General features: G+C 48.9%; 4 protein-coding genes, 1 long non-coding RNA gene and 2 other non-coding genes across 22 annotated transcripts; 3 read left to right on the forward strand and 4 right to left on the reverse strand.

Annotated features, from left to right (window-relative positions):
- Positions 1–5,625: 5,625 nt before the first annotated feature.
- Positions 5,626–13,815, reverse strand: SERPINH1 (serpin family H member 1). 3 transcript variants are annotated; one of them, XM_049890730.1, is made up of 8 exons: positions 13,677–13,815; positions 12,190–12,233; positions 11,648–11,889; positions 10,991–11,089; positions 8,669–9,336; positions 7,176–7,274; positions 6,834–7,066; positions 5,626–5,999 (listed from the first exon to the last, which is right to left on the reverse strand). In XM_049890730.1, the coding sequence occupies exons 5-8, from the start codon at positions 9,291–9,293 to the stop codon at positions 5,697–5,699; spliced, it is 1,260 nt and encodes a 419-aa protein (XP_049746687.1). In that variant the 5' UTR covers positions 9,294–9,336; positions 10,991–11,089; positions 11,648–11,889; positions 12,190–12,233; positions 13,677–13,815; the 3' UTR covers positions 5,626–5,696. The 3 variants fall into 3 exon arrangements, with proteins under 3 accessions (XP_049746687.1, XP_049746686.1, XP_049746685.1); XM_049890729.1 differs by lacking the exons at positions 10,991–11,089; positions 11,648–11,889; XM_049890728.1 differs by lacking the exons at positions 10,991–11,089; positions 11,648–11,889; positions 12,190–12,233.
- A 10,145-nt stretch (positions 13,816–23,960) lies between these two features.
- LOC126079444 (uncharacterized) lies at positions 23,961–48,642 on the forward strand. Of its 2 annotated transcripts, XR_007518213.1 has the most exons (4): positions 23,961–24,051; positions 26,692–26,792; positions 40,278–40,367; positions 48,419–48,642. It is a non-coding gene; the product is annotated as an uncharacterized LOC126079444 (long non-coding RNA). The 2 variants fall into 2 exon arrangements; XR_007518214.1 differs by lacking the exon at positions 26,692–26,792.
- A 636-nt stretch (positions 48,643–49,278) lies between these two features.
- GDPD5 (glycerophosphodiester phosphodiesterase domain containing 5) lies at positions 49,279–156,878 on the forward strand. 11 transcript variants are annotated; one of them, XM_049889803.1, is made up of 20 exons: positions 49,279–50,045; positions 68,952–69,065; positions 69,332–69,395; positions 95,653–95,777; positions 96,133–96,216; positions 110,759–110,935; positions 128,378–128,481; positions 132,738–132,831; positions 133,542–133,601; positions 137,910–138,008; positions 138,299–138,392; positions 138,785–138,930; positions 144,338–144,420; positions 145,527–145,677; positions 146,181–146,399; positions 147,122–147,279; positions 147,593–147,740; positions 150,328–150,410; positions 153,154–153,266; positions 155,719–156,878. In XM_049889803.1, exons 6-20 carry the CDS (start codon positions 110,819–110,821, stop codon positions 155,865–155,867), a joined length of 1,818 nt encoding a protein of 605 aa, XP_049745760.1. In that variant the 5' UTR covers positions 49,279–50,045; positions 68,952–69,065; positions 69,332–69,395; positions 95,653–95,777; positions 96,133–96,216; positions 110,759–110,818; the 3' UTR covers positions 155,868–156,878. The 11 variants fall into 11 exon arrangements, with proteins under 11 accessions (XP_049745760.1, XP_049745759.1, XP_049745761.1 ...); XM_049889802.1 differs by lacking the exon at positions 95,653–95,777; XM_049889804.1 differs by lacking the exon at positions 95,653–95,777 and having other exon boundaries at positions 69,335–69,395.
- Positions 156,879–158,669: 1,791 nt separating this feature from the next.
- On the forward strand, positions 158,670–171,404 carry KLHL35 (kelch like family member 35). The gene is made up of 8 exons (XM_049889832.1): positions 158,670–158,709; positions 159,844–159,985; positions 162,916–163,794; positions 164,991–165,175; positions 166,979–167,097; positions 167,904–168,092; positions 170,121–170,309; positions 171,178–171,404. The coding sequence occupies exons 1-8, from the start codon at positions 158,670–158,672 to the stop codon at positions 171,364–171,366; spliced, it is 1,932 nt and encodes a 643-aa protein (XP_049745789.1). The 3' UTR covers positions 171,367–171,404.
- Positions 171,405–176,042: 4,638 nt separating this feature from the next.
- Positions 176,043–187,854, reverse strand: RPS3 (ribosomal protein S3). Of its 3 annotated transcripts, none has more exons than XM_049889824.1 (7): positions 187,777–187,854; positions 186,497–186,627; positions 186,181–186,274; positions 185,377–185,471; positions 182,861–183,048; positions 182,205–182,401; positions 176,043–177,075 (listed from the first exon to the last, which is right to left on the reverse strand). In XM_049889824.1, exons 1-6 carry the CDS (start codon positions 187,804–187,806, stop codon positions 182,208–182,210), a joined length of 732 nt encoding a protein of 243 aa, XP_049745781.1. In that variant the 5' UTR covers positions 187,807–187,854; the 3' UTR covers positions 176,043–177,075; positions 182,205–182,207. The 3 variants fall into 3 exon arrangements, with proteins under 3 accessions (XP_049745781.1, XP_049745779.1, XP_049745780.1); XM_049889822.1 differs by lacking the exon at positions 176,043–177,075 and adding an exon at positions 181,692–181,764; XM_049889823.1 differs by lacking the exon at positions 176,043–177,075 and adding an exon at positions 181,692–181,862.
- On the reverse strand, positions 182,499–182,644 carry LOC126081336 (small nucleolar RNA SNORD15). The gene has a single exon (XR_007518377.1). It is a non-coding gene; the product is annotated as a small nucleolar RNA SNORD15 (small nucleolar RNA).
- LOC126081337 (small nucleolar RNA SNORD15) lies at positions 186,762–186,909 on the reverse strand. Its single transcript, XR_007518378.1, has one exon. It is a non-coding gene; the product is annotated as a small nucleolar RNA SNORD15 (small nucleolar RNA).
- Positions 187,855–224,998: the final 37,144 nt, after the last annotated feature.

Here is a 224,998-nt window from a genome sequence, read left to right on the forward strand (position 1 = left end):
TCTTACAATTCTTTTGTTGTGTATGTCTCCTAGCAGATTGACTCTGCAATGAGTCCCCTGAGGCAGGCAAGGATCTAACTACCATTATGGGACTGGAGACAATGGGAGTGGGGCATGAAGAGAAGCCATTCCCCCTTGCCTGGTAGATAGAAAAACATGTCTATAGTATTTTGCAACTCTTCCCATCAAGAGGTGGAGTCTACTTCCCCAGCCCTTGCATCTGGGATGGCCTTGTGACTTGCTTTGATCAACAGAATATGATGGAAATGACATCATGCCAGTTCCAGAGTCCAGGCTTCCAGAGGCCTTGTAGCTTCTGCCTTCATCCTCTCAGATCCCTGAGGCTACCATGCCATGAAGAATCCTGGGATGGAGAGAGAGGCTCAACTCTCCCCGCTGAGCTCAGCAGCCAGTGATGCAGTTACAGGAGTGAATCCAGACAAGACCAACAGAAGAACTGCCCACCCAACCTACAGAACTGTGAAAAATAATAAAGTGTTTTTATTTTAAGTCACTAAGCGTGGAGTGGCTTGTTATTCAGCAATAAACAACTAAAATACTTTGCAAGGTAACTTCCAAGGCAAGGTCAGTTCAAGGTCTTCAGGCAAAGCAGTCACAGCCTCATCAGGTAAAGGAGCAGGGACTGTGACCGCTGAGAAGGAGGCTCGGGACTAGGGGTGCTCTAAATCATCCCAATCTTCCCATATGTACTTTTTCTAATTCCCACCCTGGGATCAGTGCCCTGAATATCACCCAAAACCTAGCAATGCTATGTATTCAACTGACAATGTAATTTGGCAACCGCAGCACAAAACTATCTTGATAAACAAAGTAACACGCTCAGCACTCCCCTCTCCTTCCTGTGCCCCCGTCCCCTCTCCTGTTGAGTTCCTGATCTCTGGCTTCTACCAACAGCAGGTAAATGAAGGAAAGACAGGAAGAAAAAGTACAAAAGCCGACCACTCCTCAGTATGCGTATTTTAGTGCAAAAGCCCTAATTCTTGCTGGAATGGTCAGGTGGGTCAGCCCGTGCCTGGGCATGTGAACTCGGGCTCCCCCCACAAATGAGACACTGGAGATGGGAGTGGGGCGAGGTTCAGCAGACAGGTCCATGTTGCACTAAGAGAATAGAAGAAGGGAGAGCAAATATAGTGAAGGATCAAGTCCCTGTGTGCAGTCAGAGATGCTTGGACAAAGCATTGGGAGCACAGAGGAAGCCATGCTTCTGCCTGGGGAGCTGGAAGGTTCCCTGGGGGACTTGGAGACCTTTGACATGGACCTTAAAGGATGAGGAAGGGCTCCATGGGCAGAGATGGAGAAGGACATACCAGACAGAGAAGACAACCTGAGCAAAAGGAAAAAGGGAGAAAAAGTCCAGGAAGAAGTGGTGAGAAATTGAGTAACGCATGTGGGAGGAAGGGGAAATTGTAGGGACAGACCAGGGCAGATGGTGAACATCTGCTCTGCTCTTATTAATGTTCACTGACCTGCTTTGTGCCTCGTCCTGGGGCTCCCTGCCACCCCGAGCCTCCCTAGGAGCAGGTCTGCCTTCGGCTTCACATCCAGGCCTGCCTTCCATCTCCTAATCCCATGCTCCCCACCAGCTCCTTGCTGTGCTCTGAATTCGCCATGCAGTTTCAGCTACCACACCTCTGTTCATGCTGTTCCCCTCATCTGGAATGCCTCTTTCCCTCTTTTCTCTCCAGCTCTAGCACTCCTTCTTCCAGGGAGTCTCCCCTGATCACTTCAGCTCACTTTGCCCTGGAGGTTGTGTGGCATAATGGAAAGAATGAGGGTTTAAAGTCACAGAGAGGTGAGTTCAACTCCCAGTTCTGCTACGTGATCTTACATTACTTACCTTACTTTATTAAAAGCTAATATTTACTAGCCACATATAATTTGTCAAGTGTCATGGATTGCCTCATGTAACTTTTACCACAATCTTGTGAGAGAAGTACTGTTACCACTTCTGCTTTACTATTGAGGGCACTGAAGCTTGGAGAGGTTAAATAACTTGCCCGAGATCACAGAGCTAGGGAAGGGCAGAGCTGGGACTCCTGCCAGGCCTGTCAGACTCCAATACCTTTGCTGCTAAGCACCACAGCACCAAACCACCATTTGCCCCACCCGGGGACTCTAGTAGGCAGTCAGTAAAAGAGTAACCTCCAGTTCTCCAGTTCCCCACACCTGCACCCGCATCGAGGGCCTTCACGATCCAGCAGGGTCATCATCTCTGAGACTTTTAACAGTCACCATGATGGGAATAGAGTCCCTGGATGGTGCAAAACAGTTAACGTGCTCAGCTGCTCAAAGGTTAGAGGTTCGAGTCCGCCCAAAGACACCTCGGAATAAAGTCCTGGCAATTTACTTCCGAAAAATCAGTTATTGCAAACCCTATGGGGCATAGCTCTACTCTGACACACATGGGGTCACCACGAGTCTGCATTGACTCCACAGGAACTGGCTATGGTGGGCATAACAATGGCCTCCAGGTGGCAGAAAAGCTCCATGCAGGACTGCGATGGGCCACTGGGGGCGCTAACACTGGCGGGAGCCCTAGCCTCTACCCCAGCCCTAACCCACCCGCCTCCCCTGCCTACACTGCCACCTTCCACACCAGCAGCTCCACCTCTCACTGTGAGGGTGCTAGATATCCCAGATGAGAGCATGGCCTTGTACCCCCTTCCCCTCCTGTGCCGGGATGGAGGAGTGTTGCCTCCGGGCCATCTGGGCCACCCCCATACCCAGGTCTGGCTTCTTCCACTGCCCACTCCCACCTGATGCTGGAGCTGTAGCAGGCCAAACCCTGGGGCCAGAAGTCCTAGGTTCCAGCCCAGGCCCTGCCTGCCACTGAGCTGTGCCTGTATTAGAATGACTTCCCACCTAACCGGGCTACTGTGGAGATTAAATGTGCAAACTCTAGGCAGGTTAGACCCTTTCATTTTTGGAATCTGGCCAACCCCCTACTGCTCTTGCATGGAGGCAAGAGCAACTGTCTAGGTTCAAATCCCAGCTCAGGCCCTCGGGCAGTGGAGCCTCAGGCAAGTCACTTAATCTCTCTCTGCTTGTTACTACCTCACCTGTAAAATGGGGGTGATAATCCCTACCTAGCCAAACTGCTGCTGTTTTTGTATGCTTCCAAGCTATTTGGAGGCTTGAAAAAATTATATATATTAAATGACCAACCTGGTATTTGGTACACGGTAAGAGTCATAGTGGAGCCCTGGTGGTGCAGTGGTTAAGAACTCCATTGCTAACCAAAAGATGGGCAGTTCGAATCCACCAGCCACTCCTTGGAAACCCTATGGGGCAGCAGGGTTGCTGAGTCGGAATTGACTCAACAGCAACAGATTTGATTTTGGAGTCATAGTGGCACAACAGTTAAGCGCTCAGCTAACAGAAAGATCAATCAGTGGCTTAAACTCACTCAGCAGCTCTACGGGAGAAAAGACCTGGTGCTCTGCTTCTGTGAAGACTACAGCCTAGGAACACTATGGGGCAGCTCTACTCTGTCATATAGGGTTGCTGTGAATTGCAATCAACTTCCCAGCACACAACAGGAGCAAAACAGTGTACCGGCTGGTATTATTCATTATTTTGATCCAGAAATGCTTAATCACCCTTCAAGGCAGCCCAGATGCCACCTCCTTTGTGGAGCCTTCCTTGATCTCCCCAGGCAGTCATAGCTTCCTCCTCTGGGCTCCCACAGCCCCCAGCACCCCTCTAGCACAGCCCTTTCATTAATTCACTCAGGAAACATATTCTGAGTGCCTCATTTGTATAAAATACTGAATCTTGGTACAGAATGCACAGTGATGAACAGGCAGGCATGGTGTAAATTCTCCTGAAGCTTCCATCCTAGTAGGGGAGACAGTGAACACACCAATAGGCAGATAATGCCATAGTGCTAAGGAGCCAATAAAATGGGAAAACATGGTAGAGAAACTGGGTAGGAGGCGGGCTGCTTTATGTTAGACAATCAGGAAAGGCTTCTCTGAGCAGCTGAGTCCTAGACGACAAAGAGCTGTACTGCAAAGACCTGACAGAACCATTAGTGCAAAAGGCCTGAGGCAGAAGAATAGGTTGGCAGGTCTGTGAATGGAAAGATCAGGTGACCTAAAGCACAGCGAGTACTGTGCACACTTGTCACTGTCCCTACGTCTGCACCTTGAGAGCAGAGTATCGTTTCCTGTGTCTGCAGTACAGGCAGACCTGGGACTCTGAACAGTTTTGCTGATACCCCATTGTGGTAATAATGGGGATGAATCAGCTGGCCCTTCTGCAGCCCCATTCACATCTTAAGACAACTGCAGCTGGGGTGTTTGACCAGGTAGGGGCTCCCTCCTTACACCAACAACCCCCAGGGCAGTTTGTTGGCAGAGGGGATCCAGACAGAGGAAGTGGCCTGCCCAAGGTCACATAGTCAGCAAGTAGCAGAGATGGGGCTGAAACCCAGTTTCCTCTGCCATCAGCCTCCTGTCCTGTGCCCTTGAGGTACCATGTCAGGAGCCCTGGGCCATGAGAGGTAACTGTTTCAGGAGGGACCGTGTTGGGTCTCTTCTCCCTTCCTACTACAAACCCAACATGCTGTGTCATCTGAGAGCAAGGACTCCCCACAAGCTCTTTCCTTCAAAAGCCCTGCCGAAAGATAAATGTGAGCCTGAGTTTGCACCCTCTGTCCCTGGGTATGGAATGAGGTTAGCTGGAAACGAAAGGCTGGGGGCTGAAGACTGAGGCCACGCACAGCAGGACTGGGACGCCCTGGGCTCCAGGACCAGTGCTGTCTTCCAGGTTCTGCAGCCACAACCCCTCCAACGCTGCCAGGCCAACCTTCCCCAAAACAATTTGCCGAGTCAGTGTGTAGTGGACCTGCCGCACAGTATTATCCGTGCAGAGTGTATTGCCAACATTTCAGGTCCATGGGGGTTGTTAGTAGAAACCTGGCTTAACAGTGAGACCTTCTCCCCTGAGAAGAATGACCTGGGAATCTCAATCATCCAATCTTCTTCCATCCTCCAACAAAACTTCATTGGAAAGTTTTATTGAAAAACAAAATTATACAAATAAGTTCTCGGTTTGACAGCAAGTTTCTCCTTCCCTCCCCATCTCTGAAAAACTAAAAAAAAAAAAAAAAAAAAGTTCATTCCCAGGATGCCTAATATAATGATTCTTGACCAGAGTTTGCCAGGACCCCCTCCTGTGAGCTATTTTCCAATCCCCCTTATGGGGGCCAGGGCCCTTGTGGGGGTGCCTGGTCCCAGGGGCTGCAGCACCTAATTTGTAGTTGAGGGAAGTTGGGAGAAGGCTGGCATAGAGCTGGGCTGAGCCATATCCCCAGCTGGATTCTGGTTCAGATGAAAAAACACTTGGCTGTAAGTATGTATGCTTGACTGAGGCAGACTTGATCCTAGGGCTCTGAGGCCAGGGCACGGTGACTACTGCCAAATCCCACAGGATATGGAGTCTCTGGGCCCAGCTTCATGGTATCTGGGGCCCATGTCCAAGTGGAGTGGATTCTGGCTGGGAAGGTCTGCTCAGACACTCAGCAACCCTGGTCTGTTGCCCCACCCCACCCCACCCCGTGGAATGTTCAAGGCTGGTACCTCAGATCCCCACCCCCCCCACCCCCACCATAGCACCCATGTGTCTCAGGAGCCTTCGGCTACCTCCTGACATCCTGTGCCCACCCTGGGGCCCTACAACTCATCACGCATCTTGTCACCCTTGGGCCGGACCAGGCGCCCAATGAACAGCAGGGAGCCACTCTGGGTGTCTCGCACCAGGAAGATGAAGGGGTGATCAGCGTAGAACAGCTTGGGGCTGCGTAGCTCCTCACGCCCGTAGATGTCCTGGTCAAAAGGGTTACCCTCTGTGTCCCACTCAAAGGCAGCGGCATGGTACACGCTGGCCAGGTACAGGTCCTTCTTGCCCGACATACGCGACAGGTCTGCCTTGTTCTTGTCGATGGCCTCAGTCAGGCCCAGGCCAGCCAGGTGTTTCTGTGGGACCAGGTGGGCGCCAGGTGAGGCCATGACAGCCAAGGTTCATAGACCCTCACCCTCCATCCATGCGGCCTACCATCTCCTACCCTGCCCACTCCTCAAAGAGTAAAGAACCTTATATGTACCAAACACAGCACTGGGCCCTTCAGACTACTGCTTTCTTAATTCTCATGACAATGTTGCAAGAGATTCTAATCCCCACTACACAGAGAAAAAAACTGAGACTCAGGAGAGAAGTCAGAACTCACCCTTGGCACTCTGAGCAATCTCTACCAGGGCTTCACAACATGCGGTTCATGGGCCAGCAGCATCAGCACCACCTGGGAACTTATTCTAAACTCACATCCCCTGACCCCAGTCCAAAGCCACTGACCCAGGAACCTTGCTGTAATCAACTCTCCAGCAGAATCTTCGCACACTCAAGTTTGAGAAAGACAGATCTAAAGGATAGCTATGTCCACATCATTCTGGGACTTAGGTATGACTTTGGACAAGTTACTTAACCTTTCTGAGCCTTGGTTTCCTCATCTGTAAACATAGGGTTTATAGTTCTATCTAAAAAGTTGTTTTGAGGATTAAGAGTTTAATACATATAAACCACTTAGAAGGATGCCTGGCACCCAGCAAGTGCTCAGTTACATTCAGCTACCTGTGTGATCATCACCTTCCCGAGGGCAAGGCCCACACCTCCTCCCCCAGCCTCTCCCACAGCAGAACTGAGTACTGCCTGGACACCCAGGGGTCTCAGGGAAGCCCTGCTGAGCTGATGAATGGGTGCCCCAAGCCCCGCCTCCCTTAAGCCCTATAGGCCCAAGTTGAGTCACCCCTCACCTGCAGGTCGTGGGTCACCTCCACCACACCCTTGGGCAGCGAGATGGCCACAGCCTTCTTCTGCATCTTCCCCATCCACATCTTCAGCTGCTCCTTGGTCAGCAGCTTTTCAAGGCGCTCGAGGGGCTCCACGTGGTGGGGCATGAGAATGATGAGGCTGGAGAGCTTGTGGGCCAGGGGCATCTCCACAATTTGCAGCTTCTCCTTCTCATCATCATAGTAGTTGTAGAGGCCTGGGAGAAGGGCAGAGAAGGCATTGGGCATGCTGTAGCATGTGGGTAAGCCAGTCCCCAAGCACCCTCAGACACCTCCTCTCATCCCCCTGCCTGGCAAGGCACCTACCTGTGCGATGCATCATCGTGACACCCACAGTATAGGAACGGGTCACCATGAAGCCACGGTTGTCCACCATCTTGTGATGGAATCTCTCGTCCCAGTGTGCTGTAGTGAGATGCAGAACACGAGATTTGCTATGAGACACGCCCCCCGCCCCAAGACACAATCATAGCCCACACCATCCCAACTGCACACCCTGGATTTATCCCTGCCACCAGGCCTCTGCTCCATTCCTCAGGGCCCAACTGTGGCCCAGCTCCTCCCTGAGCACCCAGCCAAGGAGTACTCTGATTTAGGGAGGGGTTCTTGGCCCCAGGACATGCTGCCTGAGGCTGTGGGTCTCTACAGTCAGGGCCTGGCTGCTCCCACGTGACAGGGAAGTCCTTCAGAAGGAGGACCCTCAGCTCAGCCACCTCAGTGTCCACCTCCATACCCTGCCCTAGCACTGGCGCTGAACTGGGCTTTCCACCCCACCTGCTACCTGTGGGGTCTGTGCCCTGGGCAGGAAGCACCCTAAGACCAGCTTTAATTCTTGTTTGCAAACTGTCTCTGTGGCTAAAAAAATAACCAAAACACCATGTAAGTGACAATGGCCTGAGGCCTGCCTTGCCTTTACAACAGACCTGTGTTCAAATCTAGACTCCGCCACCAACTGACAGACCTTTCCACCTCTCCTACCTTGGTCTCCTCATTTGTCAGTCAGAGGTTGTTGCCTCATCCTCACAGCAATTGTAAGGTTAACAGTCAATATACATAGGTACTCAAAAATATTCACTAACCCCAAATTGAATATCCAATTCAATACTGACACCTGGGCCTGAGTCCTGGCTCTGCTACCTCCTAGCTGAGCCTGCTTCTTCTCCTGTGAAATGAACACAGCACTGCCTGCCCCCAGGTTTGCTTTGAGGATTAGGGGTGATCACAGGTATGGGGCCTCTCTCCAGCTCACTAAAAAACCTGTCACTGTCGAGTAGATTCCGACTCAGGGCGACCCTATAGGACAGAGTAGAACTGCCCCATATGGTTTCCAAGGGGTGACTGGTGGATTCGAACTGCTGATCTTCTGGTTAGCAGCCGTAGCTCTTAACCACTATGCCACCAGGGACTCAATACCGAGGCAGAATTGATTGTTGAATTTTACTGATGCCAAAACACCTACTCTTTGAATTTTAACATTTCTAAAATTAGATCTTTTTTTACAAGCGATAGCATTTGATTTGATACAATATGTAGGATCATGTCCTCTGGAGTACCTCTGCAGAGTTTGAATCCCTGCCCTCTCAAAACCTTGGTTCCAGTACAGAAAAAGGGTTTAATAACAGTGCCTGCCTTGAGAGGTTCTGAGGGTTAAATGAGAAGAGGTAAAATGCTTAACACAGGGAATACTGTTATAACTCTTGTTACTGGTTGTGGGGAGGGCAAGACCCCACCCTCGGCACTCTCTCACTGTCCCTGGTTCTGGGCCCAGGCCCCCTCTCCCAACCTTGTCCTGGACTCACGCTTAAAGAACATGGCGTTGACCAGCAGGGCGCCGTCTGTGCGCTCCACGTCTTTGGTGACCTCAGGCAGCTTGCCGTCGGTGGTCTGCGCGGCCCACTCATTGATGGACTGTAGGGCGCTGCGCTTGTCGCGGAAGTTGATCTTGGAGTGCTCACAGTTGTAGTGCTGTTTGCTGCTGCGCACAAAGTCATCGGCAAAGCTCACCGAGCTGGGCCCATACAGCCGGCTGCCCAGCTTCCAGGTCACATTGCGCGCAGTGTTGTTGCTGAACGAACGCAGCAGCTCACCCAGGCCCGCGTGTACCTCCTCGTCACGCAGCTGCTCTGCACTCAGCACTGCCTTGGCCTGTGATGCCGTGGTCGCCTTGCCACCCAACGACACAAGCCCCAGTGATGAGGCCACCACCACGGGCGACAGCAGGATATTCTCCACTGCCTGGTCCTTGGCCATAGCCTGGTACAGACTGAAGGCCAGGCCAGCACTGCGCTCAGCCAGTGTGGCTGCCTTAGGGCTCAGCTTCTCTGGGGTGCCAGGAGCTGCGGCTGCTGCAGCCGGCTTCTTCACCTCAGCAGCCAGGGCCATGGCCAGGAAACAGAAGGTGCTGATGAGCAGAAGGGCCCGCATGTCTGGGAGGTGGGCTGTGTATACCTCAGTGGACCTGTATGGGCTACAGAAAGAGGGTGGCCCTGAAGCCCTAGGCTGTCCTCCCTGTCACCAAGTCCCCAGGTGGTAGCAGCAAGAAAGCGAGTTCTGGGGAGCCCAGACCTGACTGGGGGCTAACCAGGATAGGGGTCTGTATGCCCACCGTGTCAAAGGCCTTCCCTGATGTCTCTATCCAAAGCAGGGTTCCCACCAAGTCACCACCTGACCACCCTATTGATTCCTTGCATTGGAGTTACCACACATACTTATTTTTGTTTATTATGTATTTATTTCTGTGACCTAGACTGTGACCTCCAGAAAGACAGGAAACAAAACTAGTTTGGCTCCCCACTATATCCCCAGTGCCTAGTGCACAGCAGATCTCAGCTGTTTCTGAATGAATATAAAACAGGGTCCCTTGGCCAGGCCTGGGGTCCTCATCAGTGTGTATACAGGACCCCGATCTCACACAACCACGGTGTCCTTTTCCAGCAGGAAAAAGCGATCGCCAGGCTGAGGATCTCCAAGAAGCCCAGGTGCCTGGGCAAGGACTGTCACATAGGGCAGAGCTATAGGCCTCCCCCTCCCCCTCCCCCTCCCCCATGCCTTTCATTCTGCCCTGGGATGTTAATTAATCACTGGCTGGTTCACTCATTAAATGGGGGCTGCCCAGGCAGAAGGGGACAGAAGCTGGCTGAATGGACATCGGAATACAGTGCGGAGAGAAGTATGCTGACTCATAGGGGGGAGAGCAGCTAGGTGTACATAAACCCAGTGCCATCGAGTCAATTCCAACTCATAGCAACCCTATAGGACAGAGTAGAACTGCCCCCATAGAGTTTCCAAGGAGCGCCTGGCAGATTTGAACTGCCGACCCTTTGGTTAGCAGCCGTAGCATTTAACCACTATGCCACCAGGGTGCAAGGTGTATATAAGTTTTTGTACAAGAGACTGACTTGTTTTGTAAACTTTCACTCAAAGCACAATAAAAATAAGTTAAAAAAGAATAAAAGAGGGCTGCCCAAATGCTCCATTCTACCGCCCCAAGGGAGATCATGAGTGCTTGTCTATGTATGTGTCTGTCTGTTGGGGGGAGGGGTAATTCACCCCTCTCTTGAGCCTCAGTCTCCCTTCTAAGCTGCAAAGGCCTGGACCTCCATGCCCAAGGCCTCTATCTTGGCAAGAACTTGACCTGCCCACAGCCCCTGGAACGAATGGGAAATTCCCAGAGGAAAAGGTCGTGGGGCCAACTCCTTCAGAAACTTACAGAGGGGGGTGGCTTCCTGAGAGAGCAGCAAGGACAGGATGCTGGAGGAGAGGTGAGTCACAGTTCAATCAACACCCCCCGCCACCACCACTACCACCACCAAAGGCTGGCCAGGTGTGTGTCCAGCCTTTCAGGAAGCTGTGGCCATATTGATTTCATTCTCCCTTGCCATGTGACAGCCACTGCCACATAGGCCATCTGCTCTGTGGCTTTGGGGTTACCTCAGGCCCCTCCCCAAGCCAAAGCAGTATCAATGCCCCCTAGGACGAGCCCCACTTCACTTCTGTCTTCGGGGATGAATCAGGACAGTCTCTTTACAAAGAATAGTCCCATGCTTCCCTCTTTCAGATAATTTCCCCTCTACTTCACATAGCAGAATGGAAGAGGAGATGACTGTGAAAAGGAACCTCACTGGAGGCTAAGGGGAGGCTGGGATCCAATCCTGGGGTCCTCTTCGAGAAAGACCGAAAATTCAGAATCCTGGTGGAAGACCCTCAAGACTGTGGCCTGCCTGTGGGATCATGGGGTTTCAGGAAGACTCTTTGGCTGCAGCCATCCCCACCTCCCTGGACTGCCACCCTCCTAGAGGGTCTTGAAGTACAGTTTAAAGGAGAAGCAAACGGTACCCGAGGGAGGTAGGGGAAGGAGAAAGGGCCACTGAGATCCACAAATGCCTGGTACAAGAAAGATCTCAGTCCTACCCTAAAGTACAGAGTAGTTGGGGGTGGGCAGAGCCCTTAGGGCCTAGATTAAGCTCCAGGCCACCTCCCTCCCAGCCCTGGTTCCTTCCCCACCAAGCCTGGAGCAGCAAAGGCAGAGTTAACTATAATATATGGTTTAAATGGGGGTGCTTCCAGAGTAAAATGAGACACTACTAATTATTACGCCCATACAACAGACATGGTCAACCCACTCTAAGGCCACCTCTAGTCCAGAGAGCTGATGCTGGATCTCAGGTCTCTGCAGAGGCCACCAGCATCCCCTTGGGAGGCAATCAAGGGACCTGGCTCCCAGCCCTGCCACGCGGCAGACACCATCTTGATAGCCCCAATCCCCAGCCAACCAGAACCTCAAAGGGCTGGGAGGAGCTTTTCAAGAAAGCTCCAAATCACTAGTTTGGGATTCCTCAGGCTGCCACACAACTTCGCTCCTGCTCCCGGTGACGTGGCAGGCAGGAAGCTGAATTCTCACTGCCAGCCAGCAGAGCGGGGCTTCCACCCGGGAAGCAGGAGGCCTCAGTTCAGGTCCCAAGGATTTGCTGTGACACTCCAGGAGCCTCCTCAGGACTTAGTTTCGCATGTGCACATCAATCTATGAAGGAATATAAGCAGCTGGGGACAAGGGCTGCCATGCTACAGCTAGCAGCAGGAATAGAGAAAGGCGAGTTACTGCAAGCAAACCAGCCCATGGCCCAGCCTATCTTGCCACAGAGAAATCCCAGCCCTCAGGCCAAGGTTAGGCAATTTACAGTGCCACCAAAAAAATACAAGATCAAATTGCCAGTTGGGGCTGGATTTGGGCTTGGGTAAATCAGAGGTATGGAGAGGAGATGCCAGGGGGCCACCAAAGGGTCTCAAACCCTGCAAAGTGATTTGAAGGAGTCTAAAGTACCTTGAAACTGTCTCAGAGGGAGGTCACTGCCTGCCTTTTTCATTCTGAAAGAAAACAGAAGTGTGAGGAGGACGGGCAAAAGGGGAGGTGGTAAGGACAGAAAGGGCACCCCATCTACACTCAGCCCCTAGCAGGGAGGCCACAACCAGCCCCAGATCTACAGGGGCCTTGGAGGCCAATCCCTCCCTGTACAGTGGGGGAAACTGAGGCCAGAGAGGAGCAGGGAGCTACCAAAGTCCCACAGGGATCAGTGGGGGCCAGGCCTCCAAGCACAGGGCTCCCTCCTCTCAGAAGCCCCCACAGAGCTCCTCCTGAGGGAAGTATGTGGTGTCCCGTTACACAGCCAGTGCAAAAAAAAAAAAAGTCTCTGCTGGGAATCCCCATGACCAGAGACAAAAGCAGGGGACAGGAGGCCTTGGAAAGGGGGATGGGCAGGTGAACTATCTGAGGGCCAGGAGGGTGTGGCTCCAGCCAGAGAGTTCCAGGGATCCAAAGCCCCTCAATTTTCCTTCTGCCTCCATCCGGGCCCTGGCCCAGCGGGGTTAGCCGGAAGCCTGGGAAGAGGAGGAGTCGGAACTTTGGGCCGAGCTGGAAGTGTTTTTATTCTTCTTCCGTCTCTCAAACCTCCTCAGGAATGCCCCTGAGCTGGGGGCAGGGAACGTGGCCTCTGGAAGTGCCCTTAACCCTGCAGTTACTCCAGAAACCAGGTGGCAGTGGGCTAGAGCATAGAAAAAGGGTGACGGGTGACCAGAAGCCTTCTGCTCAGCTCCCCCTCCCCCCCCCCCAGCAAGGATGCACACCCAGGCAACTCCTTACCCACTCTTTTCCTTTTCGGGTGGGAGAAGGGGGAGATTGATGCTAGCCAAGTCCCTCCTCTAACTACCATCATCTACACACCACACCACAGGCCACTAGAAATGCAGCCACCATTGGCGACTTTTCCCAAACCATGAGGACCCCAAGAGCCAAGAACCTCACTCCAGGAAAAGCCAAGGTGACTCTTTTCCTACCATCCAGCCTCTACCTTCAGTAGAAGTTTAGATGCCCCCCAATAAGCTCATGAGGCACCTTGGACTGCAAAGCTACTCTGTTTCCCTAGTGTGGCTGCAAAGGGCCCCAGACCCCATCTCCTCCCCCTCCATTCCTGCAGAGGGTCCAGTCTCAGCACCCTGGCCCCTAGCCCCACTGTCTCCTCTTTGCCACTCCCTCGCCCCAAATTTCTAAGGGCTTCTCCACTTTTTCCAGATCTTCCGAAAGCCCTGGTCCCCCATCCCTAGACCTCAGCCTTGCTGCCCGCATCACCATCTAACCCGGATTCTCGATTCCAAGCCCTCCCGCTCCCTGCATACCCCCCCACAATTTGAGGGCCCTGGGCTGGCCCCAACGCCTCCCGCCCCTTCTCACCCCCTCCCCCCCGAACACCCTCGAAGCTCCGGCGCCCTCCCTAGGCCGCTCCCGCCGCACCCAGGCCGGCCCCCGCCCCTCACCTGGGCCGAGTTCGGCTGGCGCGGGGACAGGAGCCTGCTCTCCGGCCGCAGACGAAACCTACTCTCCACCCGTTCGCCCGCTCTCTGGATCTATATATGGCGCCCCCCTCCCGCCCGTCCCGAGAAACTTCTGGAAAGTTGGAAAAGCTTCCGGAGAGCGCCCCGGCTCCACCAAAAAAGCCAAAAGACCTCCCCCAAGCCGCCGGGCCCCCGCCCCCTCGCTCTCCGGGCACTCTCCCGGCCCCTGGGTCCTACTGCCCTCCTCATCGGATGGCCGGCGGGGTCGCGGGGAGCCAGACGCCGGGCCTGGCACTCCGACCCGGACGTCCTCTGGAGCGCGCGGGCGTCCTTGGGCTCATCGGACACTCGGGACCCTTGCGGGGGACTCGGACTACTGAGCTGGAGAGGACACTGGGCTCCAGAGTCCAGCTCCCCGGCACAGCAGCCCCCGCTACCCCCGGGCTCTCTGACAGGCCGGCCTACCAAGGCGCCCATTCACTTTGGCACCCTTCACCTGCGGTGGCTTTGCCACGGAGCGAATCCGTTCCCCCGTTTTCGAGCTGAAACTTAACTGGGTTCTCCTTTCCCACTCCCACCGCATCTCTGCTCAGCCAGGGTCCCTCTCCTTTGCTTCAGGAGAGATGGGCAGACTTTGGGAGACACCCTAAACTCCTTGGCTGAGCTGAGATCAACCTCAATGCCCCGCAAGGCTGGGCATGGGGGGGGGGTTGAGTGAGCCCTACCCCCCGCCCCCGGAAAGACCAAGCCTTGGAGCCACAGAGGCAGAGACACCCAGGGAAGGTTGAGTGGTGCTGCTGGGCCGAGAGGAGTGCACCGGAAGGAAGGCCCGAGCTCTCCACTAACAGTGCTTTGTGACTCTAAGCATGTTACTTTCCTTTTCTGACCCTCAGCTCCCGTGGCTGTGAGATGTGGTGCCAAGTTGGTCCTTGTTTCCTTTCTCTCTTTCTTTCTCCTCGGTTATCCCGGTGCCCTCCCTGACTGGGTCCCCTCCCACGGGATCTAGGTCTGGCTATCAGCTCCTCCCACCCTGCCCTCCCACAACTGATAGGCTCTTGAGCTCTGAGTTAAGCTGGAGTATTCATTACTGTTCCCAGTGCTGAGGATACTGCTGAGAACTGGACAAAGTCCCTGCCCTCAAGAATGTACATTCTAAGGAGGGTACTGCATGTCAGTAGATAACTCCGTCGGACAGAACGTTATTTAGAACCATCACCACCTCATCCCCTGTGCAATCTTCTTTAATAGTGACATAGACAAATGGGCACAGTTGGGAGAGGAAGGGATATGGTGGAGAGACACATCATTCACTCGTTCATTTATTTAATCAACAAGTTGTGTTGAGCACCTTCTGTCTTCCAGGTGCATCACTGAATCCTGAGGTATAAATGAATCCCAGCACTGGGCAAATGAATCACCTGAGTCTCTGGTCTTGAGGCAGGGTGGTGGTTCCTTGGTGATGCAGGCCAACTTCTCAGTCTGTCTGGGTTAGGCCACTGCTAATCAAAAAAAAAAAAAAAAAAAATCCTGTTGCCAATTGACTCGTAGTGAGCCTATAGGATAGAGTAGAACCACCCCATAGGGTTTCCAAGGCTGTAAATGTTTATGGAAGCAGACTGCCACATCTTTCTTCCTGAATGGTGGGTTCAAATCATGGACCTTTCAGTTAGTAGCTGAGTACTTAACCACTGTGCCACAGGGCTACTCCTTGCTGCCCAGACTTCTGATTACAAGGGCTGTGGGAAATCTTAGGTCCCAAAAGCTTCAGACTCTTTGAATCAAAGGACTAGGATACTAAAGTTATCATCATAGAATATTTCTTATACTTGAAGCCCTATGGAATCTTTGAATCTAGCTAAGAATCTTAGAGTGTTAAATTCTCAGAGTCAAGGCAACTTTCAATAAAAATATTAAAGATTGGTCACTTTCTGCAGGCCCAGGCAGAAATCTTCTCTGCATTATCCCCAAAAGGTAAGCATCAGGCGCCTCCAGGCACAGGGTGCTCACTTCCTTCAGAAGCAACCCTGTATTCTTTTTTTCTGATCATTAACAAAATCTTCCAACCTTAGAGAGGTGTCCGCCTCTCTGGGGTGGCTGTCCTGGTTCTCATGTCTCAGCTGTGCATTGCTCCTAAGGATGAGAAACCAGTTGCCGTCCACTCCGACTCACAGCTACCCCATGTGTGTCAGAGCAGAACTGCACTCTATAGAGTTTTCAATGGCTGATTTTTCAGAAGTAGATTACCAGGTCTTTCTTCCAAGGCACCTCTGGGTGGACACAAACTGCCGACCTTTCTGTTAGCAGCTGAGAGCATTCACTTTTTGTACCACCCAGGGACTCTACTTCTAAGGATAAGTCCTTCCTATCCAAGGAAACCCTGACGGCATAGTGGTTAAGTGCTACGGCTGCTAACCAAAAGTCAGCAGTTCAAATCCACCAGATGTTTCTGGGAAACTCTATGGGGCAGTTCTACTCTGTCTTGTAGGGTCACTATGAGTTGGAATTGACTCAATGGCAACAGGTTTGGGTTTTTTTGGTTACAAACCAAAGAAAACAGCCTGGATTCCTGGCCAGAGAGGCCCCCGTCTGCCTTGACCCTAGGAGTTCAGCCCCAGGTTGTAATTTGTTCAATGAGCTAAAGGATAGGGCAGGAACAGAAAAGGTCCACTGAAATCGGCAGAATGAAGGAAAGGTTCACGTTGCTATCCAGCGGGTCCAGATTTCCAAAATCCCACAAAGACTTCCTTTCCTCCGCACTCTTGCATCTTTTAGATCTCTTAAGCCGCACCAGCACGTGAAGGGTAAGCTGAAGGTGCTATGACTATCCCATTTTGCAGAGGGGTAAACTAAGGCTCATGCTGTTAGATAAACCCAGAACCCTAGAAGGGAAAGTAGAAAGAAGCAATGCTCTCTATTAATAGATAAGGAAACTGAGGCCCAGGGAGGGGGTGGGCTCTAAAGAACCTGTCAGTCACAGAGTAGCACAGAAGCCTCTGCGGCCTGTCATGCTGCGTTATCACTGTGTCATCACCCTGTATTGTCACTGAATGTCCTGAAGACTCTGGAAGGGTACAGCCTTCTCCTTCTCACTCAGAGTCCCCAGCACTCACACAGGGCAGGGCACCAAACAGGCACCTGGTAAACACACCACTGAGAGCGAGAGCGTGAGGGGAAGTGGCTGAGCGTACTGAGCTACAAGCCTGGCCTTCCCAAGGAAAGAGAGGTAACGGCTCCTTTAAATTTCAAGGATCAGCAAAAAAAATTCAAGAGCCTTTGCCACATTATTCTTAGCTCTGAGCCCATCCCAGGATGACTGCAGCCCTCCCCCCACACTCTGAGGCTGCACTTTCTGGAAAAGCACCCTTTAGGGTGGGGAGGAAACTGAAATGCAGAAAAATTCTATAGCATTTCATGTCTGGATTCCTTCAGTGCCTTCAGCTCCCTGCAGTAACTGTTCCTGCCACCATGCAAGAGCCCAGCTGGAATCCTCTAGGTACCAGGAGGTATGGGCATTGGGAAAGAGAAAACCATTGAGTCCACTGCACCCACATTGTTCAGAGAGGAAAACTGAGGCCCAGAGAAGAACAGGAATTTTCCCAAGGTCACACAGGAAAATCAGAGTAGAGCTGGGCCAGAGTCTATGCCCTGAACCCCAAGCCCTCTTATCCCCATACCACCCTCAAACTGACCAGTGAGGTATGCAGGCCCAGATATTGCAGAAACATCTTTCCTTGGCCCCAGGGCTAGATTCACACACTCCTCACCCATAGAATCCTAGGACAGAAACTAACATGTCATCTAAGTGCCAAGCACGTTCCCGTATTTAATCCCTACAGTAAATAAGAATCTCTCCCTTTTTAACTGAGGACCAGAGAGGCTAGGCAGCATGCTCAAAGTCACACAGAAAGTTAGAGCCAGAGCTAGAACCGAGCTAAGTTCTGTTTGACCGTACCGTGTCCATAGGAGGGGAGTGGAGAGGACTGGAGTGACACTTAGGGGCCACTTTGCTGGGGCCAGGCCCTGAGTGAGGCACCCTAAATAGTATCTCACTTTTAATTATAGGACATAGTTTGGGAAGAAGTTTAATCTCTTTTTCCATTTTACATGGGAAAAAACTGGGCCCCAAAGAGGTTCCAGCAGCACAGTCCTGACTCAGCAGTCCCTCAGGGAGCCAGAGCTGCCAAGGGCAGCTCTCCTTTGAGCCTCTGTCCTGAGGCCAAGAATGTGCTCTTAGCTCAAGGCATGAGTCAAGGAAACACGGTTTGTGCAATCTTTGATTCTCCCTGGTGGAGTCTGGGGCCTTGCAACCAAGTGGGCTGTCCCTGATGCTGCCATGCAGGAGGGTAAGGGGCTGGGTGGAGGGGTGGGCGATAGCTTGGCCACTGCTTCATTCCTCCTCCTCCCAGAGCAGGCCGGGCCCCCGCTCCCACCCCTTTGCACTCCCTCTGTCTTGGAGTGAAGGCACACAGGAAGATGCAGTGCCTTTACCCACGGACACATAACACACACATGACATAACACCCAGGAGACACATGCCCACCGACATGCTCTATATGCACGTGTGTCTACCCGCTCACATGCCATGTTCACAGCACAAGGGGGCAGGGCCTTCACGCAGTCCATATGCACACGTCTATGTAGCTCTCCAGCAATCCAAAGGCACCATACATGGCATGCACGGGTGTGCCTAATATGTACATGTAGAGGCACAGACTCAAGGGAAACAGGTAGTTCACAGCGAGGAAGTCAGGGATCCCATGCTCATCTCTTCACCCCTTATTTGCTGAGAAACCTTGGGGCAGTCACTTCCCCTCTCTGGGCTTCAATTTCACTTTTGTAAAATGAGAGGGTGTGACTTCTCCAAAGCCTTCTCCTTACCAGCTCCTTTCTGCCTACTGACATTCCCCTCTGCCTTTTTCTTGAAACCTACTATGTATGATTGGGGTGCCATGTGCAAAAACCCAGCAAGGCAAGGATATTGTTCCCACTGGGAGATGGAATGAACCAGATACAAAACACAGTATCCTGACCCCAGCCCATGGTTCCATCCATTGCACCAGCTCAGAACTCTTCTGTGGCAAACTAGATGGTGACTGGCTACTGCCAATGACCACCCTGAAAACACAACGGAGAGTCCCTGACAGCGCAGGAAAAAAGTGGGGTGCCAAACTCAAATTCTAGTAAAAAGACAAGACTTAATGGTCTGACTGAGACTGGAGGAACCCCAGAAGACATGGCCCCTAGACTCTCTGTTAGCCCAGAACCAAAATCATTCCCGAGCCAATTCTTCAGACAAAGATTAGACTGGACTATAAGACATAAAATGATACTCATGAAGAATGTACTTCTTAGTTTAAGTAGATACACGAGACTAAACAGGCAGCTCCTGTCTGGAGGTGAGATCAGAAAGGGACAGGAACTGGTTGAATGGACACGGGAAGTCCAGGGTGGAAAGGATGAGTGTGCTGTTACATTATAGGGAGATCAAATAGGGTCACATAAAAGTGTGAGTATAAAAAATATGTGTATTTAGGTGAAGGGAAAGACAACACACAATACAGGAAAGGTCAGCACAACTGGACTAAGCCAAAAGCAAAGAAGTTTCATGAATAAACTGAATGCTTTGCAGGCCACAGTAGCAGGAGCAGGGGTCTGGGAACCACGGTTTCAGGGGACATCTAGGTCAATTGGCATAATAAAATCTATTAAGATGACATTCTGCATTCCATCTCGGTGCATGGCGTCTGGGGTCTTAAATGCTAGCAAGTGGCCATCTAAGAAGCATCAATTGGTCTCAACCCACCTGAAGCAAAGGAAAATGAAGAACACCAAAGACACGAGGCAATTATGAGCCCAAGAGGCAGAAAGGGCCACATAAATCAGCCTGAGACCAGAATAACTAGATAGTGCCTGGCTACCACCGATGGCTGCCCTTACAGGGAACACAACAGAGAATCCCTGATGGAGCAGGAGAGCAGTGGAATGAAGACTTCAAATTTATGTAAAAAGACCAGTCTTAATGGTCTGACTGAGACTAGAAGGACTCTGGAAGTCATGGTTCCCAGACCTTCTATTAGCCCAAGACAGGAACCATTTCCAAAGCCAATTCTTTTTGGATGGGGATTGGACTGGACTGTGGGATAGAAAATGATACTGGTGAGGAGTGAGCTTCTTGGATCAAATAGACACATGAGATTATGCAGGCAGCTCCGGTCTGAAGGGGAGATGAAAAGGCAGAGGGGGACAGAAGCTGACTGAATGGACACGGGGGATACAGGGTGGAGAGAAGGAGTGTGCTGTCTCATTAGGGGGAGAGCAACTAGGAGTACATAGCAAGGTGTATATAAATTTTTATATGAGAGACTGACTTGATTTGTAAATTTTCACTTAAAGCACAATAAAAAAATAATATAAAAAAATTGTGTATGAGAAACTACTTGAGCTGTAAACTTCCACCTAACCTAAAGCACAATAAAAAATAAAAACTCTTCTGTGGCTCCCAGTGGCTCCTGGAGAAAGTCTAAGCCCCTCTGTTGTCCTCACCACCTTGCATCAGGCGTGCTGGTTTGCAAATCCAGGGCCTTGGTGTTCCTGGGCCAAGACCTTCTGCCTGCTGAGGGCCAGAGCAGGGGAGGAAGCTCCAGGAGAAAGTTCAGCTCTGGCAGTTTTGGAGGTGAGGGAGCGTATTTTATTTCTGCGGGGACTGAGAGCTCCCTTCCTCCTCCCAGCCTACCCTCCCAGGCCTCCAGGAAGGGAAACGGCTCCAGCTGATGGATGTCACTGAATTGTGCATGTGAAAATGGTTAAAATGGCAAATGTTTTGTTACCTATATACTTACCACAATAAAAAGGAAAAGAATAGGAAGAAGGGTTCATACGTAACCACTGGCTGAAGGAGAAATTGGCACACACTTTCTAGAAGGCAGTTTGCACTGTGAGCTTTGCAAATACTTCACTGAACACTCCCCTGCAACATTGTATATACGGTAAAACTTGTGGAAGCTGCATAAGGTGGAAACCCATCAGAGAAGGAAAATTCAAATATTTTCCACTAATAGAGATTGATAAAAAAAAAAAAAAGTGGTAAGACTATACCCTGTCACAGGCGGAAAACTTGTGAGACCCGGAAAAACAAGGCAGTCCTGTGAGTTTGGCTCTCAGAGATTTCACTGTAATAGCAAAAGTTGGAAACAACCTAACTGTCCATCAATAGGGCGTGGGGATACCATGAAGCTAGGAAAAACATGGAGTGAGGAAGTCCTCTGTGTACTGATAGCTATTCCATCTCTTAGAGTGGAATAGCAAAGCGAAGAATGCTACGAATGGTATGCTACTATTTGGGTTAAAAAAAAAAAAGGAGGGGATATTTCTAATTGCTTATAGATGGTTACATCTGTGGAAGGCCACGACATAGGAAACTGGTCACATTTGTTGCAGGGCAGGGGAAGAACTGGATAGCAGAGGGGGAGGAAAAGATTTATCTTTCATTGCTTATGAATTTTTTTAACCATATGAATACATTATCTATTCACACATTTTTTTTATTAACTTTTATTGAGCTTCAAGTGAACATTTACAAATCAAGTCAGACTGTCACATATAAGTTTATATACACCTTACTCTGTACTCTCACTTGCTCTCCCCCTAATGAGTCAGCCCTGCCAGTCTCTCCTTTCGTGACAATTTTGCCAGCTTCCAACTCTCTCTATCCTCCCATCCCCCCTCCAGACAGGAGACGCCAACACAGTCTCAAGTGTCCACCTGATATAATTAGCCCACTCTTCATCAGCATCTCTCTCCTACCCACTGTCCAGTCCCTTTCATGTCTGATGAGTTGTCTTCGGGAATGGTTCCTGTCCTGTGACCACCGGGATTCCTCTAGTCTCAGTCAGACCATTAAGTATGGTCTTTTTATGAGAATTTGGGGTCTGCATCCCACTGATCTCCTGCTCCCTCGGGGGTTATTCACACATTTTTTAAATGTAAAATGGTTTCTGTTCTATTTGGAAAAATATCCATTTTTAGGAACTTAGTGTTAGGAAATGCTTTTTAATAACAGCAGCATAAGGAGAGGTACAAGGGTGTTCATCACAGCCTTGTTGGCAACAACAAAAAACCGGCAACGATGTCTGTCGCTGGAGATGGAATATTGTACAGCCATCACAAAGGGGGAGGCTGCGTTAATCCTTCCACGGAGAAAGAAGCTCTGTGGGCCGTCAAATGGAAAGTAAAGCAGTTTATAAAACAGCACATTTATGGAAACTCCATGTGCAGAGGTACAGGAGTCTGGGAAGATGTTCACATTTCATCAGAATGTCACAATGGGCTTATATACAACCAAACACCTCATGGGATTTGGTTTCTTGGAGGTCATGGCTTCATGGGACCTCCCAGAGAACTGACCTATTAACGCATTTAGTGCTTCTGTTCTGCCTCCTGCTTCGTTGTGTGGTGCCTGGGGTCTTCAAAGCTTGCAAGTAACCAACCAAGGTACAGCAATTGGTCTCTATTCACCTGGAGCAACAAAGGAAGAAGAGTCAGGAGTAGAGGAGAATATGGGAATGAGTGGCTAATTGCCTCCATGAATAGCTGCCTCCTTTGCCATGAGACCAGAAAAATTGGATGGTGCTTGGCTACCATTCCTAAATGCTTTGATCAAGGATTCTATAGAAAAATCTTGATCAAAAGGGGAAAAATTCAGAACAGAATTTCAAATTGTAATGAAATTCAGACTTTCTGGAGTCATAGAGGCTGGATGAACCCCTGAAACTATTGCTCTGAGATAATCTTTAAACCTTAAACCAAAAGTATCCCCGGAAGTCTTTAAATCAAACAAAAGTTTAACTTAATTAGTAAAGAATGTCTGCCTTGAGTATTGTGCTCTTTTAAATACTATCTATGTGGGATCAAATAGACAACTGCAACTCAAAAGATAGGAAACTTAGGGGGCAGTGAGATTATGTTAATGGGGGAGAAACAATTTTGAAAAACGAGGGTGAGAATGGTTGTACTACTTGAATAATGTAATCAGTGTCATCGAATTGAACATGTAGAAATTGTTGAATCGGAGTATGTTCTGCTGTGTATATTCTCAACAACAACAAAACAGAATAAATTTTTAAAAGTCAGGGTGGCTCTTTCTGGGTATGGGATGTTGAACGCTTCCCACTTAATTTTTCAAATATTTCTGCTGTTTGAAATTTTTTCTTAATGAGCTTGTATTTGATAAGTAAATAATTATATGTATAATGTTATATGACACAGTGGCTACAACAATGGGCTCAAGCATAACAAAGATTGTGAGGATGAAGCAGGACCGGATATGTTTTCAATGGTTTGTTCTGTTGTATGTAGGGTCGCTATGAGTCGGAACCGACTCGATGGCACCTAACGACACAACAACAGTGTATATATATATATATATATAACACATGTTGTTGTTAGTTGCATCAAGTCGGCTCCAACTCATTTTGACTCTATGTACTGTATAACAAAACGAAACATCGCCAGGTCCTTTGCCATCTCCACGATCTTTGATTTGTTTGAGCCCATTGTTGTGGCTGTTGTATATACATAATATTCTAGAAAAGGCTGGAAGGAAATACTTTTAAATGGTTTAATAGTATCTTTGGAGATGGGAATACAGGTCATCTTTAGTTTCTCCCTTCTGCTTCTTTGAATTTTTCAATAGCATATATTACTTTTGTAATCAGTTTTTTAAAAATTAATAAAATGAATAGAAAAGAAATATCCAGTGAGAGGTCAGGCTCTGACTTGGAGGTTCTGCCTGTGTGACAGGGGCTGGGATAGGTCAGGCCTGACAGGACATCTTGACACGCTACTATAGGCCCTGGGGGAGATGGGAGGCTAGAGGCCCCTCTGGCCTGGCTTGGTGTTTTCCACCAGCCCAAGCCTGCTGGCCTCAAACCTTGGGCTCCTTCGAGCTAGATCCTGACAGGATTTCATGGGAAGCGGCCAGGGCAGGGCAGGAAAGAGTCTCGACAAAGTCACCATGTGAGCGGACAGGACTGCGTGTAGGTACAGCTGCAGAAGTCAGTGGGCAGGGCCTTGAAGTCCTTTGGGGGCCGAGGAGCTTGAAGCTTCCTGCTGAAGGAAATTTAGCAGGAAAGTGAAAAGATGGCATTTGTGTTTTTAAAACACTGCCTGCTGAGTAGACAAGGGGGTGGGGGGAGAGTGAGAGGGAGAGCTCAAAGAGAAGAATGTCACCAAAACCCAGGAACCACGGGCAGGAGAGGACATGAAATGGGCACGGAGGGCCCAGGAGAAGGCGGAGAGAAGGAGGACACCCTGGTTTCTGGCCCTGGGTGAGAGTGTGGGGAACAGTCCCCTTTGGAAGGTAAGGAGCTCTTCAGTGAGGGTGTTGAACTCAGTCATCTGGGATTGGGGACCTCTAGGAGGCTGCAGCATCTAGAGAGAAGGCCAGGCTGGATGTGACAATTTGGGAGTTGTGGCACGGAGGAGTGAACGCGATGGAATACAAGATGTGTGTAGAGCAATTGCACAGGTTAAGAGGAACAGAGGCTGGCAGACAGGCCCACTTCAGGCGAAGGGGGTACCGCTGCCACCTCCAGGCAGGAGGGCTAGCAGGGCCACGGGTGGGGAGCAGGGCGCCAAGGAAAGAAGGCCCTGCAGAGGAGATGGAGCGCAGTCCCTTCCTTCCCCTCCTCCCTAGCTGAGAATGCTGGGGGAGGACCAGGCTGCCGCGTGGTGATTCCAGCCGGTGGGTGGGGAAGGCTAGAGCCGGGGTCTGTACACTCGGCCAGGCCCCATTGGCTGGTGGGGGCTGGAGAGGAGCAGAGACAGGCCCAGCTGATGCAACGTGGGCCTATCATTGCAGGTCCTGCTAAGGGGATGCAGTTGTGCTGGCCGCTGCCCAGAGGTTCCCGCGGGAGGAGGGCCCACTCTCAGGGCGGGCTGGAGCTCTGGGCCTGCAGCCTAGCCAGGCCCAAAGGCCATCCGTTCTAGGTCTGTTCTGACTCAGGAGGGAAACACGCGTCCCATGCAATCACCCAGAGCCCTCAGTGTGGGGGGGTGGGGGTGGGGCTAGAGATGGGGCGGGGTTAGGAGACCCACAGCTGATGCCCCACATACAGCTAGCTGTCCCATGCAGGCTCAGCAATCCCAAGTCCCTACAGGGAAGCAGGGGAGGAGAAGGGCGGGTGCTCACAAAGTCCAGGGCTCTGGCTAAGCCAGGCCCTGGGTTCTAGTGTGTGCTTATCCTCTAACTCCGTGTGTAACTTTGGGCAAGTCTCTGATCCTTCTGAGCCTGTCTGAGTTATCTAGGGCTGCTATAACAGAAATACCCCAAGTGGGTGGCCTTAATTAACAAGAAATTTATTTCCTCGCATGTTGTTAGGTGCCGTCAAGTCGATGTCAACTCATAGTGACCCCATGCGATAGAGCAGAACTGCCCCCTAGGGTTTACTAGGCTGTAGTCTTTACGAGAGCAGATCACCAGCTTTCTCCCTCAGAACTGCTGGGTGGTTTCACATCATCAGTGTTTCCGGTAGCAGCCAAGTGCTTAACCTTCCTGAATGAATTCAGGGCACCAGCTCTAGAGGACGGCTCTCCCTGTCCACTCTCGGGGAAAATCCTTGTCTCAGCTTCTCTAGTGTTGTTCTTGGATTCCTTGGTGATCTCCATGTGGCATGTATCTTCCCCTCTGTTTGTGCTTGCTTCTTTGTGTCTAATCTGCTTTTCATATCTCAAAAGTGAGTAGGTTTAAGACATGCCCTAAACTGACATGACCTCATTAAGATAACAAAGAAAACCCTCTTCCCAAAAGAGATTACATCTAAAGGTATTAAAAAAAAAAAAACGTTGCTGTCAAGTTGATTCCAACCCATTGTGATCATATAGGTCTGAGTAGAACTGCCCCACAGAGTTTCCAAAGCTGTAATCTTTACTGAAGCAGGCTGCGGCATCTTTACACTGCAGGGCGGCTGGTGGGTTCAAACAGTTGACCTTTTGGTTAGCAGCCGAGGGCTTAACCACTGTGCCACCAAGGCTCCTCTCTAAAGGTATTAAAAAAAAACAAAAATCAAACCCATGGCCGTCGAGCCAATTTCAACTCATAGCGACCCTATAAAGCAGAGTAGGACTGCCCAAATATGGTTTCCAAGGAGTAGCCAGTGGATTCAAACTGCCAACGTTTTGGTTAGCAGTTGAGCTATTAACCACTGTGACACTAGGGCTCCATCTCTAAAGGTAAAAAAACCAAACCTGTTGCCATCGAGTCAATGGCAGAGTGGGACAGAGTAGAACTGCCCCATAGAGTTTCCAGGAAGCACCTGGTGGATTCAAACTGCTGCCCTTTTGGTTAGCAGCCGTAGCTCTTAACCACTATACCACCAGGGTTTCCATCTCTAAAGGTATAGGGGTTAGGATTTCAACACACACACATATATATATATAAAATTTATTGTGCTTTACGTGAAAGTTTAAAAATCAAGTCAATCACTCATGCAAAAACTTATACACACCTTGCTATGTACTCCCAGCTGCTCTCCTCCTAACGAGACAGCACATTCCTCCTCTCCACCCTGTATTCCCCATGTCCATTCAACCAGTTCCTGTTCCCCTCTGCCTCCTCATCTCCCCTCCAGACAGGAGTTGCCCACATAGTCTCTTGTGTCTCCTTGAGCCAAGCAGCTCGCTCCTCACCAGTATCATTGTCTATCTTATAGTTCAGTCCAATCCCTCTCTGGAGAATTGGCTTCGGGAATGGTTCCCGTCTTGGGCTAACGAAGGGTCCGGAGACCATGACTCAACCAACACATATTTTTTTTTTTAATAATTTTTATTGAGCTTTAAGTGAACGTTTACAAATCAAGTCAGTCTGTCACATATAAGCTTATATACACCTTACTCCATAGTCCCACTTACTCTCCCCCTAATGAGTCAGCCGTTCCAGTCTATCCTTTCGTGACAATTTTGCCAGTTTCTAACCCTCTCTACCCTCCTATCTCCCCTCCAGACAGGAGATGCCAACACAGTCTCAAGTGTCCACCTGATACAAGTAGCTCACTCTTCATCAGCATCTCTCTCCAACCCATTGTCCAGTCCCTTCCATGTCTGGTGAGTTGTCTTTGGGAATGGTTCCTGTCCTGGGCCAACAGAAGGTTTGGGGACCATGACTGCCGGGATTCCTCTAGTCACAGTCAGACTAGACAGGAAGATACATGCCACATTAAGTCTGGTCTTTTTATGAGAATTTGGGGTCTGCATCCCACTGATCTCCTGCTCCCTCAGGGGTTCTCTGTTGTGCTCCCTGTCATGGCAGTCATCGGTTGTGGCCGGGGCACCATCTAGTTCTTCTGGTCTCAGGATGATGTAGGACTCTGGTTCATGTGGCCCTTTCTGTCTCTTGGGCTCATAGTCGTCGTGTGACCTTGGTGTTCTTGTTCTTCATTCTCCTTTGATCCAGGTGGGTTGAGACCCATTGATGCCTCTAGATGGCCGCTTGTTAGCCTTTAAGACCCCAGACGCCACATTTCAAAGTGGGATGCAGAATGTTTTCATAATAGTATTATTTTGCCAATTGACTTAGAAGTTCCCTTAAGCCATAGTCCCCAAACCCCCGCCCTTGCTCTGCTGACCTTTGAAGCATTCAGTTTATCCAGGAAACTTCTTTGCTTTTGGTCCAGTCCACTTGAGCTGACCTTCCGTGTATTGAGTATTCTCCTTCCCTTCACCTAAAATAGTTCTTATCTACTAGCTAATCAGTAAATAACCCTCTCCTACCCTCCCTCCCTCCCCGCCTCGTAACCACAAAAGTATGTGTTCTTCTCAGTTTATACTATTTCTCAAGATCTTATAATAGTGGTCTTATACAATATTTGTCCTTTTGCCTCTGACTGATTTCGCTCAGCATAATGCCTTCCAGGTTCCTCCATGTTATGAAATGTTTCACAGATTCGTCACTGTTCTTTATCGATGCGTAGTATTCCATTGTGTGAATATACCACAATTTATTTACCCATTCATCCGTTGATGGACACCTTGGTTGCTTCCAGCTTTTTGCTATTGTAAACAGTGCTGCAATAAACATGGGTGTGCATATATCTGTTCGTGTGAAGGCTCTTATTTCTCTAGGGTATATTCCGAGGAGTGGGATTTCTGGGTTGTATGGTAGTTCTATTTCTAACTTTTTAAGAAAACACCAGATAGCTTTCCAAAGTGGTTGTACCATTTTACATTGCCACCAGCAGTGTATAAGAGTTCCAATTTCTCCACAACCTCTCCAACATCTATTATTTTGTGTTTTTTGGATTAATGCCAGCCTTGTTGGAGTGAGATGGAATCTCATCGTAGTTTTTATTAACCAACACATATTTTGAGGGGAATATAATTCAATCCATAACAGAGCCTCAGTTTGCCCATCTCTCAAGTGGGGACAAAGAGTTGTGAAAAACTCAGAGGCTGGGGCTGGAGCAGGAAGGGGTCACTCAGGCACAGGTGAACAGTCTGAACACCCAAACTAGGCATAGAAGAAAGGGCACTAGTGTATATCCAGGCCCACCGTGTGCCAGGAGCTCTCTTTCCATTAACTCTCATACTCTGCTGGGAGGTGGGCATTTTAACCCTCAGTTTGCAGATGAGGAAACTGAAGTTCAAAGAGCCCTGAAACGATAGGGCCTGGATTTGGAGGCAGGTCTCCTCACTTGAAGCCAGGGGTTCTGTTCACTGTAGCCAGCTGGGCCATACCTGAGAGGGCACCTGGAGGCTCATGCTGGCCTTAGTGTCGCCAGGGACTCTGGGGGTTGCCAAAATCGTAGACACTGCCTACAAGTCCGTCACTTTATTAGCATCGTCCAGGCCCTGACAGGGCTGCATTCCTTCTCTATGGGAGAATTTGTTTCCCTGCCTTTTCCACTTTCTAGAGACCACCTGCATTTCTTGGCTTGTGGGCCCTTCCTCCATCTTCAATGCCAGCAGGTGTAGCATCTTCAATGCCAGCAGGTGTAGCATCTTCAAATCTCTCTCTCTCTCATCCCTGCTTCTGTCCTCACATCGCTCTGAACTTTCTGCCTCCCTCTTATAAGGACCCTGGTGACTACATTGGGCTACCCACATAATCAGGGTAATCTCCCCATCTCAAAAACCTTAACTTAATCATATCTGCAAAGTCCCTTTTGCCATATAAGGTAACATTCACAGGTTCTAAGATTAAGATGTGGACATCTTTGGGGGGCTATTATTCTGCCTACCACAGAAGCCAACCTTGGGGTGAGAGCCTCCTGAGCAGAGGGATCTATCTGCATGTGCAAAGGCCCTGAGGCTAGAATGAGGACTCCAGAAGCCCAGTCTTCTAGAAAGTAATGCTCTAGTTAGTTAGATTTTAATCAACTTTATCTGTGACGCCAGTCCCACCTCTACAGTCGTGCATGGTTTGCTCTAGGGACCCTAAGCACCGAGGACAACCCCATATAGGGCATCTGCTTAGCTCTTAGGGCCATCTCATCCATTCCTCTGCTTCTAGCTGGCTGACTCTTCACATGTTTAGAGCAGGAGCCATGGATGTGTGAAGGAGGTGCCTGCCTGGGTGCTCACCTGGGGCCAGGGGCCAGGCTGGCTCTGGAGGAGTAGTAGGCCCAGTCCGTGGTACCTGCACATAATCCACTCTTTCTTCCTCACTGAAGACCAGGATTGTGTGGCTGAGGGAGGGTTGGGTCAGGAAAGGCTGGACCACAGCGAGTGGCAAAAGCCTTCAATGGCCATATTGTTAGCTCTGGGCTGCAGTGGGGAGGGTGCCAGAGTTGGGCTGAATGAGGCAACTGTGCTCGGTAGGTCACAACGCTCAGGTCAGGGGCTTTCCTGGGAAATGCCCCCTACTCCCCACCCGCCCAACCTCTGCCTAACCAACCCACTGCCATCGAGTCAATTCTGAACTGCCCCATAGGGTTTCCAAGGCTGTAAATCTTTACAGAAGCAGGCTGCCAGTGCCATCTTTCTTCCGTGGAGTGGCTAGTGGGATCAAACTGCCAACCTTTTGGTTAGCAGTTGAGCACTTTAACCATTGTGCCACCAGGACCCCTAACCTCTGCCCAGACCCTGACTTTTGGCTTCCTTAGCCTCTCTAGTGCACCATCTCAGGGACCACAGCTCACTGTGCCATGGCTACCGAATGGCGACCTTCCCTGTGAGAATGTAAACTCATTCAGGAGGCCAGGAACTGCCGAACTTGATCACCATCAAGCCAAGAACTCAGGGCCTGGCCAAGAGAAGCTGTCCCATAAATGCATGCAATGAATGGATGAGACTATGGCCACCCTTGCTTCAACTCAGTCACCTCTTCCCATGACCATTGCTCCAGCTTTCCCACTATCCTCCCTGCAGCTGGTCTCTTCTCCTCCCACCCCTCCTCTACCCTGTTGCCAGGAGACTCATTCTAGCACTTCATCTACTTAAACCCCCCCTGGGGCTCTCTGCCACCCTCCAGATCCAGCCAAGCCCCTCAGCCTGGTGTCAAGCCTTTCACAGCCCCTGTCAGCCTCGCCAGGATACTTAATCCCCTCCCCCGCCCCATTCTCTTCCCCCTACCCTGCCCTCCTTCTGGACCATACCCTGTGTTTTCCAGCCTGTGCGCCCTCGGACTTTTGGATTCCTCTGCCCAGATCACCCTTTCTCCTTTTCCTCCCACCTGGATGGCTCAGGGGAGGACAAGGTCAATTCAGGCAACAAGCTACTTCAGGAAACCTGCCCCGGCCACCGCAGGTCCGCCGGGCTCCCACAACCTGGTACTTCCTTCTATCTCATCATCGATTGTAATTGCCAGTTAACACATCTACTTTCTCCTCCAGACTCTGAGCCCCTCAGGGACAAGGACTGAGCGTGACTAATGCCACTGACATGGCAAAGTACAGAGCAAATGTTCAGCAAAGGCGTAAGCCCAGGGCCAAGACAGTGGGCGTGTCCCGAGGCCTGGCTAGTGGGTGCTTCTGTCCTCTGGTGGTCATTATGGGTCAATGCACTTTCCGGTATCTTATTCAGGGGCCTAACTAGGGCAATGAACCCTGAAAACAATGAATCCCAAAGTGTGGTCCCAGGAGCAACAGCATCAGCATCACCTTGGAATCTGTTAGAAATGCAAATTCCTGGGCTCTACCCCAGACCTGTGAATCAGAAACTCTGGGCGTGGGGCCCAGAAATCTGTGTTTTAACAAGCTCTCCAGGTGATTTCTGATGCAGGCAGGAGGAGTTTGAAAACCAGTCTCCCAGGAGAACCTTTAGCCTCGGCCACTCCTAGGAGCCCCAGGTTATGGAGGAGATAGGACTCACTTGTCAGGTTGCCAGATAAAATACAGTACATCTAGTTAAATTTGAATGTCAGTTAAATAATGATTCAATTTTATTAAAAATACTGCATGGGTATATTTATATTAAAACATTATTTGTCATTTATCTGACATTCACATTTAACTGGGTGTCCTTTTTTTAAAATCTGGCATTCCTATGCAAAGGTTCCTGTGCTATTCACCCCCCAATTCTCTTCCAGGGGCTTCCCATCTTAAGAGTGAAAGGCAATGTCCTTAAAATAGTCTATAAGGTCCTTGACTCCTAACCTCAACTCCTACTACCTTCCCTATGGCTCCCTCTGTTTCGGCTGCATTGGCCTCCTTACCTTTCCTCCAAGGCCAGGCCCACACCCTCCTTGGTGCTTGTGTGAAACACGCTTCCCCCGGATAATCATATAGCTCCCACCTCACTCCTTCAAGTCTTCACTGAAACGTCACCCTCTCTGAGGCCTGCTCTCACCATCTTGAAATTCTCAGTCATTTTTGAACAAAGAGCTCTGAATTTTTATTTTTGCACTACCCATACCCATACCCACTGCCAAGGAGTCAGAAACCCTGGTGGTGTAGTGGTTAAGAGCTACGGCCACTAACCAAAAGGTCAACAGTTCAAATTCACCAGATGCTCCTTGGAAACTTTATGGGGAAGTTCTACTCTGCCCTATCCCTGTAAAACCCAGTGCAGTTGCTATAAGTGTATTTTTGCACTGGACCCCACAGAACATGTAACTGGTCTGAGGAAAGACCCTTACAATACCAAGGACCCAGAGTTCAATGGTCAAAGGCATCAGGATAACAGCAGCTGAACGGTGCCTCTGAGTTTTTCTAGCTTCTTCCTTCTTCCGTATCCCCCATGCTCTCTTCCCAGATCCCTTGACATGGAATTCTGTCTTAGTTATCCAGTGCTGCTGTAACAAAAATACCATAAATGGGTGGCTTTAACAAACACAATGTATTTTCTCACAGGTCAGGAGGTTATAAGTCCAGCTCCAGGGGAAGGCTTTCTTTTTCTACTGGCTCTGGAGGAACGTCCCTGTCTCTTTGAGCTTCTGTTCCTGCACAATCTTCATGTGGTTTGGCATCTCCCCACATCTCTGCCTGCTCACCTGCTTGCTTAATCTCTTTTATATCTCAAAAGAGATTGACTCAAAACACACCCTATACTAATCGTGTCTCATTAACATAACAAAGACAACCCATTCCCAAATGGGATTATAGCCACAGGCATAGAGGTTAGGAATTACAACACATATTTTGGGGGACACAATTCAATCCATAACATCCTACCTTTTGTCCCCTTAAAATTCATGCCCTTGCCACATACAAAACACTTTCACCCCATCACATCATCCCAAAAGTCTTAAATCAACTCTAAGTCCTAAACCTCATCTTCTGAGTCATCTAAATCAAATATGAGTGAGACTTTAGCATATCCATCCTTGGGCAAAATTCTTTTTCATCTGTGAAATCTAGATTACAAGTTATCTAGCCACACGGGAACGTATTCCAAAGTACTATGGTGGAACAGGCACAGTGTAGACATTCCCATTACAAATGGGAGAAATTGGAAGGTGTTATGGATTGAATCATGTCTCCCAAAAAGGTGTATCAACTTGGCTTGGCCATGATCCCCAATATTGTGTGGTTGTTCACCATTTTGTGATCTGATGCAATTATCCCATGTGTTGTAAATCCTAACCTCTATGTTGTCAATGAGGCAGGATTAGAGGCAGTTATGTTAATGAGGCAGGACTCTATCTACAGGATTAGGTTATTTCACGAGTCAATCTCTTTTGAAATATAAAAGAGAGAAGTGAGGAGAGATGAGGGGGACCTCGTACCACCAAAAAAGGAGCATCAGGAGTGAAACACATCCTTTGGACACAGAGTCCCTACGCTGAGAATCTCCTAGACCAGGGAAAGATTTATAACAAGGATCTTCCCCCAGAACTGACAGAAAGAGAAAGTCTTCCCCAGGAGCTTGTGCTCCAAATTCAGACTTCTAGCCTCTTAAACTTTGAGAGAAGAAACTTCTGTTTCTGAAAGCGATCCACTTGTGGTATTTCTGTTATAGCAGCACTAGATAACTAAGACAGAGGGAAAAAAGGGACAACAGGCACGAGGCAAGTCCAAATCAGAGCAGAACAATTTATATTAGCTGTCAAGGCTTGAAAATAATCCTGTGCTCTCTGAGACCATCTGGGCCATGGCCCCACCCTCCAGACTCTGGTTGTTGGCCATACTCTCTGGATTCTGGGTAAAGACCCCTCGGCCCTGGGCTTCAACTCTGCCTTCCTGGCCCACTGGGATGGTAACTCTGCTCCCTTAGCTTTGGGTGGCCCCATTCTCCTAGTCCATCTGAGTGGCAACCCCACCCCCTCAGCCCTGACACACCCTGTTCTACTGCCCCATAGGCATGGCAGCCTAGCCCCCTCAGCTTTGGGCAGTAAGCCTGTGACTGACGGATCTAACCAACTACCACATCAGAAAACCCATCAGCTTAGACTGAAGGGGACAGAGAAGGAATGGAAGGAGAGAACACCATCTGTCTCTTGGAATTCTACAGAGAAGGGGGACCTCAATATCACCAAGAAAGAAGAGCCAGTAGCGGAGCATGTCCTTTGAATCCAGGGTCTCTGTATTGAGAACCTCCTAGACCCAGGGGTACATTGATTCCAAGACACCTGGAGATCTCCAAGAAACTCTGGGCCCACAGATGGTGAAAGGAGACTAGGACCTCCCCCCATAACCAATAGAGAGAGAAAGCCCTGCCCCGGAGCTGATGCCCTAAATTCAGACTTTTAGCTCCCTAAACTGTAAAAGAATAAATTTGTTTTTTAAAGCCATCCACTTGTGGTATTTCTGTTATAGCAGCACTAAATAACTAAGACATCCCTTCTCCCCATATTGCACTACCCAACTTCTCATTGTCTCGCTGCCTCCATTCTCACTCCATCTATCCCCACTTCTACACAGTAAAGTGAAGTCCCCAGAATGTCTGCTCATGTCACTCTCCTGCTCAAAACTTGTCGCTGGTCGTCCCCTTCCCACTGCTTTTATGACAAGAGCTGGCTGCCACTACAGAGCATGGAGGTAGACATTATCTCTTGTATTCTGCACAGTAATCCTGCCTCTGGCCAATGTCCCAGGGAGGGATGGGGTAGCCAAGGCCTGCCAACAGCCTTGGGTGGAGAGTTGAACATTAGCCTCTAGCTGATGCCGACAGGGGACATGATGCTGCCTGGGAAGGCAACAGAGGAGCAGTTGGAGGGGAGGCTCCAAAACTATTTATTGACCACCTACTATGTGCCAGCCACTACCCTGAGTAGTGGAAGCACAATAGTGAAATGCAGACATGAACCCCAACTTCATGGAATGGCTACAGGGATCTCTGCCAATTTTGAACTCATGATAGAAGCTTTGCAGGGCTAGTGCCCTAATCTTAGTGCCCTAATCAAACAGTACAGAACACTGGCTCTTTTCATTCTTAATTTCTCAGAGGCAAACAGGAGGTTATTCTATTCCTCCTCACAGTTGTCCTTCTTAGCCTGTCCTCTGGAGTTGCTTGTCTGTGCTCCTAGCTTCAATCTCCAGTGAATGCCATAGCTTAAAAAAAAATTTGTTTATGCAAAATAAAAGTTGACCAGTATTAAGTGTATAATTCAATGAGTTTTGACAAATGTATACAGTTGTGTCACCACTATCATTTTAGGGGACATTTCTATCACATTTAAAAGTTCTTTTGTGGATCTTTGCAGTCAATCCCCTCCCTCCAACTCTGTACCTGACAACCACTGATCTGCTTTCTGTAATGACACTTTGGCCTTTTCTAGAATTTCATACAAGTGGAGTCATACAGAATGAGGTCTTTTTGTGTATGTGTGTGTATGTGGTAAAAATATATATGACAAACTATTTGCCACCTCAACCTTTTTCACATGACATTAGGTATGTTCATCATGTTGGGCAACCATCACCACTACCCACTTCCAACTTTTTTCATCACCCTTTACAGAAACTCAGTACCACTTAACTTCACCTTTCCTCCTCCTGCCAGCCCCTGGTAACTACTACTAAGCTTCATTTTCTATGCATCTGCCTATTTTAGATAGTTAACCTATGTGGGATCATACACTATTTGTTTTTTTGTATCTGACTTATTTCATTCAGCATAATGTTTTCAAGGTTCATCCATGCTGTAGCATGTATCAGAACTTCACTTCTCTTCATGGCTGGATACTATTCCACTGTACGGATTTACTGCTTTGCTTATCCATTCATCCGTTGTTGGATATTCGGGTCGTTTCCATTTTTTGGTTATTGTGAATAGAACTGCAATGAAAACTGTTGTCAAGCATCTGTTTGTGTCCCTGCTTTCAAGTTTTCTGGGTATATAGACATATGTGTAGAATTGGTACTATTTATTGTTTAAATGCTCAGTAAAATTCACCAGTGAAGCCATCTGGGCCCAGTATTTTCTTTGTTGGAAGGCTTTAAACTATGAATTTAATTTTTTAAATAAAAATAGGGCTATTCTGGCAACTTATTTCTTATTGAGTTAGCATTGATAGTTTGTGTCTTTCAAAGAATTTATCCATCTTACCTAAGTTGTTTAATTTATTGACATGAAGTTGTTCATAATATTTCTTTATCATCTTTTTTAATGACTGTAGGATCTATAGTGATGTCCTCACTCTCCTGATACTTGTAATTTGCATCTTCTTTTCTTCTGGTCAGTTTGACTAGAATTTATCCATTTTATTGATATTTTCAAAGAATCGGCTTTTGGTTTCATTGTTGTTGGGTTTTGTTTTGTTTTTTTCTTGTTGGTTTCTTTCTATTTAATTGATTCCTGCTCTTTATTATGTCTTCATTCCATTTTTTTGTTTGTTTTGGTTTGGTTCAGCTTGCTCTTCAAATTTCTTAAGGTGGGATCTTACAGAGACCTTCTTTTCTAATACAAATATTTTAATACTATAAATTTCCTTTTAAGCACTGATTTACTGCATTTCACAAATTTTTTAAGTTTATTTTCATTCAAAATATTTTCTAATTTCTTACTTGACCCATGGGTTATTTAAAAATGTGTCATTTAATTTCCAAGTATTTGGAGATTCTTCTAGGTAAGTTTCTCTTATTTCTGCTTTAATTCTTTTCTGGTCAGAGAAAATACTTTGCATGATTTTACTCTTCTTAAATATACTGAGGCTCGTTTTACAGCCCAGAATTTTATTTACTTTGATGTATTAGATTCCTAGGACTGGTATAACAAATTACCACAAACTGAGTGGCTTAAAACAACAGAAATTTATTCTCTCACAGTTCTAAAGCCAGAATCAAATGTTTAGCTATGAGTAACAGAACTCCGGGATAACAGCGGCTTAAACAAAAGAGCTTGTTTCTCAGGTAAAAGTCTGGAAGTAAATGGTCCAGGGTGGTGTATTTGACTCTGCTTCACTAAGTGCTCAGGTATTGAGGTTCTTTCCATCCCTAGAGTATGGCCCTTGTCTTCAAGACCAAGATGGCAGCCAGAGCTCCAGTCATCACATCCATGTTCTAAGCAACAGGATGGAAGGAGGACCAGAGAAGTACAAGCTCCTTCCTTTAAGGAAACTTTCCAAAAGTTGTACACTGCATTTCTGCTTACATTCCATTGGCCATAACTTTAGTCTAAGGGCCTCAGAACCTGTGAAATGTACTCTTTATTGTGAAGGACCATAAGCCCAGGTAAAAATCATGAGTGCTATTACTATAAAAGAGGGCATGAATATTGGGAAACTTGCAGAAGTGTGGAAACCCTGGTGGTGTAGTGGTTAAGAGCTACGGCTGCTAACCAAAAGGTCAGCAGTTCGAATCCACCAGGCGTTCCCTGGAAACCCTATGGGTCAGTTCTACTCTGTCCTATAGGGTCGCTATGAGTCGGAATCGACTCGACAAGCAATGGGTTTAATGAGCCCAAGTGTCAGCCACATGTGCTTAGCACAGTACCTGATATACATCAGAAGAATTCAGAAAACTTGAGCTCCTTCTCTTTTTAACATTCACTGGCCTTCCTTCCACCAAGAGTCCTGGTGGTGCTGAGGTTAAAGCAGTCAACTGCTAACCGAAAGGTGAGCGATTTGAACCCACCGGTGGCTCTGCAGGAGAAAGATGTGGCAGTCTGCTTCTGTCAAGATTTACAGCCTTGGAAACCCTTGGGGCAATTCTACTCTGTTCTATAGGGCCACTATGAATCTGAATTGACTCAACGGCAGTGGATTTTTTGGTGGGACCATCCCCCAACCTCAGAAAGACCATGGTGTCAAGCTCTATCACTAACATAGGGCAGTGTGATCCCTTGATGGGGGCAGATGAGAACAGGGAGCTGGGACTGGTTGGGAGGTTAAAGCAGGGACATCTGTGGGTGGGTCTGGCTAACTGGTCACAATACCCTAAGACTGAGCATGTGCCACCCTAAATCTGAAGGCCAGCAGTTTGAGTCCTCACTACAGGTTGCTTAGCAGTGGAACTCCAGGGTGCAGGGGGTCTTCAGGGGCTAGGCCAGGAGCTGTAGGCAGGAGAGGATCCAGTCAGGGGAAGGGGATTGGTGGACATCAGGCAGGGCACCAAAGCCTAGGCACATGCAGTGGGATTCAGAGGTACTGGGTAGGATCTCTGGACAGAGTCCAGGCCTTGACTGATGCCTGATGCGGAGAAAAATAAAACATATTGTTGATCTCCCTCACTAGAAAGTAAATGTCCTAAAGGCAGAGATTTCCACTGCCAGGTTCTCAGGATCCAGAATGACGCTGAGCACAAAACAATCACTCAGTATATGTGTATTTAAAGATGATGAAAGTGATAAATGAATGAATTGCTCTCCCAGGATGGATAAGCTGCCCAGAGAAGTCAGTAGAGAAGGAGGCAACAATGACCACAATGGACCAGGCCCCATGCTGGGCATTGGGGATGTGGCTTGGCCAGGAGGAGGTGGCTCCTGAGCCCCATCCTAAAGTCTATCCTTTTCACGGCACTCTAAGGCTAGCTGTGGTGTCAAGTCAGCAATGAAATAGAAGAGCATAGACTTGAAAGTCAGAAAAACCTGGATTTGCATATTGGCTTACCAGCTGGGTGCATTTAGGCAAATCACTTCTCCTCACCAGGCCTCAGTTACCTCATCCGTAAAATGTGGCAACAGCTGCCCTAGTTGTTGTTAGCTGCTATCGAATTGACTCCTGACTCAGGGCGTCCCATTACACAGTGAATGTTTCCAGGTTCTGTGTCATCTCCACGATTGGCTGAGGATTGAGTCATTGCGATACATGGGGTTTTCATCAGCTGATTTTTAAAGTAAATTGCCAGACCTTTCTTCCTAGTCCCTCTTAGTCTGGAAACTCTGCTCAAATCTGTTCAGCGTCATAGCAATACACAAGCCTCCAACGACAGACAGATGGTGGATACACGTGAGGTGCATTGGTGAGGAATTGAACCCATGTCTCCTGCATGCAAGGCAAAAATCTACCACCTAACCACCAGTGCCCCCAGCTGCCCTAGTTACTGTTGTTATTAGGTGCCGTCGAGTGGATTCCGACTCATATCAACCCTGTGTAAAACAGAATGAAACACTGCCCAGTCCTGCACCGTTCTCATAATCATTGTTGTGCTTGAGCCCATTGTTGCAGCCACTGTGTCGATCCATCTATTTGAGGGTCTTCCTCTTTTTTGCTGACCCTTTACTTTACCAAGCATGACGTCCTCCAGGGACTTGTCCCTTCTGATAAAATGTCCAAAGTATGTGAAACAATGCCTCACCATCCTCGCTTCTAAGGAGCATTCTGGCTGTACTTCTTCCAAGACAGATTTGTTCGTTCTTCAGCAGTCCATGGTAGAGTCAACGTTCTTTGCCAACACCATAATTCGAAGGCATCAATTCTTCTTCAGTCTTCCTTATTCATTGTCCAGCTTTTGCACGCATATGAGGCGATTGGAAACACCATGGCTTGGGTCAGGTGCAACTTAGTTCTTAAAGTGACATCTTTGCTCTTCAACACTTCAAAGAGGTCTTTTGCAGCAGATTTGCCCAAAGCAATGGGCCATTTGATTTCTTGATTTCCCTGGGCGTTGATTGTGGATCCAAGAAAAATGAAATCCTTGACAGTTTCAAACTTTTCTCCATTTATCATGATGTTGCTTATTGGTACAGTTTTGAGGACCTTTGTTTTTCTTTAAGTTGAGGTGTAATCCATACTAAAGGCTGTAGTCTTTGATCTTCATCAGTAAGTGCTTCAAGTCTTCTTTGCTTTCAGCAAGGAAGGTTGTGTCACCTGCATAATACAGGTTGTTAATGAGTCTTCCTCCAGTCCTGATACCTAGTTCTTCTTCATATAGTCTAGCTTCTTGGATTATTTGCTTAGCATGCAAATTGAATAAATATGGTGAAAGGATACAACCCTGATGCACACCTTTCCTGACTTTAAACCCCGAAGAATCCCCTTGCTCTGTTTGAACAACTGACTCTTGGTCAATATACAGGTTCTTCCTGAGCACAACAACGTATTCCAGAACTCTCATTCTTTGAAGTGTTATCCATAATTTCAACTGAAGACATTGGTGAAAAGCAGGAATTGACGGAATACCAGTTGAGATGTTTCAACAAATGGATGCAGCATTGGAAGTGTTCACTCATCTATGCCAAGAAATTTGGAAGACAGCTACCTGGCCAACCGACTGGAAGAGATCCATATTTATGCCTATTCCAAAGAAAGGTGATCCAACAGAAGGCAGAAATTATCTATCGAACAATATCATTAATATCACACACTAGCAAAATCTTGCTGAAGATCATTCAAAAGCAGTTGCAGCAGTAAGTCGACAGGGAACTGCTGGAAATTCAAGCTGGATTCAGAAGAGAACATGGGACAAGAGACATTGTTGCTGATGGATCCTGGCTGAAAGCAGAGAAAGCTGCCCTCCAACCCCAAAGCTGCCCTAGACATCTCTAAAACCCCTTCCAACTTAATGCATCAATCAAGCCATGAAGATGTGCCGCTCAGATTTCCCTTCAAAAGAGAACTTACAGCCAGGAGTGAGGTTAGCAACAGCCTTCAGGATGTGCTTCAGCATTCTTAATGAGGCCACGCTGTCCCTGGGCAGCTCAGTGGGAGAAGGAGGATCTCCTCTGACAGGCAATTTGTGCTCTGAAGCTCCCCGCTGGGCTAGCCGAGGCTCCCTCAGAACTGCAGGCTGAGGCTCAACTCCTCAATTCCCCCTTCCCTCTCTCCTTTCACAGATGGCAGACCTACCCACAGTCGGAGGTAAGGCTTCCTAGAGGAGGTGACACTGGAGCTGGGTCTTCCGGGCTGACCAATGGAAAAGACAGGTACTGCTGAGGGTCCAGGAATGGGGAACCACTGGAGTGTTTTAATCGAGGGAAGGGTGTGATCACATCTGAGTTAGAAAGAGTGGGAGATGGATTAGAAAGAGAGCAAGAGTGGACGCAGTGAGGGCAGTGAAGAGGCTGAGACAACTGCCCAGCCTGGGGCTGCGATTATGGGAGTCCCAGAGCCAAGGAGTGGTTGGAAGGATGTTTAGATGTTTACAAGACAGAGGCTCTAGTGCTGGAAGCGTGGGAACTCCAGTAGCTCCAGAATTCCTCTCTTTGAGACTCCTTGACTGACTGACCATAGGGAGTGAAGTCTTGGATGACCCCAGGGCTTTGGCCTGGGTGACCAGGTGGGGGGGGGGGCCTGTCACAGAGATGATGTTCATGTTGTACACCATCACCACTATCCTTTTCCAGATTATTCCACCACCATTAACAGAAACTCAGTGACTCCTTCTTTCCCCTCCCCTCCCTTCTACCCTTGGTAACCACCAAGTTTTGGGGTTTATACATTTGCCTATTTCATATAAGTGGGATCACATAATCTTTGTCCCTTTGTGACTGGCTCAGTAGGCTGTTTACAAGGTTTATCCATGTTGTAGCATGTATTAAAATATAGTAATTTTTTTCATAAAAATGTTGGATGCTTACATCAATAGATTTGTTACTGTTATTTAAAAATAATTACATAATTTTTTTTAAGTTTATGAGTTTTAATTTCTAATATTGTAAATAATAATAGATATAAACTATTTAAACAGATGTTCTCTGGAGTCCTCATCGGTTTTTAGGAGTTTAAAGGGTCCTGGGAAACCAAGAAACTTGAGAACCACCGGCTTTTAGTGTTCACTTCTGGTATTATTATGATCTGTGGTGGTATGGTGGTTAAAGCATTTGACTGCTAACCGAAAGGCCAGCGGTTCGAAACCACCAGTGTCTGTGGGGGAGAAAGATGTGGCAGTCTGCTTCCACAAAGATTTACAGCCTTGGAAACACTATGGGGCCACTATGAGTGGGAATCGACTTGAGGACAGTAGGTTTGGTGGGTTTTTCTGGTATTATTATTCTATACAACCAGCATCAGACAGCAGGGGGCAGCAGAGGAAGCCAAATGAAGACATCCCCACTGCTTTTCTTTCGCCAACGAAGGGTGACCCAGACCCTGTTGAGGCAGGTAACAGGCGTACAGTCTTTGGCAATTGAGAGCTGCAGGGCAAAACTAGACACCCACTTATGTAAGGATCCGAAGGTGGTGGTAAAGAATAAGCTAAAAGTTATCATGATCGTCATTATTCCCACTGGCTTGTGGCAGGGCCTGCTGGAAGGGAGGGTGATATGAGGGTCAAAGGTCAGAGAAGAACATGAACCTCCCCACGTTTCAAGCCTGGAGTCTGATCACGGATCCAGGAGAATGAGAAGGGGAGCAGATACCATTTTTATTAATTTGACATAGACCTTTCCTGAAGCTCCCTCCCCCATTAACCCCTCAGCGCTCCAGCCTGTCCCTCGGGCCCTCTGAGGGCTCATTCATCAGTTTTTCATGTTAGTTTCTGTTGTGTTGATTCTGACTCAGGATAACCCCATGTGTTCAAACTAGAACTGCTCCATAGGGTTTCCAAGGCTGTGACCTTTCGGGGGCAGATCACCAAGCCCATCCTCTGAGGGGCCTCTGGATGGGTTTCAACTGCTAACCTTTTGAATAGTAATCAAGAGCTTAACTGTTGGTGTCACCCAGGGACTCCATTCATCAGGTACTTCCTGGGTTATTTTCCTAGGGCTGCAGTGTGGGCAAGTGCCTTTGTTACCCCCTCCACTTTCCTTCCATTCCCCGTTCAACACACACATTGATCCAGACCCACCATCCTTCCAGCCTGGCCCAGGCTCAGACACTCAGGTTCTGCCCAGGTGCTGACCCCCTCAGGGCCCCTCCCTGACTTCCTTCAGCAATAAATTGGGCCATAAAGTTTTCTTGCGTGTGCAGGTGGCTCCAGCCCCAACATCCCATTATACATTCATTGATGCTACAGGGCCACTTCGGGGGCAGCTGAAGGTCAAGAGGAGGAGAGGCAGGGAATTGGGGGCCAGCAGCGTGGGGAGAAGCAAAGCTGGATCCTAGACAAATCTCCTCCCCCTTCGCCCTCCTCTTCACTGATGCTCTACTGCCCTCATGATAAAGTCCAAACTCAAAGCCCTGCCTAGTATGGTCTCCACCCACCCCCTCCAGCTCCATCTTATTTATCAGACACTCACATAGGGTTTACGGAGCCCTGTTGGCTCAGAGTTAGGAGCTCAACTGCTAACTGAAAGGTTGGCACTTCAAACTCAACAGCCGCTCCGCAGAAGAAAGATGTAGCAGTCTGCTTCTGTAAAGATTATAGCCTTGGAAACCCTATGGGACAGTTCTACTGCATCCTATAGGGTCACTATGAGTTGGAATTGATTAGATGGCAATGGATTTTTTACATAGGGTTTTACCATGTGCCAACACTATCCTAAGTGCTTTACAAAAATTAACTCATTTAATTTTTATGAATACCCTACAAGGTAGGTACTAATATTGTCCTCACTTCACAGATGAGGAAACTGAGGCACAGAGACATGACAGAGCTAGCACATGGCAGAGCCAGGATTTGGACGAGGCCCTATGGCTCCAGAGCCTGTGCTCTTAACTGCTCCATTGTGGGATCTCAATTTCTCCCTTCTTGCATCACTCCCATTCTCCTCAACACACCTAACTTCTCATCCATCGCCAATCACCTGCCCATTCCCACTTTCATGCATTTGTGCTCATGTTCCCTGTGCCTAGAACACTCTTCCCTCCTTATCCATTTTGACAAGTGGCACTTTCTCTGCACAGCCACCTTTCAGCCCAACCTGTCCTCCCCCTGCCAAATCAGGCAACCTTTTCTGTGTTCACAAAGCACTTGGCACACACTTTCACTGAAGACAGTCCTGGATGGAGGAGGGCAGGATGGTGGAGGAGGGAGACCTGATGGTCCCATCCCTGGATCCCTGATGCCTGGTATAGGACCTCATTCACCTCGGGAGAGGCTGGTGAATGGAGGAGTGGCCTGGGCAGTGCTGGGGGCACAGAAAGAAATCAGACTCCACCCCTTGCCCTCTAGAAGCTCATAATCTGGTAGGAAAACTGACCCGTGAACAGCCCAAGACTCTGGTCTCTAGTTGCCTGGAACAACAGAGGAAGAAGGAGAGTCAGGAATAATAAGAAGAAATGGAATGTGTGGCTAACTACCTCCATGTACAACTACATCCTTTGCCATGAGACCAGAAGAATGGGATGGTGCCCCCTACCATTACTGAACATTTTGATCAAAGATTCCATAGAGGAATGCTGATAAAACTGGAGAAAATGCAGAACAGAATTTCAAATTTCTCATGGAATCCAGATTTCCTGGAGCCATTGAGGCTGGATAAACCTCCAAAACTATTGCCCTGAGGTAATCTTTAAACCTTAAACCAAAAATATCCCCTAAAGTCTTCTTTAAACCCAAAGCAAAAACCCACTACCGTTGAGTCGATTCCGACTCATAGCGGCCCCGTAGGGTTTCCAAGGCTGTAAATCTCTGTGGAAGCAGACTGCCACATCTTTCTCCTGAGAAGCCACTGGTGGTTTCCAACCGCCGACCTTTCAGTTAGCAGTGGATCATTTTCACCACTGTACCACCAGGGCTCCTTCTTCTTTAAACCAAACAATAAAAAAACCTCATTGCCATTGAGTTGATTTCAACTCATAGTGACCATTTATGGCAGAGTAGAACTGCCTCATATAGTTTCTTAGGTTGTAATCTTTATGGAAGCACACTGACACATCTTTTGCCCATTGAGCTGCTGGTGGGTTTGAAACACCAACGTTTCAGTTAGCAGCCAAGTGCCTAGCCACTGTACCACCAGGGCTCTTAAACCAAATAACAGTTTAGCCTAATTAGAAAATAATGTCTGCCTTGAGCATTGTACCCTTTAAAGAACTGTATGGGATCAAACTGACAACAGCCACTTGAAAGATTAGATAGGAAACTCAGTTACATTACTTGGGGGAGGAACAACTCAGAAAAGGAGGATGAGAATGGCTGCACAACTTGAAGAATGTAATCAGTGTCACTGAATTATATATGTAGAAATTGTTGAATTGGTGTATGTTCGCCTGGGTATATTCTCAACAACAACAAATTATTTTAAAAAACAGCCGGGGATCCAAGGGGATCAAACTCCCAAGAGAGGCACAAAGAGCCTGTGGTGTCACAGAGTAGCATCGCTAGTGGGGTGCTGGGGGTGTGGACCACACCGAGTTACACCATCAGAGGGGTGACACCAAAATGACTGTCTATAAAATTTCTGTGCGTTTCAGCAGAAATACATAATTCTTTATAAAAATATCCCTGTAGTTAGTTACAACAACAAAAACATTTTTGTAAATCCAGCTTACATGTATCAATATACCTACAAGGCTAAAACTCTATGCTAATTTACTTTTTGAACCTTCTAATGAGCTCCAGTCAGAGCTGTCATTATTACTCAGGTACAATGGATCACGTGGTTTTGTCTGCCGGAGGACGTGCTGTGGTTTTCATTGCTGCAGGTGTTTTTATAGTCACTGACTTTGTCTTCGACAAAATTTTGAGTGTTTTAGCTACAATATTGTGGTAATTAGTATTTATGAACCTCTATCAATAACTTTTTTTGAGAACGAAGTAGTTATGAAGGGAAAAGGAGTGATACATGGGAATTACAATTTGCGAGTAATGTTAGTACAAAAGACATTATTAAGGATTCTATAGTCTGGTACGGGAGAAGGACACCGTGAGTTATGGTACTGGGTGATACCAACCATAGTGACGCCACTGGTATCACAGGATCTGAAGAAAGATGTAGGTGCCTCCCACAAGGGAAATACAGCAGGGTTCTTAAATGAGTCAGCTTATATACTTGGCCTTGAAAACCCATTGCATCCGGTCCATTCTGACTCACAGCGACCCTACAGGACAGAGTAGAACTGTCCCATAGGGTTTCCTAGACTGTAATCTTTACGGGAGCAGATAGCCAGTCTTTTCTCCCATAACGGGGCCTTTGAAGGATGGAGAAAATTCCCACTTGCGGAGTAGGGCTCATGCTGGCAGAAGATAAGGAAAAGATTCCAGGCTAGCAGAGGCTAAGACAGAGAGGTAGGAAAGCATAAAGCATTCTGAGGGCCCGATGAGTTCAGTGGAACCTAATAAGTCCTCCAGACTGTGAGCTGCAGGAGGGCAGGGCCCATCTGCCTGGTGCTCCATGGTATTCCCTACCGACACCGAGCTCAGGGCCTGAGCATAGTGGTGGCAGTGCTAGGATTTGTTGGAAGTATATCCATGGGGTGTGAAGCCTTATATATTTTGGTGGCCCTTCTTAAGGAAAAAAAAAAGGGGGGGGGCCTGATGGTGCAGTAGTTAAGCATTCAGCTGCTAACCAAAAAGGTCAGCAGTTCAAACCCACCAGCTGCTCCTTGGAAACACTATGGGGTAGCTCTATTCTGTCCCATAGGGTCACTATGAGTCGGAATCAACTTGATGGGCACCTACCAACAACAATTTAAGAAAAAGAATATAAATTGTTAACATAAATGTAGACACAAAAGGGAATATTTATTTGTAATTTAAATGGGAAGGAGCCATCCAAGCGGGGAGCCCTGAAAATTAAGCTTCAGTAGCTTCACAGTTAATCTGCCTCTGGTTAGAAGAATGTAAGGACTGGAAGGTTCTTGGGATCAATGGGGCATCAGGCTGAAAAGGCTGGCATCTTCCGTCAGCCCCAGGGGCACAGGTCCAGAGCTGGCCTCTGAGTTCTCCCTCACCCCTCAGACAAGCCATTACAACACTGCTTCTGTCACGCTTCTTAGATCTCCCTGGCTGCAAAAAGGCCTGAATGCCCCAGATCAGGAGACTCCCTCCCCTCTGGGAGGGAAGCCAGAGGACAAATGTGGGATCTGAGGCTGTTTGCTGATCACCTCCTGGTGACCTTGGTCACTCCTCTCTCGGGTCTCAGGGGCAATGGAGGGCTGGTCTGAAAGCCTCCTTTTCATTCTGACATTCTGCTCATTTGGCCCCGCTGAGGGGGCTCTCACAGCAGGGCCAGCAGGAGGACTTCTCTGAGAGCCTCATTCAGTCACCTCCCAAAGCCGAGGACTCACATGGGAGGGAGGGAACACTGTCCTGAAGACGCTCCTAGCCCAGCAGGAAACTACACATCAAAATAAATAATTATAGAACTTTGAAGCTGAGGGAGCCCAGAGCGAAGGCAGGCTGCTGAGGGGAGTGCAGGAAGGCTTCTCGAGGAGGTGACATTTGATTTCAGAGATGGAGCATTCATTCAACCATTATTTACCCAGCACCCACAATGTGCCAAGGAGCCCTGGTGTTGCAGTGGTTAAGCATTTGGCTGCTAACCAAAAGGCTAGTGGTTCAAACCCATCAGCCACTGTGTAGGAGAAAGATGTGGCAGTCTGCTTCCTTACAGATTTACAGCCCTGGAAACCCTATGGGCCAGTTCTACTCTCAGGTTTTTTTACTATGTGCCAGGCACTGTGCTAGGCTCTGAGAATATAGCAGTGAACAGGACAGATGGGCATTCGGCCTCAAGGTTCATTCCTTCAGCCCAGATGGAAGTAAGAATTCACTCAGGAGAGAAGGAGAAAACGAACCTCCACAAAAGGGGAACAGGAGGACCAACGACATGGATGAGACAGTAGCATCCTGCTTGTTGATGGAGCTGAGAGAAGTTTGGTGCAAGGGGCTAGGGGCTAGGAATGCCAGGCTAAGGGCTTAGGTCTTGATTGTGCTGGCAACTCAGAGCCACAGAAGGTTCTGAGCAGAAGAAGTCACAAGCTTTCTTGGAGCCACTACCAAACTCAACACTTAAACTGCGTATCAGCCCCCAGGCCACAGAGACCAATACAATCTTCCTGGGGCAACCTCCTCACTCCCCACATTTTTCTTCACCACCCCCTGCTCCAATGTAGCTTAGAGAGGATACCCCCTAGCTTGGACTTCAGCCTCTAGTTCAACCTCTTTCTTGGCTCTTCCATACAGACTTTCAGACCTAAGGCTGGTACACTCCAGAGCGGGGCTTTGGGCACAGCCTCGGGTTCAGAACGCAGAACGCTTCCATCTGCAGGCCCCACACTATTTGTCTCTTAGGTACTTTAAATGTTTTCACGTTACCTGGTTTCCCAACAAAACTCTGTCTTCCCCATATCCCTGGCTTATAAACCTCTCAGGGCTCCCCTTGGACAATCAGTGAATCCAAACTCAGGGCTCTTCAAGGCTACAGCCTCATGAGGAAGGCCCCAAGAGAGTTTCTGGCCCTTAGAAGAAAGTTCAAACTCCCTCCAGCCTGGCCCCATCTGCCTCTCCAGACTCCTCTCCCCATTGATTCTGCTGTTGCTTCTTGGGAGCTGCACCCACCCCAAGCTTCTCTGGGTTACTCAAAAGCACAATGCTTTTTCACCTCTAGGACTTTGCACAGGCTGTCCTCTCTCTCAGAGTATTGTCCATCCAAAGCCCCCTCTCAACCTGACCAACCCCTACTTCTGGCCTCTGTTTTCTGCCATCCCCTCAGGAAGCCTCTCCTAATCCCTCCAGAAAATACCAGGGGTCCCCAACGTTGTTCTTTCAGATTCCTTGCCTTTACGTATGTTGTTTTCCTTTGCCAGGAATGCCCTTCCCTCCATTCTCTGAAGCCCTGGTGCCTGCCAGGTCCCTTAGTTGTTTCCCTAGTAAGCAGTATCTTTATTCCTCTTTTACATGCAGGGACCAGAGACTCAGAGAGGTAGAGTAACTTGTTCAAAGCCACACAGCTTTCCCCTAGAATGCAGTAGTGCTAAGTGGGCAGAATCCTGTGCTAGCTTTGTGGTCTTGGGAATGTCACTTGGCCTCTCTGTGCTTCGGTGACACAGGGTATCTACTGCATAAGGTTGATGTGGGGCTTACAAGAGAAGCTGTACTGTGGCTTCTCCATCCCCTCCCAGGCCAATTAGTGGTTTTCACATCACCCTGCAGCACATTCAACGCTCAACCATTCACACGTCAAGCTATGTGCGTGGTCCTGAGGGCGCTGGGCACTCGGAGATAAATCAGACACCGCTCTGGTCCCCACAGTGCTGAGGAGAAGGGAGGAGCACGCGATGGAGACATGAAGATTCAAGGTCTGTGAGTGGGTTGTCCTCAAACACCTCTGCTCGACTTCATATTTTTGAAACTGACAGTGACGCTCCTCCCCAGAGATGGGTGCTGGGAAGGGGGAAGTATTGAAGAGAGATAAGCTCTTTATTTAAAAAAAAAAAAACTCATTTTTCACCTCACCGCTTCCTGAAATCTTAGCATTTCACAGCACCCAACGCTCACCTCCAGGCGCCGAGTCTAGATAAACTGCGGAGGGGCAAGAGTACTGTAAGGGCGGCGGCCGCATCACCCTTCGGGGTTCCACCAGCCCTGGGGGCTCCATTACTCGCAGATAGCTCACCCCGCCTCGATCCTGCCCTTCCTCTCCTCCCGTCTCCGCAGCGGCCCCCACGCTCCAGTCCCAGACAACCCAGTCCTCTTTCCCTCTGCCCTCACCGGGGTTCCCGGGTTACACCCATACCGGGGTGTCCAGGTTATCCCCACCGTCGCCCTGCACCCAGGGCGAACCCCTACCCCGCCATTGTCCTGTCTCCAGCCGCACCTCTCCATGTCTGCCCCGCCCTCTCGGCGGTAGAGTACAAGTTCCGCAGGGCTCCGCTCTTTTCGCACTCTCTGATTGGCTCCGGCTGCCCGACGGCGCGGAGCCGGGGGCGGGACTCTGGGGCAGCCCCGCCCCGGCGGCCGGCCGGGGGCGGGGTCTCGGTGTGATCCCGCCCCGTCGGGGCGGGGCCCACGCGCTGGCGCTCGGGCGCTGGGCGGCGCTGCCTGGGCTCTGCGCGGATCTGGCTGCCGCTGCAGCTCCTGTGGGGGTGGGCGGCGGGATGACAGCGGCCGTGGCAGCGGCTGCGGCGCGGGGCTGAGCGAGCGGCGAGCTAGCCGGGGACGAGGAGGAAGTGCAGCCGCGGCCCGGAACCCCGGAGCAGCCGCCGCGCCGAGGGTCACCCCATTTTGCAGAGCGAGCCGAGTCCCGACGTGAGAAGACTTCCCGCAGGGCTCGGACCGCCGCGGCTCCGCGCCTCCCTGCCGGCGCCCTGCCCTGCCCGGCCTGCCCCGGCCCCGGGCTCCGCGACGGGACATCTTGGCCGGACGCCCCGAGCCCCCGACCCTGGTCTGGTGCCTCGGTGACCCCGTCCGTCGTTGCTGGTTTGCTCCCTTTCTTTCTGTGTGTGTCGGAGCCCCACGTCCTCCGCCCCAGAGTTAACGCAAGGTGCCCCAGACCCTCGACCTGGTGCAAAGGAGTCTGGACGCCCCTGGCTCCCCAAGACCCTAACCTTCAGCTGCCTCCCATCCGGGCTTCGGACTCGGGACCGCGCAGCCCAGCGCCCCGTGAGGCGTCCCAGGCGGACTGGACAGTCGAACTGAACCGGACCGGGGTGGTACTGCGAGCCGAAGCCGCCACCTTCCTGCCGCTCCTGCCGGGGGCTCAGCGCTTGTCCCAAAGAGGACAAGAGTACCACCCCCACCCTGCCCCGCCCCGGCGGCCGGCGAGAACCGAGAGCAGCAGGTGAGAGAGCCCCGGATGCCGGGGGAGGGCGGCCTCCAACCTCACTGGGGCAGCGCAGGGGCAGCTGTAGGTGTGGACTGGGGACCGCTGAGGCCGAGGCGGACGCTGACGAGGAGGGGCGCGGACACGGAGGGAGAAAGGGGAAAACTGGCACTTATTGAGCACCCATTGTGTGCAAGTCCGCGCCCCGCCCTTGCAAAATGGTCCCTCTTTTAATAGGCACCACTACTCCGTGAGATAGAAGGTGTTATGTGTTGTTATGGGTGCCTACAGATGGGGAATCTGAGGCTCAGCCAATTGAGTGACCCTGCCCTTTTCACCCTGGCGGTGAGACCGAGGAGGAGAAGCGGGGAGTGAAGGGAGGAAGAAAGGAAGTGGATAGTCGTCCAGGAGGAGAGAGTGTGTGTGTGTGTGTGTCTGTGTGTGCGTGTGTCTCTGTGTGTGTGTGTGTGTATCAAGGTGGGGCACTGAGCATCCAAGAACTGATCCTGAGGCTGGGGGAGGTGGCTTCCCTCGCCTCCTTCCCTCCTTCTTTCCCGCTCCCTGGCCATGTCACCTCCTGGGAAAGGTGACCCAGAGTTGAGGGCAGAGGCAGGAAGCTTCCCAGGTCCATTGCTCCCTGTAGATCTAGGATGGGAGAGCAGCCGCCCCTGGCCCCTGGCCCCTGGCCCCTGGCCCCTGGCCCCTGGCCCCTGGCCCCTGGCCCCACTCGCAGATCCCACTCTGGGGGTGTGGCAGACTCCAGGGTCTGTAAGACTCTCTGGAGGTCCTGAGACCCTGCTCATCTGTTGGAAGCTCACTGTGGAGGTAGGCCCTCAAGTCAGAGCCTGTCAGAGCTGGAGGGGAAGGGGGGGAGAATGTGACCCCTCAGCACTCACACAGCTCCATTCCTTCCCATTACTAATGGGGAGGCTGAGGCTCAGAAAGGTGAGTGAGTGGTTGAGCCAGAAGGCTTGAGAAAACCTTCCTGATCATCCTGCAAGGTATCCACTCCAACTTCTCAGTATCTTTCTGGTGGGTGGCTGAGGTTTCCCTTACCCCAATGTGAGACTGGGGTGGCCATGTATGAGGCTGCTGTGAGAGTCTTTGTGGTCGGTGCTGGGGCCTGAGATATGCCAGCAGCCCCATAGCCTTTGACTGGGCCAAAGGTCCAACCTCAGCCTCTTGGGGCAGGAGAACCTGCAAGGCACCTCTGGCCCAGGAGGGGAAGGGGTTTGCTCAAGGCCTCATGATTGGGGGCTGCCGGGGTGGGGAGCACAGCCCCAGGTGTCTTGATTCCCAGGCAGGGGCTCCTTCTACCCAAGATGCAGGGAGAGGGGTGTTGTGAAAGAGCCCTTGGCATGGACTCTGTGACCTCTTGTTCGGGGGGGGGGGGGGGCGGGAACAGGGAAAGTGGCCATGGTCTGGGGTCTGTGACCTTGGCTGGGACTCATTAACCCCTGCTCTGCCCACCTTCCTGGAATCACAGGGGAAACCACCTCGGAAAGCCCCAAGAAGGAGGGGGAGAACGTCAGGGGTCAGGTGGAGGCTAGAAGCTCAGGTCCCTGGAAATGGAGGGATTGGGGGAGCCTGGAATAGAAGGTGACTGAGGGGCTTGGGATCCTCTCCTTCCCCCATGGGAATACAAATCCTTATAATAATCCTTGCGTCTGAACAAAGCTCCTTTTTGATGAAATAATTTCACACCTGTGATCTCATTTCATGGTGTGATGGAAAGAGCCTGCAACCTGGAGTAGGAGAGCAGGGATGAGTCCCTGGCCCCAAGCCTCACCTGTAAAATGGAGTCAAGGTTGCCATGTGTTTCCTGCCTAGATAATGGAGTACTCACATCCTGCCAACTGCCAAGCATTGTGTTTGCCAACACTGGGCTAGTTATTAATGGCTTGCATGGGAAACTGAGGCTCAGAGAGGTGAAATGACTTGTCCAATGCCTTTGAGTTTGCTTCAGGAACTGATTGAGGACTGGACTGCATACCAGGTGCCCTGGGGGTTACCCAGATGGAAAAGGCGGTGTGACTACTAGCTCCCAATCGGGTGGGCTAAGTTGCAACCTGGAACCTAAATAACTGGTGAGAGACAGGCAGCAGTCGGTCAGACAGACCAGGCGGATGGGAACCTGCTATGCCTCCAAGAGGCCATGTGGCACTGGGCAAATTACTTCACATCTCTGAGCCCCATCCAGTTTCTTTTCTGTAAAATTAGAATACCTCCTTTACAAAGTTGTTATGAAGATTAAATGAGATACAAAAATAAAAAATACAGTGCCTGGCCAAATAGCCATTTGCTTTCCTATGAGGGAAGGAAGCTTGAATTTTAAACACTGTCTGAGAAAATTCTCAGACTTGCCTTAGATTAGAGCACAGGCTGCTGTTATAAGCTCTGAGACATATTTGCTCAGCTCGGACTCTTGTGTGGATCAGACCCCCCTTGCCTGCTTCTCCCTCCCTGAGTCTCTTAGCTTCTAGAATCTGCTTGGGGACAAGGGCAAGGAGCTCTGGATTCTGACCTTACCCCCTAGATTGTTGACTTTCTCCGGGCTGGTGCCCATTCCTTCTGGCCCATTGTCTGGCCTCCCTCTACACAAAGGTACAGTGAATAATTTATTGCTCCCCTCACGATGGGAGTCAGGCTTCGGAAATTGCTCTGTGCTCAGTGGAACTTCTGAATCCCACCAGAGGAGACGGTTCCTGCCAGTGCCATGACAGTCTTGGATAGAAAAAGAGTGTGTGTGTTTTGGGGGGTGGGGATTGACCTATTATCAACCCTGGCTCTTTCCTGTTGTGGGGGGGCATGGTGGAGCCCCCAGGAAACAATGGGTATTGGTCTAGCTGAGCTAGGATCAGCTGTGGGCCTCAGATTCCAAATGGATGGTGAGAGGGCAGAGTCAGAGTGAGGATACTGGGTGGGAGGTGGGATAGGGAGAGGCCCTTGAGGACTGGAGTAAACGTAAGCCTTTGTCAAGGAGGAAGGGTCTAGGCTAGAGCTAGAGGCAACTTGCCTAGAGAATAGGAGTCCTGCCTTCCGTCTCAGGGCTGCATCCAGGCTGTGCCACCTAATCACTGTGAGACCATGGGCAAGACACCTGACCCTCTTTTTCCTTCTGTTTCAAATACGGGTAGTGATACCCACTTCCTAAGGCTGTTATGAGTAACCCTGAGGTCACAAATGTAGAGCACATGGCATGGTAGGTTCTCAGGGGACAGTTGCTTAATCGTGAACACGAACCATGGGATGGACCAATGTGGGGGATGGGATGACGTAGCAACCAGAGAGATATGGAGAACTTGGAGCTGTGATGCTGGGCTTGAGGGGTCAGTGAGGGGTGTGGGGAAGAGGGGTGGGTCACCAGATGGTAGATAGTCTTGGGTGTTGGACAGAATTTAGATATCGGAAAGCATTGTAGAGCCCCCATTAGAACCCACTGTGTCTCCTTGTTGCCTGTAAAATGAAGACCAGGCTCCTAGTTGTAGCATTCGAGGCCTTGCCCACTGTAATCTCCTAAATACACCATGTGTGTCCCATCCCTGCACCTTTGCTTGTATGGTTCCTCTCATCAGAAACACCATTCCTGCCTCTTCTCTGCTCACCACCTGTTAAGGCCCAACTCAGGCCATAAATTCCCCCAGAAACATCCCTGGGTTACTCAACCCTCCGGGTCATGCTCCCTCTGAATCTTTAACATGTTACAATAATAGTCATGAATAATACGTACCATGCATAACATTTTACAGTTTACAAAATGCATCCAGGTAGTCATTTAATAAGATGGATATTGATATTCATAATAGCCTTTGCTCTTGAGCACTTCTTATCAGCCAGGCATTGTACTAAGCACTGTACTAAGACATTTTCATTGATAACTCTGGGAGGGAGCTACTGTTAATCTCCCAAAAACTGGGGTTCAGAGAGGTGCAGTGTCTTGCTCAAGGTCACACAGCTAGACAGTGAGGAGCAGGGAGTCAAGCCCATGTTTATCTGAATTGGAAATCTGCTCCCTTCTGGGACTGAACGCAGCCTAGACAGCTTATAGCAGATGCCCTGTCTCAACTCCGCCCAACTGCCTGGGGAGGGTACTTCACACATAAAAGCCTGAAAATGAGCCTTCTGAAGGCTAAGGAAGGGCAGTGCTGGAGTCACTGTGGGGCCCAGGAAGGAACCCCTGGCTGGGACCCCTGGGCCCTGGGCCCTAGCCCCAGCTTTGTACTGCCTGGCTGTGTGACTTTGGGGAAATCATCTCCCCTCTCTGGTCCTGTTTCCCCATGTTTACAGTAACTGGGTTAATGTCTGAGCCCCCGTATAGCTCCAGCTTTCTGCAGTGTCCTTCGTGACCCTGAAAGGAGGAGCAGGAGACCACAGCACCAGAGCCAGAGGATGTGGTGTGATGGGTGGCTGTGATTTTTGGCCTAGCCTCTGTCTGGGCCAGCAGGCTCTGCGGATGGCTGCAGCCTCACCCCGAAGGAGGGTGGTGGCCTGGGCTGCAGGCAGCATAGTCATTAGCTGGATATAGAAGACCCTGTGATTGGGAGCTGGCTGGGCCAGGCCAGGTTGGCAGGGCTGGAGGTAGGCTGGCCCAGCCTCAGTGGGGTCATTGGCGGGACAGCTGGCAGGGCAGACAGCTTCTCCCTTTGCAGCCTCCAGGGTGGTGGCAAGCACCCACTGGGCACTAGTGCTTTGTAGGCCAAGGCTTGCCATTCCTCCTGTTGTAGTGGTTGTGGGAGGGGAACAATGAGGAGCTCAACCAGGCCTGAAGTTTCCTCCTTCTAGAAGCTTCCAGGATCCCTCCCAAGCAGGCAGAATCTAACCCTCCTCCCCTGCTGATCTGAAGCCCTCCACTGAGACACAGACTGCCTGGGGGCTGGAGCTGTGTGGGTCTGCTTCCCTTGCCAGGTTGTCAGGACTAAATTCTATGACACCCAACCCTCCTCTTCTCCGCAGAGTGCCCAGCAGTGTGCCTCCCCAAAGTAGCAACCGAGTCAGTGGAAGTAGTGTGAGCTTGTCCTCGGGCAAGTTGCTCAACCTTTGTGCTTCTCTTTCCTTCCCTGTAAAGTGGGGCAGGTAATGACAGTGTTATGAGGATAAATGAGATGACAGGAGTGAGGCACCTGGCCAGGTGTGGCACACAGGTGGATACTCTGTCAGCATGAGTCCCCTTGCCCATCCTCACCTTGGCCTCATAAACGAGTGACTCAGTCAGAAGCTGAGTGAAGAGTCCAGTGAGTGATGCCGGGAGAGAGAGCTTGCCAGGTAGCCGGGAGGACTTCCCATGAGGGCACTCTTGGCTGCCTAGGGAGGACTCCCGTGTGTCAGGTGGGATTTGCAGAGATGTGATTCCCACCTTCCCAGTGAGCAGCAATTGTTGAGCAGACAGCTGGTGGACTCAGAGGGACCCCGAGCTAGGTTCAGGCAGGAAACAGGATTGGGATATCTGGGGCTGAGGTTTTTCTCTTTAGGACCTTAGCAGCAGGAATGAAGGAGAGCCAGTTGGGAGCAGCTTCCTGGGGTCCAGTCAGCGGATGCTGGGGAGAGAGTGTGAGTGCTTCCTTAAAGAGAAGCAGCATTCATTTCGTCTCTCTCTCTCTAATACACACATGCACACATCAAAATGTAACCTGTTTGAAGATTTTGGCCTGTGGGGGAAGCAGACATTTACACAAGTAAACACACAGATAAATTTTGTGACAAGTAAGCTCCTGAGTCAGGGGTTGTCCCATCAGTGTCTGTGAGTGGTGATATGGGATAGTGTTCAAGAGCACAGCTCGAGTTCAAATCCTGCTTCTGCCATTTACTAGCTGTATGACTTAGGCAAGTAATTTAAATTCTCTGGGACTTAGTTTTCCCATATATAGAGTGGGGGCAGTTATAGCACCTATTTCATAGGACTATTGTGAGGATTAAACCTAGTGCTGTCGAGTCGATTCCGACTCATACCGACCCTATAGGACAGAGTAGAACCGCCCCATAGAGTTTCCAAGGAACGCCTGGCAGATTTGAACTGCCAACCCTTTGGTTAGCAGCCATAGCACTTAACCGCTACGCCACCAGGGTTTCCGTGAGGATTAAAGCACTCAGAAAAATGCCCGGCATATAATAAGCACTCAACGAATGTTAACTGTTATGATCCATATCTCCAGCAGCCAACGGGGAGTCTGAAAAGAACCAGGTACTCAGGAAGGGCATATGGAATGAATTCCAGGCAAAGGGCAGCTGCTTTGTGGAATGAATGAATGAATGAGCAGCCTGGTAGAGAAGGATGGACACAGAAGCAAGGACAACACAGAATGTGACAGGATGTGACAAGGAAGCCCAGAGACTGGGCTTACCCAGTGCTGGGAGGCAGCAGGGGGGAGAGTCAGGGAAGGCTTCCTAGAGGTGGTGTTCCTGGAGCTGAGCTAGGACATATCATTGAACCCCCCAGTGGCACTGTGAGGTCAGCATTGAGAGTGAGCTCAGAGAGGAGGTATTCCTGTCCAAGGTCACGGTGCTGACGAGGGGTGGACCTTGGGCAGACCCCAGGCCTGCCTGATGCCACAGGCTTCCCTCTTCCCACCACCCCATGCCGTCTACCCATCTGTGACATTCTGCTTCCAGGGCACAAGGAAGGCAAAAAGGCAGGTAGGGAGGAAGTGCAAGTCTCTGAGCTGAGAGTCCCAGCTCTTCCCGGGCCTGAGACCAAATCTCCTACAGAAAAGAATAAACAGGCCTTGCTTTGAATTCTTTTATCTTCTTGTTCTCAAGGCACACCAGCAGACAGAAGTGGTCTTCCAGCCTGAATCCTGCAGCTGTTTGGCTTTTGAATGAGTGGACTCTCAATGGAAAAAAAAAAAAAAAAATACCAAGAAGAATCTGTCCCACCCTCCCACCCAAGAGGCTCAAAGAGAAAGTTTTTTTTTCCCCCCACCTGTGAGGGAACCAAGACCACCCAAGTCACCTTAATGGGGCTCACTGCAGAGGCACCCTGAAGTCAGGAATCCCGTCTGCTGCCTCTACTTGTGACTGGCTGTGGGGCCTTGAGGACATGACCTCCTCTCTTTGATTTTGCCTGGTTTTCACACCTCTTGTAAAATGGAGTCAGGGTAATAAATCCCGTCTTCCCTTAAAGAGCTGTGAGGTGGGAGTTTCTGAGGTGGGAGCGACTTTAGTGGGCATCCAGGCCTGCGACTCTCATTAGAATAACTTGAAAATTTTTTGAAGTCTTGTCTAGGCTCTGCCTCGGAATCTCTGGGACAGAACTGGACATTGGTATTTTTGAAAGCTCTCCAGGTGGTTTCCACATGCAGCTGAGTTTGAGAACCGAGGGTCTGGGCACCTGCCTGCCCTGTGCAGGGTGCCTCCTGCAGCCTCCCCGAGAGCATGCTTGCACATCTGCGCTCACTCCCTCCAAGGCTGCTCCTCTCTCCATGGCGCTGCCTTCCCTGGGACCTCCCTGCCTAGGGAAGTGGGGAGAGTGGAAAGTGCAATTCCAAAATCTTCGGTTCCAACACTCCTCTGTGTCCTGCTTGAGTGTCTTCTCTGATCCTTGGTTTCCTCCTCTGAAAAATAGGGACAATAATAATCTCCTTCTGAATGGGCTATAGTGACCAAGCAGGCCATGCGTGGGAAGCAGCAGTGCAGTGCCTGGCACGTCTTGGTGCTCAGTGACAGGTCACAGAGAGAATAGCAGAGGCCGCTGGACTCAGACCCCAGATCCCTGGAAAGCGCTTTCCCTATCAACCCAGACGCCTGGAACCAGATCTCAGAGATCAAGGCTGGTGGCGGAGGAATCTACACCTAATCTTTGGGCCCTCCCTACTGCCCCCCTTCTTTCTAAGGGATAAGGCAGCAAGCGTTTTGTTTTGCTTGGTTTTATTTTAATGGCCAAATGTCAGGCTCTCCTTAACAATGAATCCTGGTCTGAATCTGCTTGTTTTTCTAGCTTGGACACCCAACTGTGCTGCCCCCTTGGGGCCCCTGCCCCACCTGGGAGAACTGAAGAATGTCAGAAGGTTTTTTATTTTCTTTTTCTCTAGGGGAGGGTGTTGGGGAAATATTCAAGGCCTCTGTGCGAGGCCCTCACCGTAACTGACCCCACTTAAGTCAGCCGCTTCTGTCATAAGCCAGCCCAATAAAAAATATATGACGGCAGTTACCAGGATAGGTTCTGGAGGAAGAAAAACTTGCATTTGACCCCTGACTTGGTCATTTACCAGTGGTATGACCCTGGGTGAATTATTTCATCTCTTTGAGCACCTGTTTTCTCTTCTGCAAAGTCATAAGTAGGGTTTGCCTCCATGGGGCGTTCTGAGAAGCAAATGAGATATCTGGTGTGTAAAGCTGAATGCCTGGTACATGGTAAGCACCAAAGTATGTCAGGAATTATACTCATGACAGAGCTGAAATCTTCCTCCCGCCTGCTGCCCCCTGCCCCCAAAAGACTGGGCTCTGTGCCTCCATCCCCCCAGCCTGCTGCGTATCCTCACCAAGCCAGAGCTGAGATGAGCCACTTAACAATGTGCATCCCTTCCAGCTGCTCTTCTTTCGTCATTTGTTCAATGTAGTTCTGCTCTGGTCCCAACTTGGCCTAACCAAGAGAAGGTGTATCAGTCCACGGTGAACTGCCCAGGCGGTGTAGTTGTTGCTAGCTGCCATTGAGTTGGTCCTGTGCCATCCCCATGGTTGGTTGGGGACAGGACCATTGTGACCCATAGGGTGTTCATTGGCTGATTCGTTAAGTAGATTCCCAGGCCTATCCTCCAGGTCCATCTTATTCTAGAAGCTCTGTTGAAATCGGTTCAGCACCATAGCAACACACAAGCGTCCACTGACAGACGGGTGGTGGCTGCACGTGAGGCGCCATTGGCCAGGAGTGGAACCTCGGGCTCCTGCATGGAAGATGAGAATTCCACCAGTGAACCATCACTGCCTCTGCTCAGGCAACAGATATTTGGAAAACCAGCAAAAGATGGTGCAGTAGCCAGGGGCCAGTGGTAACTGGGAGCAGGTACTACCCAGGTCTGGGGGTGGCACAGGGAGGGAGCCAACCCAGAAGACCTAGCACGGGAATAAAACTCACTCTCATTCCTGCAATCATCGGTGCTATCCCTTGGGAAAGCCACCAGAAGCCAACAGCCTGTGGCCCAATACAACCCATAGATGTCAGCCTCTAGGGCCTAAGCAGGGTGGAGAGTGGACTGGGAGAGGCAAGCAGACGGCATCCCTCGTTCTGTCGGTCAGAAGCCATGGAGTTCAGCACTCATTCTCCTTAGGACGCGGTTTAAGGATCATCTGTTGTTATTCAAGCATTATTATGAACTGAATTATGTCCCCCCAAAAGATATGTGAAAGTCCTAATTCATGGTATCTGTGAACGTAACCTGGTTTGAAAATAAGGTATTTGAATATGTTATCCGTTAACATGAGATCATACCAGAGTAGCGTAGGTCCTATTCCAGTCTGAGTAGTGCCCTTACAAAAGGGAAGAGATACAGAGAGACACAGACGGAAGATGCCCGTGAAGGTGAAGGCAGAAACTGGAGTTATGCTGCAGTTCTAAGCCAAGGAACAGCTGAGGCTACCAGAAGCCAGGAGAGACAAGAACCTTCCTCTAGAGGCTTTGGTGACAGCATGGCCTTGCCGATGCCCTGAGTTCAGAATTTGAGCCTCCAGAGCTCTATGACAATAAATTTCTGTTGTTTTAGGCCACCTACTTTGTGGTACTTCGTTAACAGTAGCTCTAAGAAACTAATACAACCCTTAAGGAAGAAGGTCTCAGCCCCCACCCCAAAGACAACTCAAAGTATCCCAACTGGCCCTGTCCTCTCAGGGAGAGGAGTGCGGAGGCACCCATCTCTCCATCTCTGCCTTGCCAGGGCCTCAGGGCCCTGTGATCACGGCTTAGTCCAGCTCTGCCCCCACTGGTCCTCAGAGGGCCTGGCTCCACATTTTCTCCAGCCCAGTCCCCTGTTTCTGGACAAGCTTCAGTGTGTTTCTGTCTGTCTTTTTCAGGCAGTGTGGAGCAATAGGTAGAACAAAGGCTTTGCAATCAGATTTTCTCCTGAAGTCTTGATTCCACCACTTAATATAGCTGGAGAACGATATAACATGCCCCTTAATTGCTCTATGCCTCAGTTTCTTAGCCTTTGAAATAGGGATAACAAAACAGTGTGCCTCAGGGTTCTTGGGAAGATTAAATGAGTGAGTATGTGTAAAGTCCTTAAACTATGCCTGGTGAGCAGGAAGTGCCCTGTCAATGGCAGACATTACTATTACCGTAAGTAGTACAGTGGGGAGCCCAGAACTCAAGGTGTGGCTGGACCACTAGTGAGAGGACCGGGACTGTTACCTCCCTCAGTCTAGATTGCCCCAGTGACAGGGCTGTGATAGTTCTTGGGAGGCTTGCCACATTGTTGACGCCCACCTGCCAGCTAGCATCTCCCGCCTCCCCGCCCTGCCCAGTCCTCTCCTGCAAACCATAACCTGTGAAAAGTGGACTCTCATTCTATCAAGTCTCAGTGAAAGAAGGAGTCAGATTATTGTTGTGTGCTGTCAAGTCGATTCTGACTCATAGCAATCCTATAGGACAGGGTAGAACTGCCTCGCAGGGTTTCCAAGGCTGTAATCTTTACAGAAGCAGGCTGCCACATCTTTCCCCCATCGAGCCGCTGCTGGGTTTGAACTACCGACCTTTCCACCTTTCAGTTAGCAGCTGAGCACTTAACCACTGCGCCACCAGGGCTTCTTGAGGTCAGACTGGATGTTCCCAAATTCTGTCTCAGAATGTCTGCTGGGAGCTGTAAGAGGAAGATGAATCAGGTTGTCCCTGTCCTGGGGAAGCCCTTGAGGCTGGGAGTGGAGGGGGCCTGGTGGTCAGGGCACAGCTCATTCTCTTCAACGCTGGGCAGGCTGGGCTGCCATGAGCAGGAAACAAAACTCAGAGGAGAATGAGAGAAGGCAGGGGAGGCTTCATGGAGAAGGGGGCATTTGAGGTGAGTCTCGTTGGCAGGCTAGGACCTCGGCTGGTCCAAATTGGACAGGAAAGGGGTTCTAGGAAGGAGGTGGGGTTAGCACAAGGCAAGGAGGCACGACCATAGGGGCTGCAGCTGGGAACGGAGGCCTGCAGAAAGCCTGAGCATACAGTAGGTTTTCAAAGAGCAGAATGATGTGGTAGGAAAAAACCACGCAGCTTCTGCTATCAGGCCAACCTGGGATTGTATCCTGGCCCAGTTTCTTGTTGGCTCTTTGACTGTGACTGAGTGACTTAGCTCCTCTGAGCCTCTGTTTCTCCATCTGTGAAATGGAAATGAGGGCCTTTAGGGCTGGGTCAGTAAGATACAAAGTGCTGAGTGTGGCTGGAAGAAGTCAAGCCTCCCCTCCTCTGTGTGCTCCAACCTCCCTGTGGCTGCAAAGGAGAAGTCAGGGACCCAAGAGCCTACCTTAGTCCCTGCCTCCTCCCTCAAATCGGACTACAGGTAGCTTCTGGGTGGTGTATTGAATATACCATGGACTGCCAGAAGAACGAACAAATCTGTCTTGGAAGTACAGCATTCTGCTCCTTAGAAGCAAGGATGGCAAGACTTCATCCCATGTACTTTGGACATTTTACAGGAGGACCAGTCCCTGGAGAAGGACATTATGTTTGGTAAAGTAGATGGCCAGCAAAAAAGAGGAAGACCCTCGACGAGACGGATTGACACAGTGTCTGCAACAATGGGCTCAAGCATAGCAACAATTGTGAGGATGGTGCAGGACCAGACAGTGTTTCGTTCTGTTGTACGTGGGGTCACTATGAGTCAGAACCGACTCAATGGCACCTAACAACAATAACTTGCCAGGAACAGCCCTATCTCTGGAGCAGACAAAGGTCACGAGCAGGCTGGTGTCAGGTGAGCTCAGGTACACAGAGCAGTAGCCCTAATGCCCCCAGACTTGGCCAGGGTCGCCACTTTATACACTTTCCTTAAAGCTGGGCAGGTGTTAGTGGCTCTGGAGGCAGCCCTGGGCCCACATCGGCCTCTGACCCAGAGAATGGGCCATGCCCCCCTGAACTCAGCTGACCACCCTGGAGACTGTGAGGGCCAGGTAAGGCGAGTGTGGGGCCGGGCAAGCCTGGGAGAGTCATAGGGGATAGTGGGGGGTGGGGAGAGCAGGCAAACAGTGTAGGCCTGCCCTGTGATGAGGAGCCTGGGTGAGGCGTGTGGGGAGTACGGGGGGTTTCTACTAGGCACTGAGTGCCAAGGTTAGAGCCTGGACCTTGGTGGTGGCGTGGTCAGGGGAAAGGATGGAAGACATGGTTGGGGGCACATTGCATGGGAAGTGCCTTGATGCTTCCAGGTGATGGTGTCCATGGGGCATGGCTGGGCAGGTGGAGCACAGAGCCCTCTCCTCCCTCACCCCTGGTCCCCCTGCACCATGGGCATCTGAGGAAGAATAGCAAGATGCCCGTGGCAGGTATGGTAGCGCCCCGATCCTCAGATGCTTCCCTGAGAAGGCGGCTGTGCAGGCATCCAGGCCAAGTCCTGACTTTGAACCCCAGCTCTGCCTCTTTTGTGCAGAGCTTAGAAGACACTGGGAAAGTCACTTAACCTCTCTGAGCCTCAGTTGCTCACCTGTAAAATAAGAGCAGCAACACTTACCTTCCAGGACTGTTTTGAAGGTAAAATGGCATAATGGATGAGACAGCATCTTGTGTTTCACTGGAGACTCTACAACCACCCTCATCCTGCTCCCCTTCTCTGTGCACTGTCTATTCCTAATACCTCCTCAGGAAGTTCTTTTCTGTGTCTAATTTAAGTCCACACTGTGCTGCAACTGGGACCCATCTCCTCTTGTTGGAGTCTTTTCAGAGGCAGACTGAGCCCCATCTTCCCTCCAAATGTACCCCATCAGTACCTACAGTGAGTGAAGCAGGGAATGGAGCAAATGGATGTCAGCTTTCACCCGAGAGCTCAGTGGACCCAGCTGTCAATGACCAGAGCCTCCTGACCAGGGCGGGGTGTGGGGAGTGCATTGACTTGACTACACGGTTCTTTTTCTCTTCGCTTTCTTCATGCTCCGAAAGGGGAGGGTGTAGGGTATTGGGGTGAGTCTTGGGCTGGGAGGCCTGGGCTCTGGCACCCACTTGACACTTACTTTTCTCTGTGACCTGAAGCTAGTTAACAGCACCCCTGAACTGTGATATGCCTGTGAGGGTATCGGTGCTCTGGGCCCAGGCCTCTTGTATGCACTTCTCAGAGGCCCTTTTCCTCTCTCTCCCCAGTCCAGGCCCTAGCTGACCTGGGACACCATCAGGTTAGGGCCCTGCTGGTGGCTGGTGATAGTAGGACTTGAATCCACCTTCCAGACCAGGGCTCCCAAGGCAGGCTGTGAGTTCAAGATGAGGAATTCCTGGGGGATAGGGTAGTACCTTCCTCCTCAGACCAGGGATTTTGACAGCCTGGAGCCTGGATCTGCTCTTTCTGCCCACCCAGCCAAATTCATCCAACTAAAGGTCAGTCACGTTTGTTGAGTCTCCCCTTTGAGTAGACTCTTTCCACACAAGGCTGCTTTAACCCCTCATTTTACTAGCACACTCAGGGCTCAGAGAGGTGAAGTGACTGGCCAAGGTCCCACAGCCTGTCAGTGGGGAGTGGTGAGAGAGCCTGAGCTCTCTGATTCTACACAGTCCCCCTGGCACCTGGCCCCCACTCGTGCCCTCTAGGGCCTTGGCAGTGTGGAGCACAGCAGAGTGAGGTGGTCATGGATGGGGCTGTCTTCTGGCTTGGGAGTGGGCCCTTTAGTGACCAGGGGCAACCCTGCCCTCCAGGGCCACTGCTCTCACCAAGGGCCCTGCTGCAGGCTACAAGGGGTTAGCTGGGCTCCTGGGAGTTTGGGTTCCTTTCTCTGGGAGGAAGCTGGCCAAGGAATGCAGGAGGTCGAGGGATCAGTTCTGAATGCCCCCGTGAACTTCAGTGTTTGATTTCATGGAGGAATCAAGACATCTCTTGTTGGCATTGGACACATAATAGTTTAACTTTACAAAGTGTTTTTATATCCACAAAGTCACTGAACCCTCACAGCCGCCTGGGAAGAGGCAGTATGGGGCTTGTTTGGGAGGCCAGGACAGAGTGAGCTCTGGAATCAGATAAACCTGAGTTTAAATTCTGACTCCCTCCACCTCTCTGACTTTAGGCAAGTTAACCAGGAGAACCTCCGTTTGCTCATCTGTGAAAGGGACAATAGCATCCCACAATAAGCAGTTAGCAATACCTGCCTTGCTGGCTGTGAGCCTTAGGTGAGATAAAACTACTGGTTCAGTGCCTGGTGCAATGCAGTAGTTTTCACTATTTTTGTTATTAGCCCCACTTTATAGATAGAAAAAGGAGCCCTGGTGGTTCAGTGGTTAAAGCGCTAGACTGCTAATAGAAAGGTTGGCAGCTGGAAGCCACAGCAGCTCCACGGGAGAAAGACGCGAGAGTCTGCTTCCATAGAGATTTACAGCCTTGGAAACCCTATGGGGTCACTGTGAGTAGGAATCAACTCAGTGACGGTGGGTTTGGTTTTTTTGGTTTTATAGATGGAAAGATGGAAGCTCAGAGAAGAAAGGTGACTTGTCTGACATCACATGGCCATTTAGCTTGGTCCTCCTGACTTCCTGTCCATGGCTTTTTTCCACAACACCTCCCTCTCCGTCCTCTAGTGACCCAACACCTCATTTATCAGAATCTTCAATTTGTGATGCTATCTGACGTGTTCTTGCGTCCCCAGTACCTAGCAGCATTTGCCTGGCACACAGTTGGCACTTGAAAAATGTTTGTCTTATGTATCAATATGTTGATGAGTTGGTATATAATGTGACACATTTTTCTGGGTAACCCAGTACCCTTTGCCTCTAAAGCTTCCTTCTGCTCTCTATCCCCTTTAAAAATAACTCTTCATCATTTTGATTGGAACACCTTTGTGAAAGGATTGAGCACAGTACCAACATGGTTCAGCTGTCAGGGCTGGGCCCTGTGAACATTGACTGCTTGGCTGGGAGGGCCGAGACCTGTGCGCCCTGTCCCGATGACCCCAGGCTGCTGCACGAGCTTAGCTCTAGTTTTTTTTGCTGGTTCCTGGCATCTCTCACACTGCCCCTTCATTCTGCTGCCCACAGACCTTCCTCCAGTAGCTGGAATCTCTTTCTTCTCCCTTCCTGCATGTGTAAAGGAGCCCTGGTGATGCAAGTTTTAAGTGCTCAGCTGCTAACTGAAAGGTTGGCAGTTCAAACCCACCCAGTGGTTCCATGGGAGAAAGATCTTGGTGATCTGCTCTTGTAAAGATTATTGCCTAGGAAACCCTGTGGGGCAATCCTACTCTGCCACATGGGGTCACCATGAGTTGGAATGGACTCGATGGTGTCTAACAATAACAACCTGTGTGTGTGTGTTCCCTTCCTAATTTGCTGCTTCTACCAGTTGAGGGACTAAGAAATGGGACAATTGAGCTTATTAGAATTGGTTAATTCATTGATTCATGTCTATTCAACCCGTTGTTGGTGAGCCTGGGCTTTGCTGGGGATTCATTCATCCAATCAATCAATTAGTCCTGATGGAGGACCTCTGTAGCAACTTGTGATCAGTCAAGACACGACCATATCCTCCTGGCAGTGCTTCCAGGGAAATAATGATGCAAGTGACAAATGCTGCAACAGCACTTTACAGTTTATAATCTGCCTCTGCCTGCATTACCACACTGAGTCTTCGCAGCGGCCCTGAGAATAGCATCAGCCCCATTTTGCAGACGATGAAAGCAGAGCTCAGCAGGATGAGGTCCCCTGCCCGATGGCCTGCAGTGAGCAGCAAAATTGCCTTGGAACTCAGATCTCCAGCCTGCCCTGTAGTTTCTCTCTCCTCTGTGCTCCATTTCCAAGCTATATGATACCTCATTCGTTTTCTGTATCTATCACAAAAGATTGTTGGTGCTGGGTCAGGTTGGACCTTCTGCCTGTATAGAATGATCAGTGCAAGGAAGTGTGGCCTCAGCTGGGTGCCAGCCTGCAGACACCCTTTAGTGCACAGCCCTCTTCCCAAATGGACCCGGGGATGCCATCTAGTCCACACTTCCCCAACTGTACTCTGACGGGCCCTAGCTCCATGGGGTGGCAATGGGTTCTAGGACACATGGGCACACACATACGGGAAAAATACCAGGTCACATAAATCAAAACAGGGCCTTTATATGTTGGTATGAATTAGGGACCCCCAAGAGGTGGCATAATGGGGCAGCCAGGCTTTCCCAAGCTTATTTGAATAGGAAGCTCCTTTTTCACAGAGCAGTGCCTGGGACTAATATTCTAGAGAAAACACTTTGGGAAAAGCTGATCTGTCACGCCCTCACTTTCGCCTTTACTTTCCCGTTTTGCACAGGGGAAGCCTCCGGCTAGATAAAGCTTGTTTCCTGGCCCAGGGCGGTTTGCAGTTTGAGAGAGGATCACAGGGAGCCCTTTTTAGCCCCAGGGAAGAATTGATAATAACGGTGGAATTTCAGGCAGCCTGGGGAAGTGCAAGGTGGAGATATTTTTATTCTTTCATCCACCACACGAACATTTCTCAGTCACCTCCTGTGCGCCAGGCACCAGAGCCAGCGCCTGGGAAATGCCAAGATGAGTCTGACTAAGAACGTTCCATTTCATTTACCCGTGCCCACTAATGGTTTTTAAAGAAATCAAAATACAAGCCTTACAAAGAAGAAGGGATTTTTAAATCGTGTGGTGGGTGGGTGGGTGACAGGCAGGTTTACTCAACTCAGCAGAGCTTTACCAAGCCCCTGCTTAGTACTGGGTCTTAAGGGGTCTCGCATGTGGAATGGAGTGAGTGAGCTGATGCCAGAAACAATTAGCCCAGGCAGAGGGCACAGATGTTGTAAGGGAGGTCAGTAGTGTGGGGAGGCTCAGAGGTGGAAAGGAGGGTGGGAGGGAGGGAGCATTTCTCCTGGGATTCATCAGCCTGAGCTTGGGGGCGAGGGAGGAGCCTCCACAAAGAAGAGGAGAGGTAAGAGTGAGGGAGGCAGGCTGGGAGAGAGCTGGGAAGGGCATTCTTGGTAGAGTGACAGCAGGAACAAAGGTGTAAAGGTGGAAACTTGACCATTTCACATAAATGCAAGAAGCAGAACCTACTTTACATAAATGGAAGATGCATCTTCAAGACACTGTAAGGAGCCCGGTAGGATGCGAATGGGAGCAGAAGGAAGAAAAGGGGATCGTTGGAGATGGGGCTGGAGAAGCTGGCTGGGACTGGTCACAAGAGCTAGACACCAGCAGAGTGGGAGCAGCCATTCATCCCTGCATCCCCAGCACCTGGCACTATGATTGGCTGGTGTCCAGCCAATGTTTGTGGACCAAGCGGACTCTTTCACTGTTCCACTGTGGGACCTTGGACAAGTCCCTTCCCCTCTGTGGGCCTCTGATTCCTCATACTCATGGTTGGGCAAGGTTACCTAGCACGTCCCTTCCAGCTGGGAAGGGCTCTAAGGAATTCTTGGCTGTGCATGCAGGGGAAGACTGGACTACTTTTCCCCCAGCTTCCTGGCCCACTCCCACTGTCCCAACTGGGCAGGGCCAGCGGCTCCCAGGGTGGGGCAGTCAGTTTGCTAGGGCGGAGGTCAGGCTGACTCTGCTGGTGGAATTTGTTCCTCATTCTCTCTTCTTTCAGCATTTAGCTCCTTGAGCCCAGGACACACTGCCCTGGTGTCCTAACTGATGGCTCTTCTACAGGCCCAGATCTTGGCGTTGGGGGCAGGGGAGTTGCAGGTTGAGCCCTGCTAGGCTTGAGGGTTGTGTGCATGCAGCAGCTTGGTGCAGAGTAGGAAGTCTGGGATTAGGGGTAGGTTCTCCTTCTTCCATTTATGTAAAAATAGGCAAATTAATCTAAGCCTCAGTTTCCTCATCTGTAAAATGGGAATTATAGTACTCTCACACTGGGCTTTTGTGACTATCCCATGAGATATTTGTGAAAGCATATTATAAACTGACCCCACACACATGTAAACAGTTTTCATTGTTAACAATATTCATTTGTCCAGTGTCTGTTAATCCCTGGGCTTCCGGCCCACTCACCTCCTTTCTGGGAAGTGCTCCCTGGTGGCAGCTCACTATTCTCCAGGCAGGCATGTCCTGCTGGGTATGTTTTATCCAGGCCAGAGTGGTAGGAGCCCATGAATTATGCACAAGTCGTACACTCTTGCCAGGGCTGTGTGTCTATAGTCCTGCGTTTGTGTGTGTCTGAATAGGAGAAACGAAGGCTGCACCTCCTGCCTGCTGGGGCCTAGGACCAGATACCGCCCCCTCCCCTGCTACAATCCAGAAGCCTGCAGAGTGCTGGGTCCTGGCCTGTGAGGAAGGGTGGGGAGCATGTGATAGGAACTCTTCCCTACCCCCACCCCACCCTCACAACTTGTCTGTGCCAAGCCTGCCCACATCCAGAGGACTCTGTGTCCCTGAATGTCTGTGGGGGTGTCAGTTGGGGCTGGAGGCAATAGGGCCCAAGGGGCAGAACCAGATTGTCGCCCCTTCCATCTCCCCACTTCCCAGTTGATGCCAGGAGATGTTAGTCAGGGCGACTCAGATCTCTGGTGTGAAGGCTGTTTTATTTCAGCAGTGCCTGTGGCATCTGTGCTTGCTTGGTCAAAGCCACCCCAGCCCAGGATGGGGGTTCAGGGGGGACAGATTCAGGAGGCACCTTCTCAGTGCCCTGGTTCCTGAGGGGGCTGGGGCCAGGGACAGACAGCTGGGCTGAGCTGGCACTCAGAGGCCTCACAGGTGTTCCCTCTGCTTGGGTGAAGGTGTTGGGGGTGAGGAACAGGCAGAAGGATACAGTGAAGCGTGTCAAAAGGAATTTAAGCAGTTTATGGAGGAAAGAACCCAATGAACGTAAACATCAGCCTACTCATCCCCGACTCCCCACTTTTCTTTAAAAGGCCTCACAGTGGAACCTGACACACCTGGGTTCCTGTCCTGGCTCCAACCACCTGTGCAAACTTGGATTTGTGATGGAGCCTCTCTGAGCTTCAGTGGTTCTCATCTTTTCATCGGTAAGATGGGACTGATAAGGCCAACCTTACAAGCCTCTTGTGAGGCCAAAGCAAACAACCCAGTGGGTGGGACACCTAGTAGGGTACCTGGTGCATAGTAGGCCATTGATTTGCAGCAACAATCTAATTCTAGCTCAGAGCAAATAAATGGGATGTTTTTAGATACTTTATCAGGGGCCTCTCTAAGCAGGGAAGGGGACATTTTCTGTTAAGCTCCTTGAAATGGTCACTGCAGCTTAAACATATTCTTACCCTTATTACCCCAGCAGAGGAGCCTCCGAAGGAGTCCTGGTGGTGCAGTGGTCAAAGCGTTCAGCTGCTAACTGAAAGGTCAGTGGTTCGAATCCACCAGCCACCCTGGGAGAAAGATGTGGCAGTCTGCTTCCATAAAGATTTACAGCCTTGGAAACCCTATGGGGCAGCTCTACTCTGTCCTATGACAGTGAGTTTGGTTTTAGTTCCAGGAGCCTGTAAATCACCTTGTACTTGTTGAACTTCCCTCTGGGACCCGGTAAAGCCATGGGGCTAGGCAGACCTGGGCATGGGTTCTGACTCTGCCATATCAGCCGGGTGACTTTAAGTGAGTCCCTAGTATTCCCTGACCCTTGGTTTCCTCTTCTGTAAAATGGAGGTTGTTGTAAGGATCAGTTGAGAAGTAATCTATAAAACCCTATTTTTCTTAACAACAACAACAAAAAATTCCTGGTACGTCATAGGTGCTTAAGGGAGCCTGTGGGAGGATGGCCAGGGTACAGGCCAAGGGCTCAGAAGCTGAGGCTAGGTTCCCTGTTCAGGTGCCCAGCAGGCTCTGTGACAGCCAGCCGAGTGGAGCCTGATTTACTTTTCCTTAATAGGACAGCTGGTTAGGTAGCCTCTGAGTGTTCCCAGCAAGTGCTCCATGAGTGTTCCTGACACATATCAGGGTCAGCCCTCGCCAGACCGTGCGTGTGCTCAGCTGAGCAGCCTCAGGCATGGGGCTGAGAGAGTCTGCTGGGACACACTGCCCCACCCCCTGGTTCACCTCATGGACCAGGCACTGTGTCCAATGCCAGGGGACCAGAGAGAGCAGGAGGCACCCGTGTTCTGGGAATCCCTGTTCCAGGAAGGTAAAGAGGAAGAATCCAGAGATGGACCAATGGTGGGAGCCCAGCCAGGGGGTGGAGGGTAGTCAGTGCCCCCCAGCCTGGGAACCATTCTGCCCGGCTCTGTCACCAGCTCCCTGTGTGACCTTCAGCACCTGACCTTCTGCTCTCTGGGTGTCAGTTGTCCCATCAAAAAGAGGATACTGAAAGAGCTGGTCACAGGAACTTGTGGCCTTCAGTGAAGCAGTGTGAGATGAGGACTGATCTCGGAAGCCAGCCAGGCCTGTGCTTCTCACCCGGCTCTTCCACTCTCCAGCCATGACTGTGGGCAGGTTGTCCCCAGCTCTGAGCCTGTTGACAAAGGTGCTAGCTCTGTTGGCATGGAGCACGGAGCACACAAGGACTGTGGAAGCCTGGCCCAGAAGTGCCTGGTGTTGGTGGGCCCTAGAACAGCTTTGGCCTGCCTGATCCTTTCCCCTGTTACTCCTGCAATTCTTAGGCCCCCGGGAATTCCTCCCCCATGAGATCTATGTGGGGTTTTGGGTATTGCTGACCTCAAGGCTCTAGTACCCTCAGGCCATTCATGTCATTGACCCCAGAGTTGGGAGAGAGTTGTCCATCTTCATCCTCTTAAGGGCCTGTGGGGGAAAGAGTGGTGACTGTGGGGGTGTGAAGGGTATGGGAGGGTACGGGGCATGCCTCTGGTCTTTGTTGGCATCCTGGAATCTTGATACTCTAGAACTCTGGGATCTTTCTATTCCCAAATCTTGGAAGCACTGGACCATGGAAGCTTAGAATCTTGACCCTATGAAATCAAGACTTTGGGAACCAGACTGGAGTTGGAAGAGACCTTAGGGGTCATCTGATCCAAACCTCCATCTTGCCCAGGCAGCCCCTGTGCAGGCTCCCTGAGAACCCGCCTGTGGGGAACTCAGGCTTCAGTCAGGTCAGAAACATCAGCTGCCCCCACCTCCTTGTCATTCTGTTATCCGCACCTTGATGAGCTCTGGGAGACTGGCCCCCATGCCCCCATCACTGTAGTTGGCGCTCCCGGAGTTGGTTAGCGCTAATGGGCAGCTGGGAAGGAACAAGGCTCCTGCTCAGCTAAGAATAGAAGGCTTTGTGTGATTTAAGCAGCAGCCTGATCATATCAGGCCTCCCAGCCAGGCCCCAGAGATCTTATTAACCAGGATCTGGGGCCAGCCCTGGGTCCTCCTTGTGGAGGCGGGAGAGGTGATTGAAGGGTGCTGGGGCAGTGGCTGGGCTTCCCCAGGATTTCTCCCTCGTTTCCACGTGATGATGATTTTTACTCTTTCCACCAAGCAAGGCTCATCCCTCCTCCCTTCTCCTCCCTGGGGCTGTCTGAGCATCATCACACAGTGTCCTGGGGGACAATCTCTTCTGGGAAGCACCCAAACAAACAATCCGGCCTCTGAGAGGAACAGAAAGGTCGATGGAGATGGCTTTGAAAGGAAAGAATCTACAGTGGTGACCCTTTATTGAGAGCCTACTGTGTGCCAGACCCTGGGCTCAGCATTTTGTGCCCTTGCCTCATCTAACCCTCACAAGGGCACTGCGAGGAGGTGTCCTTGTCCCCATGATGTGCATGACAACACTGAGGCCCAGCTAGTACTTGGGATAGGAACATAGGACTATCCCACCTCCTTCCTTCTAGGGGCAAAGCTTGTGAAGGAGAAAGTAGGAATTGCTGAGAGTCGAGGTGAAGATGTGAGAGTCAGAATTCTTCGAAAGAGCCCTGGGCATGGAGGACTTTGCATCTCTCTTGCTGCAATGAGTCATGCTTTACCTTCTGCTAGCATCATTTCCATTTGGGGCAGCATGGAGTAGGAGGAACAGCACTGGATTGGCAGGAGGAATTGTGGCCCTAGCACAAACAAGCAGGTGACTTGGGCAAACAGTCTCACCTCTCTGAGCCTCAGCCTTCTCTTTTGTAGAGAATGCCTTCCATGTAGTAGGTGCAGGCACATGTTTGTTAAATTTGAATTAAACCAAACCCCCTTGGGCCTCAGATTCCTCTTCTGTGGAGTGGGCAGGGGTTGCTTTGGGCAGTCAGGAGGCTACGGCTCCAGATTCTTGGTCTTCCTACCAGGGAGGGTCCTGGTCCCCCCTCTTTGCAGGTCCTTGGCTCTCCATCCCTAGAGATTATTCCCAGTGTAAGGATTGGAAGGACATTTAGGAATCCTAGGTCATTCTCTGATTGTACAGACAGGAACACTGAAGCCCCAGAGAATAGGGACTGGTTCAAGGTCATGTAGCAAGTGGGCCTGGAATTCATAGTATTTGTTCAAGGAACTCCTCCTTCCTTCCAGGCCAATGCCTGCTCCTCTTTGTGGTACTGCTTTTGGCAAGACCCAGTGGGCCTGGGGTGGGCCGGGGAATAGAGTCAGCTGGATCCTGGGAGAGAGGGAGACAGGCAGGCAGACAGAGGCCAAAGGTCCGAGTCTTTGTCTATCTGTAAGGTTGTCTAGGCCCATCTGTACTTGCTCAAATCCTGCCCAATGCATACATCCTCTTCTGCAAAGCCTCTTCAGACTTCTTTCCTTAATGCCCTTCCTAATCCCTCTCTCTACACCAAGAGTGGGAGTTTTGAAGCTGAATGGGCCTGAATTGGATCCTGGCTTCCTGTGAATCTGAGTCTTTCCTCATTTGGAACTGAGCCTAGTGGTGTTGCTGCAAGGATTAGAAATTGTCCGTGTAAAAATGCTTGGCACACGGTAGGCTCGCAGTGACTGGTAGGTGGGATTCATTCTTGTTATCCACCTGGATCTCTTTTGCCCATGTATTATAGGGCCCATATACCCATAAACACCTCTACCCTCATCCATAAGGCCAGCTCAGCATCTGGCAAGTCTTAGAATATTGGAGCTGGAGAGTACCTGGGCCCAAAGAGGGCCAAGGACTTGCCCAAGTTCACACAGTCAGCCAATGGCCGTGCTAAGATTAAATCTCAGGTCACCAGCCTGGGAACCTTCCTCCTGCAGTCCCAGGATCCACAGGCCTTCTCCTTAGGAGGGATTGGCTCCCCAGGGGCCTAGGTATGTGTAGTCCTTCAACATTCAGGGTTGAGAGAGGTAGGGAACAGGGAAATGAGCATTTAATGAAAATCCCTGTGAAGGCACAGAGGCAGGTGGCATCTGTCAGGCTCCTCTGATCTCCTGACTTCTCCCAGGGCTGTAGACATTGGCACTGCCCCAGTGTCCAGGGTGTCATGTTAGACTCATTTGCATGGTGCATGCAGGCTTATCTAAGGGCCCTGCCTTGTACCTGGACGCTCACTCATTGTGCTTTTCCTCACTCTTATTCAGCTGTTTATTTGCCTATTCCTTCCTTCAGTCATTTATTCAGCAACCACTCCCTGAGGCCTGCTGAGGGCCTGGAGACCAATCAGACCTTGGAGGCAGTTAGTCTGGCATAGCAGTCAGTAGTGTGGATTCTGGGACAAAACTGCCAGGGTTCAAAGCCTGGCTATGCTGGTTACTAGCTCTGTGACCCTGGGCAAGTTGCTTTACCTCTCTGTGCCTCAGAGTCCTCTTTTTTAAATTGAGGATAATGATAACAACCAAACCAAACCCATTGCTGTCGAGTTGATTCTGATTCAGAGCAGAATCAACTCTGTACAGAACAGAACAGCCCCATAAGGTTTCCAAGGCTGTAATCTTTACCAAAGCAGACTGCCAGAGCTTTCTCCCGCTGTTCGAACCACCAACCTTTTGGTTAGCAGCTGAGCACTTAACTACTGTGCCACCAGGGCTCCTTGGGGGATAATGATAGTTACTACTTTATAGAGTTGTTGTTCCAGTTGACACTGTTACATAACAAATCGCCCACAACTTAGTGGCTTTGTAGAACAACAATCGTTTTATTATCTCACAGCTTCTGTGGGTCAGGAATTTAATATGGGCTCAGCCGAGTCGTTCTGCCTCAGGGTGTCTGGTGTAGTTATAGTCAGACGGTGGCTGGAGCTAGAATAGCAAGGCTGGCTGGGTTTCTCTTTCTCTTCCTGTCTTCTCAGGGTGTCTCCATGTGGTGTCTCTCGGTGGGCTTGTCTGGGCTTCCCCACAGCATGGCGGCCTCAAAGCAGCCAGACTGCTTACACAGTGGCCAGGGCTCCAGCAGGAGCGAGACACAAGCTGCTTCACCTTTGATGACCTGGCCTTGGAAGTCACGCTGTGTCACTTCAGCCATTAGTCATAAGCCCTCCCAGACTCAAGTGGAGGTAACACAGACCCCACCTCCCCATGAGAAGAATGTCAAAGTTTCATTGTAAGCAGAGCATGTGGGATGGGAGATATTGCTGCGGACACCCTTGGAAACAAATTTGCCACAGTCGTGAAGGTTAAATGAGTTAAAAGACGGGTAGTGTCTAGAACAGTACCTAGGCATTCTATGCAAGCAGTAGCTATATATAGTCAAGGATCATATATGTTGCATACGGACTTTGACCATATGCAATTTTCTCACCATGTGCTGACTTTAGGACTTGACTCCCACTGCAGTCACCAATCCACTGAACAGCAGTATTTCCCAACTGGGTACTGAAGAATCTGTAGAAGTTCACCATGCAAGAGGCAGGTGGCAAGGCATTCCATGTAGAGGGAACTAGTTGTCCAAAGGTGGGGAGCAGGGACTTAGCTCCAGGTGGCAGGGGCTCTCCTGAGGCAAAGAGGGAGAGGCTGACCAGTAAGATAAGTGGAGGCCAAGGTGAGAAAAGCCTTGCATTCGGGTTTGTACCTGACCCTGTAGATTCCAGGGAGTCCTGGGCTGTTTCTCAGAGTTATGAGAGGATGAGTGCCGTAATGGGGGACCCACTTCTGAGATGGAATCAGCAGGAGTTGGGGAGGGACTGGAATTGGTAGGAAGGGGGTATAGGGAGAGGTCCGGAACCACAGGGGGCTCACACCCAGGAGTTTGCAGGCGGTGGCGGGGCGGGGGGGGGTTAGTCATTTTGCATGCAGTAACCATATCCACCCTGGCTTGCTTTCCCTGCTCTTCCTGTTGGATACATGTGATTTTTCCCAGCTCCGACTGACTCTCCAGTGGGTAGGGGGACTGCCTTGGCAGGAGGGCTTGGAGCAGTCTGGCAGCCAACCCTGGGACAGGTGGCAGCCAAAGAACACCCAGTGGCCTCCTCTACCCCCAGCCCCATCTGTGGGGCACTCCCTGCACCCACCATGGTCTCCTTTTCCAACACTCTTCCTCACTCTGATTATAGCCTCTTAGGGTCCAGTTGGAACAGTTCCTGAGACTGTGGCACCCAGCCCCCCTCATATCATAGATAGGGAAATTGAGGCCCCACATCTTACAGCAAGTTAGTAAAGGAGCCAGCCTTAGGCCTTTCATGTGGCTGCAGCCAGGTTCAGGGGTGCTCAGGGCTGCCTTAGATTCAGGTGAGATGAGGCACCCTTTTGGGGCAGGGCGTCTCTGTGCCAGGCACTCCACCCACAGCTCCTCTTGCAGCCTCCCCACAGCTACCCTGTAAAGCCAGCCTTCTCTTCTGGGGGGAGGCCCTGGTTGGGAGTATTAACCAAAGTCTAACTGAGTTCAAGGAAAACAAGAAGGACTTGGCTGTGGAGCTCTCTCTGAGCCTTGGTTTTCTCATCAGTAAAATGGGCATAAGGGTACCTATCCCAGTGGGGTTGTCCTGAGGATTAGATGAAGTCTCTAGTGCTGGGTTCTTGTCCCACTGATGCTGGTGCTGCATCCGGGAAAGGGAGCCACCCAGGGCTACTCAGAAGGAGCATTTTGAGCTGGGATTTGGAGGTAAGGCAGGACTCGGGCTGGGAAAGGGGGCACCTTGATCCTAGCTGTGACTGGGCTGGTGCAGCCCTCCCTTTACAGATGGGAAGGGGCCCAAGGGAAGGACTGGGGTGGGACCCTGGCAAGATCCCCATCCCCTCTGGGTGCATTGCTCCCCTACCCCCGACGCTGGCACTGAAAGGGAGGGCTGTGGGACCCAGTGTAAGAAGCTTTCTGCCATGTAAGGGAGGGCTTCCTGGAGGAGGAGATTGCAGAAACCATGAGGGAAGGAAGGGCAGAGTACCTCCCTGAGAATGAGGGGCTGTTGCTGGCTCTCTCTGAGCCCCTGTACTAGAGCCAGGGAGAGCTGGTGCTGAGCTCTGGCCAAGTCAACCTTGACTCCTGGAGCTAGTGACAGTGATGCAGAGTGAGGCTGGTACCCAAAGGAGGCAGTGGTCCATGCTGTTTCCAGGACGCTCGTGTCCACAGGGCCTATCTTTGCACATCTATGTGTACTTCCATGAGCCTGTGTGCTAGTGTCAGTGTGTTCATATGCATTTACCTGTATCTGTCTGTGACTGTGCAGCTGGTGTATTTTTATATGCCTGTGTGTGTGTGTGTTTGTGTGTGGAGGAAGCCAGGGCCTGCCTCCAGGAGATCTCTCTCCTCCTCTGGTTCCATCTCAAGAGGAGGCTAAGCGCCTGTGGGTTTTGAGCTCTAAAAAGGGGCAGAGCAAGGAGACAGCCCTCGCCCTGAGGGGCCTGTGGGCTGAAGGAAGATCCTCACCAATGGAGCAAAGTCAGCCGAAATACAAGTTCCCAGATTTGAGAAACCCTTCCTGGGTCCCCTATGTGCCGAACTTGGGCTAGGTGCTAGGGACCCAAAGTTGCATCAGACATAACTCCTACCCTTCTGGAGCCAGACTGGGCAGTCATCCGTGCAGCAGGACACTAGGACAGCTGCTGGCTGAGGGGCAGACAGGGCACATGAAAACAGGAAAAGGCAGGTCAGGGTCTGCCTGTGGGAGCCAGGGTAGACTTCCTGTAGGAGGAGTTTGAGCTGAGACTTGGGGGTTGTTTAGTGGGAGATGAGGGCAAGGGGACGGAGGGTGGAGCAGGGCTTGGAGACAGACAGGAGTTTGAGAAGAGCAAGGTGGGAAGGGTGACCCCCAGCTTCCAGGCCTGCATGGTGGCTGGGGGTAATGGAGGTGCCTTGAGCTGGGAGAGCAAGCGGAGGAGCAGGGTTAGTGGGAAGGTGATGAGTTCCCATTTGGCCACTATGGGCATGAGCCTCTGTGGGATGCTCCGGGGGAGGTGACCAGAGGGCCATTGGATACTCAGATCTTGAGCCTGGTCCCGGCAGAGACAGATTTGAGAGTCATTAGTACGCAGGGGTGGTTGAAGCCACGGGAATGTTGACCAAGGAGAGTGTGAAGGGCAAGGGGAGAGAAAGGGCTTAGGATAGAGAGCAGCAGCACTGGTCACAGAGATAGGGGCCAACTCAGCTGAGGAGGTGAGGCCCAGAGGGAGGGGGGAAACCCAGAGCAGTTGGTGCCCTGGAAGCCAGGGAAAGAACGTTTCCAGAAGGTGGGTGAGGTTCACAGTATCAGCTGAGGTTTGAGAAATGGCCAGTGGATTTATCCATATAAAGATCATTTTTGAACATGGTGGGAACAGATGGCGGTGGCTTTAGCAATCGGTGGGAGGGAGGAAATGGAGACAGGAGTATAGACAACTCTTCCAGAAGTTTGGATGAAAAGGGAGGAAAGAAAAAGAGTGCTAACTGGAAAGGGGTGGGACGGGTAGACTGGGTGAGACTCAAAACAAAAAAGCCAATTACGTTGCGGTCGAGTCATTTCCGACTCATAGAGACCCTGTAGGACAAAATAGAACTGCCCATAGGGTTCCAAGGCTGTAATCTTTACAGAAGCAAACCACCACATCTTTCTGCCACAGAGCATCTGGTGGATTTGAACTGCCAGCCTTTCAGGTAGCAGAGCTTTTAACCAGTGCACCTTGAGTGAGACACAGGCCTGTTAATTGCTGGCTGGAAGGAGCAAGAGGGAGGAGAGATGAGATGCAGAGTGTGGGGGAGAAAGAGAAGATGCTCATTTATAAACACCTGCTGGTAGTCCTCTGCTGCAGGGTCCTGGGGAAGGTGCCTGGAGGTGGTGGCTTTTCCCAGAGGGCTGGTTGTGGAGAGCAGAGGGTAGAGGAGGGGCCGTGGTGGGCACCTGCAGCCCTCAGCCCTGCCCTAAGCTCTGCTCCAGGCCTTCATCTTCTGGTCTGCAAAGTGGGAGCAACCGTGCTGGGGTGTGGGGGATTGATCTGGGAGGCAGAAGCCCCAGAAACTCAGAGCATCCTCGTAAACCCGATTCCAGGTCAGTAGTTGGAGCTCCTTCTGGGCAGTGTTGGCATCAGGTGGTTTCAGACGCTTCCAACAAGGCCCGACATTGTCAGGACGTCTAATTCACCTACTTCCAGAGAGGCCACGCCCAGCCCCACCCTGGGAAGTTCTTCCTTTAGGTCTAGCCTAAGTCTTTCCTGCTGTGTGTTCCCTTCTGGTGAACTCGTTCATCCCTATTCCGGGGAGCCAAGCTGAACAGCAGTGGCTTTGAGTGGCGGCCAGTGTTTTTACAACTTGTTTTCATGAAGTTGGTTTGAAGTCTTCCTTGCATTCCCAGAATGTCAGACCCGCCCTGGTTCACAAGGATTGACCAAAACAGGGTCTGAGCCAACGAGAGGAATCCAAGAACTTAGTCATTCTCTTGGATCATCCACAGATTCTCCTCCATTCCTTCCAGTTTAAAAAAAAAAAAAGCTAGCCCAGATGACCAGGAGGAGACAGCGTTCAGGGATATAAACAGGCTTGGATGATGTCAGTAGTGCAGAGTGGTCAGTGCCAAGGTCTGCTCAGGCTTGGCCATCCGGCAGGTCTTGCTCAGCTGCTTGCCAGACGTGGGGTTGTTAGCAAAGCTGTAAGCCTCCCAAAGCCTCAGTTTCTGCATCACTGAAATGGGAAAATTAATGACCCCTACCTCCTAGGTCTCTGAGGCTAGGTGATCTAGGAGCAGACCCTGAGACAAGGATTTGTGTGTAAGTGATTTACGAGAAAGTTTTTCCAGAGAGGGGAGAAAAAACTGCTAAGGGAGTAGGTAAGGTAGGACCAGAAAGAGAAGGATGTGAAAGAAGAGTGTGACTTCAAGCCAAGTCCCATGGAGGGAGCTTTGTCTGCAGAGGGGCTTTGGGGATAGTGTAGGTCACACCTCTGAGCTGGCCGTGCCATAGCAAGGATGCTGGAGAACTCCTACCTCCGCTTGGTCAGGCCAGGCATTGGGAAGGGGATTCTGGCAGCCTGAGGACAGTCCTCCCTCGCAGAACCGCAGGTGCTGACTGTTGGGAGGGAACGTAGCCTGGTATGCCCAAGATGGAAAAGGGAGCTCTCGGGGCATAGGTTGAGTACTGCCAAGTCTGCTCCCCAGGATCCGTTCGTGGACTATACATGATAAAGTGTGTGAGGTGCTAATTCCCCAGAACCTGGCACATAGGAAGCACTCAGTAAGTGACGCTATTCTTCTGGGTTGAAAAGGGGGTGCAGAGAGGTGGTGCCCCAGGATTGCATGATCAGCAAAGGCAGTACCTTCTGAGAGCCTCCCTGGGACCCCCTGCTCCCCTAGCCCCAGATGTTGGTCTATCTCAGCTTCCAGAGGCAGAATCCCACAGAACTCCCTCACGAGGCAGACCTGGCCCCAGCCCCGTGTTTCCCCAGAAGACTTGATTTCCAGCAATCTCTCTGACCCAGCCAGGGCCTGTCCTAACCTTAGACATTTCCCCTGGTGCCCTGCTCTAGCCCCTTCCAGAGATGTCTACCTCTGCCCTCTGCCTGTCCAGCCCAGAGGGTGTCACCACCACCTTTTTGCTGTGTGATCACAGACAAATCCCTTTACCTCTCTGGGCATCGGCTTTGTCAAACAGGAGAGGGGAAAGGGCCATGGAGATATCAAATGCCAAGGGGGAAATCAAGGCCCAGGTAGTCCATCCTGCACCTGAGTTGATGTTGTTTTTTCTCAGTTCACCCCACTGTGTCTACAGGGCTTTTTCCGTAGAAGGCACTCAGGGGTCGCTTGGAGAACTCATGCTGGTCAGTGTGTTCCAGGAAAGAACAAACATAAGTTGTACTTCCGGGCCATTCTGACCAAATTCTAGGGCTTTGACTCTAGTGACTATAGATGATGAGGCCATCTGGGTTGGCCATGCTAGAAGCTACCCCTGGCCTCTTTCCTGCCCCGTGCGATGTCACAAAGGATGTCACTCACAGTCTGGCCTCCCCACTCAGGACACTGGGCTTCCCTGCCCTGGGGCATCTGGTAATCCAGCCCCAAAGAGCATGACAGACATGGGTTCTAGTCCAGACTCCGTCACCTGCTATGTGACTTGGACCAAGACACCTCCCCTCTCTGAGCCTCATGTTTCCAAGCAGAGTTTTAGATGAGCTCATCTAGAATTAGGTGATTTCAACACAGTATTAATCCCTGCTTGACACAGCTGATGCCCAGAGAGGTGAAGTGATTTGCCCATGACCACACAGCAAAAAGGTGGAGGTGAGAGTGTCAGGGCCTGATCCTAGCCCCATGGCTGTTTAAGTGGGCACCTTGCCTTTTATCAGCTCTGCTCTGGCCCCCAGCCCCCAGCCACTTTGATTCAGGACCTGCGCTAACCAGCCCTGCCCACCCCGCCCCAGTGGTCAGGATGAACTAGGCTAGGTACCAGAGTGGTCAGTCTTTGCTGTTTAGTCATTAGCTCTTTTGACAACCATTTATTGAGTACCTGCTATATAAGGATTCTGTGCACAGATGGGCATGGTGCTGCTTTTACTGGGCTTAATGTCCAGTTCACTTCTAGGCCTCTGCCCTGCCCTATCTGAAGGCCCAGGGAACCCACAGATCCCAGGGGTAAAGGTGTGCATACGGTGGTAGCCCCAGAGAAGGAAGCAAGAATCTAGAATGTCTAGAGCCCCTCTGCCCGCCTTGCCTGGGAGGCAGGCAGGGAGCGGCTGGGCTGGGGCAGTGGATGTAGGGGAAACAAGTTTGCTCACTCACTGGTGTTTGTTGCTGCCTGTGGTGGGTCCAGCCCTGTGCTAGGCTGGGAGACAGCTTTGATCCACCAAGAAGGCACTCCCATGCCTCTTCCCTGGGCTCCTGCCTCCCTTTGTTCACATCACACTCTAGATATTTCTGTCTATACCATTAGACTCCGGGCTTCTCCAGACAAGAGCCCTATCTATCCCGCTGGGTCCTGGGTTCCTCTTCAGGTGCCTCTCCAGGCACCCAGGAGAGCTCAGTAAATATCTTAATGACTAGATTTATGGTTGTGCTAGATGGACTTGGGAGTCAGACAGAATGAGTGTGAATCCTGGCTCTGCTACTTGCTAGCTGTGCCCTTGAGCAAGGGACTGAAAACCCCATTGAGCCTCCATATTGCCATCTGTAGAATACCTACTGCAATGGGAGGCAAAGAGGAACAAGTGAGGTAAGGCATAGAGAAATCTCCGCTTCTTCATTGGTATATGGCCAACCCTCCACAAAGGGTGGGTAGCATTATAATAGATGGATTCTCAGTGGTGTGCCAGGCAGGGTAGGAAACACAAGAGAGATGGGTTTTAGGACCCCATTACATCCGCTTAGCACTTTACAGTTTACAAAGCCCTTTCATGTCCTGCTCACTAGATTTTCCCAATAGTCCATGAGGAGGGAGTCTGGGCAGGGTGCAGTATCCTCATTTGACAAATGAAGAAGCTGAGCCCAGAGAGGATGCTGATCTGCCTTCCAGTGGCAGGACCAGAACCCAGGCCACCTGACTCTCAGTCTCCTGCTCTCTCCTCTACACCCCTACCCCCCTCTAGAGCCCCATTTCTGCCCTCTGGAAGCTCTTTGTGAAAGATACTAGGAAGGAAGGGTGGTGGGCAGGAACTAGGGAGATTTGTCAGCCCAGATGTCATGGGGCAGAGGGTGCATTTTGGTGGCTTTAGCCAAAGGGAGGATACCGTGGCCACTAGGCCCAGAATAAGGGGACAGGGGATGGGGTCAGGGGTAGAAGTGGGCTAAGTAGGGGTGCCAAACCAAACCAAACCCACTGCCATGGAGTTGATTCTGACTCATAGCCAACCCGTGGGGTTTCCAAGGCTGTAAATCTCTACAGAAGCAGACTGCCACATCTTTACCCCATGGAACTGCTCGTGGATTCAAACCACGAACCTTTTGGTTAGCAGTCGATCACTTTAACCACTGTACCACCAGGGCTCCTTAGTAGGGGTGCAGAGGAGGAGAAAACCAGTCGTGGAGGCCACGGGTTGTCAGGTCCATTCACCCAACCCGAAGGTCAGGAGGCTATGGGCCTGATGGACCGAAGCTGCTGGGGCCTCCCAACCAGCTTCCTGTGCAGCAGGATGGCAGCAGCAAGCGCCAGGGGTGAACGACTCCTAGAACCGTGCTCTGCTGTGAGATGGTGGAGGAGTCGAAGGGACTTTAAGGAATGCTGGATCTGGGGGAGAGGCTGGTTGAGTAATGGCCCCCGTCCTTGAAGGAATGGGAGTACCCCCTGGAAATAAGGCCCACATCTAAGCCTAAGGACCCTCCTGTGTGTAGAGCACTTTGTAAAAGTAGGTTATTCTGGGAAGGCAGGCCTGGTTATTAGCGCAGCCAGTGCTCAGAGAGGTGAGGTGGCCAGCGCAGGTAGCCTGGGTCCCACAAGTGCAAGAGGCAAGGAACAGATAGGCCCATCCCTAAAATACAAACAGGGGCCCATACATCTTTGTTGAAGAAGAAGGCCTGGTTGCACAATGGTTAAGTGCTCTACTACTAACTCGAAGGTTGTCGGTTTGAGCCCATCCAACAGCTCTGAGGAAGACAGACCTGGCAATCTGCTTCTTTAGGATTCAGCCGAGGAAACCCTATGGGACAGTTCTACTCTGTCACCTGGGGTTGCTGTAAGTTGGAATTGACTCTATGGCACCTAATAACAACATCTTTATCAAATATTTGAAGGTTATAAAGAAAATCAAGAAATACCTTCATAATGTAAGTTGAAATATATGTGTAGAGTTAATGACAGCAAACTATCAAAGAAGACAGAATTTAATCATTATTGCACGTGTCTATGGGGACATAGCGAGGGTAATGAGCACCCGGGGCAATCTCTAAGTTGTGCACTGCCCCCAATTTCAAGATGAATAGATATTGATGGCAGGGACTGGTCAGCAGAAACGCCTTCCCCCTCTTGCCTGGCTACCTCAGTCGGCACCTTTTATATTTGCGGCACCTCAGAATGTTATCCTGTGCCTCACCTGGTGCCCCTTGGACTTGCACCCAGGGGCAAGTACCCCCTGAGCCTCTCTCCACCTCTGTATTTTTGGGTATTTTGTTGATGGGCTAGTGATGTTTGGATGAGTAATAAGACTTATAATTCATACATTATTATATACTCAAAATATCAGCCCCTCTTTCCTGCATCTAAGGGTGGTTCTGGGAGTGGGTCTTAGTGCCAATGAGGAGATCTCTATCAGACAGTTAACAAAAGATAAGTGATGGGATCTTAGGCAACAGCTGGGATTTAAATCTAGGCATCTTCATTCATTCATTCATTTCATTCATATATTCATTTGTTCATTCATTAAAAACTTGTATTCAGCAGAAAAGAATTTCATATTCTCATGGAATCCACACTTTCTGGAGCCATTGAGGTTAGATGAACCCTGAAACTATTGCTCTGAGGTAATTTTCAAATCTGAAACCAAAAATATTCCCAGAAGCCTTCTTTAAATCAAACAATAGTTAGCTTAATTAGTAAAGAATGCCTGCCTTGAGCACTGTGCTCTTTAAAGAACTGTCTATATGGTTCTTTAAATGGGATCACATTGGCAACAACAGCTCAGAAGGTTAGATGGGAAGGTTGGGGGCAGTGAATTTACGTTAACGGTGAAGCAATAATTCAGAAGAGGAGGGTGAGGATGGTCGCACCACTTGAAGAAGGTAGTCGATGTCACTGAATTGTGCATGTAGAAATAGTTGAGTTAGTGTATGTTTTGCTGTGTATATTTTCAACAACAAAAATAAATTATTTAAATAAAAAAGAGAACCCCTATACTCACTTTCTCCAATCTTCATTTCATTGTAGAATGACAGTCTTCTAGTTCAGCCTCCTGATTCTACAGATGAGGGAATTGAGACTTAGGAAGGGACACTGACTGCCTAAAATCACATAGCAAGTCCACAGCAGAAAAGCCCCCAGGGCAGGTTTTACAAGTTTGAGAAACCTTTGAGTTTGAGTTTCAGGTAAAATCTGAGCAGGTGTTGCTATCTCCCAGTTAGTTCCCTTCCTTCATCAGATTGTACCACCCAGCCACATGCCCCAGGGCCCTGGAGAGATCCTTCAGGAGGTTTCTGCTTGAACAGCCACTTCCTGTTTGGGGCCCAGCACTTCCTTCAAGTGATTCATAGGCTCCCACTGGCCCCGTGCTAAAAAGCCAAAGTAGGGGTGGAGACAGGCCCAGCAATGTCACTCTCTATGCCTTCCACCCCAGCTGGGTGGCCCTGAGACTGAGCATTGGCTAGAGACTGGAGGTAAAAAAAAAAAGGAGGTAGGAGAGAGGAAATGAAAGAATGTTAGACTGTCTGGCCTTACCCAGCCTGGTGGAGGAGGAGCCCTGCAGAGAGCAGGAGAACTTGGGCGAGGTGGGGATGGGGGTGCCCTCCATATCAAGCCATTTCCACATCTGGATTCCAGGGTAGCTGGCCCAGGTGGGGTCTGAGGGCCTTGAATCCCTCCAGGAGAACTTGTGGCACTTTCTTTCCCCTGCAGAGGAACAGTGAGGTGTGGTGGAAGCACTGGGCTGAGAGTCAAGGACTTGGATTTCTGACACCAACTTGCTGGTGACCTTGGGCAGTTCCTTGTCCCCTCTGGGCCTCAGTATTCATATCTATCTAATGGAGGGAAGGCTTGCTGGGCGTGACTTTTAGTGGCAGCCTGTTATTACAAGGTTTGCATAAAGAGATTTGGTTTTGGAGGCAGGGCCAAGATGATGGAGTAGTCAGATGCTTCCTGTGGTGCGTCTTACAATAAAGACCCAAAAAAATGAATGAATAGGTTGTATATGACAATCTAGGTGCCCTGAATATCGAAGACAAAGTTGAGGAGTCAGACTGAATAGCAGGGGGAGGGAGAGACAGTTCAGAAGCAGTGACGATTTACCAGACCTGACCCAGCCAGCTCCCTACAAACTGGATCGGTCGGCACACGCGGGCTGAGGCAAGCAGTAGTGCTCGGGACGTGTTTCCCGTGCTAGGAGAAACTGAATGGTGGAGAGTCTGCTCAAGCCTCCAAAACCAGAGGGAACCGGTGCTGAATCTGTAAAAGTTAAGTGCAAGTGTCTAACCTACCTCGGGGGATCAAAAAAACCCTCCCTCCATCTAGGAAGTAACTCTCTCCCATTTACCTGCCCTCTCCTCACTCTGGTCCGGTCCCAGTCCGGCTTCAGTGATTGCCGTGCCCCCTGGGCCAGAAGTGGGACCTGTCGTGTGCTTCAACCCATTCCCCTGGCTTTGGAGAGGGAATAAATTAGCAAACCGGGAAGAAATAGTCTACCAGCTCCGCTAAGCCGGGAATTCAGGGCAGGCACAGCCCCTTTGCCTAGGCACAAGCATAAGGGGTCCATAAGCTTTGAATGCCTTTCACCCCTGGCTAGACCTGTGTAGGCCCATTTCAACAGCATAGGCCCTCATTAGCACAGTACAACAGGGTATATATCTGAAGCCTATTTTCAACTGTAACAGCTAAAGGGGAGTGGCAGATTCATGACAATTGACATCGCCCTGCCCATTAAGCAGGGCCCTCACCTACCCACATTAGGACCTGAGGACTGGTAGTTTCACCCACTCCACCTAGCCACCTACTACAAGAGTCCTAGAATAAGCGGTGCCTCGCAGTCCTTACAGCCAACAGCATTCGGTGCCCAAAGTTTGGCTGCAAAACCCACCCACCTACATGCTGTAGGGAGCAGGGACATGCCTTCTACCTGGGCTCTCAAGGGCAGCTGTCAGCCCCCTACCTTGCTCAGAACATAGTCCCCTAATGCAGCCAGATACCTGTACCTACTCCAATCACCCCTATGTAGCCATGTGTATCTAGGATTGTAGGTGAGAGCCTGCACCACACACTCAGTGACTGATGACCTGGACACCTGAGCTGAATCCACACAAGAAAAGTAAATGGACTCCTGGGCTCACATACCTAGTAATAGCTCCAACCACCCGGTGATGGGACATGAGAGCTTCAGAGGTGCCAATAATCAAAGTAGCACATATGGCCAGCCTATTTGGGCATATCAAAACAAGAACAAAACAAAAGAAGCAGCTAGGACACAGTAAGCAAACATAAAATAAACATAATAACTTATTGATGGCTCAGAGACAACAGTCAATATAAAATCACATAAAGAGGCAGACCATGGTGGCTTCAGCAAGTGACCAAAACAAAGAACCAAGAAACCTCCCAGAGGAAGATAAGATCTTGGAATTACCAGAGGTAAAATTCAAAAGACTAGTATACAGAACTCTTCAAGAGATCAGGAAGGAGATCAGGTAAAACGCAGACCAAGCCAAGGAAAACACAGGCAAAGCAATAGAGGAACTTAAGAAGGTTGTGTAAGAGCATAATGATAAATTTAACAGTCTGCAAGAATCCATAGAGACAGCAAACAGAAATCCAAAAGATTAACAATAAAATTTCAGAATTAGACAACTCAGTCGAAAATCATAGGAGCAGAATTGAGGCAGTGGAAGTCAGAATTAGCAGGATTGAAGATAAAACACTTGACACCAATTTATTTGAGGAAAATCAAATAAAATAATTAAAAAAAAAAATGAAGAAACCCTAAGAATTATGTGGGAATGTATCAAGAGGAATAAGCTACGAGTGATTGGAGTACCAGCACGGGGGGGATAACAAAAAGTTCAGAGAATTGTTGAAGATTTGCTGGCAGAAAACATCCCTGATATCATGAAGATGAGAAGATATCTATCCAAGAAAGTCATTGAACCCCACACAGGGTAGATCCCAAAAGAAAGTCACCAAGACATAATCAAATTTGCCAAAACCAAAGATAAAGATAGAATTTTAAGAGCAGCTAGGGATAAATGAAAAGCCATCCACAAAGGAAAGTCAATGAGACTAAGCTCTGACTACTCAGCAGAAACCATGCAGGCAAGAAGGCAATAGGATAACATATATAAAGACTTGAAGGAAAAAAATTGTCAGCCAAGAATTATATATTCAGCGAAACTGTCTCTCAAATATGATGATGAAATTAGGGCATTTTCAGATAAACAGAAGTTAAGGGAATTTGTAAAAACCAAGCCAAAATTACAAGAAATACTAAGGAGAGTCCGTCCTTTGGTTAGAAAATCAGTGACATCAGATAACAACCCAAGACTAGAACACAGGACAGAACAACCAGATCTCAAACCAGATAAGGAAGCCACAAAGATAAACCACTGAAAATAGGGAAACAGAGATGTCAATATGTAAAAGATGATGACATTAAAACAAAGAAGAAGGACTAAATAATGTTGTCATAGAACTTTCATATAGGGAGGAAGCCAAGGTGATATCAAGAAATAAAAGATTGGTTTAAACTTAGAAAAATAGAGGTAAATATTAAGGTAACCACAAAGGAAACTAACAAACCTACACATCAAAATAAAAAAAAAGAGAAAAACCTAAAGACTCAGCAAATACAAAATCAACAACAATAAAAAAGATGAAAAGAAAATACATGAAAAACAACTCAGCACAGAAAATCAAGTGGAACAGAAAAACTGTCAACAACACACACACACAAATGCATCAAAATGACAGCACTAAACTCCTACCTATCAGTAATTACACTGAATGTAAGTGGACTAAATGCACCAATAAAGATAAAGCAGCAGAGTGGATTAAAAAAAAAAGAATCTGTCTATATGCTGCCTACAGGAGACACACCTTAGACTCAAATACACAAACAAACTAAAACTCAAAGGATGGAAAAAATACATCTAGCAAACAACAATCAAAAAAGAGCAGGAGTGGCAATATTAATCTCTGACAAAACAGACTTTAAGGCAAAATCCACCACAAAGGATAAGGAAGGACGCTACATAATGGTTAAGAGTTAATGCACCAGGAGGTATAAAAATCCTCACAACTGGACCAATAAGCAACATCATGATAAATAGAGAAAAGATTGAAGTTGTCAAGGATTTCATTTTACTTGGATCCACAATCAACACCCATGGAAGCAGCAGTGCAGTCAAGAAATCAAAAGACACATTGCATTGGGCACATCTGTTTCAAAAGACGTTTTAAACTGTTGAAAAGCCAAGATGTCGCCTTGAAGACTAAGATGTCCCTGATTCAAGCCATGATATTTTCAGTTCCATCATATGCATGTGAAAGCTGGGCAATGAATAAGGAAGATAGAAGAAGAACTGATGCCTTTAAATTGTGGTGTTGGGGAAGAATATTGAATATACCACAAACTGTCAAAACAACGAACAAATTCTGTCTTGGAAGTACAACCAGAATGCTCCTTAGAAGCAAGGATGGTGAGACTACGTCTTATATATTTTGGACATTATGGAGAAGGACATCATGCTTGGTAAAGTACAGGGTCAATGAAAAAGAGGAAGACCCTCAACAAGATGGATTGACACAGTGGCTGCAACGATGGGCTCAAGCATTACAATGATTGTGGGCATGGCACAGGACCTGGCAGTGTTTCGTTCTGTTGTACATAGGGAACCGACTCGATGGCACCTAACAACAACAACAACATACCAGGAGGAAATAACCATAATAAATATTTACACACCCAATGACAGGGCTCCACAATACCTAAAACAAACTCTTACAGCATTGAAAAGAGAAATAGGCAGCTCCACAATAATAGTGGAAGACTTCAACACACTGCTTTCGGTGAAGGACAGAACATCCAGAAAGAAGCTCAATAAAAACACGGAAGATCTAAATGCCACAGTCAACCAACTTGATCTCATAGACACCCAAACGCACATGGAACATTCTCCAGAATAGACCACGTATTAGGCCACAAAGAAAGCCTTAAAAGAATCCAAAACATCGAAATATTATGAAGCATCTTCTCTGACCATAAAGCTATAAAAGTAGAAATCAGTAACAGAAAAAGCAAGAAAAAAAATCAAATACTTGGAAACTGAACAACACCTTGTTTAAAAACTCCTGGGTTATAGAAGACATTAAGAACAGAATAAAGAAATTCACAGAATCAAATGAGAACGAAAACTCAGTCTACCAGAACTTTTGGGACACAGCAAAAGCAGCTCTCGGAAGTCAATTTATAGCAATAAATGCACACATTTAAAAAGAAGAAAGGGCCAAAACCAAAACATTAACCTTACAACTCGAACAAATAGAAAGAGAGCAGCAAAAGAAGCCCACAGGCACCAGAAGAAAGGAAATAATAAAAATTAGAGCAGAAATAAATGAAATAGAGAATAGAAAAACAAATGAAAGAGCTAATGAAACCAAAATCTGGTTCTTTGAAAAGATCAACAAAATCGATAAACCATTGGCCAAACTGACAAAAGAAAAACAGGAGAGGAAGTAAATAACCCAAATAAGAAATGAGATGGGCGATATCACAACATACACAACTGAAATTGAAAAGAATCATAACAGAATACTATGAAAAATTGTACTCCAGCAAATTTGGAAACCTAGAGGAAATGGACAAATTTCTAGAAACACACTACCTACCTAAACTAACACTAACAGACGTAGAACAACTAAATAAACCCATAACAAAAGAAGAGACAGAAGAGGTAATTAAACCACCCCGCCCAAAAAAAAGCTCTGGCCCTGGCAGCTTCACTGAAGAATTCTACCAAACTTTCAGAAAAGAGTGGACACCACTACTACTAAAGGTATTTCAGAGCATAGAAAAGGATGGAATACTCCCAAACTCATTCTATGAAGCCAGCGTAACCCTGATACCAAAACCAGGTAAAGACACCACAAAAAAAGAAAATTACAGACCAATATCCTTCATGAACATAGATACAAAAGCCCTCAACAAAATTCTAGCCAATAACTGCCCTGACAGGGAACACAACAGAGAATCCCTGATAGAGCAGGAGAGCAGCAGGATGCAGACCTCAAATTCTCATAAAAAGATCAGACTTAATGGTCTGACTGAGACCGGAAGGACCCCAGAAGTCATGGTCCCCAGACTGGAACCATTCCCAAGGACAACTCTTCAGACAGGGATTGGACTGGACTATAAGACAGAAAATAATAGTGGTGAGGAGTGAGCTTCTTGGCTCAAGTAGACACATGAGACTATGTGGGCAGCTCCTGTCTGGAGGGAAGATGAGAAGGCACAGGGGACAGAAGCTGGCTGAATGGACACAGGGAATACAGGGTGGAGAGAAGGAGTGTGCTGTCTCATTAGGAGGAGAGCAACTAGGAGTACATAGCAAGATGTATATAAATTTTTGTGTGAGAGACTGACTTGATCTCTAAACTTTCACTTAAACAAAATTTTAAAAAAAGAAAAAAATTATAGCCAATAAAATTTAACAACATATCAAAAAAATAATTCACCGTGACCAAGCAGGGTTCATACCAGGTATGCAGGGATGGTTCAACATTAGAAAAACAGTCAATGTAATCCATCACATAAATAAAACAAACAAAAGAACCACATGATTTTATCAATTGTTTCAGAAAAGACATTTGACAAAGTCCAACACCCATTCCTGATAAAAACTCTCAGCAAAATAGAAATAGAAGGGAAATTCCTCAACATAATAAAGGGCATTTATACCAAGCAAACATCATCCTAAATGGAGAGAGTCTGAAAGCATTGGGAACCAGACAAGGATGCCCTTTATCACCACTCTTATTCAACATTGTGGTGGACGTCCTAGCCAGAGCAATAAGGCAAGAAAAAGAAAAAAAAAGGCATCCAATTGGTAAGGAAGAAGTAAAAGTGTCCCTATTTGCAGGTGATATGATCTTATATACAGAAACCCCCAAAGAATCCACAAGAAACCTACTGTAACTAATAGAAGATTTCAGCAAAGTGTCAGGATACAAGATAAACATACAAAAATCAGTTGGATTCCTCTACACCAACAAAGAGAACTTCAAAGAGGAAGTCACCAAATCAATACCATTTACAATAGCCACCAAGAAGATAAAATACTTAGGAATAAATCTAACCAGAGACGTAAAAGACTTATATAAAGAAAACTACAAGACTGAAAGAAACCTACGTAAGTGGAAAAACATACATTGCTTGTGGATAGGAAGACTCAACATCATGAAAATGTCAGTTCTAACCAAAGCGATCTACAGATACAATGCAATCCCGATCCAAATTCCAATGGCATTTTTTAATGAGATGGAGAAACAAATCACCAAGTTCACATCCAAAGGGAAGAGGCCCCAGATAAGTAAAGCATAACCGAAGAAGCATAAAGTGAGAGGCCTCACACTACCTGATTTTTAGAACCTATTTGTCTACCGTGGAGGTATAATAAAAAAAAAAAAAATTATTATACCTCCACGGTAGACAAAACAGCTTGGTACTGGTACAATAACATATACATAGACCAGTGGAACAGAATTGAGAATCCAGATGTAAATTCATCCACCTACGAACAGCTGATATTTGACAAACCCCCAAAGTCCGTTAAATGAGGAAAAGACAGTCCCTTTAACAAGTGATGCTGGCATAACTGAATGTCCATCTGCAAGAAAATGAAACAAGACCCATACCTCACACCACGTACAAAAAGTAACTCAGAATGGATCAAAGACCTAAATATAAAATCTGAAAAGATAAAGATCACGGAAGAAAAAATAGGCACAATGCAAGGAGCCCTAATTCATGGCATAAACAGGATACAAAACATAACTCACAATGCACAAACACCAGAAGAGAAGCTAGATAATTAAAATTAAAAACCCATTTAGGAGCTCCTAAAAATCAAAACACTTGTGCTTATCAAAAGACTTCCCCAAAAGAGTGAAAAGACAACCTACAGACTGGGAAAAAAAATATTACCTGATCAGGGTCTAATCTCCAAAATCTACAAGATACCACAACACCTCAACAATAAAAAGGCAAATAATCCAATTAAAAAATGGGCAAAGGATATGAGCAGGCACTCCACCAAAGAAGACATTCAGGTGGCTAATAGACACATGAGGAAATGCCCATGATCATTAGCCATTAGAGAAATGCAAATCAAAACTGCAATGAGATACCATCTCACCCCAACAAGGCTAACATTAATCTAAAAAACACAAAATAATAAGTGTTGGAGAGGTTGTGGAGAGACTGGAACACTTATACACCGCTGGTGGGAATGTAAAATGGTACAGCTACTTTGGAAATTGATTTGGCGCTTCCTTAAAAAGCTGGAAATAGAAGTACCCTATGATCCAGCAATCCCACTCCTTGGAATGTATCCTAGAGAAATAAGAGCCGTCACATGAATAGATACATGCACACCCATGATCACTGGAGCACTGTTCACAATAGCAAAAAGATGGAAACAACTTCGGTGCCCATCTACAGATGAATGGATAAACAAATTATGGTATATTCACACAATGGCATACTATGCAACGATAAAGAACAGCGATGAATCCGTGAAACATAACGTGGATAAATCTGGAAGGCATTATGCCGAGTGAAATTAGTCACAAAAGCACAAATATTGTATGAGACCACTATTATAAGAACTCAAGACTTAGGTGAAGGGAAGGACAACACACAATACAGGGAAAGTCAGCACAACTGGACTAAACCAAAAGCTAAGAAGTTTTCTGAATACAACCAAACACTTCAAGGGACGGAGTAGCAGGGGCGGGAGCCTAGGGACCATGGTTTTAGGGGACTCCTGGGTCAGTCGGCGTAACAAAGTTTATTAAGAAAATTTTCTGCATTCCACTTTGGTGAGCGGTGTCTGGGGTCTTAAAAGCTAGCGAGTGCCCATCTAAGATGCATCAACTGTTCCCAACCCACCTGGAGCAAAGGAGAAAGAAAACATCAAAGACACAAGGAAAACATTAGTCCAAGAGACAAAAGGGCCACATAAACCAGAGACCCCACCAGCCTGAGACCAGAAGAACTAGATTGTACCCAGCTACCATCAGTGATCACCCTGACAGGGAACACAACAGAGAGTCCCTGATGGAGCAGGAGGAAAGTGGGGTGCAGAACTCAAATTCACGTAAAAAGACCAGACTTAATGGTTTGACTGAGACTAGAGGAACCCCAGAACGCATGGCTCCTGGACTCTGTTAACCCAGAACTAACCATCCCAAAGCCAACTCTTCAGACATAGACTGGACTATAAAACATAAAATAATACTCGTGAATAGTATGCTTCTTAGTTCAAGTAGGTACACGAGACTAAATGGGCAGCTCCTGTCTGGAGGCAGGATGAGAAGGCAGAAAGGGGTAGGAGCTGGTTGAATGGACATGGGAAACCCAGGGTGGAAAGGGAGAATGTACTCTCAGATTATAGGGATTGCAATAGGGCCTCATAACAATGTGCGTATAAATTTTTGTATGAGAAATTAACTGGAGCTGTAAACTTTCACCTAAAACACAATAAAAAAAAAAAAAAAAAGAGATTTTGTCTTGAATTCTGGCCCAGTCACCTTGTTGGGTGTGTTCACCCCTCAGACCCTCCTTTTTTTTTTTTTTTTAACAGCTTTATTTAGATATAGTTCACATGCCACACAATTCACCCATTTAAAATGTATAATTCAAGGGTTTTTAGTATATTCACAGATATCTGCAACCGTCACCACAGTTGATTTTAGAACATTTTCGTCACGCCAAAAAGAAGCCCTCTTATGCCCCTAGGTCCTCCCCCGCCACCAGCCCGCCCCAATATACCCATCGCCGTGGAGTCATAGCAGCCTTGGAGGACAGAGTAGAACTGCCCCAATAGGGTTTCCAAGGAGTAGCTGCTGAATTTGAACTGTCAGCCTTTTCGTTAGCAGCTGAGCTCTTAACCACTGTACCACCAGGGTTCCCCCCTCCATCTGCCCTAGGCAACCGCTAATCTTTCTCTCGACATTTCCCTGTTCTGGATATTTCATATGAATGGAATCATATAATATGTGGTCTTTTGTGATTGGCTTCTTTTACTTAGCATAATGTTTTCAGGGTCCATCATGTAGCATGTATCATACTTCATCCCAAAACCCATTGCCATCAAGTCGATTCCGACTCATAGTGACCCTATGGGACAGAGTAGAACTACCCCATAGAGTTTCCAAGGAGTGCCTAGTGGATTCAAACTGCAGACATTTTGGTTAGCAGTCACAGCACTTAACCACTACGCCACCAGGGTTTCCAAAACACCAATCTGTTGCCATGGAGTCATTTCCAACCTGTAGCAATCCTAGGGGTCAGAGAGTAGGGTTTCCAAGGAGCAGCTGGTGGATTTGAAGGACTGACTTTTTGGTTAGCAGCCTTATCACTTAACCACTGCGCCACCAGGGCTCTCATACTTCATCAGAACCTCCAGTTTAAAATTTGGATAAGTAATGATAATAATAATAATCACTTTAAGTGTTTTACATATGTTAACTATGTTAACTAATTTAATTCCCTGGGGTAGGTGACAGTGGTTAAGAGCTTAGCTGCTAACCAAAACGTCTGTAGTTTGAATCCACCAGCTGCTCCACGGCAACAGGTTTGGTTTTTTTGGTATATACTAGAAAAAAAAAAAAAATAAGGAGACTGAGTCACAGAGAGGTTAAGTAACATGTCCAAGATGACACAGTAAATAATAGCCAAGATTCTAACTTGGGCAAATTGACTCCAACGCTCTTGCCCTTATCTACTATGCCCTCAATATTCAAATTGTGGCCCATGGACCTGCAGTATCACATCACCTGGGAGCTCATCAGAAATGCAGAATCTCAGGCCCCATCCTGAACCTACTGAGTCAGACTGTACTTTAACAAGCTCCCCTGGTGATGTGTGTGCACATTAAAGTTTGAGAAGTTCTGATCTGTTTATATTCCCTCTGTCACTTAGGCCTTAGGATCGTTGTGGGAGACAAAGGAAATAAGCATGTTTTGCAAATGGCAAAGTGCAGCACATTCAGGGCACTGTGAGACGCTTTGGGGTTGGAAGTGGAAAGAGGCAGGGTTGGGGGTGCCCCAGGTGTCTTACTCTCCACTGCTGGATGTCTTTTCCAAGCAGTCTCTGAGCCCCAGTCTGTCTACCTCTGGTCTGAGTCTTGGCTGTGTATTTCTCACAGGAGTGTGGCTCCAGGGTCTGACTGGTTGGGGGAAGAGTTCTCATGCAGACACGGTCCCTAGGGTCGGCACCAGGCCTGAGCTGCCACTGCCCTGGGTCTGTAGGGCACCAGGAGGCCTGGGACCCAGGCCTGACTCCTCCTCTGGCACTGGGTGACATGGACAGACCCCTGACCCTGCTAGCCTCAGTGTCCCCAACATAGGCAATGTGACAGCAGCCTACAGTGCTGACCTGGAAGCCCCTGGGTCTGCTGGTACCATGGCCTGTCAGTGCCATCTCTCCTCTAGTTCCCGGGCAGGGGGCTGCCCTGCTGGCTGTAGGAGCTGGTGATGGGGGAGGAGGTGTGTGAGTCAGAACTCAGACACATAATTGTGGTGCCCCAGATCCCGCCTCCAGCCCACTGGCCCTCCCTCAGCGGCTGCTTTAGAAGAAGAGCTGGTTTGGCGGCTACCTCCAGAGAAGCAGGTCCCTGGGCAACATGAAATGGCCTCTGCCCCCCAGGAGCCAGGTACAGCCCCAGGTTTAGCCCCAGGGTGTCTGGGCCTGGGACCACTTCCCATGGGTCCTGAAAAGGAGCAAGAATGATTCAGAGAGCAGGTTGAACTGGGTTTGGGGTTGGGGCTGGTTTGCGGGCAGCTTGTGTGGACATGGGGATTGCGTGTTCCGGGGCCCATGGCCAGGATTGGATCACATGTGTTTACTTGGCTCACCTGCCAGCTGAGGGGCTCCCCCAGGGCAGGACTAGGTGTGACCCATCCCTGGGCTCCACAGCCAGCATAGGGTGGGCATAGAGCAGGGGTTCACACAGAAGGCAGGGTAGACTGACAACTGACCTGACTGGGTTTGTCCCCTTGTCCCCTCAGCTCTCCCTGTGAAGTGACATCACTGCCTCTGTGGACAGGACACCCCTGGGAGCCTAGCTCACAGCCACTGGTACATTCTTCCAGGTAAAGAAAAAAAGGAGGGAGGGAGAAAAGAGTTAGAGGCAGGCTGCAGAAAGCAGTCCACTGGGTTCTAAAACAATGCCAGCCTCTCCCATGGGGGCAGCACTTTACAGTTTATGAAAAAACGTCAGGGAAATAGGGATTGTTATCCCATTTTATGGACAAAAAAAAAACAAACCCTGAAGCTCTGAGTAGAGCTTTCTCTTGCTTAGCACAGTGTATAAGGTACTTGTCTAAGCACCTTACGTGCACGAACTCATTTAATCCTCATAGCAGGCCATGAGGCTGGTGCTATTATTGCCACTTTATAGATGAGGAAACTGAGGGATAGAGGCATTAAGAAAGCTTCTCAGTTAAGTAAGTGGAGGTAGAGCTGGGTTTCTAACCAGGGCAGGCTGGCTCTTGGTGCGCATTCCTAACCACTATGATTTACACCCTTAGTTGTTGTTGGAAACCCTGGTGGCATAGTGGTTAAGTGCTACAGCTGCTAACCAAACGGTTGGCAGTTCGAATCCACCAGGCATTCCTTGGAAACTCTCTGAGGCAGTTCTACTCTGTCCTATAGGGTCGGTATGAGTCGGAATTGACTCGATGGCACTGGGTTTGGTTTTTGGTTTTAGTTGTTGTTAGGCGCCGTTGAGTTGGTTCCAAATTGTAGCAACCCTGTGCACCACAGAAAGAAACACTGCCTGGTCCTATGCCATCCTCACAGTTGTTGCTGTGTTTGAGCCCATTGTTGCAGCCACTGTGTCAATTCAATTCATCTCCTTGAGGGTCTCCCTCTTTCTTACTGACCCTCTACCAAGTATGATGTCCTTCTCCGGGGACTGGACCCTCCCGATAACATGTCCAAAGTACGTGAGACAAAGTCTCCCCATCCTCACCTCCAAGGAACGCTGTGGCTGTACTCCTTCCAAGACTTGTTTGTTCTTCTGGCAGTCCATGGCATTTCAGTACTCTTTGCCAACACCATAATTCAAATGCATCAGTTCTTCTTCGGTCTTCCTTAATTATTGCCCAGCTTTCACATGCACATGAGCCAAGTATTCAACTGAGTTTTCTCGATTTCCAAGGAAGGGATTAGTATTTTAAGAGAAAAGCCTAGAGAAAATGATGTTTCAGCTAAAGGAGTGCATGACACATGGTGGAATTGGTGGCTTTTGAACTATGGAATTGGCATGAACCTTCTAGGTGTGCTGGGCTGGCCAACTCCTGGGGCACAACTTTCTTCCGCAGCTTTCAACCACGGGAGTTTTCCTTGGTCCCTAAAGAGGAGCCTGGAAATCTGAAAAAGAGGAAGGAAAGTTCAGGCCCCAGGATCCCAGGCTTGTTTGGGAGCTGAGGGACTGCTCTCTGGTTAACACCAGGAAGAAGAGAGAATGTAAATGCCAGTGACGAAATCAGTATTTTGAGCTAAATCTGAGGTCCTCGCACACTAGATCTGGTACGGAAAAGTGACAACAGACATCAGAGGTGTAAGAAAAATTTATGGGAGCCTTTTTTTTAGCAACGTAATTTTTTCTGTAAATTGGGAAAAGGGTAATATTCAGCTCGAGTGGCAAAACTGAACCAGGCTCAGAAGTAACTATGCTGCTGTGTGGTTTAAAATGCTCCGATTTGTCCCTTCTTTCCTTCCTTCCTGCACTTAATCAGCTTTAAAAACAAACAAACAGACAAAAAACAAACAGTTGAACCAGTTGCCCTACAGTTGATTCTGACTTATGGCAGCACCATGAGCAGCTTTACCAAAACAAACCAGCTGCCACTGAGTCAGTTCTGACTCACGGCCAACTCCACGTGTATCAGAGTGGAACTGCATTCCATAAGATTTTCAATGGCTGATTTCTCAAAGGTACATCACCAGGCCTTTCTTCCAAGGTGCCTCTGGGCGGGTTTGCGCCACCAGCATTTTGGGTAGTAGAGCACTTCACCCTTTGCACCCCCCAGGGAGTCCAACTGCTAAATAAATGAGTACTTCCTTAGTGCCAGGCCCAGTGTGAAGAACACGGGCTGTGTCTTTTGGTCCCCTACACAGTGACTACTTGAGTAGGAACAGAGTCTGGGACATCTCTTGTCCCCATCACCCAGCACAGGGCTACAGATGCTGTGGGTCTCTGATAAAACTGGGCTAGGTGGATCAGAAGTCTCAACCTGGGGCTGCCTACTGTCTGGGGGCAGGCAACCACGGAAGCAGATAATTACCGTGCGCAGAGGACTGTGATCACGTCTGAGAGCTCTGCCAGATGATGTGAGCACAAAGGGAGGAGGCTGCTATGGGGGAATCAGATCAAGCTTGCAGAGGGTGCATCTGTTAAGATAGACAGGATTTGGATGGGTGGGTGGGGGTGGGAGAGCTTTCCTGGCAGAGGGCCCTGACTGAGCAAAGGCAGGAAGGTGGGAAAGCTGAGTAGGGTGGTGTGCTTGGAGCAGGGGGATGTGAGGCTAGAGAGGTAGTTGTAACGGGAAGGAAGAAAGAGAAGATTCCTTAAATGGTAGGACTTGCTTCTCTTCCCATCCCCAGGCCCTGCTTGGGAAGCCTGTTTGTATAATAACTCCGCTATTTTACATAAATAAATAAAATAAATCGTTGTTCCCCATTCCCTCAGGGGGTGAAAACTGGGCCGAGACAAGTTTGCTCAGCACAAGTCTCTGCCAGACTCAGCTTCCTCCTCCTCCTGCTTATCCTCCTCCTTCCCTGTGGGAGGCCCCCCTTCCCTGGGACCTAGGGAGAGGCACTGGAAAAAGCCACCCTGGTCCCTAGTGACTGAATCACAGGGCTCCTGGGAGGGGAACATTGTGTCAACTGAGGGCCAGAGTCTCCTCCCCTCACCAGGCCCCCAGGCCAGCCCTTCAGGCACAGCCAGAGGCCTTGGGGGTATCTGCTTTCTGCTCCTGGGAGAGCCCATCAGGGCCAGTGGGGAAGGTGGGTGAGGGCAGGGGTGGGGGTGTGCAGTTAGTTCTCTCAGGATGTCCTTCCAGCAGTCCTGGCTGCTTAAAGGGCCCTAGAGTTAAGGAGGGAGGGCCCTGTCACTGGCAGTATATGAACCTATGCAAGAGGCTCAGCTGGGGAACAGCAAGAAGCTATGCAAAGGGATTCCCCAGTGGAAAGGGAGGCTGGATGGAATGGCTCCAGGTCTTTCCAGCTGTTGACATTTTATGACCTCAGTAGTCTGAAATCTAAGGATTGGATAGTTCTAAGATCCTAGTGGAGCCCTGGTGGCACAGTGGTTAAGGGCTCAGCTGCTAACCAAAACGTTGGCAGTTCGAATCCACCAGCCACTTCTTGGAAACCTTATGGGGCAGTTCTACTCTGTCCTGTAGAGTCACTATGAGTTGGAATCAACTTGATGGCAACAGGTTTGGTTTTGTGTGTGTGTGTTTTTTAAGATCCTAGTTGGATTATTCTAGGATTCTATGATTGCATGAGTCTGGGGTGAGGTGAGTTTCTAAGACTCTGGTTTGGGGAGTTTGCAGCTGAGATTTTGAGTTCTGAGATGCTAAAGCTCTGCTCTCTTGATGACTACTCAGCCCAAGCTGGTGGCCCTGACCTGGGAAGGAAGGAAGGAACCTGTTCCCTGGGCAGGGCCCTGAGTCTGGTTCCTGTGCAGCCTGTGACCCCAGAGTCATCCCAGATATGCAGGTCTGTCCTCCAGGGGCCTTAATTGAGGGGGAGCTCAGCAGACAGAGCCAAGATGAACAGCGAGGACACCTGATTCTCAGCCAGGGGCTGGGCAAATTCTGACCTCCACCAACCTCAGGCTCCTCATCTATAAAATGGGGGTCTTGGTACTTACCTGCAGAGCTGGAGTGATGCCTCAGCGAGATGATGCACGTGGAGGCTCTTTGTAAACCATAAAGCACATGCATGTTGCTACCATTGTTGTAGCTGCCATTGCTACAATTAGGTTGTCTTCTCCTGGAAAGGAAGGTTGTGTCTGACTCTCTAGGAATCCCTCACAGCCCCACGCAGTGCCTGGCACAGAGTGGAAGCTCCTTAAACATTTTCTGAATGAGCTCAAGAACCTCAGATCTGGGACAGATGGCACCACTGGGAGGCTGCAGTACAGGGGAGGAAGCAGCCCTTTCACTTGGAGAAGCAGCCAAGAGGGTCCAAAGAACTGGAGAGCCCACCGGCTGGGTGAAGCTGGCCCGCCAGAGAGGGTCCACTATCCTTGACCTCTGGGCCTGGCCAGCCTCATCCCAGGAGAAAGAGCAATCAGCGGGCTCTTGGGACATAAGGGGTAGGTAAACAGGAGGCCTGGCATCACCATGGAAAGAGATTAATAATGATCCTAACTAGGGTATGATTGATTCTTTGAGGATTCCGGCTGAGCCCCAGCCTCACCCACTGTGTGCCTTTTCCCCAAAGAATGGGCAGGCATGATGGTGGGATGGGGGAGTTCTGGCCCACCTGGTCTCTTTAGCTCTGAGGCCTCTACCTTCCCTCCTTCCCTGGCACCTCCTTCCTCAGCCGCTCTCCACTGGCAGTTGCCTAGCTATGAAGACTTCCTTCCTGCCCTGTTGTTGTTGTTGGGTGCCTTTGAATTGGTTCCAACTCAGAATGACTCCGTGTGATAGAGCGGAACTGCCCCGTAGGGTTTTCTTGGCTGTACTCGACGGCAGCGGGTTCCGTGGGAGTCTTTATAGAAAAAGATCGCCAGGTCTTTCTCCTACAGAGCCGCTGTGTGGCTCAAACTGCCAACCTCTGGATTAGCAGCTGAGTGCTTAACTGTTGCACCACCAGGGCTTCTTTTTGCTGGAATAGGTCTTCTGATTTCATTAGAATCTAGGGCTTTCTCTGAGGCCCGGAGACGTGGAGAGACTTACCCAAGGTCACACAGTAAGGTGGTGGCAGCCTAAATCTTTCAATTCAAGCCATCTAATGATGCCCGTGCAACAAAAACTGTATTAAACCCGTGAGCACTCTCTGAAAGCTGACTGTGGAAGGCTGGTGTGCAGTGAAGGGTCTGGGGTTGGTTGATCCCATATTTCTCCAGGTTTTTCACAAACCTCAGTGAGTGGGAAGTCTCAGAATCAGCCCTTGTCCTCCCCACATCTAGCTCCAGCCTTGGCTCCAGAGATTTGTTTTATAGGCATGGGTTTCCTGTCTTTATTTTGGGAAGAGGCCCACCTGGTAAGCTGGTTGGGAGAGGCACTACTGCCCCTGGACCCCAGGAGGGAGGAGAAGGTTAGCTACACAGCCCACCACTGGGTGGAATCCAAACTGAGATGTAACTTGCTGGCTGAGTTCCAAACTGGAGCCTGGGGATGCCCCTGCCTTGGAAGAGGCCCTGCTTACTCCCTCTTCTTGATGCTCAGGGTTTGCCTCTGCTGCCTCCCTACCTAGAATGCCCTTTGTAGGAGAACAAATCCTTCGTTATTTCTGAATTCTGCTTAGAGCCCATCTTCTCCAGGAAGCCTCCACATGGTGCTTAGTGCTGGGACTTGAGGAAACACAGGTGTGTGGGATCCAGAAGAGACTCTGACTCAGTCAGGGATGGCTTCCTGGAGGAGGGCTATCCTTTCTCAGCCCTGAAAGATGAGTGGGAATTTGCCAGGCCTTGATGCCTGGGTGAGAGGTTTGGACTTTGAGAAAAGGCAAGGATAGGCAGAATGGCTCCAGAGCCAAGGTGGGAGCAGGAGACAGGGAAGCAGTGAGATGGGAGGAGGCCTTGGCCAAGCTCCAACATATTCCCTGAATACTGGGGGAGGTCACTGTGGCCCTGCACCTTCCATGCCTTGGGTTTTACACTAATGAAGTTTGGGGTTCTCGGTGTTTGTGAGTTATCGAGGCCATTGCATGGTTACACCTTGGTCCCTATCAAAGATAGTGGGAACACCTGGGCAGAGGCAGAGCCCTGGCCAGGGATCAGGATGACCAGGTGTCTAGCTTTGTCACTGGCCTTTTTGCAGCTTTCACCTTTGTTATGGACAGGGTCCTGGAAGGGACTAACACTGGTTTACCTGGCGCTGTCCCACTTTTAGCACTGATAGCCCACAGCCCTGGGCAGACAGGATGGTTGGTTACCCTAATCCCAGGTGAAAACTGGAACCCAAAAGAGAAGGCCAGGGAGTTGTCCAAGGCCACACAGTGAGCCAGTGGTGGGTTCAGGGCTCCCAGCTCTGGAAATAGTGGGGCTTTTCCTCAGTCACACCAAGAAGGAATGTGGAATTTGTCCTTCCATCCTCTTTGAGCAGCCCCATGTCTGCTTTCCACCTGGGGATGGGGAGAGAGCAAGTGGTTAAAGGGCTTTAGAAGTCGAATGCTGGAAAGGCCCTTGGAGATCATCCGATGTTGAACCCTCCCATGATAAAAAAAAAAAAAAAAAAAGGGAAAACCAAGGCCAGAGTCTTGCAGAGTTCACCCAGCCTGCTGGTGGCTGAGCTCAGCCTCAGACGATCAGTGAGGGCAGCCACGGTCAAGGAGAAGGTGATGCTTTCCTCCTACCGCATGCGTGCCCTGCCTGTCTCCTGGGGCCCTGGCAGGCTGCTGGAGAGGAGCAGTCAGGACCCCACCCCACCCTCCAGCCCTGGCACCTTTGGGGGTTTTTTCCTTTTCCTCCCCCAGGTTCCTGGCCTCACTCCCTGCCCCCACTCCCCTAGTGCCAGCTAAAATATTGAGCTTGGCCCTTTGAAGTACAGTTTGCAGTTAGGCAGATGCTGTGGCTGGCACAGGCATGGAAGACAGTTAAATGCTGGCAGACCCTTCGTTCTGGGACTGGTGCCACAGAAAGACCCAGCTTTATAGTCAGCAGTCCTGGGTTCAAATCCTGACTCTTCCACAATTAGCTTTTTGGCCTTGGTGAATCATCTAACCTCTTGGGCCCATATTTTTTCATCTTTAAAATGAAACTATTGATCTCTGCTTTGGAAGGTTGTCATCAGGACATAATACATGAATGATGCTCAGCATGGTACCGAACAAGCAAGTGGTAGGTAGCACAACAATACTAACTACTGCAATTAATAGTAATAACACCGTACATATATTCATTCATCCATTTGCTGAGCACATACTGACTGAGTGCTTACAACCTGCTAAGAACTGGAAACACAGTAAAATACAGGAAAAACAATATCCTTGTAGCAGTCAAAGTTTTTGGCTGCAAACAACAGAAAAAATTCAGGTTAGCTTGAGCAAAGAAAGAGATCTGTGGAAGGGAATGGAGTAGTTCCTAGAAGCTGGGAGCCCTGGAGAACCAGGCCTGAGCAGGAATGGAGTGGGCCCAGGTATAGCCGAGGCCCCCAGGCCATTGACTGCTCTGGGTACAGCCGCTCCTGGCCACAGCACCTCCACAACCCGTACAGATGCTCTTCAACTAACTTCCAGACATAGGCACTTTTTTTTGATAACGCCCTTATTGAAATAGAATTTGCATACCATACAATTTACCCATTGAAAGTGCAGAACTCACTTAGTATATTCACATAGTTATACAGCCATTACTACATTCAATTTTAGGGCATTTTCCTCACCCCAGAAAGAAACCTGTGCCCATTAGCAGTTACTCACCTTTTTCCCCAACCTCCACAGGCCTAAAAAACCAAACCAAATCCATTGCCATCAAGTTGATTCTGACTCATAGTGACTCTATAGGACAGAGTAGAACTGCCTCATAGGGTTTCCAAGGCTGTAATCTTTACAGAAGCTAATTGCCACATCTTTCTCCTGTAGAGCGGCTGGTGGGTTCGAAACACTGACCTTCTGGTCGTTGAGCACTTAACCACTGCGTCACCAGGGCTCCTTTCCCCAGGACTATACCAAAAGAACCCAAACCCATTGCCATTGAGTTGATTCTGACTCATAGTGACCCTATAGAGCAGAGTAGAACTGCCCCATGGGATTTCTAAGGAGTGGCTGATAGATTCAAACTGCCGACCTTTTGGTTAGCAGCTGAGATCTTAAGCACTGCACCACCAGGGATCCTAGGCCATTGCTCATTACTTTCTATCTATATGGATTTATCTATTCTGCACAGTTCACCTGAATACAATATATGGTATTTTATGGTGGCATAAACAGTTAATCGCTCAGCTACTACATTGGTTCGAACTCACCCAGAGGCACCTCAGAAGACAGGCCTGGCAATCTGCTTCCAAAAAGTCACAGCCTTGAAAACCCTTTGGAGCTGTTCTACTCTGCACACATGAGGTCGCCATGAGTTGGAACTGACTCAACAGTAACTAATAACAATTCTTTCACTTAACATAATGTTTTCAAGTTCCTCCATGTTGTAGCATGTATCAGGACTTCATTCCCCTTTATTGCAGACCTGGGCACCTTTATGTGTCGCCCCATCCAGTCCCCAACTCTCAGATGGTAAAGTAAGGCCCTAGGTCACGCAGCAAGTCGGCTGAGAGAACCAGGCCCCGCCGTGACACCCAGCCCCAGATCTTTCCACTGGGCTTAGGGCCAGAGGCAGCATGGTCTGTGAGAGCCCGGCAGCCTGGTAACAGATCATGGGAGGCAGGAGGAGCAGGGGAGCGCCCCAGGAGGCGTGGGCCCACCCCCCACAGCCTGCTTCCGCTCCTCAGCAGGTGCCCCTCTGCCTCATCTGCAGACTCTTGGAAGGCCCATCCCTGTGCAAACAGGAGGCTTTGGAAGTTCCCAAAGAGGGTCAGTATTTCTGACAGAAAACAGGACTTTGTGTTGGGGAGGGGCCTCAAACACCAGACTCAGAAGTGAGAGATTTTGTTGTCCTGGAGCCAGCAGGGACTCAGGCAGGGCATTTTTCAGGAACTCGGCTGATAACAGCCGCCCTGGGAGGTGGGTTGGAGAAATCATTGATCCTTAGTAATGCTGTTAGTCCCAAGAGGAAGGTAGAGGTAATGGGCCAGTGGGGGAAGGGTGGAGAGCCTGGCCTCCTGGAGCCTTTCCTGACTGCCCAGCCTCTGAGCAATGCAGCACACCTCTGTTAGCAAAACTTCCGGCCTCTGAAGTATGGCCCTGGAAACCTGCCCTGTGCTAGTCACTGAGGTCATGGATGTCACTCCTAGGCCCAGTCCAGAGGGGGAGCCAGGCGTGTCAACAGTGTTCACACAGGGTGCCCAGGCAAGGAGGAACATGCAGGCCTATGGGAGACCAGGGAGACCTCTAACCAAACCTGAGCACTGAAAGGAGGTTTCCTGGAAGAGGTTATATCTGAGCTGAGCCTTGAAGGATTATTGTTGTTTGATGCCCTTTAGTCGGTTTTCAACTCATAGCAACCCCAGGTGATAGAGTAAAACTGCCCCATAGGGTTTTCTAGACTGTAAGCTTTTCAGGAGCAGACTGCCATAGCTTTCTCCTGTGGTGCAGCTAGTGGCTTCGAACCACCAACCTTTCAGTTAGCAGTCAAATGCTTTAACCACTGGGCCACCAGGATAAGGTGGTTTTAACTAGCTAAACGGACAGCAAGGACTGGGAAGGTGAGGCTAGAGGAATTGTGGGGGCCAAATCCTGCTCATTTGCACTTTAAAAAGCTCACTCTCACTGCAGGTGGGGTCTGAGATGGCAGGCTAGAGAGGATTTCCTGTCCAGGGGAGCCATGAGGTCTGGACCAAGGGTGTGGCCAAGGGGATGGTGAAAAAATGTCAAGGAGGTCAGTGTGGCCATGCTGGTCTGCAGGGTCTGATGACACCCCTGGGAGACAGCCAGGAGCCACAGCTATGTCAATGAGAGGTGGTGATTGGGTAGCTCTAGCAGTACCTGGTAACTGAAGCTATGGGAGTGGATGTGACAGCTCCAGGAGAACACGCAGAGGAAAGAGAATGGGTCCACCTCCCAAAGATGTCTTGACAGTATGACGGTATGAAAATCTACCTGGGGGAGAGGAGATGCCAAGATCTAGAATAATCTGAGTCCTGGGCTGGGTTGAGGTGTGACGCACACACAGTTCTACTTCCCCCTTTTGCAGATTTGAAGTGGAATTTCCATTCCTGGGGGTGTTGTAATGCTTAGTCATGGGGGTGGGGGGGGGTGGGGATGGGAGGAAGGTAGGGCAGAGGACATGTGGAGGTCAGTCCCCGGGTCAGGAAAATCCTGGGAAAGGAAGATGAAGGCAGGGGAACCTGGGTGTGGGTTCTCCTGTTAGCAGAATGTCCACCTGCTGTCCCTCAGTCATGGCAGTGCCATGCTCCTTATCTCCCACTCCCACCTCATCTGGTCTCCTGCAGAAGTCAAGGCACTGGCTGTTACCCCACTTTACAGATTCAAAAACAAGCTCAGAGAAGGGCCGTAAGTGACTCCAGTCACAGAGCTAGTCTGTAGTTGTCTTAGTTACCTAGTGCAGCTATAACAAGTGAATGGCTTTAGCAAACAAATTTAGTTTTTCAGTTTAGGACGCTAGAAGTTCAAATTCAGGGTGCTGGCTCTAGGGGAAGGTTTTTTCTCTCTGTCAGCTATGGAGGAAGATCCTTGTCTCTTCTGAGCTTCTGCTTCTGGGTGATTTTCATGTGGCTTGGAATCTCTCTCCCCTCATCTCTGCTTTTTGATTGCTTGTTTAATCTCTTTTATATCTCAAAAGAGATTAACTCCCCAAAGGACTAAAGGACCACATGAACCAGAGACTCCACCAGCTTGAGACCAGAAGAACTAGATGGTGCCCGGCTACTACCCATGACTGCCCTGACAGGGAACACAATAGAAGGGTCCCAGACAGAGCAGGAGAAAAATATAGAATAGAACTCAAATTCTGGTAAAAAGACCAGTCTTAATGGTCTGACAGAGACTGGAGGAACCCTCAAAACTATGGCCCCCGGATGCACTGTTAACCCCGAACTGAAACCATTCCTGAAGCCCACTCTTGAGACAGAGATTAGACAGGACTATAGAACAAAAAATAATGCATGTGAGGAACGTGCTTCTTAGTTCAATCAGATATACAGGACCAAATGGGCAGCTCCTGTCCAAAAGCAGGATGAGAAGGTAGGAAGGGACAGGAACTGGTCAAATGAACACAGGGAACCTAGGATGGAAAGGGGGAGTGTGCTGTCACATTGTGGGGATTGCAACTAATGTCACAAAACAGTATGTGTATAAATTTTTGTAAGAGAAATTGAGCTGTAAACTTTCAGCTAAAGCGCTATTGAGATTGACTCAAAATACACCCTACACTAATCCTGTCTCATTAACATAACAAAGACAACCCATTTCCAAATGGGATTATAACCACAGACATAAAGGTTAGGATTTATAACACATATTTTGGGGGGACATAATTCAATCCATAACAGTGGCTGAGGCACAATGAATCCAGGCTTCTTTCTACATATCGTCTGCCTCCTCCCTTCCTGGGATGGTAAGCAGCGATCTGACAGTGGAGGCCCTAATCTGGTGGGTATTCGGGGTCCCCCTTGCTTTGGACTCCTGCCTTCTACCCCTTCCGAAAGTTTGTGAATGTGTGTGGGCACATGAAGCTTCCCAAACCTTGGGAGTACAGTGGAGTGAAGCCAAGAGCATCCCCTTACATGCACTCAAGGCCTCCCCAGCGCCCCCAGAGCTTTCCCCAGCCCACAGAGTCCCCTGAGCACTGGGCTCGGCTGGGAGAGCCCTGAGCAGCTGCACCATATTCCACATTCCTCCCCGGGGAGCCACTGGGAAGCGGCTGTACTAGACAAGATTCCCAGCAATTAAGAGGCTCCGGTCAGTCGATATTCCCGGCAAGCCCCTAATGCATCTTCTTCTTTAGACTGGAAGCTGTAATCCCAGTGCTGAGGTTACATTTGGCGGAGGGCAGGGAGGGGGATGTTGTAGGCAGAGGCCCTGGGTGAGGCCAAGAGGTGGAAAGTAGCCCAGTTTGGCTTTCCGGTGCAGCCACCGAGGCACTTTGAGAGTGGCCTCTTAGGGGCTGTTCCTCTTATAGACCTCAGCTCAGGGCTGCCTCCAGGAAGCATGCCCTGGATCTCCCTGTACCATGTTAAGTGCCCCCAGCCTCCCTTTTCTCCATCCCACGCTGCACTTAGAGCACTGGCTCAGGAGCTATGACAGCTCAGTCGTTGCAGAGGTCAGCAAACTGTCTCTGTAAAAGATCAGAAATACTTTAGACTTTGCAAGCCACACGGTCTCCATGTAACTATTTACCTTTGCTGTTGTAGTGAATGAAAGCAGCCATAGACGATATGTAAATGAATGAGTGTGGCTGCTTTCCAGTAAAACTTTATTTATGTGCACTGAAATTTGAATTTCATATAATTTTTCATATGTTACAAAATTGTCCTCTTCCTTTTATTTATTTTTTTTCTAACCATTTACAAATGTAAAATTTATTCTTAGCTTGCAAGCCATAAAGGAGTTTGCTAGCCTCAGGCTTAAATAAGCCCCCTGGTGCCAGGCTGCCTGAATATTAGTTCTGACTGTGTAACCTTCAGCAAGTAAACACATCTTCTGATGCTTCAGACTTCTCATCTAGGATAATGAGCGTACTTTGGAAAAGGAAAATGATATAGCCACTTTGGAAAACAGTTTGGCAGTCCCTCAAAAGGTTAAATGTAGAACTGCCACATGACCCAGCAATTCCACTCCTAGTTATATACCCAAGAGAAATAAAAACACACATCCCCGAAAAAACTTGTACATGGATGTCCATAGCAGTATGATTCAGAATAGCCAAAAAGGTAGAAACAACCCTAATATCCATCAACTGATGAGTGGAGAAACGAAATGTAATATGTCCATCCAATGGAATATTACTCAGCCATAAAAATTAAGGAAGTACCGATACATGCTACAACATGGATGAACTTTGAAAACATTGTGCTAATTGAAATAAGCCAGACACAAAAGGCCATAGATTGCATAATTCTGTTTATATGAAATGTCCAAAATAGGCAAATCCATAGAGACAGAAAGTGATTAGTGGTTACCTGGGGGAAATGGGAAGTGGCTGCTAACGGATATGGAGTTTTTGGTTGCGGTGATGAAAAGGTTCTGGAATTGGATAGTTGTGATTATTGCATAATTTTGTAATTACTAAAAACTACTGAATTGTACACTTTAAAAGGGTGAATTTTATAGTATCTCAGTTTAAAAATGGTAATTCTTTCTAGGGTTGTTGTTACAGTTAACATGTGGAAAGCACTTGGAATGTGCCTGGCGGACAGTCAGTACCTGTTCCCCATGCCGGTCCTGAGAGGTTCGTGGTGTCTGTCCTGTTCACAGTTGTCTCCAGGGCCCGGGACAGGGCCTGGTATAGAACGTGGCTTCCAGTTTCGGGAGCCCCACAGACCAGGGATTGAGGCATGACAGTCCTCACAGCTGTGCATCTTTGGGCAAGTCATTTTTTTGCTCTGAGATCCAAGCTGCTCACCTGTAAAATGGTACAGTGACAATAATAACAACCTGATGGTGGCATAGTTGTTGTTATTGGGTGCTCTCAAGTCAATTTTGACCCATAGTGACCCCATGTGACAAGTAGAGCTGCCCCGTAGGGTTTTCTAGGCTGTCATCTTTATGGGGGCAGATTGGGAGCAGATTGTCAGATATTCCCCACAGAGTGGCTGGGTGGGGTCGAACCGCCAGCCTTTAGGTTAGCAGCTGAGCTCTTAATCGTTGCGCCACCAGGACTTCTGATGTTAAGGATCAAATGATGCTTGACACTCAGGGTATGTGAGGTGCCCCAAGCCAATGGCCATCTGGCCACACTTGGTCAGCACTGACCCCAGAAGGCTGATCTCCCAGCAAGTGTCCCCAGCGTATCAAGAGGGGCTAGGTGTCTCTGCTCCTGGTGTCAGCAACTCAACCCTCCACACACCTCCTGTTGTTCCACCAGCTTCCACAGGCCCCAGCAGGCTGGGGCCTCTGTGTGCCCGAATGAATGGACACTTTGGCGCAGCAGAGCAGATTCCCAGAGTGACCACATCCAGCTGTGTGACCACAGGCCAGGAAAAACCTTTTTCTCTTTCTGAGCCCCAGTTTGTTCAACTGTCAAATGGGTTTAATACACAGTGCCTGGCGTATTTTGACATGCTCAATACATGTCAGCTTTTAGGATGATTTGTGATAATGTACTAAAAATGTTTATTTTGAAAGTCTGCTGTGTGCTAGGCACTGCTCTAGCTACTGGGGAGAGAATAAAACAGACAAATAACCCTGCCTCATGAAACTTATAGCGAGGTAGGGCAGACAAGAAACAAAATATATAAGCAAATGATATTTTAGAACATGATTGAGAAAATCGAGCTGAGAATGGCATAGGGAGTGTGGGGAAGGAGTGCAGTTTTACAGAAGGTGATCTGGGAAAGTCTGGCTGAGAGAAGGACATTTGGGCAAAGACTTGAGGAGGGGAAGGAGGGAGCATACCAGGGAGAGAAAACAGCAAGTGTGAGGAACACCAAGGAGGTCAGTGTGGCTGGAGAGGAGGGATGAGGGTAGGGGTGGGTGGGCAGGGGACAGGTCCTGAAGGACCCTCAAGGGTGGGCTATTATGACTCCTAGGGAGACGGGGAGCATCTGGAGGACCTTGAGCAGAGGGTGACCTGCCCTGACTTAGGCTACAATGACTTTTGCTGTGTCCGGGGCTGACTGCCTGTCCCTCCCTTGCCTCACAGCCCTGTGTTTCCTCCCACAGGACCAGCTGGGGGCCTCCATGGGTGCATGAGGGCCAGGCACCAGGGTCGTGAGCACGAGCATGGTGAGACACCAGCCTCTGCAGTACTATGAGCCACAGCTGTGCCTCTCCTGCCTCACGGGCATCTATGGCTGCCGCTGGAAGCGCTACCAACGCTCCCACGATGACACCACACCGGTGAGCCACGCTGGGATGGACAAGATCAAAGGGACCAGGGAACCCCAGCCAACATGAGGGTCTGGCATGGATTTGCTATGTGGGCCCAGATGGGTCAGTGCTCCTTCTGGGTTTCAGCTTCTCCCTCATAAAATGGGCCCATAAAAGTTCCTGAATCTACCTAATCAGGTGGGCAAGAAAGGAGCTCATCTGTCCTGCTTGTAGCCGTGAAGCACTCAGAGACTGATGAGAATTCTCCTCCAGCAGGGTGGGGCCTGGGCTGCTCCCAAGGTCTGAGCAGGGAGGGGAGCTCCAGGAAGAAGGAGTCACCCCAAGGTGAGCAGAAGTTCTCAGCATCCTGGCAGATCTGGATTGGCAGGCAGGCAGGTGGCTGGAAAAGAGGGTGAGGAGGTGAGCCCGGCCATCCTGGAGCCTGGGAGCTGGCAGGGCTGTGGCCTGGCACAAGGGCCCGGTCACCTGAGCTACGGGCCTGCCAGGGCTGGCAGCAGGTGCTCAGATGGATAAAGCCTCCTTCAGTGCCTGGATCCCTGGGCCAGACCCCAAGTCGAGCTCCCGTCCCTGGGGCACTATCAGCCAGCAGATCTAGTTTCTTCTCTGAAGGAACCCAATTCCTGTGTGATGTTTATCTAAAAGCTTTGCTGCTTGGAAAACAACTTTCCTCCTCCTTCCTGCATGTCTGAACAAAGAAGCCAGCCTCTGAATTCAGCCAGCCCCCAAACAGGCTGAAGTGGCCAAGGGGATGGGGAGGCTGAGGTCAGAGGCCATGTTCTGGGCAGGCTATCTGGATGGGGAGGTCAGGGAAGCTTATCTGCCTGTCTATCTGCTGTCATCAGCCTGTCTGTCCTCCTTCATGTGGTGGTGAGGGACAGAACCCTATACTGAGTTAGGAACTGGGTTTGTGACCTCCAAACAGGAGAAGCAGGTATCAGCAGGGCAGGTATCAGGTCCACACCAGCCATATCCCCAACAACACAGGGCCTGGCACAGAGGCGGCAACATGGCCAAACTGAGGCAAAGCAGAGGAAAGGACCTGCCCGAGGCCACAGAGCATGTCCCTCCTGAGCCTGGTCTCTCCACCCTCAAGCACAGCTCCTGGGGAACCAGATTTTACAGGCTTTCCCACTTACGTGGACATGGAATTTCCCCTCAGTGGTGAAGGGTGTGGGTTCTGGAGTCAAGTGGACCTGAAGTTCAAACCATGCCTCTTCCACTTGTACCTAGTTGACTTTCAGCTTTCTTTTCCTCATTTGTAACACACGCACCCCCTCAGAGAACTGCTGTGGGGAGTCCATAAGATCATGAGCATGAAGTGACCAGCACTGTGCTAACTATGGCCAGTCATTCGGATGAGTCATGCCAGATTCCTGGCCTTAGTTTCTCTATCTCTGAAATGGGAGGGGGGTGGGGATTAGATGATGTTATGGATTGAATTGTATCCCCCAAAAATGTGTGTCAACTTGGCTAAGCCATGTTTCCCAATATCGTATAAGTGTCCACCATTTTCTCATCTGATGTGATTTTCTTATATGTTATAAATCCTACCTCTATGATGTTAATGAGGCAGGATTAGAGGCAGTTATGTTAATGAGGCAGGACTCAATCTACAAGATTAGGTTGTATCTTGAGTCAGTCTCTTTTGGGATAGAAAAGAGAGAAGCAAGCAGAGAGACAGGGGGACCTCATGTCACCAAGAGTAAGTAACTAGGAGGGGAGCATGTCCTTTGGACCTGGGTCCCTGCACTGAGAAGCTCCTAGACCAGGGGTAGATTGATAACAAGGACCTTCCCCCAAAACCACAGAGAAAGAAAGCCTTCCCCTGGAGCTGGTGCCCTGAATTTGGACTTCTAGCCTCCTAGACTGAGAGAATAAATTTCTTTGTTAAAGACATCCACTCGTGGCATTTCTGTTACAGCAGCACTAGAAAACTAAGGCAGATGTCATCAGAATTCCTTGGCCTCTCTGCTTTACTCCAAGCTAAGCCCTCCTCAGGGGCTGGGGTCAGGCAGCAGAGTCTCACTGTGCCCTGACCTTTCTGTATCCAGAAGGGCAAATGCTGAGCACTGACACGCATCCTTACTTGTGTTCCTCCCAACAAGCCCATAAGCTGGAGATCATCATCGCCCCATTTCACAGTTGGGGAAACTGAAGATAGGGATGCTAGTGAGGAACAGAGTTAGGATCTGGACCCAGGCAATGTAGGTTCAACACTGTGCTCTCAGCAGGGACGGGGATGGGAAAATGGCTGAGGCGAAGGGAGAAGGGTGACTGAGCTTCCAAGCAGAAAGCCCTTGGCCATCCGGACAGACACTGTCCTGGCATCAGGACAGATGTATCGCCCAGGATGTCTCATGTCCTTTGGTGGGCTCTGGACTGGCCAGGCGCAAGCCATGGACTTAGGAAGTGATAACTCTTGGCTGTGGCCAGCACAAGGCCCAGGGTAGAGGAAGTTGTGGGCCAGAGCTGGGTTTGAGCTGATTGGGAACCAGAGTGGTGCAGGCTCTGCAAACACCAGGGTCAGTGGCACTGGGGTTGGGGCAAAAGCTGGAGGCTGTACACCAGGTTGGCTGGGAGTGGGGAGAGGATTTTGCAGCAGCTCTGGGTGGTAAGGCCTCTGCAGAGAGGGCTGAACTCACCTCAGGTGACCCCGAAACTCACAGCAGAGGATGAGCATCCCCTTCTCCCTCCCCCAGCCCCTCACCTCACTCCCACTTCTCCTCCCACCTCCTGGGTTCCATGCCTCAGCCTCTCAGCCTCTCTCTCCTCTTTTCTCCGCATTCTTCCCGAAACAGCTGGGAGAGGACAGTGATGGGGGCTGGGCTTTCGGCCTGGCACAGTGAAAAAAACAGCGATCTCATGTCTCAGAGACTGGGTGGTGCATAGTAGGTGCTCCATAAATGTTGCTGAACAGAGGCCCAGAATGAGCCCTGGGAACAACACTGTTGGGGCCAGGAGAGGAGAGGAGAGGAGAGCGCTGGGGGCTTGGGCGGTGGAGGAGAGGCCTCTGCAAGAGCAAGGAGGGTCTAATAGTGGCCCTTGTACCTCTCCTCACTCCCACCTTCCCCTCCTCATTTGGGGACACCTGCCCCTGCCCACAGCACCACTGCCTCCCCTCAGGTTCTCTTGGGGGAGCCCTCTGCCCCTAACCCCACCTGCATCCCTCAACTCAGAGAAGCCTGTGTGCAAGTCCCTCCTCTGTGAAGCCTGACCTCTCTGGGCCTCATCTGTGAAATGGGGTGACAGATGGGTGAGTGAGTCTCTGAAGCATCTCACGGTCATCCTCCCGCTGGCAAATGAAGTATGACAGTAATAGTAACAGTTGACATTTATTGAGTACCTACAGTTTGCCCAGGAGCCTTGCCAAGTGGTTTTCAGGCATTGCCCCATTCATTGTTAAAACACCCCCATGGGGCATGGTTAATTGTTATCCCCATTTTATGGGTGGAGCCTCACCCAGGGAGTCAGATAGATTTGCAGCCCGTGCCTCAGGAGGATGGAGGTTGAAGGAGAGAGCACGTATATTTTGAGTATGTGTGTTTAAATGAGAGCGCTGGAAGGAGATGAAAGGAGGAGTGGGGGACTTGGGAAATTGCCTGATGGAGGAGAAAGAACACTGGGCCAGGAGGATTTGGGACAAGATCTAGAGTGCCTTGAATGCCAGGCTAGGAACCCTCAGGGTTTTCCTGGTTAAGATCTAGCCTTCAAGTACCTAAGTGAACCCTGGGGTGGTTGAAGGGTGGGCAAAGAGCTTCCTTTCCAGCCAAGCTGGCCCCCTTCCTTCCTTCCTCCCCTACCAGCCTGCCACATTCCCACCTCCTCCAGCCCTTGCTCACACAGCCCCTTTCCCCCAGGGCACACGCTTGACAAATAAGGAAACAGGAAACTGAGGACCAGAGATGTGGCATGACCTATTCTCCTTCCCCAGCTCCGGGATTGGAGGAGTCTGGTCGCAGGAGGCCGGCTCACTCACCAGTAAGGAAGGGGAAGTGAAGCTTTTTATAACTGGGAATAATTAATTGGTTGTTGCCTGTGACTCATTACTGTAATGCTGCCAATTAAGGACTTTTTATGACAGAAGATTTTTCTCAGGCTGTCCCCACAGGACCTCCTGAAGACATCGTATCTGTGGGAGGGAGCACAGTGTCAAACCCAGCTTCTCTATAGCAAGAGAGATATAGGTCAGACACCTGGAGGAACTTCCCAGCCAGAGACACTGAAGGAGACAGGACAGTGAGAGTCGATGCTCTCTGGCATTTCTATACCATCTTTTGCCTTTTGATTCAGGCTGTTTTAAGCTTATTTGATCCCCTCCAGGAAAAGTATGTGATTTACTCAAGCTGAGGAGCTGAAGGCCCAGCCTTCATTGCCCCCTGCTTGCAGCCCCATCCTGTATCCTCTCCCCTATTTCACACAGCCTTGTCTGGGATTCAATGGTTATTTATTCAATCAACAACCCTGCTGTGATGTCTGCTCTGGTCCTAGCCCTGCGATGGGCCCTGGGTCACAGTGGATCAGACCTGGTTCTCCCTTCTTTGGAGGGCTCCCAGGCTGGTGAGGGAGCAGACAGGAGCCAACACACCCAGACCACCCAGGGGGATCACTGTGGAGGCAGAGGGAAACACTACTGGGGCAGGGAGAGCCTCGAGGCTGAGCCCGTGCCCTACCAGAGCTGATATCTGAAAGGTGTGGGGAAGCTCAAGGCAGGAGGAACTGCATGTGTAATAATGTGTCTTTTGTTTAGGAACTGAAAGTAATTCAGCTGCAGTGTGGCTAGGGTGTAAGGAGCGGGGAGGTTCTGCCAAGTGGGCCCTGGAACCTCAAGGCTGAGCTGAGGAGCTTGGACTTCATCCTGGGCAACGGGGACCTGAGTCTGACTTGGGCTGTGGGAGGGCCGCACTGGTTACAGTGTGAAGAATGGCTTAAGGGCAGTTGAATAGAGGTGGGAGAGTAGGGAGCCACATGAGAAAAGCCTCGACTGGGGCCAGGGACAGTCACAGGGAAGTAGAATAGGGGAGGGCTTCTAGTGACACAGAGAGAGTATAGTCAACAGATTGGCTGTGGGCGAGAAGGAGGGTGAGAAAGAAGGTAGTCTAAGTGGAGTCCAGGGAGGGCACAGTCGGGTGGGTGGAATACACCCACTCCTCAGTTATTAACATGGTTAGGTTCCAAAGACTAGGTCATTATGCAAAAATGGAGGATAACCACATCAAATCACAAAATATTATGTGGGACACATATGTCCCTTTGGACCCAAGAGGCAGAAAACGTAGGTGGGCACTGTATGTCCCACTGGTCATAAAAGGATTATTACCAGAGGTACATCATCAATGTGCAAAATAGCCAGATATTGTTGTAAGTGCAAAATGTCAGATAGTGAGGTAGTCGATAACTGAGGCATAGGTGTATAGACAAAATCAATCTGCCCAGCCCCAACTGCCTACCTTCTATAATGGGAAACTCCCTCCTTCCGTGCAGGAAGACACTTGCTGCAAGGAAATCCATCAGCTCCTTTTCCACCCCTTCCTTCCACAACCTCTACACTGCCCCACTGAGCTTCTCCCCTTCCTAGTATATGCCTCACCCCTTCACAGCACCCTGCCTTTGCTCAGGCCATCACCTCTGCCTGGAATGCCCTTCTTCTCTGTCTCTGCCTCTCAAGGCTCTTTGCAAATGTCTCTTCCTCTAAGAAGTATCCCTCCCCCCTTCCTTCTCCATCCTTACCTCCTTTTCCCCCTCAGATCCCTTAGCACCTTGGGCCTGTGCCAGCTATGTGGATTGTGATTCTCTGTGTCTCCCACAGGGCCCTGAGTGCTTTGAGGGCAGAGATTGGGCCTGCCCCATGCCAGGGGCCTGGTTTGCCCAGTGAATGCCTAGAAGGATGGTTGAGCAGATGAGTTGAAGAATGAGGGAAGAAGCCAGTTAGGGAGTACACCTGCCATCTTGCTGACTTTGGGTGGGGAGGCAGGCCCCTGATGAGCTTGCTGTGCTCCCCTGCTCTCTCTCCTGTCTTCATCCATGACCCTGGTTTCCAAGGCCGGTGGGTGTCAGGTGGTCTGGGGAGGGTAGGTGTACATGTGTGGACAGGTGTGCGCAGCATTCTTAGCTCTAGCTTTTATGCCCTGGTGGTGGTTGACAGTGGAGAGGGTGCTGACTCAGCTGCAGGCCCCCTAGGCCACCCTTGGAGCTGGGTAAAGCTCTGCCAGTGGGCAGGAGGAGGGGGGTGAGTTTCCAGCTGGCTCCCCACCTTACTGTCCTATCACCCAACCATGTGAGTTTGTGTCAGGGGTGTCGGGCAGCCCCAAGCGGAGGGGTACTGTCCTGGAGGAGGGGAAGGATACTTCCTAACAAGGATTCTTCCTTCTGTTTGTACAGTTAGCAAAGCACTCTCCAGAATGTTAGTTCGTCTTGTGGGTACATCACTCAGGCATGGTACATCTGGAGAAACTGAGGCCACAGCTGCCCAGTGAGTGGCTCCAGGAACCACAGGAGTCAGCAACAGAGTGAGAGCCAGAATCCAGACCTCCTGTCCCCCCACCCCCTTCAGAACTCATTCTCTCCTCTCTTCTCCTTGGTCTTCTCTGGCACAGCAGCAGAGAGCAATAGAGGCAGACAGAGCTGGCCTCTGTCCCAGCTCTACCACCTGCTGTGTACCTGTGGCCTGTGTACCTGGGTTAGGGGCATCCCTGTCCTCCCAGAGCCCCTTTCACTACCCCCACCCCCTTGCAGCACTGACCTCCTGGAGTGGCATGGCCTGGTGACCTGCCTATCTGTCCTGAGGGCAGAGCTGGGTCCGCGTGTGTCACAGCAGACTTCCTGGAGTCCAGCACAGAGCCTGGCAGCATGGACTTGCCAGTCAACATCTGTTGAATCAAGAAAAGAGGTCCCTCTGCCTCTTGGAGTCTCAGCTCCCTCTCCTGAGGCATGGGGAGAGGAGTCACCCCCTTGGAGGAGTGGTAAAGAATTAGATCAGGTGGTCCACTTGAGAAAACCCTGGTGGCGTACTGATTAAGAGTTTGGCTGCTAACCAAAAAGTTGGTAGCGCGAATCCACCAGGTGCTCCTTGGAAACCCTACGGGGCTGTTCTACTGTGTCCTATAGGGTCGCTATGAGTCAGAATCAATTTGACGGCAATAGATTTAGTTTTTTGGTTTATGGTCCATGTGAATGCCTAGTCCATAGTAGAAGCCTTACCAACACAGTCTCCCTCGTCACATGTCGCTCACAGCCCTCAGCCCCAAAGCAGATTCACTGCAAGTCCTCCATGCATCACTCTATTTGACCTGTGCTGACTTCTGTATTTCTTGGTGAGAGTCAAGGCTGGAAGCCTACAGTCCTGGGTCCTGGTCTCCATAAACCCTTCTGTGCCTACAGGCCGAGGACTGGGCCAGATGACCTCTTAAAGAGTCTCTGACTCCCGGACCTGGGATTCCCTACTGATACCCTCTTTGCCATTCCTGCTTGGGTATCACAGCCCTGGAAGGGGACCATGGGGAGAGGGGTGGGGCACTGGGTCCACAGTGCTTTCTACCCCCTCCCCAGCTCTGGGAACAGAATACCGGGGTCTCTGCTCTTTAGGTAAGGCTGAGACAAAGCAAATCATAGCTCCATGGCTTCCTTGCTATAAGCCCAAAGCAAGGGAAGAGTGGATCCTACCTCGGAATCGGGGCGGGCTTTCTGGATGAAGCCGCCTTTGGGATGGACTCCAGGGTATGCTAATATTCAGCCAGATGCAGCTGACGTTCCTGGCTAAGGAAGCTTCAACCTGGACTCCAGCCCTGCCTCCACCACTGACTCAACGTGAGACCTTGGCCAAGTCCCTGAGCCTCTGGGCCCAACTGGCTTGTGGAGTAAGTGTAGACCTAAATCCACGTCCTGCCTAAGGGACCAGTTAGGTGAGGGATACGAGCGTGCCTTGTGTCCTGTATAAGAAGGAACCATCTCTCACACTCTGTGCCTTCCCTACAAACTTTAGAGTGACACCTTTCTCTTCACTGGTACTTTGGGGAAAGGGACCCAGCAGGGGCCAGAGTCAAGCCCTGAGCTTCCATTTTCCTGTCTCTAAGATGAGGGTGGTACTACCTTTTTGCAGGGTTGCTGTGAGGGTGAGAAAACGGAAGATGGTATTATTATGTCCAGGATGGACAGAAGAGGGGCTGGCAGGGCACCTGGTTTCTGCAATGCAAGAAGCTAAGGATTCATAGCAATCAAGACATGCTGTCTTTGGCCTTTGGGATCCCTGCACCCTACCTCCTTTTGAAATGGCCCTTAGGGGGCCTGGCATGGCCGCACTCCTCACAGGTGGCAGCAGCTAAGCCCCTGTTTTTGACCCTCCATGAGTGCCTTAAGCATCTGCTTAAGGATTGAGGATGGGGCAGAGGATGGAGGGCATCACCCCAGGGACTGCAGCCACCCTCCCTGAGACTTTGGCAGACCCTCTAAGGGGTTCTGGGATGGCACTTCCTCAGGGCCCCAAACTCCTCCACTCTGTGTCTCCCCTTGGATGATGCAACTCAAGGGGTGAGGGGTGGGGACAGAGAGTGCCAGGCTGGGCCTGATTTCATTTTCCTGCCTAACGAGCCGCTCTGAGTGCACCCCAGCAGAAGCAAGGGCAGGCAGAGACCTAATTGCCCAGCTCTCTGTAGCCCAGAAAAAATAAATCCAGCCTCTTAGGCTGTCAGGGCTGGGTTGGGGGTGGGGACTCTAATCCCCTCGCCTGCTCTGTCCTAATGCTATAATGCTTCTTAGACCTCCTCATGCCACCCCTCCCCCAAATCTCCTGGGGTCAGGGCCAGAGTGATCCTGGAGGGGCTGCACATCTCTCCCCCCTGGTGCTCCCTGCACCCTTCCCAGCTGACAGTCCTGGCTTTTCTGTGCATCTGTTGCCACATATGGAACTCAGCTAGGTTAGAACAGGCTGATGGCAGGAGGAGCTGGATGCCCGAGATTTGGCCCAGAGATGAGCAGACTCGGTGGGTAGGTGCCCCTCCATCTCTTTCTCCCCGTCTCTGCAGGGCTATATGGGGCTTAAGGTGTAGCTGGGCTCTGTGACCTCAAAGCAGAGCTGGGACCACGGCAGGGGTGGGGGGTGTGGGGGTAGGGGGGGAAGGGGCAGGCTCGGCCAAGTATCAGCCAGAGGGAGTACTTGGGTGAAGGGACTGCCTTGGGACAGGAGGACAGGCAAGAAAACCTAGAAACAAAGCCGCATACATAGGCCAATGTAGTGTACTGTAAACTAAGGTGGAAATGACTGCAGACATCACAAAGGATGTAGGGACAGCTGAGTACCCATTTGGTGAAAGTAAAATTAGATCCCTACCTCTTACCTCAAACCAAAATAAGCTCCAGATGGATTAAAAGGTATTTCTATTTTGAAACTGTTTTTTCCTGTTCAGAAAAATAGCACACATTTGTTGAGAAAATTCAAAGAATTTGAAAAGAGATAAAGTAAAAGAAATCCTAGCCTTAATGATATACAAAACCCATAGAGACAAGCATTTCAAGCCTTTCTCCATACACGGGTGCATTTATATGGAGCTATCGTTGGGTGGATGGGTTACAATTTTTAAAATGCTGAAAAATTACCAGTATAAAATATGAGTTAAATATATAAATTTGAGCCACCTTTCTTAAGCACAATATCAAAGGCAAAAACTGTAAAGAAAAGAGAGATTTGTCTTCACAAAAATTAAACATTTGAGTACAAAAAGCTTTAAAAACTAAAACTCAAGTGATTAAAAAAAAAGACTAAAAGTAGGTTAATATTCTTACATAGTTTTTATAATCCCATAAGAAAAGAAGCTAATTCCCCCCAACAAAACCCACCTTGCTCTGTGCATTACACTCTGCTGCTCGTTCCCCCTGCCTGGATTGAGGCTCTCAACCTTGTCATCCCAGCAAGTCAATTCCTTCCAGCTTTGCCGTAAGCGTATTCTCCTCCAGGAAGCCCTCCAGACCATCCCTCCGCCTATAAACTGGCAGCCTTAAAGATATGCCTTCTGTGCTTCTAAGCAGCCTGTACTTGCCTCACTCATCGCACTCATTCCCAGGACTGGGGTTGCCTGTTCGCTGGTCATTCATCTCTGCTGGTTACTCAGAGTCCAGGCCTGATTTATTTCCAAGTTCGAGGCCCAGCAAGGCTGATTGGGAAAGTGCTCAGCACATGTATGTGGAATGACTAGCAGGGAGTAGTGAAGAAGACGTGAAGGGGGAGATGCTAGATTTACTTTGGTATGGGGGTGTGAGTTTGGGGTCTAATTGTATTCTTTAGCAGATGAATGGCCAGGTGTCCCAACACCATCTGCTGAATTCTCCATCATTTCTGCACTAATTTACCATGTACTAACCATGTGTCCAGAGTCCCTGGGTGTTGCAAATGGTTAATTCACTTGGCTGCTAACTGAAATGTTGGAAGTTGGAGTCCACCCAGAGGCACGTGGAAGAAAGGCCTGGCAATCTACTTCCAAAAAAATCAACCATTGAAAACCCTATGGAACACAGGTCTACTCTGACACACATGGGGTCCCAATGAGTGGGAACAACTTGATGTCAGCTGGTTTAACCGTGTGTTCATGTTTCAAGGCCATTCCCCTTCTTTAAGTCTCCGTTTCCCCATTTCTTGATTCACCTTTGGAGGATGAGTACTGTGGCCTCTGAGGTCTTCTAACTCTGAAATTCCAGGGTTCCTACCCTGGCACTGCCTGTGACTCTGGGTGTGACCTTGGATAAGGCCTTGCTCCTCTGAGCCTATTTCCTACTTGGTCAAACAAGAATAATTACATGTCCTGCTCTTTGTTGCTTTGAGTACATGGGAGGCACCCAGACCTGGGTGTGAATTCTGCTCCAACGTTATGTTTGCCCTGTGTGATCTTGGGCAAATCACTTCACCTCTCTGAGCCTCAGTTTCCTCAGCTGTAAAATAGGAATTTAATGCCTGCTTTGCTGAGCCATAGAGAGGATGAAATGAGGTGGGGCTCTTAAAAGCCCCACCCCCCAAATGCTCATGTCGGGCTATATTCTCCAATGATGCAGGGCTATAAGGTGGGGTCAGGTGACTTTACCAGGGCCTTTCTCCATCCGTGCTGACTCCTGGGGCCACAGCCTGCAGATCCTGACCTCATGTTGGCCTCTGTGCCCACCCTGGGTGGGGGTAGGTTGGTCGGTCGGGCTGGCTGTCCTCAGCAGCCAGAGAAATTTGGTGGAGGTGGGGGGGATGGGGAAGACTTGATCACTGTCTTCACATAATTAAAGGGCTGTCAGACTCGAAATGATAATTATAGGAACGATCATGGATTTGGCAACTTACAGCTTACATCTGTAATCACATTGGGGCCTTGCAGCCTTGCTGTGAGGCGGTGATGATGTCACCCCTGTGAACAGGGGAGGAAGCAAAGGCCTGAGGTATTGAGTGAGGGGCCCAGGGCAACGCAGCTAGTGGTCAGGAAGGCCAGGAGTCAAAATCCAGCTCTTTATTACATTCTCCTACCCTGGACCCCCACTTTACCCTTTTAACTGGCTTTGCTCTGTGTGGTAGTGGAGAGCCCCTCAGTTGGCACAGAGGTGAGGGAGATCACTCCTACTGCCCTGCCTTTGACTGGCCTTTGACGTGTGAGGTCTCAGTGATCTGCACAGCGTGCCAGGACTCTTGCCCCCATGTTGCAGAGCAGGGAGCTGGGCCTCAGAGAGGGTTAATGTCTTCTTCCCCAAGGTCACTCATTCAGTAAGTGGCCAGACGGGGGTTCAAACCCAGTGTGCGTAGACTCCAAAGCCCAGCGCCCCCCCCCCCCGCCCCATTCAGCTGACTGTCTTAGAAGGAAGAACTTTCAGTCCAAAGGAGGCCCAGGCAGGGTGCAACAGTAGGAGTCTGTACCCCAGAGCTATGGGAGCAGCAGCAGGGCAAGCTCCTGTCACAAGGAGCGGCAGTCTCTGCCCTGGGGTGACAGTCAGAGCAGGAGACTAGTTGGCTCCTATAAGCTATGATTCTGAAGGTCTGTGGTGCTGCCAAGGAGCAGGGAAGCGGCTCCTGCTGGGCACTGTCCCAAACGCAGGGTTCAGACTCCGGGTTCTGTGTTTTGCCCAGACCCCTCTGGAGTGGGAGGGGCTGCCGTTGGTGTGGGCAGTGGTCTGTGGTGTGTGGCACACAGCAGCAGCAGTCCTGTCCACAGCAGTGGACCGTGCCCACGCTACCTATGGAGTGCTGGGGTTTGCAGCTACAGCCTGTGCTCTCTTTCCTCTGGATGCAGAGGGCTCTGGGGTGGAAGGGACAGGATAGAGACAGAAAGGGGTGAGGAGAAGCTGTGACAGTCAGCAAGAGGCCCTCTGGGGAGATTGGTACCATTGCCTCCATGCAGCGTGCGGGGGGGGGGAGGGGTCTCCTCTTCCTGGGAGGGATGTGAAAGTGGAAAATGAATGAGGCAAAGCTTGTGGGGCTGAATTACTGGAGCCTCTGGGATTCTCCACCACAGGCACCTTGGATCTTATCCTTTACCGCCAGGCAGCAGGGATGGCGCATCCCACCCCACCCACAGACAGGGGCTACCTCCTTCCCCAGCTGCTCTCTTCCCTCCTTGTCCCCTCTGTGGCCTGGGACTGCCTGACCCCAGGAGATGGCCGCTCCTTTAGCCCCGACCCTGCTCGTCCTCTGTCCTGCCTCAGAGGGCTCTGACAGGAAGGAGGCTCAGGCCTCATGTGAGCTTCTTCTCTGGGTTCCCTGGGCCCTGACCTGAGCCTGAGAATGAGTTGGGGGCTTGGACGATGACCGGTTGACAGGTGGCCCTCACACACCCCTGTCCCATATCGTCTAGTATTCACACCTTCTTCCATTCACCACACTGTATCTGAGCACCACCTTGCACCAGGCATGGTGCTGGGCCCAGGGGACACACGTATCTCAGACCATCCCTGACCTGGAGGAGTCCTCAGCCCAGTGACCTGTCCCTTATTGTACACCTACTGTGTGCCACTTGACATTTATCACCTCATTAATAGCATCCCTCTGAGGTTGTTATTGTTGTTAGATGCTGTCAAGCCAATTCCAACTCATAGGGACCCCATGTGACAGAGTAGATATGCCCCATAGGGTTTTCTAGGCCGTAATCTTTATGTGAGCAGATCACCAGCTCTTTCCCCATGAAGCCACTAGGGATTATTATTCCCATTTTACAGATGAGAAAACGGAGGCTCAGAGGGGTTAAATAACTTGCTGAAGTGGCAGAGCCAGGTCTGTCTGCCTCCAGAGTCCATGTTCTTTTCAGCTCTACAATTCAGAATGTGATTGAGGGTCAGATTGGTTGGTACCAAGAGGCCGTGCAGAAGGGGTCAGGGAAACAATGTCTTGGAGGGCTGGAAGGATAGGAGGATGGAGAGGTTTGACCTGGGGGTGGACCCCAGAGAGAGAGAGGAGAGAGGAGTCCAAGGGTGCCGAGCTGGGCCTGAGATCCCAGAGTACAAGGGCGCGTTAAGGGGAGCTGTTCAGGGTGGCTCCCCAGGAGGCCTGCGAGGACTGTGTCCTGTCAGGATCCTTGGGTTTAAATCCAGTCTCCACCCCTCCACTACCTGGTGACCTTGGGTAAGTTACTCGACCCCTCTGACCCACCTCCACTCACTTACATTGAGCCTTTGTGCGAATGTGCCAGACACTTGTCGTGGTAGAGAAGCACACGTGTAGCCACCACAAAGTGGTGGCACTTCCTAATGTCAATGGCCTTTGAGCTTTCACTTGCTCTCAGGTGGGGACAAATACCCATAAATAAACACCCTGGGCATGTGCAGACTATGAGAGATGTCGGTTTCATGGAGCTTCCTTCTCTCTGGTCCCCCACTGTGCCTGGAGGGCCGATGACCCCATGACCCCTCCCAGTGTGGCCGTCACCACACATCCTGGGCTGAAGCAGTGCTTACTGCTCTAGCTCCTGGAGCAGAGCCAGACTGGCTTGTTAATGGGTCAAGCAGAGCAGGCAGACTCAGGCCTCTCCCGTAATGAGCCCTGACTTGGACTGTTAGCACCATTTGGAGCCTCTTTATCAGTGGAGTTGTTCCCACAGGCCACTTCCTCCACCAGCTCCTCGCCTTCCCCTTCCCTCCAGCCCCTGCCATTCAGCCTTTCCTCTGATTGTTCTTGCAGTGACCCTGCTGCCTCCCCTCCCACCGCAGCCACTTCTGCAGGGTCCCCAGGGCGGTGTGCCGTCTGCTTCCAGCTCCAGGACTTGGATGCCTAGGTTGCCCCCAGCCTGAGCCCCAGCTCTGATAATGAGGCTCCTAGTTTTTTGTTGGAGACCTGGTGGTACAGTGGTTAAGCATTCAGCTGCTAACCAAAAGGTTGGCAGTTTGAAGCCACCAGCCACTCCCTGGAAACCCTATGGGGCAGTTCTACTTTGTCCTATAGGGTCGCTATGAGTTGGCAGCAGGTCTGGTTTTTGGTTTTGGTTCCTTGTTGCTTAGGCCCTGGGTGCCTCACCCATCTGTCTACTCTGATCGTGTCACCTGGCTGGTTCCCAGGGGCAGGGAGGGGGCACCGAGCCCCTCATTCACACCTGTCTTGCCCTTCCCCACTAGAAGGATGTAGCCAAGTAAGGATGATGACACTTAGTGCACAGGACCCCTGTGTGCCACAGACTCTCCTGACACCTGCTGTCACCCAGGCCACCTGTCAGCATTCCACCTGGCTCCTGCATGGCACCCTGCCACTGGACATCCTCCCAGAGCCTGTGGCAGGTTCTCTACCTTACTGCTGTCCCTGCAGCTAGCCCCTCGCCTGGCCTCACCACCTTTCGACCTCCAGGCTACTTGCCTAGGGAAGGATCTGTCATAGTTCAAGGCCCACCCCTCGTCCAGGCCCCTCAGTACCCTGTCTGGTGGTCAGAGACCTTGTACCTGCTGAGGTGGAGCAATCTCTGTGGACAGTGGCCACTCAGCACTGCCTTTCAGGGGCTGTAGGAGGCTAAACCCTCCTCTGCGAGGCTTGGGTGTTAAGCCCCAGCGAGCTCTCTCCTGGGTGGGCATACTCATGCTGGGATGGGAGACAGGGCTTCCTCACCTACCATTTCATTATCAAATCTTTAAGTTCTTGCCTCACCCTGGGAATATGAAGACCACCCAGACCTTCAGGGCACTCATGGTATAGCAGAGGAAACCTACATATGAAGAGACAGTTATAGAACTGTGAGGTCTGTGCCATAGCAGAGATGAATGCAGGGGTTGTGGACACTCCGGGGAGATGGATTCACTCTGCTGGGAGGCAGGGAAGGCCTTGGAGGAGTAGGGCTTTCCCAGTGGACCAGAAAGGGGTTGTCTTCTAACTTGGCAAATACACCGAGGTTTGCAAGAACTTGTTTGGGAAACAGTGGGTAACTCAGTGCTTAGAGCATAAAATGCATGCATGGGGGCAGAGACAGGGCTGGGAGTGCAGAGGTTGGCCTGAGCCAGATCCAGTGGGCCCTGAATGTTGGGCTAAGGGGCTCGGCTAGCAGGGATTCTTGAGCAGGACATCACATAGCCAGAGGTGGATCCATCTTGGGACATGGCCCATCCTTTGGGAGACCCAGATTGTCAAGCTGGCCTGGGACCCATCAGCTTCAGTCGGCAGAAAATGGAGCTATTGTGAGCATATAAGAATCCAAGGCAGCAAGGGGACTCTCAGAAGGACCAGGCTACATGTGCCCTGGGCCCAGGCCTGGCCAGGGTGAGAGTGACTGGGAAGAGGTGCTGGCTCAGATATGGCAGTGTGGGCCAGCCCCTCCCGAGGCAGGGGCGTCCTCACCATTAATTACAGCATACAGCCCAACCGTGATGAGCAGCCCTGAGCTTCAGCCCTTTTCTGCTACTCCAGACGGCCCAGCCATTCCCCGGCTGGTGGCTCCCAGGGATCAGTTGCACACAGCCTGTCCTGCTCCTAACCAGGGTTTCTCTACTCCTGAGTAAGGCTGGTCCTCACAAGCCCAGAGGCATGCCCAGGTGAGAGATGCCTGGTCTCCAAAGGCAAGGAGGCATCCTGACTCCAAACCTGGAGCCCTTCAAGGGCTGGTGGGTCTTGGTTCTCTCTCCACGTGGTACCTCTTTGTTCTGATGATCTCAGCAGTTTCCCAGCGTACAGGATGTCCCAAGCTTGTTGTGCTTCTGAGATAAGGGGGATGGATGAAAGCAGGGATAAACCAAAGGGCCCAGCCGGAAGCGCCTGCAGACCTCTGAGCCGGCTCCTCGGGAAGCAGCCCTGGTGGGGTCAGCATCCCTCCCCCACCCCTCCCCCACCCTGGCTGAGACAGAGGGGGACCTGGCCCAGCCCTAAGGGGCCGGTACCTGGTGGAGGTGACAGAACAATGTACTTCAAGTCCTGAGGATGGGGCTCTGGTCCTTAATCTTCAGCTAACTTGCTGTGTGACTCAGGCAAACACTTCACCTCTCTGGGCCTGAGTGTGTTTATCTGTAGCATGGGTGGGATGAGGAGGAAGAATACCTGCTTTGTAGGCACTTGTAAGGATTAAATGAGGTAAGGGTTCGGAAATATAATAATTGATCTCAATTCGCCTGGAGCAACAGATGAAAAAGGTCAGGAACAGGAGGAAGAAACGGAATGCATGGCTGACTGCCTCCTTTGTCATGAGACCAGAAGAACTGTATGGTGCCTGCCTACCATTACTGAACATTTTGATCAAGGATTCTATAGAAGAATCCTGATTAAAAGGGTAGAAAATGTGGAACAGAATTTCAAATGCCCATAGAATCCAGACCTTCTGGAGCCATTGAGGTTGGATGCCCCTGAAACTTGCCCTGAGATAATCTTTAAACTGAAACTATTCCCTAAAGTTATCTGAACAATAATTTAGCTTAGGTAGTAAAGAATGTTTGTCTTGAGCATTGTGCTCTTTGAAGAACTATATGGGATCAAATTGACAACAGAAACTTGAAAGGTTAGATGAGAAGCTTAGGGAGCAGTGAGTTTGTATAAATGTGATGGAATAATCTGGAAAAGATAGCATGAATAGTGTGTGCAGGAATTAAATTGGTTTATGTTTTGCTGTGTACATGTTCTCCAAAAACAAAAACAAGGTGAGGGGTGTGACTTCCCAAACTGCAGGTCACTGTGCCAGCGCGAAGGCTTCAGGGCAGACATGGCCTTTGTTTTGGGGCGTCATTGCCAGAATGGGAGACGGGTGCCTCCTGGATAGGCCTCAGGATGCAGCAAAAAGACCACAGCTCTGGCAGACCCCTGACTCCTGCCCCTAGCTCCCCACCACTGTGTGACTTTGGGCTATGTGATGTTAGACAGGTCACTTTCCGTCTCTGGCCCTCAGTTCCTGGCCTATGCTTAAAAAAAAAAAAAAAAAAAGGGCAGTAATCCCTGCTTGTGGGGTTTGGTTACAAAAGGGGAGGAGAGGGAATGTTCTGGGTGGGAGGTGGCTTGGGGGTCTGCCTCAACCCTTTGTGACCCCTCTCCTCACTCTGCTCTTCCAGTGGGAACGCCTCTGGTTCCTGCTCCTCACCTTCGCCTTCGGCCTCACACTCACCTGGCTCTACTTCTGGTGGGAAGTCCACAATGACTACGATGAATTCAACTGGTGAGTAGGTGTGGTGTGGGAGGTGGGTGGGGCCCTGGGACCCTAGGCTGGGACCTGGGGGCTCAGGTTTGTACCTCTTTCCCAGGTTGGCTATTGGAGGCCTGCCACCAGCTCTCTCTGTGGCCTTGGGCAAGGCCACCCCATCTGAGCCTCTGTCCTCTCTACCTCCCAGGGCTTGGGTGAGGCTGGCGTGACATTGTAGGTAGGAAGTGGGTGAGTACCATAGGCTGACAAGAGAGATGACAGGCTTGGGTCTTGTCCCCAGGAGTCTCCAGCCTAGCAACGCAGGTGAACAATGAAATATCTAGAACCAGGAAAAAGAGAAATCTGTGCCCTAAGGGGAGTCCCTCTGGGGGCTTAGGGGAGGCTTCCTGGAGGAGGAGGCATGGGAGCTGGCTTTGAAGGGCAGCCAGGTTTGAAACACAAGGGACTACAGCTGCTGGTCTTCTTGGAGACCCTTGGTGTTCCCTCTGCCACTCAGCCTGCATTACGGAAGCCTGGGGCACTGAAAGAAAAAAGACTTAGCAGCTAGAATGAAAGACCCTCAGATAAGAGCTGAGGCAAGCTAGGAAGATATAGGGAGCTCCTTCCTGGTACCACTAGGGATGGACAACGGGAACTTGTCCTGAGGCCAGGACTCAGCCTAGAGCCAGGGCCTCTGGATCCCCCCTTTATAGACAAGAAAGCCAAGGCCCAGGGAGACCAAGGTCTCAGCAGAGGAGGTAGCCCTGGATCCCAGGTCTGCTAACTCCCTTAGCTGGGCCCTGGGCAGGGCTGGAAGATGCTATGGTTCTGGGACCGTGCAGGGTCTTTTGTGGGCACCAACCTCAGGTCCAAAGGGCAGGCTTGTCTCAGGCAGTTTTCTGGGAGTAGGAGGGGTACCTGTTTCCCCTCCCAACCTCCATTTCCTGCCTTTTGTCAGGCAGTGAAAGGTCATGGGTGGGAGGGGAAGGACCCTGGGTTCTAGTGGGAACCTCTCCAGTGACAGGTGGGAAAACTGAGGCTCCAGGTCACATTGTCAGTTAGGGGCAGAATTGAGGTTCAGATGCCAGGCCTCTTCACTCCCCATCCAGTGATGTTTCATTGATCAGTTCAGCTCAGTGTGACCATGAGCCTTTCTCTGGCTGTCTCTGAGCCTCAGTTTCCTCTTCTGTAAAATGGGGTAACTCTGGCCTCATCTGAGGCTGAAATGGACATGGGAGGCTGCTTCCTGGGAGGCAGAATCTCCAACTGGAAGGTGTTAGAACTTGGGGTTTCTAGGGCTCCGGAACACTGCGATGCTGATGGGCCATGGTTCTAGGATTCTGTGAGGATCCGGAGACGCTGTTCATAGAGTCTGAGCTCCTCTCCCTCTGCACAGCACCGGGCTTTAATGAGCACAGTACAGGACTTGCTGCTCTCCAGCCCCTGCTCCCTGCAGCCCACCGAGATGACCCGGGGCCCCAACCAAGTTCCAGAGGTGCCCTCTGGCCTTTCTTAATGCCATAAATCAATTATTCATTCCCACGGTGTCCAAAGGATAAGCACTGTCATTATGGGTAAACGGGAATGCCCCCTGCTGGCCCTCGACTGCATATGCTGAACTGGAAGTCTGCTGCCTGAAAGATCATCAAGTCTACCCCCCTCACGTACAGGTGGGGAAACTGAGGCTCAGAGAGAGGCAGGACTCACCCATAGCCACACAGCCAAAAACAAAAACAAAAAAAAACTGTTGCCATCAAGTCGATTCCCACTCATAATGACCCTATAGGACAGAGGAGAACTGCCCCATAGTGTTTCAAAGGAGCAGCTGGTGGATTCAAACTGCTGACCTTTTGATTTGCAGCTGTAGCTCTTAACCACTTTGCTGTTAGTGCCAAAAACATGTATTAAAGGCAGTCTGAGGAAACCAAGGGTCAGAGAGGGTAAGTAGCCTTTACAAAGTCACACAGCAAAATGGAAGCAGATCTAGGACTTGAGCCTGCCTGACTGTTCCATGCTGTTCACAGAGCCACCCACTTGGCCCCAGAAGGTGAGCTCCCTGCCACTGGAGGCTTACGTAGAACTGGGAGGCTGCAGAGGGAAGGCCTGTCCTGGGACTTGGGGTTGGCCTGGGGACCTGCAGCTTCAGCATGTCACTTTAGTTTGTTGGAGTCGATGCTGGGGTTCAGGATCCTGGCCTGGCCCTCATGGTCATGACAGTTTCTGGGAATAGGGACATTCATTTTGTGAGAGGACATGAGCAAGACCAGGGTGGTCAGGGCTGGATGAGGAGGACCAGGGCAAGGCTATCTCGGCCGTCACTGTCCAGAAGAGCTTCCTTCCAAAAGTGGTCGCACTTAAGAGACAAGTGGGACCAGCACATCCCTTCAGAAGTAGTTACCAGGTGTGAATCCCACCGCTCTTAGAGCCTCAGTTTCCCCAATTGCACCATAAGTTGCATGTACTCAGGGATCTTCCAGGCAGCAGATTTTCGCCTGGAATCTGAGAGTGAGGACCAGGGAAGGGCACAGGGAAGGCAGATGCCCCATGGGGTCTTCCTGGTCTCCCCTCTCATCCCCTGCCAAGGCCCAAGATGGCAGCAGGCCTGAAACTGCCTGGTGCTGACTCCGTTTCTCTGACGAACTTGAGCAAGTCACTGCCTTCTCTGAGTCTCAGTTTCCCAGTTGTACAGGAAGAATGTGATGGTTCAGTCTTTCTAGAAAGCAGCTAAGCAATATCTGGAGCCTTAAAAAGTTGATTCCTTTTAACCCTATAATTCTATTCCTAAGAATCTATCCTGAGGAAATAAGTCAAATTGCAGAAAGATACATGTACAAAAATGTTCATCTTTGTATTAATTTTTAATAGTGAATAATTGAAAACCATTAAGCGCCCTTAGTAGAGAGCTGGTTACATAAATTATGATTCATTGATTAATGGAGTACCACATGACTGTTAAAAATCACATTTCCTTAGGATTTTTATTGACACCAGTAGGTCTTATGTCATTAAGAATAAAAAACCAAACCAAGCTCGTTGCTATCGAGTCGATTCTGACTCATAGCGACCCTAAAGGATAGAGTAGAACTGCCCTATAGGGTTTCCAAGGAGCACCTGGTGGATTCAAACTGCTGACCTTTTGGTTAGCAGCCATAGCTCTTAACCACCATGCCACCAGGGTTTCCTCATTAAGAAGGGGAACAGTTATTTATTGAACACTTGCTGTGTGCCTCACCTCACTCTGAAGGGGATTCTGTTCTTACTACCACCTTACAGATGAGGAAACTAAGGCTCAAAGAAGTCAGGTATTACATTACGTTATCAATTCTAGATGTCACTTTGAGGGCTAAGGTACTCCAGACCCAAGCCATGGTATTTTCAATCACATCGTTTGCATGCAAAAGCTGGACAACGAATAAGGAAGACTGAAGAAAACCTGATGCCTCTCAATTATGGTGTTGGCAAAGAATACTGGATATGCCATGGACTGCCAGAAAAACAAACAAATCTGTCTTGGAAGAAGTACAGCCAGAATGCCCCTTAAAAGTGAGCATGGCAAGACTTCGTCTCATGTGCTTTGAATGTGTTATCAGGAGGGACCAGTCTCTGGAGAAGGCCATCATGCTTGGTAAGGTAGAGCATCAGTGAAAGAGAGGAAGACCCTCAACGAGATGGACTGACACAGTGGCTGCAACAATGGGCTCAAACATAGCAATGATTGTAGGGTCACTGTAAGTAGGAACCTACTCAATGGTGCCTAAAAACATCAATTCTAAGACCTCGTATTTTTGCATTTAACCCTGAAAGAGAAATGACTCTCACAGTCATGGCATCTTAGAGTCCATGAAGCCTGTTGCCTCTGCAAGGCCCTACAGGCCAGTTAGAGGCAAAGTGGAGATATGAATCCAATGTGGGCATCTCACTCACTCATTGCGCTAGACACAGTGTGGCCCTGGGTCTTCTGTATACAAATATATAAACAAAGGGGAAAATACCCCACTGGAAGAGAATAAGAGAATTCAGCAAAGTCTTGGTAATGGTTACTTCTGGGCAACAGAACTTTGAAGAACTGTCGTTTTCTCTATGCCTCTTAGTATCCCTAGGTTTTCCATCCTGAGCAGACGTGACTGATGCTTGGGGCAGTGAGAAGCATTGGGACTTCATGGGCAGCACCTGGTCACTGGGCCAGGCCTGTGGCCTGGCTGGCAGTGTCAGAACTCACAGCCCTCCTGACCAGTGGGACTATCCTGGTTCCTGGACCAGGCCTGACCCCTGCCCGCCCCTCCTCCTTGCAGGTACCTCTACAACCGCATGGGCTACTGGAGCGATTGGTCCGTGCCCATCCTTGTGACCACAGCTGCTGCCTTCACGTATATTGCAGGCCTCCTGGTACGTGGGGGCTGTTGACAGGGGCAGGTGGCCCTGCTCCCAGAGGGAAGGAGGCTTGGCCTATGCCAAGCTGAGGGAGCACCTTACCCTTGTCTAAAGGGGGAGGTTGGCTTTTCCTAAGGCCTCTTGTACTGCTGTAGCTCTGAGGCCTAGGTGTCCCAATGTGGGAGGTCATCTTGCTTTTTCCTGCCTCCCTTGGCTGCTCCTTCTTGGAATGTTCTCCCCCTCACCTGGTGAATGCCATCCTAGCTATTAGGGCCCACTGCAGATGTCCCTCTTTTGGGAAGCTCTGCTCCTAATACTCTGCCCATTCATACCTGGGCCATCCCCATGCTGGACTGGAGACTTCTTGAGAGTAGGGCTCTAGTCTGTTTCAGAATCCTAGGACCTGAAACTCTCAAAACATTTGATGAATTAAGTTGGGCGGTTCAAGTGCAGGAGGACCCAGTGACCCCTTGAGGAAAAATCTCAGAGAATGCTGACCTGGGGCCCTGAAAGATTCTGGGAGGAGACCAGGCTTGGGCTGGGCTGGGCAGGGCAGGGCAGGGCTGGGCATTCCCGTCGCCTATAGGGAGGATTTGCTGACACTGTGCTCTGAGTGAGGCCCAGATCAGCAGTGGGGGGCATGGGTTTCTGGGGAATCCTGACCAGGGGTGGGAGCTTTCTTGTCCCACATGGAGCTGACTGTCTCCCTGGGGACCCCTTCTCAGATCCTGGCACTATGTCACATCACTGTCGGGCAGCAGATGAACCTGCACTGGCTACACAAGGTAAGGGCTGCCTCCTCCAGGCCTGCGAGGGCAGGGGAGGTAGGGAGGCTGCGGGGCCGTGGAAGAGCCTGAACACACCATCCTTCCTCTGGATAATAATTATAATTCTTATAATTGCTAACCCTGAGCACTCACTATATGCCAGGCACTGTTCTCACAGTGACCTTTATTGACTCATTTAACATTCGTAGCAAGCCTATAAGTCCAGTTATCATCCCATTTTGCAGTTGGAAAGACTGAGGTACAAAGAGGTTAAGTAGCTTGCCCAAGGTCTCCCAGTTAATAAGTAGAGGATCCAGGGTTCTAGCTCTGTAGCCAAGCTACTAGCCAGGCCCTCTGGTTGGCTTCAGGGAGCTCTTTTTAAAACCCTGATCCCTCCCCATTCCACAACTCCCATTGCTCCCTAAATGATCCAGACTCTAGCCCAGCATCAAGGCACTGCATGACCCCAGGCCTGCCGACCTCTCCCAACTTTTGTCACGGGACAGTTGCCCTCAGCTTCTGCTACATGAAGCATTTCAAGCTCCCTCACCACCTCCCAATCGGTCTGCCTCTTCTCTGCTTTTAGTCCTTTTCCCTTTGCCCTCTCTTTCTCCCCCTTCCTTGACACTCACCCATGTATTCAGGCCCGCACAGGCCCCCCAGCCACATTCCTGAGCATCTACATTGTGGTTTCCATCTGTCTCCCTTGCCTGCACCCCAGGCCCACACCCCCAGGCTGGGAGTTCCTTGCAGGCCAGAACTGGCTCTGTCCACCTCTGTGTCCGCAGTACCCCACTCAGGGCTGGGCTGTAAGCAGGTGGGCTTTGAGTATTCTGGGGCCTCGGCTCTCCTGCCCCATTCGGTGTATGTGTGGTGTTGGATGTGTGTTTCTGATGCCTACTTTTTTGAGGCCCCAGCAGGTACAAGGGTTGTACAAAGCTGACCAGGATAGACCTCCTTCCTCCTCCAGAGCCCATGGGCCGTGGAGGAAGGGTTGCGTCATCTCTGCTTTCCCAGAGCCCGGCCCAGCCCCGCACACGCCATTTAGGAAGGGCCAGAAACATCCAGAAATAACTGTGAGCCCATGAGATGGGTCCAGAATGACTCCGAGGGGTGGGCCCCCACTTCATTGGACCAGGATCAGGAAGAGGGAAGTGGCGTGATTTCATTTGGGCTTTATGGAAGGTGAGGTGCTGTGGGTGTCCAGGGGGTGTCCAGGATCAGTTAATGACACAAATCTGAGCTCAGGCGACAGACCCGGAGTTGGATCGTTGGCATCCAGATGTTGACTGAGGTCCTGGAAGGGCGAAGAGCAGCACGCAGCCCCTGGTCCCACCTGCCTTCCTCTTGCTTGTCACTCTATCCTGAGGCCTCCCTTGGGCTTCCGCATCCCGTCTGTAAAGCACTTTCTCCTTCTGGCTGCAAAGCTGACACATGAAAGAACTGCACCAGCTGGCACCCCAGCCAGGGCTGGCGCACACTGTGGGCACCTCCTCTGGTCTGTGCTCAGCTCTCAGCAGGTCAGCTCCCACCTGCTTGATCCCAGTGGAGAGGCCTTGGGGGTGCTGGGTTGGCCAGACGTGGGCAGATCAAGGCCAGATTTTCTCCTGGAGGGCCAGAAGATCAGAGCCCTTCATCCCCACTGGTACCAGCTCCCCGGGTGCCAGGGCTGCCTTCCTCCCCGCTCTGTCCACCTCCCATGAGATCCCAGCATGAGAAGGTTCCTTCCAGGCAAAGCTGATCCCTGTGGCCCAGCCTGCTGCACCTGGAGGAAAGGAGGGGTCCCCAGGGCTCAGAGTTCTCAAGCAGAGGCTGGAGAGTCTACCAGTCTGGTTCCCAGATTCTATCATTTGGTTCTAAGGAATCCTTATTCATTTTTGTTTTAATTAAACTTGTAAAATGTTTATGCGGTAAATGTATATAACATAAAATTTACCATTTTAACCATTTTTAAGTGTACAGTTCAGTGGCATTGCATTCACAGTGTTGTACAATTATCACCACTCTTCATTTCCAAAGGTTTTCCATCTCCCCAAATAGAAATTCTATACCCATTAAGCAATACCTCCCCCTTCCCCCCTCCCCCTACCCCTGGTAACCTCTAATCTACCTTCTGTCTCCATGCATTCGCCCATTACCGGTATTTCATACAAGAGGGATCATGTAGTATTTGTCCTTTTGTGTCCGCCCTCTTTCACTTAGCATAATGTTTTCAAGGCTCATGTTGTAGCATGTATCAGAACTTTATTCATTTTATGAGTGAATAATATCCCATTGTATGGATAGACCACATTTTGTTGGTCTACTCATCTGTTGATAGATCCTTGGTTGTTTCCACCTTTTGGCTATTGTGAAGAGTGCTGCAGTGAACACCGGTGTACACATATCTGTTTGAGTCCCTGCTTTCATTTCTCTTGGGTAAACATGTAGGAGTGAACTTGTTGGGTCATACGGTAAGTCCGTGTTTAACTTTTTGAAGAACAGTAACTAGAAAGATTAGATAGGCAACTTACGGGGCAGTGAGTTTACGTGAATGGGGGAGGACCAATCTGGAAAACGAGGGTGAGAATGGTTGCACAACATGAAGAATGTAATCAATGTCACTGAATTGTACGTGTAGAAACTGTTGAACAACAACAAAAAGAAAATAAATTAAAAAAAAAAAAGCTGTTTGACTAAGCAAGCCCTTAGCCCCTCTGGGCCTCGTTTCCCTGCGTGTAAAGTGAAGATAATAAGACCTCACAGGGACTATTGTGCAAATAACTGGAAGGATAACGTGGAGTGCCTCACACAGGCCTGGGCACACATGGACCTCTGTAAACCTCCATTTCCTTCCCTCCCCTTGTCCCCAGAGCTGGCCTGTCACAGCTCATAGAGGCCTTTGCCTAGCTCAGCCTCGTTATTGTTTCTTACTGGAACATGTGTTTCCAGGCTGATGGGCCGGAATGACAAGCCTCCAAAGGCAAACTTAATCCGAAGCAAGAATCAATCTTGCCCACCTGGCAGGAAAGGAAGATGGGTAGATGCCTGTCTCTGCCCTCAATCATCTAGAAATTCCATTTAGCCCGTGTTCAGGGGCTGGAGCATTCTCAGAGTGCTGCTGCCTCGAGTAAGGGCATCACAGGGAGAGAAGGGGTGAGGGCACTGCTGGCCGGCAGCAGCTCGAGGAAGGCAGAGTGGCCTGGCAGTGCCAGCGGTGAGGGGAAAGACAGGTCTTCCTGGGGGGTAGGAGGGTGGAATGAATCTGAAGGGGGCAATAGGGGCCAGTGTAGTAGCCTTGAGTGGCATGTTGTAGACGTGGGGACTGCAGAAGGCTTTGGAGTAGAGGTGAGCCCTGCGCTTGTGGGGGTAGACAGGTCTTGTGCTGTGGGGGGGAGGGGGTGATATCCAGGGCTTAGAGGATACCCTGGAGACTGAGTAGCTAGAAGCCAGGCATCACCTAATTTGGGGGAGCATTTTGTGTTGTGTAAGATGTTCCTTTGGGTTTAAGATGTTCCAGATCCCATCTGTCCCCAAGGATCTCTGTCCCATGAAGGTGCCACCTGGTTCTCCACTGGAGCTGTGCTTCTTAGTCCCTGCTAGGAGGGGAGCCGCCATAACACATTAGAAGCTGGGCCTGAGAGCAAGCCATGGGGATGGCATAGGGTAGGGCAGGCCTGTGCCCCACTGCTTGGCTTATTCCCAGCCTGAAGTGCCACCACGAGCCAAGCCAGTGCTGGTAGGCAGGATGTCACATCCTGCAGGGGACCCAGCTCCTCAGCCTCCTGCCCCTGTAGCCAGGCAAGTCCCCCCTCAACTCAGACCCCAGTGGAGCCTCAGTTTCCTCATTTGTCACACAGGCTGGGATGATCTTTCTTATGGGGGTGCTGTGAGGGCCAGTTGAGGCCATGGATGGAACTGGCTGGGCCCAGGGGAGCCCCCATTTGCTGAGCGGGTCCGCTCCCTCGTCCTCTCAGGACTGAGCCCCGCTGCAAAGTGCCTGCGACCTGCCCCAGCTTCCTCTTCATTTCTCCTTTCCACCCTCCTTCACTTCCCTTGCTGCCCCTGACTGACTGGGGCTGCCTGCATCCTCCTGCCTCTGCCTTGCCCTCCCCCTCATCTCAGTTCCTTGGTCTGTCTCCGGCTTTCTTTCAGTTCTTGCCTCTGTCTCTCCTCTTCCCCTCCTTCTGGCTTCTTCTGTGTCTCTTGCACTCCCCATTTCCCCTGTCTCTTGGTTTCTCCCTCTGCCTCTCTGTGTCTGCTCCCTTCTCTCAGACACACGGGCGAGCCTCGGGCTGTCCTGGCACACCTGATCTGACCCTCTGTCTGGTGACTCTTCCCTTCCAGATAGGGCTGGTGGTCATCCTGGTCTCCACGGTGGTGGCCATGTCTGCTGTGGCCCAGCTGTGGGAGGACGAGTGGGAGGTGCTTCTGATCTCCCTACAGGTGAGTGTGGGGGGCATGGGGAGCTGCCCCTTCTCCAGAACCCTTACAATAGACCAAAGCCCAGAGAGGGGCAGGGATGGGCCCAGGGTCACACAGCAAGTTAGAGGCAAGGAGGGTGCTGCAGCTCAGCAATGAGCTGAAACTCCCAATTTCCTCTGTTAAAAAATGGAGACAAGGTTGCCTGGCCCACTGATAGGGTGGGTAGATAGGAACTGATGACTGGTGGGGGCTGGCCATGGCTAGGAGTCACTCACTGGTCCCTCTTCCTCCACCACCACCACCACACACAGGGCACAGCACCATTCCTGCACATGGGGACCCTGGCAGCCATCACTGTTCTCTCATGGATTGTGGCTGGACAGTTTGCTCGCGCAGAGCGGTCCTGTGAGTATGGCTGGGCAGGGCCTGGCCTCTCCCCACACCTCTAAGTTCCAAGCCCAGCTTGTCCTACCCTCACCTGAACTCTACCTGGGTGGCCTGGGGAGGAGGTAGGGCCCTTCCTCGCAGTGTGGGGTGGGGTGGGGTGGACTGGCCCACAGAGTCCAGGGGAGGTTGCAGCCTCATCTGCCTGGCAGTTGTTTCTATGTCTATGTGTGCACCTGTGGGAGTTAGAGGCCGGTTCACCTTCCCAGCAAGAATTGGGGCGGCCCTTGGTACAGGGTCTCCTCAGAACATCTGGGTCCTGATGGGTGGAGGGAAGTGGGGCCCAGCATCCCACTCCCAAGCTTCCCAGGGCCGGAGGGAGCTGAGCGGCTCACCAGGTGGCACTCGTGTAGCCTCCCAGATGGCCATTCTCTGCACCTTCTTCGCTGTGGTGTTTGCCCTCTACCTGGCCCCGCTCTCCATCTCCTCTCCCTGCATCATGGAGAAGAAGGACCTGGGCCCCAAGCCTGCCCTCATCGGCCACCGCGGGGCCCCCATGGTGAGTGCGCACCTTTGGGTCTTAACAGACTGGGGTGTGGAGGAAGGCCTGAGCTGCCATTCTAGTGGGAGATGGGCAAAGACCTGGTGGGAGGACCTTGCTGGAAAATAGATATAATGCATATAATACAATAACAGCTACACTTTTTAGCCCTCTTTTGGGTATGTGAAAAAAAAATTTTTTTTTTTTTTGGGTATATGGGAAGGATTGGTGAACAGTAAGGCTGGAGAGCTTGGTTGGATAGGATTCAAGCCTGAAGGTGTCTTGCAAAAAGAATTCACCCTTTATCCTGAGGGCCCTGGAAGGGTTGTAGGCCTGGGCCAGACACTGCCAGGTTGTGAGCTGGGAAGGGTCCTTGGTGGTCTGGGTGGAAGCTGGCCACGAAGGCAGCGGAGAGACAAAGAGGTACGTTCTGTGACTCTGCAGTAGAGCTTCCGGTTGAGAGGGCAGTCTCCAGAGCCATGCTGCCTGGGTTTGAATCCAGGCTCTGCCACGCCAGCTCTGGGACCCTGGACACATTTCCTATCTTCTTTGTGCCTAGTGACCTCCTCTTGTGCACTGGGAATAATGAGGATGCCTGCCCCAAAGGGTTGTGGGAATCAGTTAAATTAGTGTGTGCAAAGTGTCCACATACAAGCCTGCACACAGGAAGTGCTCCATAAATAAGAGTTAGACATTATTGTTATCTTGGGCAGGCCCTCCTCCTCTCTGGACAAGGGTCTCCTCACCCAGGAAAGCCTTGAACTAGTGGTTCTCAAACAGGGCAGTACCGCCCTCCACCACCAGAGGGCATTTTGAGGGACTTGAGGGTTTTTTCAGTTGTCACAATGATTGGGAGTTACGTTGCTGTTTTTTTCAGAAAAGGGGCCTCACAAAGTAATTGTTTGAAAAGGAATACTGAGTCTGACAGGGTGGAGAATCACCTCACTCCTCATGTGGTGGGTATTATGGTACCCATTTTCCAGAAAATTCAGAGACCTGTGCCACTGAGCTGGACCATGGTCCCCTCCCACCAAACCCCATGTTGGTCCCAGCACCTTTCAGAGGCAGCAAACTGGAAAAGCCATGGCTTTGGAGTCAGAGGGATCTGGATTTGGGGTCCAGTTTTGCCATACGCTGGCTGTGTGCCTCTAGGAGTTAGTGATACCCACACGTCTGGCTATTGTGAAAATAAGTTAGGATCGCAGCTGTCCCAGGGGGGCAAGGTCTGAGCTTGGGGCCGGGGGAAGAGAGGGTCTCTTCTCAGGGGACTGAGATCATTACTCCTCGTCTCTCCCTGCCCCAGATTATCCATTTTACCTGCCTTGGAGGCCAGGGGGCAAGAGGGATTGTGCTGAGGTGGGGGGTGGGGGAGTGAGGTGGCCCCAGCTTTTACTAGAAAAATTTCAAACATACACAGAAATAGAAAGAACAGTATAATGAGTCATATAATGATAAATAGGATAAAGAATTCGATACCAGCTCAACGTTTGTCTGCATTTGCCATTCTTGCTTTATCTGTCCCCCTACCTTTTTTTTTAATCTGCTGTAGTATTTTAAAGAGAATCCCAGACATCCTATCATTTTATACGTACATATGTCCAGGTGTATCTCTAACACATAAAGAACTTTAAAAAAATATAACCACGATGCTGTTATCACACCCAACAAAATCGACAATAATTTCTCAATATTATCTAATACTAAATCCATGTTCAATTTTTTTTATCACCTTAAAAGCATCGTTTTACGGCTGATTTGTTAAAACTCGGGTCCAAACACAGTGCATCTGGTTGACATGCCTACCAAATATGTTTTGACCTGTAACAATTCCCCCACCCTTTTTCCCTTATGCTGTTTCTTTGCTGAAGAAACGGAGTCATTTGTCCTGTAGAATTGCCCACGTCGCGTGTCTGGCAGATCGCATCCTCATGGAGGTGTCGATGTGGGGCTGGCATGGGCGTCTGCCATGTCTCCTCTGTGTGTCTCTGTGTATGCACGCAAAACAGTGTCCTCAGATGACTGGCTGTGGGGGTTCTGACCCTGGGTCCGCATCTCTGTGTGTGGTATCCCAAATGCAATCCCTGTCTTGGAGACAGTGTCCATGTATGTGCCTGTTCTGTGTGTGTGTATACTTGAATATTTGGTCTGACCAAGTCTGAAGCTGGACTCCTAACCACAATGTTGTCCTGCCCACCCAAGTTTGTAACAACCACTCCATACACACACACACTCCTGACTCCAGAACCCCACCTGGGCTCAGGCCTGAGGCAGGTGGAACCTATGAGATGAGGATTCAGAATTTACCCCAGAATCCCTGGATACTTCTTAGGACCCTCCTGGAGCCCTGAGGCTGAACAGGGAGAGCCAGGTTTCCATGGCTTTGTCTCAAGAGGCCAGCACCTAACCCGGGGAGACCTTAACTGTGTGTAAAAGCCTCCGGAAAAGAGGCTCTCCCCGTCCCAAGCACTTCATCTGCCCTTAGGCAGTCCTCAAAGCCACTGCGTGACTTTCTTGTGTCTGCCCACAGTCCACCTTCTGCAGCCCCAGCCCAGTGGGATGGAGCATCAGCGCCCTTGGAGTGGTCACCAGGGGAGGCTTGGCCACAGGGCACTTAGAGAGGCAGATGGGTGGGACCTCACGGAGTCCACACCTCTCCCTTGTGCCTCGGTGGCCCTGCTCTGCCTCAGGGTGGTCTCGCACAGCTCACTGGACTGGACGAACCAGTACCACATCCCTAAGGCTGCTCTGATCTGGGGAAAGGGGGTGAAAAGAACTCCCATTATAGAGACCTTACTGGTACTGGGCTCAGGCCTGGGGTCTCTGACATCTGTTAACTCACCTGTGAGGTTAATAACAGCTCATTTTGCAGCTAAAGAAACTGAGGCTAAGAAAGGCGAGGCGATTTTCCAAGACTGATGCCTAGGAAGTAGAATTGCTGACTTCTCAATCAGTTCTGAAACCCTTGCCATTCCTTGCCTCCCAGAGGAGGGGAGTGTGGTTCATATTGGAGAACATGGGGAGAGAAGATGAGAATGAGCGTGTCCTGGGTGGGAATGAGATCTGCCATGGGAGCCCTTTCCATTCCATCTCTTCACCGGACGGCACCCTCCTTCCTGCTCTATCCCCCTCGCCCTGTACAAGCCCGATCCTTGGTTTGGTGCTGACCCCTAGTGGTAACTGAGAGTATGACAGGGTCTTCAGAACTAGGGAAGGCAACTTAGAACCCCAACTCTCCCAACTGGAAGGGCCCTCAGAGAACAGTAAGTCCACATCCCCAAGGCAAAAGTGAAGAAACTGGGATCCATAGGAGAAAGGGGGACACCCAAAGCCACAAAGCTAGTTAATGCCAGAGTCAGGACAAGAACCAGGATCTTCTGATTTATATGCTACAGGGTTACGTTTGCCATTTATTAAGCTCTTTAATGTGTATCAGGCAGTGTGCTAGGCACTTTTCATCCATGTAACAGTCCATGTTCATGTTTGTATAGATGAGGAAACTGATCACCCCACTGAAACTCTACCGTCCCGTCTACCTTCTCACCTCCTTCCAGAATCCCCACCTGAACTCACTCAGGGTCTAACTAGGAGAGGATTTAACATTCAGCCCAGCTCCAAGACTGCCATGGAGCCACCAAAAAAACCCATTGCCCCTGAGTCAATTCTGACTCCTAGCAACCCTACAGAACAGAGTAGAACTGCCTCATAGAGTTTCCAAGGAGCACCTGGTAGATTCGAACTGCCCACCTTTTGGTTAGCAGTCATAGCACTTAACCATTACGCCACCAGGGTTTCCCTGTAAAGCCACAGAGGACTGTAAAAAAGCCCTCCTATGCCCAGTTTCCGGCTCAGTGCCTGGAATACAATAATGATAATATAATGTTGTTGTTGTTAGGAGCCATCAACAGTTCTACCTTATAGCGACCCTATGTACAACTGAATGAAACACTGTCTGGTCCCGCGCCATCCTCACAATTGTTGTTATGTTTAAGCCCATTGTTGCAGCCACTGTGTCAGTCCATCTCATTGAGGGTCTTCTTCTTTTTTGCTGACGTTCTACTTTACCAAGCATGATGTCCTTTTCTGGAGACCAGTCCTTCCTGATAACATGTCCAAAGTATTTGAGACAACATCTTACCATCCTTGCTTCCAAGGAGCATTCTGGCTGTACTTCTTCCAAGACAGATTTGTTAGTTCTTCTGGCAGTCCATGGTATATTCAGTATTCTTCACCAACACCATAATTCAAAGGCATCGATTCTTCTTTGGTCTTCCTTATTCATTGTCCGGCTTTCACAGGCATATGAGGCGATTGAAAATACTGTAGCTTGGGTCAGGCACACTTTAGTCCTCAAAGTGACATCTCTCCTTTTTAACACTTAAAAGAGGTCTTTTGCAGCAGATTTGCCCAATGCTATGCGTCTTTGATTTCTTGACTGCTACTTCCATGGTCCTTGATTGCGGATCCAAGTAAAATGAAATCCTTGACAACGTCAATCTTTTCTATGTTTATCATGATGTTGCTTGTTGGTCCAGTTGGAAGGATTTTTGTTTTCTTCATGTTAAGGTATAAGCCGTACTGAAGGCCGTGGTCTTTGATCTTCATCAGTAACTGCTTCAAGTCCTCTTCACTTTCAGCAAGAAGGCTGAGTCATCTTCATATCGCAGGTTGTTAATGAGTCTTCCTCCAATCCTGATGCTGTGTTCTTCATATAGTCCAGTTTCTCAGATTATTTGCTCAGTGTACAAATTGAATAAGTATGGTAAAAAGATACAACTCTGACGCACACCTTTCCTGACTTTAAACCATGCAGTATCCTCTTCTGTTCGAACTGCCTCATGGTCTATGCACAATTTCCACAGGAGCACAATGAAAAAAAAAAAAAAAATGAAGTGTTCTGGAATTCCCATTCTCCGCAATGTTATCCATAATTTGTTATGATCCACACAGTCGCATGCCTTCGCATAGTCAATAAAACACATGTACACAAAAATGACCATAAAAAAAAAAAAAAACTTGTTGCTGTCGAGTCGATTCCAACTCATAGTGACCCTATAGGACAGAGTAGAAGTGCCCCATATGGTTTCCAAGGAGCGCCTGTTGGATTCAAACTGCCGACCTGTTGGTTAGCAGCCGGAGCTCCTATTTATTATTAAGTGCAGCTGTATGCCAGGCATTGACGTATATCAACATTAACCACCACCTCCTGCCTCCCCTGCAAAAAACCCCATGAGGCAGGCGTGATCTAATAGATGAGCAAACCGAGAGAAGCTGAGTGGGCTGCCTAGGGTCACACAGCTCCTATTTAGAGGAGCCGGAATTAGAACCAGGCCTACCCAACATGGAAGACTTTCTGTTGATTTGGGAGGAGTACGTTCAGTTTTTCACCTGGATCTTTGCTCTTCCCCTCACCCCCGTTCCTCTCCAGCTGGCCCCAGAGCACACGGTGATGTCATTCCGGAAGGCCATAGAGCAGAAATTGTACGGGCTCCAGGCTGACGTTACCATCAGGTAGGTGCTGGAGAGGAAGGACAGCACCCCACCCCTTCCCACCCATATCCCTGGTCTCTGCTGGTGGAGCCTCCGAATCCCAGAGCCTCAGAGATGAGGGTGGAGGCTTGGATTTTTCATGGCAGGGCAGACACCCAGCTTTAGCAGCACAACTGTTCTTGTGCCAAACCTCAGGACATAAAATAGAGAAAACAACAGGTGCACTGCTTCAAGCAGGGTGGGGGGTGGAGACTGGAGCCTGGCCACAGATCCACTTGAAGGGAGATTGGATCTATACGGCTCAGCATGGTGGAGCTTATTAGCTGCATGGAAAAAGGCTAGTCGCAAAGGAATACGTTCACTACAATGTCTGTTAAAAAGAGACCATCCAAAAGTGATATATACCTTCCTACACGTAGATATACAAGTATGTAAAGGTATAAAGGGCATGGAAGAATCCACACCAATCTCATAACCATCGGGAAGGGGAGAAGGGCAGGGCTGCCTTGTGTAGTTGTGTACTGACCAAGGGTACCCTATATGTGAGAACACTGTTCCCAGGTAGGACATCATAGAACTGAATATTTAACACAACTTTCTAGCAGGTGATGGTAAAATGTCTTGAGGAAGGGGCACAGGTGCCTTTTACTGTTTCACACCAGGGCTCGTCACGCTCTATTGGCAGCCCCGGTGGGGTAGAGGAAGATGGTGGGGTGTGGGGATGGGATGTGTCAAAGGGGTCTGCATTTGTACTGTTCTCATTGTGGTGTCAGACAGGCTTGGTTCCAAGCCAGGTTTACCACTTACTGGGTGTGGGCTTTGAACTAGGTACTTCCCCTCTCCCAGACTCAGTTTCCCCATTATCAAATGAGCTAACACCTACCTTTCAAGGTTGCTGAGAGAATGGCCCCAATCTTTCCCAGCCCTCCCTTCTCCGAAGCCCCCAGCCCTGTCTGACCCTCCCAGAGAGGCAGCCAGCCCACTGTCCTCTCTGTGCAGGCTGGAGCTGAGACCTGCCCTGGCCCTGTGGCTGGTCAGGGTAGGTGGGTGGAGAGGAGTGGGAGGTGATCATCTGAGGGCAGCTGAGGACCAGGATGGGCGGTGACTCCAAGGCCCCCTCCCTGCAGCCTGGACGGTGTGCCCTTCCTGCTGCATGACGCCACCCTGCGGCGCACCACCAACGTGGAAGAGGAGTTCCCTGGGCTTGCCCGCAGGCCTGCCTCCATGCTCAACTGGACCATCCTGCAGAGGCTCAATGCTGGCCAGTGGTTCCTGAAGGTCTGGCTGCCCCTAGTCCCAGTCCTGGGCATGGGAGCACGGGATGGGACCCCACTCCAAGAGTTGGCCCACCACATAACCAAGCTGGTTAGCGGCCTCCTCAGGCCTCTGTCACTCTAGCCCCCATCTCATGGTTTTCACTGCTTGTTCTGGGCCCATCCACCTCCCCCACCAGAAAAAGCTGATGATGATGATGATGGTAACAGTTAAAAGCTAAATCATTAATTTTGTAAAGCTAGAGGGAGGTTGGTACACTGGTCTAAAGGCTGCTGAAGGAGAACTGTGCTGGGAAGGAGGAATCCCTTCTATAGGCACAGGGTCGGGGAGGGAGGCTAGGGCTGGGGCCTCTGAGAGCCCCCATCCAGGGCCATCGCCATCAGTTTACCTGACACGCACACCAGCACACACTGGCAGCCCAGGGCTCTCCACACTGGGTTTCTGGGAGGGCACATGGGGGCTGGAAGAGCTGATGACACAGCCGTGTTTACCTGTGTCTCCATCAGACCGACCCCTTCTGGACAGCTGGCTCCCTGTCACCTGCTGACCATAGGGAGGCCCAGAACCAGTCCCTCTGCAGCCTCGCAGAGCTCCTGGAGCTGGCCAAGGGCAACACCTCACTGCTGCTCAACCTGCGTGACCCACCCCGGGAGCACCCCTACCGTGCCAGTTTCCTCAACATCACGCTGGAGGCCGTGCTGCGCTCTGGCTTTCCCCAACACCAGGTGAGGCTTGGCCTGGTTCAAGCCTGCTCTGGCATAAACTCACTGTGTCTCCTCTGCAGACCTCAGTCTTCACATTTGTAAATGGGATAGGATGTCCCTCACCTCCCTGACAGGGTCATCATGGGGTCCAGAGGGGAACAAGAAAGTCTCTTAAAATATACAAAGGGCACATTGCCCACAGCATGGTGGTGTAATATTTTTGGATCAGAGAATCCAACACTCATTTCTGACAGCACACTAGAGGCTGGTGGCCACACGGAGAGTAACTGATATTTAGGTTATAAAATCTTGTCTGGACAAGGATCTAGAAGCTTCCTGAATTGTTGCCAGAATGATTCAGCCCTGGCTGGGATGAAGAGTCCCCTAACAATGATGATTACGTTGCAGCTTTCTTGTGTGCCAGCTCCCCTCTATTTAGCCCTTACAGTTGCTCCATGAGGTGGTGGCATTGTGTGCCATCAAGTCAGTTCCAACTCAGAGACCCTATAGGACAGAGTAGAACTGCCCCATGGGGTTTCCTAGGCTGCGGTCTTTATGGGAACAGATCAACAGGTCTATTCTCCTACAGAGCCATTGGTGGGTTTGAACCACGGACCTTTTGGTTAGCAGCCGAGCACTTAACCATTGCACCACCAGTGCTAGTGTTCCTTCTGTGAGGTGTAGGTACCCTCGCCCCATTTCACAGAAGAGAAATCTGAGGCTGCCCCCGCTCCTGCCTGCAGGTTTTATGGCTATCTAACAGACAGAGGCCCCTGGTGCGGAAGGTGGCTCCCGGCTTCCAGCAGACATCAGGCTCCAAGGAGGCAGTGGCCAGCCTGCGGCGGGGCCATATCCAGCGGCTGAACCTGCGATACACTCAGGTGTCCCGCCAGGAGCTCAGGTGCCGGCCCCTCAACCCCCAGACTCTTCCAGAAGAGGGTGGGATTAAGTCTCCCCTATTCTCATCATCCCAGTGTACAGCCAGGCATGGGGCTGGCCACCCAGGGTACTCAGGCACTCTGGTTCAAAGGTGAGAGGTCAAGAGCACCAGCTATACCCAAGTAGACCTGGGGCTGTATCTGAGCTCAGCCTTCTGGGGATGGAGATTCCTTCCTCAAGACTGTGAAGGGGATATGTTTGACAGCCTTGCCCTATGGCCCCGGAGGCAGCCAGAGTCCATGGGGCCAACCAGCTTCTGCCCACCCTACCCCCAGGGACTACGCATCCTGGAACCTGAGTGTGAATCTCTACACAGTCAACGCTCCGTGGCTCTTCTCCCTGCTGTGGTGTGCAGGGGTCCCATCTGTCACCTCTGACAACGCCCACAGCCTGTCCCAGGTGCCTTCCCCTCTATGGATCATGGTGAGTGGAGCTTATTAGGGACAGAGGGGACACTTGGGGGTGGGGCGGCAGAGAGCTGCTGGTGGCCTGCTCTGACCACTTGGCTGGCTCTACACCTGGGCCCTCGCTGGTGGGGTCTCCAGGGGGCACAGGCTGCTTGAGGCCTGGGGAGGATTTTCCTGGCTTTTAGATCTTGCACTAAGGTACTGGGGGTGAGGGAATCTGGGCCTGACTCACAGGGAGAACACCATCAGTGAAGGACCTAGAGAAATAAAGAACCACTTGGGTTTTTTGTCTTGCTTTAAAGGAAGGGAGGGAATTGGAAAAAGGTTAACGATAGAACAAGAATAACCAGTTGCCGTTAAGTCAGTTCCAACTAACGGTGACCCCGTGTGCATCGTGTGCATCGGAGTAGAACTGCGCTCCATAGGACTCTCAGTGGCTGATTCTTCTGAAGTAGGTCACCGGGCCTTTCTTTCAAGGACCCTCTGGGTGGACTCGAATCTCAGCCTTTCCATTACCAGCCGAGCGTGTTAACTGTACTACTCACGGACTCCAAAACAAGAATCCAGAAAAATCCCATTGCCGTCCAGTCAGCTCCAACTCATAGCAACACTATAGAACAGGGTAGAACTGCCCCGTAGGGCTTCCAAGACTAAATTTTAACAAAAGCAGGCTTCCACACCTTTTTCCCACAGAGCCTCTGGTGAGTGCCTTAACCATTCTGCCACCAGGGCTCCTTAAAACAAGAATTGTTGTTGTTGTTAGGTGCTGTTGAGTTGGTTCTGACTCATAGTGACCCTGTGTACAACAGAATGAAACACTGCCCAGTCCTGTGCCATCCTCACAATCATTGCTATGCTTGAACCCATTTTTGCAGCCACTGTGTCCATCCGCTTGTCGAGGGTCTTCCTCTTTTTCACTGACCCTCTACCTTACCAAGCATAATGTCCTTCTCCAGGGAGAGATCCCTCCTGCTAACATGTCCAAAGTACCTGAGATGAAGTCTCAACATGCTTGCTTCCAAGGAGCACTCCGTCATACTTCTTCCAAGACTTTAAAAGCTGACCAGAGAATATAATGAATAAAGCTATTTTCTGATTGTTGACCAAGCACCTGAGGACAGGCCTGAATTGCAGTCCCAGCTTTGCCACTGATGGGCTTGGGGAGCTGCTAGCCTCCCTCCAAGGCAGTGGGGTGGTGGCTCCCACTGTCCTCCCCTTGTGGCATCCCTGGGAGGCCAAGGTGAAGGATGTGAAAGGGCAGGTGGAGGGGTTTGTTGTGGCTGAGACAATTCCAGTGCCAGTGAATCAGATCTAGGGTATGGCTGGCTGTGTGGGGAAGAGGAGAGTGCGGGAGAGAAAGATGACTAGGGTATGGCTGGTTGCGTGGGGAAGAGGAGAGTGAGGGAGAGGAAGACGACTAGGGTATGGCTGGTTGCGTGGGGAAGAGGAGAGTGAGGGAGAGGAAGATGACTAGGGTATGGCTGGTTGTGTGGGGAAGAGGAGAATGAGGAAGAGAAAGATGAGGAGGAGAGAGGAGGGAGGAACAAAACCAGAAAGAGGGGCTTCAAGGAGAGGCAGAAACAGGGACCTGGGCTTCAGATGCTGGAATTTATCAGGACCCTTTCATAACCCTAAAGATCCCCTCACCTCAGCTCTTCACCTGCCCTGTCCTTAACACCCCCCGCCCCCCCCCCCCCCCGCCCAGACTCAGCTCAGATTGAGATGAAATAACTTACAGACCATGGCAGCAGGAGCCCTGAGCTCATTCGAAATTTCCGGCCACAGGGACTTGGCCCCCTTCCTCTCCTCCACAGTTTACCTGAGACTGAGGGGGTTTGAGGACTGGCTACTACTGATGGCTTTGCCCTATAGCCCCTCTCCAGAGTCCTCTAGAGGGAGAGGCCCCATGCTCCACACCCTATAGCCCGTGCTTGGTGACACATCTACCTTTCCACCCATATAGATGCTGTCCACCTGCCCACATGTTCACACACATCTGCTCACCTGCTAGTCATGTCACATCCTCGCCTCCAGGTATTTGTCTTTCACTCTCTTTTGGAGCCCCCTTGAGCACACAAACCCTCCAGGCTTAATGCACACCACCTCTACTCCAGCACTAAAAAAGCCCAGCTGCTGTCGATTCCAACTCATGGTGACCACATATCTATCAGAGTAGAGCTGTACTCCGTAGGGTTTTCAGTGACTGATCTTTCAGAAGTAAATCACCAGGCCTTTCTTCCAAGGCACCTCTAGATGGATTCGACTTCCAGCCTTTTGGTTAGTAGCCATGCATGTTAATTTTTCACACCACCCAGGGGCTCCCTGAGTGCCATACAGATCTCTTTTATCCTGAGCATGCACACACACCTTCTACCCTAGACCCATAGCTAGGACCACTCTCTGCAAACACCCAGAAACATAAACCCATACCTTACCCCAGACTCAATGCCCAGAGCCTACTCCTGCGAAATACAGTTGCAAGCCCCCAGCTCCCTCAAGGTCCTGATGGGCCCATGGGGTCCTCCTGCCCATGGACCTGTAGTTTGGAGCCTTGGTTGGCACCAGCCATGACCAGTGCCTAGCCACAGGCCATCTATCCACAGCCCCCGGACGAGTACTGTCTCATGTGGGTCACCGCTGACCTGATCTCCTTCACCCTCATCGTCGGCATCTTCGTGTTTCAGAAGTGAGTAGGCTCTGACCGACTTCCATGGCCTTCCCTACCCCTACCCTGCAGCAGGCCCAGCTCCCCACCCCAGCCAGGTAAACCCAGTCCTGAACCCTGAACCCTGGGCCAAAGGACTGACCAAACAGGGGAGAAGGAAGGACTCCCAATGGCTCCAGCCTATCCTCCCCAGCCAGAGGCCTGTGGCTTCTGGAATGAGCACCAGCTGGGAGCCCAGAGTCAGGCTCTGCTGGTTTGCTGTGTGGCCTTCAGGGAGTTTGGCTCCTCTGGGCCTGCCTCCTCACTGTTAGCCAGGGCCTGGCCTCCCCAGCACTCACCCAGCCATGCTACAAAGCTCGAAGTGCTCAGGACCACACCTGGGAAGGTGGTTGTGGTGGGGGGTTACGGTTGGCCCAGGGGTGGGTGTAGGACCAGGTGGGCCCCCATCAGCCATGAACCAAGGGGCCAAGGGGCCAGTGTTTTATTCTTGACTGACGTTCTCTCTCTGTCCCATACCACTCTGATCCGGCGCATGTCCCTCCTCTCTCTCCCCACCCACCCCTCTCTCTGCTGCACTCTGGCATTCACAGCTATCACTTGATCAGGTAATTCTGGTGTGGTCCTCCTCCTCCTCTTTCTCCCTTCTTGCCATCCCTTCTCTGGTTCTGTCTGGAAACCTGCGGGGCACCAAGCCCTGTCCCTGGGTCCCCAGGGGGCCTTCCTCCCAGACACCTCCCCTTGCTTGAAGCCCTCTCTCCCACTCCACGGTCCTCCGTCTGCTCCTCCCATCTTGCCGTGTGTGGCCCTCTGCTCTCCATCCCGACCACTGCTTCTGCTGCAGGAACGAGCCCTTCCTTAACAGGGTGCTGACCTGGCCCCTAGGTACCTGCGTGTCTCCCTCTGGCGTAGGGGCTCTGCCTGGGCACCCCCTTCCCTAGAACCTGACACCCTCAGGGGCCTTCACTATCTTCCCAGCACAGACCCTGCCAAGCCCTTTCCCTCCATTGGCTTCTCCCTCTCTGGGGTTGTCATTCCCATCACCCACTCTCTGTTTATCTTTCTCTGTCTCTCCCATCTCTTTTGATCGATCTCTTTTTCATTTTCTGACTCCCATCCCCTGCTCCCCTTCTACTGCCCTTCCCCTGCCGATGTAATTCTGCGTCTCCCTGTAGGTTAGCACCCACGTGCTCCCAGGGACCCGTGGGGATGACCTCAGTGGCTGAGCTACCTGTCCTGGATGTGCCTGGCTGCAGAGGCCCTGGCCTGACACTTTCCTTCTGGGGATTAATGTTCACTTCCAAGAAGAGTCCTAGGTTTTAGGGATCCTTTGGTCTTAGGGAGCCTGACCTGCTCCCATGGAGCCCACAGCCTGGTGGAGGAGGCACACCTGGCAAGATTCCAGGTGCTGTGACAGACACGCTGGGCCATGCTCAAGATACAGCCGGGGTGATGCCACTCTCTTCAGGGGGTCAGGAGATGCCTGATGGAGGAGGGTGCCCTGGGGGATGAGGCAGGGAGAAGACTGCTTCCCTGTAGGCCTCATTCTTCCATTCATTCACTCAACACATACTTACCTGGCATCTGTGATGTGTGGGCATTGCGGTTGGTGCTGAGGACATGGCAGTAAATACAAAAGGCCCAACCGCTGCCCTCAAGGACTTGCAGGGCACCAGCACGGCCAGAGCTCAGGCTGCCTTCCCCTCTGCCTCTTGCTTTCCCCTTGTCTGTCTGCTGTTTAGCCATCTGTCTGTCTGTCCATCTGTCTACCCATTTCTGCTGTGCTCACCCCATCTAGAAACTCACAACTGATTCCTGGTGGAATCTTGGCCCCCTCTACCCACCCAAGCAGGATTCAGCTCCCTGGGGGCTTGGATTCTTGTGTCTGAGCTGACTACCCTCTTCTCTTGGTGGGGGTTGGGGTGGGGGTCCAGTGAGTCCTCCTGTCTAGATCCCAGGAAAAATCTAAGGCCAGGAGTCAGGGATTTGGGGAATGACTACAACAAAAACAGCCCCCTAGACTGGGCGTGAAACCTGGGTCCTCCCCACTCTGTACCTGCTCCCTGCATGCCCTGTGCACCCCCACCTTGCCCCCGCATCAGTCATCAGAGGGACTAATACTCCAACCTGTCCCTCCCCTTAGGAATATATGCCCCACTCTTCCCCGGTTGTTGGAACAGAGCAGCAGATGGCCCCACACTGAGACATTCTGACACCCTTGCCTCCTGAATCTGTGAAGACTAGTTCTGAGCAAAGCCCCACCTTGCCATCTCCTTTTACCTCCCTGCTTTCCTTCACATCCTCTTTGGGGTTTCCTCTCTGGCTTCGTTCACCCTGATCACTATGGTTGGGCAAGTTCAGCTGGGACTCCCTGAGGTTGGTGTGCACCCCAGGGCAGGTCATCCAAGTCATGTCTGCTGAGCTCCCCACACCAACCCAAATTTCTCCCATCCGAAGAGAGCCAGGTGCATAACTGGGGACACTGAAAACAGAACTAACCAATCCCAGAACACTTCCTGGGAAGGGGTGCTAACTTAGGGTTCTGGAGGTAAGAGGGAAGCAGGAGGGCCCTGGCTGGGAATCAGTAGACTCTGATTCAAGCCCCAGCTGTATGCCTCTCTGGGCCTCAGTTTCCCCATCGGTACAGTGGGACAAGAGCCCTGCTGGTCTCTCAGGCCAAATCCAGAGAGGCTGGGGAAGTTGGCAAGATCTCTGTTCCAGGGGAGGGGTGGGGAGGGACCTGATGCCCAAGGGGCCATCTCCGCAGGTGGCGCCTGGGTGGCATACGGAGTTACAACCCTGAGCAGATCATGCTGAGTGCTGCAGTGCGCCGGACCAGCCGGGACGTCAGCATCATGAAGGAGAAGCTCATCTTCTCAGGTGTGCAGCCCTGCACACAGGTGGAACCAGGCACTGGGCGTAGTTCTTTACACACACACATGCACACACAGTCCCGCACACAGCACATGCACATACCCACCCAAGCACACACCCACATAGAGAAACCCACACCTCCACATACACTCATCAACTCCTGTGGTCAGTGTCACCGCCATGGCGGGCAAGGGTGATGTGCGGGAGCATGGTGGTGGGAGGGATCTGTGCTGCAGGCCCATCCCCTGTTAGCCTGCGTCATATGTGGGTCCCACAGACAATGATTTCACTCCCGCTCATTGTTGGCATTCTCAGTCTGATGGAGGAGCCAGGTACATAAGCAAATATGTGGAAAATTGGGTGTGGCCAAAGCTCAGTGGGGGTACCGGGCCAGGGTGGGGTATAGAGGAGGAGGGGGTGGGGCTCCTGGGAGTGGAGTCCCCTGGGGCAAAGAGGGAGGTTTAGGGGCTCACTTTGCGAGGAAGTTGTTGTTGTTAAGTGCCATTGAGTCTATTTTCAACACATAGTGGCTCCACGTGACAGAGCAGAAGCGCCCCACAGAGTTTTTTAGGCTGTAATCTTTAAGGTCTTTCTCCCGTGGAGCTGGTAAGTGGGTTTGAACCACCATCATTTGGGTTAGCAACTGAGGACTTACCGTTGTGCAACCAGAGCTCCTCACAAGGTGGCAACCTAGTTGAAATGTGGAGGATGAACAGCAAGTACCTGGGATGTGGGTTTAAGGTGAGGGCTGGGCCAGCAGAGGGAAGGGAAGGCGTTCCAGGCGAGAACAGCATGTGTTCAGAGGTGGCAAGGGAGAACTGCTTTGCTCGAGTCAAGAGCTAAGTACTATCATCCCACACGGCCTAAGGGGAGGCCTCTGGTTGGCTCAGTCTGAGATGAACACCAGGAGAGGTGGGCCTCAGGTGTACTGGTCAGAAGCCTGGACTTTATTCTGAAAGCAGAAGAGGGTTGTGGGCAGATTTTCCTTTGAGCACTTTTACAGCAGGGTAGGGGGTAGACTAGAGGGGGAAAGTAAAGGGAAAAAAATAACTAATTCAGGTGAAAGGTGTGACCGTGGAGACAGAGAGGAGGAGAGATCCCAGAGAGATTTAAGAGCCAGATGCACCTGGATCACATCCCAGCTCTGTCCCCGACTAGCTGTGTGAACCTGAGCACACTATCCAACCTCCCTCAGCATCAGACTCCTCATCTGTTCAATGGCTCATGCTCACCTCACAGGGCATTTGTGAGGGCCAACACCCTGCCTGGCCCAAAGTGGGTGCTTGGTGAGCACTGGGTGAATGAACAGGGGTCCAGTTGGGGTGATACTGATTTTGAACAGGGCTGATTCCAAGGATTATGTGAACATCCACTCATTCATTCATCCTTTATTAATTCATTCAACGGATATATGCCAGGTACTATTCTAGGTGCTTCAGAGACAGATTCTTACCCACTGAGGTGCTTATGGTCTTCTTCCCTACCTCAGATTTTCTTTTGGGCAGCTTCCCTGACCCCAGGCTGGATTGCAGCGCCTCCCTGGCTGTCCCACAGCCCTCTGAGCCTCTCTCTAATGTCGCTCTGGTCACAGTGGGGAACTCTTGGGTCACATCTGGGTCCCCTGTGCCTACACTGTGCCTCACACAGAGAAGTCAGGACAGGCAGGTAGGATGAATGGAAGGTAGGAGGCTAGCTCCTGTGCCTGGAAGGTTCTGCCCATCTCCAGACCCCCTACCTGTTCTGGAAGTGCCAGGCCCAAGGGTTCAGCCACAGTCCTCACCCCGTTGTCACCCTAGGTTGGGAGGTCTTCTCCAGACACCCTCACCCCCACCAAGGGTGGGCTCGGCCTTACTCAGCACATCTCTGCCAGGTGTCTGCTGTGGGCCCAGTGCTATATGGACATTGGAGACCAGATGCCCAGACTCCACCCTTGCCCTAGATGTGCTCCTGTCAGTGGGACCCACAGACAGTGACTGTACAGAATGTGGTCAGGGCTGGGCAAAGGAGGCAAGGGATGGGGTGGCCATGAGAAGGCCCCATCCCAGCTTGAGGGTCTCAGAGGAGGCTTTCAGAAGGCTGAAATAACAGAGATGAGAAGAATTTAAGATTTAGAATTTCGGTTTCAAGAAAACGAGGTATTCATGGGGATGTCACTCCCAGCAGAGAGGCTGGTAGGTGCAAAGGCCCTGAGGAGAGTGAACACATGGGTGTGAAGTTCAGGAAGGTGCAGATGGTTTCCTGTGGCTGTAGGTGGAACTCCAGGAAAGATTGGACTGAGGAGAGGCCGGAGGGTTGAGCAGAGATCAAGGAGGGCCTTGTGTACCAGGCTCAGTACCAGGCTGGAACCCAGTGGCTCCACTAGCCTCCAAGTGCCTGACTAGGATTTGTTGCAGTCCGCCTTCCCACCCCATCCTCTCTTCTCCCCCTACTCACATTCTGCCTCCCTCTGGCCCTACAGAGATCAGCGATGGCGTGGAGGTCTCTGATGAGCTCTCCGTGTGTTCAGACAACAGTTATGACACTTATGCCAACAGCGCCAGCACTCCTGTGGCTCCCCGAGGGGGCCGCAGCCACGCCAAGACCCTTACAGACAGGAGTGGGCATTAGCTGAAGACCTGCCTGTCCTAAGTCCTAGCCTGTACATAAAGGAGAAACCAGGGGAGCCCAGGAGGGCCAGCAGAAATGTATCTGGACTTAGAGTGCCCTGAGAGGTGGCCCCACAGCCTCCTCATCGGCTCCAACCCCTGGTCAGCCATGGACTCTCTTGGAGGAGGCTACCTTCATCCCTGAGGCCCAGCTGGGCCAGGACTCCAGCTTCTCAGACGCCCCTGCAGGCCTGGGGCTGCTGGAAGTGTGGGTCCTGGGGCCTGGTCCTTCTCCTGAGGTCTTCCTTGGCATCCTGACCTAGAAGCCTTGATGGGTCACTGGCCCATGCCATGCCCTCTGTGGCAAGAGATGATGTAGAAGCCCAGGTGTGCCTGCATGTGTCCGTGCTCCTGTCTGCACCGTGAGGGTCCGTCCCAACTTCTCCGTTCTTATCCTGCCTAGAGGGCCAGGGCTGAGCCTTTGCCTCCAGCCCCTCTGCTCTTTACGTCATTCTCAAAGCACAAGGAGGTCCGGCCCAGGAGGAAAGCCTGCTGCAGTGGTGGAGACATGCCCCCTCCATGACCAGCCTCCCACACCACTGGCCCTGCCCCAGGAGAAAGCCTGAGCCATGCCCCCCAGAAGCAGCTGGAGACAGCCAGAAGAGCAGACTCCTGGCTGCTGGATCCCATGCCCAGTGTCCATCAGGCCCCTGCAAACACAGCAGCCCTGAAGCCCAGGGGCCCCACAGACTGACATGATATCAGAAGGTTCCTGTGTCCATGACCACAGGGCAGGGCCACCTGGGAAAAGTGCTCTGGGCATGGTCAAAGGTGGTGGTGAGGAGGCCTGCAATGGCAGGGCCTGAAGGGCTGTGGCCAGGAAGATTAAAGCTGCCATCTTGACATGTGTCCTCTCTTTCTGAGGTGTCAGCAGAAGGGTGGGACAGAGCATGCTGGGTTTGGGGTTCAGTCTGGCCCCAAAATGTGAGAAGGAACCATTCTCAGAAATCGATGGGAGAATGGCAGGGAGATGCTGGCAGAACCCCTATCCTGCATCCACCATGGTGCTGGGACTCCTTAATCACCCTGGGGTTGGGAACCAGTACCCCTATATTGTGCTTGGAGAGGTAAAGTAACTGTCCAAGGCCACAGAGCTTAGACTGGCAGAGCCAGAATCTCACCAGGCTCTGGCTCCAAAGTGTATGCATGCCATCTGTGGCCAGTCAGAAATTGTACAGGTAGATGGGGAGGGGTCCTGGGTCTGGGGTAGGGCTGCGAGTGGGACTAGCAGGTCCCCTCATGGCCACATGGAGGAATTCGGAGCCTCTCCCCACTGCCCACCACCATCCCCCCTCCCCCACCTGTGGTAGGACAAGCCCTCTGACAGGAGATGCCTCTTCCCCCAGGAGATAGTGAGAAGGCCCACCCCCATACCCAGCACAGTGGGGACACCTGGTCTGAAAGCCAAAATAACAGCCCTTGGGACCACAGATGTCCCTTCCTGTCTTTGAGCCCTTTCTGTACAGACAGAAAGGTGCTCAAATCCCTTCATGGGAAGGGGTCAGTGGTAGGCAGGCAGGCCTGGAGCTCCAGTCTTTGTCCTAAGAGTCTGTCTGGTCTTGGGCTGGTCCTAAGGGAAATGTAGGAGGCTGAACTCCAGCTCCAGCCTGTGTTAAGTAAACCTGGTCCTTCCTGGCAGCCAAGCAATGGGTGTCTCCTCCAAATAGGGGTCTTCTGGATAGTATTCTTGGGATCTGAGAGATTCTAGCACCTTCTTAGAGGAAAGGAAAAGAGGTTTCTCCTAAATTTTGGCACCAAGGCTCAGCCATGTACATTAACCTCTGGGGCTGCCCCTCAGGGAATGATGAGGGAGCATTCTCCTATCCCCCGCCTCCCCAGGTGAAATTCTGGCAAACGCTTCCCCTCCCATCTCTCCCTAGACACAAGGGAGTGTCAGTGGAATCCAGAACTGGTGGGTCAGGGTTGGAGGGCATTGCCCTACCCATAATACCCCAATAGTGTCTTCTGTAGCTTCTGGCAGGCCCACCCAGGAAAGTGAATTTGACCTTTTATGTCGGCTCCTCCCTGTTTGGTCAGCACCCCCCCTTCCCCACCAGCACACTGGCCAGGGTGTTTCAGGTTCCTGGCCACACTTGGGCAATTTGAGTCATCCTGGAGTCTTCAGGAGGTCAGAATGGAATGGGGGTGGAGGGGCTGGGAGTTGTGGGTAGAATAGGCATCATCCTTCTGTCACCAGGGCCCTGCACTGCACCATCCACTCCCCAGTCCACAACTGCCTCACCCCAAACAATGAACATCTAATGGAGGCCTCCCCTACACCCCCTGCTGGACAGAAACCTAGGCCTGTCTCCATCCTCAGCTGAGCCCTCCGCCTGGGGTCAACCCTGGTTCCTCTCCCTTAATCTGAGGGGTTACTACAAACTCCACCTTCCTGATGCCCTCCCCGCCTCCTCCCTTTGCCTGTGGAGGGTGGCCTCACTGCCCACTTCACAGAGAAATAGTAGATGGTCCCCTCCACCTCTGCTGCCACCTGCAAACTCACTGCACCTCTCCTTCCTTCCTCCCCTCAGACCTCAGAGGGTAGGGTCTCCTCCTCCAGGGTCCCTGCCTAGACCCTCAGCTCCTCTTTCCCAGGTACAGATAGAAAGGTGCTCAAATCCTTTAACAGACAGTAAAACATCAAATCCTTTGGTGGTGGGGGAGGAGATGACACCATTCCCTAGAGCAGGGTCCCTGGAACACAATCTCCAGCCAGGCCTCGGTACCTAACTCAGCCAGCATCACAGTGACCCATCCCCTAATCATGGCCCTTCCACAAACGGCCTGCCTGAGCCTGGCCCCGGGTGGGGCCGTACAGCACCCGGCCCCAGTGAGGGTGACTCCATGTCTCACATCACTTTCACTCACAAACCCTCTTTTGAGTGTCACAGCAACCCAATAAAACAGGCACAGCAGGAATCACGATTATCCCTCCTGAGATGAGGGGCCTGGGGCCAGGGGGTGGGCAGTGATCTGCTCAGGGTCACACAGCAACTTAGGGCAGGACCAGGACCAAGCCCCAGGTGCCCCATTTGAGCTCTTGTCAAGGCAACTGCCTCCCCAACTGGCTACCATCTTCCACGAGGGCAAGTCCCTTCACCTACCCCATAGAAGTCAGGCCCTGCGGCACCCCTCAGAGGCAGCAAATGACCCAGTGCCAGCCTGTGGAAGCCAGACTGGTCCAGAGCTGTGGCGTTCTGCCCTCCACCCTGCCCTGGCCACCCAGGACCACCACACCCTGCCCCACTGTGCTCACTCCAAGGGCCATGCCTCGTTGAGGGGGGCAGTGAAAACCCCCTCAACTCAGACCACACAGTATCACACAGACACTGGTCCTTGTAGTCACATAGTCCACAAGACAGACACTTGTGATACACACAGTCCACACAGACACAGACGCCTGTCACACCCAGAAATGAGCAATCACATAGAGACACGAGACAGGGATACACAGCCAGACACACAGAGTCCCACAATTACATGTCTGCTGTTACGCAGAAACAGAAGTGGAACAGAGTCACACAGAAGCTGAAAGATGGAAACAGATCGGTAAGCTGTGGCAGTCACATTCTTAGTCACATCTGAGCCACACAGTCACACATCCACATATACCCCAATGCTACACAGTCACTATGTTCCTTGCACTCCCACAGTGGAACACCTGCATGCTCACAATCACACGATTATGAAGTCTACAGGGGGCAAGCACCGCCCATACACACACTCACACACCTGTGCATCATTCAGGGGCACAGCCAGGACCAGGTCACCCCCAATCCCAGTCACGCAATCAATCCCATTCTTAGTCCCACTCCCTCCCTCCCTCTCTCCGGGGTTGGTCCTTGAGGGGAACAAAAGCCCAGCGTCCCCCTCCTCCCCTCCCCCCCACTTCTCCCCTCCTCTCTCCCCTGGTGTCCAGCCCCTTTGTCCTCCCACAGCTGAGCCAGATCAGGAGTGTGGGCAGAGCGGCAGGGACATTGGAGCCAGGGCTCCAGGGGTGCAGGTTGCAGGCACTGACAGGAGTGACCTCAGTGCACAAGCAGCAGCTGCAGCGGAGCACCTGGGAGAGGGCGTGGCCAGGTAAGAATCTTGGGCATCCGGGGCGGGGCTCTGGGGGGCTGGACAGCCCTGGCTGTGTGGTATTCACAAGCCTAAAAGGATTTTTGTGTGAGTGGGCGTGTAAGTGTCAAAAAGAAACAAATTGTTGTTTAAGTCAACTCCTAGGGGCTGTGTTCCCGAGTCTGAGTTCAGACCCTTGGCTTGAGGTGCCTCTCTCAGTCCTCTCAGCTGGGATGGGAGAATGCTGGAGAGAGCCCTGTCCGGGGAATCCCTGCTTTCCGTGTTCCAAGTGGGTGTTCACCAGCCCTTAGAATGGGAAACTGGGTCTCATGTCTCCGTGTGTGCACAGCACCCCGCGCAGTAGACAACAGTAGAATGAATGAGGAAGTGCCCACACAGCCCCTGAAGGGCTCAAGCCCTCCCCCTAGGCAGCTCCTTGACTCCTCCTGCTGTAGTACATCTCTGCAGGGAGAAGTCCCTCCTTACGTTGATGAGACCTGCCCACTTGGGTTTCAGTTCAGTGTGGCTGCCTTCTTGGCTGGCTGAGAACAGTCAGACTCGGTACAGTGCCCTGGTCACCTATCTTGCCTCCCTAGCTGGTCCTGGGCTGCTCCTCAGGACACACCCCCACCCCCCTGGCACGTATGACAAAGTGGCTGGGCAGGCAGAGCCAGGAGCCAGATGGGATCATGGCCCAGCCCATGGGCAAAGTAGCTAACGTCCTCAGAGTCCCGCCCACTGGGGAGTTCATCTCCATGCAATGTGCAAGCAGGGGACTCACTGCCCAGGATGACCCAGGCATGAGCCCTGAAAGCCAGGCTGACACAGGATAGGATCCAATCCCCAGGGCAGAGCAGCTGGGATCAGGTGGAGGGAGGAGAGGCAAGAGGCAGAGGGCAGAGCTGCTGCGCTCCCGCTGAATAAGGGGCCATGTAAAGGAGAGAGTTTCCTGTCACTGGAGGTGTGCAAACAGAGGCTGTATGTCCATAACAGCCAAATCATAATCAGCGTGGGTATGGCCCTTCAGTTTGTAGAATGCTTTCACAAACACCTATCCTTTGGCCTTCACAGCAAACCTCTGAAAAGCAGCCTCCCTTTCTGCGCTTGTTTCCTCATGACAAACTTAAAACAAAAAAAGGGTCTAAAGAGACTGCTCAGGGTTGTGTGAGAGTCAAATGAAATTATATATATAAAAGCAACTAGCACACATGGTATGCTCCATTCCTTTTGAGTAAAAACAATACAAAGAAATATTTATTGAATTTATACTATGTCGGGTTGGGGTTTTTACCTAGCACTTTCCATTTAATAGTTACAGCAACCCTTTAAGGGAGGCTTTACGATCCACATTTTATAAATGAGGAAACCGAAGCCTGGTGCAGGAGGTGACCTGGCTTAGGTCACACAGTGAATCAGTGGTAGAGGCAGGATTAAGAACCCAGGTCTGTCTTAGAGCTGAACTCTTTTTACTTCCTTGAGAACACTAAGAGAGCTGATACTAGAGAGAACGCCTACCTCCCTCAGCCCGGGCTGTAACCTCACGCCTTCCCTCCCTCTGGGCCTCTGCAGAGGCTGTTCTTTTTGCTGCAGACGTTCCCCCTCTACTCCTTTCCCTTCACCTGGCTATTTCTACCCATCCCTCTAGTCTCAGTTTAAAGGTCCCCTCTCAGTTATTTTTTTCCTCGCTCCCCACTGGCTCTCTGTGGGGTTACCTGAATCCCTTGACCAAAGGCTATAGGTCCTGTCAGAAGGCCTTCCCTATACAAGAATTTTGTCCAGGTTCCAGTAGCTCCCCCGCCTTCCTTCAGACCTTGGGGCCTGCAAAAACAGCATGGGGGCAATGTCTGACCTCCTCTAACTTCACAAGGGGACTGGAGAATCAAGATCAACGGCCTAAGGCTGATTCCTATGAGACAGAGGTCAGACAAGCCTCCTCTCTCCGGCACTCTCTACTTCTCTGCTGGGTTCGATAATTCATTGCAATGGCCACACAGAACTCACAGACCATCATAGGGTTCATTAGGGAAGTAACAGTTACAATTCAGCCTCAGGAACACTCAGGATACAGTTTTTCCATCAGGACAGCCTCTTAGTGCTTGCAAGGATGCCTCGTCCTGGCCCTAGGCCTCTGCATAAAGGCTGTCAGCTTTCCTTCTGCATGGGCAGGGAAGCCCACCATGCCATCTCCTGCTGTCGGGTCTTGCTGCCTTCAGTGTTACATCTCTCTCTCATTCCAGAAGCTTCTCAGAACAGGGATTTCTGGGTCCAAAGGGCATGCTGGCTCCTGGCTGTTTTTCCTTGGTGGTGGTGGGATCATTCCTTTCCTGGCTCTGGGGTGGCTTATTTCAAGTCCAGCGGGATAGCAAAACTGAACAATCCCTTTGGTGCCCTACAATTACCCTATGTGCACAGTCCTACCCAATCACCTGGGTGGGAATTACAAGACCATGGGGAGAAAGGCCACACAAAAGCAGTCAGTCCCTTCCACCACCGGCCTTAAGGCTCCCTGTTGCTAGGGTACGGCTCTATTCCTTGATAGAGTCTCTAAACACTGCCTATGCTTTTGTAAATCGTTCCTTTATTTGACTCTCCTCAAATTACCCTCGTTGAGAGCGAGCCATCTGTTTCCTGCCCATATGGACAGAAAAAGCTTAGTGAGTCTGAAGAACAGAAACGGCAGTATGGCTGAAGTGGATAAGCAAGGGAGAGAGTAGTACAGTTGAGAAGAGAGGGGCCTGCCCTTTAGGTAGGCCGTGGCTAGATCACTGTGGATGGAAAGATTAGTTGAATGAGCGAAAACACACACGTATGTGTGCATGCGTGCATGAATGAGTAAACGAGTGGACAAACCAAGGAATGAATGAAGTGTGTGGTAAGCTGGGCCTCTTGCCCCCCAACAGAGTAACAGCCAGGTAGACTTCCCAACGCGATTTGTGTTCTCTACCTGGCAGGATGCTGGAGGCCTCCAAGCAGGAGGAGTCGGAGCTGAGCTCTGAGGCGCCGTGCACGGGGGCCTGCCACGCGCAGCGCGTCCTGCAGACCCTCAACGCGTACAGGCGGAGCGGCACCCTCACCGACGTGGTGCTGCGCGCTGGCGGCCGCGACTTCCCGTGCCACCGTGCCGCACTCAGCGCGGGGAGCGCCTACTTCCGCAGCCTGTTTGCTGCCGGTCGGCCGCAGCGCTGCCTGGCTGTGGTGCCGGTGGCGCCCGAGGGGCCGGGTGCGGGGCTCGCCGGGGCGGCCACGGCCGCAGCGATGGCCGTGGTACTCGATTACGTGTACGGCGCGGGTGTGCGGCTGTGCGCCGAGGACCAGGCAGCCGCAGTGCTGGCGCTGGCCGAGCGGCTGGGTGTGGCGGGTCTGCGCGAGGCCTGCGCGCGCTTCCTCGAGGGCCGCCTGCGCGCCGCCAACAGTCTGGCGCTGCGCCGCGTGGCCGCCGCCTTCTCGCTTGCCTCGCTGGCCGAGCGCTGCGGCCGCGTGCTGCGCCAGGCCTTCGCCGAGGTGGCGCACCACGCCGACTTCCTGGAGCTGGCAGCCGACGAGGTGGCAGCGTTGCTGGCCGACCCGGCACTGGGCGTGGCCCGAGAGGAGGCCGTATTCGAGGCGGCCATGCGCTGGGTGCGCCACGACGCCCCGGCCCGCCGGGGACAGCTGCGGCGCCTACTGGAGCACGTGCGCCTGCCGCTGCTGGCTCCTGCCTACTTCTTGGAGAAGGTGGAGGCGGACGAGCTGCTGCAGGCGTGTGGCGAGTGCCGCCCATTGCTGCTCGAGGCCCGCGCCTGCTTCATCCTGGGCCGGGAGATCGGTGCGCTGCGAACCCGGCCGCGGAGGTATGGCCTGCCGCCCCCTTGCCTCCCGCCCACTGTGATTCCCGCCTCCTTCAACCACTCATTCCTTCATCATCCCCTCATTCAGGCACGCAGTCGTGCCTCTTGAATGAGACTCAGTCCTTCATTCAACAAACACTTCGTAGGCTTATGCTGGAATTCTGCCCTTGAAGAATTAACAATTCAGTGGAGAGATACAGGGGTCCCACACCTTGCCCACCCATTCACTCCCACATTCGCCTATTCATTCCGTCGTACTGAGTCTTTATTCTGTGCCAGTTCCTATGCTGAGCACCGGGACTGGGGAGTGGTTTGAAAACACTCTGCCCTCTGGGAGATGACAAAAGGATATAAATAAGCAAGTGCGGGGGAGGGGACATGAAGTGACCTAATCCCACCCCTGGAATACCAGACCAGGAGACTGGGTGGAGTAGTCCAAGACCAGCCATCAATCCTTGGGGACCCCTCTCACTTAACACTCTATTTCCAACATTAAGTGCAGGGCCTGGTACAAAGATGCTCAGTATCTGCTGAATGAATTAGGAAACAAGTGGGTAATGCGTTTGGAAATTACGGTGGGCTCAGAAGCCTCCCGGGTCAGTGGGAGGGAAAAAAGGGATGGAAGGGTCAGTGGCCTGATTCAGTGGAATCAGCGATTAAGGGTTGGGTTTAGAGATCGTTATAGGGGAGAGGCAGTCGGGGATGGAGGTCAGAAAAGGGTGAGGAAGAGAGGGGGTTAGAATCAGACAAATCTGGGCTTGAACTCAGCTCTGTCACTTACTGGCTGCATGATTTAGGGCAAACCAAAATCTTTCGAACCTCAGCTTTCTCTGTAAAAAGGTAATTCCTACCTAATGGAACTGTCATCAGGGTTATAGGGTCGCTATGAGTCGGGACTGACTCAAAGGCAATGTTTATTTTTTTAAGGGTTAAAGGAGATGATTTTTCTGGGTAAGGCTAAGGGCTGTGTAAAGATTATTTTCCCATACCTTAGCGGTCAGTAGGATGGGGTGAGGATTAGTGACCCTCTTCCCATCAATAGCCAAAGGGAAGGTTGGAAGTGACAGAGTCCAGCACAGGGATCCTCAGAAGGGCATGAAAGGGCAGCAGGACCATACGGTGTGGTCCACCAGGGCGCCAAGAGGGGATGAAACTTGGGTGCGGGTCAGTGGGCATTGTTGGGCTTATCCCCACGCCAGATTCATGGACCTAGCGGAAGTGATCGTAGTCATCGGCGGCTGTGACCGCAAGGGGCTTCTGAGGCTGCCCTTCGCCGACGCCTACCACCCAGAGAGCCGGCGCTGGACCCCACTGCCCAGCCTGCCGGGCTACACGCGCTCAGAGTTCGCCGCCTGCGCCCTCCGCAACGACGTCTACGTTTCCGGTGAGGGCGGGGCCCGCAGCAAAGTTACACGGGATTGGCTCATCGCCTCCCGCACACCCGCCCACACCTGTTCTTCCCTTCAAACGAGGGCGGTATTTTTCCTGATACCCTACATTTATTGGCTATAGTGGTATGTAGTCCAGCAAAGCCAATCACCGATGTGACTCAGCCCTTTATTCCGGCAACGTTAGCTTCCGTTCTTGTTAGTATTAATAATCACTTCTTTTTGTGTAGCCCACTACATGCTGGACATGATGCTAAGCAGCTTGCATTCTTTATCTCTTTTTTAATCCCCCCTAAATTTTTTTTTAATGAAGTACAGATTATTATCCCCATTTTACTGATGAGAAGACAAGTTCAAAAAATTAAGAATTTCTCTTTTGTCTCAAAAATTGCAAAGGTAGAATGAGAACACAGATCTGTTTGATGTGCACTCCCTGAGATTCAGACTCTGGAGACTCAGAGATGTATAAGGCACAGTCCCTGCACCCCTGGGGTGCCCAAGTTAGAGGAGAGACACAGACTCGATTTATCACCAGGCCGAATGTGACCAGAGCTCTCAGAGTCCCCAAGTGATCCGGAAGCACAGGGAAGGGGCAGTTAGGTCCTACTCAGGCAATCTGGCCCAGCTTCATAGAAGGGATGACTTTAGTTGCCCTTGAGGGGAAACTTGGAGGGAACAGCATAGACAAAGGCATGAAGGCAGGAATGTGCAGAAAGGATCCCTGGATCCCTGGCACTGGAGGCTCTGAAGCACAGGTTGAGTTCATCTGGGAGAGAAGGGGAGGCTAGTGTAGTTGAAGCAGGGAAGGGGACTAGAATCGGATCCCGGAAGCCTTGACAGCTGGCCTTGGAAACTGCATTTGATGTAGTGGGGTATGGAGTGCTAAGGAGTAGGAGAATGAGCCCGGGAGGCCTCAGAGGCCATCACCACTGAACAACTTATCCAAGGCCACTGATGGCCTCTGAATCACATGGGCGGGGGGGGGCTCCATTGTACACCACTGAGAATACACAGACTCAGGGGCTATACACAGATGTGGCTCATGTCATGGGCTCAGGCCGAGGAGTCATGGATTGTTGTTTGGGCCACCTGCTCCTGAGAGGTGAGCCCTGGTCAGGAACCCTAGGGTGGCCAGGCAGCCTGGCCCCACAGGTGGGTTGGGTCCTTTACCATTAAACCAATTTTGGGTTTGGGGGACAGAAGCTCTGGTTCTAGTCCTTACTCTTTTAGTCTTTGGCAAGCCATTCCTAGCCTCTGAGTCTCTTGTCTATAAACTAAAAGTATAATAATCCCAACACTTCATGGGGGAACGGGAACAGAAATGAAATCAAGAATGTGAAGGCAGAAGTGAGGGGGGATTATATCAGGTCACCCTCCATCCCTTACGCCTTCAAATTCAGGTGGCTCTGCTTTCCTTCTGACCCCAGTACATTCCTGACTCTTGTCTTAGGCAGCCCATGCACTCTTTCCTTTAGTAGAGTTGTAAGTGCCCACGTCTTTGCTGCCCTGAGCACAGAGCCTGACACAACACCATAAATTACCAGGTGAAGATCAGCTCCTAATTTCTGAATCCATCAGGGCTTTCCCTCAAGACCCCCTGCCTATCGTCCTAACCTAGATCTTTCTACCACTCATTCAAAGTACACTCTTGGGCTCAAAGTCACACTGGCCCAGGAGGAAGCCCTTCTTGCTGTCTACCCTTAACCCCTTCTCTGGATCCTCGGGCCCATGTTTCTAGCTCTTTGGGGGGTTGGGGCTAGCCAGAGAGCCTGGGAGCAAAGCTGCCTTTCTCTCCCTAGGAGGCCACATCAACAGCCGTGATGTGTGGATGTTTAGCTCCCATCTGCACACCTGGATCAAGGTGGCCTCACTGCACAAGGGCAGGTGGAGGCACAAGATGGCCGTCATTCAAGGCCAGGTAGGGACATTGCAGCTGCTGCCCTGAAGCCCAAGGCACAGAGTTGTGGATGCTGTAGGGGAAGGCCCTCTAAAATCCCCACTTCGTAAGAAGGGATCTGAACCCACAAAAAAGGAAAGGGCCTTGTCCAAGATCATATAATCTAATACTACTACTACTAATGATAATGATAGCAATTACTGTAATAACACAGCCTCGTGGTCAGGGCTGTGAGCTTTGAGGCCAAGCAGAGAGCAGCCTGGGTTTGAATCTTGACTGCCACTTAAGGAAAAAAAAAAAAAAAAAAAAACTGTAAGCAACATCTGGAATCCAGAAATTCAAACAAAAGTGCTTCTTAGAATCAGTTGAGGTGGCAAACCCTTAATAAATGACTAGCTATTATTATTATTTTTTATTATTATTAAACATAAGGAGTCATGGTGGCACAGTGGTTAAAGTGGCCGCTAACTGAAAGTTGTGCGGTTGGAACTCACCAACCGCTCTGTGGGAGAAAACTGTGGCGATCTGCTCCCATAAAGATTTACAGTCTTGGAAACCCGACGCGGAAGTTCTACTCTGTCTCTATAGGGTCGCTATGGGTTGGAATCGACCGGACAGCAGTGGGTTTGGTTTTTTGTTTGAGGGAGGTTCAGTAACTGGGTGGAGATCGCCCAGGTGGTGACAGCGCTCTCAGATCGGCCCCCAGTCTATTTGGACCCTAAGTGAGGTGGGAGGGGGTAGTTTTTCTGAATACAGTGCCTGACGGTGGGGCCGAAACTCGGAAGAGCCCTGACTCCCCACGCCCGCACCCTTGTCCTCTCCCGCAGCTGTTCGTGGTGGGCGGCTTTGACGGCCTGCGGCGCCTGCGCAGCGTGGAGCGCTACGACCCCTTCTCCAACACTTGGGCGGCCGCCGCGCCCCTCCCGGAGGCGGTGAGCTCTGCCGCTGTGGCGCCCTGCGCCGGCCAGCTCTACGTGATCGGGGGCGCGGGCCAGGACGGCGTCAACACCGACAAGGTGGGGAGCCCCCGGGGCAGGCGGAGAGGGCTCTGTAGGCCGCAGGAAATCAGCAGCGCCTACTGTGTGCCAGGCGCAGAGCTGGCACTTCTGTGTCCGTGTCCATTTTCTCAGTAAATCTCCTCAACACCCCAGAGGATTTATCCCATATTCCGGGCAAGGAAATGAGTTTAGAGAGATGACTCCAAGGTCCCACAGCGGGTCAGCAGCACAGCTGGACTCCAGTGTTTGGGCTGGTGCCATATGGGCAGGTCTCATAGGTTTTCAAAATCAAGTGAGGGCAGGGGCAGGGCTAGTTGAAATGTTTTTCCTCCATTCAAAAAACAATACAGTCACTATCGGAAGTTTAGAAAAATAGAAAAAAATTACCCATAATCCCACCACCTAAAGATGACTATTAACATTTCGGTGCATTGCCTTCCAGGCTTCCTCTGAATTCATTTTTGCTTTTCTGCTTTGTATTTACATACTTGTGTTCCTACTGTTAGTAAAATTTTGTTTTCTGCTTTTTCTTCTCCACATTTAAGTGTAAGCATTTTCCACATGCTTGGGAACTCTTCATGGCCATCATTTCAATGTCTGTGTAATGCTCCACAGGGAGATAAACCATCGTCTGCTAATCTAATTCTCCATTGTTGGACATTTAGACTTTTGGAAAATAAAAACCAATCTTTGCAGTGGCAGCTCCCTTTGTTCCCTGATGGCCTCACAGGCTGTGGTCCTGGGACCTGGATTTTTCCCAAACCAGGATCCCTCACCCACCTTACCTACTCCCTTGACCCCACTCTTTCAACAGAGCTTCCTGGAGCTGGGTCGGGGAGGCAGCCACATGACCTGCCCCATTGACAGCATTGTTTACAGGCTGTCTTGGGGGTCTCTATCTTAGTCATCTAGTGCTGCTATAACAGAAATACAAGTGGATGGTTTTAACAAAGTGAAATTTATTCTTTCACGGTCTAGTAGGTTACAAGTCCAAATTCAGGGTGTCAGCTACAGGGGAAGGCTTTCTCTCTCTGTCAGCTCTGGAGAAAGGTCCTGTCCTCAATCTTCCCCTGGTTGAGGAGCTTCTCAGGCACAGGGACCCCGGGTCCAAAGGACACGCTCTGCTCCTGGAGCTGCTTTCTTGGTGGTATGAGGTCCCCAACTCTCTGTTTGCTTCTCTTTCCTCATAAGAGATAAAAGGTGGTGCAGGCCATACCCCAGGGATACTCCCTTTACATTGGATGAGGGAGGTGACCTGAGTCAGGGTGGTGTTACAATCCCATCCTAATCCTCTTAACATAAAATTATAATCACAAAATGGAGGACAACCAGAGAATACTGGGAATCATGATACATATTTTTGGGGGGACATAATTCAACCTATGACAGTCTCCAAGGAAACAGTGAGCAGACAAGTGAGCAGGCAGCTAGATACAGGTTCCAGCCCTGGGAAGTTGTGAAGGGCATCTGGGGCTGGGAGGCCTGTGGACATCTGTAGAAATGCAGGGAAACCTTTGTTGAGGCTTTCATGATCAAAGAACACCAGGAAGAGAGAAGAGGGCTGACTATTTATGAAGCCAGGGAGGCAACTCCATGGGGAGCCTCCTCTGAGGACCCTTGATAGCACTGATGTGGATGGCTCTTCCATCCCTTGGATGAACACCTCTCCAAGCTTGGTATCGTGTACTCATACGGTTAATCTTATGTGAGGCAGACTGTTTTCTCCATGAAAGGAGAGACCGTTCCTGCAGGGGGTACCAGGGAAGGCTTTAAGGAGGCAGTGGCATCTGTGCTAGACCTTGAAAGACGAGGAGGCTTTTGACAAAGGGAGTCCAGGAGCAGAGGCTAGAACGTGGAACTAGGCTGAGAGCTCTTCAGGGTGGGAACCATGGGTCTCCTTCACCCTCCCAGACATTAGCTCAGGCCTGTGGGTTCAGACAAATGTGAGGAATGAGCGCCCCTAGCGGCGAAAGATGGGAGGGTGTGTGCAGTAGGGCAGGCTGGGGGAGGAAGCTTCACACCTCTGTTGCTCCCCCCACCCCTCAGGTGCAGTGCTTTGACCCCCAGGAGGACCAGTGGAGCCTGAGGTCACCAGCCCCCTTCTCACAGCGTTGTTTAGAAGCTGTCTCCCTTGAGGACACCATCTATGTGGTGGGGGGCCTCATGAGCAAAATCTTCACCTATGACCCTGGCACAGATGTCTGGGGGGAGGCAGCTGTCCTCCCCAACCCTGTGGTAAGTGGGGGCTCCTGGGCATGGTCCCAGGCACTGGTTCTATGCAGGAAAGTGAAAGGACACTTCTAAGGATCTGGATCTCACAGGTAGTGAGTAAGGCTTATGTCTGACTCCATGCTAGGCAGTTTTACATAATTCTCTGGTTTTGCCCTCACAGTGATTACCAACCTTGTGTTTGTTTCTCAGGTGAGGAGACTGGCCCTAGAAGGGTTGAGCCCTGGTCTAAGGTCACCAGTTAGTCCAGTTAGGGAAGAACCTGGAACCTAGTCCCAAGTGCTGTAATCTTGGATGTGGCATTTAGGCTAAAATGACCAAATGACCGAGGCCTCTCCCCACCCTGAAGGCCACTAGCTGGTGGACCATTGTTGGGGGCAGGTTGGGGAAGGGACTAGCTGTTTCCCTGCCCCAGTGATGTCGGAAAGGGAAGGCCCAGGCCTGGAAGCTGTTTCCTGCAGCTCTCTGCCTCCCCCACTTTCTGTCCCACTCCTCTGAAACTCCAAAGAGACTAGATAGAGGTATGGTTGGATTGGAAGTCCCTGCCCCTTCTGGCCTTCGGTGATCCTAAGATGGTGGTGGTGATTATCATTATTGTTGTTATTGGATAACTGTTAAGGAAACACTATTCTTCCCATTTTGCAGATGAGGACACTGAGGCCTAAAGAGGCTAAGTGACTTATCTAAGGCCATTCACTTAGTAAGAGGTCAGGCCAGAGCTTGAACTCAGGTCCATCCACTTTCTTGCCTCTCTGCCATCCAAACTGCTTGCTCATATTCTGTGGGTCAAGGTTCTGTTATCTGGCCTGGTTAGCTAGGGACAGAGAGGGCCCCAAGCTGGACTCCATGGGCTGATTGTCTGTCTGTCCATTAGGAGAGCTGCGGTGTGACTGTGTGTGATGGGAAGATCCATATCCTTGGCGGGCGGGATGATCGCGGGGATAGCACCGATAGGGTCTTCACCTTTGACCCCAGCAGTGGCCAAGTGGAGGCCCAGCCGTCCCTACAGCGCTGCACCAGCTCCCACGGCTGCGTCACCATCGTCCAGAGCCTGGGCAGGTGACTCAGACCTGGATGGCCTCAGCCAGGAGGCTGAGTAGAGTGGGGACACAGGGGTACCACTCTGTTCCCCTCATGGTCCCTCCATGTAAATAGCCCTTAATTTATGACCTCCTTTTCTTACAGAAATAAAACCTCATTCAAAGGTTGGGTCAGTTCCAGCTTGAGCTTGCTTTGCCTTGAGAAGTAATCCCCAGTATCTGCCCCCTGCTTTTACCCTTTACAAAGAAGGCACTTTCATGTATGACTTCATTTACCTTCACAACAGCAGTGTGGGCATTTTAAAAAATTATGAAATGTTTCATACATTCAGAGTTCATATATTTTTGTACAGTTTAAGAATAAAATGAATATCAAATAGAAAACTAAATAGACATATGCAGAGGCTCATTAATGAGCGAACACATCTAAGGACTAGGAATAACAGAACTGTGAAACAGTGAGGAAGGAAACCCGAGCTCTGGGGTTCAGACTCTCTAGGGTAACCAACCAGTTGCCATCAAGTCGATTCTGACTCATGGTGACCCCGTGTATGCAAAGTAGAACTGCACTTCTCAGGATTTTCAAGGCTGTGACCTTTTGGAAGCGGATCACCAGGGATGGACTTGAATTGCCAACCTTTGCAGTTAGCAGCTGAGCACTTAAGCATTTGTGCTACCCTGGGACTCCCTTTATAGGGTAAAGGGATTGGAAATAGCTTCCAAACCAGGCTCACTGCTATAAGCCTGGGCCAGAGTAGGACTCCACTCATGTAAGAGGCTGAAACAAAATGGAAAAATAGCTGTGAACCCTGAGCAGCCGTGGGGAGGCTTACAGCAGGCTCAGCATGTGGGCGCCAGAGCCACAGGCCTTTGAGAACCAGGACACTGGGCTCAGGCCTGAGGCCCCAGGACCAGCAACATAAAACTGTGGAAAGGAGGGGTGAGCTCAGAGGAAGAGAGCAGGAACAAAAGATGCCAGAAACAGATCCTGTGAGGCAGAGGCCCAGCGTTCAGGTTCCGTGCCTGTGGCTCTGAGGCCCGCAGGAGCCCACCAGACCCCATCTGCAGGCTCCCCCTCATTTGCACTCAGATTGCCTTTTGAAGAGGAACTATCATCTGCTCCTCATATCTCCCTCTAGCATGGGCTAGCCCCACGCCCCTCTCCATCTTCCAAAGCCCCAGGGCCTTATCTGTGGGGTCTTCCCAGCTGCGGCTGGCCCATCACAGCCCAGCACAAAGGCCCCTGTCCCAGCTGAGCTCCAGCCCAACGATTATCCCAGATTAGGGAACTGTGACCATCTGGGCAAAGCTGATAATGGCAGAAGGAAGAAGGGAGTGGGCAGAAGCCCAGCCCCTCTGGGCCTGCCTGCCCCCATCCCCACTGGTAACACCCAGGACAAAGCAAAGAAGGTGCCGCTGTTGCTTGCCTACCCAGGCAGAAGCCCGACAGGAAAAGGTGGGGTTGAATCCAGGGCAAGCTGTCCCTGAGGAAATGGGCATCTCCTCCGGGCTGGGCACCTTCTGTGTGCCAAGCAGAGTGCCCCATCTCCTGCAGCCTTCCACTCCTGCCACTGTAGCCCTTCTGACCCCACGCTGACCTTTCGTTCGTTCCCCCATGCACTCTTTCATGCATGTGTAGATGCCATTTCCTGCTTTGTCTGCCAGGGCCAAATGACACCCTCCACCCCTGGAGTTGGCCACTCTTCTGTGCCCCTTCCTTATCTGTGCCCCATCACCTGCCATATGGCCAGGACTTTATATGTGACTCCTCTAGTCTTCCCTGACATGCCCACAGGATGCCCTTTGAGGCAGGAAAGTTGTCTGCTACATCTCGGTGTCCCCCAGTGCTTTGCACAAGGCTTCCCCCTGAATACACTAAGAAAAAGTGTCCTGGATTTCTACCTCCTTATACCTGTGAGGAAACCCTGGTGGGTTTGGTTTTGGTTTGGAATACCTGTGAGGTAGGTGCTATTGCCCCTCTTTACAAATAAAGACACAGAGACTCGGAGCTAAGAAGTGACTCGCCAGCATCACCAGCTGGTGAATGGTCCACCTGTCTCCAAAGCTTGCTCTCTCCTCGCTGCCTCACCCAGGCTCTGCTAATCTGATAAAGCTAATCTTGTCCACCGTAGGAAACCCCATCCTGATGTGCTGAGATTGTCCCTGCTAGACTGAGAGCACGTATGGAGGGTGCCCCTGCTCCTAGTCCACTGCACTTTTGACAATAGGATGCCTCCTGAATGGGGCTGGGGGAGGAGGTGTCATCATCCGGTGGGCAGACAGACCACATGTCCTGAGCACTGAACCCTGAGCCACCTAGGAATGCCATCCTTTTCCCCCTGAAGACTTACCTCTTGGCATACTATCAGGATCCACTGGACCCAAATTTAGTTTGAGTTTCTTTTTTGAGCAGTTGTAACTATTTGTAAAGATTAATATGTTGTGACTATTGCTCTTTCTTGGAAACCCTGGTGGCATAGTGGTTAAAAGCTACAGCTGCTAACCAAAAGGTCGGCGGTTTGAATCCACCAGGCTCCTTGGAAACCCTGTGGGGCAGTTCTACTGTCCTATAGGGTCACTGAGTCAGAATTGACTCAGCTACAGCCAGTTTGGCTTGTTTATTGCTCTTTCTTAGTGGTCTTCCAAAAAATGAGAAAATGTACATATTCTTTTGAAAGTATAATAAAGCTCATTCTATTTTGCAGTCATCATATGGATCCATTGTATCCTTTTCTAAATCTAAAGTACATTATGGGATCTTGATGATCTTATTTTTCCTCTATTTTAAGATATTTTGCAATTTATGCTAAAAACTATTTCATATATTTCATCAATCATTCCAAACTATGTGAAACACAACTAAAATAATAAAATGTAATAATAATGGAGTCATCCAGAATGAAGATGCAGTAGTGTGAACAATATATTTCTAAAGACAAAAAGGAAATGTGGTATTTTCATCTAGTTGTCATTCAATAGGAAGGATTTTATCACACACTTTGCACCAAAAACCTGACCATCCTGTTTGGCTAACAGATGGTGTGACAGTATTCTTCCATGAAGCCTGCGCACAATTTACTTGATACAGTTTGTAAATAAAGACATGCTAAGGGCAGATGTGTATCCAGAGGTGATTAGAAGAAAACAGATGATGTAGAAATGGAAAGAATTCGTTAGACTGGTCATTCTAGTTTGTGTTTATAAACCTAAAATTGTTATGATTATGGAGCAAAGAAAATGGTCCTGCTCTCTTCAACAAAATTATACACCATCAAAGTTTTCAAAAGTATTGTTTTGATGATGCAAGTACAAAAAAAAAATAAGTAGAAGCTAAGCTAGAACGTATTAGAGATGTATTTGAAATCTGGTTAAAATTTATAATAAAATGGCTCTTCACTATCCTTTATTCTTACTTCTGTAAGTTATTTGTAAAATGATTCAAAAAAGTAAAGGAGGGGCCCATCAGACCCAGATAAGTAGTGGTGACTACTTTTCCTGGTATGTTTAGAGTAAAACCAATGGGCAAATGTCCACCTCCTCTCGCTCCCTCATCCCAAAGGAAGGTGGTCGTATTGCTGTGCTGAACCTCTCCCCACTTCCTCTCTTTAAAAAAACAAGAACATCCCTAATTAAAGGCCAGGGGAGTCCTACCCTCTTTCTAGGCAATTTAGGATTCAAAGGGTCCAGCTCCTCTGGTTCACTGCACAAAGGGCTGCAGCGCACAGGCGTGTGGGGGGTGGGGGAGGCAGGCTTGAAGACCTGCCAGGGAGGCCCAGATGAATCCCTCACAGTGGCTCAGTGAACAAAGAGACCCCACTGCACATTACCCATTAGTGTAACATAGCACTGAGCAGGAGAGGCGTGGTTTCATTTGAATTTCAGAGCTATTGGGGTTCTTCTTCTTATAAAAATGAGGGATTGGGGTAAGTAGCTCCCAATAGCGTCTTGTGTTACTTGTTCTCAAACCAGGAGTGGAGATCCTTAATATGTTCTAAATATTTTTTCTAAAGGCTAAAAGAAATTACACATTCCCCCAATTTATATTGCATGGGATAATTAAAATCTCTGTAAAATGGAGTTAGTAATGGAATTTGTGCATTCAGGGACATTGGCAGAAGGCTCAGGGCATACGATTATTATTTTGCTGTCTTCTCACCATGGTTACATTGCTTATCAAATTACAAATGTATCTTTGATCAATAACAAATTGGGAAATGGCTTGTTTGGTAGATAAAATAATACCAGAACATGTCCGTCAGGAATAGGAGGATATGGAATGTGTGGCTAACTGGCTCCATGAATATCTGCTTCCTTTCCATGAGACCAGAAGAACTAAATGGTGCCTGGCTACCATTACTGAACATTTGAATCAAAGACTCTATAGCAGAATCCTGATCAAAAGGGGGAAAATGCAGAACAGAATCTCCAATTCTCATGGATTCCCACCTTTCTGGAGCCATGGAGGCTGGATAACTCCTGAAACTATTACCCTGAGATAATCTTTAACCCTTAAACCAAAAATATCCCCTGAAGTCTTAAAACCAAACAACAGTTTAGCCTAACTAGTAAAGAATGGACTGGGGTTTTTTTTTTACCTTTAGAAGGAGGGGGAGGGAACAACTCGGAAAAGGAGGGTGACAGCGGTTGCACAACTCGAAGAATGTAATCAGTGTCACTAAACTGTACATGTAGAAACTGCTGAATTGATGTTTTTGTATATATTCTTGACAAAATAAATTTTAAAAACTAACAAAAAAAAACAACCATGAAGTTCCTGATGAAGAAAATGGTAAGTGGAGGTTCTTAAGCTCACATTCTGCCTGGAGGCAGACCCCCAAAACACTCCTTTACACGCTGCTCTCTGAGGCCCCACCTGTTTCCGCACCTTTCCAGTTCTCCGTATTGACAGTGCCGTTTGATCTCCGATCCATGCTGGCCCTTTGGGCCCGCTCCCAAGTTCCCACTTTCAGCAAGGGCAAGGTGGTCCCAGGCAAGCAGCTCCCAGCTCCTGTTTGATACTCCTATCTAGCACCAGGTGCCAGGAATCCTACTGACCTGAGAGTAACATGTTAGTGAAAAGTCCATGAGAGGTTTCAGCACCTGCCTCCATGTTGCCAACAGCCACGTTTCCACCAGTGGATTCCCAGGACAATTTCACAGAACGGTTTTGGCTACCGAGCATCAACACCTTGCCTACTGGGGAACAGAGGCTGGGTCCCACCTCCAATATAGGAACCAAAGGTTATCTTCGGTTATCTTCTCCCCACCGGTCACAGGCACCGGGCTTGACCAATCAGATGCTCACACTCGGAACTTTGAACCGGAAAAACAAAGGGACAGTTGAAAAGTCACTCACTGGAAGTCTAACAGCAGTGGTGATATCATCCTAAACCAGAATGCTCCTCAGTCCCAACTTTGGCTGTGTTCCCCAATGCAAGCCTCTCTGGATTCCATTTCTGAACTGAGTTTTCCAGGCTTCCCATGGATTCTGAGTCACTTGAGATCCTTCCAATAAATTTCTATGCCAGAGTTTCTTTTGTTTGTAGATACACTAATTTGCTGTGGACAACATCCAGCTTAGAGGCTTCTAGTCCCCAGTGTGGGAGTCTTTTCTAAAATCCTGTTGTGGCAAGGTTACCCTGAGGGCAGACGTGCACTTTTAAAGATGGCTTCTGAATAAACTGCGCATTTAAGCTGCCAGTATTGTGGTACTTGATTTAACGTAATAGCATCTGGAAAGAGATAAAAATACACACATACGCACGCTTGTTTGTATATACTTAGTCTATATCTCTGAAAGGAGAAGCAAGAAACTGGTAACCGGGAGTGCCTCTGCAGAGGAACTTAAGGATGCGGCTTGGGAGTGGGAAGAGGACTTCGTTTTTTCCCCTTACTCTGAATTTTTTTCATGTTCGTGAATGGACACATTTGTTTAAACGTATTATCTGCAGCCAATGTAACAGCATGTAGGGAAAATAATTTTTAGGAATTAGCAAATATACATAACTTGTCATCTTAGTTATTAGATTCTTGACAAAAAGAAAAAGGGCTCTGAAGCGTTCATGTGATCCCCTGGCTCTCAGCCTTCTTACTCCTTTAGCGTGGGCCTCCTACCCTCTTGCAGAGGAAATCACTGGGAGTGGGGAAGGATGGGGGGGGCGGGTAATGAGAGGAGTCCCTGAGGGCAGTATGTACCCCCATCTGCTCATTCAACCCCTCTTCTTGTCTCCTCTTCCAAATCCTACTTAGAATTGAGGGAAAAGAGGGAGATGTACAGGCTTTGAGAACACTGGGGGAACAAGTAAGCAAATCTCTCATTTATCAAGGCCCAACTCTGGAAGCAGGCAGTAGAGGGAGGTTCAGTCAGACAAGACAACAGAACCTGTGGGAAGAGCCAGGCTAGCTCCACAGTCACAAGAATAGGGCACTTCATATGTGCCAATCTCCATGGTAAGTTCTTGGATACTGGAGTGCAAATGAATTGCTTATTGTGGCCCTTCTAGCCAGGACCTTTGTGACTCCCACACAACTGGGTGGGACTATTCAAATAAGCTATATGGAACCTGATGGTTAAGGTCATGTGTCAACTTGGTTGGGCCAGACTTTCAGCGGTTTGGCACTTATGCATCCTCCATCCTGTGATGTATTGTAAATCCTAGCCTGTCTGGTTATGGTCCCATGTGGTAGTTGTCCATTATGTTAATGAGGCAGGATTAGGGTGAGATGTATTATGACTCAAGTAACCACCCTTATCCCAGTCACTGCCCTTACCTGAACCACATCTTTTATTTTCTAGGAGATAGATAAAAGGAGCGACAAGTGGGGGGCGGGGGGGGGGGGGGGGGGGGACCTGACTACTACCAAAAAGGAGATGGTAGAAGAATACAACCTTTGGACCCAGAATCTCTGCAGAGACCTCCTAGACCCAGGAGACAGAGAGAAAGCTGTAACACCAGAGACAGCAAGACCATGAGAAGCAGCAGAACCGAGAAAGCAGCCAGAATTCTAACCTTGGCGATGGAACTCCCAGATCTGTGCAGGTCTTGCCCCATGGCAAGGTGCCCTGTCCCTCCCTGCTCCCAGTGCCATAGTTACACAATCCCTTTCATTGCAGCTCTGACCCTGGCACCTTCTGACCCAAGCTCAGCTGGCAGCCAGTCAGCCAGCAGGCATTGGGGGGGAATGCGCAGTCTGTAGGGTCTTGCAGGCAACAGTAGGCTCTCCCTTGAGACCCCTCTGGGTCAGAGTCGCTCCCTTTCCTAATTCACATTGTCAGAGAAAAAGAGAGACCCTACAGGTCACAGCATAGGCAATGCGACTGGTCACAAATGAATCTGGTTCCTTATTCATTTCTTTATGCTAGGCCTTGGCTCAGCCTTAAGTGAAGTCTCAATAGGGTCACAGAAGAGATCTGGGTTTAATACACAAAGTGTTAACTGCCTAGAAGTGGCCAGGATGTTATGAGGTACCTTCTAACTTCCCCTCATATGTGCTCATTTATTCACTAAGCAGACCTTCTTGAGATTCTCCACCAGTCGCCCCCTCACTAGGGGCTAAGACCCAGAGATGAGTGAGCCCTAAGAGAAATAGTTCAACATAGGGAGCTATATGGTATTAGAGGTTAGCATGGGGGTGGCAGGTGCAGAGCGAGAACAGGCAGATCAAGGAAGGTTCACAAAGGCAAACTGCAGCTCAGTTCTACTGGGGCCAGTCATGGGGGTGCAAACAAAGGGAACAGCAGGTGTAAAGGAACTAAGGTGAGGAGTGGTGAGCTCTGGGAGCTGCAAGACTTGTTTGGCTGACTTTCCTTCAAGGGTGCCATCACTGCTGCTATAGTTCCATCTACTTTTAGACCAAAAGCTGAGATGTCTCTCTGGCTGCACCTGGTGCCCTACATGAAGCTGCATGCTGTCTCTGCAGGACACTGGCAACAGTAGGCTGCTTCACCAAGAGCCATGATGCCGAGGGAGAATTATGTCTCAGGAGAAATGAGGCCACCACCCCCCTTCTCTAACAGCAGCACTGTTAGGGAACCAAACAGCCCTATAAGCAAGCCTCGGCTCTAGGAGCAAAGCCACTCACTGAAGTCACTGGGTCAAAGCACTTTATATTCTTCCCCCCTTAACAAGACATATTGTTTTAAAAATACAGCATAAAACTAGTGTCTAGAGACAATTACTATGAAATCAAGGTACTTACTGGAAACTTTTGAAAGCGGGGCTATGATTGGGGTAGGACCATAGGGTGGGTTCTAGGGTGGCGTGCAATTACAGAAGCGCTCATTTAAGCTCTGCATTAGTTTTGTCAGGTTTTAAGATCTCACTTCCTTTTTGATCTAAGTAATGGTTACACAGGTATATTCAGTTCATCAACCTGTACTCTAATGATCTGCGTACTTTCCTGTATGCCTGTCATAGTTCAATGAAAGTTTACTTGTAAAAACCTCCCTCCCTCCCCAGCTGCTACTCTGGCGTGCCCTTCCCCTATAGCACCACCTGGTGGAACATTAACAGCACTACTGACTCCCACAGGCTGACTTCCAATCTTAAGTTGGATTGGTTTGGAGAAAACTCATTGGAAAAGAAAGGAAGCATACCATACGACCCAGGCTACTTTACAAAGGCCTGCAACTGGTTGTGCCAGATTCTAAGATGGCCAGAACTGTCTTAATTTCTATTTCCAAGACCCAGTACTCTGAATTCTCAAATTAGTTGAGCTAGTTTCATTAAAAATAATTGTCACAATTGAACTATACTATCACAAGTCTAGAAATAAGCAGCTTTGCTCAGTTAAAACAATAAAATTTTCAGGAAAACTGCAAATGCCAAATAGTTCTGCCCACAAGGGATAAATAAAAGCTTGTACATGTTCTCAGTTCCCACTGTAGCAATGGCCCAATTGCTGCCTGTAATAGAGGGTTGGGCAGAGGACCAATCGTTCAAAACCTAGGTTCTACTTCCTAGCCAAAAGATACTACATATAAAATACAGCATCCCACTCCCTGGAACACAATCTATGGGTCATTAAGAGATAAATTATGCCAAGTTAGGAAGAATTCGATACAGGAGTGTTTCTGCTCATGACTGGGTTTCGACTCCCACCAAAACTGACAAAACAGTTGGGATTGTCTAGTCAGTAAAAACATCAAAGGCCCTGTCTTCAGGGTCATTATGAGTCGGATTCGACTTAACGGCAATGGGTTTGGTTTTTTTTTCAGTCTTACTAATCTAGTGCTGATGTAACAGAAATATAAGTGGGTGGCTTCAACAGTTTATTCTCAGTCTAGTAGGCTAGAAGTCCAAATTCAGGGTGTCAGCTCCAAGAGAGGGCTTTCTCTATTGGCTCTGAAGGAAGATCCTTGTTATCAAATCTTCCCCTGGACCAGAAGCTTCTCAGTGCAGGGACCCTGAGTCCAAAGGATGCGCTCTGCTCCCAGCTCTGCTTTCTTGGTGCTCGCTTCTATTTTGTATCTCAAAAGAGACTGACTTAAAACACAACCTAATCTTGTAGATTGAGTCCTGCCTCATATTAACATCATAGAAGTCGGATTTACAACACATAGGAAAATCTTACCAGATGAGAAAATGGTGGACAATCACACAACGCTGGGAATCATGGCCTAGCTAAAATTGACACCTGTTTTTGGGTGACACAATTCAATCCATGACAGGCCCTTTCAGAAAGGGTGAACCAAGTACTTTAGTCATAGTGCACCCAACATAACCCATCAATTCACTCTGATACGAAGACCTTACCATGTGCTAGGCGTTACCAGTATGTGCACACAGTGCCTGTCCTTGTGCTGCCGGCGGTCTAGTTCAGAAGACACCAAATAATAAACCAGAACATCTGCTAGGTAGGTGTTCTGTGGAACAAGGATATTTCGCCAGCCAGGATGCCACAACCACCACAGGTCATGCGTTTGATTTGGTGTCTCAGGCCCGTGGCAGCTGCCACTAGGCTTCAGGCCCCTCATCAGTGGCACAAGTTCCCTTTACAGTTCAGAAACACTGAGGGTTAAATGAAAACACCTAGAGCACAAAATGACCTGAAATATAATTACCATTGTATTATTTTCTGTGTGTAATACTTATTTCCTTAAGCATCTGGAAAAAAGTCACCTCCCACAGAATATCTCTGGTTAACTCTGCGCAGGCCTTCCCCTTCTGGCCCTTGCCAATACTGAGCAAATATGGCTAAAACCAAGAGGGGACTTTAAAGGCAGCACACGAACATTCTCAGCCAGGTGGCCTCAAGCACCAATCAAGTGTGAGACAAGAATCAATGCTCCCACTGGTCGACATGACCCTCAGTCTTAATACTGGACATATAGTGAAGTCAGGCCATGTCTTTTTAAAAGATTTTATTTAATGTCTTTACAAAGCAACATCCAAATTCCAGATCCAGTTGCCAAGGAGACCCTGAAACCAAAGAAAGCACACCAGTAACTTCACCTGAGTAACAGGTTCCTTCATTCACCAAAGGATATAAACTCCCACTGAGGGTTTTCACAGAACACCTGAAAATTAACAAAAACCCCGATGTGTAGGGCAAAAGAGAGGTCTGCTGTCAAGGGGGCTGAAGGACAGAACAGCTAATTACTAGCAAAAGGACACAGGTCCTTGGGAAAAGAAGGGAGGACAATAAAGGAAAATTCCTACAGGAATTGATAAAGTTGGGAACTTTTTCTTGAGAGGTCAAAGGCAAACAAAACACCCCCAACAGAATCCTGGGTTAAATGGGACCCAACCCGTGCTCTCCCATGTGAGGCAAGTGCTTACACCATAGAGTAATACAAAAACGAACGGGGAGACAAAGGGATGGGACCCTATTCTGCCCCAAGAGGCCCCCGGAGACATACCTATTATGCAGTAGGGACTGGCTGGGGCATGGCAGGCGGCTCTGGCTTTCCACCTTTCTGCTCCGAGATCGGGGTGGTGGGTAGTATCTCATCTTTGGGTTCCACAATGCTCACATGGTCAGGCAGGGGCTTCTTAGGGCCGATCTTACCACTTGGGTCCCAGGGCAGCATGATCTTCACTTTGATGCCCAGCACACCTAGAGGATGATAGGAGTTAGGACCCAGCAGTGGTTTCATCAACCATCCTCCACACAACAGGACAGAAAGAAAGCTTACTCAAGCACCCTGTTGGTCCCTTCTCAGACAAATGCCTCTAAATCAACCAATGAACAGGACACCTTTGCAAAAGGAACCAATGACCAGGACCACAGAACGTGGCACTGACAAGGACCAAGAGCAGCAAGTGACCTTTCTGACTCGTCATCGTGTCATCACCGAAGGGTACACAGGTGGCTGAGACAAGGACAAATCAACGCTTGGATCTGACTGACTCCAGCAATTCAATTCTTAGAGTTTCAGGCGGTTAACCAATAAAACCAAGGAATACTAACATGGCACTGCTACTCCCAAGATGAATCCCCCAAACGCTGAAGTGTGCAGAGAAAACCACCTTTATCCCCAAGTGCCCTCTAGCCCAAGCATTCCCATCTGCTCACCCTGTCTGAGCAGCACGTGCCGCACGGCCGTGTCAACGTAGTAGTTGACAGGGTCCCCACTGTGGATCATTAGGCCATCCACAAATTTCATGGATTTAGCCCGCTGTCCTCGGAGTTTCCCAGATACCACGACCTCGCAGCCCTTGGCCCCGCTCTCCATGATGAACCGCAGCACACCATAGCAAGCCCTTTAAGACAGAGACCCATTGTGTCGTTACCAAAGACAGAATTTATCAATGAGTTACAGAAAATTTATACATTAGTCTGCAATGCTTGTTTTCAACACACCTTTAATGTAGAATAAATGTGACCAGCATCTAAGACGAGAAATAGCAATCGTTTTCCACTCCCATCAGATCTAATATAAGACTAATTCCTTAAGGAAGTGAACGTCAGACTCCGAAGTTTTTCAACCCCGGCTACGCATTGGGATCACCTCAAAAAGGTTAAGAACTAAAAAATCAATGTTTGGGCCCTACTCCAGGCCAATTACACCAGCAACCCGGAGATGACAAAGTCCAGGCACAGGTATTTAAATAATGTTCCCAGGGGCTTAAAGGTGATTCTAATGTGCAACCAAAGTTGTGAACCACACATTTAGCCTTATGACAATCAAGGGGACAGTATGCTCGCTGTTTATTCTGAAGTAAGTCCTTCTAGTCCAGTCTAGCTCTGACAATTCAGTATTTTTCAATCAGTCAAGGAACCAGGAAGAACCTAGAAGTGCTCCATCATGGAGTAGTCCATCTCTTGGCGGTCACTGAAATATTCTTTAACCATCTCAGGTTCCACATCACATGTTTATCTAGGAAACCCAATTACTAATTCAGATGCCTGGATACCTTGATACTACAGCACTGGGAGTGAGGGGGAACCTCTAGTCTATAAAATTGAGAATTAGCCCTAAAATCACACTCTCCCCAACTCATTCATTAGTTTACACACCTATTTAAACAAACAAACACACTGCCGTTGGGTCAATTCCAACTTATAGTGACCCTACAGGACAGGGTAGAACTGCCCCATAGTGTTTCCAAGGCTGGAATCTTTACAGGGAAACCCTGGTGATGTAGTGGTTAAGAGCTACATCTGCTAACCAAAAGGCTGGTAGTCAGAATCCACCAGGCACTCCTTGGAAAGCAGTTAGAATCCACCAGGTGCTCCTTGGAAACTCTATGGGACAGTTCTACTCTGTCCTATAGGGTCAGTATGAACTGAAATTGACTTGATGGCAACGGGTTTGGCTTTTTTTTTTTTTATCTTTCCAGCAGACTGCCACATCTTTCTCCCACAGAACAGGTGGTGGGTTTCAATCACCAACCTTTTAGGTTAGCAGTGAGCTTTTAACCACTGTGCCACTTGGGCTCCAAACCCCTACTAGGAGATAGTAATTAGAAACCTAGAGACCACTTTCAACAGAGAAAGTAAAGCAGCATTTAATAAAATCTACCACCTTGCTTCAGGCCTTTTCTCATTTAATCCCATCTTAGTAGAGATGATATAAAGATCCCCATTTAAAGATAAGGGACCCAGAGGTCAGAGTTCAATAACTCACTCAGGTCTCAGAACTTCCAAGTCTCACTCTAGTGTGTGTAAAACTCACCTGAGTCACACCTCCAGTTTCTGAGTCAGTGAGTCTGGGGTGGAGACTGTGAATTTTTAACAAGTTCCCACGTGATGGCAGTGATGTTAGGCCAGAGATCAAACTTTTGAGAACCACTGTTTGTTGTGGTAGAAATGGCATTTGCCTAGAGCCTTTCCTGCTAGCCATTTGCACCAGGACAACCTTCCTAATGTGCAGCTGTCATGTTGGTCCTCTACAGAAAACGCCCCCAGGGCTCTGCATTAAATACTGAGTAATATTCCAAATATCCACAGGCAGCATTTGAATTACTTTACAGTCACTGCAAAAAGAGCTTTCTAATGAAATCTTACTGGAACGGTCAACCTCACCCCATGTCCTTTATACCTCACCCTGTCACTCCTCACACATAGCTTACAGAGATTACGTCTTTTCCGCTCTCACCTCAAGATTTTGTCTTCTCTCTTTACAGTACCCTTAAGGGGTAGCACAATGGATCTGATGGACTTCTTGCTTGTTCTGAATTCTGTGGTATCCCACAAGTACTAAAGCACTTCTACCTACTCTATGAACTCACAGGCAGAATCATTTTTCTCACTGCCTACCCCCCACAGGCTCTTTCCACAGCTTCACCAAGGAGCCAACTAGAAACTTAACCTCCTCTCCTAGAGTTCCACTTCTGGTCTACTTCCAAACCACCTAGAACACGTCTCTGTTACACCACTGACCGCTTTATTGCTTTTGCTTCTTTACTAGTCTTGATAGCCTAGCAGTTCAGAGAGGGCATGAATTGGCACTGTCTTACTGTTATAACTCCCAGAGACTAGCAGAGTCTGCCATCAAGAGTTCATCTGCCAAATTAACAAAATGGCAAACACACCATATTCTGATACACACAAAAGGATATGACTGTTAAAAGTCTCAAGACACTTACCTCCGAACGGCAAGCCCTCCCAGGAGTTTGTAACGCAGAGACTCTGCCTGGGCAATGGCACATAGACCTCTTGTGGCCACCTTTTCAGCATAAAGCTTTAAAGGGAACAAAACACACCCTTAATTTTGTTGTCTTCGTTGTTTTCCATTAAATCAGCACATTCATACCAGATTCCTTTCTTACCATATCAGCACCATTTCTACAACATCATATGGTGTACTACGGTATCCTGTAAACACCAAAGCCCTCTACTACCCACATTATCAGTAAGATGGGCTGAACCATTCATTGCCCTCCCAACCTCAACTGTTACTACAGCTCACACGAAGGAGAATAACGACGCAGCCAATATACCATGGGTATCATTAGTACATACACATGGCAACTCATATGACCCCCAAGTATATACCTGAGTTGAATGTAAAATCCTTTAACTACCAGAAATAAGCAGAATACCCAAACACCCATTGTCGTCTAGTCAATTCTGACTTAGAACAGAGTAGAACTGCCCCCACAGAGTTTCCAAGGAGCAGCTGACCTTTTGGTTTGCAGCCACAGCTCTTAACCACTACATCAGGGTTCCAGTATATATCCGAGTTGAACATAAAATCCTTTAACCACCAGAAATTAGCAGAATAATCATGAGAAATTAAACCGAGTGCTCATTAAGAGAACTTCATCAAAAATACCAACCCATTCATACTACTCAACTGGATTATAAAGTCTTCAAGGTGATGGTGACAGTTTTTTAGAAGAGCCATTTCAAGTCCACAGTAATCTTTGGCATAAGCCAGGACTACTCACCTCTACACTGCCCTCAGGGAAGCCAAATCTCTTCTGAACTACAGCAGTCAATTCCCGGATCCGCCGGCCCTTCTCACCAAGAACGTTCTGCGTCCTGGGGAAAAAGAGTGACAGCTCACAGCTCTCGCAAAATTCCGGGTGCAGCTTTAAATCTTGCATATATGTGGCACTAAACACACATTTCCCATAAGCATGTTTAAACTCTGGACAAGAACTACAGCGTTAGATTTAAAAACCAATTACATTCACTAAAGCCAAAGTCATTGGTTGTTCCCTTAAGCTTAAATCGTCGATGGCCACTCAAATGAGTTTTTACCTGGTGGCTAAGATGATGATTTCTGTCCTGGTTGGTGTAACTCGAACTTCAACTCCAGAGTAACCATCTTCAGCCAGCTCCCGAGTGAGAAATTCATTGAGCTCAGCTTTGAAGATGCCATCAGCAACAAACTAACCAAAAAGCAAAGTTCAAAATTAGGACATGGATGCAAGGCTCACTTCCCCCTGCATAACATAACCTTCGTTAAAATTCAGTGCCTCCAACAAATGACCCATCAACCTTTTTTCCAACAGGAAGTAACAACCCTTCTCAGACAAATGCCTCTTGGTCATCTTAAGGAAGTCACTTTGACCCAGGATCCTTAAACCTGCCCCACAGAACGCAGCACAGAGTAAGCCACCTGGACAAAGATAACACCTCCAATCAGACTCGTCATCATCTCTTCACTGAAGGGTTTTTGGGCTGCCATTTGTATTTATATGTGCAAAACCTCATTCATTCAGACAGCAGGGACAATATGCTTGTAACTTGTGCCATTATAACCAATCTCGTTCATAGACTCAACGTGGACCATCAGAAAACTCTCAGCCACGTGATCTTGCTTTACTTGATTACCCTTTTACCTGTAACACCTGGCAAACTCCTACCTTACAAAATCGTGTAAGTTTTAACCGTAACATCAACTCATATAAACATAAAATCTCAAGCTTCCTATTTCTAAAGCAAGTAGACTCAACAGTTCCTTCCCACGGAAAGAATTAAACCCGAGAAGGCATCCCCCCGCGGCCCTCTCCCTCTATTAGCCCAGAACAACTTTTCCTTGGGTCCCCAAATAGAGCAAGAAATTGCCAGAAGCCTTTCAACGAGATCTTTCGGGGCAGAAGCCTGCACCCAGACAAGGTGGCGAGAAAGCAAGAATACGCTACTTCCACCTCACCTTCTCAAAGCTATGGTGTAAAATCTGAGATGAATTGCTCACGCCCTCGAAATGCCACGTTTACTAATACTTATTTATTTATTTACGAAAAAATATGCATCAGCGCTTTCTCTAGGGCAGGTGGGTCGCCCCAGGCTCATCTCTGTACCCTGCCCGGAACCGACAGAAATTCGTCCGTCTCTCCCCTCCCCGGCGCCACACTGTGCTAGCCCAGGTCGAGTCCCGCACTCAATCCAAAGCCATCCGCGGCCCCCGGGAACGCCATGCGTTCGAGCCGCTTCTTGGGGCAAAGCACACAGCTGCAAGCCTCGCGCTGGCACCTTGAGAACTCTCTGGCGCGCGCAGCGCCGCAGCTCCCTGAGCTCAGGCCTCAGCATCTCACCTTCCGCTTCTTGGAAATCTGCACCGCCATCTTGCCGCCGCGCGCAGCCGAAAGAAAAGGAAGTCGGTCGCGCGCGGAAGTGGGTATAAAGGGCGCGGAAGGACGACAAATATCTGCGCGACGTCGACGATTGCGGGATATCATGGGAAGTGTAGTTTTTTTGGAAATGTAGTTTCAGAGCACCTTTTGGATTGAATGATGCTTTGGAGAAACTCAGTTTTTTCGTTCAGCAAAAGTTTACCAAGCGTCCATACAGTGTGGGATTAAGTTTAAGGACACAGGCTTGAGCCAGACAGCCTAGGTTCACATCCCTGGCCTGGTTGTTTACTAGCTGTGTGACCTTGGGTGAGTTACTTCTGCATCAGTTTCCTTATCTGTAAAATGGGACGATAGTAACAGTAAACCCACCCCATGGAATGGTTGTGAAGTTAAATGAATACAAGCAAAGCACTTAGAAAAGCACCTGGCACATAGTAAGTGCTCCATTAACATTAGTTATTATTACTTGCAACCACTGCCTATGCCAGTTCCGGGGGACACTGGAGAATCTGACTTAGCGCCTGCCCTCCAGAAGCTCAGAGCTGGGAGTGGAGGGTGGAGATATGGAAAATAAGTAAGCGTGATAAGCATCATGCTGTTGTTGAGCCCTGGTGGCGTAGTGGTTAAGAGCTTGGCTGCTCACCAAAAGGTCGGCAGTTCAAATTCACCAGTTGCTTCTTAGAAATCCTATGGGACAGTTCTCCTCTGTCCTATAAGGTTGCTATGAGTCAGAATCGACTCGATGGCAATGTGTGTGTTGTCAGGTGATGTCGAGTCGGTTCCAACTCATAGTGATGCTATGTACAAGAAAACAAAACACTACCTGGTCCTACACCATCCTCAAAATCGTTTCTATGCTTGAGCCCATTGTTGCAGCCACTGTCAGTCCATCTCGTTCAGGGCCTTTCTTTCGCTGACCCTCTACTCTACCAAGGATGATGTCCTTGATAGGGACAATATGGCACCGAGTGGAAGAAGGGGCATCAGTTCTCCAGGATGTGGGAAAGCAGAATGTTGAAAAAGATTCACAGAGCTCCAATCCTTGAGTTAAGGCTCAAAAGAGACTCAGGTGTTTTCCACACCAGCTAGGCACATCAGGCAGAATGAATTGCCTGAATCCATTTGGGGGCAAAAGAAGGGCTTCTCTTCCCCCCTTGTGAAAATAGTTCTTTGATTCTACATTCATAAAAAATACTGAAAAGCATAAAGAAAGAAAGAAAAATGATCTAGCGTTATACTGTTCTGGCTAAGCAGTGCACAGATTTTGAGGAAAGTGATCCCAGATACCCCCCTTCCACAGCGAGGTACACAGTGATGAATAGACATGCACCTGCCATGTCACACAATGCACAGGTGCTACAGGGAATGCTTGGGCTTGCCAGAAGGTTGCTGGGGGAGTGGACAGCTCAGGCGGGACAGTATGGAGCTTTGGAGTCATCTCCATCTGTTTTAATCCCAGTGCTGCGACTTACAAGCAAGCCACCTAACCTTTCTGAGCCTCAGATTCTTCATCTAGAAATTAGAGAAATTGTCATTAACCTCATAGGATTTTCTGATTGCTTTAATGGTATCTGTAAAACACTCAGAATAGTGTTCAGCTAGTTGAAAGTGTTTATTAAATGGGACATTGTCATGGCTTTTAGTGCAAATAAACAATTTGGCACTTAGGTTTACATTAATCTTCAGTGAGTTTGGTTAGTGTGAGTTGCCCTTCCCAAATACTACCCAACACTAATGCATAGGCTCACATCTCTGCTTTATGCACAAGATGGCAAGACACCAGTACCATTCATTCTCTCACACACTGGGCGCTATTTGACTTCAGGCAAAAGGACCATATGATAATAATGTACAGGGCAGAGAAAACTGCCGCAAAGGAAAGATGTGGGACTAAGTGGGCCACATGGCACGCTGCTGAAACAGAAAGATGCAGCTACAGAAGATAGAGAGGTTTAGGACATTCCAACCCTATCTGCTCCTGGGATCAGCATATGGTCTGGAGAGATGGGGCCCAAGGACAGCTGAAAAGAAGAGCCTGCACAGGGCTACTAAGTGCTGGGATGGGGAGGGCAGGCTCAGGTGGCCAAGCAGGTAAGAAAGATTAGCTGGGCCCTTTCTGAGGGGGATGTTACCAAGCCCAGCTCCATGACCGGGAACACAGTCGGAGTACATAGAGATATTAAGTATGTCCAGCTTAGTTTTAGAACGAAGAAATTCCACCTTTCCTAAACTGGCTCTTCTGAAACTCTGCATACTGCGCACTCTGGCGGCCACAACCAGTAACTACAGCGACTTTCCCAGAGAGGGGTGGGGACTGCTGCTCTCCCCCATCCCGCACTCCTCACCCCTTCAGCTGGGTCCCTAGCCAAATGGGCACTTTTGGTAGCCCTATTTGAGGGAGGTAGGATAGTACATGAGAAGGCAGGATGGTACACAAGCACTTTAAAACAAGAGGCTGGAAGCTGCCCTCCCAGGATTTCATTAGTGACATACACACGTAAGAGACTGTGTGACTTCATTAGGTGACTGAAGAATAGGAACAAGATGGCAGTAAGCCAGTATGCCAACTCCCCAATTCCCTGCCTAAAGCAAGGCTGTATGAACAGGCTGGTTAGCTTGGAATCAAAGGGGAGGGCAGGAGCCAAGGGTGGGCTTGCAGCCAGTGCTGTCCAGGGGCAGGAGCCAGGACTCAGCCATGACGGGAGCTGGCTAGGAGCAGAGAGGACTCTGTTTTAGAGAAGGGTGCTTTGGGCTTTCATAAGGAGAAGCCATTAGAGCCATCCAAATAGTTCCCCGGACCCTGATTCCATAGGCTTGAAAGGCCTGGGGTTCTACCTCCAGGTAACCTCTGCTTGGCCTCGGGCTTCCTCAGAGTGACGGTGGACTGTCTGCCTCTGAATGTTGCAGACTTCCACACGGTCCTGGAGTGTTGGGGAGGAAGTGGAGCAATGGAATTTGCTTATGCAAAGCCTGAATGAGCACAGCTGCTTTAGCACCCTCAAGACATGTTGATTATGTATTCCTAAAACCCAGCAATTCCACTCCCAGAGCCCTGGTCTTCAAAATTTTGTGCCCACATTCTTCTTACAAGAATTTAAGGGATGTGGTTTTTCTTTGTACCTTTTAAGTTACGTAGAACTTAAAATGTGCTATGTTAATATGTACGTTAACGTATGTTAATATGTAGAATGATGTTAACGTGCAAAACTTCGCATGATAAGTTTAAATAAACTTGCAAAAGCTATAATTTCCAACACTATTATGCTGTCAACACTTTAAAATAGTCACTGTTTTAAAGGTATCCACAGGAATATAAATGCCCCAGTGATTTGATACCCACAATTATGTACTTTCAAAATACACCATTGAGTTTTTCTTGAACAGTTGGATGTTTTATGTTGTTCCGTTTTCTCTTTGAACTTACATTTCCATTCTCTACAACTCTGAGAATGTCTTCACCGGCCCCAGAAAATCCAGGGTTACCTGTAGGGCAGATCCATGATCTCTTCTGCTCCTACCTACTTCCCTGGCCTGGTTGGCTGAGTTGATCTGGGCTTGGTCTACTTGGTTTACTTGGGTAATTTTCCAGGAAGACCCTGAAACACCTGGGTGATCCACTGAAATTTAGGCTTTTCCCATTACCCATGAAGAAGGGTTTGAACCAGAGTCCTAGCACTCAGGGAACACAAGTACTTCTAGCCATAACACTCTCAAAAGATTGTGGCTTACATAAACAGCAATTAATTTCATATAGTAATATCTACATATATTCAGAGCTTATAATGTACCAGGCACTGTGCTAAGTGCTTTATATACATAATCTTCATGACACAGTTTAACCTATTACCATACTATAAACGGTTAAACATTCAGCTGCAAACCAAAAGGTTGGTGTTTCTCCTGTGCACTGCTAGTGGGAATGCAAAATGGTACAACCTTTTTGGAAAATGATATGGCACTTCCTTAAAAAGCTAGAAATAGACCTACCATACAATCCAGCAATCCCACTCCTGGGAATATATCCTAGAGAAATAAGAGCTGTCAGTCACATGAATAGATATATGCACACCCGTGTTCATTGCAGCACTGTTCACAATAGCAGAAAGTTGGAAACAACCTAGGTGCCCATCGATAGATGAACAGAAAAACAAACTGGTACATATACACAATACAGTACTACGAAACGATAAAGAACAATGATGAATCTGTGAAACATCTCACAACATGGATGAATCTGGAGGACATAATGCTGAGTGAAGTAAGTCAGTCACAAAAGAACAAGTACTGTATGAAACCTCTATTATAAAAACTAATGAAAAGGTTTATACACAGAAAGAAACAATCTTTGATGGTGACTAGGGAAGGGAGGGTTTGGGAGGGAAAAACACTAACTAGACAATAGATAAGTGGTAACTTTTGGTGAAGGGTAAGACAGCACACAATACTGGGAAAAGACAGCACAACTTGACAAAGGCAAGGTCATAGAAGCTTCATAGACACATCCAAACTCCCTGAGGGACCAAGCTACTGGGTTGAGGACCATGGTCTCAGGGGACATCTAGCTCAATTGGCATAACATAGTTTATAAGAAAATGTTCTACATCCTACTTTGGTGAGTAGCTTCTAGGGTCTTAAAAGCTTGTGAACAGCCATCTAAGATACGTCTACTGGTCCCACACTGATTGGAGCAAGGAGAATGAAGAAAACCAAAGATGCAAGGGAAAGATTAGTCCAAAGGCTGAAGTACCACAACTAAACCACAGCCTCCACTGGACTAGGTCCAGCACAACTAGATGGTGCCCGGCTACTACCACCAACTGCTCCGACAGGGATCACAAAAGAATTCCCGGACAGGGTGGGAGAAAAATGTAGAAGAAAATTCACTCACAAAAAAAGACCAGACTTACTAGTCTGACAGAGACTACAGAAATCCCAAGAATATGGCCCAGAGACATTCTTTTAGCTCAGTACTGAAGTCACTTCTGAGGTTCGCTCTTCAGCCGAAGATTAGACAGGCCTATAAGACAAGCATTAACACATGTAGCTCAACCATTTATACAAGACTAAATGGGCACACTAGCCCAGAGGCAAGGATGAGTAAGCAGGAGGGGCCAGGAAAGCTGGACGAGTGGAAACTGGGAAACTGAGGTCAAGAAGGGGAGAATGTTGACATGTCTCGGGGTTGGCAATCAGTGTTACAAAACAATATGTGTATTAATTGTTTAAGGAGAAACTAATTTGCTCTGGAAAAAAAAAAAAGGTAACAACAACAACAAAAAAGTTGGTGGTTGAAACCCACCCAGCGATTTTGAGGGAGGAAGAGCTGGTGATCTGCTTCCATAGAGCTTATAGCCAAGAAAACCCTATGGGGCAGTTCTGCTCTGTCACATGGGGTCCCTATGAGTTGGCATCAATTTGATGGCACCCAACAACAACAGCACAGTTTACAAATAAAAAGAAACTGTCTTCTGAGACTAAAAATCTAATCCCCACATAAAACTACCTACTAACAGGAACTTAAAAGGGTAGGCAATATCATTTTCCAGATGTCATTGACAGCTTTCCATCAACCAGAAGCTATAGTTGGAGAAGAGATACCTATGACATCTTTATTGTATTAAGAGGCTGGTTGAGAAGATGATTGTTTAAGATAATAAATAGGGACTAGAAGATGTCTTAATTTTTTTTTCTGGAGAGTGGATTTGAGTAGTCTAAAATCAAAACAAGAATGGTAGGTGAGTGAAATAAATGGTTTGGTACTGCAGTGTTTCAGGATACCAAATCCAGATGAATCCCATTAACGCAGATGGGGAAACCCTGGTGGGATAGTGGTTAAATGCTATGGCTGCTAACCAAAAGGTTGGCAGTTCAGATCCACCAGGCGCTCCTTGGAAACTCTATGGGGCAGTTCTACTTTGTCCTATAGGGTCGCTATGAGTTGGAATCGACTTGACGGCAGTGGGTTTGGTTTTTTTGGTTTTGGGGTGTCGCTGGAGGGCAGGAGTACAGTTTGGAAGAGGAGCCACTAGAGGGCGGCAGAGCACAGGGGACCCGACGGGTCAGGGACTCAGCCGCGGTCCGATTGGAGGAGTAAACCCAAATTAAAAAGCCTGGAGAACTGTGACTACCAAGCCGCCACCCCTGAGCACATAACCTTGTCAAGAACGAGAAGACGCAGGTCGCCGGAAGGGAGGTTATAGACCAGTGCTGTTCGATAGAAATATAATGTGAGCTACTTAGGTAATTTTACGTTTTCTAGTAGCCCCATTAAAAGAGAAAAAATGAGGTAACTTTAATTTTACCCAATGAAGCCAAAATGTTATCATTGTAACGTATCGTTAATATAGAAAAATCGTGGGGATAGCTTACATTCTTTCGTTTTGTCTTGGAAATCAAATGTGTGTTTTAAACTTACCAACCGAAACCAAACTCACTAGCAGTCAAGTCGATTCCGACTCGTAGTGACCCTATAGGACTGAGTAGAACTGCCTCCCAGGATTTCCGAGGCTATAAATCTTTACGGAAGCAGATCGCCAGGTCTCTCTTCTGAGGAGCTGCTGGGTGGGTTGGAATGGTTGAACTTTCGGGTAGCAGCTGAGCACTTAACCGTTGCACAACCAGGATTCCTTTAAAGGGCTGAAACTTCATTTTGGTCACTTCTGCACGACAAACGGTTTACGAGAATTTCAGCAGCAACACCCCAGGGGACTGTCAAGCCCAGAACGTCTCCAGGAGCATGTCCTGACTCTGCCTACAGCCTTGATCCGCAGCCCTCGCCCTGTCCGGCGAAATATTTCACCAGGGTGCAGCCCTTTCTTTCCTCACCTCTCATTCCTCCCCCTTGCTATATTTCACCAGGGAGCAGCCCTTTCTATCCTCACCTCTCATTTCTCTCCCTTGCTGAACCAGAGCTACCCCAAATTAGGAAACTTCAGAGCTGTTCTGTATTCAGGAGGTTGGAGAGTTTAGATAGCTTAACTTCAAAAGGCACAATGATTGGGAAGAAAACAAAAATAACTTGATTCTTAATCCAGTTTCCCACAGAAAGAGCCACCTCTGGCGGGGGCGGGGGGGCGCGGTAAGAGCAGTTTCCGAATTCAGGAAGCCTAGTGTGAATCCCAGCGGTGTGGTCTTATGCGAATGGCTTAAACCTCTCCATATGCCTCAGTTTCTACATCTGTAAAATGTAGATAATAATGTAAAATGGGAATAATAATAGTGTGTATCTGATAGGGTTGTTACGAGGATTAAAAGAGGTTCTTACGACAGTGCTTGCCACATACTGAGAGCTAAGTATTAACCGAAAAAAAAAAAAAAAAACACCACATTGCATCCTTGCATTTCAATACTTCTAAACAATTATTTGCAAAATATATAAACTACGGAGAACTGTCTCGGCTGCTGAACTGCCAGTGAGGTGGGCCAGGTGTTACTCTGACCAAAGCCTTGTTGTGGTGCCCGGCTGGGCTGTTATGACATCACCACCTGTCACCTTCAGCCACGTGCAGCCACCACTACCACTCTTTGCCAATTAAGAAAAAAATTTTTTTTGACAACATAAATAAAATTATTATGAAATTTAAAAGCCTAGGAGGTGGTCGAGATAAATTCAAATCCAGACAACCTAGCTCCAGAGTTTGAACTCCACCACTGTGCCACCTCTCCAAACTCCTTGGTGCGACATGCATGGGGTCCTTCACCACCTACCTACCTGAAGCCTACCTGTCCAGCCTCAGCCCCAGACCAACTTCTGCTCTATGTACACCTGGTCTCCTTTCCTGCACTTGATTTTCAGGCCTCTACGGGTGGTTAGGAAACCCTGGTGGTGTAGTGGTTAAGTGCTACGGCTGCTAACCAAAGGGTCGGTAGTTCGAATCTACCAGGCGCTCCTTGGAAACTCTATGGGGCAGTTCTACTCTGTCCTATCGGGTCCCTATGAGTTGGAATCGACTTGACGGCAGTGGGTTTGGTTTTGGTTTGGATGGAGCCCTGGTGGCATAGTGGTTAAGAGCTCAGGCTGCTAACCAAAAGGTCAGCACTCTGAATCCACCAGGCACTTCTTGGAAACTCTGTGGGGCAGTGCTACTTTGTCCTATAGGGTTGCTATGAGTTGGAATCCACTCAATGGCAACGGATTGGTGGTGCAGTGGTTCAGAGCTCGGCTGCTAACCTAAAGGTCAGCAGTTTGAACCCCCAAGCTGCTCCTCAGGAAAAAGATGTGGTAGCCTGCTTCCGTAAAGATTTAAAGGCTTGGAAACTCTGTGGGGGAGTTATACTCTGTCCTGTAGGGCCGCTATGAGTCAGAATAGACTGCATGGCAACAGTTTTTGTTTTTTTTTATGTCCTTGTTAAGAAGCCCTGGTGCCACAGTGGTTAAACACTGGGCTGCTAACCGAAAGGTTTGTAGTTTGAACCCACCCAGCAGCTCTTCAGGATAAAGACCTGGCAATCTGCTCCCATAAAGATTATAGCCTAGAAAACCCTAGGGGGCAGTTCTACTCTGTCACACGGGGTTGCTATGAATTGGAATCAACTGGATGGCACCCAACATGTCTTTGTTGATGTTGAGCCCTCTCCTCTGAGCATTCTTTTCTGCTTTTCACCAGCAAAATCTATTTCTTCAACCCTTAAAACCAAGAAAAAAAAAACAAGGCCATTGCCTTCGAGTCAATTCCGACTCATAGTGACCCTATAGTAGAGCTGCCCCATAGGGTTTCCAAAGAGCTCCTGGTGGATTCGGAGTACCAACATTTTGGTTGCAGCTGTAGCTCTTAACCACTACACCACCAGGGTTTTAAAACCAAAAAAAAAAAAAACTCACTGCTGTCGAGTTGATTCCGACTCATAGCGACCCTATAGGACAGAGTAGAAATGCCCCATAGAGTTTCCAAGGAGCGCCTGGTGGATTTGAACTGCCGACCTCTTGGTTAGCAGCCATAGCACTACGCCACCAGGGTTTTAGGCCTCACCTTAAACAACTCTGAGTTCTGTGAAATGCTTCCAGCTGCCCCACCCCACCGCGCCTCATTCCACCCACCATGTGCTTCTGGGCCCCTGTCTCCACAGTCCTTGGTTCTTGCTCCATTGTGGCACCTGTCACGTGACATTGCCATGTGTTAGGTTAGAATCTAGTTCCTCATTCCAGGTGTCAGCTTCCTGCATGGTGGCAAGGACCAGGCCCAGGCTGGCGTGCCATGCAGACCGAGGTTTTGTTTCTGGCTCTGCCACTTATTTTTTTTGGTGCCTTGAACAAAAAGCTTAATTCACTGTGTCTCATAGGTTTTTTTTTTCATAGGTATCATGACTATTTTTGGCAATATGTGGAAAGTTTCTGACACATAGTAGGTGTTTCATAAATGATGCTTTTGTCAAAGACTGCTGTATTTTCCTCCAATTAATAATAATAATAAAAGATAGTTTCTTTATGACCTTAAATGACACAGTCAGTAAATTGATGTAGAAGACAATTTGGTAATAACTTTAAACACTTTAAATACAGTTGCCCTTTGACCCAGGGATTCTGCTTCTAGGAGATTATCCTATAAATATGCCAGATCTAATAATTATATCTGGACAGGAATAGTTATTGTGGCAAAAAATTTGGAAACCACCAAAATTCCAACATTGGGGAACAATTTAAGCAAATTGTAATGTGTCCATCTGATGAAATCATTAAAAAGAATGAGATGGCTCTGTATGTAGTGATATGAAACATTTTCCAAGATATGGCATTAAGTTAAAAAAAAAAATAGCAAAGTGCAGAATAATGTAGAAAATGTTATGACTTGTGTAAAAGCTAAAACAAAAGGTTATATATGTAAACGCATGGGTATGCTTTGACTCTCTCTGGAAGAAAATGCCAGAAGCTGGTTTTGGATGTGGTCTCTGGGTAGGGGGCTGTAGGCCTGGGGATTGGAGGTAGGAAGAAGACTTACTTTCACTGACTACCATTTTTGAATATTTTATGCTGTACATAGGAGCCCTGTGGTACAGTGGTTAAGCATTTGGCTGCTAACGAATGGTTGGTTGTTTGAACCCACCAGCTGCTCTGCAGGAGAAGGATGTGGTAGTCTATAAAGCCGGTAAGATTACAGCCGTGGAAGCCCTATGGCGCAGTTCTACTCTGATCTATAGGGTCAACATGAGTCGGAATTGACTCAGTGGCAACAGGTTTGTTTTTTTGTTTTGTTTTGTTTTATGATGTACATGTACAAGTTATTGTTTTTAGTTGCTGTTGAGTCAATTCCAGCTCACCACCACCCCATGTGTGCAGAGTAGAAGTGTGCTCCACAGGGTTTTCAAGGTTGTGAACTTTCAGAAGCAGATCGCCAGGTCTATCTTCCGAGGTGCTTCTGGGTGGGTTTGAACTGCCAACCTTTCAGCTAGTAGTTGAGCACTTAGTCACTTGTGCCACTCCGGAACTTCTGATGTACATGTATTAATTTAGTTAATTAACTTGAAAATAAAAATGACTACCTGAAAGGATTTACCATCTTACTTAAAATAAGGGAGATGCGAATTAAAACAATGAGATTCCACTTTTCAGCCATCAGATTGGCCAGCATTTTAAAGTCTGTTGTCAAGTGTTGGCTCACTCTGGTCCTGTCATACCTTGCTGGTGGCAGTGTAAAATGGTACAGCTAATTTAAAGACAATTTGGCAGTATCTAGGAAAATGTACTGGTCCTATAATTGAGCAATCCCATCTTTCAATGTCAGCTCAAAGGCGAAGTTAGAGCTATGCCCATGACCATAGTTCAACAGCAGCCTTGCAGCAGCAGTCATCTCTGGGTGGAGATGGGAGGTGGAGACCAAAGGAGACTGGCCTTTGTGTTCTCTTTACATTTTTTGTATTTAATACAAGGAGAAAGTATTTGTGTATTACTTACATAATTAAAAGATAGTTTAAAAATTTTTAAATATTCTACAAACATACCCATTGCCTTGGAATCAATTCCCACTCATAGCGATCCTATAGTACAGAGTAGAACTGCCCCATAGGGTTTCCCAGGCTGTAATCTTCATGGAAGCAGGCTGGTGGAGTGGCCTAGTGGGTTTGAATGCTGACCTTTTGATTAGCAGCTTTTGATTAGCTTAGCCACTGTGCAACCAGGACTCTTTTTTACAAATGTAACCCTCAGGAAATGTGGGAGAAAAATAGGAGAGAAAAAACACATCCATAATCCTATTACCCAAGGTAACCACCTTGGCATTTTAGGAATTTTTTCTCCATTGTACTCTTTATGCATAATTTACCTGTAGGCAGTGTTCAGGAGATACACAAAATTTTGTATTCTGTGTTTTTCCTGTTAACTTCATAACTTGGCATTTCTTAATATCTGTGACAGGTCAACAAGGCCGTGAGTTTCCCTGCACCTCTCTGAATGGCCTGGGGGAAGGAAGGCAGGTGGGTGAGGGGATGAGAGGTAGAGGTGGGGTGGGTAGTTCCATGTGCTCTGAGTACCCAGAGGGCAGAGCTTCTCAGCCTGGGCACCACTGACATTTTGGGCTGGGTAATTCTTTATTGTGGCCACTCTCCTGTGTGTAGGATGTTTAGCAGCATCATTGGCCTCTACCCACTAAATTCCCCAAGGTGTGACAACCAAAAATGTCTCCAGGAACAAAACAAAACAAAAGGAGCGCACCAGCCCTGGGGCAGGGACTGGAAGGCAGGAGGGAACAGGAAAGCTGGTAACAGGGGACCCAGGGTTGAGAAGGGGGAGTGTTGACATGTTGTGGGGTTGTTAACCAATGTCGTAGAACAATGTGTGTACTAACTGCTGAGAAACTAGTTCTGTAAACCTTCATCTAAAATATGATTAAAATAAAAAAGGTTTAAAAAAACGAAAACAAAAATGTCCCCAGGCATTGCTGTGCCACCTGAGGGTAGGGTTGTGAAAGGTGATCAATAAAGGTAAGGACACTCAGTTAAATTTGAATTAGAATTCCACATAAACAAATAATTTTTAAATCTAAGTGTGTTCTGAAGGACATACTGGGTAGGGGACACACTTATACTAAAAAATTACCAAGACCACCAGTTGTCATAGAGTCAATTCTGAGTCATGGCAACCCCAGGTGTTGCAGAGTAGAACTGCACTCCATTGGGTTTTCAAAGCTGTCACCTTTTGGAAGCAGATTGGCAGACATTTCTTCTGAGGTGCCTTTAGGTAGATTCAAACTGCTGACCTTTTGCACCATCCTGGTACTTCAACTAAATAATTACGTGTTTATCTGAAATTCAAATTTAACTGGGTGGCTGATATTTGATCTGGTAACCCTATGGGGGCAGAGAAAGAGGGATGGAGTGATCGCCTGTGTGGAGAACCACTGCCACAAAGGAGGAGACAGGGAAGATCCTTGCTCTTGTGCAGTTTACCGTGTAGTCATGGAAACAAACACTACTGAAGACTGTGGAGAGAGGTCTCACCAAATGTCCTTAGGTGCCCAGCAAGGCTGGATCCTTCATCTCCTGGTTCTGCCTCTTCCTCCTCCTCCTACCCAAACTGCTCTCCCAAGGGTTGCCATGACCTTGTTCATACTCTGCCCCCAACAGGTGGAAGTCACCTTAAACCAGAGAAATGCATCTCATCCCTACACCATGGAGTCTCCAGTTGTCGTTAATTGCCATTGAATCAGCTCTGACTCATGGTGATCCCATGCAGGCAGGACAAAGTGTGGGCCAGTCCTGAGCCATCCTCACCATCATTGGTATGCTCGAGTCCATTGCTGTGGTCACTGTGTATTTTGAGTGCCTTCCAACTTAGGGGGCTCATCTTTCAGCACTATATCAGACAATATTCTGTTGTGATCCATAGGGTTTTCACTGGCTAATCTTCAGAAGTAGATCTCCAAGTCTTTTTTCTAGTCTAGAAACTTAGTCTGGGAGCTCCACTGAAACTTGTCCACCCTGGGTGACCCTGCTGGTATTTGAAATGCCGGTGTCATAGATTACAGCATCATAGCAACAGGCAAGCCATCACGGTATGACAAACCAACAGGTAGGTGATGGGAGCCTTCAGTAGACGGGTGTAAAGGGCTGGGCCTCCTGGGTCCACCGCCTGTGAGAAGCACACCTCCCATCCTGCCAGAGCTGGAGGATAGGTTCTAAACCTCTCCCACACAGGGTTTGGGGAGACAGGGTCTTGGGGGGGTAGGCCCACTGGGCCCGGCAGGGGTCACTGGGAGAGGGGAACAGGTTCAGAAGCTGGAGGTAGTGGATCAGACCTTCTGGTCATTTGGTCAAGTTTATTATCAAGTGCTCATTGTGTGTCAGGTATTGTGCTAGGTGCTGGGAGGCAACAGTGGGCACATGGAGCTGATCTCAGCTCGGGATGGCAAGTATGGAAAGTGTGGGCACGGAGTGTGGTCAGTGCTGTCTGTGAGGCAGAGGCGCCTGGGACCGGGGGAGTCCAGAGGAGGAACTTGACTGGTCTGGGGGCAGAAGGGTGATCAGCAGGGGTGGGGGGGTCCAGCTTTGTCTGGACACATGTGGAGTCTGAGGTGCCTGACACATCCAGGACAGATGTCCAGAAGGCAGAGGAACTGTGGGTCTGGACTCGGAGGAGAAATGTGGGCAGCAATGCTTGAGAGGGTGGGGTGGCAAGAGCTGGCAATTGTGAGAGAAGATGGAGAGGACAGAGCCTGGGGGCCTTGATGTTTAGGGGCAGCAATGGAGAATTGGAGGAAACGATCAGAGAGGTAGGCGGGGGTGGATGTCAGGAAGGCCAGTGGAGAGGAGAGTTCCCAGGAGAGGCGAGGTCAGCAGCAAGCAGCACTGCTGAGAGGGCAGGTGACTGAAGATGGCGATGGTTTCCCTGCTGGGCAGTAAAGACACTTGAAGATGAACTTTGACAGGCAGGGAAGATCCAGGGAAGGACCAGGTGTCATTCAGAGAAGTCTTTGAACTGGGGATGCCAGCGTGAGGAGGGGACCCTCCTGAGGTCGTGAGCGTCCCGTAGCTGCAATCCCTGAGACTCAGGGCACCTTGGGTGGCAATGGCGGTACATCCCACTCCCCCGGCTCACTCTGCTTCAGCCCGGCCGGACTCCTTTCTGTTCCTTGGATGTGCCAGGTGGGCTTCTGCCTCAGGGCCTTTGCTCTTGCTGTTCCCTCTGCCTGGAACCCTTCCCTCATATGTCCTCACCTCCTTCAGGTTTTTACTCCAATGTTATTTTCTCAGCTAGGCCATCCCTATCAATTTAAAATAGTGACCTGCACCCAGCATTATCTAATCTCCTCTCCTATTTTATTTTTCTCCACACCTTTATCACCACCTAATAAAACCGATATTAAGTATTTTTATTTTCGTTTGGATCTGGATGGATAACATATTCGCATGGTTCAAAACTCAGAACAATTCTGACAAGACATAAAATAAGAGGTCTCATTCCCCCTCATGCCCTTCTCTCCCCATTCTCCCTTCCTCCTTAAAAATTACTACTTCTTTTGTTAGTTTTTTATGTCCTTCTGGTATTTCTTTAGGCAGAAACAAACAATGTGACTGTATCTTGGTATTTCTCCCCTTTCTTGCACCAGTGCTGGCATACTATATGCACTATTCTGCCTCCTGTTTTTTCCCTTAATAATATGTCCTGGAGATGTTTTCATACCAGTGGAGTGCCTCCTCATTCCTCCATATGGCTGCGTGGTGCTCCGCTGTGTGGTGTGTCAGAGTTAAGTTACTCTCTGTTGATAGACCCTCAGATTGTGTCCAGTCATTTGCTACTACAAACAGGACTGCAATGAGTAACCTTGAACTGACATCGTCTCTTACTGTGCAGATGAAGATCTAGGCTAAATTCCTAGAAGTAGCATTTTTTTTTTTTTTTCCTGTTCCCCTAACTAGAATATAAGCTCCATTAGGGCGGGAATTTTTTTTTTTACTTTTATACATAAGGTTTACTTTTATGTTGACTTTTACTTTTATCCAGTGCTTCAAGCAAGTCCTGGCATAGTAGGTGCTCAGTAAATACATGCTGAGTGAATGAATGAACTCATTCCTGAAGCCTGAAGATATGCCCTTAACAACCATTCCAAATTCTGCCTCCCTCCCAACCATGGGGCTTTGGATGCTCAGAGATCTACCCTGTGCCCCACTGAATGCCTCTCCTGAGAACATAATGGATTCCCTGGCCCGCCCCATCGCCCCCTGGAAACTGCCAGCTGTTTCCCCAGCAGATCCAGGGATGCAGTCTGGACTCGGAGGAGAAATGTGGGCAGCAACCCTTGAAACGGTGGGGTGGCAAGAGTTGGCAAGTGTGAGAGAAGACAGGGAGGACAGAGACCGGGGGCCTTGATGTTTAGGGGCAGTAAACAGAGACTTGGAAGACATGATCAGAGAGGTGGGCAGAGGTGGATGTCAGGAAGGCCAGTGGTTGTCCCTCCTTCCGCTGCCCTCCCTTTACCCAGGGAGACATTATAAGAACTGCTAGGAAGCACCATGCACCCTTCCTTCTCGAAATTCCCAATCCTTCTCCAGGTTCCTCTTTTCCAGTAATTTCCCAAATCACCAGATTCTTCAAAAATTATCGGGTGGCTAATCTCAAGCACAAAATTCTTTCATATGATGAGTGCTTATTTTGTACCAGGCCCTGTGCTGGCAAGAGGGAGAGAGACATAATGAAAATCACTGCTACCATCAGGGGCCTCCTCATCACAGGGAGCAAGCACCCAGGAGCAGTCTCCTTGAGGCAGGGACCCTATCTTCTCATCTCTGAGTTCCTGGTTCTAGCACATTGTTTGGCATATTTAAGATATCTACCCCCACCCCCACCCCCAGCTGACCAGCCGGCAACACACATGCAAAAGAGCCTCCCAGGTATCTAGCACAATAGTGAAGAGGTTGACTTGAATCATTCTCTGATTGCTCCCTCTCCTGTTAAAAGGACTTGTTTTTTTTTTTTTTGGTCAGGTGGTTGGTTGACTTTTGGTTTCATGTTTCTGGGTGTATCTATTGATTTTTGCCTGAGGCAGCTGATTAATGGCAGGGAAAGTGGCCATCCTGATTCCAGGTGTTTCCCTCTGAGTCCCTCTGTGAACACCCACGCCAGCTTCAGGGCTTTTCTTTTGGCTGTCATATTGCAGGAAAGTGGGGAGGAAGGACCACCAAGTTGCCATCAGTCAATTCCAACTCCCAGCGACCCCACACGTGCAGAGTAGAACTGCATGCCATTGGATTTCCATGGCTGTGATCTTTTGGGAGAAGGTCATCAGGCCCTTCTTCCAAGGTGCCTCTGGGTGGTGGGTTCAAACTGTCAACCTTTCAGTTAGTAGCCACGTGCTTAGCCATTTGCACCACCCAGGGACGGCTTAGTCGGGTGGGGAGGAAGGAGAAAGGGGTTAAATATGGAGCCAGATTGACCTGGGTTCAAATCCTCATTCCAAACCTGAGGTGTCTATGATATCCTGGGCAGCTAAGACTAAAGCTGCCTTCATCTCATTCCAGCCCCACATGCCTTTCTGCCCCCTCTTATAGCCAACCACGTTGATAAAGACAGGGGAAGGGATAAAGTCCAGAACCTACGACTCAGGGTTGGGCAGAAGGCAGAGAGCTATTTATGAGCATTCCGTGTTGGGAGTCTCCTGTACCCAAGGCCAGGTCATCTCCTTCATCTTCATGGTTCAGTTGGGTCTTTATAACAAATCCTGGGATCCAGGGCTGCAGATTATTTCTGAAGCTCTTTTGTGGCTGCTGCTCCAGACACATTTTCAATCCTAACCTAAACTTCCTGGATTTTCTGAGAGGTACAGTGTTCTGTATGTTTCTATAAAGATCTCACGTCCCGTAACGTATAAGCTACTATTATGCTTTCAAAATATGCATGTATAAGTATTCATAATGTGAATTTAGGAATAAAAATATGTCTACGTTTGTGAGGCTGTCTAGCGTTAACTATAAGTCGTTAGAAACTTGTAAGTCGAAGAAAGTTATTTAGAAATTTTCTGAATTTAGACATAGAAGTATGTGAAGAATGTGATAACCTTTAAGTTAAGTTGACTTTGACCTGACATGCTGTGACAAAAGAAGACAGAACATGGTTAATTTCTGTTAACTAGCCTTGAGACATAAATCTAAACAACCTCCCTAATCTCTAACCTTGAAGAAAAGAAGTGTCATTTAGCTAATCTCTAACTCTTTTTTTTTTTTTTCCTAACCTGGAGAAAAAACGTAACATACTAGTCTTTGATGTCACACTGGCCCTTCCTGTGGAGCCTAGGTGACGAATTCACATACAAACCCTAAATTTCTGTTCACCCACTAAGAGAAGGCAGAGGCAAACACGAGAGCCTGCTGAGACTCTGCCCGCTGCCACCACCAACCTCACCAACCACAAGGGTGGTAAAACCTTCCTCCCAGGACTTCCTGTTAAAGCTAAAAGCCTGAAGTTTAAAGATTGGATTCTAACCATTAAGCTTGTAATTGTCATTGTTAATCCTGATTCTCTGGTTCTAAATGAACGTTGTGAGGTCTTACATGCATGCCTTGCCATGACTACCTTGCAACAGACTAAAGGCGTTTATGCATGTCAAACCTGAGTATCTCTCTATTAATTTCCAAGATAAAACCCTACACAACATCCAGATATAAAATTAGAGCATTCTTTGTATATCTCTAATCCCATCTGGCACTCAAGTACCCGTAGCATGTGTAACCAGGGAAGCTCGTCATAAACTTGGGTAAACAGAAAAGTACAGAAGATTTCTAGCCACTAGATACCTGCCTGAGTGTTTCTGCTGAACTGGAGCATCCCAGATTTCTATACTGACTGCACCACCATGAAAAGGTCTTTCGAGACCAAAGGAAACTGGAAACTTGTTTGACTCTAAAGATACTGAACTTGAAGACTATCTAATAGTTATTTCAGGAGACAATGGTGATTAAGACAAGGAATTGGCCTTTGGGCAGAGACAAAACAATCGCTGAAGATGGATTGTAACTGGATCTGTAGAGAAGGAAATGCAATCCCAAATCCCTAAACTGGTACTGTCCAAAGTAGAGCGTTCCACTGTGGATTTAAGAGACTTATCAACCAAATGCAATATGTAGACTTTGTTTGAATCCTGATTCAAACAAACTAACTGAAAAAATAAATAAATAAAAAAGAGACACTCAGGGAAATTTGAAAACTGACTGGATATTTGAAACTGACCAGATATTATTAGTTGTTGAAGCTGAATGATGGGTATGTGAGGTTCATTTGCTATTCTTTCTATTCTGTACATGTTCGAATTTTTCGATAACAAAAATAAAATAAAATAAAGCCAAGCAAGAAAAAAGGACTTTAAGTGTTAAGATCAGATGTTTCTCTTTCTGATTAGTCCAAAGGACTAAAGGATCACATCTACCACAGCCTCTACCAGACTGAGTCCAGTACAACTAGATGGTGCCCAGCTACCACCACTGACTGCTCTGACAAGGATCACAATGGAGGGTCCCAGACAGAGCTGGAGAAAAATGTAAAGCAAAGTTCTAATTCAAAAAGAAAGACCAGACTTGCTGGCCTGACAGAGACTGGAGAAACCCTAAGGGTATGGCCCCCAGACACACTTTCAGCTTAGTAATGAAGTCTCTCTTGAGGTTTGCCCTTCGGCCAAAGATTAGACTGGCCCATAAAACAAAATGAGGCTAAAGCGGCACACCAGCCCTGGGGCAAAGACCAGAAGGCAGGAGGGGGCAGGAAAGCTGGTAATAGGGAACCCAAGGTTGAGAAGGGAGAGTGTTGACACGTCATGGCGTTGTTTACCAATGTCATAAAACAATATGCGTACTAACAGTTTAATGAGAAACCAGTTTGTTCTGTAAATCTTCATCTAAAGTAGAATAAAAAACAATTCTCTTTCCTTTTCAAATTGCATGAAATATCGATTGATGACATTTCAAGCAATATTATCAATTGCTTGAAATCACCCCAAGGTTTAGTTTACTTTATATTTGAATCACAATTTTCTGGTACAGTTTTATATTTTTTCTGGAGTTTCTTGGCCTCTTTCTGAGAGAAGAAACGCATGCCTTCTTCACCGCATGACTAAGTTCTAGCTTCTTCTTCTTTTTTTTTTTTTAATAATATTTTATTGTGTTTTCAGTGAGAGTTGACACAGCTAATTCGGTTCCCATTTAACAATTTCTACACTAATTATTTAGTGACATTGATTACAGTTTCCACAATGTGTCAGCATTCTTATTAATTCCATTCTGGTTGTCACGAGTTCTTTTTTTTTCTTTTTTATTCCTTCTGAATTTTATTTATTTATTTTGTTGTAGCTGTTGAGAATATAGACAGCAAAACATACACCAATTCAACAGTTTCTACACATACAATTCAGTGACATTGATTACTTTCTTTAAGTTGTGCAACCATTCTCACCCTCTTTTTCTGAGTTGTTCCTCCCTCATTAGTATAAATTCACTGCCCCTAAGTTCCTAGCTAATCTTACGAGTTGTTCTTGTCAGTTCTATGCCCATATACATAGTTCTTAAAAGAGCATAATGCTCAAGGCAGGCCTTTTTTACTAGTTAGGCTAAACTATTGTTTGGTTTTAAGATGACTTCAGGGGATATTTTTGGTTTAAGATTTAAAGATTATCTCAGGGCAATAGTTTTGGAGTTCATCCAGCCTCCATGGCTCCAGAAAGTCTGGAGTCCAGGGGAGTTTGAAATTCTCTTCCGCATTTTTCCCCTTTTGTTCAGGATTCTTCAATGGAATCTTTGCTCGAAATGTTCAGTAATGGTAGCTGGGCACTATCCAGTTCTTCTGGTCTCATGGCAAAGAAGGCAGTTGTTGATGGAGTCACTTAGCCACACTTTTCTTAACCTCCTTGTCTTCCTGACTCTCTTCTTGTGTTGCTCCTGGTGAATAGAGACCAATTGTTGTGCCTTGGATGGCCGTTTGCAAACTTTTAAGTCCCCAGGCAGTACTCAGTGAACTAGGAGGTAGAAGTACTAAACACATTATTAGGCCAATTAACTGGGATGTCCCATGAAACCATGACCCTAAACATCCAAACCAAGGAAACAAATCCCATGAGGTGTTTGGTTGTACATAAGCAGCCTCAGCATCTACTTTTTTTTTTTTTTGTCATTTTTGTAGATATACCTATCACAGAAATTTTGCCAATTCAACTTTTTACATGTGTACAACTTATTGACAGCAATTACAATAATCAGCTGTGTAACCCTACCCTTAATCAATGGAATTTTTCCATCACCATTAACGCCCATTTTTTTCCCCTCCCTCAAGTCCTAGCTTCTTAATTGTACTATGTATTGACTGGAATCCACTTTCTTCTTGGAGATGTTTTTAAGACAATGTTATGGAGCCTTTTGTTTTCCTGTTCTAATTTAAATCAAATACTTCTAGGCAAACAGTTATCACCCTGGAATTTCTTTTCAATGAATGTCTGGCGTGGTGCTATTGGTTCTTAGGTCCCAAGTGTCTTAAGTCGGGTTCTCTAGAAGCAGAGCCTGAGACAGGGATTTCTGTGAAGGTAATTACTTGAGGGAATGGTCTCAGGTGAAGGGAAGGGAGGGAAACAGGATAAGGCAAGGGGAAAAAGCTAAGCAAGGAAGTATTCTTAGCTGAGTCAGGATAAGGCAGGGGGAAAGTGCTAGACAGGGAAGTATTCAACCTGGCCCCATGGGAAGCTCTGGAGTTTGTCCTGCCTTGGGACAAGGGGGCATTTTGTGCAGCCAACACTCACAGCAGCTGGGCAATAGGTGCACCAGGCTGGTGACAGGACTTGAGCATGCCACCAGCAACAGCTACTACTTCAGTGGTTCTCAAACTTGAACTTGCACCAGAATCACCTGGATGGCTTGTTAAAACAGATTGCTGAGCCCTACCCCCAGAGTTTTTTATTCAATAGGCCAGGAGTGAGGCCTGAGAATTTACATTTCTAACATGGTCTCATATCCTGCTCTGTAGCCAAAGCAAGAACAATTTGAGCAATAAAAATAAATAACGTAGTGTTGGAGTATAAGCCAAAATATAAAATAAGTATACATGACTCCATACTGATGTAAATAAGTGGTTGAATAAATAAATAAACAATGGGAGAGAACCACTGGAACTGAAGCACTACATTTTTTATCTTCCTTTTTGTTTCTCTACAGTACAATGTCAAGTAATTTTTTCCAGTAAGAGTACATGAGAGGTAGACTTTATTCACTTTCACAAGTCTTTATTTTGGCCTTACACTTATTTGATAAGTTCAGCTCTTCAAAATATTTCCTCTCAGAAATTTGCAGGTTATTACTCCATAGTTTCTAGCTTCAGAAAAATTCAATGCTAATTTGATCTTTATCTCCTGGTGGATAACCTGTTTGTTTATTATTTTACCGTGTTTTTAGAGAAGGTTTACACAGCAGTTTATGTTCCCATTCAACAATTCCTACACAAATTTTTCAGTAACATTGGTTATATTTTTCACAATGCGTGAGCATTCACATTATTTCCATTCTGGCTGTTCTGTTTCCATTAATCTAGCTTCCCTGCCCCCTTACATTCTTATCTTTGTTTTAAAGTAATTGTTGACCATTTGTATTTGTTTATTGTTCTTAATTTCCAGAAGCTGTTAGGCATTCTGAAATCTATGCTTTTTTTTTTTTTTTCCTTTTATTGTGCTCAACATTCAATGGACACTTTTAATCTAAAGACATTTTTGTCTGCTCTGGGAAATTTTCTTCTGTTATTTCTCTGATTATTTCCTATATTTTCCTTCTGAAATTCTCATTAGACAGATATCAGGTCTCTTGAATTGATCCTTTATGACTCAATTTTTTTTTCTCATACTTTTTAATCTCATTGCCGCTATATTCTTGGAGAATTCTATGATTTTTTGTTTCTAGATTTCTTTTTTTAAATGAACTTTTTATTTTGGAATAATTTTAGATTTATAGAAAAGTTGGAAATATAGTGCAGAGGGTCCCCATATACGCTTCACCCAGTTTCTCTAATGTTAACATCTTACAAAACCATGGTACATCAAAATTAAGAAATTACATGGGGCTGCCATGTGCAAGCAAATTCTAAAACTGAGGCACTTAGCATAATAAAATGGCTGACATGGGGTCTGAATCAAAACTCCATTTTGTTACAAACTCCTGTTTCTGCATTCCTGAGAATGTAACCTTGGCTTCTTTCATTCATACTCTTATGATCTTCGGCCTCTGGCTGGGTGAGAGCAGGAGACCCTGGCCCCCTAACAATCATTTTGTTTGACCAGCCTGGCTCTTATCTCAAGTCACGCTTAAGTAAATAAGGGTGAGGATCAGGAATGTGATTGTGGGAGAATGAGTTTGCTCAAGATGTTCCAGGAAGAAGGTGGTTGAGAATAGAGTTGCTGATGATATCTCTACCTGTGACCATGTGACCATCATGCATTCCATTTCCCCATCTTTACTTAAAAGCACACCTCTCCCTCCATACTTTGGAGCACTTGGTAGATTCCTCTCTGCCCTGTGTTTCCCGAATTCACAAATTGTATTATCCTCAGTAAATCTCTTTGCTTTTACTTTAATAGAATGAGCTTTCTTACTCTTTGACATTTCTTGGTGTCTGAACCGGGATTTTGAAGATATGTTGCCTTTGGCAGCCCCCAGGACATCAAGGACTTGGGTTTCTGGCTCCAGCAGAGCCACTTGGGCTTGCAGAGTTCCTGGATTCTGAGGAGTTGTCCCGGGTAAATAGTCTCTTGAATCTGAGCTCTGCTTCTTGCAGTGATGCACTTCAAGATTTATTGTTGGACTCCTTTAAGTTCATTTTCAGTTTACATTCTAAACATTTTGAAGAGTCTGTTGTCAGATTAAGTCTGATAGGGGTGTTATTGTGGTACTTCCAGGTCTGTTAAGACTCTTGTTTAACTTTGAGAAGACCAGAGGTTTCAGCCCAGTAAGCTTGAATTCACTGTTTTCTTTTGAGTACTCTTCTCAAGACTAAGTGCAACATTGGGCTTTGGTGCACATTCAGGTTTCAGTAGCATGTGTGAATTCACTGTTTTAATAGAATGGGGAATGCTAGTTCTAAGCACTCAGCAGAGCCACCCTCAGGCACCCTGGCCACTTATATGAACAAACACTTCAGTGCTCATATCTGCCTGGTTTTAGAACACTGGCATGCTTTTACTGAAGACAGTTTAGACAGTCAGTGGCCACTGTGGGACTCTTCTGAGCTGTATAAATTAGTTTTTCTGCCCAGTCAATTGGAAAAGCAAGACTCCTGGATCCGGCAGCCACAATGGGATGCCTATTTCCATTGGTATTTAGAAGTCTCCAAAAGACATCACAAAAGTAAAACTGCCTCTATGAAGGATAAAAAAAAAAAGTACTTCTAAATTGACCAAGCAACTAGAGGAAATGCAATGTCAGGTGTCTGCCCCTATTTCTGCTATTGCTTTTCCTTTTGCCCCTCCGCCATCTTACTCTGCTTTATATCCTTCTCTCATCTACTAATACTCTTTCTGAACTCCCTTTTTACCCCAAGAAACCTGATAAAAAACAGCTAGAGAAACAAGTTACTAACATGGTTACAGAAATGCCTTTTAATATAAGATACCCAGAGGAAACTAATAAACCTCCGCAGGTTTCCTTTACTCTTTGGTCTAAAGGGGAACTTGGTGCAATTGTAAAGGAATTTCCTAACCCTCATGAAGACCTTCAAAAATTCACCAAGGAATTTAGAATTCTGATGGGAACATACGAACCTGGTTCACTAGACTTCTATCAATTAAAAAATATACTAGTAGGACCAGTAGAGGCTTTGAGATGGATGGAAAAGGCTGTCTGGAAACACCAAGAAAGGTCATTAATGATAAAAGCCAAAGCCTCTGGCACAGAACTAACTCATAGATTCTATTCCCCCAGTTTTTTTTTTTTTTTTAACTAGAAAAATAGATTGAACCAAAGTCCATGGTTGTAAACAAGGAAATGATGAGTATGTTTATAATTATAGGGACTGCTTGAGCAAACTTTTTGCTGAACACTTGGGCTTAAATCTAACAGAGCCTGGAGCTGAAATAGTTTTCAACTCCCATATGAACGTCATTCTGAATTATCTGAGCTAATCAAATGTCACAGACTGGACTGGGAAATTGTTCTCAGGAATTATATTTGACTCTAGGAGGCCAAAGTTTCAATCTATTGTTAACATTTTTGATAAATGAGCCTGGATTTCGCACTACCTGGTTTTGGGTTCTGTTGAATTGATTCAGTCTTACCCAAAAATTGCTATATACATTTTAAGAAGCTGGGTTGTTTATGTTATGTGGTATTGTACAAGCCTAGACTTTGAGCTTACCTCACAGACAGACAAGTTTATGTGGTTTTCTTTCTCATTTTTCTCTGAGAGTTTCCCTCTGGTTTAGAAAGTAGTGTCTGAGTTTTTGTTTTGTATCAAATTGAAGGCCATGTCTAAAATCTCAGTTCTTTTCTCTTCCAAGAAAAACTGCTTCTTGCACCTGGGCTCTCAGCAAATACTCTGAGAAACTTTGATATAATTTAGTTCATTGAAAAATACACTTGAAAAAAAAGGATGAATTGTTTATTTTAATTGGTGTTATGAGTCCTCGAGAAGATAAATTATTCTAAATTACTTCTCTAAAGGATCTTTAAAAGCATTCAAGAAATAGGGTTATGAAGATTTAATAATTTCCTACCTCCAGATGCTATTATTGAATTAGAATTAGTTTAGTGATAGTCACTGATATAATTTAGTGGTCTGAATATTTCCAGGAACTAGTGAAAGCAAATTTCTTCTGACAAAGATTTTTATGTTCTGTAGTATGTCAATCTAAAAGCAAAACCTTTCTAAGTACCTTATGCTAGATATTATGTGGAATATCTTTTATTTAAGGAAAAGGGGTAATTCTGTCTTAATGGGGAAAAGGAGTCATAGGACAAGCTTAGAGGGAAAAAAAATGGCTAGCCAAGAACTGATGTGTTCATTTGCAATTGTTTATTTTCTTGATGACCTCTGATAAACTCCTGACAACTTTAAAACTTCATGGAAAGCCACAAAATGTACTGTCTTATAAAGGAAAAAATGCTAAAAGAAAAAGATTTTCTGTTATGAATTACATGAAACCTGTTGTCAAGTCAGAAATGATTCTTATGTTCTTTTCTGATATTACACAAGTGCATATGATACTTTTATTATTTTTTAAATTGCTAACTTGGTCACAACTTTATTTCTTTTTGAATCTAGCATCATCAAAGCCCATGGTTCTAATTAGGGAATTCACATCATTTACCCATTTTTTATTACTATTCAGGTGTTTAGAGACTTAAAAATCTTGGTATATTCTTATATAACCTGACTCTATGGTATTAGGAGCCCTGGTGGTGCAGCAATTAAGCATTCAGCTGCTAACCAAAAGGCTGGAAGTCCAAATCCACCAGCTGCTCCTTGGAAACCTTATGGGGCAGTTCTGCTCTGTCTTACAGTGTTGCTGTGAGTCAGGAGTGACTTGATGGCAACGAGTTTGGTCTGGTTTATATATTATGTCTCAAGATTGTTATGTGTTATATCTGAAGCTCTTTGAAAATAAGGTTAACTATTATGTTTTTTTTTATTATTATGTTTAGAAATATTTTTGTCTGAAGTTTCTTTTTTAATTGACCTTATTTGGCTTTGCATCACTTGTGTAATTAATTCTTATAGGTCTTTCATTTTTAATAAGTATTATCATTATAATTTAATCATGTCCATATCAACTTTTGCCGTCTGCAGATAGTTTTATTTTACTGATTCACTGAAGATGGTTGACCAAAATATTTCAACAAAAATGGACTATGTCAAACTTATGAAGAGGACTGTAATATTTCGAACATGGATACAAATGGACAAAATCGAGATTTCTAGAACTATTATGTAGACAGGGTTTTCAAACTGCTGCTGACCTAGAATTGCACGGAACTAAAATTAACTACATAGAAATGAGTAAATGAAAAGAATTACAATAAAGTTTATATGAGAATATTGCTGATGTTCAGTTGCCTTAGGCTGGTTCTCTAGAGAAGCTAAACCAGTGAAATGCGTGTGTGTGTGTATATATATAAAGAGAGAGAGAGAGATTTATAACAAGGAAATGGCTCATGCAGTTGTAGAGGCTGGAAAGTCCCAAGTCCTTGGATCAGGCTTCAAGCTAGATGCTTCTCCTGAGTCACATAGCTGTAGCAGCTGACAAACTTAAGATCAGCAAGTTAGACAGCAGGTTGCTGGCACATGGACCGCAGAGGATGACAAATCCAAGATCAGCAGGTGACACGGCAGACTGTTAACTCAAGTCCCACGAACCAGAGGTCAGATGATAATGAGCTGAGTGCAGGATCCAGAGCAGAGAAAAGCCAGCAAGCTTTGCCAAGAAGTCCATATATATTGGATGCAGGCCACACCCCAGAGGAAACTCCCTTTCAACCAATTGGCTGCTCACAGCAGAGCTCATCATGGAGGTGATAACATTACATCAGATCTCACCCTGGAGGTGATTATGTCATGCCATAACTGCCAAACTACATCATAACTGCCAAGCCACTGAGAATCATGGTCCAGCCAAGTTGACACACAACCTTAACCATCACATCAATGTTCAATTTTAAACCACTTTTTATGTTTCTTTCCCTTTTGGATGTAAGAGTCAGCTATTTCAGTAACTAATAACACTACTGACTACAAAATATCCCACTAGTCCCCCCTGCCCCGGGGGTTAAAGAAGCCTTTGATGAACAAAAGCTGGAATCCCAAAATCCAGATTAAAAAGAGGCAAACCTTGGATTCATTCATCACAGCTAAAAGAGGCTAAGACACCTCTATGGACTACTCAGCTCTCTGGAAAACTAAAGATCACTTTAAAACATTCAAGTGGCCAGAAGCAGGCAACACCTGAGGTAGACAGCTGATCCCAAGATCATGGAACAAGGCTCCATGAATCTCGCTGAATTTTGTGGACTTTTCTTCATAACAGTAGCTATTCTTATGTTATTAACAGTGCTTATGTGGCATGAAATGTTTTTAAGTTTACAAATCAATACTTTTAATATTATTGGCAAAGCCTCAGATCTCTTACCCAAAATCCCCTACGTTTTGGACAAATGCTCATTTAGCCGATATAACTAATTGTCAGAGTATATTTGGAAGCATCTCTTATGTTAACTACTGGAGCCTGGAAAAATTAGGATTAAAAATTTCCTAACAGAGAATTGGCTTATGCAAGTCAACCAAACCATTTCCTTTCCCAATAGACAAACAGGGACAGGCATGTTATGTGCCTTATTTGGATATGCGTTTTTATATGGAGGATAAACTTATTTAAGAAAAAAATCCAACATCGAACTTTATACTTGGGCCCTCCCATGTTTAGATAGTTGGAATATATGGGGTCAGTGTACCCTTGGTACCCTTGGGATTCCATTAAACATCCATTCATACAAAGACAGTTTATATAGGACTAGTGAATTAAAATTAATAACTGTACATAAGAGACAGCCTATGAATAATCCCATCTCTGATAGACCTGGATGGGGCTGATCATTTCTTTCTTTCTTTTTTTTTTTTGTTTAACTCTTTTTTAATTTTTTTTGTGTTTTAAGTGAAAGTTTATAAATCAAGTTGGACTCTCATACAAAAATTTATAAACACCTTGCTAAAAAAACTACTAATTGCTCTCCCCCAATGAGACAGCACACTCCTTCCCTCCACTCTCTCTTTTTGTGTCCATTCAGCAAGCTTCTGACCCTCTCTACCCTCTCATCTCCCCTTCAGACAGGCTGATCATTTCTTCAAGCATTTATTTGTTCCTACTTAGGGTATACTATAATTAGAAAAATCTATTCACAATCTATCTGCCACAATGGCTGAGATTGCTGATAATGTTGCTGATGGGATGGCAGCTCAGTAAAAAACTTTATAGAGTCCCTCATTAAGGTGGTCCTTGATAATAGAACAGACTTTTTATTAGCCCAACAAGGAAAGGTTTGCTCCATTGCCAATACCTCTTGCTGCTCATGGATTAATACATCTGGGGATATAAAAAAAAAAAAAATTTTTTTTTTATAGACTTCTTTTATGTGGTTACCTAATTGTATTGGTTCTTAGCTGTGTTCTAGATTACAAACTGGACTCTTAATTTTAATTGTGTTGTAATCATCATAGGTCTTAGTATATTTTCTCTGATATTAGTATAACTACACCAGTGCACAGTTTTCATGGTATATCTTTTTCTATTCTTTTATTTTCTGTCCATTTGTGTCTTTATATTTAAAGTGCATCTCTTGGAGGTAGCATACAGTTGGGTCTTTTTTTAAATTCTTTTAACTGGAATGATGTATATACATATGTGCGCATATATGTATGTATATATTATATATATATATATATATCATTGATTGAAATTATATACACACTTAATGGTGTGACAGAGACTGGAGGAACCTCTGAAACTATAGCCCCGAGATGCTCTGTTAATCTGTTAATCCACAACTGAAACCATTGCTGAAGCCCACTCTTCAGACAAAGATTAGACAGGCCTATAAAACAAAAAATAATACACAAGGAACGTGCTGCTTAGTTCTAGCAAATATATGAGACCAAACGGGCAGTTCCTGTCCAAAAGCAGGATGAGAAGACAGGAAGGGACAGGAACTGGACGAATGGACACAGGGAACCTGGGGTGGAAAGGGGGGCACATGCTGTCATATTGTGGGGATTGCAACTAATGTCACAAAACAATATATGTATAAATTTTTGAATGAGAAATTAACTTGAGCTATAAACTTTCACCTAAATCACAATTAAAAAAGAAAAATATATATATATCATTGAATAAAATTAGTTTTATGTATTATATATAAAGCTAATTTTAATCTGAGATTAAATATATCTAGCTGTATATATATATATTTAAACCCATTGCTGTAGAGTCAATTCCAACTCATAGCAACCCTATAGGGCAGTGTAGGACTGTTCCATAGGGTCTCCAAAGAGTGGCTAGTTGATTTTTTTTTTTAAATAATTTCTATTGTGCTTTAAGTGAAAGTTTACAAATTAAGTCAGTCTCTCACACAAAAACCCATGTCCTTGCTACACACTCCCAATTACTCTCCCTTTTTTTTTTTTTTAATGAGACAGCCCACTCTCTCCCTCCACTCTCTCTTTTTGTGTCCATTTCACCAGCTTCTAACCCACTCCACCCTCTCATCTCCTCTCTAGAGTGGCTAGTTGATTTGAACTGTCGACCTTTTGGTTAGCAGCCAAGCTCCTAACGACTGCACCATCAGGGGATATATATATATATATAAAACCAAAAAAAAAAAAAAAATCAAACACATTGCTGTTGAGTCAATTCTGACTCATAGCGACCCTATAGGACAAAGTAGAACTGCCCCATAGGGTTTCCAAGGAGCACCTGGTGGATTCGAACTGGTGACCTTTTGGTTAGCAGCCACAGCTCTTAACCACTACATCACCAGGATTTATATATATATATAAATATATATTTAAATATACATATAAATCCTAATATATATAAATATATATTTACATATATATTTATATACAGATAAATGCTAATATGTATATAAATATATATATTCATATACATATAAATCCTAATATATATATATATATATAAATCCTGGTGGTGTAGTGGTTAAGAGCTGTGGCTGCTAACCAAAAGGTCAGCAGTTCGAATATATTTGTATACGGAAACCCTGCTGGTGTAGTGGTTAAGTGCTACAGCTGCTAACCAAAGGGTAGGCAGTTCGAATCCACCAGGCGCTCCTTGGAAACTCTATGGGGCAGTTCTACTCTGTCCTATAGGGTCGCTATGAGTCGGAATCGACTCGACAGCACTGGGTTTGGTTTTTTTTGGTTATATTTATATACAGCTTATTTTAATCAATGAAAACATGCATTCAGATACAGATACAAGGATTGCCTAAGTAATTTTAGTAGTAGTCATGTGACTGGGGCAGCCATGGATATGTCCGGGGTCTTCAAGGCAGAGATGTGCATGGAAGGCCCTGAGGGATTCACAGGTATCCTTGAGGTATTGGGACATAGTCTTTACTGTTAAGATACGGCACTTCTTAGGTCTCAGTGGAAAGCCTGAGATATTTACCAAGTTCCTATAACTTAGGGAGACCCATATGTCAAATTTTCTCTTCCCTGTGGTGGGGCAATCTCTGCAATCTCTGCTCAGTTATTTTGGCTTTCTAACTGTTGCTTTCCACTAGGCTCCTTGGAGTTATACCTTTGCATGTACAGTAAGAGGTCAGCCAAGGAGCTGAGAACAGTCTATATGGAGATTTTGTGGCTTATAACCCCTCTGTGGCTATCCCCCTTTCCTTCAATTTCTAACCATCTGTTGTTTTTGTTGTTGTTAGGTGCTGTTGAGTCGGTTCCGACTCATAGAGACCCTATGTACCACAGAAAGAAACACTGCCCAGTCCTGCACCATTCTCACAATCGTTTTTATGATTGAGCCCATTGTTGCAGCCACTGTGTCAGTCCGTCTCATTGAGGGTCTTCCTCTTTTCTGATGACCCTGTACTTTACCAAGCATGATGTCCTCCCCCAGGGACTGATCTCTCCTGAAAAACATGCTCAGAGTATGTAAGATGCAGTCTCACCATCCTTGCTTCTAAGGAGCATTCTGGTTGTACTTCCTCCAAGACAGATTTGTTCATTCTTTTGGCAATCCACGGTATATTCAATATTCTTCGCCAACACCACAATTCAAAGGCATCAATTCTTCTTCGGTCTTCCTTATTCATTGTCCAGCTTTCACATGCATATGAGGCGATTGAAAATACCATCGCTTGGGTCAGACACACCTTAGTCTTCAAGGTGACATCTTTGCTTTTCGACACTTTCAAGAGGTCCTTTGCAGCATATTTGCTCAATGCACTGTCTTTTGAGTTCTTGAGTACTGTTTCCATGGCTGTTGATTGTGGATCCAAGTAAAGCGAAATCCTTGACAACTTCAATCTTTTCTCCATTTATCATGATGTGGCTTGTTGGTCCAGTTGTGAGGATTTTTATTTTCTATGTTGAGGTGTAATCCATACTGAAGGTTGTGATCTTTGATCTTCATCAGTAAGTGCTTCAAGTACTCTTTACTCCGAGCAAGCAAGGTTGTGTCATCTGCATAATGCAGGTTGTTGAGTCTTCCTCCGATCCTGACGCCCTGTTCTTCTTCATATAGTCCAGCTTCTAGGATTATTTGTTCAGCATACAGATTGAATAGGTATGATGAAAGGATACAACCCTGATGCACACCTTTCCTGACTTTAAATCATTCGGTATCCCCTTGTTCTGTCCAAACAACAGCCTCTTGATCTTTGTACAGGTTCCTCATAAGCACAATTAAGTGTTCTGAAATTCCCATTCTTCACAATGTTATCTATAATTTGTTACAATCCACACAGTTGAATGCTTTTGCATAGTCAAAAAACCCAGGTAAACATCCTTTTGGTATTCTCTGCTTTCAGCCAGGATCCATCTGACATCAGCAATGATATCTCTAGTTCCATGTCCTCTTCTGAATCCGGCCTGAATATCTGGCAGTTCATGTTGATATACTGCTACAGCTGCTTTTGAATGATCTTCAGCAAAATTTTGCTTGCGAGTGATATTAATGATATTGTTCGATAATTTCTACATGCAGTTGGATCACCTTTCTCGGGAATAGGCATAAATATGGATCTCTTCCAGTCAGTTGGCCAGGTAGCTGTCTTCCAAATTTCTTGGCATAGATGAGTGAGCACTGCCAATGCTGCATCCATTCCTTGAAACATCTCAATTGATATTCCTTCAATTCCTGGAGCCTTGTTTTTCTCCAATGCCTTCAGAGCAGCTTGGACTCCTTCCTTCAGTCATTTTGGTTCCTGATCATATGCTACCTCTTGAAATGGTTGTATGTCAACTAATTCTTTTTGGTAATATGACTCTAAGTATTCCTTCCATTTTCTTTTTTTTTTTTTTCTTTTTGTTGGGTCATGAACTCTTAAAGTTAAAATGAAAGAGATGGACACTTGTAGGGAGCTTAACATTTACCCTAAGCCTCTGGTTCATACCTTTTTTTAAATCTCCAAGTAGAAAGTGTAAATTAATAAGAAACTATCGAATTTATGATACTTTGCTTATAAAGAGCTTAAATAAAAAGAAATGTGGGTATCTGTATTTGGGCATTTTGTAATTGACCAGGCAGTTCATTAAACCTAATGTACCCATATTTATTTTAGCCAAGAAAAATACACGTCAGGTCATACAAGAAAAAAATTTATATTCTCTTTATTATAGGTAGTAAAAAGGCAATATTATCTGAGGACTAATCCTCTGCAAAACTTCTGCATCTGACTTGGTTTTATAAACTTACTGTAGTGATTCATTTCTTCCCTTTCTCCAAACACCTGCCTAAAACCTACGTTCTTTCTCTCAACAAGCACGCTCTCCTACCAATGCACTCAGTAATTTCCAAATGACAGATCTGGCTAAATATTTTAAGTAACATAAAAACTATAAGAGTTAAAACTAGGTCCATTCTGATTACTTATAGATAGTTCACATATATTATCTCCAAGAAAAATACTGTTGTTGGTAGGTGCCGTTGAGTTGATTCCGGCTCGTAGTGACCCTATGTGACAGAGTAGAACTGCCCCGTGGGGTTTTCTAGGCTGTAATCTTTTTTTTTTTTTTTATAACTTTTATTAAGCTTCAAGTGAAAGTTTACAAATCCAATCAGTCTGTCACATGTAAGTTTACATACATCTCACTCCCTACTCCCACTTGCTCTCCCCCTCTTGAGTCAGCCCTTTCAGTCTCTCCTTTCTTGCCAATTTTGCCGGCTTCCCTCTCTCTCTATCCTCCCATCCCCCCTCCAGACAAGAGTTGCCAACACACTCTCAAGTGTCCACCTGATATAATTAGTTCACTCTTCATCAGCATCTCTCTCCCCGCTGCTGACCAGTCCCTTTCATGTCTGATGAGTTGTCTTCGGGGATGGTTCCTGTCCTGTGCCAACACCTTCCATTTTCTTTTGATGCTATTTTCTAGGGAAGAACATGCTGTAACCATCTGGTGGCCCCAAATTTGATCCTCTGATACCTCAAGTCACTAAGGCTGCAGCTTTCTATTTGAGTTCTAGCTTCCCTGTGCTGCACAGACTGAGGAATATCCTCAGGTAGAAAGCATATAAAAGTGGATTTCGCCCAGTAAGTTTCCCATCTTTCAAAGGTAGAGTTCCCTCCAGTTTTTGACCGGTTTTGTTTGCTCTCCAGAGCCTTCAAATATTGTTTTTTGTATTTTGTTCAAAGTTTATATTGTTAATGTTAGACTGATACAAGGTACTCCACTATTGCTGGAATGGGAAGCACTGTTTTTAAAAGCTACCAATTACTAAGGCAACCTGAACAAGAATATCTGACCCCTAATTGCACCTCCTAGCCCTGAGCTCTTACTGTAACTATTAGGAATCTACTCAAGCTGCATTTCCCAGTGACGTGCACATCTGTGTTTTTTTGGCTGCTCATTCTCTAAAATCCTTTCTTATTTTTGGAGAATTCTCCACCATATGTGTCCTCCCAGTACGGATGTCACAAATGCCAGCTACATAGTTTCTCAGTGTCCCTAATAGCAAGAGAAGGGTCATATGAACCTAGGCGGAGCCAATCAGATGCACTGGGGATATTGATTTAAGGGTGTAGGGCCAGCAAATAATCCATTTTGATGGCAGAGGCCATATCTAGTTTCTGGGGCAGCAGTGGGGTAAGGTTGGTGCTGGCAGTAGTGGGGGTGTGAGTTGTGTCCATTGTTCAGCAGAGGAGCTGCCCGAATATCTTGCCAATAAATTCGTTTTATGCTTAAGCCAGCCAGAACTGGTTTTTGCTGATTACAAATGAGAACCTTGAATTGTTCAGCTAACGATAAATACCAATGATTCCACCACAAGGAAATGGGGAATGGAATCTTGTTAGACAAACCTAAAACAGCCCGAAGCTGCCCAGTCTCTGAGCCTACTTCCTTAGGATATGGTTGCCATCTTTCTTCCCAGCCCCTCCCCCACCCTCTCTATGCTTTGGCCACAGATCGCTCTGAATTCCCCCAATGTGTCATGCCCTTTCCTTCCTCCCTGGCTTTACAGCTGTTATGTGTCCTCTCCCTGAAAGGCAGTTACCATCCTTCCTTAATCTGCTGACTTTGCCTCCTAATTGGTCTCTTCTCCTGCAACCACTCTGGCTTGGGTCCAATTCATTCTTCACACAACAGCCAGAGTGATCATCTCAAAACACGTGTCTGATCATGCTACTGCTCTGCTTAAAATCCTTCGAACACTCTTCATTGGTCTTCGGTAAAGATCATATTCCCTAGCATGACACTTCAGGCTCTGCATGGGCTCTTGCCTGCTTCCCAGCTTTACCGAGGAATATTTACAAGGGAGAATTCTGGGACTGGGTTGCTACGGATTGAAGTGGGCAAGGGAGGTGTCCAGGATGACATCCAGATTTGCGGTTGGGGCAGAGGTGGTGAAGGTCCTTAGTTTCTTATCTACTAACATCTCAAAGGGCTGTCAACCTCAAATCCTTTGTTGAACAAGGAGCTGAAAACTCATCCACTTACCCATCCACCCACCTATCCATCCACTCTTCAATCTGACATTCAACGACATGACCAGGTAAGCAGATGCTTTGGGTTTGAGCCCAATCTTTACCTTTCATTTACTATATCATTGGCCTAGGCCCTTTCCCTCTTAAAGCCTCTGCTTTCTCATATATGAAGCAGGAATAATACTTCATTTCTCTCTCTCTTTTTTTGGGTAAGGGATTATTATTAAGTGGTAAATTTCAGGCATATGTCTGGCCCAAGTTGAGACATAGTCGGAGATGACCAACTCCTATGGACCTCAGTAATAGAATCCTTTTGCCTTTTAGAAAAATCACTCTGGTGTTCAGCTAGAGGATGTATTAGAAATGGATTGAGATGGGAAGGAAGGAGTACTCCAGTCCTCACAACCTCACTTCCCATATGTGGGGATGTAGCCTGTGTGGACGCTGGAACAAACAGGCCCTGCCCCAAATCTCTGAGTCATTTGGATTCTCCACAGTCCACTGACAACGCCTCAGCAGGTGCTGTTGGCTCTGCCTCCAAATATATCTGAACTTCTTACTTCTTTTCATTTCTGTGCCACCATACTAGCCCAAACCACCACCCACTCTTTCTTGGCTACTACAATAATGTGGCGCCCTGTATCTGCTCTTGTCTCAATCCAAGTTGTATCCATTCAACAGCCAGAGTGACCTTTAAAATGTAAAGCAGATACTGTTACTCCTGCCTAAACCCTCCACTGGCTCCCTGACTCCTCACCCGCACCTATAAAGCATTACCTGATCTGACCCCCGCCAGCTTCTGGTCTACCACTCCTTCCTTCCCTGTTCACCCAAATCCAGCCACATAGTCCTTGTTCTTGCCCATTAGAAAGGCCAAGCTTTTGTACTTGCTGCTCCTTCTTCCTGGGAAGCTCTTCCCTTGACTCTTCACATCGCTGGTTCCTTACCTACAGGTTTTAGCCCAAATGTCATCTCCTTGAAGAGCCTTTCTGTAAGTACACTGGCCCCCAGGCACTCTATTTTATTACCATTTTATTTTCTTCATAATACTTATTACTGTCTTAAATCATGTTATTTATATTTATAGAGTTCTCCTCAATGTCACTATTTTTAAGTGTATATTAATTTTGATTTTACAGGTAATACCAGAATACATTCTCCATAGAGCCTGACATATTATCAGGAGGGATCAATCCCTGAAGACTGACATTATGCTCGGTAAAATAGAGGGCCAGCGAAAAAGAGGAAGACCCTCGATGAGATGGATTGACACAGTGGCTGCAACCATGGGCCCAAGCATAGCAATAATTGCCAGGATGGTGCAAGACCAGGCAGTGTTTTGTTCTGTTGTGCATAGGGTCACTATGAGTCAGAACAGGCTCAACAGCATCTAACAACAACAACAACAGAGCTTGACAGGTAAAGCAAAATACTCTTCTTACTCCTCTTCCCCCAGCTTAGATTCCTCATTGAAATGAAAGCCGCATTTGTCTTCTTGGCCACTGATTTTTAAGTTCCTAGAACCATGCTTAGCACATAGTGGGTCTTCAATAAACTGTTATTGAATGAAGAATAAATTGTGGGTTAAATTCTGGTCTACTATGTATTAGCTCCGTTTTGGGGAGGGCACAAGGAAGGGAGGTCCAAAGGAGGCTATGGACTCAAGCAAATTACTTAGCTTCTCTGAGCATCCATTCACTCATTTATAAAATGGGGAAAAGAATATTTATTTCACATAATTTTGAGCCTCAAGTAGTGCCAGACACACCATACACCCCCTCATGAAGTTTACAGGCTAGTGGAGATGTACTGGAAACCTTGACTGTTGACTCCATAGTCTGCCAATCTGTTCAATGTCCCTACAATGCTAGAGTCAGGCTTCTCAAACCGGCTGGAAAGAGCTGTTCTGGATTGGGTGTGGGGGCGGGGAGCCCAAAACCATCTGATGCATCTTCCTAGACTGTTTATTTTACTTGAACGTAATTAAAAATGTGATTTTTGTAGTAAAATGAACATAAGTATTTATTGAGTGGAATTAAGAATTTGCCTGACAAATGTATTGCATGCATTTTTATAACAATTAAAAAAAAAAAAAAAGTCAGGAAAAAAAGTCTGCCTGAATTTTTAAATAAAGTTCAAAGGTGCTTTAGCATCAGCATGGGGAGAGCCACTGGAGACCATGTGGTTTGGTCGAACCCACGCTTTAGAAGTGGGGAGCTTGGGGTGCAGAGAGTGGTAAGACCTGGCCTGTGCATCCTGTTAGGGTCCTCTCTGGCTCACCCAGTGAGTCTCTTGTCATCATAGGAGAACTATGGTCTGCTGTTCTCAAGATTCCTGACCCCTGCAGAAACAGCAGGGGCTTCCCCTTCTTTCTCTTTGGAAGGAGAATGGGGCCCAGAGGTCAAGGCCTGGAGGAGGGTTCTAGGCCTAAGTGCACACTCTCCTTGCACCTAGCATTGCCTGGAGCCTGGACCACCCTGCCTGCCCATCAGTTCACCCCTCCCAATCTAGACATAATTATGGTAATTATACTGGGATATCATTACCCAACTATATATAAAACCAGCATAGGTAACTGCTTCTGAGC

Source organism: Elephas maximus, chromosome 7 (assembly GCF_024166365.1).
Source record: "Elephas maximus indicus isolate mEleMax1 chromosome 7, mEleMax1 primary haplotype, whole genome shotgun sequence".
NCBI classification, from domain to species: Eukaryota; Metazoa; Chordata; class Mammalia; order Proboscidea; family Elephantidae; genus Elephas; species Elephas maximus.

Excerpts from the sequence above, each read along its gene's own strand:
- KLHL35 (XM_049889832.1), top strand. The coding sequence starts at position 158,670 with ATGGCCCTTCCACAAACGGCCTGCCTGAGCCTGGCCCCGG. Across the intron at positions 165,176-166,978 it reads CAACGACGTCTACGTTTCCG|GAGGCCACATCAACAGCCGT; the intron begins GTGAGGGCGGGG and ends TTCTCTCCCTAG. Across the intron at positions 168,093-170,120 it reads ACGGCGTCAACACCGACAAG|GTGCAGTGCTTTGACCCCCA; the intron begins GTGGGGAGCCCC and ends CCCACCCCTCAG.
- SERPINH1 (XM_049890728.1), bottom strand. The coding sequence starts at position 9,293 with ATGCGGGCCCTTCTGCTCATCAGCACCTTCTGTTTCCTGGCCATGGCC. Across the intron at positions 7,067-7,175 it reads CACGATGATGCATCGCACAG|GCCTCTACAACTACTATGAT; the intron begins GTAGGTGCCTTG and ends CCCTTCTCCCAG. Across the intron at positions 6,000-6,833 it reads AGGTGACCCACGACCTGCAG|AAACACCTGGCTGGCCTGGG; the intron begins GTGAGGGGTGAC and ends CTGGTCCCACAG.
- GDPD5 (XM_049889800.1), top strand. The coding sequence starts at position 118,642 with ATGCTAATATTCAGCCAGATGCAGCTGACGTTCCTGGCTAAGGAAGCT. Across the intron at positions 118,780-128,377 it reads GGGCCCAACTGGCTTGTGGA|TGGGAACGCCTCTGGTTCCT; the intron begins GTAAGTGTAGAC and ends CTGCTCTTCCAG. Across the intron at positions 144,421-145,526 it reads CAGGCTGACGTTACCATCAG|CCTGGACGGTGTGCCCTTCC; the intron begins GTAGGTGCTGGA and ends CCCTCCCTGCAG.
- RPS3 (XM_049889824.1), bottom strand. The coding sequence starts at position 187,806 with ATGGCGGTGCAGATTTCCAAGAAGCGGAAG. Across the intron at positions 186,628-187,776 it reads AGATTTCCAAGAAGCGGAAG|TTTGTTGCTGATGGCATCTT; the intron begins GTGAGATGCTGA and ends CTTTTTGGTTAG. Across the intron at positions 185,472-186,180 it reads TCCCTGAGGGCAGTGTAGAG|CTTTATGCTGAAAAGGTGGC; the intron begins GTGAGTAGTCCT and ends TTCCCTTTAAAG.